Raw genomic sequence first — 288,358 nt, 5'->3', positions numbered from 1 at the left:
GACGCTTTCTTAAAAATATGTAGTGGTTTCATGCTGAGGACTTTTTTAAAGACAACTCCAACAGCGGTCTCTCGCTTTGCTGCTGTCTGCTGGTTAAAAAAAACCTGGATTTTGGCTGCAAATTATCCCCAACATCTCGTCAAAAATGTCTGGTGTTGTTGCTGCTAACACGGCTGACAAATGTCCTGATATCTTGGGAAAAATATCCAGTGGTTTCATGCTCACGAATGTTGAAATGCTGTCTCGAACACTGGTCTCTGGCTTGGCTTGATAATACCTGGTTCTCTGCTGCAAACAACCACGATGTCTCGTCAAAAATATCTGGTTCTGTCGCCACACACATCTGGAAACTCCCCTGTCCAGTGGTTTCATGCTTGGAAATATTGAACAGTGGTCTCTCACGTGGCAGCAAAAATACCTGTTTTTTGGGCGCAAATCATCCCGTCTCATCAAACATATCTGGTGTTGGTGTTACTAACCTGGCTGAAAAAATGTCCTGATGTCTCATTAGAAAATATCCAGTGGTTTCACACTTGAAAATGTTGAAGGGCTGTCTCGAACGGTGGTCTCTGACTCGGCAGCCTAGCTAGCTGTAATGCCGCGACCACCTCTTCTCTTCCTGACATGATATCCAGCTCATATACATGTAATCTGATTGTGATATCACACATATTTTAGATTTTTTTTTAATGAAATGTGAGAAATGTATAAATTTAACATAGCCGTGGTTTTCAGACACATCGGCAACATTTATCCTCGGGACCAGGCTGCACTGTTTTCCTCATTTATCTTCTTTTTTCTCCTCCCTGTTATTTCATTGCGAACCTTCGGTCCGAGCTGCCTCCCTCCTTCTCTTCCTTCCTTCCTCAACTGCCTTTGGCCTCATTTCCCTCACCACCACCCCAAGCCTCTGCAGCCCCGCCGCCCCCCCATCCGACCCCCTCCGCCCTGTGCTTTCTACTTTTCCAGCTGTTGGTAATCATGCAGGTGCCTGATTGGCTGACAAGCCCAGCTGCTGGCTGATGGGAAGGCCTTTGCGCGTCCAGCTGTGGGAAGGAAGATGGACTCCAGTCAAAAGGAAAAGGTGACAATCACACCCCCCGCCCACACACACACACACACACACACACACACACACACAACACACACACACACACACACACACACACACACACACACACACACACAGCCAAGACTCCATTTGGAAGGAAGGAATTAAAATGACCAACTTCCCTCCTCTTACCCTCCACCCTACCTCCCGTTAATCAACACCAGTATCATCATCGGCGATATTATTTTCCTGAAATTCTCGCAGGACTGAGTGGAATTGTCAAACACTGGGTTAGGGAGGGGACGGGGCGTAGCTCAACCACCATTAAACATGTGACCTCATGTTGTAGGCACAGCATCTCTCCGGTGACGTGCACGATGTGTGAAGCGATTGTGCGTATGTCCGTGTCTTTTGTCTGCGCAGCTCGCACATGGGCATGTGTGTCCGACCATGTGTGCGAGATCTGAACGGAGCCAAAAGGATCTTGGGCAGACCTTAAAAGGCCTGGCTGGTCTCCCACTGTCAGCCCATAGGTGGGCTCCACAATTCTTCCAACATCACTGCTTCATATCTCTCCACAGCCCCAGAACAAATAGTGGAGCTTGTGGGTGGGCCCCCCGTGGCTTTTCTTACCCAGTAAATTCCATTACAGGGAACACACAATGTTCCTTAATATGGCTTCGACTCGGTCTCATAAAAATTGCAGATTGCATGTTGTGGACAAGAATAATATAAAGTCTTTCCCCACCATGATGAATTGCCTTAATAAATTGGACTGTGTAGCAACAGGATGGATTGGACGCACAAATATTGGCTCTTCATTCAAAAGTTGGTGCCATTAATCAATATTTTTATATGAACAACATCCAAATAAAAAAAAGCCTGCTCAACATTATGTCAGCTTAATGTTTTGGAAACCCCGTTTTTAGCTGCAGCTCTGTGTTTTCAGCAAACAAGCTGTGATGAAATCCCCCTGGAAGATAACTGCCAAGGACCACATGGACAATTATCACGTAGCAGGTCCATCATATAGCCTCTAAAAGCCCAGACATCTTTCTCAGGAGTTTGTGGAGGAACAATACAGAGCTTAAGGAGAGTGAGGAGGACACTCATAACTCAGGTGGCCTGGTCCAAAGCCTTCAAAGGATTGCTAATATTGCTAATAAATTAAGACGTTTGACTTGGAACAAGCTGCAAACACAACGCTGACATGCTATTATAGTGTGTATCTTCTTCACTGTTTCCCTTCTTCCACACTATTGGTTGACAAGCTAGCAAGGATATAAAAGAAATAGCTTACTGACACCTCTGGCAGTGTCCGACGGTCACGTAGCCTTGCCGGCTGTAGCGATCCATCAAGACTCTCCCCTGTTTTTTGTGAGTGCCGTTGTTGATTCACAGTGGGATCGGTAGCAATAGCAAACCTTCACATTAGGCTTAAAGATAGTTATTTGATCCACAGCTTGGCTCGAGATTACTTCTATAAATCTTCACTAAACCTTTTTGACACAACTCTGAGAAACTATCATTGTGAAGTTGCTGCTGCAAGCACGGATAAGCTGATTCATCCAGCAGACATGGAGAAACATTAGCGTCATCTTTTAGCCATATTTTGCTTTCCATGATCTCCTGACAAAATGTGTGTCTCTATTTACTAAAGGCTCTCTGTTGACTAGCTAGTCGCTAATCCAGAAGACATCTGTCTGCTGTTCGGTAGGCCTACTGGGCAGCTAGCATACGGAGATCATCAGTGCTTTTTTTTTCCTGAATTAGCCGCCTGCCGAGGCTAGAATCACGGTAAGGGTCAGTTAGTTGTGGGCATGAAACCAAAACAAGCTAAAACACATTAAAATACTCAGAGAACTTCTGATTTGAGTGATAATTGTCGAGGATTTTGTCACTAATTGGCCTCACAGACAGACTGTGGTTTGAGCTGATCAGTGCAGTGACAGAAAACACATCCAACGGTGCTTTAAGAGAAACCCCTTTGACGCCCACTTAGACATTTAAACCCAATAAAAAACTTTATTTTTCTTCCAGATACTTCAATGCCAAACTGCAAGCTCTTCCTCAAGACGAGGGTCATTGTCCTGTCTCTGTCAGTAAGTCACTGTGCAGTTTTCAACTGAGGAATGTTTGTCGAGGAAATAGTTCGGCTACATGGGAAGTACAGAAGGAAATACTCGATAAACTCCTCTGCTCCTTGATCGTCTCGTAATACATCAAGGTCGAGCTTACTTTGTAACCTCAACTGAAGCGTTTACCTCGTAATGTATGAATAGACAGAGTGAATAGTACAGTGTAATGTAAAAAAAAACAAGGCCTGCAGTAAGAAAACCTAAATTGTCCAAAGGTCAGACTGACAGCCATTCCTGGTCTTGTGTTCTTGCTCCTACTCGTGTCCAATTAATAGTTTCCGTGCCATACCTAATGCTCAGCTCAGTCTCCGAATACAGCTGTCGGCTTTAGAAAGAGCAGCACACACCCCGCGCTCGTCTCCATGGAAAAGTTGTGCTAATGTGTAAGGTTTTAAACTACTTTGTCAGGATTTTTTCGTATTTATTTGCGGTGCTGTAGATGGAATGTTAAAGGGCTAATGTTAGGACATGAGTGAGTTGACTTCTGGATGACTTGCCGGATGAATGACTTGTAGTATTAAACTTGCATCGCAGCTTGATTCTGTCCCAACACCAACCACAACAGTTGTGTCTGTTAGTTCTTAAGACTGCATTAAATTAAACTGCATTTTGACCATACAAGGGGAGAAAAGACTCACAGAAGTCGGCCTCAGCATGCTCTGAAAGTGTCACGTTTCTCTGCCTGCTTCTGATCTCACAAATTTAAATTGAAAAGTTAGTTGTGATTCAGCTCAGGTTTGTTCTGGAGACTCCTGAGAAAGACGTCTGGGTCTTTAGTCCTGTGCAATGTCCCACTTGGCAACTAGCAGCTGGTGTGTGGGACATTCTCGATGGACCACTATGACCGCTACAGGCTAATCTGTTAGCATCTCTCCTGCTGGCTGACCACTCTTGGATGTGCTAGCAGTAACAATATTATCTGACAGACCACAATGACTGTGGACTGACAAAGCTGTTTTATGATTTGATTTTTTAAATGGTAAAATAGATTTTAGTGGGTGATCAGTGATCAGTTCAAAATAAGTTTGTGTTGTCAAGTGTTGGGTAACTTTACTTTTAAAAGTAACTCATTACATCACAAGATTACTGTAAAGACCAGTTGTGATATGATCCTCTCCCACAGTATTGGTTGACAAGCTAGCAAGGCTACCAAAAGACTAGCATGCTGGCATCACGTTGGTCTCATGACCTTTGCCTTGCAGGTTGCAGCGGCCCATCGAGACTCTCCCCTCTTGGTTTTTTTTGGGAGTGGCGCTGTTGATTCACATCGGGATCAGTAGCAATAGCAACCCTCCCATATTAGGGCTACAGGTCGTTCTCCAATCCCCAAGATTACAACGTCCGTAAATCTTCTCTAAACCCGCATGAATAAAGTATTTATGCAGTAAACCACTAACACAACAATATTTCTACAATGATCATCATCAGCGGACTGAAGTCAAGTCGGGTGTCAAGCTATTCTGGAGTCACACTCTCAGTGAAGTATAACCATGACCATCACTACAAGCCAAAATCTGATTGCAAATTGTTCAAAACTATTTCCCCCAGTCATAAATCCAGTGTGTTTGCAGATGTTAGCCTTCCAAAGCATAACTCATGAACCATTGGGGATTTAGATAAGTCTTGAAGGGAGAGTTTGTGTTTTGGCGATGAAGTACTTAACAAATCTTAATGTTTTTCACAACCTTCGAACAGCTTCTTAGCTTCAGGAGTTCATTGTAGCTGTCTCATGACCTGAGTGCTGTACAGTAGTTGTCACTTTGGAAAAAAGGGAGAGTCAGCAGACAGAGTATTGATTTGAAAATTAGACATCTGCAATTGGAAACATGTCTGAATGTAATGTCCATATCCTTATGAGTTGCAGCTCTCCTTGGACTCAATGTTCACTTGAAATATTTAAGTCGAAAAAGATTTCTTGCAGTGTGGGTGGACCCGGTTGGCAGAACTCTTTAAACCCTCAAGGTATACTATGAACTTCAAGCAAAGAGGCGATGATTATCGTGCACTTGAGTAATGCCATTTGACATCTTTCATGTCTTTCATGTAATATTATTAAACATCTTATGAATGCAATCGACAGAGAGTGAGTGAATAGAGGGAGAGAGGGGGATGTAAAGACCGGCCACCACACCCTTGGCAGATGTTGACAGAGTGTATGTACTGTCTGCAGTACGGGTGTGCCTTTCCTATTACAGCCTATTGATCAGTTGTGTTTTTCCAGACTTCATTCATAGAAAAATTGGAAGCAGCTGCACCATCTGCCTCCTCTGTTCGCAAACCTTTGCTTGGATGTGTGTACAGGACATATTTTTGGAGGTAGCACAAGAAGTCAGATTACCTACCAAGCTCAGGACAGATGTTGGCTATCCTTTTTACAAAGTTGTATCCGAGTCAAGACCATGGTTAAAATTAAAGACGGATAAAATAAATAGTTGTAATTAGTTAAGTGAGCAAGGGTGTAACCTTTTTTATGTCTTTAACCTTTGTTTCTGCCTTGGCTTTTAATACAAAAAGTGGCAGTCTGATGATCACACGCTCGTATTGCCAAACCAGATGAACAACCACAACTCCACCACACGACCTCACTTGGTCCTTTCTCCTCTGAAGTCTATGAGCAGGCCTGGCAGCTTCTGCTGGCAGCCTGCAGCCTTCAGAGCAGAAGTAGCGGGTGTTGCCATGATGTGACAAACAGTGAGGCTGCACCATTGTCTGAGCCGAGGCTGGCTTAAGAAAACAGACATCTACCTCCCGCTGCGGCTCGCTGTTTGGGCGCCACAACACTGGTTACCAGTTGCGAGTTCTGACCCATCACATGCGTCATTCCTCAGACTCTTCCCCCTCGTTCGGATGTGGAGAGGCCGGCCTCTCCTGGTCTCGCCTCACAGAGCCCATCAGAGATAACTCGGTGCTTTGTTATGATAGCTTTACGGCCTTGGCAGCCTTCAATCGGCCATATATGGATTATTCATAGAGGCTGAAGCCCCGAGACTTCAAAGCTGCAGGCAAATTAAATATCAGGAAATTTCTCTTTTTGATCTTCAGATCGTTGTCAAAGCTTTAGAGGGAGTACTGGAATATCCCATGACTGGCAGTAAGACTGTAAAGATTAATAACAGAGCAGAGACAGGCTGAACATTCAGGCCTCGAACTTTATCAGGTTTTAGATTAATGTTAATCATTTAAGTCCAATTGTAGAGTATTAGATAATGTGAAAATGAAACTCTGATCATTCATCTTCTGTTTTAGGAGCCGTAACATGAAAGTACATATATCAAATTCTCAGCAAAAGCAAAAACATCAATCCAAAAGCAGCAAAGCTATCTTTTCAAGTCTGTTTTGTGTTTTATATATTACAGTTGTATTGCATGTTATCGTCCTCCATTGGCAAAATGATCAAAGCTGATACAGTATGGGTGATCAAAGGCACGGAGGAGAATACTTTACCGGCCACGCTGCGAAGTAGAATAATGATCTTTTGATACGAGGCGAACACACAGCGAGAGAATGATCCTCTGCTGCAGATTTTGATGGTTCAGTGCAAGTTTGAAAATGTATATAAACCTTTTCTGGCGCAGTCCGGTCGTATTACTTTCAGATTCTGTTTGTGATTCACCGTGCTGCATCCAGGACCAAAAATGTTTTCTCCGTCTTTTCATTGTTTGTCACCTCGAAAGACCGAGGTTCGCAGGTTGCTCTGGGTCGTTCTACACTTTAACACTTCTCGTAATGAGAGAGGACAGGCTGTCTTCATAACTACAGGAAGGAAAGCTGGCACAACCGGCGGCTTCAACCAGCTGCGGAGTGATTAAACTGAAGGGGACGTTTATAAGAAGTGATTCAACTGAAGATGGCGTTTTTCCATGGTCAGCACAGTAAGAGGCTAAAGTTCTTCTGTCTGGATAATAAAGTGCCATTTTGCTCAGTGAGGTGGCGTTTAGGAAAACACACGCAAACCGCACATTCAGGGTGACTGACAACGCTGCACAAGTGGAAGGCCTCGCGCCCAAGCCAAATAACACAAGGTGTTGTACGCGCAGAGAGGATTAAGGGTAAGTTTAAGAGGTTAGCCAGTTTCCAGAAGAAATGTGGGACAGAAAAAGGGACATCTTTAAACCTTGAAAGCATATTTAGAGCGTAGGGCTTAACTATATGGACGCACATTGGCACGCTACACTTCCGCGACAAGTACAATTTTACTCAGAGTGGACCTCCGGCCTCTCCGGAAGCAATGTAGGAGTGAAATGTTCATGAAGGTCATGGGAGGACTTGATTTGATTACCCATCATTAAGTCTACCGCAGCGTTGTTTCCAAAGTAAACACAATGGCTGCCAGTCTGCGGATATTGATGGCAACGCCGGGGCAACGTCATTTGCTGCTGCATTAAGCATTTATGATAGCTTTTTCAGCTCGCCTGGCTCGCTGTGTGACCAGTTCAACCCCAGAAACCGCAGCAAGGAGCCGACTTTACCTTTATCAGAGTTTCCTGAATGACACCCGTAGAGAACAGAGAAGTCAATGAAGACAGACTGGATTGGTCTTCGTTTTGGGTCCTGTGCTATAAGTGGTTGTACGTATTTGGTTACTTGATTATGATTAAGAGCTATTTCTATGCGTAGACCTTTGCTTTTTTTAGTTTTTTAGATTATAATGTTCAATTCCCCATTTTATCTTACGTTGCTGGTCAACCTCTCCTGAATGAATGCAGAGGAAACACTGCTCTCACTAACATCAGGATGGTGACCTTATTAACCTGTTGGACCACAGACTAAAGAAAATGACAGCTCAAGTTTGACCAAAACCAGCAGTTAGTCTGACCATCGATGAGATATCAAAGCCTCCACCATCGTGTTTGAGTATATATCATTAAATGTTACTCTTACCACTGTTAATGATCACAGTTGGATGACATCACACATCTATGAAATTCAAAGCAACCACCAGTTGTCTATCCAACAGTGACTGATGTCGTTGTTAGCATGACGTCGTGGTGATTTTGTAAATATATACATATGTTGACGGACGGCAATCGCTCGACTATCTGAAAGCACCTCGAGGATCTGCAGCCTCGCTTGTGTCTCTGTGAGGCTGTGAACACAAACTGAGAGGTAGATTCATCGGACCTGGTGATGTCACTACATGAAAAGTCAGGGGACCACAACGCTCCACAAAGATTACGAATGTCTGGACCAATTTGCGCGGTAATCCATCCAACACTTGAGTCCAACTAGCCTCTTGATAGAAGATGTTGTGTTGTTTTACTGGAAAAGCAGCACATGAAAATTCAGGGATCACCGAAGTCATTAGGGTGCATCCTCTGAGGGATTTCATGGCAATCCATCCGATAGCGGTTGCGATATTGTATATTATAAATAGTGCTATAAATATACATTGTGTGAACCCTACTCTAGCCCCCTTTCTCCTTCTCTTCAGGTTGTTTCAAACCTTTATCTACGACTCAGGGAATCACTTGAGGGAGGCATGAATAGCGACAAAGCAAACAAACAAAAGCGAACCAGATTAAAACAGAAAAAAACAACAACGGTGTCAGTTTAAACAGATACAAGCTGATAGTGGACTGTTACAAGAGAATTCAGTTTTTTATTCATGTTGCAAGAGAGTCCACCGCAGCACAAAAACTAGAAGCAGCCTCTCCAGGATCAGTCCTGGCACGAGGCGCTTGAAGAACCAGCCAGTCACTGGAGCCAGTTAAAAAATGAGCATGGCTCCAATGAAACATGTAATATGTGATGGTAATTTTCCAATCAGGGCTTTTAAAGATAAACAGATACCAGTGATTTTCTCTGAGACAGAGAAGTTCAACCGACCTTATCATAGAGGATGATGTGAAGAGTATTGTAGCTGTCAGCGGTAATAAATCTCAGGGCTGATTGGTGGACTGAATCTAGGAGCCTTGGAAGGAGCGGCATGTCTGTAAATTATATCCCCATAATCCAAAATTGCAAGAAAAATTACTTCAACTGTGCTTTTCTTACGGAACAAGAGAAAGCAGGATTTATTTTCTGAAGAAAAAGCCAATATTGTGATGCAATTTACAAATGAGATCTCTGATCTGCCATTCAGACGTGAATTCGTCACCGAGTCAGATGCCAAAATGCTCGAATTCAATAAATCTTAAAATACAAAATGCAGTTAAAATACAGTCCCTCATTCACTGAAGTTGATGTTTAGGGCGTGACTGATAAAAGAGGTTGGAAACAGTTAAAACAGACATGATATGACTGTTACTCAGAAGTCTCCATGAATATTTTATTTTCTCTTGCTCTCTTATCTCCAAGAATCTCCTGGTTCTGTTGAAACCCAACCCCGGCCGAAGTTACCCTGAGTATTAGGGAGTGATTGTTTGTACACTTGCGTGCTGGATGCTCTGTGGGTTTCTCAGAGGGAGACTGTGAGAGCACTGACGGATGCCAAGTTCAAATCTCTCCAAGTAGAAAGTCATAAATTACCGTCCGTGCAACGCTGAAGTGGCTCCATGCTGATTTCCATTCCGATACATTGTGGTTTTATTGCTTATCTATTCCTTGCCCACGGCAAACATTTCCCCAATAATATTTACAGCAGCCGAGCTCTGGCCTGTTGGGTCTTTCTCCTCTGTCCCTCTTGTAAACGCTGTGTTTGGGTTAGATGCGACAGTGATGATGGATTGGTGATTTCTCAGGAGGGCAGCTCCCACGGACTCTTAACAAGGTAGGAAATTTCCAGGTCCTCCAGGCAGTACCCCCGTATGAAGACTGGAACCAACAGGGTGGCAGGCAGTTGTAGTAGACGGCATGTAAACTGAAAGTCATTATCATTATTAGGGGTGAAGAAAATAGGAACGCATAAATAATTGTAAATAATTAGATTAAGTGCAGTAAAGTTTACTCTAATCTGAGGCTCCACTAACACACTTAAAACATGATTTCACAACAGGAACCTTTAACAAAAGTAAAAAAAAAAAATACGGCTCAATATTAAAGATGCAGTGTGTAAGAATTGGCCACCTGTTGAGTTTATACTCAGGGGGCAGCGTGTCACCAGAGTAACTACTAACTGCTGCTATCTGCTAGCACAGTTAGCCATGCAGCTAGCAGTCCGGTCTGGGAGCTGGGAGCACCGGGGAAGGGTTGGTGTTTACTCCGCTGACACAGAAGCTTTAGCAAGGTTAGCATGCTAAACATGGTCCGTAATTCAAAACTGTTATTCCTTCACATTTTGTTGTTTTTAGTGAAATTATGAATGTTTTCAACCAAATTTTTTACATATTGCACCTTAAACTGTCAAGTAGAATTTTTTTTTTTTTAGCTTTATCCTTTGGAAATTTAGATAAATAATTTAAATTAGCAGACTTCTCCTCCTGTATTATTTATTTATACTTTTTCTCACTCACTGCTGCTTTAAGACACTGCATCTCCCAGCAGAACATCACGGTTGAATTTCAGTCTGCATGAAGGTTTTGTTTAGCCTAGCATTGTTTGAAACAGATCAGCTGATGGCAGACCTCTCGGGGAGATGCTCTGTTCTCGTGCCAGGTACCAGATCATTAATCATTAAATCGATGTATCGCTCCAGATCAATAGATCATTACACCTCTAGCTTTGTCAGGTTCACCAAAATGGAAAATGTGTGAAACCACATCATTAAAATGTTGATTGCATCAGTCAGTACATCATTTCTCATTGCAGATCTGCCTGAAGTTGAGGGGAAAACGTACGCTGCATAGCTCACATTGTTGGAAACACCGAGTAATGTTTTCGTACTGTACATCCACGGGTGTTCACCGGCCTGACAGGTGAATACAAAGTCCCACTTTAAAGACACACGGTCCAACAGTCGACTGCATTGAGGAATTGTTTTTACAGGCCATTTTCTTTTCATCTGTGGAAAGTTTGTTTAGGCACCAGTGTCTCAATTAGGCACTCTGTTTTGATAAGGTGTGGCTCCACTAATGTCTTCGCTTCAACCTTATCCTCTTTCAAATGATTACATGTTTCCAGCACAGAATAAAGCGCCGGTGCGCCTACCTCTTTTCCCTCAATCGACTATCTTGCCTTCAGGAACATAGCCCCCTCCTTTGATTTTCTCTCTGTTGTACCTTCGGCTGCCAGCTCCTCGCTTTTAAGACTCCCTTGCAATAGCGGTTGACTCCTTTACCTTCTCACACCACTAAAAAAGCAGAAAAGCTTTGATCTTTGGCTTAATTACCGGCCTAAATATGTCACTGAAAAGAGAGCGTGGCATAACAGAGAGGGAGGGCATGGGAAGTGAAGTGTACATGAACGTCCACAAAGAGCACGACGGGATCAATGGAGCTGCCTGTTGGGTGGAGGTAACATAATCTGGAGGTTCTTTTAAAAGATCGGCCAAAGCCCTTATGATTGACTGTGCACTAACCTCGGGAGAAATTCTAGGGATTTGGCCAGTCAAAACATCGCTCTGTGATTATAGAGAGAAGGGACAGAGAGGGGAGAAAATGAGGGAGGATATATATTGTGCAGTATAGCATGAGCAATAGACGGCTTACCCCGAACAGAAAGCTCTACTTAAACACAAAAGTGACGTCCTTTGAGACTTGAAACTCATCCAAAGTCTCTGGTTTCTTTTAGTTACAGCCAGTCATGCCAGAGGGCACTGCATAAAAAAACTAGAAGAAAACAAACAGGTTTATTTCAGTAGATTGAGGCATTTTGTGCTTATAGATGACACGTTTTTTAAAATGGGCCTTCACATGTGAGAATTGTATTTTTTTGCCAGGGCTATCCCTTCAAATATTGGTCAGCTGTAGGGCAGTACATAATGTCAAAAGCATGCTGTCCTGGGGAGTGTTTCTCCCAGTGAACTGTTTCCAGTGCTCTCAAACTTGGAAAAGCTCGTCCGGTCTGAAGCCAGACTGACAACAAGATTTGAAAAATGAAGTATCCAAGTAGCTTCCAAGTCGCTGTGAGACAGCGCTTCACATGAGACTGCGAGAGTCAGAAAAACAGTAATGTTGGGATTTATTTAGGATTCCCAAGTCTTATGTTAAACCCTGGCGTGTTTCTAGCTATAATATACCGGTTGTTACGCCAATTAACTAAGCCAAGAGAAAAACTTGCCCCATCAACAGAAAAAAAATAATAAAATCCAAAAGCACTGACTGGAATTCGGCTCTTGATAAGGAAGGCCTCCCAGAAACTGATGAAAGGTTGGAAAGCCAAAATGTTGAAGCCAAAACCCTGCGGAGGTGAGATTTCATCTGTTGTCAACAGGTGTTCGATACTTTCTCACGCAGCCTGGTTCAAAATCCCAAACTGGAAAACAACGGACCGGTCAGGCTTTGGTCAAATGTTCATCAGGATTTGAACGTCTTTAAATATCCAACAAAAACAAAGAAGAGTACAATGACTCTGTAACACACCTCTTTTAAACTCGTGCATGAAATGCAGGGCAATTCAAATGGGACCTTGAAGGCCTTGAACCTTAAAGTTAGATACACTGTAGCGTAACCATGTGCCTTAAAGCAGTGATGATCAACCTGCCACCCTTCTTGAGGTTCTTTGTAAGAAAAAACTTAAAAAACACTTTGATGGCGGCCGACCCGTCATACAATCCCAGGCCTGTGGAAAAGCTTATTAGTGACTGTACTACCTGATTTTAACTAAGATGATGTGTGATGATGACTGTCTAATAACATGCCGAAATAAATAAATAAATAAATAAAAATTTAATCGGGAACGAGACATAAACATAAAAGCAAACTTTAAAATTCGAATGTTTTTTCTTTTTCTGTGACGACATGATTTTGGTATTTACCATGACAGCACATTCTGGGTGCTGAGTAGAGCGGGGTTAGGCTACTGTATTTTAACATAGTTCGTGATGATGGTACTTGGAGAGCCCAATATTTTCTGAGGTCGTACATGCCAACAACATTTTTAAAAAATGATGAATTCACAATTATAATAATGACATACGGGAAAAGTCAGATAGTTATTTTTTATATTTCTTGAATAGAGCTAGGATAACTGTTTCCTCCTGCTTCCCCTTATGCTAAGCTAGCCAATAGCCGACACCTGCCCATCTCCATCTCCATACTTACTACATAGACATGACAGAGTTATCATCAAACGTCTCATCTCACTCTCAGAAAGACGGCAAATGTGTATATTTCCAAAAAAATGATCAACTTTTCCTTTCTGCCTGCGCTGACTGTAAAGTCGTGGCTGTGTAAAGAAATAATGAGCGCCTTCTCTGTCCAACATGAGATCACAGAGGAGGAGAGCGGTGTCCTCTGAACTGATTAATGATTTATGACTTTAATACATTTTGTTATTGGCATTTTAAAAAAAAAAATCAAAGGGTCAGCTACAACCTTTAAAATGTGACCAGCTTGATATTTTTATTTGACTTTGCATTCGAGCCTCCTCTGAGAGAATGAACTGGAGTCCGGCCACAGCGCCTTTATATTCAGCTGTCTCTGAGTGAAATCCTTGTCTAGGTGCTCTCTCTTAAAAAGCCTTTCCAGACACTTTATTAATGATACTATAAAAATAATAGATGGTCCCCTTATAAAAACGTCACATTCCTACTCAGTCAGCCTCTGTCCTGTTAGAGCTGGATCTTCAGCCGTTTATTCCCTCTGGATTTCTGTTCATATCTGCATCATCAACCAGATTTAAGAAATGAGTGATGGATGTACAGTACGGCTGGCTCCGGATCAACAGCTTGTCGAACGTTTATCTGCTTTTAAGTCCTTTAATTGCAGGTGGATGGAGTCCGTGCTCCCGAGCTGGCCTTCAGGATGATGTCTTCTTCTTTATTGCTCGACAGTTGGCTCCTGTCATGTTCTGAGATCTCTGGGAATTAATAAGGGAGCAGCGAGAGTATCAATGGTGTCTCGTGTGTATAAATCAATGTCATCATCAGTGTTTTTTAGAGCCTTTAAGCCAGGATTAGTGTGTGATAAAATATGTAGATGTCTCATATTGAGTGTAAAAGATCAGAGGGCCGACTGTAAATCAAAAAACATGCACCACGTACCTGAATCTGTTATCTGGATGATGAAATATGATCACAGGTGTTGATTTATTCACACCACGTTATCTTGATTCTTCCCACATTGTGATTGGATCCCAGCGTGCAAATTAAAAAGGCAATTAGGTCGATTTTTCAATGCGTTGTGCGTCTCACGTCGAGGTGATCAGACAGCCAAAAAACATTATAAGAAGATAATCAGTGCCTGTGGAAAAGCTCATTAGCATTTGAGTACTTTGTACTTTATGTGAGAATTTCCATGTTCTGCTGATACTACACTACATATCTGAGGCAAACACTCTGCTTTTTATCCTTTTTTCAATAACTTAAGTTACTAGTTACTTTGCAGATTACATGCTGCATCAGAGACAATGTAGCATATTTTAAATATATTTATTTTATTGGAAATCACATTAAAAAAGATTCTGATTAAGATAATCAGAACAATGCTGCCAACATGTTAATATACAATTACATTTACTTTTACATTAGATACTCAACTACATTTACTGCCAGAAATACATCAGTACATTTAATATAAGATACTTAAAGACTTTTACTCGGGTACTATTCGTATGGGTGACTTTCACTTTCACCAAAGTAATAATTTAACAGGATATATCGATATATTTTGGGTACTTTTTACATCACTGGGTTTATGGTCGGGCACTTGACACTTCATCTCCATGGTAACCAGATACCCAGTACGTTTTTTACTCCGAGTGTATTTCTGTTTCCTTTAGTGAAGTGCAAAATGTCTGTTCAGTCTGTGAGGGCCACACTCCCTCACTTGCTGCTCTGGGCGAGGAAATAAAAATCAATGAATCAATAAACACAAACACTGTTAACGTCTCCCTGCGGCGCTGACACAAACACTATTAAGTTCAGTGAAAGTCTGCTGAAGGCCGTGTGGTCGAATGCTGTCCTTCAGCTCTGCTGCTGACAAACTGCGGACGGAGACGCCGAACGCAGGTCGGAGTCGCTGTGGATGGAAAAACTACTGCCTCCATGGCGACGTTAGTAATACAGAATCACTTTACACGACAACATATGACACCGACACAACAAAAACAACTGTTATAATCACTAGAAATTGACCTTGACTCTGGATTGCTCTGTTTAACGGCTCTCTCTTCAGCTCTGAAGGAAAAAGCTTTCCTTTTTTCAAATCTCCTTCAGACTTCAGCTCTCAGGGATCAAGCCTGGAGGAGGGAGCTGTAGAAACAACCGCAGCTGGTGTGGGAACAGTCATCCATCTGACTCTGGTACCTGCATTATTACACTAATTGTCAATAAAGTTTTTTTTTATCACAGGCTTAAACCTTTCCCTCATTTGTGATTGTGAGCATCCGTACGCAGCCTTTAATGTCAGGATCATGATATCCCCTCACACTGGAGTTCATCATCGTTACTCTGTCACGCTGATCTTTGTTGCCTTGTCACACTCAGCAGATTGAATACAACTCATGACATTTTCCCCCGCTGCATATTTCATGTAATGAGAAGGAGAGACTCTGATCTGGGTGTCGTCTGTGTAAACAAACTGTGCCTGGGAGTAGCTTGTTAGCCAACATCACTCCCCAGTGCTGCTGATGTAAGCACAGCTATTTTCCAAATTTTTCCAGGCTCGCATCTGTTTAGCCTTCAACGTGACCACATGACAGAGAGTCAATATTATTCAATACGCTTTATAATGACTGTAATTTTGAGCGTAATGCAAATATGCAGCCTGTAACCGTCTTGATTCCTGCTCTGGATTTTTTTTTTTTTTCCCGTCCTTGAAGACTTTGAACACTGTGGGAATCAATAACCTCGTCCCACCAGATGATCCACATCCAGCTGATTTGTTTAGCTGCACTTTCCACATTTATTCTGCTCGATTCTCGACTCGGAGGAGTGATCTGAAGGAGCGCTTTTCCAAGAGCGATTAGCCATTTCTTCCTCAATCAAAAAAATGTCTCTTCACACTTGGATTTTCAGTTCTAAGCAAAAAAAAACACGTTGACAGATGCAACCAGTCAACACGTTAAATGAGAGGGCAACGTTTGACTTATCACAGCTGGGGCGTGCAGAGCATCTGGGCGGAGGATGTTTTCCTCTGATACAAATACGAAAGATTAACGGTATGTGTAGGACCGAGCCGGGTCGAAAGTTTAAGATACGGCGCCGTTGATATCCACGCAGAGTGTGGGGGAGCACAGAGCCTGTGGATGGGGGGAATGTAGGGAGTTGGATGAGGGGAAGGCAGCATGAGATGTTACGGTTGGTGGAACAGGAGGCAACCTCGCTACTTCCCTGTACGTATTCACAAGGAAGTAACTAAATACATTTACAAGTAGCAAACTTAAGTAAAAATTCCAGCTTATTATTATAATTATTGTCAATTACATGAAAACCATCCCTGCCAGTTATCACCGCCCCTCTTCTCTTCTCCCCTCTCCTCATTTTTATTTTTGCTGCCGTATTTCACTCCTCTTTGTTTCATCTCCTGAAAACCCATCTTTCATCCTCACTTTGTTTTCCCAGTTTTTTTTCTTCCCTCAGCGCTCCCACCTCACTTTCCCCTTCTTGCTCAGTTCCAATTCATTAAACATTTTTGGCGCTGTAGGAACTTACTTTTCCATTACGGTACCATTAATCACATCGCTCGTGCTTTCTCTCCGCCGGCATGTGGACACCCTTTGCCGCCCCCTCCCCACCTCCCCCTCCCAATATAATTAGTCTTGTTTGACAGTTGTTATCTTGGAAAATGGCAGTAACGGCAAGTGCCGCACAGAGAAGCGCCTGAAAGGGGAGAGGAAAATTGAACGAGCACCATCTGAACGCACACGCTGAATTACGCCGACCCGTGAACCCCCGTCACAGGATGGGTGCGAAGTCGGTGAAAGTTTTTTGAGCCCTTGTAAAAACAGGGCAGAGCGGATGAGGGAGCAGCTCAGCAGTTGGTCGGATCTTTTGCGAGACTCTGGATCTGTGGCGGACACTTAAAACAAATGAAACGCCTGTGAGTCATCCTGGCTCGTGGATGGTTAATGGTGCAGGGGAACGCTGGCCATCCGAAACTGTGCTTGTGAGCGAGCGTGTGTGTGCATGTGTGAGTGTTTTATCTGTCGTTTTTTTTAAGCCAAGTGTTGTAACAGTGAAATTGAATAGCAGTGAAATTAAACGATTCATCCTGCTGAGATATCACACATGGGCTCTGGACGAGCAACATGCGGAGCTCTCACTAAACTAGACTGACAACAGTATAAATAAAAGCTTTTAAATTACCTGAACTAAAATAAAGTCCAACCTCTGCGGTTCACCGAGTTCATCAAAGACTACCAGCTATGTGCAGAGATGCCTCGACTGAGGTCTGAGGTCCATGTTGAATGCGGCAGCGCTATTCAGACTGCAGGCGGACCATATGCTACGCTGTGCGTCATTGTAGGCTAGCATGTCACATTTATAATGCAAACACTTCCTTGGGCACACATGCAAAATGCATGGTGATAGGAACACCGAGCAAAGACTATGGGACACATTGTTTTGTTGAGGTGCTGTTAAGGCCACTAAAGGCCAAGCATCTTTAACTGAGGAACAGTTACACAATAATTGGCACTTCTTGGGTGTCTGACCTTCGCGTAAGGTTGATGAGTTGCGGGCTCGGATAACAATCCTCCTCCGTGAGGTCACCGACCGACAATTGCTGTTCGTGATGTGAAGTCCTGAACTGCAGAGATTCTTCAGTTTTTATTACTCATACATATTTATAACACAGCTTGCTTCTAATTGAGTTTATTTGCTTTCAGTTAAAAACTTTAGTGCCGTGCCCGTTCGAAACAAGCTGTTCGAGCACAGATTATCTGGTAATGTGAAGGGTTTACAGATCCAGTCTTAAAGCTCCTACTTGTAAGAAAGTTGATTTTTGAGTTTTATTCCCAACTCATCCAATACTGATGCTTTGGACTGGATGCCAGCCCAACCCACCAAACCAAAGCGCCGGTCTTTGACGATTTGGAAATGTAAAAACGTTCTTACAAATGGGACCTTCAAGCCTCTTGAACTGCTCAAAGACTCATAAGGTCTGCCCCGATAATATGTTTGATATTTATGAACATCAACCAATGAGAATGGGCTGCCAAGTCATGGTTATCTTTTCAGATCTTAAGGCTAACGTCAGCTAACATATCACTGTTGAGATTTGAAGTTTCTGTCAACAGTAATATGTTAGCTGACCTCCAGTTCTCGCTGAAGAACAGAAAACCTGCGTTGACTGTGTTTTTGTCTAACTGCAACGCGTCACTACAGCAAGTTGTTGTACCACCCTAATCTCCATTTTGTTTACTTCTGCTTCCCCATGACACCACTCGAGAAAAATCACAAATAAGTTAAAACTGAAGGTTTCTTTATGTTGCATCTTCACATTTGTTTCAGTGGAATTTTCTATTTCTCTCTTGTCACAACGCTGTGCTTAGGTTTAGACACAAAAACCACTTGGTTAGGGTTATGAAAAGATCATGGTTCGGCTTAAAATACCTGTTTTGGTTGCGATGATTACAGATGTCCACAGGTCTCCTGAAAAAACAGCCCAGTTTGGTCGCCACAAATGTGGCTAGAAAATGTCCTTACAAACACCTCCACCCCCTCCACCTCCTGATGTGACAATCAGCTAATAACGTCAATGGTTTGCAGAAACGCTAACTAAATAAATATATCCTGGTGACTGGGCTGGTCATGAAGCCAGAGCGCTGGAGCTGCACTCCCGTTGCTGCGCAGAGTGGAGTTCGCTGTTTACGTAAAATGTATTAATATTGAACTTTTTGTGTCCAAATTGCACCAAATTGAACACTGCACTTCTTCAGCTCCCCAACAACAAACCTGCAAAGTGTGAAGAAGATCGGCTGAACAGGTCTGAAGATGTACAAATTACAGACAGACAGATAGATATTCCTTGCTTTATAGTGACATTACAAGACCAGAGAAACACTTGCCTTTTCTCCATTATGCTTCATCAACATCAATGTATAGGACTGTGAGCAGACTCCCACTGAGCCATACAGTTCATGTGCAGGGTAGAAGGACTGACTTGTTATGTGCTGGGTAAAAAAACCTGAGCCAGACGGGTGCGGTGTTTCCATAATACTGCCGCATTTTCACTGAGACTGAAGGCGACTGCGTAGCGAGGGCCACCCATGTTGTGCCGTGCCGAGGCTTGTGCAGTACAGTAAACATGGCAGGGGCCTTTTGGACCGGCTCCTCGAGCCCCTGGCCAAGCTGTCTGTAGTGGATGCCAACCAGAGCTGACTGAAAAAGAGGCAGAGTGTCCTATAAGTTAGGCCTGCCAGTGTATTCCAAGGGGCTTGCCCAAGTGGATGAAATATTCACAGCACTGCCAATGGAGATGAAAGTAACTGCAGACGCGTCATTAATTTGTCATGTTGTCCAGAGGAAACCTTCTTCTTCTTCTTCTAAATCACGGGTTCGCCTTAAAGGATCCCAAAATGAGATTGTGATGGATTTTCCCAATAAAGACAAATTACTAAGGGCTGTGCGGCTCCGATTCTCTTAGGAATAATAATAATGATGAAATACGCTGGCGATTCTCAGTTTATACAGAAGTGAATCATCTAAGTCTGACAAAAACCCTTTTAGCCCAATCATAACCAGACCTTTTATTTTACAATAGCTGGAATCAGAGCCAGAAGTTTTTCCCTTTGAACACGAAACAAAAGTCGAGCATGTGTAGTGAAAAGAGGGAATTTACCTGCAGTTAGTTTGGATAAAGATGGACACGTTGGTGAACCTGGGAGCTCCAGGGTTCCCATTGGACATCTTTCCTGTTGTGACTGCCACCCACTCTGCGTGGGAACTCACACAAGCTCCAAACTCATGTAATTTCCTGCCTTTTGTAAACACTCCACCGGGAGCTAGATATTACGCTGAACAATCGTAAATATATTGGTCACTGCTCTCGTCAGAAATCTGTGTGTGGGTGAAGGAAACGGCAACAAATCACACTGAAGCTCTATTAAAAGGAAAGACGCTATAATTGCGGGTATCGTTTCATATTTCCCAGTCATGTCTGTGCGGAGGGTGAATCACTGGGAGGAACTGGGAGCACCTGGCAAAAACCAACAAGAACAGTCAGAAACACATCTGTTAGGCTTTATATAATGCTTGAGTAATAGGTGACGAGTACAGTATGATATGCAACGTGTAAATAATGTAGTGTGTGGATGACTGTATGTAACATACAGTACAACGTACCAGTGTCTTCAGAAATGTGAAGATTTGCTGCTTTTTCTTTAATTATTGAAATACTCATTTTAACAAATTAGCTCCCCCTCAAGCTGCTCCACCAGTAAAATCCTGCTTTTACATTAATGCATGAGTAATAATCTGATGATATGGTATCTAATAGTAGAATAGCAACATTGAGTATCCTACACTTTGACTTCTACGAGTACCGGCCCATAAACAACTTACTCAAGTATTATTTTTCAATGCAGGATTTTTTCTTGTAAACAATATTTAGGTATTAGTACTTTTAAAGTATAAGTATACTTAACAACAGCCATCTCTCTACAGTGATATTTGTGTCACCTCCAGTAAGCAACAGGTGAAACAGCGCCCCCTCTCGTAGTGGCTCCACCGTGGAGGCAACCATGTCAAGTTGACCACAGAGGAGCGACCTGACATCCATCCTCTGATGAAAGACGACCAACAGGTGTGTGTTCACTGTCGCTGTCAGGATTCTGGAGGAAAAAGAGAAACCAGAAACCGGTATTTGTATTTTACTTCCATTTAATTCTACTTTATGCTTCTACCCCAGTACAGTTCAGAGGACAGCATGGTATTTTTTAACTGCACTACATTTATCTGACAGCTTAAATTACTTTTCAGATCAAGCAATGTAGAGTTTAAGTTGAAACTAATGGTTCTCCATGTTTCAGGCATTTTGCCGCTAAACTCAGTATTAATTTTGATTATTGTTTGAGGTCAGAGGAGGTAAAACTTTAAAATATCCTAAAAAAGCAAAGATTAGAGAAAAGTACACTTTGCCTTCCTTCATATTTATCATGTGATCCTTTAAAGGTTGGGGACCACTGGACTAAAGTAACTAAACGTAAGCAAAGTAGTTAAAAGTAGCTCCACCTGTAACAGCTACAACAGTAAAATGCTGCTCTAACATAGATGCATCAGTATTAATAAGTACTTTTAATACTTCAAGTACATTTCTCTGATAATACTAATTTAGACCTTCGTCAGGTCATCTTATCCAAGATTTTTGTCAGCTCTTGGTCTTCTCCTGTGCACCTGTCCGGCCACAGGTGTGCAAAAGCTGTACTCTGTGTATCTTTACTGCTGACTGAAAGATCTGAGTTCTTGTTCCACCACTGCCCGGCTCTCAGAGTCGACTTCTTAAACCTTTGGTGATATGAACGCCTATTTTGGACCCGGCTGTGGATTCATTTGCACGTGACTAAATCATCCGATAAACCACTGCCCTGAACCGAGTCAAGTTAACCGTGGCTCAACTTTAAAGTGCATTCCACAAACTCAACAGGCTCAATTCTGTGACAACCAGTGGTGTCATGGTTTCTTAATTAACTACAGTCAGTCATGTAGGTTTGCGTCATGCTTGCATGTCAAAAACCCATAACGGCTCTGTTTCAGCTTTATATTGCTTTTGACACTATTCTTTTCCTGCCTGTTTTAATTATAAACTCCAAGTCATGCATAACGTACTCCAGAGTCCATAAACTTCTCATTATTGACTGGACGTCAGTTTTCCTCCACAGCTCGTTTCCTTACAACAGCTTCTTTTGTGGGCTAATTTACTGGATTGGATTTCTAAACCAGAAATACTCCTCGGGGGCACGGTTCATTCAGATGGATTAAGTCGTGACCTTTTTAACACAGGGTCATATGTTTAAAGTTGCTGATGTGGCAGTGGAAATTTACAGTGCCTCAGATCTGCAGAGGACACTTTATACTTCACTCCAAATGTTTGATGATAGCCCGTTTCTGTCTAAAGTAACGGCAATTAAAGTAGCATCAAACCTAATTAACATCTTTATATATTAAACAAAATGTCCTTGATGTGGGGGGCATGGATGAGATGTGCGGTTACTTAGATTGGGTAAGCTCATGCAACAATATCACTGCCGCTCCATGATGAACTGTGATATAGAGCCTGTAATTAGAGTTGTATTGATTAAAACAGAAGAGTATCTGTTTGTGTGATGTGGACGAGGGAAAGCGCAGCTGAAATTCCTCCTGAGTGGACAAAGCTTGCACAGAGCACATGATACTTTACTAATTACTCCAAAAAATGATGTGATTGTTAGCCGGCTCTGACGGCCTGGGGCCAGTAAAAGCTATTGTTGGGCAAGCTGATTGACCAACATGAGTCTTTATGTTCTGGACGGGTCAGTTGCCCAGAGAGTAGAGTGGATGTGGGATACATCACCCTAGAGTCGAGAAATACAGTCATTCATTATAGTATTTAGACCCAAAATGTGACTGTTATTGATGGCATCCTCTCATATAGCAGGCTATTGCTAATATGAGACAGCTGTGGTACTTGTGTCTAGGTTGCCATGTAGCCTGCTGAGCTGAGTTAAACAGCTACGGTAACTTCTGAGGCTGTTTGAAATGTAGTCTAATGTAGTACTAATTTAAAAGTATGTAAATACTGGCATGATCATATACTCGTCCTCTGGTTTTCTTGCAAGACCTGCCCTATCACCAAACGGTGAAACTGATTCAGTTGATTGTGAGCTGTAGCTTTCCCTGGTAAACACACCGACCTCTTTCGCTGTCGCGGCTGCAGTGTCTCTGGGCTCGTTAGGTAGAGCAGGCCAGTGGCAGCCCATCCTGCCCGCACCTGGCCTGTCCACTCTGTCCAGCCCAGAGACACTCAAGAGAGCAGCAACAGAAGAAGGAAGGAGGGCGAAGAGGTCTGTGTGTTTACTGGGGAAACTACAGCTCAAAAACCTCAGTTAAAGAAGAAGAGAAACAGACATTACCACACTACACTATGAGTAAACAGTTTGAGTCAACATTGGGAATGCAACCTAACCCTGACCCAATCAGAGACAGTGTATTAAGGGTCCTGCATGAAAACAAGTGTGATCGCATCTGTTTCAGCTGCTCACTGATCGGTGACTGTATTGAGCTAATACTACTGTTAATGCCACGTTTTCCTATAGCTGACTGTCTGATGTTGATTGGCGTGGGTTTATCACCTCACAGAGCTGATAGCACAGCTGTAAAAACTTGGTCATATTTATATTTTGAAATTTGAAAAATGGCCTATGTAAATACTAGCAGGTGTTTTCCACAAATACATAGAAAAACTACACAGAAATAGCTAAGTGTAGAAGAAAAGAAGAGTTCCTGGCACAAGAGATGCTGCTGCAACACCTTGCAGATTCACTGAGGCTTGAACTACAGCGAGATGTTTCCATGAGATAACGTGAACTCGTATCATGATGTATGTCTGTTTCTCTTGTCAGCCGTATACATTGCATACATAGCTTGGCATGGAAACTTGTGTATGCGGTGCACCTGTAATAGCAGTTGCATGGTTGACTTCTCATGTGAAAAGAGGGGCACATCACTCATCTACAAATATGCCTTGTGGTTGGAGCTCCAGCACAGGTTTATAGTCTTGTAGCTGAATATATTTTAACTTCTTATATAAATTGTTACTTGTTCAGTGTTTTAGGACTTGTCAAGGAAAGTTCTTTATGTCTGAAATGGCGTGTTGTATAGTATAAATTGGCTGGTACTTAAAAAATCTAAGTATAAACCTCGGGCCTCAATCCCAAGCATCAGGGTGGAGCAGATCGTCTGGGTGTAAATCATGCAAGTATAGCGCTGTCAGAATGGCACAGACAGCATTCATCACATTCCTCAACGGATGCCACAGACGTAAGACCAGCACGCCTTAAATGCAGTGGAGCTGAACCTGGTGGAGCTGAACCTGGTGCGGCCAAACCATGGAAATCAGAGCTGACTGGGGCACTGACGAGAGGTGAAAAAAGAAAAAAAAAAACGCCGTTAAGTGAACAGAATTCTTCCCCATTTCCTCGACGGCTGCTCACACCACCCAAATGTATAAACAGAGCTGATGAATATGCGTGTTGACGGATGCAATAGCACGCATTTCAACAGCAAATTAAACACCACATGGCAGTATGGAATGTGTGCACGTTATAGTTTCCTCTTCTGTATAAGGTCCAGGTTCAGTGTGTGCAGGGTTTCATGGCAGGATGAGGTATAAACGCTCACAAAACACAGCGTGTATGATGCTTTAAAATGCACGATATAAAGTATATCAGGCCGGGAGAGCCAAAGATGTCGTCAGAAGAAAGTTCAGTCATTATCTACCCATTCCCCATGCTAATGGAAAGTCGGGGGTGAAGTTTGGCAGTCCACTAAACATTTCTGGAGCATCATAGCGAAACGGTGTCGGGCATTCTCATAAACAACTGAAGTAGACGGGGACTTTTGAAAGCCAAAAATCGTCACTGTTCAACTTTTTTCTGTTTTAAAAGGGTGCAAATAACATCTTTTCAAATCTATTTGGGATCTTGGGGCTTCCGGAGACTTGGATTACGCCAGACGATCCGTTTATTTTCAGTTGTTTTCCGTTTTAAAACGAGTCCCCGTTTGCTTCGGTTGTTTAGGAGGACGCTGTAAAACTGTTTATGTGAAGCTCCAGAAATGTTCGGTGGACTACGGAAGTGCACTCGATTTTTCCAACCGATCAGATAACGACTGAATTTTCAGTTTCGGGAGAACTCAGCCTTAAAATAATTTGTCTTTGTTCTCCAGATCTTTGTCTTTCTTACCCTCAGCTGCGCATGAACTAAAGGTTATGAACTTCTTTTCAAAATACCAAAGTTAAAGTGAAATTATTGGTTCTCTTATTGGTATCGACAGCAAAAATCCAACATGTGCAGCCCTTAATTATGTTGTAGTATCTCAGATCAAAAACTTGTGTAACCTTTTATTCCCAAACGCTGAGATATTTCTGTTTTCTGCCTCACATTGAACGGATTTGTGTGCACAGCTTGCGTTTGAAGTAATCCAGATGTTTATTATTCTTAGTCAACAAGAACCTAATGTGACTGTATGCTTTACATTTTTGTCAGCGAGTTAGCAGCGTTGTTCTAACATAATGAAGCTGTTCAGATTTATGTATGCATGCAGAGTGGTGTGTTAAATTGTAGTATTTTTCAACTCTTTTTCTAAGTCCAAAATTCCTGACTGCTGTTCCTGGCGTTTTTCAGGTTTAAAAGAGAGCCGTGACTTTGTGAACTATCAAGAAGTACTGACAGACTTCCAGCGTCCTGCTGCTTTCCAAATCTCAGTCCCTCATCTTAACATAGTTTGTCAGTACGGGACATTCCCAAGAATTTTAAATAGATATCTAACCTAGAAAAACAAGAATAGCAGCACTGTGAAAGCATGGAATGGATTTTTGGCCCTCGTGGATGAGGATCAGACATGTGGTTTGTCAAAGAAAACAACAAAGAGAACGTTGCATGTGCACCAACTTCCAGCTCCAGGATCTGTTCTTCAGGAAACTGAACAGAAAATCTTCATAAGTGGCTTGGAGTGAACATATGCGTCTTCTTTTTTTTTTTTTTTTTCGAATTTCATTTTTGACATTTTCCTGTTCCTGTCTACCACTGGGGCAAAACACCAGCAGGAGAGAGGGATTGTGTTTGATTGTGGTGGACCAAAACCCAGACTACTGACCAATCCGTGTTTTGAATCAAGACTCAAAGGATCAGATTTAAAGTGATGGAGCGGAGGATGGAAGTAGGCAGAGCCCTGCGGGTTGGCAGCCGTAAAGAGTTGTGAAAGATTGTAGCCAGAGGACGGCCAACTGGATGGCATCTGCGGTCAGCAAACCATTGCCTTTATTTCCTCAGATCAAAGGTAGCCAGTTTTCTAAGTCTGTTTGGAGTATGTCTGCTGAAGCTTGAACTTGGCTTAGTTTTACCTGGAATAATAACACATTTGATTTGAAATCCACCTTTCAGACTAGAATGCAGCTTTTGATGCCTTCTCTCAGTATGTGGACATTTCTGAACCACAGACAGGAACACATAATACACCACTTTTTGTTGTGTGCAAAAAGATGTAGACAAGTTGGACGATGCAAGCTCGTGTCCATAATCCACGAGTGACTTGTGGATGAAAATATCTTTATTAGCCTCGACTTATCTTACTGCAAGAAGCCTGATGTGAGTGTGTGTTGCTGTGAGTGTTTTCGTGTACGTAACGAGCTTTTATTCCCTAAATATGTCGTCTATGATCAGTGAGCGCCATATGGCCTGCTTTAACGAGAAGCTGGTTTCTCATTAGCCTGACACGTCTTGATTTGATTTGCAAAAAAATACTCTCCCCACTCGTAAGTAAATGTAATGTACAGTTATGCTTCAGTGGTAGACATCAGCTCGGCAGTGGAGTTAATGTAATGGAAGTAGTATGTCGATGATAATGTCTACTGACTGGCTCCTTTCACAAAGAACGTCTGCTGCTGTATTCTCCCCATTCTTTAAATATAATTTCCTGAAACGAACATCAATTATTTATTTATAAAAGTGGCCCTAAAGGAATAATTCAACACAGTTTCTTTGTGGTGGAGAGCCCACTCCTGTGTGTACCATAAATTCAAGGCCAAAAGTCGACAAATGGTTAGCCTAACTGCAAATGTCACCAACTAACAGGTAACATCTTGTTTGTTGAATTAGTACAAACTGTAAAAATGACGATCATCATCTGGTTGCCTGGCTACTGACTACAAAATCCCACAATACAAGCAAAAGTCTGACCAGTTCTGGAGGTAAAATGGTAAAAAGGACAGACGATGGCTCTCTAAAGAGAGTCCTGAAGGAGCGACTCTGGTAAGTGAAGCTTCAGGGGAAACTGTTTAGAGCTCCTGCATGTTTTAATAAAGATATAGAGATTTGACACCAGTGTGTTGATGACCATATCGCAAGAGGAAGTCATGTTATATATTGCCATATTAAGATTTTTTCCCACCCATACTGAAATATGTTCATTTCAGGCATTTGCTTCTTGCACAGTAAAAGTTTGTGGACTTATTTTCACCCTTAAGCCACATTTTCTAATTGTGATTTCACGACTTCAGATGGGAATGGCTTCCCGACACTCTTCGTGCACATTTTTTTCCCAGTCAACTTGGCCGTCCATGTCTTGTTTGTGTATTCTAAGTATGCTGCTCGAGACACCAGAGAGCAGGCCAGCTTTGCTGGGCTTTTTGACAACACCTGGCTCGTATTTAACTGGCCTATAAATAGATTCTCCTCCTAATTCAAGCCACCTGGATGGGGTCAAACCACTGTCACACGCATCCATTTCAGTGCCTGCTAGAAAGGACAATGTGAGATGCGACCGTTCTGAAATATGGTACGTTACATAGCTGACATGTATCCATAAGAGCCTCAGCCGCGCTGGGCGACTGTTGGAGCCATGTGGTCTGTGAACACCGAGCTCACACATGCAGGCGCTCTGGTGTCTGCTCCTACACGCTCACTAATGTAAGTTAAGTAAAAAAAAAAAAACTGCATTTACTCTGAGTGATTTTTAATCGTCTTGTAATGGTTTTACTGCTTAGTCCTGTATAACTGATGGGTTTGGGTGGCCGCAATTACACGTGAAATGTCTGTGTTTGGTTTTCACTAATTGCTTTCGCATGACTTGGTCACAGGTGTCAGGCAGAGACTTTTGGTAAATGTTTGGCACGGTCGAGTAAGCAAAGTTTCAGGACCTACCTGGAATAGTTCTGGCTTTAAATAGCGGGCAGGGCGTTACCCCATTTCCTCCGCCGGCTCACTTGATGCAAACACACACGAACAGACGAATTGCAAGTTGACTGGAAATTATGAAGACTTAGAGAAAATAAGAGCAATTTTGCAGTAATTGCCATCAAGCTGTTAGGTCTTCCAGTGCAAAAGGCTGTTGCGTGTTGGGAGTGCGAGTGTGGTGGGAGGCAGGTATTTTTAGATTCAAACTCCTCTGTTCCAGTGGCATGGCACTCAAGCACAACATACCTTCTGTGTTGTGCTTTCCTCCTTAAGACAAGTACTTTCCCTTCTATGTTTTGTGTGTTGGGCAGGCTGCCAAGGCTTTGACTTCACAAAGGGTCACTGAGCAAGAGCTTTTAATAGACCCGGCTTTTGCTGACTCAAGCAAACAGCATCGAAGCCACTGTCTACGGTACGAGGTGGCACTTATTCCTCAGTTTAAAATAAGCTAGGTGTAAGAAACATGAGGACAACTCGCCTCAAACAACAGCCAAGGTAGTAGTTTATTAGTTTCCATCAATACGTCCACACTGAGGACAGATTTTTGTTTCTGTATGCAGCGTTCACTCATAATTCTCAGCCATCATGTTCCCATATTTTGGGGAATCTAGATACAGAATTAACAGATTTCTCTGGAAAAAAGTAAAATAACTTCCTTGTGGTTATTCTGTGATGGTTAAGCACTCAGTTAAGTGTATTTGAAGGCCACACTAACCAGCTCTATGACCCTTCACCTCATGAATCTTCGCAATAACATTTCCCATTGTTGAGCAAACCGTTGACTTTATTTTTCCAAGGCTACCACCGAACTTTAACGTTAAGTCTTTGCGGTTAATCCGCCCAAAATCATTCACGTAGGCAAACATGTACACAGTCAGTAAACAGGTCCACTCCGGAGCAGCAGGGATCTCTGCGCTAGATGTACCATTGTCATGACAGCTAGGAGATGACAGGAGCTGTCAGACTCCAGATTAACTCACAATCCCACTGAAAGCAGTCATGTCACTGCTCTACTTACTCTTACTCGAGGTGCACAGGAGGATCTGACACCGACGCACGCACACACTGCAGAGGCAGACACGCTTACACACACGAAACAGATCCGACAACGCCTTCATTTTGTTGCGCACATGTCTGACATGATCCAACTTTTGTGCTCCAACTTTAACACACGTGCACACAAAAAAACAAAACACACAGACACTCAAGATCAACACATAATTAAAAATATAGGTCAGTGTGGAGAAAACATACAGTGAGCACAAACAGCATGACGTGCACCTACACCCAGCCACATGTAGAAAAACATACATATAACACACCTCCTGCCCACATTAAACCACACATCAGCTTCACTGTGTGTTGCTAATGAATCATTACTGTAAATACTCTTTGATTCCCTCTCCCTCCTCCCACACTCCCTCTCTTTCTGTCTGTTTTCATAAATGACAGTCTACAGAGCTACTGTGAAGTCACCCACAGGTTTCTGAAGAGCCAGGACGAACCTCGAAGTCGGTGGCACCGCCCGTCGCCATCTTGGCAGTGCCTGACTCCGCCTCACTCCTGTCCAATCAACAATGGACAGAGAGGGGGAGCGTGGAAAGAGCTGAGATGAGCCGGATGAAACCTGGTAACTGAAACAGGCCCGTCTAGCTGAAAGCTTCCAAGCCGGCTAAAGCTAACAGGCTAGAAAAGCAGAAAGAAAACCACATCACTGTCGTTATTCAGTGAGTTTGATTGCGAGATCCTCCAGAGCTCGCCAACTCCAGCAGTTAGCAGGTCGCTATCCGAAACACCGGCATCTGAACCCCTACACCTGTTTACAGATAACTGCAAATTAATACGGGGATCGACTCGCTTTTGGAGCCAGAAGGTTTCGGCACTTATGCTTAGGCTTCAGTTTTCAGCCCCCGAGGTTGCAGCTTGCATAACGCATTTTAATTGATTTAATTTAAATGACCTGGAGCCATGTTCTTGATTTTCTTAACTCTCTTTCTGACTGACAGCGACATACATGGGCCCTGACACAGACTAATGCATTCCCACTGTCACTGGCGAGCGCCTCTCTCTGAGGATTATCCCCTTGGCTCACCAATCACACAGTGATTAGTGCGTCTCCTCCACCTTGCGGGACCATCTTGAGCCAACATGAGTGCACTTCTTGGAAAAGTTTGGGGCAGCTTCAACCGTGTGTCAGCCAGTTCCCTGCTCAGCGTGCTCTGACAGATATCTGTGTGTGTGTTTTATACAAACACTCACAAGTGTATTTGAGCATGTGTGTGTCATACTTGAAAGAAATGGGTCATCGTCTTACTTACAGTCTGATTGGTCGAGACAAGTGCCAGCGTAGTGTTTTACGTTCGGGTTTTTAGTTTCAGCTAATCTGTTTTCAATTAAAGTTGGAGAACCGTCCATGTGACAAGTCATCAGACTTCTAGATTTGATTTAATCAGGACGATACTGTGGCAGTAAACAGTCAGAGGACGTCAGCAGGAGTGAACCGGTTGATAGCATCAATCAGCAGGAAGAGTCAACATGCTAACTGAGAGAGTTGGAAGGGATTATTATTGGGCGTGTGATTCTCAGCCGTGGGGCTTACAAAACATCAAGCCGTTCTTAGAGTACATAATGAAACTCATCCCTCTTGAAACTCGACTTTCCACAGTGCCAGAAGGCAGACCTAACAGGACTTGTGCTACCTCCAGCTGTTGCAATTACAATGGCAGGATTTATCTTTCTAAACCTTCGCATGGCACGTCTTTCATTTCAGTCATTAACCTGATAATTGGAGGAGATTGCAGCGGACACTTTCATGCTTCCTACGTTACTCTCCAAACAATCTTGGGCGGAATCTAGTTTTTCATATCCTCATACACTCCTGACATCTCACCGGGGTATCTGATGTGTTCGCATACATGAAAAGCTGCTGGTGATAGAAGGCACTGTAGCATGAATTACATAGCCTACGATGCTGCAGGGTCTATTACGAAATCAGCCAACTTAAATGAGTCTTGATATCTTGATAACTTTCGTGAAGCAAATGGTGAACACAGTTTTGGTTGAGAGGCCGAACCACTAATCGCAGTTGCCATGTGTCGCCGATAGAGACTAACCTCTGGTGGCGCCTGCTGTGTAATGCAATACATCACCTCATCACAACATGTCTGTATCAGTTAAATAGAAAGAGGAGTGTCTCTTTTTTATATATATTATTTTAAAATCAAACCCCAGGGACTTCTAAATACCTTGGTAGACTGTAATGCCTTGATACTGCACAAGCTGAGCTCCAATCTCACAAAATTATAAACTTGACTTTCAGCTTTAACTCTGCTACATCCCCCACAAGTGTTGATATGCAGTCAACATATGTAAAGCTGAAGCATGTAGCTCATCATTAAAAAGAGGAATGTTGCGGGCTCCATCTTCTTCATTGTGAGGATTTGCTGTAAATTTAAGATCTTCAGTTTTAAATATAGGGGTATTTTGTGGTGGTACTGGCAGTAAAGTGCTTACAGGCCAGCCCAACCTACATAAAAACATAAACAAAAAACACGTAAATCTCGGGGAAAGGCCCAACGTACGCTACTTGGGTAATAAATCAATAAACAAATGCCTCTTCTGGGTATAATAAACAAATGTGCTCCTACAAGCCCCAGGGAAATGAAAGGTCAAACTGAAGGTGTAAAGGGGCTATAGGGTTTCAAGGGTTCCCAAATAAACACAGTTTCCCCACTAAAATGATGTGGGCAGAAAGAAAACCCAATAGGGCCTAATCAGACCAGAGTTTCTGGCTTGCAGTCTAAGGGGGAATGAGGTTCTCAGTGATTCAGGGACAGATTCAGACTGGGTCAGGGAGCGGTTCGGTAACTCAGGGAGTTACCAGTCAGTCGCCCGTCTTCGTGCACACAGGATAGGTATCTTAGTTGGGTAGTTAGTGCAGCTGCAGGGGTCCGGTCAGCTAGCTGTGTCATCTTTGAAGGGTTCTTGAAACTGCGCATCCTACATCTGACTGCGATGATCAAAATTAAAACTAATGTAAATTAATTTTGAATCAAAACTGTGAAACCCTGGTATATATGTAAGTATTTATGTCACCTATCATAGATTTATGTTATATGTAACACACACTTATGTCATTATCTTTGACTGAGCATCTGATGAAGCTTACACTCCAGGCACACGTGTGGTTGAACTTGACCTTTGCACTGTCCTGAGCTCCTTTTTCATATTGCAGCAGGAATATCACTGTGACAGTTTTTTACAAATGCAGCCTGGCAGAGACATTTGTACTCAGAACAACTCAGACAACATGTGGAGAGAGTTTACAGACTGATTCGGACTCTCCACTCGGGGCACTCGGGGATGGAGGAGTGGAGGTACGCTGGAAGGAATGTTTGCCGTGCACATGTTTCTGCCTATAGTGGAGGTAAAAACGGGAGAAAGGAATGAATGCGAGCGTCCGCCCATGAACCACGGCCCCCGACTCAATGCTTCATTGCGATAGCACGCACAAAGAATTTATGCGTAAATGAGTTAGAGACAGGGCGGGTCGGGCAGAACATGGATAAATTGACAGACAGACAGACATATGACCTGCGAGTGGCTGCGCAGCCGGTTGTACAGCCTCGCCTTTTATTGGTTTCAGTTTAAGCCCAATCTCTGAATCTACACACTGGTCTCATTTAGCCCAGCTCATGCTAGGTGTGGCACAGTGGCAGGCGAAAGGAAACCAAAACCAAATGGGCCCCGGGCTTGGCCCCTTAGCTGAAGCCGCCGTTGGTCCCTCCAGGAGCTGGCTGCTGTCTAGTGGCTGCCCAGGAAGAAAGGAGTGTAAATCAGGCTACACAGGCGTGGTCCGCCACACCGCTCACCACTGCGCAGCCAGCCACATTGTAGATTGGCAGAGAGACAGTCAACAGACACAAGTCCCGTATCCTAACGTGCAGTGAGGGGTTCACAGGAGGCGGGAGAGGCCGGCCGTCTGTGTGACCGTTTCTGAGGGCATTCGCTCTTAATGAAGAAAGACACCTTTGGCAAAACAGATCGAGTTAGAGGAGGACAGGGGAGGGGAGGGGATAACACTAGCACAAGCCTTTGAATGTGCCAGTACCATTGGAGGTTTGGAGCACTAAGAAAACAAGCGCCATGACCAAACTTCATGAGGCGAGCAGTGAACATGCAGTCTGGGAGGAGGAGGAGGAGGAGGAGGAGGAGGAGGAGGCGGCGACTGAGTGCCCTGCCAGCACCGAGATTTAAACCAGAGCTCTTGAGTTTGTTGACTTTCTCGTAAGAAGGCAGCGGCCATGCCAACTCCATTTTAATTCACATGGCTACTTTGCATGAGAGACGGTGAAAGCGTACCTTTTAGGACTTTGTGTAAATGAGCCATTTGTTTTAAAATTCACAGTAGGTGTGTGTGTGTGTGTGTGTGTGTGTGTGTGTGTGTGTGTGTGTGAGGTTATGTATGTTTATGCTCTTGAACGTGTCAACATGTTGGTCTACATTGAAATTAAAATACCTGTTTTTTGTGACTAATATAGCCCATATGCTAGCCTCAGGAACAATGTATAATACCTACCTCTTCTTCCAAAATGATGTTTGTGGACCACATGTTGTAGGTTGTGCTTGTGTTGACCTCCCCTGTGGTTTACATACTGTAGCCACCAAGTTTAGTTACAATGATGCAACACTGAAGTATTGTTCCATCGTTAGCCTTGCCTCTTTAAAAAAAAAAAAACTCTCCAGCAGGCTCAGAGGAGATAACCAGTAGCTGCATGTTGCCTGCAATATAAACATGCCTGAAGCGGAGCGATAAGGATGTTCACCGGTGACAATATACGTGCCGGTGCGCAGGGATCTGTACGCAGCTTTTCCATAGGCAGGTGACTGAGTGAAACCCAGATCAGGATCATGAGACTCTGGTAGCATTAGCCCTTGAACACACTTTATTTCTCTCCTCCCCTTTCCCCATCATAATGCTGCTTGAGGTTGTATTCTTAACTGATAGCAACTCTCTTCTTGCAGACAAGACAGGAGGCGTTCAACTTAAGAAAGCTGTATTTCTGTATTGTCCTTTAGACATTCGTACCGTGAGTTTTTCAGATGTAGCAGCACCTCTCACAAGCTGCTACTCTCGTCTGCCCTCTCCATATCTGGAGGCTTGCAATCTGCAACAATTGTTCCTGCCTCTATTTCTATTTTTCTCCACGTGCTGTAAGTAAATCTGGAAAGAAAACACACTGATAGTCTGTGAGAAGTGTCACTGCTGTGTGTGATTGTGGTTGAACAGTCGACAGACACACACACACTGACATACAGGTGGCAGGCATCAAAAAAACCTCCCTGCAGGTCATCACACCAGTCTCTGGTCATTTTAACCTCTTTGGTGCAAAACCTGTCCCCGACATGTCCAGATATCCAGCAGGCATCAGTTTCATTTCATCACTTCCTGTGAACTTAAAGGTTACGATTAACCCCACCCCCCCAAATCTTTTGACATTTGTCCTGAGAAGAAGCTGCAAAGTCAGCTCCTTTAAAAGATCTGCATTTCCAGTCAACATCTAGCCAAACAGACAGATGCCTTTAAATGGGAAGCAGCAGCAGCAGCAGCAGCAGAAAGCTGGAATGTTTACAGTACAAAAGTATCCTCATGACCACAAATCACTGGTGTGTTCACACAGGCCACAACCAGACCAACACGCAGCAGCGGAGGAACATGGGAGCGTCATTTGGCTCTGATGCAAGAAGCCGGAGACAACTGGATGACATCAGTGGGGTCTACCACAAAGCACAGCGATATGACGAGCTCAGTTTTGTGAAAGTCCGGACTCACTGTTGACTACTGTGTCCTTGTGGACTGAACTGAGGTCAAAGTGTCTGAGAGATTCGCAATTGTTTAAACAATAAATGAAAGACAAAAGAGGAATGAAAAAAACAATAATTTAATATTGAATAAAGCAGAGAAGATCTGAACTCAGTGCGTGGGAATCCGTCTACCAGCAGTACGAGTCTCCTCCACTCTAATGCTTTGTTGTTGAAATATTCTCTATCAGCTGTTTTTACTAATTCATTTATTTTCCTTGCATTGACCGTTGCACTCGTCTCTCAGTTCCTCTTAGAGGACACAGCTAGTATTTATAAAGAGTTGAAGCATATTTCACCTTTGAAATCTGAAATTCAATGTTCTCATAAATTTCTGGAAATCACAGTTATGTTAAATTTCTACATACATCATGGATCATATCAAGATTCCTACAGTATGTGTCATATCACACTCAGATTACATGCATATGAGCTGAATGTCAAGTCAGGAGAAGGAGGGAAAGATGTCAGGATATTTTTTGACGAGACATTAAGATGATTTGCAGCCGTAAAAACTGGGAATTCTTATGAAATGCGACATTTTCCAGATTTGCATTCCTATAACGCTTTCCCAGTCGACAGACCGCTCAAAGCGCTTTACAACACTTGTCACATTCACCCATTCACACACACATTCTCACACTGATGGCAGAGGCTGCCATGCAAGGTGCCAACTGCTCATCAGGTTCAGTATCTTGCTCAAGGGGGAGCCGGGGATTCGAACCAGCACCTGTCTGATTACTAGACGACCCGCTCTACCTCCTGAGCTACAGCCGCAGATTCGCTTGTGGCAACAGAACCAGGTTAGCCAGAAAACACGATCTTTTCCTGAACCTAACCCAGGTTTTTTTTGCCCCTACCCTAACCAGGGCATAAGTAGGTGAAGTGTTATCACAACCTAAAACTAAAGTAGTTGTAAGATGAGAAAAGTTTCATCATATCTGTTGATTGCAGAAAAACTTCCAGCATTTATTCTGGTGACTGGGTTGCATGAGTAAATCTTTCCTGGCCCGAGTAATTCAGGCAGTTGCTGATGATTTTGGACCAAATGAACACCTGGTATCAACATGTGATCTTCATTCAGATACAGTAACTGATCCATATTTTTGCTTACACCTGGTATTAATCAACATGTTTGTTATTTTTTCCAGGGACGACTGACTAGTTAGCTACCAACAGAACTTGAAGCTTTTGCTCGGCACCTCTTAGATAACAGGCGACGCAGCGTCAGGTGACCTTTTAGCTTCCTTGGCTGATTATCTTTCGTAAAACACGGTCCTGCTGTATGGATTTCATTTACACCTGGCTGAGGCTCAGTCACAATGGGAGTCAGATCACCTCCAGATCTGGTTCATCCACTTGGATTCTGATCACAATGTGTAGCGTGATGATGTATTTGGCAGGTTTTTGAGAACATTTCCAGGCCAGAAAACATCAAAGACAGGTTAAAATATAGTAATAATTTAAGTGACAATGCTGCGAGTAAAATCAATAAATCCTCCTCGCTCTTTCTACGCTGTACGACTCTTGTTTGTTCTTCCCATGTGCCATGTGTTGGTAATTGTGTGAAATATTTACAGCAGAAGCATTTAAGCGATGCCTGCTATGTTTCTGTAACCAGGCAAAAACATCTGTGTGAGAACTGCAAAACTCGAGGTAATAAAACTTATTAGAAGCAAAGAGCTCTTGGTGTGTCTCAGCTTTTTTTTTTTACACAGACCAACAACTTTATAATCTAATCAATTTCTCATTATGATGTGCGTCTATTTTTGATTTCTGTGCCAAAAGGTTAACACCCCTTCACAGCTTCCGCCAAGAACTAAATGAATTTCTCTTTTTCTGCCAAGTACCACCAAAGGGGGCTTAAGCAGGCCCCATTTCAATTGCCTCCCATTAATGTTAACTTTTTGCCCCAAAGTTAATAAAAACTGAGGACTGTCTGCTTTAATTTAAAGAGATGCAGCTTGCCTTCACTTTTCACTCCTCTGTCACAGCTCTCACAGTTCAGAGATTTGAGATTATCCAGAAATGTAAGTTATCTTTTTAGTTAGAGTGAGTTTATGTTTGAGAAGAGTGGTTGTTTTACTGATTGTTCTACATTTCTGATTAGTCTGAAGAAAACTGAACGAAATCTTGGCCTTATCGCTTCGGTGAAGTGTTTACTTAATACGTGCGGCAATGACACGTTTATTGGAGTCGTTCCGGACACAGGATGACAGATTATCCCACTGATCTCGGCCTTGAGACGGGCTCTCGGAGACCATCTCTATCCTCAAACCCAGACATGGTCCGCTGGCAGGCCACAGCTTGTTAAGCTGAGGCTGTGGGATATCCTCAGATCAGGACTGTGTGACTCCTGCAGAGGAGCGTCCTGTTGGGCCAACTTTCTGTCAGCAGCTTTAAACTTACACTGCCTGTCTTTGGCCCTGCCTCGGCTTCACCCTTAAAACCTGCCGGAGAGGGCGGGAGGGTTTGTTCAGGCGTCCCCTGCCAAGTGTTTCTGGGAACAATACTGTGCACGCACCCTCGTGTTTCCTTCTTAGGTTTTTATAGAAAAGGTACTTGGTTTTACGTGTCCATCCAGGTATGTCGGGTGTATCCAGCTGTGCGAGACTAAAGCTACACCTGAGCTCACAATGCTCAGCGTCTGCCACATTTGTATGGAAACATGTTTGTAGGCTCAAGAGAAACGTGAGTGCAGACGACTCAAAGCCCCAAACTGCACTGTAATCAGTGTTATAAGACAGTCTAGCAGATAAGGCTTGTGTAAATATTGCCTGAGTATATTTAGATTGTCATGTTGAATGAAGGTACCAGCATACTAGCGAGCTTCAGTGTTAGTGTAAGGCTGACGGCAGGCAAGCATGAAAGCCCCGTACAGAGCCTTTATGGTTTTAAGACTTTGTTTTGTGTCAGTGACATGATTGTTCAAAGTCTCTCTGCTTGCCAAAACATGTATTACACTTGTTGAAATGAACACATGAAGCGTTTTTCTGTCCTAGAAAATGTTCGACATGCTCTTGCACGTGTATAATGATGAAGTGAAACCGCTGACCCACTAACTGCTGAACAAGTATTTGTGGAGAAGAAGCAGAAGTAGTTCATCGTTAAGTTCTTGTCCCGATCGTGTTTTTCTACACGTGACGGTGAGAGAGACATTTCTTAGACAGCAACCATGATTTGAACTTGTGACGTATACAAGGCACAAATGTTTTTATTAATGTTTTGGCCAACTTGAGCGAATGTCGCCCTTCTCACCTCAGGCACCGTGTCTATATATTGTTTTTCTGGCAGAAAAGCACTGGAAGGGCGGTGCCCATTAGCTCAGTTGGTAGAGCGGGCGTCCCATGTGCAGAGGCTTTGTCCTCGCTGCAGCGGCCTCGGGTTCGATTTTACTTAAATGACGACAAACTGCGACTTTCTTGACTTGGATTATTATCTTTTAAAGTCACAAACATCATGTGTGTGATTTATGACACAATTCAAACAGGATAAAAAAAATATGAAACAATTGGGCTGTCCTGTTGTTATGATTTCTGGCCTTTCCACGTGTGAAAAAATGCTTTTGTCAATTTTTAAAACCTTAAAACCTTAAAGATGATGATAAGTATATAAACTTGTCATACTAATACACAAATCAAGTTCTCATGCAAAAGCATCACTGATGTTGAGTCGGTGGTTGCTTAGAAAAGGGCTACATGAATCCATTTACCACTTGGTTTATGAGTAAATACCTCCAAAACTAACAACATTCCCATCACCGCAGTTCTACTTTGTCTTGAGCTTTAATTAGTAAGCGTTTGCATCCTAACGTGCTAAACTACGACTTGAACATAGTGAACATTTTACCTCCTTAACACCAGCATGTCCATGTCGTCATTGTGAACACTTGAGCACATTAACGTCCACGTTCGTTCGCTTTCTTGCATGTAGTTCACTTAATTTGTGACCCGTCAAGATTAGCTGCCTGTGTTGCTGCTTTCTTGCAATCTCACAGTAATTTATCTGACTTTATTTGGCTTTAGCAGGTAAGAATAAACATGTACAGAGCGATTAGATAACGCTTGTTAGTGTGCTGGCAGTGGGAGGCGGTCGATCGGCACTCAAAACAAACTTATGAGCAACTTATGACATTATCTTACACATATTAACTCACAAGACAATTACAACCTCCTCTGGCTTCAGTTTCATGTAATTAAATCTTAAGACTCTCGCTGTGAAAAAGCTGAATACCGTTCCCCATCACATCATAGGACACATCATAGGATTCCAATATATTTTTTGCATTTTCCAACTGTGCAAAAGAGCAACTCACTATCAGTGATCTGTCCCTGGCTCCGGTGTCTGGATGAGGAATAAGCGGGTGTGTGTCAGGGCAGTGCCGATGTTCAGCCCTCCATGACCGGATCACAATAGATGCTTCACTTTTTCCAAAGTAAAGAAATGTCAAAACAATTAAATTTCAGAGGTGACGTCAGGTTGTGTTTTCTAGCGAGTTGCATCTACAGAGGAATCACAGCCAGGCGAAGTCCAATCATCATAAGAAAAACATTTCTCGGTGATAGAAACAATAGCTCTTACTCATATCTGATGTCGTCATGAAGACAAACATTGAAATAATTATTAGGAGACTTATTTGTTGGACCTGCACTGTCTCCCTGTGTTTTAAAAAAAAAATCCAAATACACTTTGTTTTCCATTATTACATCCCGTGGAATGGAAAATGTACCGTGATTCCCAGAAAATCTCTCTCTCTCTCTTCTGTTTCCCGTCTGTTTCACATAAAGGCACCCCAGATCTTTAATCACCCCGGGTTTTTCTGTTCTGTAGCATTTCAAGTACAGTCGTTCACAGTCAGATATCAGTTATGTATTTGAAGTCCTCGAGTATGGAACAGTATTTTAAAGATTAAGTTGTGTTTCCCTTTAAAAACAGCCAGGACTTTATTTTCTTAGTGATTGTTTGCACTGGCGTCATTGTTGTGTTTGTCTGACCACTGCTTGACCACACTGGAACAAAACTCCTCTGAGCGGGACTGCCATACACAAAAGTAATTATGGTCATTTGCATTTGGATCTGATACTATCTCATGACCTCGCTCATATTTCAGTGTTTTTACTTTTCTTCATAAAAAAGGTAAAGGTACACTTTGATGCAAACCACAAATCGTTGGAGGAAAACACTGCAGTAATTGATGCGTTACTAATTAGAAAATACATTTCCGATTTGGTCTCGTGTTTACATAACACAAGTCTGAAACAGGAAAACATCCCGTGGCAACATGAAATTGGAATATTTCAATTACCTCAGCCCATATTTTGTGTAATTAAAGCGTTTTATTTTACCATAAAACTTCCAGGTTTGGAAAAAAAAAATCAGACATGTGATGATTGCTGGGAAAAGGAAATGAGTCTTTAATGAGTCTTAAGATCTTTCAAAGTTATTTCTGAGGATTCAATGAGGTTTTGGAAATGCCGCCTTAAGCTGTTGTTCTCACAAACTGCCATTCTTCGACACATGTACACTGCATATGAAAAGTATTCACCTCCTCGGATGTTTTCAGCTTTTATTGCTTTTATAAATGGATTCGTGGTCAATATACATAAAATATTTCAAACAAAAAACACCAAAACCTCTTTAGTGTCAAAGTGAAAACAGATTTATACAAAGTAATGTCAATTAATTAAAAATATATAGTGGAAAATAAGTGGGTGGATTAGTATTCACCCCCTTCAAGGCAGTATTTAGTAGATGCACCTTTGGGTCTGTGTGGACGGGTCTCAATCAGGCCTGTCACATCTGGACTCTGCAATTTTATCTCCATTCTTCTTTACAAAACTGCTGAAGCTCTGTCAGGTTGCACCAGGATCGGGTGTGATTATTCCTTCTCAAGTCCAGCCACAGTTTCTCTACTGGATCGAGGTCCGGGCTTTGCCTCACCTTGTTGTCTTTAAAACATTTCTGTGTAGCTTTCGCTGAATGCTTCGGGTCATTGTCTTTGCTGGAAAATAAATCTTCTCCCAAGTTGTAGTTCTCTTGCAGACTGAATCAGGTCGTCCTCCAGGATAACCATTTATAAAAGCAATAAAAGGTGAAAACATCCAAGGGGGTAGATACTTTTTATAGGCGCTGTACAAACTCTCAACAGGGTGTGATCCTCGAACAAACACTGAACACTTTAGAAACATTCCAACATTTCACAACCTGGGTCTTACTATTGTAGTTTTGGATAATATACCCATTGGCACTGGATTCACTATTGTCTTGAACTGGTTCTTTTGACAACAACAACTTCTGTGTGGTTCATTTTAATTGTCCGGATGACTCATCAGTTTGTAAAAACAAGATCCCGTTCTGAGGGTCAACCCAGAGACTGAAGCCTCCGCTGTGAAAAAATGAATTATTTGGGTGATAACTCTTGTCTGCGTTGTTTATGTGTTAATTTGCTAAAGCCTGAAACGCTAAGAAGCCAACTGGGGCTTGTGTTTACTTGGCCTCCTTGGACGGTGGTGACAAAAACTAAACTATTGTGGTCTAAACTATGACAATAATACACAAGTTGACAGAATATCACATTGCAACAGTGACAGACGGACAGAAGACAATTTTTCTGTTAAGAAATTGCTTGATATTTTGGGGATATGTGTAATAGCTTTCTTGTTGAGAGTTAGATGAGAGTCAGAAAAACCTAGTGTTGGGAAGACGTCACAGAGACGTCGGCATTTGATCAGTGTTTCAGCAACGTCTTCCCAATTTGCAATTGCCTCCCAAACTACATCTTTCCAATGTAACTCGCATCGTCATCTGCATAATGTATGCGTGCTGTTGGGGTGGCTACTGTTCGTCTCTGTAAGACAATGAAGCCCATCTGATGTCGGCACAGCCAACCCGGAGTTGGCAGTGCGCTTTGATCAGCTTCCCAACGTGGTCAATCTCTAATGCAACTCTGCTACTTATAGCGGTAATGGAAATGCCAATCAACACGGCACGGTTTGTCTCAGTGTGGCCTAAAGTAAAGAGAGGAAGTCACTATTCCCAGCAAGGTTGACGTTTTTATACTTTAGTTTGTGTTTGGATGAATCAAACAAGCAAATAGCGGGGAAAATGGGAAATGTGGATTACTTTAAGTAGACATTGGTGCTGGTTTGAGAAGGTTAAGCAGTTCTGTTTAACAGGCCTGACCACTCCACTACAGAGAGGCTCTTTATGGAGTTGCTCGGCCATCAGGAGTGAGCCTGGACCTTTTTGTATCGGCATCGTGACATAAGTCAAAGTCATTGATTTGAGGAGCAGCATGTATAGAACTCATTCTTCAGTCTACGTCATACAGGCTTCACTTTCTAACAGTTTCTATAGGTTCAGTGAGGCAAAGCCAAGAATTTACCCCCCGCCATGAAACTAACACAACATAAAGAACGCGGCCCGGTCACATGCGTGCGGACCACCATTACATACTAATGCAGCCCGGTTGACCTCACATAAGAGGCTGGCAACAACACTCCACTGCACCTAACCACATCAACGCAATCAGGGGGCAACAAAAAACATTACTGCTGGACACATGCAAAGATGAAAGCTCCTGCTTAGATCCCTGCGGTGCAAACACCAGCGACTGGAAAAAGTACTCATGTGTGAGTATTTTTTCAATCATCAGTCTTGCATGTTTTTTTAAAAAAACAAAAAGGCAGAAACACAAACCCACCACACAGCAGATCTGAATCTCCGCTTCACAGTTGCATTTTTCCACTTTGTTGTCCAGTTAATTCCACTGCTTTATCTGATGGCCATGCTTCTCAGGGTACTTTCCAAAGACTCTTCTGTACTGATCTTCCGGTTTGTGAGCGTCATCCCCAAACCTCTGGCTTTGTCTAGGAATTAATGTCTCTCAACCTCTGTAGTTCACTCAGTCTTTTCCCCTTCACTTCCTTTCATATGCTCAGTGGGTCCTTGGACCTCACCCAGCACAGGATGCTGAACTTCTTGTGTCCACCTTTCATGTGGTTCCAGGCAACGGGGAAAATACAGGGCACACACACATACACACACATGCAAACACATGCAAACACACATGGACAGACAGATAGAGAACGAGAGAGCAACACAGAAAAAGAGACTGATAGTCGTTCAGTGAAAACAGATTCCTGGGGTAGATTTCATTGTCTGTGTTTGGTGGCTTGAATTTCCGACCTCTGCAGCTGTGAACACTGTTGCTTCTCGACTGTTTTTGGTGCTGCATTGGCTCCGGCTAAGGCTTAAATGCTGTTTCTCAATGTCGATGTATGTTATGAACAGATGTCTTAAAAAGTAAAAATGTTTTTCGTCCTTGCCGTGTATTCATACCACAGCAGAAGGTTCCAGTCGTGTTGAGAGACAAGAGCCATTGAGGAATAATGTGCCAAATGAGACACAGTTTGAACCTGCGAAAGGCAAAAAATCACCAGTAATGAAAATAAAGAATGAGTTGTTATAAGTTATTTTTACTCGCTATACTAACATGGCGCCCTGACACAAAAACAGGATCCTCTGAATTTATCTTTCCCTCCATTTTGTCTCCCTGCTCCTCTCTATTCCCTCGCGTACTCTCTTCACCACTCAATCACATTCCCTTCCCATTGCTGTTCGCCAGTGCTTCGGCTCTGTAATGACAATCCCAGATGTGGCTTAATAAATACTCTGTGGCCTGACGATTGAACCCTAGCTTCGCTCGGGGAAGTTCACTTGGTGATCCATGTTTTCAGGGCACCAACAGATGAGCCCGCTCATTTTGAAACGGAAGATGTTTTTGCTCTTTAAGAATAGAGCGTGCAGGAGACTCATGGGGCTGGGAGAGAACCGTACTTCTGCATGCCCAGAGAGTATGGTTCGCATTAAGGACACATCATATTTCATGTCTTTTTATCAAGAAGATGGTCAGGAGTACAGGCTGTGCGGAGCTAGCGAGACCGCAATCTAAAAATACATTTATGTGCCACGATTGAGGCTGCAGTAGTACGCCCATCGCATGCATCGAAATGATTTAGTGTGGATCAACGTCAGCAGCATCAGCAGGCCTAAAAACACACAGTGTGTGTTTACATGGTCATGTGTTACACGAGCCTGATTGGTCCCTGTCAACACTGACCACGAGAGCGAGGAGCGAGGATGGAGCGAGGACGCACGGGACAGTAGCTTGAAATTGTAACGCGGGCTCAAAGAATCAGACGCCTCGTTCAAACTGCCAGCCCAAATCAGTTTTTGGCAAATCCAGATAGCATCCAGATTGATTTTAGTCAGTCAAGACAGCAAAAAAGCAGATAAAATAACATGTTTCATGTCAGATCCAAACCACATTAAGAGGTAGGTTTGAAATGCAATTCCAATCAGTTGTCAACAGACGTGTCTCAGTTCAGGCGCCATTGCTGCTAGAAATGGATTTCCAAGTGTTTTTTATCGTGACACATGACGACGACGTCAAACCCAGAGTGAGTGACTTAAGACCGAATACTTGACAGTGCTGTTGTTTGGAGGGCAAGATGATGGATTCCTGTTTCTCACGCTTCCTCGTCACCAAGCTGGTCACCATTAGTTAGCTACTGATGCCCACGTCATTGGCACAGCAACCCTTGGCTGATGATGAGGTTGATGATGTCTGTACACAAATTGATTGTGATCACAGCTGACGGTGCACACATTCGGTCTTAAGGACATGATTTGAGAAACATGTCTGATTTGCAGTCTGAGGAAGCCAAAGAGGGGCTGCACAAAGACAGACGTGCATGTTGTTTTCCATTTCCATTGGCATTTTCCAGTCCAACAATCCCAAGCTGATTTGCATTGCGGTTAACAGCTTAAGTGTGGCGAGGTGTGCCCCAGATGGACCGTCTCCAGAGTGAGACTGAAGCCTGTGGGCCCTGTTTCCAAGAAGGCTGCAGTGACGTCTCACAACCGTGGCCATCTTGTCACGACCTCTTTGTGTCCTTCAACACGGCTTGATGACCCACGTCTTTGCAGGAGACCAGAGAAAGACGTGTTTCAAAGTCTCTGTGTTCAGCTGTCAGTGCTTTTGTAGCTTCTAACAGCATCTCTGTGGTTTGAGGTCTAGTTTGTCTCCTGCGTCCTCTGTTTGTACGAACAGAAACTTCTATTGTGATGATTTTATAGGAAATGATACATGTTTATCACCGAACTACAGAGCATAATTAGCGGTGATTCTTCGATAATACTGCAGTTAGGAAAAGTATTCATTGCTGCTCCACAAGACAAGAGAGTCGACTTCAGGTAGATATCGCTGTTGTAATGGAGACGCATGTCCCCACCGCTCTGTGCTGACGTTCAGAGTCAAACAGCCGGCACATGTGTGTGGAAAAGCCCCACTGGATCATGTGTTTATGGTGGTCAGTGTGCAGTGAGCCTGTGTGATGATTTTCGGTCTGTTTTCAGTAAAATATGTCTTCCTGTTCCTCTTAATAATGCCTGCATCTGACTCATGTGCAGGCTGATGTCGTCTCTTGTAGGTGGGCTCCTCTCTTCACATGAATACTGAACATATGAGGTGATGTCTACATGCTAATCAGTTGTATTACACAGATCCGCTCATTTATCTCTCTCCGCCTTTTGTGTCCCTTCTCCTCCTCCTCCTCTTTTATCAATGCTGTGCTGTGGCCACATTCAGAAGACAAGTATTTAAACACAAAGACAAAGACAAGCTTCACAGGTGGCAGAAAGATGCAGAGAAAGATCTTTTTACTGAAACAGAAAGCATCCTTTTTCTTCTCTGCAGTTTTCACCGTTGCTGCCTCTCTGATGAAGGACGTTTGTAGCTCTCTTTGACCCTTGACCGTGACCCACTGACTCTCTACACACCACTTTACACACAAGCTGCTCCAGCAGACATCAACACACAGCAAAGACCAAACAACAGGACGCTCAACCTGCAGCTTCCCTCAGCCTTCAATGCATCATTCCCACATTTAAAGACCAGGGCAGGCGAGCATGCAACAGTGCAAAACCCAAAGTTAGTTTCATTTACAATGATGTGAAACATAGACAAGCAGCAAATTAGAAAAGTTGCCATTTGTGCTTGAATTAATTGATGTATTCAACTGTTTAAGCTTTTGTCTGGAGCAGAGGTGGCACCTCTCGTATAGCATTTTTAAGATGTCAGGATCCTAACTGACTTCAAAGTGTCTCAGATTGTGAAAATAAAATAATAATTAGGGATCCTACACATTTAAATAGCATTTTTTTCTTACAAAAATAAAACAGCATAAAGAGTGATTTATATCACAATTATTTGAAGGTTTGATATTTAAGAATTTGCCACCTGTTGAATTCATAATTACAATAAAGAGGTGGCAGCTTTTCACCAGAGTTAGCGCTAAGTGCTGCAAAAGGTAGCTACCATTAGCTAGTTAGCTCAGACAGCAATGGAGCTAGTTGTCCGGACTGTGAGCTCGGTGCTTACACCGGGTGCTTTGGACCAGGACAGGTCAGGGTTAGCTGGTTAGCATGCTAACTTCAGTAGATATATTTGAATGTTTCCAACTAAAACAACTTACATATTGCACCTTTAAACACATATATTGTTTCCTCTAGAAACATCTGATGGGCCGATTTGAACTTTATGGCGGGCCAACTTTTGGTTTAGAGCAGTTAGACATTTTTGAATGATGGAGAACAGAAAATACTCCCCAGATTGCAGCCATGACTGGCTTATCAAATCTCCATGACTGATCCTTTAGCAAACAACTGCCCACTTTCACATCTAGCAGACACAAAGATGCACTATCACACTTCAAGTCTTTCACATGCACCACCTTTCAACTCTGGTTAACAGCTGACTGCGGTGGTATTTGGGGGCAGTTGATGACAGTTAATGTGCATTTAAATCCAAAGCAATTTGCTAAAAGCTGTGTAGAGCACATGTTTACGTGTAGATTCTGAGAAAAGTATGTGAGGTTTGATGAAATGACGCCGCAAATATTTCATCTGTGTAATATGAACGACAGAAGGTGGCGAGTTATGTTGGGTCGAGCTCTGCTCCCTCTTGGCTGTGAAGCACCAGAGCACATCCATCTTTCTGTCTCCCTCCTGGCTGCCATCTCTTTAACACCTCTTTAACGCCACCTGTGACTTATTTCACCTCCAGCTCCCAGTTTTTAAACGCCGCCCACTGCCTGGCCTGTTGCTTGATGGCCTGATAGTTCGGGTTTAAAACTTTCTCCACGTTTTGCGGTACAGTTGTGGAGGAAGAGCAATTGTCGGGGTCACCATGTGCACCAAGTACTGAACAGTAAGGAGCTGCACATTTGAGAGGGTGGGATTCATCCAGCGTTGATTTTTCATGTGTTAAAGTGTTACCTGACTTCTTCACTGACGGCACTTCAGGGAGAGAGTTTTAATTTCAGAGATTAAGCAAGCAGAGAGCAAACTAATTGCATTATAGAAGGTTGATTATAGAGATATAAATCTGTAGTTTAATCACAGACAAACTGTGAAAGATAGTGGAATATATTAAATTGTTGTCAACTTGCAATGTGAGACGGCTGTGTGTGTTGTGTTAGGCCACACCGCAGACAAACCTCTGCTGAACAGAAGGCGTGTCTCTCATCAGATCAAATCAGCCAATATTTGTCCTCAGTCGCCATAAAACAACATGAATACGAACCCCAAATGTGTGTTTGACAAACCACTCACACAGCATACCATGTGCATGAGGGCATGTTGGATTGCACTGTGATCTCAAAGCCGAGTGTGTGTGTGCAATCCACACAATTGCACAATGGGAACACAATTCATAAAGCAGGTTCAAAAGGGTGTTACGTGCAATAAATCACACCATTGTTTGGTATCCCCGAGGCACATGAGAACCAACACCGTAGATCTCTTTTTATTTGGTCAGTGCCCTTACTGCCATTATTTCATGTGTCAAATATGTCTTCATCTTCGCCTCCAGGGCATATTTCCTCTTCATCTAGGGACATTGCTGACACGGCGAAAAAGTTGAAATGAAAGCTCATTGGACTGCGTCATCATTCCTTTAAGGGTCGTTTCCCTCGTTTAAAAGCCTGTCGGAGGGGCAGGGTGGGGAGCCAGTGCGTGCAGCTAGAACAGCTTTGCGTTAACATAAACAAGAGGAGGCTTTGCGTGAAAAGGTTGATTTTGTTTAGGGGGTTCACATGCAGCGTGATGATCTCACCCCGTACCTGGCCTCAATTTACAAACCTGGACGCAGTTAAATGCGTCTGTTTCCCTGCGATGTGTGTACGCGTGGAGAAACGTGCACATGCCTGCACGCGTCTTCTCGTCCGTCTGTTTGTTCAAACACAAACTCCGACACCCTCTTAAGTAGAAGTCAGTGTTTACACGTGGGTGTGTGTTTGTGTACAGCGCATACACCAAAATGACTAAAAGAAAAAAAGGAGGGGGGCTGAGGCGGGGGGGGCGGGTTAAAGAGAGAAAAAAAAAAAAAATGTTCCCATGGAAGTGCTGTGAGCTGTATGGTGCCCTCAATTTGTTTGGTCGCTCCTGTCAAGCTAATGAGGTGAGTGAGTGAGGGCGGCCTGGTGGAGGCAGAGGTCAGCCAAGAGCCAGCGCTGCCTGCCAGGCTGCTGTGCTGTGAGGCTGTCGCCCAGAGCCCGACTGCAGCTCTGGTGCGGCGCAGCCCCCCTGGCAAGGCCCTGGCACACAGCGGGCCCATCTGCCATACATGAACACACACTGCCTGGCAAAAGGGAACATTTACACTCCTGTATGTGTGGGCCACTTTGTCCATGTAAAAAGTATGTATATTGGCACATGGTGTAGATCTCGAAGGCTTGAAGCACGCACGCACACAAACACACACTATTCACTGTTTGGAGAGGTTTCCTTCTAGCCCCCACAAGACCTCCATGAGGGCGGACTGCCCCCACCAGCTGCCAGTAGAGCACTCAGAATGGATGCTTCAGTGCATGCATCAATATGAGCAATTCTTTTAATTATGGGTGTTGTGGTGACGCTGTATTTCCTGGACACGATTCCAGTTATTGGGTCATTCTCACAGACTCGAAACCAAATCTGTTCACGATTTAAATTCCTGCTGAAGTTAAAAATCTATTTTCTATCTTTTTTTTTTTTTTTTCCCCCCTCGTATGTGGTGTATAGCGTGTGCATGTGTGTAACTCGGGTTTGTTTTCCGATGTTATTTAGCGGTCGATAGGCATACTTAGTCGTACAAATTGGGCCTATCCACTATTGGAGCCACATGTTGTGCTCGGATGCCGTGAAGTATAAATGTCAGTTTAAGCTCCATAGCAGGGATATCATATCTTCAATGCATAGGTTGCCGTTAGTGGGAAGTGCATCCTCTGTGTAATAGTTAATTTGACTGGAAATGTTGCTTTTGAATGTTGATAGACTCATTAAAATTGGCAGTACCTGTACGGAAACTGGAATTTCTAGCTTCGATAAGATACTTTGACAGATGTCAATATTCGGTACCACAGGAAAAAATTGATGCAACACATAAAATTTCAGATATTTTTTAAAAGATAAACATAACAAGTTAATTTTCCTGCAGCAGGTGAGACTATGCAGACACTATAGTGGTGCCTTGTGTCAACGACGCAGCTCGTACTGGATTATTGATCCTGCGAGCAATTAGTATTGAAAGAGTTTCAAATATTCAGTATCGATATTCATCCATATTTCAATTCTTGCGACACTAATTACCTGATTAGTTCAGAAATGTTCATTAATCAGAATGACTCAGTGACTCTACTTTTTAATTTGTGGGCGTCTTATAATCATCCGTCAGAGTTTTGGAGCAAATAGAGCCTCAGATTCCTCGTGCCCCGACACTCAACGCCTCCGCAGCCCGCAGACTTGCAGCTCTGAGCTGAAAATGAGTCGCCACACCTGCTGGATGTTGCAGCTGTGGTTGTGACACTGAGTCCACAGAAATGGAGAGAGGTCAAAGGTCGGCCACCTCTAGTCCCCTCAATCTCCCCCAGCAGCCCACCACCCTCCCCCCCCAAACCCAACCTGCCCTTAAACCCTCGGGGTAGTGTAGCAGCACCGTCGTCACACACACACACACACACACACACACACACACAGCTGAGGGTGATTTGACGCAGGGGTCAAGGTCAGAGAGCAGGTGGGGCTTTCCATGGTGACCTTTGTGCGGACAACAGGGGGTTGATTAGCCCTCTGCTGGCTCGTCCCTCACTACCTCTGATGGGACTTTAACCAGTTAAACCTCTCATCAGCAGACAAAACACTTTCCATGTAAACAAACGTGACTTTTAAGATACAATGTTCAGGGTTTTATTCTGTTTTTGTTCACTGTTTCTCACCAAAACACATAAATCAGGTTTCAAACCAAATTTTCCAAATCTGGCAAAAATCTGCACTTGTTCTACCGTATCATTAACCATTTAAGAAGAAGACCACATGAAATGATGTTATACTCTGCACTTTGTCAACTTTAACATCTCAGCCAGCATCGAAGAAGAAATTGTCAACTAAAACGTTCCCATCTTTGGTACAGGCGGCCTAAAGGAGGGTCTTTGTCATTCTGCACTGATATGATCACTTTCAAAAGTGCATGTATTTATATTTAAACATCACATTTATTTATTTATTTATCACATCTACTGGCTGTGCACGTTCCTGGAGTGCTCTCCTGTGTTTTAGTCTCTCAATGGTTTCACCTTCTCATCATCGATCATTCTTCTTACGTATGCTTTCAGCTTAGAAGACCCTTAATTCAGTCTTTACTATGTGTTTGTTTGCGGGTTGACTCTTTGTTGTAAGGAATGCAATTCGGGAAAGAAATAAGTCAGCTGTCGGCCGCAGCGTTAACTCAGAACATGACAGTTTGCGTCACATTTGGATGGCATGTATGTAGCTGCACCCGCGAACGTTTCTTGGTCATTCGATACAGTGCTGAGGTTTTGTCTGATGATTTTTTTTTTAAGGAAAATCTCTGGATTTTTGAAGTGTGGAGAAAAGAGTAGAGAACAGAAAGACACAGCGCTTGTTAACTTAATGAAACACTCAGAGGATCAGTTGTTGTTTTACTGCGGTGGGAGCCAGAAGCCGAGCCAGCGAGTGGTTTGGGTTCATGTCAGGGTCTCCTCTTTCACAGCATAAGTGCAAACGTGACAATGACGCCAGCTTCCACTGCGAGTGGCGGACTCCCTCCTCATCTGGCTTATGATAGGAGTTGTCGTAAGAACAGGTGTTGCAAGCAGCTATAGGATATTACAACAATGTGTTGGATTTTCTTATGTTACGTAACAGGATGAATCTTTCTGAATGAAATTTCTTCTCAATATCCTCGAGTTTCATTTTATTCGAGGTCATGGCGTGAATTTAAGCAACACGACTCTGATATCTGTTATCCTTCACACTTTGAGCCCCAGATGTTGGACCACTATTGCTTCACGCCGCCTCCTGAGTGTCGAGTGTTGATGTGAATTCATGACACACAACCTGACTGAACCTGAGAAGTTATTAGATAACTTATTTGTTGGCGTCAGTTTAGTGCAAAGCTTGGAGACTGGCTGTCTTTTAAAACTGACCCTTCATCCAGATGTGATCCAAACAGATAGAAGTGGACTGGAGTCACGTCTCACGTCACAGGCGATGTTGCATGAGAGGAGATCTGGACATTACTCACAGGCGGTGACAGACACAGACAGACACATGCACTGGCACGCAACAAACGCGGGAAGTCCACTGCGAAAGAGGGAAGGAGGAAGAACTCAATACCAGCGACTGTTTACAGTTGCCACAATTACAGCCCACCCCTTTGCTCACAGACACACACACATCCCCACAGTCCCACCAGGCAAATGCATCTGCCAGCGAAGATCCGGCCTGAGCGAGGGAGAACACTTTCCCAGAGATATCAGTGACGTACATATGTGAGCAAACACGCTCGCAAGCACGCACAGACACGCACACACACACAAGCTGATGTCGTGTCAGTCACCGTTGGTTTTCATTGTTTTCATTTCTTGCTGGATTGCCTGTTTATTTAAGCAGTCTATCCTCAGGGACACAGCGGTGGTCCAGAAGAGCCACGGAGCCCCCGAGGGCTCGCGCTGCCCTTCCTCTATAGAACCGGGGCCTTCAGGATGTCCCGTACATAAATAACTAACATACCGTTATGAGTGTGTGTATGTCTAATTAGTGTATGCGTGCCCATAAATGTGCTGTACTCAGTGGTCTTTTTGCGGGCGGCCAACGTCCCAGACATCACCTTTTATCCAGTCAGGAAGTTCCCCCAAGGTTGGACAGAGTATCAGCCGCCTGCCCTGTTCGTGGCACGGCCCAGACACTGGAAGGAATGTGGCCATGAAAACCTTTGATCACTTTGAGCGCTGTAATAAGCATTTTGGGATTTGGGAGTATAGGAAAGGGGCGTTGGTATGTTTTCAGGCATGATGGACAGGCGGGAGGGAAGGGCTAAGTGGCCGCACAGGGCAGGTAGGGTTGGACCGCGAGTTCAACCTCAGGTTCTGGACCGGGCGGTGAGCAGAGTCTAGACGCTTTGTAGGCAAGACGAGAGGTTCAGTGTTTGCTTTCCACGTATGAAACCAATCTGCACATCTCTTGTTCCTTCACTTTTCACCTCTTTTTGTATTTTCTTCTCCTCACCTCTGACTGTAATTGAGGCATTTAGATCGTTGCGAGCGTAGGATGTTTTTGGCATCGCCACAACAAACTTCTGATCTTTACTTTTCTGAGAAATGGTACAGTTACAGGCCTGGACACACCTACTGGGAACTACTTATCATGTATTCATCATTTATCTTTGTAAAATCTGACAGATGTGTACAGATACAAAATATTTAATATGTGATATCTCAAAAAATCTGTCCTCATCTGTAAGGTAATGTGTTTTACACCGCAGACCACTTTCTTTGGACAAACTGTAATAAAGCTCCCAGGTTATAAAAACTTCCAAGAAGAAGTGATACATTTAGAGATAAGATGAGGTGTGGTTCAGCTGAAGAAACTATTAATGCTGACCATTAAGGAGAATAAAACAAATGAAATGTCCAGAAATATCGACTGTCATTTTATAAGCACATGTTTAATCGCTTTGATGAACATATACCACACATTCACGGCTGGAGAGTAGCCTATGGAGTACATCTGACACCTTCTACTGTTGGCAACTGAGCAGCTCTACTGTAACACTATGCACACAAATGCTTTTCGCAGACATTTATTAGCCATCCTGGGATGATAAGTGGTTTAATCTGTGTTGTCCTACACCCTCCCCGCTAGCTTTGTCTTCTCCTTTTCTGTGATTTGCCTCCCCATCTCAAACTTCTGCTATGCAGATACCGGATATGATCATCCACCACAGCTGATTTGTCTGGACGGGAGAGAAATAGGCCATCCAGCAGTGCTGTTGCTCCGTCCAAAAAGGACATGTGAGATATTTGTGGCTGTCTTCTGTGCTGCTAATTATCACACTGCAAATCCTTTTTACATGCAACAATTTGTTTTGCATTCTCACCTTAGAAAACATTTGTTTTTAGCTACAGAAATGCATATTTCAATGAGACTAAGAGTCCCAAGCTGTGACAGCAGCTCAGTGAAGCTACACCTAATTTAGCTAACGGCTTAACCGTCTAAACACGCCAATGCCATGATGTCAGCTCGTCTTCCTGGGGTCCGATTAGAAATCACACATATTCCCATACATTATATACAGCCAAGCAGCACATTGCTTTCAAAGATCCATCATCAAACATTAATCAAAATGTACGTTGAGTCATCAACTGTTTATTCATACAGTCAATTATATGAAGTACTCTTATAGTTTAAAGCAGCTCTGGTATGTGTTACACTAATGTGGCTCTATAAATTAAACTAGATTGGAGGAAATGTGTCCGGTCGGTAATGTTAGGATGTTAACATGCTCATGATGATAATGCTAACATGCTAATGCTAAGCAGGTATAATATATTACATTTTGACTTTCTAACTCGCCTTCGACACAAAGTACAGCTGAGGCTGATGGGAATGTCAGCTGTGCCGCTAGTTAGTCATCAACCAAAGTATTGAACAGAAAGAAATTCAGACCAGATGCTGGTGCTGGATGAAAGGTTGAAGGATCACCAAAGTTATTATAGTTTATCCTGAGAGAGACAGCAAATGTCACGGCAATCCATCCAATAGCGGTCGAGGAATTTCACTCAAAACCACAAATGTCAACCTTATGGTTGTGCTAGAGGAAAAAAAAGGGATCGCCAAAAGTCATTAGGTTTCATGCTCTAGGAACAATGAAATATTTCAACAACTACTACATGGATTGGCACAAAATTTGGCAAAGAGATTCAAAGGATATTTGAAAGGCTCCCGGCCTTCTGGTGGCACAAGAGAAAAAAAATCATGGAGACTTTCAAGTTTTGCATCAAGGCACCCTGGATATCAGGGTTCGGGGTAGGGGTTGTAGGGTTCACTGTGTGGGAATCATGAATATCTGGACCAGATTTCACTTCAGTTCATCCAATATTTGTGGAAACATTCCACTAAAAGCCAAAAATGTCAAACTGCTTTAGTTTGGTTTATTAGGATGTCCATTAGCTATCACAATGCAACAGCTTATTCCTCCCGGGGTCCACAACTGCTGGTGGCACTGGAGGAAAAGTCAGGGATCACACCTCATTTCATGACAATTAATCCCATAGCTGTCAAGATTTTTAAGTCTGGACCAAAGTGGTGGACTGACCAACAAGCAAACATTGTCATTCCTCAGGACCACGCTGCTAGATGACTTAAGTATTGCTGGGTTAGGATCTTAACTCGAGTCATGCTCTAATCAAAGACAGGCACCACGTTTGTTAGCACATTCCAACAATGAATAATTCAGTAAAAGTCCAATAAACAGGTTGAAACACACCGTCAAATAAACTACAAAGGTCAAAGGTCTTCGGGGTTAATAAGCACAGATTAATCATGGGTCCACGCAGCCCAGGTTCATCAGTCCCTCCTTGTGCCCTGTGTTTGCTTTGGCCGTTCCCCCTCTCCACGGCTTAACGCTGCATTTTTCCAGAGCAGGTGCGAGGGGGTGCTGAGTAAGCCGAACACGTAGATTTTTGGGGGGATGACCACTGAATCCCTCCGTCCCGGCTTCTTGACCCGCAATCAAAGCCCTGACTTTGGGAGAGTACAAGGTGGGAGGAGGGGATCGCGGGCCACATGTCCACATGCTACTCATCCACCTGCATACTGACAGGCAGTCAGGCCATGTCACAACAATCCCAAACACCCCTGTGCCCCGGCCTAACCTTAGCCAACCCCCTCCCCACCCCCAGCTAACCCCTGGTGACCCCTGCAGCCATCTGTTACAGGGCTCGGGGATGTGTTGATTGGCCAGGGGGCAGTGGGGTGAGGGGTGGGGCTGAGGGGAGGAATTGGGGCTCCTGGATTGGTGATGGTTGACTGGGGAGCTTTTCGGGAATTTGTACACAAAGCGTGACGGGGTTCAAAGTGACACATTGCACAGATTTTCCGCAAAATGTCATTTTGACACCTGTCGGCTGGAGTGTGTTGGAATGCCCATATATCTGCAGGCACTGCACTGCATCATTCTGTTAAAGACCACAGCATACATTCACAACAGCTTGGGATGAGTGCTGGCTCATGTTACAGTGTCACATCCATCTCTGCCTGCTGTCTTTCTTCACTGGAGCCATCAGTGCTGCCATAAAACCCATCAGGAGGAGGAGGACTGCCCAGTCCCTCCGAAATACAAACCGTTTCCCAAGTTGCATAAAATCATCTTTTTCCTACGAACATTTGCAACGGTTTTGTCGTTTATATCTGTTGTGTTTCAGGAGAACAACTCAAGATGTACCACCTTGTTTTTAAGGCAGTTTACTACATAGAGGCTGAGTGAAAATGTTGGTGCACATTTTCTCAAAGTACAATGAAACAGGCCATATAGAGTACTGTGCTTATGATCCGTGACCCAGGGCCTTGATTCAAGGAGTTCAACCTAGTCCAGCCTTAGATAACTGGCTCTGAAGCCTGGTCACCAGAATAAAATGTTGGCATTTTACGTTTTTGCAAACCACGGATACGTTCAAATTATTCATGTATGTCGTATCATGTTCAGATTACATGTTTATGAGCTGACTTTCATGTCAGGAGGTGGAGGGGATGGCAGTACGGAAGCCCTGAGGGGCGAGGGAGAACATTTTTTGTGTCATGTGTGAAACAGTGAAAGAAAAACATTTTCACAGAGGAAACTTTTTTTTCATGTCTCGAGCCGAGTGAGAAAAAAATGTTGTTGTGAGGAGTAAAAAATAAATTTTGACTTTTTTTTTTTTTTTGATTTTTTTTTTTCCGTGTGTGTGAAACCCAGTGAAAAATATATTTTTGTGAGATGCATCATAATGTGTAAAATAATGTCTCTCATGTTTAATTCATGTTAAATCTGGCTTTAACCGACCGTCTGTGTCTGCAGTTTCCCCACACACAGGGGAAAAACAAAAATTCTACGAGGGAAAATGTATTTTTCACTCACTCAAATTTTCACCCATGAAAAAAAAAATAATTTGGCTTGACACATAAAAAAAAAAAAATCAACCACGTAAAAAAAATGTTCACTCTGTTTCACGCGTGAAAAAAAAAAAGTATAACTTCAAAAAAGGTGTACCAGAAAAAAAAAAAGTCTCCCTTGCCCCTCAGGGCTTCCGTATGGCAGTGACATTACAGCATGGTGGATAGTCGGCTGCTGGGCCAGAGACCACGGTTCAAGCTGGCGTTTCAACATTTGTTGAAGTGACACCACTGGATGTTTTCAATGAAACGTTGGGACATTTTCCAGCCAAGTTTGTGAAAATGTCCAAGAAGTTTGAACCCAACAAGATCAAGAACAACATCCAGCAAGCTTTGTCTTTCCAAAAGTCCCTTCGTTGCTGCTATATAGTGGTCCATCTTTTATTCCACCTGTTGAGATTCAGATGTGAAAATGAAGCAACCCTGGAACAGGTGGGTCGGATCTATGATGCAACTGGAGCCATCAGGAGGCTTTTCTTCCCTCTGCCCATTTCTGTCCTCGTTTGGACAGACGAGGACCAGTCCGTCTCTCCCAACCCAATACTGTGAAGTGCTGCTCAGGCTGACCTTTGCCCTGTCCCTCCGGAGCTATTTTTACTGGCATGTGCTCGACATGTACCCGATGACCGGAACCAACTACACTCGGTCCTCTGCAGTGTCAGAGGTAGTGGTTTACCAAGTAACACGTGAAAGTATTCAGATTACACGGGGTACTCAGATAAAGCCATCATACAGTTTGAACTCAGTGGCCGCTGTGTTAAGTCTCTGACCCACGGACATCAACAGACGCTTGGTATCCTCCTCTGAGGCCTGCGCTGCAGCTAGCCGGAGCCAAACGGAAGAAAAAGGTACTTTAATATTGTCTTATTTAGATGTTATCTCTTCTTCACTGTTAGCCGCTGGTAAGCTTACATTCAGGAATCACCTGGGTTTGATTCACCAAGGACAAAACTTCGACTAGCTGCTGTAATGTGGTGATTAATGAAACTCTTCAGTTCTATAAATAAGTCATCCGAAAAGTAATGTAATTGCTTTTTCAGAGATTATTAAAGATTGCATTTTAAAGTCGCTTGCCCACCACTGTTAGAAGGTGGAGCCTCAAATGAAAAGTATTTGGCCATTTAAAAAACGCTCCTCTCTACTAGGGTTTTTACCAAATTGGCATATCACTATGTCCACTGTGAAGCATCAGGATCGTTAATGGGGGAGGTTTGTTTGTGCTCTCTGGTGGGGCGCCTTTCCAGATCACAATGTTACGATGGTCAGGACTCGATGACAGTCACTCATCGTCGATGGGTGACGGCATCGTCAATTGGACCCACCCTGCTCATATGAAGTCGTGTTTCTCGTCACCTGATGGATGTAAAACTAATATTCACTCTCCCTTTGGCTTTCTTTTTGGTCTCTACCATCCCCTAAAGGAAATATCTCTCTTTAGGTATTTGACTTCCTTCACTTGCTTGTTGCTAACTCTGTGTGTGTGCTGGATTTGTCAGAACCTGCCTCTGAAAACAGCGGCCTGCTGCAGCTGGAAACAAGGTTAAGAGCAAAGTCGCGGACTGTAAAACCAAAAAGCAAGAGCTGAAATAACAGAAAACTGAGGGGAAATGCAGAGTTGACGTTAAATCTCTGTGGCTTTGTCACTACAAGCGACTGCATTCACATTACACATAGTCATTTGGTTAATATTAAATATAGACTAGCGCTGCTTTAAAACTCTGCCTCATAAAACCCCAAAATTGACTTCATTCTCCAGGAACTGTCTTTCATCAAAGCCATTGCATGCCTATTAGACAGCGTGACAACATTATTACTACTGTGCGATGTGTGTGTGAGAGAGCAATTTCACCTTCGTTATTTATGGAAAGGAGACAGAAACATCAAGAGCCAGAAGCAGAAAAATCCAGGCCAGTCATGTATTGGTGCTTTTTGAAATAACATCCTGGAAGTTGTATTTTTAGTTAAAGTCTTTTGAGTCAGGGACATGAGGCGGGCAGCCCAGGAGGGCCTTTACTGTCCAGATGGTGACAGCACTCTGATGGTTTTGCCTTTGAGGCGCCAAGATGGAAACATTTGGAATAAGAGTGAGTCACACGTACCGGTCACAGGACGGACGTTCACTCGTGACTCCAGAAAACACACACATCTATACAATTTGTGCATGCACACGAACACACAGGATACATACTGGATTTAAATCACACGTTTGTTAGTTCCTTACACCCTCCGGTGAGTTGTAGTTGCCAGAAACATCTAGCTCACAAAGGTGTACTTAAAGATGTAATCAGTACCTGCTGCACACACAAACATTTCTCTTTTGTATGTTTTTATCATCTCCTTTTGTGGGCTCAGTCATAACTTTTAACTCTTGCCAGACACAGCATGTCATTTATTGTCAGACCAGAATCAGCTTGTAGACCATTTGCCAGCATTTGTGTTTCATAATATCCTGTATGATACATGTGATAAGGATGAGTACAGTACAGTATATACATTTGCTTTCAGCTTAGGAGGTTTACACTCCATCTGGCAAAGTGTAAACTGACTGCTCTGTGTATCTAATTGGAGGCAGGAGGCCTGACGCTCTTCTCGCTCCAAATGGTGACATGTTTCCATGTGTGACAAAGGGCAACGAGCTTCTGTAGGAAACCAGACACCTGTTGCTTTAGTCCAATTACTGCACGACTAAATGTTGATTTTCATATTTTCCTTCCTAGTTAGGGAGTAAACTTGTCTTACATAGTACAAATGAGGTAAGTTCTTTGCAGAAATAGATGGAAGAAAAGTTGTAATATAACAATAATGCCGCTTTCCACCAACATTTGCAGGTCTACACAGATTTTTTAAACGCAGGTCAACCTGCTAAAAATCGCATATTGATCCCATTCCCACTTCCCGCAGGCAAGGCAGCCCGATTTTTATCCGAAGCGTTATGTTGCACGTCACTGACGTCACGTTTCACATCAATGAGTGTGAATGTTCCTTCCTTATTTACGCGGCACCATCGGATGTTGATAACGTGTCCACGGCAGAATTTAGTGTGTTTACCCCGCATGTGTCATCACACATTTGATGTTTGTTCTTTTAAAAGATAATTTTTTGACTTGAGAAAAGTCGCAGTTTGTCATAAAACTGACTGTGAAAATACGTCATTATAAAGACTACACAGCCAACAGTCTCGTTAGTGACGTTGTCTCGTTGAACGCTCACCAAAACCTGTAACTTTAACATCGTAGAGCTGCTCCTGTATGTCAGCAGCTCACAGAACTGACCAACTCTCCTTTCACATAACTGCAGTCGTCAATATGAGCGGATTTATTGTGATTTTCATCCTTTTTAGTACCTTTTCTGAGCCCAGTTGGCGGCCATGTTGGTGTTAGTGACGTGTGTTGAGCGAGGCGATGTCGTTCACTGAGCAGTTTAACACAAAACTACATGATGTTTTACTTCAAATACAACAAACTTTGATTTCTTGACTTCTTTTAAATTGACAAACATCGTATGTGTGATTCATGACACTTTTCCTGCAGGTTGCAATTATGATTTGTTTTAAAGTTTTTCTGAAATAAGGTCTGATGGGGTCCACCGGAAGGAGCAGGACTTCGGCTCTGTACTGCTATAGTACCACAAAGGTCTTGTAGGGTGGGAGGTTTGAGGCTGCAGTGGCTGAAAGTTGGGTCCCATCACCCACAGTCAGTGTCTGACAGACCTGAAACTAAACCGATGTGTAGCACACTAAGAATATTGTAGTTTAGCCAATTTAATGCTTTTAGATATGCAACACTTTACATATCAACCTGTCTCTCTATCCCACTGTAAAGACTCTCCAATCAACTACTGTCAGGTTTCTGTTGCCGTCCAGAGTCATAGAGAACGTTGTGTCCAAATCTTTAACGCCTCATATTTTATGACAGCCATAGTCATTTATCAGCACCTTTCTAAGTTAACTCCAATGAGAGTTTGATGATACACTTTGATTCACGTGAAGCTGTAATGGAAAGCTCATGCCAGACCAATGTCAGACATAACATCAGCTAGAGGAGTGCTGCCAGGCTAACCTTACCTGTCCATGTTGAGGTAGGGTTAGTCTTCTGGCTGAAAAACAACCACACTAAAGCTAAAGATAATAGCAAAAACCAAGCAGTGATGGGTCCAAAGCCAAAAGACTAACCTGACATGTGCATTGTCAAAAGTGTGAAGGGTTTGGAGCTTATTAGACTTATTAAGCGTAGAGAAGTTAGCAGTGGACAGAGTCTGAAAAATGAAGAGGGTGTTGAGAGACACAGTGTAGAAGAGAAACTAGTGAAGCAAACAGATTAAAAGGATCATTCCCCTGTCATCCACCATCTCTATCCCCAAATAAATCGACAGTAATTCCCCTCAATATTGTCATCTGGACCTCCTGTGGAGAACAAGTTAACATTTCCAGAGTTACATCTCTATTCCATCGTGTGAGGCAGAAGAAGAGACTGTAACCCTCCTCAGGAAGCGTCACTCAGTTTCCTAAGAACTTAAACTTGTACTCTTTTGTGGTTAGAGTACATTTATTTTATTATACACAACTGCTCCTTCATATTTGATCTATAGAACAATAATACTAATAATCTGTGTACTCTTCTAAATAAAAACCTACAATCAGCTTAACACAAGGAAGGGAAATAGATGCAGCATGTAAGAGTTGAAAACCAAAGAAACACAACATACAGATAACATTTCAGTCAGATCACAGATCTGAAGTTCAACACAAATGTAAACTAAGTTTGAAAAATGTCAGCTGATTTATGGCAGACTGCCTCTTTGAATGTGTTTTGTCTGAAAAGGAAACACTGTCATCAAGTGGTCAAATATATTATTACACCTGCTGCACACAGATTATACAATACACCACTTTAATGCAGCAAACTACAAGAGTACAGCAAGTAACTGCAACCATCATCACCTTCTTCTGCCTACACTACCTTCAATTTATTCATTTTTACCGTTGCAGCCACAAATATTGATCTATGATAACTAACAATATTTATCATCATTGAACACCTAGTCCTAGTTCATTATAGCAACAGGTGGCCGGCCTCTGCTGCTCGTTGGAGGGTGAATAATGGTACATACATAAAGAAGCCCGTGCTGATGAAGACCTCTGATGAAACTGCTTTTTTTTTTTTTACCACCCTCCTCGTTCTCATGCAGATGCACACCAAGTAGTTGCAAAGGTGTGTTAACGTTTTAGAGACCGAAGAGCAGCTGTGCAATTTACAACATTAACATCTTTACATCTGTGAGGTCACGTGAACGTTAATCATTGCTGCTGAATCTGTCATCCTAGAAACATCCTCTGAGCGCTGCACACAGCTCATCCAGCATCTGTTTGTTTCACCCTCCAATCTATAAATACGTTCGGACAGGTGGCATGACAGGTCAGTTAGGAATGAAACACAAAGCGTCTCTGTAATTAGAAAAAGGAAAATCTTGCCGTCTTGTGATTGAGTGTGACACCACCTACCACCTCCAGACCGCCCGAGGTTCGCCGTGTGGCTCTTGATGGAAGTTACAGCTTTGATTGCTGCACATCTGCCACATTACAGGCTTTAACTTGGCAAACACGGTTTGCTTATCCATAAAACAATTGTGCGAGACCTCCATGTCTTTCATTATCTCCTTAAAATACTACGGCCCAGTTTGCCTCACTAAGCAACACCATTGTTCCCTAAATATCTTTTTTTGTGTGTGTATGTGTGATTCAACATTACATTTTGCCATAGTTTCCAGCGCGGTATTTTTAGTGCCCTTTTCCATGGGAACCACGGCGAGATGCTCCTGTGTAATGTCAAACTGACAAATTATTACTTAGACAAAGATGAGTCACTTTGGTGTCATTACTCATCTCTAGAGTCACGGCACAAGTTGGGGATGAATAATGTCTATTAATGTAACTCGTGGACAGATTAGCCATTAAATGTTGCACATGCCGGCCTGCAGACGTTCATGTTCCCCTGAGAATGAGAGCGACTGACTTCTCCTGTGGCGCCACCGTGAGGCTGACATGTTTAGTTTTGGGTGGGTTGCCATGAAAGTTGGTACAGATATCAATGTCCCCGCTCAGAATGAATTAAACCAACTCTGGTGACCCCTCAACTCTTCCCTTCAGTGCTAATTAGCTAATCATAGCATGCTGACCAGCTATGGGTGGTGAACATACCTGCTAAAGATGAGCATTTTTGTTTGTTAGCTTCGTCTAGAGCTGCAGCAATTAATCCATGAGTTGTCAACTGTTAAACGATGTCGATAATGATTCATCAGTTTGAGTTTTTAAGAAATAAAAGTCAAAATTCTCTGATTCCAGCTGGATTTCTTCACTTGCTCATCAGTCTGAGCATGTCCGCACTCTGTTATTAGCATATCTCACAGCACTGCCGTCACTTTCTGCTGATAGAGCCACGAGTGTACAGATGCCATTTAAATGTCAGATGTTATCTTAGCCACGGTTCATGTGAAACTTTGTAGCTCAGCTGCCCTTTTCTTCCTCACTGGTGTTGAAGAAGGTTTTGTGAAAGGTTCAGTTCTGTTGATATCTTTTGATACTTTCAGTTTATTTGTATGGAAGCCCTGAGGGTTTTTCTGGTGCTCCTTTTTCTTAGATCTAAAATATTTTTCTTCACTCTGAAACAGAATTAAAAAAAGTTTTTTTCATGTGTCGAGCCGAGAGAATTTTTTTTTATGTGTTGAGAGGAGTAAAAAAAAAAATGTTCCACTCGTGAAATTTTTCTTTTTTCTGTGTGTGTGAAACCCAGTGAAAGTGTTTCTTTCTCTAATACTCATTTTGACCATAAGAGGCAGAAGTGCCGACTTCTCATGTCCTAAATAAGATAAAAAGCATCCATGTTCGTTCATGAAAAACATTATCTTTTCATGCTGTTACACTAATGGGAAAGAAAGTAGTAGTATTAGTGGTGCAGTTCTGCCTCTTGTGGACAAAATGAGTATTACAGAAAAAAAACACTGGAGCCTTAGTTCCCCTGGGAAAATACTTTTTCACTGGGTTTCACACACACGGAAAAAAAAAAGTTCATGAGTGATTTTTTTTTTTACTCCTCTCAACACGTGAAAAAAAAAATTCACTTGTGAAAAAAAAAACTTTTTCACTCGGCTGGACACGTGGAAAAAATAAAATTTGAACTTAGAAAAAGGAGCACCAGAAAAATTCACAAGCCATCAACCCACGTTTATTAATGATACCCTCAAACATAAGGACGTCCTGCCGTCTCATTCTGCAGTTTCAGTCTCACTCGTTTATATACCAGAGCTTCTTTAAAGCAACATTATTCTTAAACATTCTCATACTGTTTTTAACGTCCTTTCATTTTATGGCTTCTCTAAAGCTCTCGAGACCGGAGAAAACCTCATTACATCACTGAAATAAAATGAATGACAATGTTTAGAAACAGTTTAATAGTGTCACATTCCTGCAGCCTGCTCATTTTAAAACGTCTGCATTTTTTTTCTCATTTTATGAAGCTGGTGAGGGTACAGAAAATTGCTGTCCATAAAATTTTATTATAACAATTTCAAACTTTTATAGACTAATGCAGTGATGTCATGAGATTGCACGACCAATGATCCCAGTGGTCGAAGCTAGACGCCGTTATTCTACTGCAATTCACCAAGTATGGTAGAAACAGACGTGTCTCATCCTCCCGGAGACTAATGTCGTTGTTCCCATCGCTTTTTTTATGTTTTTGTGATAATGAAATCTATGAAAAAGTAAAATAGGGTGTTTTCATCGATGCCCTCACAAGGTTTCAGTACCCAAATTACATGTTTGTGTCTTTGATCGAGCTCTGAAGAAGAAGGAGTGACTCACACACCGCAGGGTTTGTTCAGTCAACATCGGAGGTCAACTCCTCCGAACTAAACGAAAAAACAGGTTGTTTGTCGTCAACCTTCCAAAACACGTAACAAGCATAACCATAACAAAAATGATTCATGTGACTGTCTCCTGATCTGCCATCGCCATGGTCAAGGTTTGGAGTGGTTAAGATAATCAGAACTGGAAGGTTGTGGTCATGAAAAACAGAGTGGTTTTGGGTTGGAAAGATTGTTTTGTGACACAATAACAGTTTGACACTGTTTTCCACCTTCTTCTGAGAGCTCTCGTAGTTCTCAAGGCCTCGAGGGGTTCTTGTTAGGAGAGCATAACCATGTTTTGTCTTTCCTGGTGATGCCAGTGTCTGTTAGGAAGGGACTGATGTCCTGTAGGTCCGTAAAATCAAGGCCACCCTGAATATTTTTACACAGATGAAAACAAATCTTTGCAGAAAAAGTTAAGTTAAAGCTTATGTTTTGTTAAGTTGGAAACCACCAGTGTTGAAACCACCTCTTCTCTGTGCCATGAGTTAGTCCTGTTCATTTAAATGTGTCTAACCTGGTGATATTTTCAACATTTAACTAACCGTCCTATCAGAATCAATGTGAATGATACTTTAAGGTTAATAGTAAACCTCAACACTTCAGAGATTTAATGGATTATTTAGATGTTTGGGAATTTTATGAAACATGTACCACCATAAATCATATTTTTGTTTAAGGACCGGAGCTCTGATACACAATCAAACACTTTTATGACAAACTAACCTCAAATGATTTACTGGAAATAAAAAAGTAACGCCTGCAAGTGTTTTTGAAGTGTGGCCTTTGTATGTCTGTTTTTCTATATGTACCTTTTCTGTGTACATTATTGAACTGTTAATTGGTGGTCTCCATTTTTCAATCATTCTCACCTGACAAAGATCCAAACAGGATTGAAATGTTGTCATCATTAAAGGAGCCCTGAGGAGGTTTTGACCCCTGGCAGAGTGCTACTGAGCAATGTTTTTAAGAGAGGGTCCACGTTTTGTTTTGCATGAGAATGGGGGCGACGCAATATAAAATCCTGCCACTGGTTTCATGTTATTTCCCCAACAGCTGCCTAAGAAACGTAGCAATGCCCTCGAAAAAAGCAGCGAAGAGGAAGACCGCCAGCTGGTCTGCATGTAAACGATGCACAATGTCAGATATTTTTGTTTTTATGTAGAAAATACTCTCAACATATTTTGTTTGACTGCAAAAATACACAGAATATGTTTTGGTGAGAAACACTGACTGTAAATAAAACCTTTGTTACTGTCTCTGCATTTTCATTACTGCTGTTGTTACGTCCCCTGGGAGGTCCAGGGCCTGTGGGGAGTAACACCTCAAGCTTAAGGTTTTATTACCGCAAAAACAAAGATTTGCTCTACGATCACACCAAAATGATCATACAAACTGACTTCACAAAACTAACTTCCCTTCTAAAAAACTGGGAAGCCGCTTGCAACACACAGCAAGTTTCTACTAACAGGAAAACACAGGAAATGAGTGATCCAAATTGAACTTTTGTTGAGATAAAGGTCAGTACGACAGCGTACGGTGAAGTCTTTTCTTATTTTCCCTTCATAAATCAAACTCTGTTTCACTCTGTATTTTCCCTCCTTGAGTCAGTGTTACAACAAAAGCTAAATCACGTGTGACACAAAGAAGAACAGACGTGCGCGTTGATTTGTACTGCTTTTTAATGTGTTTTTCCATCAGAAATAGTAAAAGCCATACAATGTAGCAAACCAAAAAAAATGACAAAAGCTCTATACAGGCATAGTAGCTCATTCACACACATTCTACAGTCCAGACTGATCTGTCGGAGTGGGCGGACGCCACTCGAGTGTCTGTCTCGGCAAACAAATGGCTGACATTCGGTTTTGAAGTCGAGGACGTCCTCTTTCTTTCGTAAGCAAAAAATACAGATTCTTCTGTCTCGTAAGCCGAGTCAAGACACAGTCGTCACGCGAAAAAATTAAAAACCTGATGATTATTACTACCTACGGGCGTCTTTCTTGGAAAGGGCTGGGGCTGAGTAAGACTTGAGGATACTGTGTACAGATTACAGTCAGCAGCGTTAAGGTAACAACTTGATTTGAGCATGCAGGCTCCTGCTAATAAATAATGGAACATTCTAGTCAGATATAAAAGCCCTGTAAGTGCTGTATTTTTCTATTTTTGACACTAAAGTCGATGTAGCCCCCCCCCCCCAAACTAACCCTTATTATTTAATTAGTTTACATCATGCTGCCACTGATCCGAGAGCATCAGGCTTAAAGGAGGGAGTCCAAATCCCGTCTGTTCGATCCTTAAACGGGACCAAAACCCATCTGCTAAAGAAAATCAGCATATGAATTAACGTTAAAATCAAATTAGTTAACTCAGCTTGACGTGCCATAATCACAGCTAAAACACTGTATTAGAATAAAAAGTGGTTCCTTTGTAATGATCTCTCTACACCACACGAGGGCAGCAGCTACTGACTGAACTGACTAGTTTTCCTATGAACAAGCTCCAGAACCCAGCTCACGCCCGCACAGGACCGAGGAGCTGTTCAGTCCACCTCCACATGAAACGGGTCCACGTCCACGTCTCCTCCCTCGACAAGTAAGAAACACGCTGATAATACTTCAACATTTAAGTGCTAAACTTGGACAATGTCTTTTTCTAGGCAGGTTTAAGTTAATAAAAACAATTGTGTTGGCATAGGATAAAACTCAAATTTTGGACTTTAGTAACAACAATCTTTCATACAAAATATTTCCCCCTCTTTAAAAAAAACAAAACGACAAAACAAAAACAAACAAAGCCTCCCCCAAGAAAACAAGAGTGTTAAAATAAAAAAAAGGAAGTAATGCTGTGAAAAAAAAAAACATTCAAAAACAACAGTGATACACTTTTAAATGCACACACTTTACACCTTATATATGTCAAACGCACTTTGACTTTAGCCAAAATAAAAAGCAATCTTCTCTTCTCGCTTTCAGTAATCTTGATGTATACTTTTATAATACATGTATACAAGATAACATAGAGCAACAAAGCAAAAAAAATAAATATCTTAAGTCACTGTTTGGAAGTTTTTATATATATATATATATATTTATCTATATATGTATATTTAAATGTATAGCTTACTTTTGGGTAGGGTGTGAGTGTTAACAGTTTTGGCCGGCTGACGCAAAAGAGCTTCTTTTCTACTGACGGAAACTTTTCAACACAGAAAACCGAAGAGCTGGACGACAGGTCGTCCTCGCAAAAACAACTCTAGGCTCTTCGGCGATCGGCAGAATAGTGCGGCTACGTGGAGGATGTTTGCAGACAGGAAGCCGATCCTCTTCTTTTGCTCACCGTGAGACTTTGTGTGGATGCAATGATTCAGTAGCTGTCTTACTGATGCTCTCCTGCGTTCATAACGTAGATGCACAAAAAAAAAATAACCTGTCGGACTCTAGCTGCACATCTGTTGCATCTTTAGCGACACTACTGCATCAGACGGGGAACCTGTGGAAATTTTGGAGAACAACCTTCTTTTTTTTTTTTTTTTTTTTCCCAAGTTTGGCTATTTTTGCATATTTAAGACAGCCTGGAAGAGTTTTATGTTCTTCTTTTCTTTTTTTTTTCTTAAAAAGCTCTGCATTACAAAAAGAAAGTCAGGCACCAAATGTCATCTAGAACAGTCCTACTCATAAAGCAACCTAGAATATTTACACAGACCTCGCCGGCTGCGACGAAGTGTCCGAAGACATTTTGTCCGCAGGACGGCGACGGTGCAGAGTTGACCTACAGTATCAGTACATACAGAGAGAAACAGTTCAGTATTTTTGATTAAGCAGCCATATTTGTTTTACAAAAGAATACTTCCGACCCTCCGACAGTGGCACACTATACACGCCCTGACTACTTTTTTAAAATCTTTGGTTGACCAGTCAAAAAAGCCTGATAGATTTACAATCCACTTTTACATCACACGACTTGACTTCTTCTTTTAAAAAAATAAAAATGAAACGATCGCTTTTAAAAAATAACATTTGCACACACAATGTCATTCCCTCTTCCCGTTCACGTGTTACCCTGCCGTGGGAGATCCCAATCGCCCTCCCGTCCCATTGTCACACACAGCCGCGCCCCCATCCTGCACTTCCTCTGGTCCGTTCTGGAGTCCGTCCAAGAAAGAAAAAGCACATGCATGCGAGCAGCACACACACACACACACACACACAAACACACCACGCACTCTTTGTCTCTTTCATCCGCAAAAAAAACAACAACACAGACACACGAGTAAAAGAGCAGGAAAAAATAAGGTGACGCGTAAAAACCAAATGCTAAATTGTCCAAAAAAAACAGAAAGTAAGTGTCTGTGGTTAAAAGGAAAGAAAAATAACCAAAGGCCTTATAAAAAGCGCCAGGGGTTTGCTGTCAGCTCTCATCGTTTCTGCGCCGCGATCATCTTCAAGACGAAGCTGACGATGGCGTTGGCGGGCTGGTCGGGGTCCAGCTCGGCGAAGAGGTGGCTGACGTTGTCGGTTGTGCTTCCCTGCTTACGCGCCACGAACCCAAACAGCCTAGAAAGACAAACAGACAGAGTTTATTGGTAAATGCTGCATGTTTAAGCATTGAACTGAGTCTACAATGAAATCCAAACAAATAGAGAATTATATATATATATGAGAGATGGATTTACATGAATTATTACGTGTTTTTAGCAAAAAACACTTACTTGGCTGTGCCTCCCTCAGGCTTGTTCCACCTGTAAAGATGAGAAAATAGTGTGTATTAATATCTGTAAAGTGGACTGGCTGGTGTGTTCATGGGTAATTAATAACAAGACTTTGGACCTTCTGATTGTAATGTACAGTATGTTGACACTTTTCAGTAGTTCCCCCTCTGAGGAGCCTGCAACACGTCACTCATGGTATTTTGAGTGATGGTTTTCATGTGTCTGTACTCACTTTCTGTCCTGAGGGTCGATATCACAGAACGTGACAGTGTTGTTGGGATAGTGGCGTCGGAAGAAAAGCCTGGGAAAAAAAACAGCAAACCAAAAGTTAGAAATTACAGAAACACCAAAATACATGAATGAAAAAAAAAGGAGTTGGCAGATGATGCATTTAACAGTGCGTCAAAATGAGTTTAATCTCTCAGGTACATCATTATTTTGTTATCCAACAGGTGATTATCAAACTAACTTCAGCATAGTGTCACACACCAGCTCCTGATAGTAACTGAGATGGCTGGGTTTTACACACCCTGACTACTTTTTGTCTGTTCAGCCTCACTCATTAAATATGTGGCATTTGCTGTGTTATACAGCACCACTGCTCATTTTCCCTGAGGGCAAATAAGCCTCATATTTCATAAAAAATTTATAAATGTTGAAATTTCTTCTTTATTTCTGGTGAGGCGGGATGCCTGTATGAAACCCTGCAGTACTACATCTTTAAATCAAAGTCAAAGTGTTTAAAAAACCTATAATTTCCCAATATTTATTTTTGAACATACATTTTCACAAAAAACCCCTCAAATTAGCTATTTTAAGATCAATAATAAATATATTTTGGCTTTAGCATATCCCAAGTAAAGTCTATGTGTGTGAAACACTGATATTGTCCATGTTGGTGCAGAAAATACAGATTTTTTTCTCAGTACAGTTTAATTGAAAGTGTTATTCGTCCTGTTGCCCTACATAACACAAAACTGGCTCCTTGACTGAAATACTGTAGTAAATACGATCCTGATCCTTTAATCCCGTGTTCGCAATTATTTATTACATCTCATTGTGTGCAGCGGCTCATGTTCACACTCGCCCTCCAAAAAAACAAAACGTGTTCAGACATCAAACTCAAATTTCCTGGTGTCATGCGATGTTTATCTCGTGAGGCGTCTTTCAAACACATCAAGACGTTGTTAAACTCCGGACAGGTTGTACCCAGACTTACTTCCTCTGGTTGTCAGTCAGCGTGATGCCCTGCGAGGACACCTTGAAGTGCACAACGGTGGCGGTAGGAGGAGAAGCAGCAGCCAGTGTCTCAGATATGGCCTTGGCGACAGCCTGCGGGCCCGTCAGGGACTCCATCTCCACTGAGTTGATGTAGAGCACGTTGCATGCTGGGAAGAGACAAACAACAATTACATCATTTCACATGAGATCATATCAAGATGTGGAGATTTTCAAATAGACAGCGTAACTGGAAATTCATTGCAAGAAGAATCCTTTTGGAAAAGTTTTTTTTTTAGCTTCTGTTTTGATCTTTTCATGCAGAAATATTGATTTCCATGCCGCCTGGAGCAAAAAGCTGGAGTCAAACAGTCTCCAAAACAAATCATTCCACATAAAAACATTCTGCCTGTTACGTACAAGAAGCCGGACCATCGTGTTAACAGACAAATATATCTAAAATCATCTCAGGGGACTCGGTTACGCAGGGTTATGAAAAAACTTGTCTTCGTTTGCGCAGGTTACAACATAACAGACAGACGACAAACAGAGAGGATGCACATTCCAGATGGAGCTTTCCAAATAAAAAAGTGCACAGGGTTTACCATGGGAATCAGCAGGGGCCCTCTGCACTGGGATAACAAGGACGTCACGTTGTCAGTAAGATGATTCAGGACCATTTTTAATCATGTTGTCATTAACGACAGAGAATCTCAAAGCTGTCTGAGTGACCGAGTGAGAACGCGTAGATGTTTTACCTGCTCCTTGTTTCAGCCGGTCAGGCGCTGGATTTGTCGTCGCGACTTCTGGCACTTCCTCGATGAGATCTACATAAAACAACAGAGAGGGAAGAGTTAACAGTTTGGGTATAAAGGGCTGCAGGGAAAAGTCATCATCATGTCCTTCACTAGAAGTCAGCACATGTTGTTTACTATCTTAATTATAGGGTCCAGTCTTTAATGAAACTGCATTAAGAAACTTTACGGTAATTAGTTTAAAATCTTACCTAGCAACAAAAATACTTACAGATGGAAAATGTAAAATGTGAAGGCAGGCAGGTAATAATATAGTTAATAGTTTACTTTTATGTCTGTGTCATGCCAACATCTGCCCCCCATCACACACGGGTTTAAAATATGCCAAAAAAAAGAATTAAAAAAAATACATAATTATGAAAAGCAAAACATAAAATATAAGACATAAATAAAGAAGTGACCGCAAAGTATTACCACAAATATCCACAAAGAATCACTTTAAAATGCACAAACGTTGCTGAGCACACATTTGGATTGCACTGACCTGTTGTTGGGATAAGTAGTTTGCAGGGTAGGGCCAGTGGTGTGATGGCATGTTGGTAGACCAACGCAGACAGACAGCCTGTCCAACAGACACAAGACACAGTCAGAAATAAGCATTTCTCAAAACTACACTCAAGAACGCTTTGAGACGACTTATGACTTTATGACTGTACGTTAAAGTAAATTGGTGTCCACTACGATACTGCATCTACTGTAGCTAGCAAAGTTACCCATCGGTTATCTCCTAACATAAATTTAGCCGTTGGGGGGCAACAGCCACTGTCTGTGGGCTTTTAGTGAAGGCAGCAGATATCCAGATAAAGGTAATCCGGACCAACACTTCCTCTTCTGTGATTGTCTCACAGGTGGTGAGTTTTAAAAAAGCTAAATTGTCTTCAGACTATAACCAACGTGTTCCCCTTGTTTTGCTCTCCACACGGACAGTTTTTCGCTCAAACGTGATTATTCGACTACTAATCTTGTCCCTTTTCTGCACTCATATGCAGATAGAGACTAGAGCATGACATTTTTCGGGAATTCCCGCGGGTCACGTGATTCCCGTGGGATTCCCGTGGGATTCCCGCGGGATGGGAGTCAAAGTTTTATTAATCCCGTGATTGGGACGGGATGGGAATAAAAATCAACGGGAGCGGGCAGGAGCGGGAACGCCATTAATAGATGATGATTTTCAGCCGTGTTAAACAACCAAAAGGACAGACACGTCCATTTTTGTAGTCATCTTTCAGTGAGCCAAAACTATTTTGACTTGCGTTAGAACTACACATCCAACAGTGCTTTGACTTCCGGCCGGGCCGGCCACTAAAAAACGGAGTGGGATGGGAGCGGGAGTCATTCTACAGGAGTGGGACGGGATGGGATTTTTTTTTTTACTCCGGCCCGGGATTGGGATGGGATGGGATTTTTTCTCTGGGAGTGGGATGGGACGGGAGTGAAAATCCACTCCCGTGTCATGCTCTAATAGAGACTAACAAATGAAGCATTGCACCCCTCAGACATTGTTGGAAACACGATCGATTTCGGAAGTGATGCAGCAGAACCACAGATATTGTCTTTTTTAAGTCCACGCAGAGGTTCTGGGGGTTAGCGGCTGATGTAGCATGGAGCGGCTACCATCAAGTGTACATGAAAAGCAGGCTACAGACGTCTGCTACTTATCAAACTTCATGCAGCTCCCTCTGGATCCATGAAATGACTTTATACAATGTTTTTCACACATGCAATAGTTCTCCCTAAGATCTGTGATAATTTGACACTCTTTCCCTTTAATAATTTATCTTCTGGTTCTATTACTGTCACTCCCGTTCACTCACATATTTATTTAGGATGGATTTGGTTAAATGTGGCTCGTTAGATACACAATGGTAAGAAAAACAAAGTCGAAACAATGCAGAAAAAAAAGCCACCGGATTCTTTTGGAATTAGTAAAATCAAATAAACACAAACAGCAGCTGCACACCAGGAGAGTGATGAATTGAGTTATAGGTTCAAGTACTGGAGAGGAAGAAGAAACAAGGAGAAACAAGACAACAGTTTACAGCTTGCCCCAGTTTGTATCTGGCAGAGGAGCTTTGACTCAAACACACACACACACACACACACACACACGTCATACAGCCTGCAGCGTAATTAGTAGGAAGAACATGAGTTAGATCACTTCAGTCAATACTATAATTACAGCAGGATTAGACGTTACAGAACTTGGAAAGGATTTCGCGAGCGCTCGTGTTTTGACTTTTTCTCTTCCAAACTGTCAGCGTACATGTGAGGGCAGCGGGCGCACACTAACCGAAGTAAGGCTCGTTGGGACAGCCCTTCAGCTTCACTCCTTTGGGGCTGCTCTCAATCAGGAAGTGCCTCACCAGCTCGTTGGTGATGTCACCTGCAGACAAAAGAGCGCGAGAGGGATGAGCGGGTTGAGGTAGTACACAGCTGATCAACGAGGAGACATCACCTCACATCTCTGGTATTAAGATAATACCTCGGATTCTGTTCTCCGCCCTGACTGAAGACCAAAATAGGGAGAAAGAAGAGAGGACAAAACACTGGAAATAAACCCTCACCTTTCTTGCTCTGGTGCACTGTGGGTGGAGGAGAGGCCACCTTCATGGCCAAGCCGTAAGCCCCCCTGAACGAGTGACTGTCCCGGATAACAAAGGCTCCGGGCTCCCTCTCTCTCAGCAGGCCGATAGCTGCAACACAGTGGCCGTTCACTTAATTCACATAGCTAGGATGTATTGTAGCAGAGTTAGCTTAGCGCTGCATAACATCTGCAGTCTCTTGGCAGGTCCGTTACAAAAAAGCAGCAGGACAACTCACTTTCATAACAGTACAATACTTGATATATCAATAAGCAGTGTGCACTAGGGACTTTGTAAATGGAAAAACTCTTTATACTGCGCTGGCTAAATTTGGATAAGAGACGTTGGAGGTCAGAGGAAGTCAGTTCATTATAGGATCAAGGTGAAATAAAGAAAAAGGAAGCGGAAAGTTTAAAGAATGACTCAGAACAAAAGGATTAAGTCAAGTCTTAACCTTTAGTTTGAAAAATTGCTGTCAGTCTGTATTTCATTAAAAGAACAACCTCCAACATGACACTTTGTTTTAGGCACTCCATTGTTCAAGGAGACGCGTTTCAGATCCATTACTTCACTATTTAGTTCAATGCCTCAGCCTGTCCACATGTGATAGTTTAAGGAAGGAAGATGGATGAGATGAGCAACACATGCAGATGTTCCCTAATTCTCCACATATGGTGCGGCTTTTCTTCTGGGAGTGTAGGACACTAAGTATAAACCCTCTGTGTGCGTGATGTCATTGCAGTTGAGCATGTGCTTGTATTTAACATGATATAATCCAATACGGGGCAATGAGCAGATGCAGATGGGGGTAGCCAATAGCCACTGACCTCACAAGCAAACACGTAAGTACAGATGTGTATATACCGGAGTCTGCATGTGTGTATTGTTGTGGACATGCATTTAACAAAAGTGGTAACGTTAGGGCTGCGTTGTGTGAAATATGACGCCATAAACAAATAAAAATCTTACTATTTACAATTTTGAGGTACTTTACTGTATTTCCATTTTCTACTTAGATTAGGATTATTCATTGTTGATAGGCTAATTTTAGAAAAGCTTAAAATATAACCACATTCAGACGTATTCTTGATCTAACGCAAAACAGACATTATAGGACAAGCATTATTACAATAGCTGTCTGAAGGTCAGTTTAGCAAAAAGTCTTTGAGCATCTTACCTTGCTCCCTGGAAATTTCTGGCTTGTACCAGAACTTGGATGTATCCTGGACAAACTTGACATTCAGCCTGCTCTCTGGGCTTCCATCTGCAACGAAAACATCAAAAAGTGCCAAACATCAGTCAATTTGACGAGCTAAAGCACCACAATGCAGCATTTTGTCAGTACACATCACTGGAGATACACCCTGAAATTGCACTAAGCTTATTTTGCTGTTGGGCATAGCTGTACTGTACATTGGCGTTTACATCTGACTTGTGAGCTTAGTATGCCAAGCTTTTTGCTGTCTGGCAATATCTGCCATTATGTTTGAGGTTGCTGTACTTTAAATGGATTAAAAGCACAACACAAGCAGAGAGGTAGCTGCCAACACATTGGGCTCTAAGCCACCCTATTGCTGTTGCCTGACTCAGCCTGTTTCAGAAAGGGAGAAGAAGTAAGCAAACAGAGAAGAACTCAACAAACAGTTTTCACATCATGTGTCCTTACCGGGCATATTGAACCTCGAGAAGTCAGAGAGGGTGTGGAAGTAGCTCGGAGTGCTTCCTCCACTCGCTGGGGACATTATCTTCCCATTCAGTGTGCCATAGGACAGTGCTCCATTTGGTCTATCACCGCTCGACATGCGCCTCTTCTCTGGAAGCTGAGGCTGGAAACCAGGGGCTGGACTGCCCTGCCGGAAGCCTACACCCATCCCCATCATCCCCCCATCCTGGAACCCTGCAGGCGAGATGGGGAAGGAGGGAGTGGGTGGTCCCTGGTAGCCAGATGAGCTGCTCTGTCGTGACAGGTTCCCGTGTCTCTCATCTGGGGTGGTGTAACCGCTGTGCATGGGGTGGCGATCCAAACTAGGGCTTCTCTGGGACACCTGCGATACTGACGGGTGACGGCCCAAAACTGGACTTCCTTGGGGGTGTGTGATAGACGGCTGTCGGCTGAGCACGGGGCTGCTCTGCATGGGCTGGCCCAGGGACGGTTGTCTGCTGAGGACTGGGCTCCGCTGAGGCCCCTGTCCCAATGAGGCCTGTCTGCTGAGGACTGGGCTGCTCTGCGCTCCTTGAGACAGACGACGACCAAGGGTGGGACTGCCGCTCAGGCCTACCATACCCACCTCGAAGCCATTAGCTGGTGATGTTTGCTGACCCATGATGATGGACCCATCCTGAATAGCACTTGGGCGCTGCTGGAGGATGGAGTTGTGGGTGGGGTGGCCAAGAGTTGGGTGGCTGAGGATGTTGGTCCGGTGCTGTGCAAGGGGACTCCCGTGGCTGAGCGTTGTCTGGCGGGGTTCTGAGGTGGGTGGGCTGGGATCTGAGGTCATGTAGGCCCCCTGTATGGTGTTGGGGCCAAGGTAGGACTGTGTAGGGGTAGTAGTGCCAAGGTAAGACGAGGCTGGAGAGCTAGAATCCAGGTAGGAAGAAGTGGGGGTGTTCAGGGCTTGATATGATGGGGTCGGAGTCGGGTAGGCACTCTCTGTAGCCTGGGAGCGGAAGCCCGAATCAGTAGTGGGCTGGGACGGAGTGCTGACGCTGCTCTCTGCTAACGGGTGATCACTGGAAGAGAAACAGAAAAGGTTATTATCCCACTGAACTTCCTTTTCAAGTTTCCCTTGGAATTGACAGGGTCCTTGCGAAGAGGAAGCCTAGTCTAAGATCTGGCCTTCGATCAAAAAAGAGCACTCTGTTTTTGACTCACCCCTGTGAGCTCTGGATGGGGCTGCTGCTGGACAAAGGTGGGTTCAGTGTGTGGGACGAGGGACTTGGACTTCTCTGCTGGCCTGTAGTCTCTCCTGGTGGGCTAAGGCTCCGAGGTGACGTGGGCTGATCTCCGCTTGTCGCCGCCGACCTTGCCACAGACTCAACGTAGCTTCTTGGTCCTGCATGTGAGAGAAGAAGGGTTTCTTATGAGACACACATTTACTTCTGATTTTCTGTCGGTATTTGTTATTCTTTCTAGCTTTCTAGCTTTGCAGTTGCGTTGATGATTTCACCATACTTGTCCCACAAAAACAGGAAGTGGCACAAGATATGAAACATGCTGCCGTGAGAGTGGTTTTGACTTTTCCGGACACAAATGAAAATGGGAGTGATTTTGCCAAACATGATTCAAGTGAAATGCTGGTCGACTACAAAATGAGGTGGAGGATATTAAAACCTTGAATGTCGATGATCATCTGTGGCGTTATAGCAGCGCTCTTACCTTCCTCATCCTCACTGCTCTCATCATCTGAGGAGCATCGTTGGAGATAATCCAGAGAAACAGAATAATGTAAAAGGAGTAGAGGTAAAGTGGATTTTTTTTGTGTGAACTCATTCAATTTGATGTTAATAGGGAGTGTGTGAAGCCATTGTCGGGAATTTTCCCATTTAGCCTTCAGTTTCACGCACAAAGAGAGTGTATTTTGAGAAAGTTTAAAGGTTGACAAGCTTGTTGTGTTGGTTCACTAGCTGCTAAGTGTCAGGGTTTAAAGATTAATCCAACTCAAATGCCTAATCTGGTATTGTTGACCATATACATTTCACACATTTGTGTTTCTCAGGTGATCATACAGGCAGTGTGAGTTTTATCATCGAAGGTTGTGATTCTGACTAAGTGAGTGTTAGAACCGACCTGAGCCCGTTTGGTTGAGGAGGATTTCCGCTGGGTTGTGGGGCTTCAAACCCAGGGCTGACAGTGGAGTCTTGGCAAGACCAGGAGGGGACCGACCTGAAGGGAATAGGACATTTATCACCACATAGCATCACACAGTGCACACATCTTGACAGCTGCTACCTGTTGACACAGTCCAACCGTGATTTATCTTTTGTTACGACCACTACATTTATGCTAGATTTAAAAAAAAAAATAAAATAAATAAATAAAAAATGCCATAATATCCATTAAATTTCCATATGGTAAATGGTAGTTTAAAGTTGATCTTAAGTCTTGCTAATCATGTATTAATACACAGGTAAACAGCTGTCAAGACAATACACAGGTACACACACAACATGTTCAGAGGGGTGCGCTCATGCTCTGATGGAGGGGCAAAACATGCATGTGACCAATCACAATGTGACAAACTGGCAGTGACACCACCTCACTCTACCACCAGCAGAGTGACGTGTGTGTCGAACACAAGTGACATCCAAGCAGAGCTGCGTCAATCTGTACCACAGGAGGATGGTACAAACACCATCACATATTTCCTTTTAGCTTTTGTGAGTTTAACACACTCTAGTTGTAGTTTTAAATGTTTTATCTTGATTTCCTTTTAATCAAAAGTTGCCATAAAGTGTAAAGTGTCCATGTTAGAAGAAGTGATTTGACACAGTCTCTGCTACATTAACACCGGAGGGAAAGAGGAGTAGAGTGTGCCGCCACGAGTGCATTAGTCATATTCAGACTTATATTACTATAATCATCCTGACTGTGAATGTGCTTTATCCAAGGTGACTCCACTTTATGAATCTGTCTTGCACCTCTAGTCTTCCTGCCAACTACTCCTTTATTCCCCTCCAGCGTAAACACAAATAATCATGTGGGTGAGGATAATAACAACAAACACATTTTGCTAACACAATTATCAAAGGACAAAACGTAAATGACTGGGTAATAACAACTGCCGGGGGAGGGCAAGCAGGGTGCTGGTTTTGCGGTGATACAAGGCAGCAACAGGAACCCAAACACAGATGACAACAGCAACACAGAGAGCAGCAGCTGCTGACACAGTTCACAATGACTGTAGGTCTTTGTGCTTTACATGTATGGGTCTATGGATGTGTGTGTGTCTGTGTGTGCTGCACAGTGCTGGTGTAAAACTTTCAGACTGAATATCTCAAAAACTACTTCATGGATGGCCACAAGTGGGTCAAAGGTACCACACATCCAGTTAAATATCTCAATATCTACTAAATTGATTGGCACAAAAGTTCTACATTATGATGTAATGTTGTGATTTGGGAGACCAGTCATTACCCAATCCATAACAGAAACCTGCTGTGTTCTGCACATGTACGTAGGTCAGGTCCCAACCTTTTCCCCAACCACTTACATATATGTACATGCAATTCGTACACACATTAAACAGATCAGGTTTTTGGTACGGATCAGGGACTGACGGGGGTCTTCTGACTTTCCTGGAGCACCATCATGAGGTCAACATTTATGGTTTGGAGTAAAATATCGAAACAATTATTATATAAAGTCAAATTTGTAGAAAACTTTATTGATGACAAAATGCCTGCAATGCTAATGGCACTGCCATGCCTCAACTGCAGTGTCTGTTTAATGCTAAGTATCAAATGTTAGCATGCTAACATGCTAAACTAATATGGCTCACATGGTAAACATTTAGCCTGATAATGCTAGCCTGTGAGCCATGTCATGTTAGCATGCTGTCATTAGCATGTAGGTAACAGAATGATGCCTAAATACAGCTGCTAGCATGGCTGTAGACCCTGTGGTCTTCTACATGTTCGACCTCTTTTTATCAGCAAAAGACTTGCAGTTTCTTCACTTTGTGTGTGTGAGTTTAGTGTGTGGTGTGTGTGTGTGTGTGTGTGTTACTCTACATGATGTGTGTGTTGTTGCCGGTGCTGCTCTCGTGTGGCTCTCATGCCAAAGCGGTGCAGGACTGTGATGAGTGATGGGTAAAGGGGTCACTCGGGCAGAGAGGAGGGACGGGATGGGGGTTCACTTGGCTGACGTGGTGGGACAGTGTAGCTCCGGTAGAGAGACGTGCATCCTCCACTTACCAAAGAATCCAAATCAATTCTTTGTACTTGCAACCTGGATGCCCCACATTTAATCGTGGCTGGTGTGTTTGGGGCAGGCTAAGTGAACACTGAAGACACACTACTCAGTCGATCAGCTGATCAGCTAACCATGCACCTTTGACAAGTTTTGCAAATAACTGCAAAACTAATCTCAGTTAACTGATGACAGTTAACTTTATGTTGTGCTTTGATGAAGCTCTATTAAAAACACAAACAACAGAGGAACTCGTGTTTTGTCACATGCACATCTAAGTTCTTTGTTTATCTCAGAGCTCAGTGTCGTACAAAATGTTCCCACTTTGAGGGGAGGGAGGGATGTCATGCCACGGAGCGGGTGTTAAAAATATGTTGTGTCTTTATGACTAACTTTTTATGGGTGTGCCCTGGGGGAGATAGGCAAGAGGACTGGATGAGGTAATTGGTGGAGCTGGCAAACGACGCGTTACCTAATACGTGACTCTTGTTTTAGTGCGGGGCGTATGTGAGGCTGACAGAGAGGGGGCTGGAAGAAGGCAGGACGGGAGATGGGTGTGTTTATTTCTCTTGGGATTTCTATCTTGTCATTACTGTTTTACAGACTTCTTGTAGGATGTTATTTTTCTTTGTGAACCTTGTAAAAAACTGGGCGAAACAGAAAGTAGAGATGAAAATGTGATCAAGCAGCAGGCCAGACTTAAATTTTGGAGATCAGTTACGCCAAACTGACTCGGCCTTTTTCTGTCTCTCTTTCCTTTTTTTACTGAATGGCTGCAGACATTCTTGTGAGAAAGAGAGGGATTCAGTCTTCACGAGACGTGACCACTCAGGCATTTTGACGAGCCAACACAAGGCCAGAGTGCTGCAACTTCCCACTCGTCCATCGGACATTGGAAAGGCAGCCCATTTACAATCTGAATGAAAGCGAGATGAGGCGGTAACTGGGATATTTTGTCATTACTCGGAGAATGTGGTAGGAAATGAAGTACAAAAAGAGAGAAATTATTGTAAGTCAAGATAAAGTATCTTCAGTGACTGACAAGAGTTACTAAACAAGATGTAAACTTGAAAAGACTTTTCTTACAGTAAGTTAGTATCGCAGGTTAATTTCTTTTGTTCCACTTAAAAAAACAAGAATGACATTTATAAGTTGCTGCTCAAAATTGCCTCATTACTAAAATAAGCATGATCATTTTAATATCTTTAGTAACTACATCTGAGCTCCACAGTGCCCTCTGTCAGCCGGATGGGGAACTTACACAGGTTGAAGTAAGGGGTTTGCGGCGAGATTGGGAAGGCAGGGGTTTGGGGAAACACCTCACCACCAACTGTGGGTGTAGGACTGATGTGGCCACCGTCGATCTCCTCGAAGGCCTCACGGTAGCTGTGCATGTGTCTCTGGAAAGCAGAAAAATTACATGAAAAACACAAATCGACATGCAAAGCAGAATATGTTCCAAAATGGACGCTTTCTACCTCCTTAGGTCGTCCACCGGGGTTCATCGCTATGGCGTTGACGAACTCTGGAGAAACACAGCGGATGGGGGAGCGGACCGGGACATCGGGAGAGGGACCGTCATCAGGACCGTTCTGGTACTGGCCCTCGCTAATGTTGCGACGGCGGGGCAGAGTTGCAGGATCATCCAAGGACACTGTCCGGGCCTGGACACCTGAGACGGCACGCAAGTGAGTGTTAAAACTAAGCAAGGGTCTGATCACTGCTGCTGCTTTTCCTCGTGAAAATCCATCACCGTCATCAGAGGTTAATCAGCCGCTGTGAAAGCTCACTGCACAGGCCATCGTGTGCATTCTGCAGACAAACACTCAGGAGGCTGTGGCTCTTCAAACTTTTCAATTCAACATGCACACACAAGGTTAATGAACGGTTAAGCTGCTGATCAAACTGAAGACTCTCCATGAATGAAAATTAAAGATGTGACCTTGGAAATATGTTCTATAAAGTGATGTTCACCCCTTGTAGCGTGGTTTTTTCTTTAACGCCTGGGAGAAAATGTTCTCTCACTCAAATGATCAAGATGATCTGATACACTGGTGCAAACTGTTGGTTATCAAATGTGTCAGTGTGGCCAGATCTGGCTGAAGCTCAAAGCAGCCAGTAAGCTCATTTCAGTTAATCTGGTTTGAACTGAAAGAGTCAGAAAGAGAGAGAGAGAGAGAGAGAAAGAAAGCGGCATAAAACAAACAGGATTTTCAGTTAAAAGCTTTAAGCTAATATGCGATGCCAATGACTGGCGGGTCGAGGTAGGAAAGCATGAATGCTGGCCAAAGCGGCAAAGCCAAATGTGAAAGACCATCGCTGGCTGCCCGGCGCTCTGGAACAAGATGAAGGTTAGCGAGAGGAAGAAGGGAAGAACAATAGGTTTAAGAAACAAGGGGACAGATTTGGGAATAATAAATTCAGAGGTGTTGTTTGTGCTGAGGCAGTTCATCCTGCTAAAGTGCTACTGTCATTGTCTGTCACTGAAACGGTTGGTTTAATGACGGTGTTAATGGACCTGGAGCTGTCTTATTGTTTATCTTTTTTAGAGCTTCTCTCTGACACCTAAATGACAGACGGTGGAACGATCTCATAGAGAAAACCGAAAACAAACACAAGCTGATACGACCTCAACAAAGTGACTGAAGGCTTCTCTCAGTTTGACGCTACAAACCTTTCCATACATGGAAAAACACGTGGACACACCCGACGAGCCAGACTGTTATGGAAATTATGAAAACAGTCATATCTCATTAACTCAGCTTCACTTTGAAGTGGGGGAGCTACATCCCGGCCAAATATCTGTGGGGAAACATTAGTGATAGCAGCTGTGAAAATTTTAATACTTAGGAATGAAGGTAGCTGCTATTGCCACAAAAGTAAAAAAGATCTGAGGCGTTAAAAAGGATTTTATCTGATTTGCTTTACCTCTAAGTGACCTTCCAGATGTCTCCGTGTTTCTATTACCACCATTAGATTACGGTTAATAAATCAATTTACTTTATGTCTTATTTTTTAAAGAAAGAAATCAAGGATTAACAGGTGTCAATCTGTCAGGATGCTTCATTTACCTCCAGCTTCAAATTGCTCAGATGTTGGCAGGGTGATGGTTAAAAAAATCTTGGAACTGACAGCTTTGAAAGCATGTAGTCAACACCCCAAAACAGACACACACCCACCATCGCACCGAGCCTGGAAACTGCGAACCAGATGTACCCAGGATGCACCGCTCTACAGCAGAGTACTGTCAAACACTGTGCTGTTACCCCGGCGACAGCTAATGACTTCCAGCTGCAATGGCTGGAGATACTCGAGGACATTTCTCAGCTATTTAAAAGTCCAGCCATCATGTGCACGAGCATGAGGTTGATTTCAAAAACATAAACTTGATCCTTTTTTTTTCTTTTTTAAAGGAGGGAAACCACTGTCTCCATGTGTGCACACCTGCGACTGGGAGAGGTTATCTAAGGTAAGAGAGAGGGGAAGGCATTCCTGGCAAAGTCAGTTCACATCAGTAAGAGAAATGTTTTTACAGCCTGATGCCAAAAAAGTTTGGACGCGGTGTAGAAGAAGGAATAATTTGCTAATTTGCTCAATTGAAAACAGCACAAAGACAATATATTTAATGTTTAATGGCAGCAACACGTTTCAAACAAGTTGGGACGGGAGCAACAGAGGAAGGTGAAAATTGCGAATGCTCCATTAACACCTAACCCTAACCTTTATAAAGGATATTACTGCATGGGCTCGGGAACCCTTTGTTAAACTGTCGGGAAACAGTCTGTTTGCAAATGATTGCATTTTGTTTCACTCAGCATTTCCAACTTTTTTGGAGACTTGGTTGTAATATTTTCTCTATAATTTGGTATGACGTTTGTGTGAATACTACTTGTAGGATATGAACGTCACCATGACTTCAGCTATGACTTAAGTCCAGCTCCACAATCCAAGATCTACTTCGCAAACACTTCACTTTGACGTCGTGTTGCATCACTAAAAAGGAAATTACTTTCTGCGGTAAAGAGGCCAGACTGGCCCCTGGACACCCTAAACAGAACAATCCTGTCTGCATTGTGGTCGCCGTCTCCCAGCGGACGCATACTGCTTTAGTGGTGTTTCCAACTAGGACTGTGGTCTCTCTCCTAGGTTTGGTGTCCTTTGTCTGGCTTTGTAAATCTTCAAAATAGTGCGAGTGAAAAAAGCAGACTTGAATGAGGCCAGTGTATCCTGGCCTTGGTATTGTCCCCCGAGTTTGGCAAAATGGATCTTGTGACATGCACTCTCCTGGCAAGGGACAGAGCCTCCTTTGTGCTTCCCCTGTCTCGTTCTTGTGAAACTTTAACATTATCCAATTGGGCCTTTCTTTTTTTCTGCGCCACAGTTGAGGTAATTCCCTAACCTTGAGGTAGGAACAAACTGCAACTCAGAACAAACAGGAACGACGGGTGAGTATGTATACAGAGAGGAATCAATGGTTAGTTTGATGATGCTCTGCAAATCCCACGATGACAGAGAGAAATGTGTTACTTATGAAAGGAAGCAAGAGGAAGATAACAAGAAGAAAAAGAGAGAAATGGTTAAATGCAAACCAAAGCCCACCACACTCAAAGACACGGCAGATACAGACTTGGATTGAAGGAACACTTGAAAAAAGGAGATCGGTCCTTTTTTTTTCTTTTAAGTGTTCCTTCAGACAGGATGGGAGAACCAACCCGAGAGGGAGTGAGAACGGCGGTGCTCAGACTGAGAAGAGGTCATGCTGGGGATGACACTTTGGACACGAGCCGAGTATTCTGGGTAAACAGATGAATGATGAGAGAAAGAAGAACGATGATGACAAAGCTAGGAAAGGAAAACAAGAAGGATGAGTTTCCGCCTGTGACAGAGAACAAGAAACAAGAGGGTAACTGATATTTTCCACATATTTAAAAGATGCTGAAAGCTTGGACATCAACCTAAACCATAAATGAAACCGTTTTGTCTTTACTGTCTCCACACAAGTCACTGACCTCACACAAACAGCACACTACATTTCCAACTCTAATGGTGTGAAACAAGCATTTAGTATTGCGTAAAGTCAACCACTAACTACATTTAAATGGCAGTAAAGTTAATGGAACCGTATTGCTGATTCTTGAAAACCTTTTTCTGGCACTTGCTATCAGAGGGCTCAGCTATCAAACTGCCTTATGTTGACTTTGCTCCATTTCTTGCTGCTCTGCAGGATGTCTGATGTGCTTATCTAGGGACAGTCGACCTGCTGGACTGAAGAGAACACTTCCTGTTTGAGCCTGAGTGATGAGGTGACGGTCAGGAAATGAGATAAGGCCAGAACGGTGTTTCCATGAGTATGTGTGTGTACAGTGCACGGCTGATGAAATCACCATTACAGTTCTGTAAATGTTCTGCAGCAAAAACAAAGATATGACATAACTGGTGCAGTGAATAATACGTGGTAAAAAAGCAAATATTCTCTGCTGGATAAAGGATTGTTTGTGGAAATAATGAGCTAAATGTCTGGGTGCTTCTTGGAAGAAGCTATAGTTGAAGGCTACAACCAGGATTCAGTTATGCACATCATGTCAAGTCTGCGAAGGCGCAAGGCTGTAGGCGACTGATCAATCAACCAATCAGAGGACCCTTGTGGAGTGGATGACAGTCCTCAGCACTTGCAGACTTCCTGGGAACGCAAACTTCCCACAAAGTCACAAAGGCCAGCCTGACATCAAACCCAAGAAAATGACTGCATGAACACATCATGCTATGCAAAACTAAATGGTTGTGTTTCCTTCTTCTGCAAGTGAAAGTAGGTAGGTAGGTAAGTGAAGGTGTCAACTAGTCCCATCTGTGACTTCAGCAGTCGCTCACTTTGTAGTAGCCGGTTTCAAACAGAGTTAATTATCAGGATGAAATAATGTTAGATCTTACCAGCCACTCTTTGGGCCACCAGACCTTCAACGTTGAAGACTTCATCTGGCTCACTTTCTCTTGGCTGGGGCGATGCTGAGGCAGCACTCGGGCTTCTCTGGGGCTCAGAGGCCTCCGCAAACTGGGACAATGCGCTTGGCGGGTATGTGTTGATGGGCTTCACCTGGATGTGACCAGCTACAGAAGGGGGGGCTTGTGAGGAAGGACCAGTTCCGGCCATTTCAGATGTGTGACTCAGAGATCCCTGGACAGGAATAGGCTCTGGCGTACTAGGTTTCCCGGGTGACATCTGAGGTGGCGACGAGTGGCTGACCAGGCTGGACTTGGGGCCAGAAAAGTGGGTATGAATGGCAGTGTCTGCCTGGTAGGAGGGCCTGGTTTGGCTCTGGGAGAAGGACGGCTGGGTGGTCACTACGACACTGTTTTCCCGCGGTGGAGCACTTTGGGACTTTGGCACCAGCGAACGGCCTGGCTCCAGGTCCAACATGAGAAGATTGAGGGTTTCAATAGATTGCTCAATTTCTTGCTGGGAGGCGCTGTGGCGATGAGGAAACTGTGGGAGGCTGTGGTGACTGGGAATCACTGCTACAGAGGGAGGTGGACTGAAAGTGAGACCTTCAGTTACTGGCTCCTCGGGCACACCGAACTGCTGCCAAACGTTGAGACCACGCTGGACGGCATCCCTGCTACTGGTGGTGCGCGTGGGAGCTTGTGGCAGAGAGTTTGGCTCTGCACCAAATGAGTGAGAGCGGTACAAATTGCCATTCTGCGTTGCCATGTAATTACCCGAGGACGGGGTTGAATCACTTTGGGACAATGTGACAGGTTTGTTTGGTGCGCCAACCTGTAGGTGGACGGATTCCAGAGGCTTTTCTGGGGCGCTGCGCTCCAGATACGGCACATGGTCCTGGCCATTGATAATTGACTCAGACTGGTAGTAAATATCAGCTGGTGTGGCCCGACCCTCTGTGGAGGAGAACGTCCCCAAACTGTCCACACTGTTGCCCTCTTGACTGGTGGGCAGTTCGTCATCTAAAATGTCTGTCTCACGGTCAATGCTGCTGTGCCCATTGACATGGACCTGGGCAGGCACCAGGTGAAGCATGCCTCCAACAGCAGAGGTCGGGGTGGACAGGTAGCCCTGTCGATGCATGGGCCCCTCCAAGCCACTCAGCAGCTGGTCCAGCTCCTGTTTCTCTTGGGGACTGATTGGCTGTTGTACAGGTGGGGCTTGATGATGAACCGAGGGTAGCTCCTCACCTGCAGGAACGTGTGTCTGGCTCACTGTGGAAGCCTGAGGGGCTGCTGCCGCGTCATCAGTTCGGTCAGTTTTGATGGAGGCAGTGGAGTTTCCTGAGTCACTGCTCACTGACAAGGCATGGTCAACCACAGGGAGGGCATGTTCAACAGCAGTGGGAGGGAGGCCGTTCGCTGTGACTGTTCCCTCAACGGACTCCTTTTTGCGAACCTTGGCGTAGAGGCTTCCGTCCAGGGGTCCTTCGGTATGGATGACTTCTAAAACAAACAGATAAAGACAGAAGCTCATTAGAAACCCTCAAGTATCTTTAGAGTCATAGTTTTTTGGCAATTGCACATCAAAATGTGTAATTCACTAAATATAAACAAACAGGTTTCATCAGGTAAGAGTGTGTCACTGAGAGAAGTGGGGGTATCGGTAGATTATGTGGGCATGGTCAAAACAGCTGCACTTAAATAAAATACTGGCTCAGGTCCCCCTTTTCTACCAGCTTCAGGAAATGAGCAGAGGCTGTGGCATGCACTGTGGAAAAAATGATGAAATAACAGGAGCGTGCACTTTCTCAAGCCAGATGACTTAATCTGTGCCACCTGAGGGGTACTGGCATAACAGAAGATTGATCAGTTGTTGATTTTACTTGCTGATGATCCCAACAACTGTGAAGGGGATAACTTGATGTAGAAAACAGTTGGCTGAATGGAAATCACAGACCATTATTATTAACTCATAAACTCTGATGGAAAGCTGCAATGTAAACTGTGTTCGCTGAGCACAGAAAATCGCATACATACACGCCCCTTGCACATACACATTTACAAACAGCCACACCCAAGTCCGGACAAGAGGAAGTAGGGTGCCCCAATCAGAAAAGTTTAGTCATCACTGGAAAATCAGCCTCACAGAGTAAGGAAGACCTGGAGGCTTTTCTTGGCCTCCGAAACCCAAAGCAAAACAAAAGCTCAACACACTGAGAGTCACACTGAAAAGGTTGAAACACACACACAAGCTTACATCAAGCTCTTTTCCTTCCTCCTGCATTCTCTCATACAGCCAACACAGTGCTCCATTGCGGACAGATTTATCAATATTTTTTATGTGATTAAAGCGATCAAAATAGTAACAATTTGTACGGTCATGCGTGCTTCAGCGGGGCAAAGAGGAAAACAATACCATGTTAGATAATTCTTCTTCCACTGTCCATTTAAGTTCCCAAGAAACCTCATAACCCATGATGAGGCATGTCCAGATAACCAAATCTGATTCTACAGTTGGGAAGGGAGCCGCACAAAGGAGCCGTCTGTGTCTCTGTAACTTATAGATATCTCCATCTCGCCCTTTAGTGAATACGGGGCTCTGTGCTGGAGCTCAGTGGGTGTACACAGGCTGGGTACTGCAAGGTCTCCTTGGCTGGCCCCGGGGCAACTTGCCAAGGGAATGGCGCACTGTAGCAGGCTGCTGGTGGAAACAAATCTGGTGGCGGTTGGTCACAGAAAAATTACAGCACATGTTGTTCTACTACTAATCCGTTAGTGAGTTACTTTGATTGGTACATTGGTAGTTGACATGAAAGAGCTGGCTTGTAGTATCGGATGCCATTTTGACATGTTCGCACTTGCGGTTTCTTTGACTCAGTACATCATGGTAGTTTCAAAAATACCATAATGAATACCTGCCATAGCCAATACAGAACAATTCTGATGCAAATGGTCAGATGTTTGGTAGCTTTTAATATAAATACTCCACTAAAGTCAACGTTGTCTACCCTGAAAAGGTAGCTTCTAAGACAGGAGGTCCAAATCAAGTCATCATACCACATTTATATAGCTCATGAAACTGCTTAAGTATCAAGTTATGTGCATGCACCGCCGTCCACATGCGCACACACACGTTAAATGCCTCAGTCATGCTGATAAACATAGACATAAGTCGTGAAAGGAGAGCTCCCCCCACTCTCTCCATTTCAGTTCCTTTATAATCACCTGCCCCGTAGCCAAATGTCACGCAATTAGGATGAACAGTCACACAGCCCAGCTGAGCTACAACACTTTAACAAGTCACCTCAAAGTAAGTCAAAGCTTTGTCAAACAAGCAGAAACACCTCCACAGGAGGAGGCTCCCCTACCTGTGTGAGCAGTGGACGACGGTACAGTCCCAGTCTAAGCTGGGAAAAGCCCTGCAGAGGAGCCCCTGGGTGGGACATGAGGGATTACAGCAGCAGTTAGGGGAGTTGGTTTTGGCTACTGTTCCTTGTCCTCCTCCCTCTCTTGACTGGCCGTCTGGCCGGTTCAGGACAGATACTGCTGTTGCTGGCTGCTCAGTGGCTTGCACTAGTCTAAAGGCTGCCCCTGCTGTGTGTGCGTATGTGGGAGGTCTATCACAACAGCCTGTTTGACGGTGCGTGAGGGAGGAGGGGGGATACCGGGCCATTGAACTCCAGTGAAAAGAGTTTGATAGATGACATCAGTCCCTTTAGATTCCTGTATCACCCACACCTACTTCCTTGAGATACAATTTTATTAGCCTCCATTGTGAGAATAAAAAGGTTTCTGCTCCATTAAAATAAAACATATTCCAGCAATTCTGTCTGCAAATTATTCCAGGATATAAAAACAAGTCAATGCTGTAGATGAAAAATATAGAATATAGAATAAGCCCTTTCCATGCACACGTACACTCTGATGCCCCTCCCTGAATCCCACTGGTGTCGAAAACACTCATGTAATGGAAAGAGTTACTTCGTCCAACAACAGTCATTTAACGAGCAAGCTCCGAGCTAGGAAGCAGGGAGAAAACTCCACCCTGCTGCAGGCAGATGGAGAAAACAGAAACGCTTAGAGGGTAAAAAATAGAATATGAAGAATACGTTGACTGGCTGCTGATCAGATTTGTACAGCATATAGAAGGGGCTCCCTGTGTTGGTAAAGACTAAAAATGATGACGGTCTAAAGACAGAGGATGTCTAAAGCCCACTGAGGCTGTGAGTGTGATTTTTGATTTGAAATTATGAAGTCAGGTATAAATGATGTACAGTAGGCGTTCACTGGGATGCAGCACGCAACACAAACTTTTTTTCCCACAGTTTGATATCGTTCATATCACCTCGCCATCTGTGCACATTAGCATGCAGGACAGACGCTTTACTATTGCAAGGAACAATCCAGAACAATTGACAACAAGCGCAGTCGTCAGTCTGACTGATAACAATAAAACATGTGACTCTTGCCTCCACAAAACATTCTCATTTTACGCAGATTCAATGGAAGTTGCATGATTATGGACTGCACTGTGGTACTGTTACCTCATTTGACTCACAGATCATCATCCTTCCCCTGCCCTCTCACTCTATTCTCTCAGTGATGATGATGATGATGATGATGATGACGATGAGGCCAGCTGTGCTATGGTCCCGCTCTCACATCAAATGAAAGCCCAATTTAGTCAGCCCTCTCTCCAACTAACTCACGTCTTCACTTTAGAGGTGACGCGACTGATGAGCGATCCCCAGGATCCCCATTTGTATAACAGGAAAGCTAATCTGTCACTTTACACTCGGGAGACTTTTTACGGCAAGCGGACTATTTTTGTTGTGACTGCTTCTGTGTGTGCTGCTATGTCTGCGGCTGCTTTCATTCAGTTGAAATGAGCGAGCGTAAGCTTCTACAAATAACCTTTGACGGTGTTCCTTCATGTGATAAGAAGCGGCATATGTACGTGTGATATCTTACACTGTGTGTTTGTACATACTCCCCAGGAGGTGAATACTTGCTCTGTGATCCCGAGCACATTAGTCAGAGGAGAATGTCTGCGATTTTGACCTCAGAGAGCTAACTAATTATACAACAGCAGGGGGGAGAGCGAACCAGTCTGGAATGAGCGATCGGTTTCGTCACTATATCCTCGTCATTAGAGAGAGGCAAAAATCGCTTAGGTTTACTTTAGAAAGCAGAAGCAGACACACAAAAATTTGAGATTGTGATCGTATAATGCATTATGAGGCATTAAAACTGTTCGCTCACATCGATGCAAGTCTACACAGTCACAGGTAAATAATATATGGCAGATATAGAAAACTGTCTTTCAAATCTGGGACCCAACTCCCAAAAATGTTCGTAGATTTATACTTGAACTTAATCATTAGAGAATTTATGATGGTGTGCTTGAACTCATAAAAACTTGACAATCCCATTTGTAACTTTAACACGGCACCTGACTGATTTCCCTTCACACAACGCCAGCACAAATGCAAGTTTAGTGATAGCCATGAACCAAAAGAGAAAATCTAACTTTCTGGAAGTTGAGATCACAGCACCGGCAGATGAGATTGGAGCCAGGCAACACTTATTATTTCCTGGAGTAAAAAGTGCGTTAACAAACGAAGCCAAACAGGCAGCATGGTAGTAAAACTCATGCATTTGTGTCCCAAATTGCGATACCCCCCAAAGTCAAGTACAGACTTTGCTTAGAGCTGAGGTCACAGCTCATAACTTAAGTCATACAATAGTGAAAAATTGAAAGGAAATGGCGCTTCACCAAACTGAAAGAATCTCTGCTCCGAGGTTTTTGCCTGTTAAGTTTTTTCTTGCCACGGTTGCCAAGAGCTTGCTCATCGGTGAAAGTTAGGTCATCGTAAATTAATTAAAGAGCGTGGTCTAGACCTGCTCCTACTGAAAAAAGTGTCATGACACAACTGGCACTATATAAATAAAACTGACTTGACTCATACTGCAGATAAAAATTGAGCGTCAGTCCGTGTTTCAGATGGAAAACACCTCCAGATATTTTGAGGCTCTGTCGGCCAGATGGTGCAACTGTGTGACCTCTTGATCTCTAAACTTTGAGCTCTGACCTCTGTGGCAATAGATCCCCCTTTACAGCGGAAATAGCATGTTTCCCCTCCAGCCTACATGGACAAACACCATGTGAAACTCTGTGCTCGTGTCTGTTTGTGTGTGGGCGTTTCAAAACAGTTGGGGGTCCGTGTCTACTGGCCACAAGTGTGACATTAATAAAAAGCAATGATGAAACATTTTCTAAGAATGTCCCCTCAGGCCTCGACTGCTGAAACCACTAATAGCCCGACAAGAATAAATTGTATTTACATTCAAGAAGCCCGAGAGAATTAAAACCGTGCATGATACTCTAACACTATGTAAGTATAGCCCAGTGCCATATTTGGTTAAAGTTAATGGCTAACTATTGATTTGGCAACAAAGCATGCCTTTACTGTATGAGAGCGCTCAAGGACAGCTATTAAAGTAATACTGTGGCTTTGTAAATGATCTACACAAGAGGCTATTAAATCTTCTGAGGTGGTTTAATCAGACTTGTGAAGATCAGACGAGGCTAATGAATTAAAATAGTCAGCGGGGAGCTCATGAACCTGATACCTGATAAAAAATAACGCAACACTTAAGTTTTCTTAGTGGCTTACTCGTTGTGCAATCACAATCCATCTCCAACCTCGATTCCAAGAAATATGGGACGCTGTGTCAAACAAAACAGAATGTGATGATTTGCTGATTGGAAACAGTACAAAGACTGTATATTTAATATTTTACCTTATCATTGATTTTTTAAATATACGCTTGTTCTATACACGTAACACGTTTCGAAACACCTGTTTGGAATATCCCACAGGTAAACAGGTTCATTGATAGTATCATGATTGGGTACGAACGGGTCATTGGTCACATGACAAGATGGGGCGACGCTCGCCTCATGATTGTTTAGCATCCCAACTTTTATGGAATCGGGGTTGTACAATACAAAGTAATAAGCTAAATGCTATCGATGGGTATTCTCAGTGCATCACTGCAAAAGCACACCAGGATATACGGTACGTTTAAGTACAGTTCAGTTGTTGCCAACATCGACAGCCACGAAATGCTTAGTCAAATGTAAGTACAGGAACTCGCTCTGGCCTAATGAACACTTGCCCTGCCGCTCATTAAATATACATGACAGATTGCTGAATCAATGTGTGAGTGCAAACTCGCCAGGACTGCGAAAACAAAGGACAAGGTAATGGAGGCTGATTTCCAACAAGGCGAAAATACTGATTGATGTTTATATGGATGCTCTTTTCACCTGAAATACACAAATGTACTTTGAAGTTGAACACAAAGTCAATTTTCAAAAATAACATTCCTCATATCCAAGTATATCCAGGTCTCAGTATTTAAAAGTGCTCTGCAACACAACCGGTAACCTGACACCAGTATTGGTCAGAAGTAGTGACTATTTTTAACACAACTATTACTGAAAACAAACACAAAGCACGGACACGACCAACACAGACACCATGTGCTATATATCAGCCAGACAGTTCATCCATGCAGGGCATTATGTTTCACTCTGGATGAGGTTGAGTCTCAGGAAAAGTCATTAGTGGTCGTTAGCAGCAGGGTTGCGTAGGGAAAATCTTTGGGGCCAAATGAGGAGAGCGTCTGATGAGCTGGCTGTAACTATCTCGTTCTAGAGGTGAGGAGAGGCTTTGATGGGCTAACTCTTGCTAAATTTAGTCTGGAGAGACTACAAAGACAGAGCCACTTCATTTTGCCAGGAGCCTTGATAGGTTATGCAGATCCTCCTCGAAGCAGCTCTCGTCAGGTCCTGTTCTGATCAACATCCTGGTTAGTGCTTCAGACACGAGCTGGCCTTGCTTGATCAGATACTTCCTGATATGAAAGCTGTGTTCATGTGATTCTTGCGCCTTCAGGCGACCAAAGCTTTGTGATTGTTGGGATGTAGAACTTTCCAGTGTCGCAAATCATTGTTTTCACTCTTCGCTTTTCAAAAAGAGATGAAGAGCAGAGCATGACGGCGTAAAAGCAATTCATAGGTGGTATTTTTGAGCATTTTATGATACAAGAATAAGATGTGAGGTAGTGGTGGTCCACGCTTTTGTGGTGGTCCAAGTCTTTGTGGTAAAAAGCATGTCTTGGCAGCCTTGATCGGCTGGAGAAAAAGATGTTTTTAATGACTTCTGCTCGATCAGTCATTGTGTCACCAGCCAATTCTTAGTACCTACCAGCAAGAAGGGGGGGAAAAAGAGCAGGGTGGTATTACATTCACAAAGGTTATCTCTATCTCTGCACATCCAATCCCCAATCAGGATGGTCGTGAGAAAACACCAGCTCTCTCCCTTCCTGTTGGTTGACACAAACCTGGGGAACCACCACCAGGGGCTGAATCCGTACAGCGGTTTGACCGTTTGCCACCATCTGCAATCCTAAACTAACCGATGAAGAAAAATGGACTTGGCCTGTATCTGTTCTTTGAAGTTACTGGCAGTATAATGGCCAGCAAAACACCACACTTGTGCAGTGAAGAACACAGTGTTATGACAAAGACCAGGAAAGGCCGGTGCATGAATAGAAACTCTCTTTAAAAAGAGAGATAATAACATGGGCGGAGAGGCCAGTGTTCCCAATGGAGCCAAAATGAAAGCGTTGGAGTTCATGCTGAAAAATTAGTCCCTTTTTGCCTGTGAAGTTCATGTCCCGTGTCCATCCACCCCTTGGCTCAGGAGGGGTCTTTTTAGTAAGCTAACTGACCCGTGCAGACGGATGCCCCAGGCCAGCAACACACCCGTAACAAGACAGTGGTGCCTAATAAAGAAAGTGCAACTCTCGGTCTTCCTGTCCTTGCTTTTGCTCAATTCCTAGAGAATAAGCAAAAACATTTAACAGGAAAAGGGTGAGGGCGGCCAGCTGCAGGACAAGTGCCTATGAAAAGCCTTCTTACAACGTGTAAGCACTTCAGGCATCCCATCCTGTGAGAAAGGTGTGTATTAATGTTCGACTGTCAGCGAGAAAGAGTGGCAGTCAACTGCTGTCAACAGTTAAGACTTGAATTTACCATTTACTTATAAATGTCCTTGTTAAATGACATATCATCCACAAGTAATAGTTTACTGTTGACCGAGATTAAGTGATTTCTAACTGTTTCCCTCAGATAGTGCACTGACATCAATGGATCAAAGACCAGTGAAAGCAGATCTTGTGAGAAAAGCTTGTGGAAAGTGATCATGATTAATTATGTCCTGGCTCTGCAATGGCATTTTTAGCCAGATCAGCTGTGTAAAGATGGCTGGAGAAAAAGAAAGAGGGAGAGAGAGAGACTGTCTGGCCAACAGCTGGAGTGAAGCTGCATCTGCGGCAACAGACCGCTCATTCATTCCTACACATTATGGACGACAGTTAATTAGCACTCTCTTCCCCGGGATTAGCGATGTCTGCAAAGACCGTTAAGATACTCACGCCATAGTACAAACATCCAAGTACATTGACTGTTAGCTTATGTTACTGTACATCCAAAGCTAGAAAACCACTGTCTGAGAAGTTGCTATCATATTCAAGACGACACACAAGCACTGGCCCCGCAGTCAGTTGTTGCCGCCCAGCAGAACCTCCTGCCCCTGTGCCCCCGCAGCCAAGGTCCAAACGGGGACACTCCACAACACAAGGCACTTGTTGTCTCTTTGTGTCCGATGCAGTCCTTCCTAGAAGGCCTTTATGTTTTTCTGTCTTGGCTGTTATGCAATGGGAACTGAGCAAAGTTTAGAGTCAAAGCAGCCTAATCCTTCCCAAAGCCTCAGACCAGACTGAGGGATTGATATGGAAGCCTGTTGCCAACACAAAAGACCAGACGTTTCACCTCTGCATCTTCTTGGAGCAACGCCACAGCCTGACAATGTCTACGTTACGATGGGAAACATTCCTATGGCGCTACTTGGCTGTTAGCATCAGCGGGAACGGTTGTCGGAGTCGGCTGAGAAGTGACGGATGCCAGAATTTTCAGGTCAGCAGATGTCACGGGAGGTGGACAGCTGCCGTCCAGAGCCTGATGTTCACACTCAAATCAATTCACACGGACATGTACAAGTTAATCGAATTTTCATTTGATCATGAAAAAACTCATCTGGAACAGAAGGGGTACCATAACATCGTCTACAGAATGGATCAACCCAACCATCAAAGGAGGGATAGAAGTTAACGCTATCCCATCTTGAGTCATGATCAAGATACTGACTCCAGATCAAGAGTGTGACTCTGCACATGCGCTCCTCCTTGTGGGGGTCAATGAATTCAAATATTAGATTATTATTACCATTGGAGCTAGTCCTGCATGATATGAGGAAAATCTGCAATGTGAGATGACACTGTTCATATTAGCTCTTCTCTCCCCCCACAGCCATCAAGCTAGCTAGCCTCAAGGTCAACAACAAATAGACAATTGATCTGAAGGTAGCTGATGGCTAGCTGGGGCTTTATCTGATTGGCCAAATGGTGTGAATGCATGGTCCGTAGCTCCATCTGATAGGTCAAATATTCACATGCTGATTGTGAATGCATGGCACATGTAATTGAAATGATTTATCTTATTCATTACGTTTTATACAGGCTTTTGTGATGAATAAAGACATTTGAGTCGCAGACTTTAAGGTCCACTTTGAGTTGGGACGCTTTGGGATTGTAGGTTTGTTGGTCGCCATCCTAAAGTGTCAGTATTTGACGAGTTGGGAATGAGACTCAGAAATCAACTTTCTTACAAAATGAACCTCTAAAATTAGTATTTCAATAATTATTTTTGAGCTGAGAGCAGCTGAAGAACCAGGTGACACAGGTGACGCAACACCAAATTCCTAAAAAATTGTTAAATACTAAGGAAATATTCAGTTTGGCGACTGTAATATGCCAAATTTAGGAACATCTCCACAACAGTGCATTCATTTTGAATTAGTAATGGTTATATATCACTGCTGTCCGCAGTAATTTACTGCTCACCTGCTCCTTGAAATACTCTTGGACCATTTGAATCTCAGTCATCCGTTGGGACGAGACGGTCTCAGCAGTGATATCATCCTGTTGCATCAACTTCCATCTCCACCAAAGATTATATAAGTCCCCCTCTGACTCCACCTCTGTCTGTCGCTCAGCAGGCAACACAAATACAGACTTGAGTTTGTCTTGACTCATTTGAACCTCGGATTCTTAAGAATGTAGCAACAAGAAAGTCTGTGCCCAACAGGGCCGGCATGGTCAGCTCATCCCTTCTGCTGGATGAGTTAAGGCTGTGAGGACATCTCCCTGTGACTAATGTGTGTGGGATCAAAGACGAAGCACTGACCTCCTGGAGAGAGTGTGCAAAACAACACACACACGCATCTGGGCTGCCACTTGTCAACACAGGGAAGTGCTTATCGGACCTTGGATAAACAGTAACTTAATGGCATCAGAAAATATGCTTACATGGAGAAATCAAGGACACTTCAGTTGTGTTGTTTTTCAAATTTGCTACAGTGGCTGAAAACTTCATTTCACACAGCTCAAAACACTTCAAGGCCCTTTGTGTACTGTTTAATAATAACACTGATTTATGACACTTTGAGTCTTACTATCGTGAACAATAGCTGAGATCTGGGAACAATTAAAGTTGACCACAGTTGAACCAGGAAGTTGGATGTTTGGGTAATAATTGAACCGCTTGCATTAGTTTTTTCTTCCAAATAAGTCTGCTAATTTTCTGTTTATTTAAAACCTGCACGCTATTCAGACTTGTTGCCACATTCCCAGATCTCAGCAAATAACTTAGTAAGTACAATGCTCTCATTTCTGATAGAAACAATGGCCAAAACTACAAAAAAAGAGCTAAGATGTAATACACTTAAATGATCCTTTAAGCCAATAAAAGCAGACTGCCATGTGTGCCTCCATGTCTCATCGGGATTTGATAAAAGCATTTGTAAAAGATTAAACTTCAAAGAATAACTTTCCATGTTAGTGTGGTTGAAACGGTAAAAGAAAGGGTTGTGCAACACAATGTGGCCAAGTGTTTGGATAATAGACAACCTGATGTCAATAAGTAATTAAGTGCATTTTGAGATAAAAGTAGAAAATCAAGTTTCTGGTGTGCTGAGCATGCTACTCACATGTTGTGAAAGACGTCAGCTGCTTGAATTTGTGACCACTTTTCCCTCCGACGTTACAAAGAGCAGACGACAAACTGGACACAGGTTGACTACTGAGCTCTTCAACAGCTTGGAAAAAAGGGGAAATCGAAGAAATGCTGGACTCTGACTCAACATGTAACCCTCAGAAACTGTCTGTCTGCTGCGCAGCAGCGTGCACAAACCCACACTGACATTCTCTGTCACTCCTCCTCCTGTGAATGTGTGCACAAAAGAGCTTCACAGTCGAGCGGAGGAGTCCGCTTTAACTCCTCCGACTCCTCAGAGGAGAGATAGCGCTATTCAGTGGCAGTTTAAGACTGTGTGAGATTCAACACAAGTTTTGATCAAATGACAAGAAGTCTGTTCAGAACCAGAAAGGGAGAGATTAAAAAAAAATGCCCAAACACTGACCCCAGATTGGTTGAGTTTCACTTTTGTTGCAGTTTTTCCACGGCCAAGTCTGCATCTTAATAAAATGGTTTGGTAGAAAAAAGGCAGCAAAGCTTATTGCTAATATAGCAGAGTGAAATATATCAATATATGCAATAAAATGTCCCCAACAAAATCTAAATGAAACACTCAAAACAGTAACTGATGCTGAAAAATCATCAGCATCACTGAAGAATAAGCTGCCAGGAGTTTCACCCAACAGTGACCCTTTTCTGTGATTAAATGTTGAAAAAATATCTCTTCTCCTCATATTTTTATCTCTGTCCCCTCAAAGTGTCTGTCTCTGCTCTCCATAATTTTCTTTTATTTACGTCTCAGTTTGTTTTTGTCTCTAATCTCTCGTCCCAATATGCCAGAAATGCGGCGGCTTGGCCAGCTGAACCAATCACTGGGACTGAACGGTAAACAACAACAGAACATTCCACCAAACGACTATCAATATCCACGGAGGAAAACATGATCCGCCCTTCACCGTCAGAACGCTGCAGAAACCAAACATGATGGTTATTATCGGCATGTTGATGACCAGCGTCCTCGTCGGTTTTTGATCACGTCGTTAGTTAAGCTGCTTTTAGCGCGACAATAACAAACCACAGCCTCTTAATTCAGATCACTGACACCACGACGTCGGCACAGCACAGCGAGGGTGCCAACACAGAGCAATTAACCAAGAATATACAGGAGGTCATCAACATCATCTGGCAAAACAGCAATAAAACACACAAAGTCCACATTCCTGTTTTATTACTTTGTGAAGAGAATGACGTAGATCTACAGTTTAGCATGAAATCACACAGTCGAGGGGAATCAGAGGGTTGTTGCTGCTGTTTAAGAACCATTTTTGAGATATTTTTGATCTGATGCACCTTCAAACGAACTTCTTGGATTGTTTTTCATCTCCTTGAAGGCTCTACATTGGGGATATAAGTCAGAGGGTTGCATATGGCGCTGAGGTCCCGTCAGGTCAAAAGGACCATGTCCAAGTGCATCCTCCACACAAACTGACTTGTTTAACGACTATGGAGTTGATCACCACAGTTGTGCCGTTCCTTTTGATAATTACAATCGTGTTATTTGTGTAAAAGTTGTGGTGACCTCCGATGTTTTGGATATTTTCATGTGTTTATGCAAGGTGCAGGCACGACAAAAATCCCTGCGCTGAAACTCGCCCGCAGCAGCTGTAGCTGTTTTTACAGAATAAACACAATGAAAGTCGACATCAATCTTTAGAAACCAACAACCACACGGACAGAAGTTACCCAATGTTGAACCCAACAAAACATTGGCCCTATAATTTAAAGGCTTTATGCAATGCCTCGATAAGCAAAGAGGGCATAAAACTTGTTGTAAGTAGCCTCGCGCTTTCCTCACAAAAGCAGCTGCGATCCGGACAAACTGCAAACCCGACAACAACAACAATCCTTTTTGTTGCTAACTAACACTTGTGAAGATATACATCCTCCCAGCTCTAAAAGCCTCTCTGTCAGAGGAGCTAAACTGCCTTTCAGCACTAAACAAGTGTGAAGCCAAATGACAGTGGAAACACTCCAGTTTCCTGGAAACCCCGTCCCTTTTGTGCCTGTGAGAGGGAGCCATTTTTAACTGTTACTTTAAATGCTATTTGCAAGCCGAGCCCATTTAAAATGCAGCGCGTGTCACTGAATACAGTCACCGCACAAAAGGCTGCTTACAGGACGCGATTGAAGTCTTATCGAGCACTCGGAGTCTGAAGGAGCTAAATAAGAGCCAGTGATCGTGTGTGTGTTTGTGTGTGTTTGTGAGCGTTTTTGTGTTTTGTACGCTCGATTGAGTTTATCATGTGTTTGAGGCTCATGTCTGAAGCTGCGAATGTGTTTGTGTGATGCCATTAAAGACAAATTCAGCCTGGACCACAGTATCGCCAGATGACAGGATGACGCAAACACACACACACGAACACACACACACACACACACACACACTCACCTCCACTGAAACAGAATGAGAGGGGACTTACACCTTTTCTATTTTAGCGAGGCCTATTTCAAGCTGCCGCCGACTGTGTGGTAGACACTTTATGGGCAGTGATAGAAGGTAGCCAAGTGACCTCTGACCTTTGGCTGTCTGGAGCTCTAATAAAAAACACTCAGGGGGGGAATCAGGGACGTTAAACCTCTTCTAAAAAGTCACTTTGTCATTTTTTTTATGTAATCGTCCTTTTAACTTACAGACACTGGTCATTTTCATAATCACGGCGGTCTGAACAGCAACAACTCTGCGGTTGTGGTTTCATCAGTGAGTCCCTGGACAGTGTTGATCTGCACTGCAGACGGTCACGTCACACTTATCAGTGCTGATCTATGACCAAACATAACTTTCCCACAGTCTGTCTCTTAGCATTGGCCAGTTGTTTTATCTCTATGTGTTCCTGTGTTGTTGTTGTTGTTGCCAGTTTATTAACTGACGAGTTTACTGACAGACTGACATTAGTAGAATGTAACTAAGTAGATTTATTTAAGTAGCTTCACTTTTGAGGTACTTTCTTTACTTCCACCTCGTAACACTTGAAAGGAAAATACTGTACTTCAATATATCTATTTGAGATAGTATATATATTATAAACTCTAGTCTCTAGTTGCATCCCAAATTAAGATTTAATATACAAAGCATTTGATCATTTCATCAAATATGGTGCATTATTATTGATTTGACTGAAAAACACTATAATATGTGGTTGAATAAGCTGCAACATTAAAACGTGATTATAACAAATCAATACTATATCATCTTTTTGTGACAGTGAGGTTTATAAGGAACCGATCTTAAGCTGTGTAATCAAAATAAACTTCATAATGATACATCAAAGCCTTATACACGGACGTCCTGCAGGCTGACAGTCGTGTTTGTTTCAGCCCTCCGTCAAGTAGAAGCAAAACCGCCACTAACCCCTGCAGGTGTTGACCCTGCATGAGCTGATACTATAGACTGCAAAATCAATGCTGGATCATGCAGAAAATTACTGTGTAATTACTGTATCTGTTAATAATCATTTACACTTGAACCTAGGATGCCTGTATGCATTTACAAGATGACAATCCTTCCCCTTTATCGGTTACGTAATACCGCCGAGACAAGAGTTTTTTCACGCGCAGCAGACAGGAGTAAAGTCATTCCAGCGGTTTAAAAACAAGCTGACCATCACGACCCTCGCGGGACAAAACAACAGGCTGGCTGCGATCACTCAGGGCGTAGCGCTGCTTCCCTTTTTGGGTGGCAGGGAAAGTAGCACTTTGGTCACAGAGTGACCACCGCTCCCTCGACAGGAAGGCTCTGTCCATGCCTGTGGCTCAACCCAGGAATGTCTCGCACTGCGCTCCGCTCCCACAGGGCCTCGGGCTGCTCCGTGGTCGGACTTTCACCACAAATGAATTCAGCGGTATCAGAGCTTCTCCTCCATTTCAAAACATGATTTATTGTTTACATCTTGGACAGCTTGAACAACCTCATAATGATGATATGAGTTGATTTGAGTTGAACACAAATAAGCTGATTTTTGATCTACTCTGTACTCGTTATTTACATTTTAGTCCAGCGTTAATATGATTGTAGTGTGGGAGCAACTTTGTGATGCATTAAAGGAATCAAACAATACTGTCTGATCGAAAAACTTCAGTATTCATACACAACTGCCTCATTAACAGTGGTAGAAGATGTTTTCTGATTTTTTACTTGAGTAAAAGTAGCAATGCCCCAGTGTAGAAATACTCAATCACAAATAGAGTTCACAATTCAAAATTTAACTTAGGTCAATATACCAAAAGCTAAAATACTTATTTTGCAGAATGATCAATTAATATTATATTATTGCATTATAATTATTGATAAATTAAGGTGTTAATCACTAATGTTGCAGCTGGTAGAGGTGGAGCTCATGTTTAATGACTTCATACACTGCTGGGCAGCTTGTTCATTTCTCTAATGATCAATAACGTTTTATTTGTATCTATGAAAACACATCATGATGTATTTTGTTGATTCTGCAAGTAACTAAAGTGATCTAATAATTGTAGTGGAGTAAAAAAGTACAATATTTGCACATAAATGTGGTGAAGTGGAAGTACAAAGTAACATAAAATGTACTACAAAATTACACTTAAGTACAGTACTTGAGTAAATGTATTAGTTACTCTCCACCACTGCTCATAAACACATTCTAGCCCTGGCTTGAACTTAAATGTGACTTGAGTCTGACCCTGTCGCGTGGGAGTTTTAACGAGATGAAAGTGTGAAAAAGTCTTTAAACTCCATTAGGAAGCGGCTGAATCCGTCCTCTGTGTCACGCACAAACACAAAAACAGCCTTGTTCCAGGGGTCAGCTGGGTTACAGGCTGTGTGTGTGTCTGTGTCAGTGTGTGTGTGTGTGTGAGAGAGAGATTGACAAAGAAAAGACAGAAACTAAAATAGGATCCTGACTTCCTCTCAGCCACACTGAAATGCATTTCCACAGTCACATGTAGAGTTTACATAACATTCATTAAAAGTGAACTTTTACCTAAAAAGTTCTCTAAAAATAGATTTCAGGATCGAATCCACTCACTGACACATAGAGATAATAAAGACAGTCTGTGCAGGTGATTGTTGGAAATTGAGGACTCACAATTCACAAAAAAAGTTAAAGCAATCCAGCGTTAATGAGTCACAAACGGTTACATGACATCCTAAAGTGGCTGTAATGAGCACGGCTGTAAGGAGGCGGCGTAATTAACAACCCTGTTAACTTTACGACACACATGAAGGGGGGCAGGAGGAGTTTCACCTTCTCTGTGCTGGTCGTATGTAATTATTTTAAATTGTGCTGTATGTGCAACAAGGTCCGAAAGTCAAGACCCAATCAATCTTCATTCGTGTGTCCTCCTGGACTTACCGTCTGTGGTGTCCTCGCAACCCTGATTGAAGTTCTCGTAGGAGTCCCAGCGGATCAGAGAGTCCTGCGTGTTGTAGTCGACGGAGACGCTCGGCCCGTTCTCCAGGTGGTCCACACCTTGACCAGAGGTACGAAGAGACAGAGCAGAAGATGTGAATGTCTTTAAATCGCCTTAAGGTCTAATAACCTGGGAACCAGACACATCTGTGAACCCGAACCCTGCGAATAAGTTTACTAGCTTCATCCCTGTTCAAAAATTTAGCCGGGATCTTTTTTTGTCATCTCGCTCTCTTTCCCCACAACATTTCCTGTCTTCATTCCCACAATATCGTGTAAATTAAAGGCAAATCCACCCTAAAAATAAGTATGAAAGTGAAATATTGGACACATTGATTCTTACCATGTATCTTCTCAGGTCCAAAGGAGAAAATAAACTCCACCTTTCCATATTCTGGAAACCTTTCATCTGCACACACAAAGGAAACAAGAAAAAAGTTATGACGGCAGCAAATAGAAAGCTAGAAAACTGATTTTAACCCTTTTGATTACTCACTATTACACAAAGTTTCCAAGCTTGTTTGCACACACATCGTAACGACAGTCATCATTGTGGATATTCTGCGGATTTTTCCTTTCTCTCACCTTTGAACGTCTCGTCGAGCTCGTCCTTCCCGAAGACGATCCCCAGGTCGTGAACGGCGCAGGTGTGGAACTGCACCCTGAATATCACATCCCGGCACGGGCTGCGGTAGCGCTTGTGGTAGCACTTGAGCTGTGAAGTGAAAAACAATCAGAGGAAATTCAAACAAAACTGACCGGTAGCAGCTTTTTCACCCACTCAGCACTGAGTTTATCAATGCTGATAATGTCAGGATATCAAGCGAACGCAACATGAAAAGGTGTTTGTGAACCACGAGCTGGAGACATGCCAGCTCCATTCAATGCTTGTTCCTTCTTCACACTGACTCAGAGCAAGAAAAAACAGTCAGACCTTCACATACATCCCTCGTAATGTATGGCCTCTCCACGAGCATTATTATCCAAACTGTTTAAGAGCAACACTAAAACTCCACACAGGAAAATCTTCTCCCGCCCTCCTGCTGTTTCCTGACGGGCAGCCTGGACCTGTTAGTTTTTAACGAGGACCTCACATTTACAGGTACCGGAGGAATATTTAGCCTCGACCTGAACAGCTCACAAACCCTGGCTGTAAATAATAAATAAAACTCAGAAACATCCTTCTGTTGCAGCGCCATTTTTGACATAATTGTACACAATTTGCCATAATTAAAAAAATGACCATTTCGGGAAAACGGCAGCTAAAAACTCAAGGAGTTTTCTCCCGTGTGGCCGAACAAGACCAAAACACATGAGGTCCCCAAATCCAAACAAGCACGTAAAGAATCGCGGATGAGAAGAAGGCAAAGCAGAATATCCTGTGGCTTAGTGCAGCTCTCTGGGATCTGGTGAACCTCCCACTGAGGGCTCCGCTTCAGCAGAACAGTGCCGGTGAGCCAGAACAAAAAATAGAAAAAAAAAGGCGAAAGAAAACATTAATTTTTTAGCTTTTTAAAGCCTGAACACATTTGTTTTTCACGCACAGGCCTTAAAAACACAAGCCCCTCTCTTTAGTGCCACTCTCATGTCTGTGTACAGCAAGTAATCAGTTAGCTTAGCTTAGCTTAGCTTAGCATAAAGACCGGGAAAAAGGTGAAAGTTGGTGAAGTTGCTTTTTTCAAACTAAATTTTAAAAATGTGCAGAAAGTCACAGCCAAGGAACAGACCAGCACACAACCCTTCATGTATTAAAGGGACAGTTCACCCCGAAATCCTTATCTGTAGTGTTATTTATCCATTTAGATTGTTTTGGTGTGATTTGGAGAGGGTTGGAGATATCAGCCGTAGAGACGTCAGCCTTCTCTGAAACACAATAAAACTAGATGACACTCAGCTTATTGATTTTAGTGTGAACTGTTCGTTTGATCATAAAGTTTTGGAGATGTCTTTCAATGTTGGTCGGAGGTCTGCTAGCTGATTCTGGATGCTTCTTGGCTAAGTTTAAGCATTTCCTGGCAGTAGCTTCGTACTTAAAGTACAGTGAGTGGTAGCGTTTTTCTCATCTGACTCTCAGCAAGAACGTGAGTAAGCATATTTCCCAAAATGTTGAGCTGTTCCTCCAAAGTTCTGATATCTTAAACTGAACTTGGAATTAAAAGTGACTAAGGCTGGCCAATAACAGAAGAAAATAGCCAAAACCTGAAGGATTAAAAGTATATTTGTAAATATTTTCCTCTGTGATGTTCCTGCTTCATCTAACCGTTCAGTAATCAGAAATTTTTTGGCAGTCATAACATTCACGACTCAATCCCGGCTGTACAAACACACACCAGCAGGCGCTACACCGCATTCTGACTAATGTCTCTCCCATTCGGCCACACGGCCACAGCTCACATCCTCTGCGTTATTTGAATAATAACGAGCATCAGCAGCTGCGGCTCGGTCAGATGATGCATCCAGCAGAATCCATTAGTCCGTCTTAAATAAAGGATGAGATATGAGCTCGGCTCTGAGGAGCCAAAACAGATCAGTAAGTGCTCCTTTGAAAATTCTCCACGCTGACATTATGAGCCCCGAGGACATCTCACGGATAACGTTATGGCCCTGAGTGACAGCAGAAGCAGAAACTTTGCTGATGTGTGCAGTTCTTCTGCTTGAACGACATGCAAAGTAAGCCACAGGTGCTGCTTTAATGAGACCTTTCTTCAAATGGATCCAGAATGATTATATTAAAAAAAACCTCTCACACGGAAGTAAAACCATCCATTTGTAAGAGGATTATGTCATGTTAAAACAGCACTGTGTATCCCAAACGCTGCTGGAGAGGAAGTACGCGGCCATTTTGACGTCATGCTTTCCAGCAAACATTATTGTGTGCTAATGAGGGTCTATAAACCGAGGACCAGGACCCGGTCCAACTGTCTTCCCCCAGGTTTTTATGGCCCTGTTTCTTCTGTGATTGGACACTATAAACTGCTACAGCGCACGCATTTAGCGCGTACAAGAAATGTCAGATTGGAAAAACCAACAGGATTCCCTCATTACTAATAAACAATAAAAATCGGTGCATCCTCTGTACAGTTCTCATTTCACATCCATTTATTTTTCTTTCCCTCTGGCAGAGGTAGCACGCTGGAAAAAAGTAAGACAATAAACTCTGTCTGCTGCTGGCTTCACACCAGTTAACCCAGTAAAATAAGGAAAAAATGTTCTCCAGCAGTGTTTCCACTGTGTTTCCTAGTTGAGACTCACAGAGAGTGATACAAACAGCTGAGACATTATCCAGAGGCTCTGTTCAGACCCGGTGTTAACATGAGACCAGAGTGATCCGATTGCAAGTGGACAGCTCTAAGTACATGTAGTTCACTGTAATGCAAATGATGTGTTTGGACTCTCTAAACCAGCCAGTGTTAGCAGCAGATGTTTGTGAACGCACTCTTCAAACTGATCTAAGCACTGAACAACAACATCCCCAGACTCCCTTAACAAATCACACCATTTTGAGAGTTGTTGCGTGAAATGAAATGTAAAAAAAACATTTTCCACAGAGCTACAGCAAATTCTTAATCATTTGGGCCTTCTCGTAAATTCGGCTTTAAATTCAATGCATTGAGTGTCATTCCTTGTAAAAAGTGTCCGTTTGTCATGACATAGCTGTATTAGCCTGTTGTCTTACCTGCCAACATTTAGCAACTGACTAAACACAGTTTCAACTAATTTTACCGTTCACGATAATCTTATGAAAGAAGACATAAACCAAGTCAAATTTTACCAAACAGTAACTAGTAAAGGCTTCTTCGAGTTCGCTGTGACAAAAGTCAACCAGACTCCCTTAAAAAAATTGCACAATTTGCAAAATGTTGAGTTAGAAGAAACTTTATAAACTTTGTGAAACACTGTCAGTGACAAAGTCTTAATTATTTGGGCCTTCTTGTAAATTCGGCAAATGTTATAAATTAACTTGTTTCTTTCTTCTGTGTAAAAAACAGTGTCCTGCTCTGTAAAAGATCCGTTTTCTTGCATATTGAACGGAGGAGTGGTCGCTTGAGACGCATGTTGATGCCAGGTGTGAACTCACAGACTTAAAGCTGTCCACTGATGAACGGATCACTCAGGATGGATGGTAACACCAGGTCTGAACAGAGCTTAAGATGTGATTAAGATGTATTCTTACCAGAATGTCCCCTTTCAGGAGAAGTCCAGGTTCGATGGTGATGCAGATGCTGGTCTGGCTGTCACCTTGAACATTACTGCAAAAGAAAACATCAACATGTCAGACAACAAGCCCACTGATCCCAGTCCAGTCCACCTCATCGGTTCTCTTTTTTGATGTTGCTTGCCTGCGACCCACGCGCACATGATCCACATCGTCAACTAACAATCCCTTATTTGCTCTAACAGTGGCCGTAACCACAGCGCAGTGCTGGGCTAATTTTGGGGTATTAGTGTCTACATGATTGTCTAACTGGGAGAGTGGGATCAAAGAGTGCAGAGTGCTAATGGGGATCATGTGAGAAGAAGTGGGGAGGAACATGATTCAGGGAGTCTCGGGGTGTATGTGCAGTGACAGTTTCACACTGTGTCGGCTGTGAACGTGTTTATAGTGTTGACACTTTTGTAAGAATAGACGGAGTAGAAACACCAGCAGGCGTTAGTGTTTACAGTAGTGACTTCATAACAGCTCTACAGTTAAAATGAGGGGAAAAGACTGTCATTAACCTCATTTTTAGCTGCAGCAGGAAGCTGTTTTCAGCAAAGAAGCTCTGCTAATCCTCCTGTATTTTCACCTTCCCAGCGCCAAACACTAGAGGTACAAAGTTAGTCACATGCTGGTGAACACTACGAAGCATTTTGCGGCTAAATAGTTCCCAAGGGAGTCGGTGGAGACCAAAACAGAGCTAAAAGGAGAGTGAATTTTGTCCACGCAGTACGCAAACGCCATTGAACATACTCAAAATGCGCTGTTACAAACAGGTGGAGGTGAGAAACATCTGATACAGAGTACAAGCTGCAATTTTAGGTGTGGAAGCTACACAATAGGTTTGCACAAAAGTTTTCCAGATAGGATCATATTAGAGTCATATCAAACTGTGATACTTTCAAATGTGGTGTAAATGTATCCTGTTTCTCTGCAGCCTCACCCATCTGAGCTCTCCTCTCACCCGCCCCTCTCCCCAAACAACAACAGAATAAAAGCCTAGAATCCATTATTTCCTGTCTGGCCCTGGGAACCAGCAGGGTCCTCTGGCAGAAAAACGCTGCAGGCGTCCACACAGATGCCTGTCTGCCTGTTTCATTGGCTCTCCAGTCACAAATAATACCAGAAGTGATTGCGGGATCTAAACGTAGGGAAAGGAGAGCCTGCAGCTGGGGAGGCTAGCTAAATACAATAATGTGAGGCGAGCAGAGTGTAAACTGGCAAGAGGGATGATGTATGTGTATATTTGGGGGGCAGGGGAGTTAATGGAGAGGCTATAAAGGAAAATCAGGGGTTTTATTATTGAGCCATTGTGAGCTTGCTATCCCTGGAATCTTGTAAAAGCATTTGAGTGTGAGTGTGTTTTAAGACTTACTAGATCCCAGATGTGTACACGGGCTGCATGGCCTGGTAGATCTTGAGAAAAGGACGACAACCTAGAACGCAAGAAAGTTGTTAAAGTAATGCGTGTAAAATGCGTATGTTTGAGCGCATATCTGTGCACGACACTCACCTCCTTTGGACTCGAAGTTGGGGATGCCGTGCATGATGACGTGGTGGAGGAACAGGGGTTTGTTGTTGATCTTGATGTGTCCGGAGAGCAGGCCGCTGAAGTACTCCACATACCTGAGGAGGGCAAAAGGGGGAGGAACACTGTATCATCAGTCCTCATCTTTTACAACAAAGTTATAATCCTGTTTTTATCACAACACGGGGGCACAATCTTTGCTTTGACTTCAGGTTACGATAGTGAATGTTCTTAGCTTGTAAAACGTGCAGAATGAGCCAACCTTGCACCTTGTTCTCATTATAAACTCAATTAAATACTTTAAAGCTGCACTAATAATTAATTTGTATCTCAACAATGAACACAAATCGGTTGTGTGAAATGCAAAAGTAGAGACAAACCCTCTGAGATTCACCATAACTCCTCACTCAGTATCAGCTCTTTCAAACCTTGTTTTGGTTTTCCAGCCCACAAACTGCAGTCTGTTACACACTGATTACTGCACTACAGCAGGCAGCTGTTTTTATTAAAGAAGCTAGTGACTAGCTGGTAAACATAGCAGGGCCCCCACACCTTGTTAAACATCACAATTCAAGGCCTTTCCAGGCTTAATTCCGTTAAATATAAAGACCCAACAAAGCATAGTTTGAGACACGGATCAAGGTTAATAACTGTTACAACAACGAGCATTTTATTCATTAGAAGTCGCAGACACATGCACATAGCTGAATGTAGTAAAAAGTACAAAAAATACAAAAAAACCTTTCAATTTCTTATCTTGCACAAAATATATAAAAGCATGCCCTTTCAGTGGCCCTCGTCTGTTTATCTCTGCTTTCAAAAACGTTTAATGCTCCGATTGTTTCCATCAATTTCAAGGCTTTTAATGATCCGTGGGAACACTGTGAAGCAGTTAGCAGCTAAAGGGCAGATTATTTGTGAGGAGTTGGTGGAGAGCAAAACCAGACAACATAAGAGTCAATACTGGATTTTAAATTAATTGAAGCAGCCTCAAATGTTTTACGTTCACAGAAAGACAAGTGGGGGGACAGACTGACCTTTTCTGAGACGGCTGTCCCACAGGAAGCACTTTGTCTTCATAGAAGCGCTTCATGGCGAACCGGTCCAGAGCCTGATCGGCACTGCAGTGCAACAGAAAGGTTTGGTAAATACATGTGATTAATTTACTTTAAGGCACTTTTACTGTCACACCAGTATATGAAATGTATACATACAGACTCTCAAGTAAAAACAGTAATCATGCGGGTGCATTAAATTCATTTTCACGGTGGCTGTCATGACCGAGCGTCCTGTTTTTGATTTCCCTTTTTCCTCTGATGTTTAACAAGATACACGACTATGACAAATAAAAACACATCATCAGAGTGTATAATGCATAACAACTCTCAGAATAAACATCATATCTCCTATCATGTCACGCAGCGTTAGGCGAGCGTGTCCTGCACACGTCTTGAGATACTGCCGACAGAAGCGGCCTCAGTGTTTACATCCGACAGATTCTCAGTAAAACATCTTAATGCGATATCTTACGTATTGCGGTCGGTGTTAAGGCGTCCGGCTGCTACTCAAGTTTTCAAAGTGACTTCACACCAGCTTTAAATTGACTTGTGGGATAATGGGATTACAGAAATCTAATACTTTCACAGGGAAGAGAGAGTGTTAAGTTTTTTTCCCTCCCTCAGAAACAACAGGGAGTCATGCGCTCTTCTGCTGCTTTAACAGTTTTCATCACTGAATGTGCTTCTATTTTAGGGGAAACAAATCCAATAAAAATTAAGAAAAAGCGAGCATTTATAATCCGAGTCTCATGATCCTGTGAATGTTTAAGCTAACTCATCCCTTTCTGCTTATAATTATTACATCAAAAACGTCTGTCGGGATTTCTCCAGATAAAGTTGTTGTTCTTCGGTCTCGTGTTTTTCCTTCATCACATCTCTGACTCATCTTCAGATGTGGGCTTCAGTCTTGTGATGAACAATTCTGGTTTATCTATTTTTCCTCCCACTTCTCCCTGTTTTTTAACCATTTGTGTTTTTCTGTTTTCTCCTCCTCTCTCTGACTTTCACCTCACAGCGTGCTGCACCTCGACCCTCTGCAGGTAGAGCCGGGTTATGTTCTCACCTGGCAGATATGTTGCTGTAATGCATGTAGGCAGCCACCACCACGCCGGTTCTGCCTCGGTTGCCCTGAAAAGACATCGAATCATGCAAGAGTCAACTACAGATTTTTATCTTCCAGACCATGACGGTGTCTCAAGAGCAATTCATAATATTAAACCTTTTTTTAATAAGGTTATTGAGGTGGTTGTTGGTGTTATTTAAATGCAAACGTGTCTCAAAACACAAAATTAGAGCCTGAAATCAATGACTAAACACTATAAAATAGTTAAATCATGTTACTAAAGTTTAAATTTAGACAAAATAATGCTTAAATGATACTCCAGAAGGGAAATTCAAGTGTTACAGCAGCACAAGGACAGAAATAAGTACAGATAAGAGAGAAACTTAGGTTTTCTGATCTTATCTTATAAAGATAAGATCAGAAAATCCCTGCATCCTGCAGCTTATATACAATTCATTTTTCTTTATTCTTAATGTTTTTTTATATATAATGATACGTATAATAATGATACTTTCACTAACGTTACATCGTAGACCTGATGTGCCTGTTGGGCCGCAGACTGAAGAAAGTGACGGCTTGAGTTTACTCAGTTAGTCTAAGCAGCAGTGAGGCGTCTCTGTTTATCTAGGTTTATCAAAGACGCTAGCAAAGCTAACAGTACTGTCTGTAACTACAGTTATGGCTTAAAGATTCAAACTCAGAAAAGTCACCTTTACAGTATTAATAAGGTAATAACAGTAACTAAGAAATATTTAAAGCTAAGCTAAGCTAGAACAGTGGTTACGTAGTCAAGATTGTCAAGATTTTTCTTCTCTGATTAAAATTTCACACAGTGCCCCTTTAAAATGACAACAGACATAAACAAGTTTTCTGATTTCCCATGTATCCACGACCAAACCAAACTCCAGACGTCTATCCAGCAGTGACTGCTGTTAGCGTGACATCATGGTGATTCGTCGTCTACACGAGAGCAATGCTGCTGCAGTGACAAGAGTGACTTCATAAAAGACTTAAATAAAAGATCAAAATCAATGCAAGAGATGTCAGAATATCCCGACTTTGTGCCCCGAGCAGAGGTCAAACCCCTAAATCTCAGGAGCCTACATTTCCCACAATGCAACTTTATAACATCTTCTTATTGAGCCCCTTCTGCTTGTGAATGCCCAAATCTTTCCACTCCCCCAGTGTGTAACTCAGGCTCTCTGTTAAACATGTAAAGCCTCCAACATGAAGTCATCAGAGATATTTTTACCTCCCGAACCACAGAAGACATTTTCACACTGTTTTTACAGGCTTAATAGTGCAGCTAAAGACTCGACCACAACGGACCGTAAAACCGGTGGAGCTACCCTTTAAAGACTCGCTGACGTCAGCGATATCAGTTTCTGTCGTAAAATGTCGATAACGCAGCAAACGTGGCTTTAACCTGTTGTTTATCTGGTTAAAGACGCCGACTGAGCCGAAGCCTGAGCACATGTTACAACAGCAACAGACGAGTCTCAGATTGCATTCGTTCTCCACATCTATCCATCTTCATAACAAGGGTCACTGTGGAGGATAAGTGCGTTCCACATTATAAATATCGCGGGCGCTTAAACAGCGTGGAGCCCAGTGGAAATGATTTGTTGACATGTGGAAACTGAACACGGGGGCCTCGCTTCCTTAGTGACCACCACCAGCCCGCACTCTCATGACCGGCGTTACTCAACTGGCAGGGAAAAAAAAAAACAACAGCAGTTGTTATGGCAGCCGACTTTGTTTGCAACCTCCCTGTGGGAACACGTTGGAATGAGTCGCCGAGCCTCGGGGCCCGACGGTTAATTCTTGTGTTGCGAAAACACAATCAGAACCACTGCGGGGTTAACGTGAAAATGATTAGGTATTACATGTGGGACCACGGCCTGGTCGCTGCGCTTGGATCCGCTTTTTATGGCTTGTGTCGGCAGACTTATGGGCCAGATGAGTGTGGTCTGCCGCAAGAGTATAATGTGATGCAACTAAGTTTAGGCAACAACAGGAAAACACTGGCGGACCTTGTTTTTTATGGTATTGTTAAGAGTAAAGGGGTAAATAAACTTAAGCAGCCATGATGAGTGGCCTGCCTTCCCCCTCCTAATTTGTGTTTTCCTAACCCTCGTCCTGCACGACCAAACCCAAACAAGCACGCAGAGAGAAGCTCTCTCACTCCACCCTGAATGTTTCAGAGAGGGAGGACGTCATCGCTCGCAAACACAAAAACCAGCTGCAGCCCTCAGAGGAAGTGGGGAGGGGGGGGGTCCCGAGAAGAGCCTGAGAGCACCCTCTACTGTCTACAGACACTCGTCGTCGAGGCCTCACCTTGTTGTGGATGACCACCACGTTGTGGGAGTCGGCGCTCAGCCACGTGTCCATGGCCTTGCAGATGCTGCAGATCTTGTCCAGGGCCGGAGCGTGGTGGTCGGGCCAGCCAAAGTCCAACACCTGAGGGACGAGAAGAGGCTGTCGGTCAAGATAACGGTCGAGCGGCACGCGAGAGGAGAGGAGAGATCGAGCTGTCAGATTTACCTTCGGGTTAAGTTGGCTGATGTCATAGCGCTTCTCGCTGAGGTTGAAGAGCTGAGGAAGACGGACAAATAAACCGCGTTATTACACATTTTTGTATACTGAAAAAAAAGATTTAAGACTGTTGATCATTCTTTACTTTTACAAAGCTTTTCCTTTAAACTGCGGGAAAGTTCCTACCTTTCAAATTTATCAAGAAATAAAGTAGCTAACAGTTTTATAAACAGCAACAACATCAGAATCAGATGTAAACAGAAGTTACACAATCCCTCTGTTGTGTGAATCTGCGTGGAGAGATCAGCTGATGATCGGCTGATCTGAGCAGCTCTGATGTTCCTGCCTGAACGCGCTTTGCTTCGTTCGTTTAGAGCGTTAATTGCTCCGTTCTTTGCTAGAAGCGCTCAGACGCAGACAGGAAGCCCGTACCAGATAGTTGTGTCCGTGTTTGGAGCGCAGCATGGAGGCGACCTCCCGCAGGTTGGCGGCGTAGCTCTGCTCCTCCACGCTGCTGGGGAAGGAGACGGAGATGATCCTCTCTGTGATGTAGATCAGGTCCAGCTCGTAGCTCTCCTCCAGGGCCTGCAGCAGACTCGCGCTCCTGTCGGGACGAACAGAAGGAGAGGCTTTTATTTGAACTGGACTGAGCAATTTCACATGTCGACGGCTTCGCTGTACAAAAACAGAGCTGCTGGAGGTGAATTTAATACCCAGAAGTAATGCAGCACATGTGATTTATACACATGTGGGTGTGTTTATCAGAGCAGCTAGTGTGTGATCAGCAGGACAAGACTGTGTTCATGCTTTCTCCGTCGTTTCATCATTTTCTATACAGCGTTTCTATCCCTGACCATACCTTACACCTTAATATAAGTAAAAATGGTAAAAATGCAACAGAAGTCAGTAAAAAGTGATGGATGCTTTTCTCTGTAGCTGCTCTTAATATGCTCATTTTAACATTTCCAAAGTAAATATTATTTTCTAATAATCTTCTAGTGGAAATGCACAGCTGACGTCATCGCCCCGTGATTCATTCCTGTGATTTAGGACACTTGTTTCTTTCACACTGGCATCACAAGACGCTCCCTCCTGCAGTACGAGGACAGGATCTCAGGTCGGTCTGCACTTTAACCCTCGATCGTTCCACATCCAGAGATTCACTAATCTGGAGCCAAAGCATATAAAATCTGTGTGTTGACTTCAGGTCATGAGTGTCCTCGCCACAGGAAAATAGCATCTCAGAATCAGTTGAACACACGACACAGTGCTCGTCTTCGAGACGGCAAGAAACAAATAACCTAATATGGAAAAAGGCAACACACCACATAAATACCACAATCATTTAATCCCGGAGGGGTTTCTGCATCAAGCACACGTTGTGTTGTTTGGCTTTGGGAAAATAGAGCTCGGAGAAACTGATTTAGTAGATAAACACGCCAGATTATGAAAATACTGCAGCATACCGAGGATTACAGCGTGTGTGTGTGTGTGTGTGTGTGTGTGTGTGTGTGTGTGCCGAGCAGACCAAACAAAATGTGATGGTCATCAGTAGGGAAAAGTGTTTAGGCAGAAATTAGCTGAGATGTTATTGGACCAAGTCTGGTTTGTGTGTTGAAGGAAGGAAAGGAGGGACGGATGAAAGGGAAAAGGAAGAAGGAAACTAAAAATCTGTAATTTACTATTCATCTGCCCCGATGTAAAAACCTCTTGATGAATCTAGAGTCTAGAGTAGATTCTGACATTTATCTTATTATCATTTTGATTTGCATCGATGAAATTGCTTTGGAGAAATGTTTCAGATGTTTTTGGACTCAACTTTGGTCCAGTAAATGTACGACAGGCAGCATAAAGACAGGGAAACATCGAGCCTGGCTGTGGTTATCATTTATATTTGGTTATTAGAAGCCAAACGGCTGCGTGGCGTTCGAGTCCACACCACTGGATATTTTTAAGGACGCCTGGACACATTTCCAGCTTCCTGGCAAGAAAGCCAGCTATTTTTCACAGGAAGTCGGACCATCTCCGACCAAATCAGGTATTTTTAGTCAAACCATGATGTTTTCCTGACATTAGTGTTCGTGCCTGGACCTAACTAGAGCACGAGCTCGGAGACAAACGTAACGAATATAAAGCCGCAACTTAAAGAAACGTTTAACATTGATCCTGGTGATTGGATCGGCTGACCAGCTGCTGGCTGTCACCGTATATTAAACTGGATCGATATTTGCCAAAAGCACTTTCCCCTTATATGATTTTTTCTCTGATATGCCTTGGCTGAAAAATCCTTTTAACTGCATTCTTGGCTCGGTTGCGAGTGTGCCTGATGTCGGCCCGTGTGCTTCCTTTTCCTGAGTCGATCACTTTGACTTCCAGAGCACCTGGAGGTCAATACGCCTGAGCAGAGAGCAGCTGCTATTGTTGCCGCTGAACTATTGCTGTGATTTCAAACAAAGAGGTCATAACTGATTTTTCATTTCGGGGCTGAACGACTCCTTAAGTGCCCGAGCTGATCTTGTCTTTTTAAAAATGTCCACAGAGAACATGCACTGTGAGATGAAGAGGTTAAGGGCGGGTGTCTGGCCCCTTAGCGCCCAGACTGCAGCATATTTCCCACATTTGTCAGCTGTGAGTGGCCCCAGAGGAAATTGCTCATATGTCTGGGAGAGACGATCTCTCCTGGTTCAACATACAAATACTGTAACCTGCTCTGTAGTGTACATCTGGAGCCACTCAGGACCTGCTTACTGGAAATTATTCATCTGTAGCGATAGAGAAGCTGATGCGTCACACATGTTCTCTCTCACGTGTCGCTGCGAACATGTTACTTATTTTTCTTTTTGTGTGTTTTTTATGTCCCTGATTTTTCCAAAACTTGTCTGTCTTGATGGTTTCTTTTATCTGCATCTCGCTCATTCTTCCCTTTTCCTCGTCTGTTGCTCCCTCCTCCTCCCTCTCTGTCTCTGCATATCTGCGTCTCGGGCCTCTGGGTGCAGTCAGGGCCGATACAGACCTGTGGTTTGGTCCGGTTCCAGATCCAGCAGCATGCGCTGACCGGCCGAACGCCAACCTGCTTCTCATCAGCTGCAGAGATGAAGCGATTGCTTTTTTTTTTTTTTGTCTGCACATCTCATTGGACCAATGACGCATTATCTCCACACGCTCAATTTCAGCGCTGCAGTGATCTCATTTGCGCATTTGGACAAACACCAACTGTGAAGTGGGAATGTTTTATCAGGAAACCTGAGATATGGGGCTGTAAAAAATCTCTCCAGATATTTTTTTGTCATAAGAAAGATAATAAAAGTGAACAAGGAGGACTTCTGTCTTCCATTTTAAAATACTGCGAGCCCTCCTCCATCCACAGATTGTGTCATCATTCTTTCACACACCTCCAGCTTCTCACGGCCTCCAAGGTCAACCATCAGTCTATATCAGACTCAGTACTTGGATCGGACTGATGGTCTTTATCAGCACAGTTTGTCAAAGACACATGAGACCTATTCTTCCTGCGCAAAAGACGTGCGATTAACTCCACATTCATACTTAAAGCTGCACTGATGGATGTTTTTGTGTTAATAAAGCCTTAAAATGACGACGTATAATGTGAAAGTGATCTCGTAACGACAAAACCGTACAGAGTTATCGGCCAAATCTGAGAACCGTCCGTTTTAGCTCAATGTTTTGGTGTTTCCAACGGCAACAAGCTCAGAAAAGGCTCCAATAAACAAACTGTACACTTCCTGTCCAGCACCTCGAGGGATGGAGAGGAAGTTAGCGACTAGCTGACTCCAGCGTAAATGTCAGTGGAGCGTTGGAGGACGAAATGATCCATTAGGAAAGTGACTATATGACAAAGGTAATTTTTTTAACTAAAATGTTTGCCATAAAAACTTCACAGGCTGACAAAATGTTTACAGCTTGTTCAGCAGCCCCAAAATGACCAGAAAATAATAATATTATAACTTGGCACCAACTCGAAGCCATTAACGCGTCAAAAGCAGCTTCAAATTTCAGGTCCACCATTAACTTTTAGTGAGGAGCCGGATAAAGGATCCAGGAACTGTTTCTCACTTTCTTTCGGTTACTGGTATCTATGGTTATCTATGAGTGTGTACAAAAGGGGGACTGATGGGGCTTGGTGGAGGTGTGCGCTCTACTGAGTGCCATTCTCTCCACTGTAATCAGGTGAATAAAGGTCGAAAAAGGGTTTTGCAAATCAATCGTTTACGTTTTACACAGTGTCCCAACTATTTTGGTAACATGCAGTGAAGCACCTTTGCAAACCGCTACGGTCAGCTCACTTATCATATGAAAGACATTTTTAATGACATCATATTTTTAGCATCCTGCAGCACATCAACAGATAAAAACGCATCTGTACTAACTGATCATGTCTGGACCACTAATTTGATTGGATACATTCGTTCAGACATGAGAGACAGCAGTCATATGACTTTTAGAAAGGCTTTTGATTTTTTTCATATGGATGTAAAATTACACTCTGCATGTACCCACGTATCACATGCTGAGCTGTTTTCATAACCCTGGATCGGCTCTTTGATTGGCTGAGAGGGAATCAAACTGTCAGTCAGGCCTCACTCAGGAGAAGTGTTGTGGTGTCGAGTTTTACACATTAATTACACAACTGACAACATCTGTGCCTCCCCGAGGACCGAGGTGAGAGGGGTTGAACACCAAATATCTTTGTGTCCAACAAAACAGTGTGAGGTCCGGTTCAATGGCAGGGCACGCTGCTTCGTTAATTCCCCCGGTCGAATCAGCAAATATCACATTACAGCTACACTTTTTTTTTTTAATTTCAAGAGCTTCAGAGGAAGGAGGAGCGTTTGTCTCACTTCCTTCTTTATCTGTTTGTCCTAAAATTATTCAACTGATAGAGTCCAAGAAAGCCTTTTAAGGAAGAGAAGAAGAAAAGAGAAGAGGAAGAGGCAGAGGAGGAAGAAAAAGAAGAAAACGAAGAAGAAGAATACAAAGAAGAAGAAGGAAAATAGAAGAGGAAGAGGAGGAAGAAGAAGAAGAAAACGAAGAAGAAGACAAAGAAGAAGACGATGAAGACAAAGAAGACGAAGAAGACAAAGAAGAAGAAGAAGAAGAAGAAGAAGAAGACAAAGAAGACGAAGAAGAAGAAGAAGAAGAAGAAGAAGAAGAAGAAGAAGAAGAAGACGGGCTCTTACCTGGATGGTCTGCGCCGTGACTCCACACTCTTTGAAGATTTTGTTGAGCCCTGCAAAACACAAAGACAGACGGTGAGTTCAGGTCGTCTGTACTGAGCCCTCACATGCACCTTTAGGTGGTGTTTGGTATATACACCATGTGGGGGGGGGGGGGGGGGGGGGTCACATGGTGCCCTCACACAGCAGAGCAGACACGTCCTTGCAGAGGAAGCATGTCTGAAGCTGATGGACTGTGTTCGGCTCCACTCTGCCTCGGCCGCCTCGCCTCCCCCTCAAACCAGCTCGGGGAGGGGGTCAGAGGTCATGTGGACTTGCTCACTCCCCTGATGTGTGCGGGTCACATGTACACAGGAGGGGGGCTGTTATCCATCATCATCCATTAGATCAGATTGGCTGGCTAACCACCAGTGTCCAGAGCACCGCTGGATGAGTTTCAGGCCCGCTCGGCTCTCCTGCAGGACCGCCTGACCGTCTGCCAGTGTGAACACATATAACAACATCCAGTATGTGTGTGTGTGTGTGTGTGGTTTAACATGTGAGCGGGCCTCCTTTAGTTTGTTATCACAGCCCGAAAACAAACATCTGAAGCAGCTTTTACTAATACGTGACCATTTTGCTTTTATTTTGCACTGTTCTCATTGTGAGTAATATGTTAAAATCACAAGTTAGTTGTAAAGAAAATGTGAGAAGGTTTGAGAGCTTCTTGCCCTGTATGTGGTCATTTCTCTTGTGCTAGTGCTAGCCAACTAGCAAGAAAGATGAATGCACTTCTGCAACTGAGTCTTTGGGCTCCATCAGCGTCCAAACTATAATTTCCTGACCTTGAGATTCTCTTTGCCGAGCTACTCCCAGGCAGTTGGGAGGTTCGTTCAAATAAGGCATCAGGGAGGACTGAGAGAAGATATCTCATGCTGTGTCCAAGCGCTCCTCGGATGATCCCGAGTTCAGAAGTTCTTCTTCCAACTCTGGTGTGTTCATGTTGTGTCAAGTAGGAATGTGCTGAAACAGGGCGGACGATGTAAACATTTTGTTGGTCTGAAACTCAAGTCTTGCTGTCAACGTGTTGTTTAGATGCTCAGAGTGATAAAATGCGAAACAACTTCTTTTCGACACGATGCACATGAACACACCGGAGTCAGAAGAAGGACTTCCCAACTCTGGGAATGGCACCACCTGAGGAGCACCTGAATGCAGCGTTAGCCACTGGGGCCAAGCGTTCCTATAGTTTGATTGTTTCTGGCAGAAAAAAACAATAAAAATAAACCTGCAATATTTCACAAACTGGTTGAAATTGCGTTGCCTGGCAACTCTTCGAGGTGCTCGTACACACACGAGCACAAACACAGATATAAACAGTTTCCTCGTGTTCTTTTCTTTCCCAGCAAATCCACTTTATCTCAACAAATTACAGGCACCATTCCTTTGCTCCATCTAACATCCAAGGTTTTCACATGAGTCTGCGGCCCGGCCGAGGCGACACAAAGCACAAAAAAAAATCCCCCATTTTCTGCCTGAGCTTCGGCCTAAACGTTTCAGTATGTTGTGAGGGGCTGAGAGTCGCCGGAGGAGGACAGAGATGAATGAGCGGAGAAACGACCTGATAGAGACGCAGAGCGGGAAGAGGGCAAAGAGTGCTTCTATAAGTGGAGCTGTGAGACATACTGTGCACGAAAGTAAGAAAAAAAACTCTGAGATGATCAAAACATCAAGTAAGGTAAACATATCCAAGAAACGCCGCCAATGGGCATTACGTGGTGCCACCAGCTCAGGCAGCATGCAAACAAACATCTTAAATTACAGACCGGGAGAGCGTTTGGAGGAGATGGTGTTTATATTGTGCTGCGGAGATGGCAGTTAATTCATAGTTTTTGCTTCAAATTAGTCTCAATTGGAGTGCAGAGCGTTTTATGGGCCACAATATTTAAGTCGAAGTGCAACCATGTGGGGAGAATCAAAGCCGGTAATAAGACGAGGACTTTCTCTGCGGTCACATTGAAGTTTCTGTCATTGAGAAAGTGAAGTGACTCTATGAATGGAGCCTGAAAACTAAAAGATCTGAGTTATTCTAACGGTCAATAAACAACAGAAAACTAAGTTATTGTGTTTAAATCAGACGACATTAGCTCCTGAACATCACACGATCTACACCTAAGACCTGTTTCTCTCCTTTGAGAACTTGTGTTGGGAAGAACAGGGGGGAGGCGAAGGAGGAGGAGGAGGAGGTGGGAACTGGAGTGGGGGGTCCAGCGGGCCTGTTTCCAGATGAAAACCATCTGTGGAGGTTGACTTTACAAGCAGGCCATTCAAATTAACCATCTGAGAAAGAGCAAGGGAGCGGAGGAGGAAGGGACGGAGGGAGGGAGGGAGGGAGGGAGGAGAGCCGTTGGGGGCTGGTAAAAGTCTGCGAAAGGAGACGAGAGAAGCGAATCCAAAACAAAGAAAAAACACAAGAGAAGTTTGAAGCTACGGCTACATCCAGCGCCTCCATCGCGTCCTACCTTCCTGAAAAGGTGGCCCGTGCTCCATCGCCAGGCCCCCCTCAGAGAGGAGAGCCGCCTTCTCAAAGACCCTCCTCGGTCCATCTTTCCGGAGAGAGCTCCCTCAGCCTCTCACTGCTTTCTGTCCGGCAGTGAACTTTCCTCTGAGAAACCTCTCCCTTTTTCTCCGACGGCGAAAGAAGAAGAAGAAGAAGAAAAAAAAAAAGGAAAACACCCAAGGGCTCTATTTCGGGCAGCTGCCTGCAGCGGGCCACTTCATGCTCCAGCTCAGACCGGACTCCTCCACAGCGCTGCTCGTCTCGTCCTTCTGTCCGCTCTCTGTTCTCTCCCTCTTTCCTTCCCTCTCTCAGTCAGTGGCCACCCTCCCCCTCCTCCCACTCAGCCTCCCATCACGTTATCTCCCCTCATATTCAACTTTTCCCTCCTCTTTCTGTCTCTGCGAGGCGAACATGTGGGGTCTGATGCACGTTTGTACACAAAAACACACTCACGCACTCATCAGCTGACTGTAACTCCTATAAAAGTCTTCTTCTGACATGAGGACAGTTGTTTCTTCTGCACTTCAAGGCTCTTTGTGTTAAGAATATAATGGAGAGTATTAAGTAGTCGGCACTTTATTTATTTCCTGTCATTTTCTTGCCCTTCTGGGACAAATGCAAGAAGTAGAAGAGTCACAAAGACTGAGCAAACCCTCGGGGAAGTTCATTCAAAAAATGTGCACTTTTTTGAAACGCTGTACCCTTTGATCCTTTACAAAACTGCCTTCTGATTTAAGGACACCACCGAAATTGTAATGTCTACGTGAAGAAGTAAAACAAACACGAGTCAACAAAGCGAAGAGGTGGAGGAACACCGAGCCCACTGACGTAGAAACAGACCCAGTGAAGCGAGAGCGGCTCGTGTAGTCATGAGACAAAATCCTCCCGATGCTCCGAGGCGCGGCCAAACATCTCCCCGGACGTCACAGCGTAACCACACAGCGAATGCCCGTGACCAGACAGTAGCAGCTGCGCTCACAGGCAGACACAAACTCATGCATTTACCCTCCAACACATTCATAATCAGTGTGTGTTTCAGGCTCTGCCCGTTAGTTAAGGTGCAGACTAAATTATGACCTGAGACCGACTGAGACTCCTGCACAGCTTCACGACAGAGGCTGAGAAGCTGGAGCTCTTCTGTACTACACTGTGGCAGAAAGCTGAAGAATAACAGAGGAAATGCCAATAAAAGCAGAAACACACACACACAGATACACACACACTGGTGCAATTGTGTTTATTTTGGTCCTTGTGGAGAAAGTGGGTACTTGGCTTTGGGTGGTAACTCTAAATCGGTTACTCGATCCTTCCTTTCCCAGACAAAATACAACTCGCAGGAAGTTACATCATGGACGACGAGCGCAGAGTCCAAAGCAAACGTGAACAGTGTACACACACTGAGGAGAGAGTTATTGCTCTGCAGCGATGGACTTTTTATTAAAGTTTCATCAGTATTTCTTCAAACAAACATGTAGAGTGAAGGGTGATATCACAGAATTAGTCCAGTGTGTCTCATTATCCGTCAGAACCTGCAGCGTCTGGGCCGAGGTCCAATATATCCACGGTAAAAAACCCAAAGCAGGAGTGATGTATGGAGTCAAACCATCTATTATCCAGGAGGAGGTTGAGATGGATGGTTTGGTAAAACACACACGGGAGACGGCTGTTCATGTCCAGCGTGAAACAAAAGCTCAAGTTATTTAAAGTTACTAATATAGTTAAATTACGCACGTAACCCGGCCAAACTACTGGTGTCCAACGAAAAGGACTGAACATAAAGAAACATGAAGAGGTTTGCAGAATCATACTTGGGTTGTCATGTGCCATGTTTTCTTTCCACGTGTGAACATTATCGTCTACATGTGAGAAAAATCCTTCATAGATTCATATAATTCAAATATATAAATGTAAATACCTCATGTAAGAGTTTCATTCATATGTACGGAAAACAATCGCTTTTGTAATCGTCGTTTTCACATGTCACATTTTGCCTTTGACACTTTGGTCAGTGTTGTGTCTGTCTGACTTTGGTTCAACAGTAACTAAAACCTGTTCACTCTGTTGAACTTGTGGACCTTCTGCACTCTGCCGCTGACCTCCACCTTTAACCTTCCTGCATGCATGTGTGCGCTGCGGGAGGCACTGACAGAAAACTTTGCATCACGTTACGCTGCGCTGACAGATCCATCAGCTCACGAATCAGCAGCTAATCACACGGCGCGATGCCCTCCGTGTCTCCAGTCTGGGAAATGTGTCTGATGGGAGCAGAATCAGCTGCTTGCAAGAAAAATTCCAGATCGTCTTGTTTTATTACTTGTTTTATTACTAGTACTTATTATGTACTTTGCTTCATTTTGAGTCGGCCATCACAGAGAAGAAAAAGCTGGTACTTTGTGTTTCATGTGATCCTTGATATGTGGATTTTTTTTTCCTTGGGAACTCCCAATTGGGCAGTAAATTGGATTTATACTGGATAAGACCGGTCCAAACTGCCAACAGTAAACAAAGAGGACTTCCTGTGGACACCCGTACTTCAGGACTCTTTCATGTATCAAGTACGCCTCCGAAGTGATTCTCTAAATCATTTTATTGATAAGAGTTGCAGCTGTTTTAAGTTGTCATAGAGCAGATTCATCAACTCCTTTAATTCAATGATCTAAACAAAGAAGATAAAGAATGAACCTGTTGTTGAAAGTGAAAAAAGAGAGAAGAGACTCACCATGGTGTCTACATGTTTGAGAGGGAGCTCGCTGCTCGGTGCCTGCACAGAAAAACACAGAGAGGAACAGAAGGTGAGAACAATACGTGCAACACTTCACACCTGCAGAAACTCAACGCCACGTTACGTTGCGTTGTGTCGCCTCACATCATCTCCTCTCACGCTGTGTGGAAGCTGCGCTCAGTCAGCGCCATTCTTTGCCCTAATGTGGCCTGGAGCAGAGCGGGGCTCCACCTTGAATGCGTGGGACCATCTATAATCCCTCTGTGCAAATATTTACACAAAGAGACAGGGCTACTTCCATTAGCCAAGACCGGAGAGTCCATCCGTGGAGCTCTCTTTTTCAGCGCCATATACAGCTATGACCAGAGCGAGAGAGAGAGAGGGGGGAGACAGGGTCCAGCCAAGAGAGACAGGAGGAGGGAGAGAAGAAAGGGGACAGATAAAAGGAGGGAGGAAGAGAGGGACAGTGGGGACGGAAACCAGGAAAAGCTAAGACAGATGGACGAGCAGGCTCGGGGGGTAAAGATGAAGGTAAAGAGAAGTTCAGAAGAAGAAGAAGAAAACATCAGAGACATCGATGATGTCATGAGCTTGTTTGGGCTTGGCTCGCCGCAGACTACCACACATGCACAGATGTTACTAAATGAAGCTTAAAATATTCAGGCGAGCGGTATAGAAGACATCAGTCATATCTATATGTAGCAGGGAGGGAACGCTGCTGCTCTAGTCTCAGCGAGGACGCAAAGCGCTTTGAAACTCAAGTCAGCGTTCATCCATTCACATACACTTCTATGCACCGGTGGCAGAGGCAGCCACCTGCTCGTCAGGAGAGATAACCATCCACACGCCGATGGAAGAGCCACCGGGAGCACATGGGGTTCAATATCTTGCCCGAGGACACTTGGACATATAGACTGCAGGGGCCGGGAATCAAACCACCGAACCTCTGATTAGTGACAGCCCAGTAAAGTAGTAGTTTTTTGAGAGATGTCACTCAAACAGGTGAAAAATAGTGCATTCGCTAGGATCTATTTTCAGCAGTGGAGTCATACAGAGTGGTGTAATAATGGTCCTAAAACCCGGAAATCAGTTTAAATTGAATTTTGGTTAAATGCCTGAAATAAGGTGTGTGGTTCCCTCAGGCTGAAGATATTTACACATTTTGTTTTACGACATAAAATACATCATTAGATGTCCCATAATTTAATTATAAAGCTCTTAAATCCAAATCAAATCAATTCTATTTTATTTATATAGCCCAAAATCATAATCACATTGCCTCAATGGGCTTTAAATCCATCCATACAAGCTCTTACGCGTCTTAAAAACGGCGGTTGCTAACAGGTGGCTAACTGAGACTACAGAGGTTGTTGGGGACATCCAAGATGCTAACTTCCGGTTAAGCCTACAAAAATACGTCAGCCCCACAGCTCTCTATGATACAGCGGAGTAAGATCTATCACACATTGTTGGTTTAAGTCTTTTCATGCGATTCATTGAAGATAACAAAAAAGCAGCCTCTCACCAGATCCTTTAATGTTCAGAACATCCAAGATTATTGCTGTTAAATGTTGGAAATTGTCATTTAGAAACACTATTCGTGGTGGAAGCCTCTACCGTGTCAGTGACCAGTGGACAGTCCCACACAGAGAGCTGGGATGCGTCTGTCGAAAGCTTCAGTGGAATATAAACAGTAAATGCAAAGGGTAAATTATAGTCTGTCTGAGCGGGCCCCAGAATACAGACTCCAAACGCCCAGAGTAAACCACCGAGCAGGAAATCATCCCAGCTTCACCCCAAACTCCAGCCTCACTCCAACCAGCGACAGACCAGGAACTCAACTTAACGTCAGATCCTAACTATCAGCTCCCTCTAAGTCTCGTTGTTAGATGTGTGTAGGTGTGTTGCTGTACATCAGACACGCGGAAGAGAGAGTTACTGCCAGGGATGAAGGACGAGGACCGATGCTCGACTCTAAACGCAGACTGTGGATTCGCTCAGAGGCCAGAATTTGCCGCCGCAGGCATTTTCACACAAATAGACCCTATTGTGTGTCTTCTGAGAAAAAACACACACAGACAGAGTGAGATATTCTAACATGTGTGTTTCCGCTTTGTGCAATTGCAGCCAGATGGTCGGAGTGTGCGTGTGTGTGTCAGTGTGTGTGTCAGTGTGTGTGTATTGTCGTTGGGACTAATTCAGAAAGCATGAGAAAAGCCTGGGAAGTTGTGTATCAGCAAAATAGTCCACAGAGGAAGTATTTGCAGTTTCTCTTCAAAGGGAAACATTTGAAGGGGAACACTGAGGAAAAGTATCAAAGACTTTTTTATTTCATCACGACAATTCTTGCAAGCCGTGCACAATAAATCTCTATCTGAGCAAAAAATTCAAAGCCTTGGCTTTTATAGACTGTACATTTCACGGACTCAAACCATTAAATGGTTTAAAACTTTAAAAAAAAAAAAATAGAGCACCCTCTACGCCAAACTCAGAATTTGCAGCGTCACAGTCAGATTCAAGGTCAGTCCTCGGGGCTCAGAGCTGTGCTCACAGTGGAAACGGATGAACAGGCTGCTGGATGTGTGTGCGTTTATGTTCTGGTGAGAAAGATGAGACAGCGCTGCATTTACAAAGCTGACAGAAGAGTCAAAACCTCCCCACGGACACACCGACATCACACTTGGTCAACATATAGAGTAAAACTGTGAAATGTTGCGAGTCAACCCAGGACACAAAAGTCATAACTGAGTCTGAGTAAAGTGAAATAAAATCAATATTATCAAATTAACTGACAGTCTATTTCTTTAAATTCACATATCCTACATTTCCAAACATCACTTCCATCATTTTTTTATTACTTCCACCCTTAAAGCCACTTTCCTGAGATGATAAATGACACGTCTTGTGTTGCAAAAGATGAATTAAAAATGTGGAAAATGATAAAACATTCTCTGTTTTTACTCTGTTTTTCATCACACCACAACTTTTTCAAAATGAAAAAAATCTCCATTTTTGTTATCATGTGTCGTTACTTCCTCCCCTCGTATGCCGATAGATTTTCTGACTCTCTAGCTCAGAGCGACGCCTTCACCTTGAGCCAAGTCAGCTGAGCATCATGTTGCATTTTGTTCTCACTAAGAGGAGCTAAATACAGGCCGCTCAGCGCCAACGTGGGGAGCAAAATAGTAACAGATGTAATAATAGACGGACAAAGAGTCGGACAAATCTTTGGTAAAAAGAAAAATAAACTCAGTATTTCCTGCTTTGTCGCTCGGAACTTTAACAGGTGCTCACAGCTGCGTTCTGCCAAAATTAACTGATACTGGCCTCGTCTGTTAATGTTCAACTGATCCGAACTGATCCTGGTTCTTATTTTCATGGTTTTTCTGATTATTTGTGTCGTTTATGTGACTTTGAAGTCACCAAAGTAAGTGGTGAGATTTTGCAAGATGGAGACAGCTGTTTAATGAAATAAACACGATAAGTCAGGATATTAGACAGGTTACAAACATGCTCCACATCTTTATCGCAGACTGTTTTGGTGCTGATGTCTTCCATGTGGTCCGGGAGGTTGCTCAAGGGCACCACAACCAAGATAAAACATAGCTTCTAAGTGCAATGTCTGGATACAACAAATTAACTCTTTGTTTTGCTCAGTTTTGCTGGCTAGTTAACTGGTTTAGCGGCAACAGGAACATGGTTACTGAGTCTGTAATGTCTCTAAATTACATCAAAATCAGTTTCCTGTTATTGTGGAAAGACACAACACAGATAGGTGGTGCCAAAATTCAAGGACTTTACCACTCAGATAGCAAATAAAGTTGTCCAATTATTGTTTAGCTTTGTGAGACTGATTGCAAATGATCCGTAGCTCTGGTCCATGTGGGGTGGGAGTTGGAAAAACTGATCCAAGCAACTTTATGTAGAGGTAAAGCTAAGAGTGAGGGCTAATAATCCCTCAAACCAGAGAGACAACCGTATGTGCACAACTACGGCAAGTGCAGTAGGTCAGTTTTGCTCCTTCCCTGCTAACATGGAAGTTTGTTTACAACTCATGTCACTCATGTTTTTGCACCATCTGACTCAGTGAAGTAACCAGAGTTCCCAGATCCACATGATTTAGCTGTTACTGGATGTTGTTATTACTTCATTATATAATAAAAGAAGTAATAAACTGGAATTTCCCCTCCAGGATACGACTCACAGATTATCCACTAACAAGCACTGATTATCTGAGTTAAAGTGCTTCTGTTTTGTTACTCATGTTCGAGTGTCCTCATAAAAACCGTCACATGAAGACGCACGACAGATGAGAGAGCACGGACACAGCCACGTGTCTGCCTGCTATAAGTACAGCATATCAGTGTGACTTTCACCCGCAGCTCTTTATCTCTGCCAACACTGTACCATGTGCTTTTCTTTCACATGAGCACAGTGGCTCCTTTGACCAATTTACCAAATTACAGCCCCACTCCTTTAGGAAAGCAGAGGTAGCTAGCATCGCTGGGAGTTTCCCCCTTGAGTGGTGAGGATAAACGTAGCCCAAAGCAGAGCCTCGAGGGAAATGACCCGGGGCTAAATATACAGCCGTGCATCTTTAGGAGCGCGAGACACAGCCCGTTTAGCTCGGCCCAGCCAGCTCCGCTCGGCGTGGACGGCAGAGCGGTTAAAATCGGTGTTCTGGGTGTGTGAGTGTGGGTGTGAGACGACTGAGTGTTACTCTGAGAGAGGAAACAGCAGCATTGATTGTGAGTGTTGGAGTGATTCAGTGTTTGTGTTCAGGCAGTGAGCTCAGCAGGCGAAAACTGACTGAAAGATATTTGTCATGAAAAAAGGATTTATCATCCTTAACAAGGCATCGTTCTGGCTTTAGATCTGGTAGCTTTAAAAAGCATAGTTACCCTGTAATATGGGCATTATACAGAATTTTTTAACCTTAAGAAGGCATCATTTTCTTAGCGGTCGTAGCTTTGAAAACGACCGTTAACTGATAATAAGCGTATAATAAATAATTTCTTAACATTAATAAGGCATCATTTTCGCCAGAGCTTGATGCTTTTGTGTTGTATCTACACCTGTGCACAGATACATGCCCTACGCAGTAGCCTGACGTGACCTTCCCCAGAAATGTAACTGTACAGTCGCAGCAATGGTGCTTGTGACCTGTAGTTTCCCCAGTAAACACACCAACCTCTCCGGCTATTGCAGTCCCTCCTGACCAGACGGCTGTTGCTTTTCTTGGGGTTTACAATCCTCTTCCGGAGCTTTTTGCTGCCAGAGTGTCTGGCCGGACAGGCCGGATTTCTGAAGGGTGCCCAGTGGCAAACGCTACCTTGTCGAAACCAAGACTGGTGTCCCGGCTTGGTGTTTGTGGAGGGGCAGCCCTTCATGTGTCCACTCTTCTGGGCCCAGAGACACAGCTGCAAGCCGATGAGGTCTGTGTGTTTACCGGGGTACCGCTGTATCACCACCACCAGCAATGCAGACGAGCTAGCAGACATGTATAAATGCTACAATGTCATAGGCCATACGGCATAATAAAGTATGAATTAATCGTAATAAAGCAACATTAAAACTAAGGCTTTTATTAACATTATCACACAAGTTTGACTGCCTTATAATTGAACATAAATGTGTTTGATGTTATTATTGTGAACACACATACTATAAGTCTTATTAATGCATGTCAATCTTAATGAGCATCTTATGAGGGCCTAATAACCTATTAACTAACCCTTATTACAACAACCTCAATATAAAGCGTTACCAAACATTAATGTCTCTGAGTCTCTGGACACTGAATCCATCATTCATAGTTCACTGTATATGTTCCTGACTCTGTGCGTGTGATGTCGAGTTTGGCTGGAGTCAGTGTGAAGTGACTAACCACACATGGGAACTCTACTGTTGTTCTCAGTGTTTATCCTTGAGTCTATATGTGTGTGTGTGAGTCAGAGCGAGGGTGTGTGCCGAGCGCCACTCACCCTCTCCTCCCCCCCTCTCCCCCTCCGTCTCCCCGGACAGCCTTGTACATTTTAAGAACAATCGCCTCCTTAAACCCTAAAAAAACACACATCCTCTGGATTGGCAGCGACGTGGCTACGCACCAGCTCTACTCCCGTGTTTACACTGCATGTTGGAGAACAGCCCACACCGGGAGCTTAGCCGGTCTTAGATGTGCCTCAGTCTTTATGTGCTTATGTTTCAGCTAAGCTGCTGGAATGATGCAGAAACTTTTCATTTTACTTTGATGAGAAAAATGATGCAGCATTCCTCACCAGTAATGAAATGAAAAGATCAGAAGATATATGTGCATTTTTCAAGCCGGTTCACACCAGATTATTATTAAAGGGGCCTAATCTGCAGAGAAAAAAATCACATCACAGTTTCAACAGTGTACAGTCATGCCACAGTGAATACTCCCAACATAGTGGGCAGCACAGACAGATGTGACTCAGGACACCTGTAGGGGCTCCTTACTCACATGTCCAACAGTGCCTTCTAGTGGGAAAAGACACAAACTGCAGACCTAGAGACTTCATGACATAATGATGGTTTACCTGAAGGTTTTGTCCTTTACAGTACAATTCATGAAGTCATTTTAAATCTCAGCCACTGGAAACCGCAACAGCTATTTTGTCCCTCTGAGCAGCTGAACGGTCTAATAATCTAAACGAGGCCCATTCCCTCTGTGACAGAGTCATCTGAGTTTAGGAAGTGGGTGAAAACTGTGGATGTATTTGTTTGCCTTCAAAGTAAAAGCGCAGCTGTTTGGCAAGAGTCTTAACAAATGTTTTCCACACTTGTTGGCTGCCTAAAAAGGCAATCCTGCTCCACTGGAGCTGAAAACAACACAGAGCCGATTCTGAAAACGTGATGCTCGAAAATTAGAGGACAAACGGGCCGATTGCCGTCACCTGAAAAAGCTTTTAGTGTAATTAGTGCCCAAAACTCTTGGAACGATCAATAGTGTTCGAGCCTATGGACAGTTTAAAACCATGATCACCAGCCTCCCTGCTTCACGTTGAAAAACAGGACAAAACACACATGAAAATCAGTTAAAACCAAAACTCAAAATCATTGTAAATACCGGCAACCTCATTGGTTCGTCGAGTTTAAAATAAGCATTCACACCCTCTTCTCTCTCAAGCAAAAACAATGTATGATTGATGACATTTTCAGGTATTTACAACCACACACTCTCCTCCCAGAGGAGAGAAACACCGTGTCCTGAGGCTGGGCAGTAAGTGGAAATCAAAGACCACACTAAGAATAGTTTTTTGATGTTGATATAACACGATAAATGTATACAAAATGTTATGTAACATAATCAAATCATAAAACAAACTTTTTTTTTTTTTAAATGACAAATTCTTTGGTATCATCGACAGCTGAATTTTGTAAAATCAATCACACAATGTGGTCATGTGCATAACAAAACTGTAAGTGTAAAGTTGCTAAACAATAATATTCACTTGTGGCTCAGCCCTACCACTCCATCAGTCTCAGTAACACACACACACACACACACACACACACACACACACACACACACACACACAGCTGTTCCTCTCTCATGCTCCGTGCTCCTTCATCTGCAGCGTTCACACAGCCGTGTCCCAGAAATGTAAACACGGTGCTGACGATGGAGGGGCTGTTGTGTATCCAGGGTTAGGGTGTACGTTTATTCCCGTTCCCACCCCCTCGGGGGTAGAGGGGGGCTTCTGACATGCCAGGGATCCCTCAGGACCGCCGCAGAGGAGAGTGGACGGTCCTCGCTGTGGGAAAAACCCCTGAGCCGTCTGTGACCCTAAACCACCTCTGACTTCTCCGTGGTTCTCACCCCGCCTTGTCCTGCTCCCACTGATATGAGCGCTCGCACTGTTATGTAACCAACATGTGAGTCTCTGAAGGCATCTGACAAGCAGATTTACTCCTTATGTGTGTGTGTGTGTGTGGAGAGAGGGTCTACCAACACACACACCTGTTGAACTGAAGTCTTTTAAACCTTCTGCTTTTAATATTCAGACTCTGTGTATGTCCTGATATGGCAATAACAGAGAAATATAATGAAAAAATAACCGAGAAAAAAACAAAACAAGCTATTGTGCAAGCCTTATCAGGTCGACTGTACTTCATCACTTCACTATTGTTTTCATTTCTTCGGCCTGACTGAACTCGTGCATGTGAAAAATGAGATATTCTCCATATTATGCAATCATCAATTCATTATAATAACAGTCAATTATGTATGTAATGAAGTTAAATGACCGAATAGGTTGTAAGTCAGTGCATTTCAATCTGATCAGCTGGTTAAGATCCTGCTAGGTCGCGCTAGAGAAGAAAAATTGCCGCTCGTTTATCTTGTTTCACTTTTTCCTTCTTGTTCATCTGAAGGCATGAAAACAGCAGCTCTTCTTCTTAATGTTGTGAGACCAACTCATTACACACGTCAGTAAATGTATGTGTGAAATGCACCTTTGTACAATCTGCAGCTGTCTGCAATGTGGTACGAACAAACTTTAAGAGCATATAAGTCCACAGGAAGGTTTGAAGCTAACGGCGAATGTCAGCACGACCACGCTCACCATCTTTATTTTTCATACAGGTAACCTTATGCTTGCTTTTCGATCCTACGTTTACTTATTTTTACATATTATAGGACATTTGCATTTGCAGATATTTAGTATAAACGAAATCAGTATGGAAGAATTTAATCTAAGCCTGATGGTGGCACTAGGGCTGGGCGTTACATTATAATTCCCGCTCACCACGCTAATGATCTGTTCTTCCATGAAACCCAGTTTGTTTAGTTCACCTGACACTAGTGAAACAACTAATGAAAGAGGCTCTGTATTTTCCTGATACCCCCAAGCTTCTTTAGTCCAATAAATAAAGGAAATGGATTCATAAAACATAAGGAAATGAAGTATCCTTTCATCTGTTTTTCCTTATAAAACAGAAAAATACAACTATAATCCTTCTGGACTCAAGTTTCTCTCTTCACCAAATTAAAACAAGCTTAACTGCCTTGCTAACTCACTGTTAAACACACATCGTTCCTCGACATAAACAAAGTAAAACTCACCAAGACTGTCGTGATTAGTCGAGATTCATTAGTCATTGAGATTCAGCCTTGAGGCGCTGTCAACGTTTGGACTAAATTTCATGGCAATGAAAGGAATGACTGTGACAAATATCAGCCCTCTACTTTCTTCTTCTCCAGCACTTTTTACTAAAAGAAACAACTTGAAAGTGAAAAAAGGAAACCGCACCGAACTGCGTGGGTTGATGAGTATAAGGAGGAGGATGTTGGCATCTGATTACTCCAGTTGGGAAAGCCTGACATAACTAAGCAGCTGACGGTGACCACAGTCTGCACTGACTTCTCGTCGTACGCTGCTGTTGAACAGTGGAGAGGGTGAATTACAGCTTAGCGTGCAGACTGGTCCATTATGGTAATGGGTCAGAGTGAGCGGGACTGGACTCGGTGGGATGACTTCATAAAGCTGCAGTTTACAAGCCACTGTTTACTTGTAATGCAGAAATGCAAACTGACAGGCTCAGATATTTTTACCCACGCAGACTACAAGTGTGTTCACAATGTGTGTGTTTTGATTAAAAATGAACAATGAGGTTTCTTTGTGTTTCCTAGGAGGGAAATGAGTAAACTTATTTTTATAAACTCTATTCGATAGCGCTTCATATAGACAATGCATCAAGGACATAAACTCCAAGAATGTGCATTGGTTTCCTTGCATAATGGTGAAAAAATGTTGTGTGATAAAAGCCTTGTCCATTAATGGAGGAGTAAAAGTTTGGTAGTAGCGTAACACTTTTGTAAACATGAAATTGCATGAAGTGCATGAAATTAAAGGAACAGTTCACCCAAAAAATAAAGTCCACAAAACATTTCTGGAGCTTAACAGCCAGAAATCAACCGGCGCAATCAAAGTCTCCAGAAGCTCCAAGATCCCAAATTGATTTGCAAAGAAAATATTTAAACACTCGATGTGCAGTTGAGATCTTGCACCCAGTTCTGACGCGTTTAGCTTAGCAGCTACCGTGAAGGTTTCCGCTTAAAAATGGGAATTTGGGAACGTTGGGCTCCTGGAGACTTGGATTATTTTGGACAAACTGTATAGAGACATTTTTTGTTTCCTCCTTTTTTAAAAGTTTTTGAAACAGGTCTCCATCTACTTCAGTTGCTAAAACGCTGTTTTGCTGTGAAGCTCCAGAAATGTTTTGAGGACAACGAAACTTAACCTGACTTTCCATCAGCATGAGGCTGAGCAGATAATGACTGAATTTTCATTTTTGGGTGAACTGTTCCTTTAACTACTATGTTAAAGCCATCAATCAGTTCTTATCCTATCGTCCCTCCATCTCAGCTGAAGTGGCTGCCTGCAGAGTAAGCACTCTTACAGTAGGTCTTATGTAATCCAAACAGACCTGATAACTCTGGATTATCACGTAGCTCACTTCAGGAACACTAACACACGACTCCTGCCTCCAAACATGTATATTTTATGGTGTAGTTTGTGCATTCCCAGGGGAGTGGGCTCATTCTGTATACGGTTACAGGATGCCTGCTCGCTGCCTGTATACAGAGCGTAATACAGGACACATCAGGGAAATATGTGTGGTTCTAAACACAGCGCTAATTGGACCACATCTCGACCATCTTTGCCCCGCAGTTACTCATTACTCAGCAATGTCCTGGCCCCGTTCCCCCACTACAGCAGACCTATAAAAAAGAGAAGCTGGATGACGTAGGTGTGATTGGTTTATGGTTTTCTGAGTGTGTGTGTGCATATCTTTGCTTGTGAGCGCATGCTTTATTTATGTGTGCGCATGTGTTCAGGTGTGCAGTCTACCTCACCACGATCCCCTAACATCTCTTTCTCACTCTCCCTCCATCCATCCATCCATCCATCCTCGCTCGGGCTCTTTGTGTTTGAGCAAAATAAAAACGTATTCCTGGCAGAGACGCCTCGACATGAGGGCACATCTGAGGAATGCTCCCAGCATGCTCTACAGCACGTCCAAGTGCGGGGGTCCGGTTGGGGGTATTCACTTCTGTCATCATCTCTGTTGCCGGGTATCAGCCAACCGCACATCATCAGTTACAATAAACGGGCTGCCAGTTGGCATCACCTTCTCACAGTGGGCTGTTTCATTTGTTCCAAATTCACTCTGGAAGATCCCGGCTGAGTAACCAGCGGGTTACTATATTTAAATCAGGTCTATGAGGCCACTAGTTTCACAATTACACACATTTTACTACAACATTTTAGTGCAGTTGGGATTCCAGTGTTTTATTTCTGTCATTATTAAATACATGATTCCACAGAGTGACTACCGAGTAGAGTTAAAATAATTATTTGCATCTATCATCATTCAGCTCAGTTCATATCTGTGCGCCTGCTAACACGACTCTGCTACACTGCATGACATTTATTAGAAGTTGTCTGTCAGACAAATTTCTGAGTCAGCACCGAATTCAAGCTCGTGCTCGTCATGACAGCTCATCCAGCCTGAGCAGAGTCTCGACCTCGCTGTCGAACATGTTTGATTTCAAGCCAAAATGGACAAGAAGCTCTTAAAGTGCCCAGAAAATGGGATCTCTGTCAACTCTGGAAGATGGTTTGCGTGCGATAACAACCATATGGACCCTGTGGTGACGCTGATTCGTTCCTGCTACTGTTTCCAACGTCAAGAGGGAAAATTCAATCTCAACTTTTATAACATTAGCTACAAATTTAAGATTGCACTTCTGTAACTGATGGATTCACGATGGACAAAATCAATGCAGCAGCAACAAGGCATCGTCTTTTCTGTTCCACAACTTTCCTTAAGATGTTCACAACGAAACTCGAAGGCTAATAGTTCTGTCAGAGGTTTGGGTGCGTTGTGCGAGTAGCGACTAATGTAACCTGGAGCCGTCATTATGGATCCCACTGCTTTTCTAGCCAAGCCCCTCCCTACTCTGCCTCTGATTGCTTGCCTTTCCGCCCAAGCCAAAGTTGACTCACGTGACATCACTCGAGTCAACTTATCAGACTTCTCACAGCTCTTTTCTGGAGCCACAAAAGACTATATCGCAGTTTTTCCACCCACGCAGTAGTACTCGCTAACACATGTCGGCAATTTCTGTATAAAAATAGTGGAATTCCACTTCAAGCAGATAACAAGTCCCTGCAGTGCCCAAAAAAAGCATGTGAGATAAGGTCCCACAACACCTATTAAATGGTCCTGAGATTAAGTCGGCTGTGTTTGATTTTATCAAAGCCAAAAAGATGTTTAGTTATTTAGATTTTGAGCACCTTTACAAATACAATAAATATTCACATTTGTTTATTTAACTTTCGTTTATCTAAGTCTGATAACAGCAGCAGCTGCTGCCGAGAAACAGCTGCATGAAAATATCAGATTTTCATTCGAGTCTTTCTGGAGAATTATCGTCCGGTAATAAACTTGTATATTTTGTAGCTCGTCCCATCTCAGTGGAATGTCTGGATTCTCCGTCTTTCCAACATTTTTCTCCGACTAAGTTAATATATGGTCGATATTGCAATCAGTCTGCACCTGAGCGAGGCAGTAAATCATGTCACCGTCTGGCCGCGACTAAAGGAATTCACCAAACAAGGGGCTGAAGACAGCTCACACACACACACACACACACACTCACACACACCTCAGGCTGGAGTACTGCACGCCTGCACGTCCACACACAAACACAAACAGCATCATCCACTTCCTGTCATTCAGGGGCGGGTGACACATACTGTACGCAGAAGTAGAATGATGTACTCATCTATGTAATATGCACAGACATAAACAGCAGTTACTTCCTGCTTCATAGTTTTCCAATGACCAGTTTGAACATCTATCTGTGTTTATATGATACCAGAAATCCTGAAAGCCAGAGATATTTTATTATTTTGTCTGCCTCCAGTCTCGTCCGTAGTAAAAGTGCATCAACAAATGTTTAACACCTCGGCTCGTCAGCGTTTATGGGAGCAATCAGCACCTTTAATGCAGCACAAAGGCCTCTAGGGAGGCTCCTGTTGGCAAGCTGCAGGAAAAAGGAGATAAAATGCAGTGCGATGGCTTGAAGCTTCTATTTCCTTCAGCCTGTTTTCATGCTTTTAAACAGATTACTGTTGAGGAAGAACAAAAATGTTTTATATTCTGTGATTGATCAGCTACACTTACATATATTTGCCTTTAATGTGGTGCTTAAAAACAGATCCTTATAGATCTGCCTATTAATGTTCCTCTGCAGTATTGTGAACAATGCAGTCACACTCTTAACAGTTGTAAAAAGTATCCAGAAGTCTTAAGACTATTGTGTTAAAGTGAAAAGTAAAAGTCACTCATATGAAAAATAGTAAAAGTCTTTCAAGTAACTCCTGTTAAATGTACTAAAGTATTAAAATACATTTTGTGTCAATAAATGTAATTAAACTTACAATGGACACATTTTTTTGCTTTAACTTGTGATTCAGACGTAAATACTGATGTCACAGTGTAATGGCTGCAGAGAAATGACACCGTCCCTGCAAAGATTTAGTTCTCTATAAACCTTGTTTTTACTGTGCTGTTGGCTCTGCAACTGGGCTCAATTCTTCACGCAAAAACAAAGGTTAAATTATGGCAAAACAGAAATCAAGTGTGCCGCAACAAAAACAAGAAGAGGCACTGTTTTCCCCGGTTGCTATCCCCAGGTTACGGTGGAACAACTGGAATAAGCCAAGAACAGGAAATCGGCTGTGGGCGCTGGTCCCACCGATCTCCTCCCTCTTGTCCAGTGGACTACCAGGGCCATGAAAGTATCTGTCAGCGTAACTGACACATCGTTATTGTTATTGTTGTTATTGCCTAACTGTATGTTCAGTAGCTGTCTGGTGTAGTTGATGTAGTGGACCGCGAGCCATAGTTGCCCCGGTAAACACACCATCACGACTGGCTGTCGCAGCTGTGGTGTCTCTGGGCTCGTTTGGTCGAGCGGACAGGCCGGGTGGCGGAGCAGTGGCAGGTCAGCCCATGCTAAAGTCCGCCTGTCTGCTCTACAGAGACGCTCGGTGAAGAGTAGCGCCAGAGGATGAACGACCCCAAAGGAGCAGCAGGAGACCAGGAGAGCCGCTGAAGAGGCCGGTGTGTTTACCCGCAAAACTACAGCTTAGAAACCGAAAACAGACATCAAAAGAACGACTGTGTGTTGGTTAACAGTTTGAGTCAAGCATAGAGAATGAACCCAAATCTAATCAGTTCATCCTTGAGTCCAAGTGGACATTTCTTACAAATTTGAAGAAATTTCCTCAAGGAAACAAGAATGGGACGAACGGATGGAAAACCCTAAAAGATAATGCTTCCGGTCATGGCTATCACTGGCACAGAGGCTCAAGTAAAATACAAGCATGTCAAAACTGTACTTAAAGGAGTTAAGTAAATGTACTAAATGAAATTGCATCACTGTACTTAAAAATTAAATTGCAACTTGAAGTTGCTTGACATCAGAGGAGACTGTCAGCTGAGACGCTGCAGCATGAACAGACTGAAAGTTCAGTTAAACAGGTGTATGTTTACGTCATATTGAAGCCAACAGATAGTGTGAGGGTAAATTTGTGGTGAATTTTTGCACTAAGTGTCCAAAGGTGTTCTTCTCAGAAACCAATGAGCTCAGGTCGAGAGCAGCCTTTTTAAAATGCCAAGAGAGCTGAGCCCGTAACGGCTGCACATCTTAAACAGATGTGTTCATGTAGAAAGCATCTAGTGCAAAAGCATCTGCAGAGGATAATAACATGTTCCTGCTTGATTACTGCAGCCGTTATGAAAGAAAAACAAGACATTTTCGAGAAGTATTTTCTCTGCGAGCGCAGAAAAGTGCAGGGGATATTTGCTTTGGTTTGACAAGCACCCAAAACCATTTAAACACACAACATATGAGAAAGAGAGCGAGTGAATAATCTCCAAGTCTGACACGGCTTCTAATGCCAATACCAAATAAGGCAACAGAGCAAGCATATTTTTTATTGCCCTTGCAAAATCACTTCATACTCAGACTGCGTCCTGCTTTGTTCAGTGTTATTTCAACCACGGAAAGACGTCATCATGATATAGCAGATTCAAGGACGCAGTCTTATATTTTCCTTTCTTATCTGGATGACTTCTTGTGCCTCAGCAACCAACGGACCCAAAGCTTCAGAATCGCTTTTTTTTTTTTTACAGATTTATCAGGACAGATACACAGCTGCCAAACAATGGTCAGGTCATGTAAAGTCTGGTTTATTTATACAGCCCCAAATCACAAGTTTGTCTCAGGGGGGCTGCAGATAATGGCTCATTATCTGCAATAGTAACGGCCTTGTTAGTGGAGCTGATAGAGGCTGTTACTTTCCAACCCTGTTTGCAATGATTCTGCAGCACGAAGGGCCCAGTGATTCCTGCTGAGTGCATGCAGCATGGAAGCAATTACTTAAAATGAAAAAAAAGTGCTACTTACCAGCTCATAGTTGGTTGCTGGAACACAAGATGAAGACACCTAGAAGCAAAAATAGAACTGGTTAGTCATGTTGTGGCCTATATGCAGCGATGTTATCACAAACAAGAACATAATCAAATAACGATTGACTGGTAAAATTCCTGCATTGATTGCATTTAATTTAGGCTTCATGGCTTCATATCTTGAAAGCGAAGCCACATGCAAACCAGAACATTCATTAGACTTAAAGCTGCACTAATCAATAATGTAAAAGATTACTGTGTTATGCAAAAGGGCTCACTTCCACAAACCCACAGAGAATCATCACACAACTCTGCAGTTCCTTTCAGCTCTGTGAAGCGTTTTAGCATCTTTCAGCTCATTGTTTCAGCTCATCACACTCATCTAAAAGTTTCCTTCACCCTGTTGTTGACTGATTTTCCATTGTGATCTAAAAACCCACTAAGATAAGGTACACTAGGTACGTTAGGTCCTCTAACGTGTGAAAAAGCGATGGCCGTTTTTACGCACAAATTTTGGCACGCAAACATACAATAACAATGACAACTTATAATGATAATAATTGCGATAATATGCTTTCTTCTGTAGATGCATTTTGATGTGTAGAAGCACAAGGAGCAAAAAAAAAAGTTCCTGTAAGTAACTAGTAAGTAAGTAACTAGTAAGAAAGTACCACCCCTTAAGCAGGCCTTTTTTCAGGGCTGAGAACTTTTTGGGTGATAGAATAAAGTCCACTGAACTTAATTTAGACCCCAGTCCCGAATAAAGGCCATCTGAACTCCTCCAAAGGTTCCTAGTTCACTGGGGAAAGTTTCTGTGCTAGAAACGTGGCTCCAGTGTACAAAACCAACCCAGAACCAAACAGCATTTGGCAGCTGAAGAGCGTGATGCTAATTGCTATGAATCAGCTGGTATGTGCTACAACAGATTGTTATGCTGCCCCCAAGTGGCCAAAAATCAATTAAGGCAGCTTTAAATACGATGATGTTCTTACTGTATGTAGCATTTCCATCAGAAATTGCAGTTCAGAACTGCACCGGTAAACCATTTCCACAACAATGACCACATCAAGTTTAAAGACAACGTGTCAGCACAACAATAACCTGCTTAAAGAAATGAATTGTTCATATCTCAGACTAGAACTCTGATGCTGTAAGATCTTGTTGTTGAATCAAGAGATGTTGGTCAGTGGTGGGACCGCTCCAACAGAACTCATGATCTGTCAAGTGGCCGGCCTAATCCGATTACCATTCGACAGTTTCCACAATCATCCGGTGAGCTCGGAGCAGGAGCATGAGGACTGAGGCCAGTAAACAGGAAGAACATAATGATAATGGCCTCAAACAGAAGATTCAAATGAAGAGCCTCCAGAAAAAGATGCCAGCTCGATGAGGCTGAGGACAAACAGGATGTCACCACTGACGTTTCCTTCCTTTGCACATCTGTATTCTGTCACTTTGTTGCCGTTTCACCATCATTTTTCTGACGCCGTACACGAGAAAAATCCCCACAAACTTTTCACTGGTTAGCCCTGAAGACAGCTGACAAACACAGCACAGGACCGCTTCAGGGTTCCAGTAGGCTTTGACTTGTTTGTATCCTTCATCCTTTTTTTATTACCATCACACCACTGTGTCTGTTTTAGCTTTGAGAGATTAGGCCTCGGGGTTATCGCGACCGTTGACCTCTGAAAGCACCTTTCATCTTTGCCACTGCTCCGCCGCTCTCCTTATCCAGGACTAATTGTGTCATTGCTTGAACACAAGCCCTCTGCTCTGTTGGGGTCTGCTTTGTGTTACTGTTGAAGGAGGCACATTCCCCCGTCTGCCCGCAAAAATAAAATCCAAATGCTGGCCCCCGCGAACACGTCTTGAGGTTTTCGCCTTTTTGCCTTTCATTAAACTTGTAATCAGGCTGAGCTGCACACATACGTAACACATCACAGCTATGTTCTGCTATTAGTAGGGCAATACTCAAATCCCAGAAGCTGCAAAGCACATTGTGTGACAAACAGAATTATAATGAAATACTGTAGTGCCGCAGAGATGTCCTGGCCTGCAAATCTTGGTCTCCAGATGCAGAAGGACATGTTTGTTTGGTTCAGACTTCGCCAAATGTCACATCATCATGATTTAATTATTCTTGTCTTCAGTGAAAAAGAAAATTATCATATTGCAAGTGTAATATGATTTGTTTTCACCATATAACGCTGCCCTAGATAGTAGATATCGTTTCAAACATTACCATTAGATGCAATGACAAGACGTATCTTAGCTACCTAAAAAAATATATATACATTTAAGTGCATGCTATATTTTGAACATTTTTGGCTCTTTACATTCCTTCAACCATATAACATTCATATTCCTACGCACAAGCACAGTCGTGCCTGCCCCTTACTGTATCACGCCGCAGATCAGCTGTTTTGGTCAACGTAAAGCATTTTAAATGTTCAAAATAAAGTGTACACTTAACTTAACTCCCTGATGTCGATATCGGCATTGGCCCCAATTGTCGAGCACCAGTCGGACTCTAATATATATGGTATAATAAGGTTATATCGCCCTACATTTTAGCATGACTAATACATCGATCAGGCTCTAATTCAAGCCCCAACCGAGAAATCTGAAGCTACAAAGCCCCTCACAGCTGCTATGGTACGGTTAAGGCATTATTTGATTGAATAAACAATCTCCTGTACTTTTGAGCTGCAGGACGTTGGACAATCTACCAAACTAAACGACCACTGGACGACTGCCACTGCGCCGTTAGGATGGGTGATTAGATTCATAAAGTGGAGGATGTGTGAGTCACCTTGGGTCATTAGAGTTTTCTTCATCTCTTTTATAGCCGCTCCCCAATGTGGAATACAGGAATGTTGTCTCTAAACAGGAAATGACCTTTATCAGATCTCATGTTTTCGTTCCTTTTGGCGGCTGATACACTGATATGCGCCTAAATTCCATACGAGGAATCAACACAATCCTTTTTCCATATTTCTTGGGATCGACATGTTCCTCTGTGACTGCTGTCTGTCACAGTTGCCCAACACCTTGTCGTCTGTGCGACTTGAGTGATGGTATCCCAGAGGAATGTGTCTCTGTTTTCTGAGAATTCGTCTGGCATGGTGACGGCTGTCTGGAGTTGACAGGATACTGTATCTCGGTCTGGCTCGAATCACCTCCATTACAAGTTATTCCAACCCTCCCACAACCCCCGCTTCCTCCTCCAGCATCCTTATCACTCCACGCACAGCGACATGCCGTTCCTTTCTCAGAGGCCCTGCTGCTTCAGGTGCCTCCGCCTCTGCTCCGGCTCCTCGGGCCTGGTCAGTGTTTCCACCTGACGCTGCCTCTGTCCTGCAAGCTGCTGACAGACAGTCCACCTGCAGGCCGAAAACACTGACCATGCACGCTAGAGGCCAAGTTACAGTCAAGTTTTTGGAGGATCCTGACACCAAACCACGTAAATAGTCAGTCTGAAGCCGTCTAGATGAATACAACATACTCTACTTTGACTGAGACCTTTCCTTCAAAGATTCAGCCATCAGATAATGTGTCTGTGAGGCATTAATGTGAAATTTAATCTTGTAATGTAGCATTCTGGAGACACTGTGCCAGCAAAACAAGAGGGCAAAACATCAGACAAAGAGCCACTTCATGAACAAGTCTCCTCTCCAAACATCAAACAGGCTACGGCAACTGACATTTAGTTGAATGTCACGTCTAATAAAATTCATACTTGTGATTTGTGCTAAACAGAGTTAACTGTTTGAGACGACATGAATGCCAAGTTAGCCAGTGTCGCCAGTGTAATAAAGCCTCTGACGTAAAGGTCAGATGGACGGGATGGACTGTAGGTAGTCTGCCCACGTCGGGATAGCTCACATTCTCCCTCATGCTGTGTAGTTGCCTCTTAACGCTTCTTCTGGAGTGGAACTTGTAGTCTGGTAGACTAGTCACAGCCAAGATCTCCCAGAAACCACCGGGAATATTTATCTGAAGGTGCAGGCAAACATTTAGCAGCGGGGCTAGCCGCAGGTCAAGGAGTGGGAAACCACTGGGAGAAATATGCTCCTGACAAAAAAGGAAAAGCATAGAGGGAAGCAGCAATGCTCACATGCTTCCAGCCAAACAGATAGTTGTCAAGACATGATGTTTATCAATGCTGGAAGCGCAGTCCAGACTGAAATGTCTCAACATGTATCTGATAGATTGCCATGAAAGTTAGTACGGATATGCACGGCGACTTTTCCTCAAGCTTTACCATGAGCTTTACATTCGTTGTTGTGAGTTGGATGGATTGTTGGGCTTCAACTTATTATTTTAAAATACATTTTTGCTATCAACTCATCTGCCGATTACATTCATGACTAATTGATTAATGTTCAGCCGATACGCTGTCAAAAAGTTTGGTAAAATTCTCGAACCCAAAAACTTTTCATTTACCGTCAAAGAAAAGCAACAAATACGTACAAACAAGAAGCTAGAACAAGAAAATCTTTGACATTTTTGCTTGAAAAACGACAAACGAATAATCGACTATAAAAATAGCTGCCGCCTAATCTTAGTCTGGTCGACTAATCGTTCGATCCCTGCAGCTCTAATGGATTGACATCACACTTCATACATACATTCGTCTCCCCCTGAGGATGAATTGTAATTACTTTGATTATCCCATTACTGTTCATCTCGCTCCATCATGAGGTCAAAATTTCTATTTCATGACATTTTTGGTTTATGGCTAAAAAAACACTAGCTGTACTCAGTGTTTAGTTTGAATTAGGAAATATTAGCATGCTACCACGCACGTGTCTGATAGACCAGCGGACCCACTCAGTCTGAAGGTTCAGTACCAGAAGGGGACGGTAATTGCAGGAACACAAACAAAGTATACATAAATTGCCAGATATTCCACTACAAAGACTATTTGAGCTGTTTTGCTGCCTTTATTTTGAACATGTAACTGGATGTTGTGTGTTTATTATTGTGAACTTGATCGCAGAATGAGAGTTTTCACGGTTGGGCGAGGCCAACATGACAGTGACATGGTGGACCAGTGGGTCCATTACATGGTGTGTTATGATGCAGGGTTGGTTTCTAAGTTTAGACTCACAGAGCTCCGAGTGTGTTTATAGATTCTTGGTCTTGCCATTTATATCCTCCATGAATATATCAATTAAAAGGATATGTTACGTTGTTTTTTATGCAATACTCACGTGAGATATGTGAAAGTGCTGTCAAGCTTTCATGAGACAACAACGGGACAAACCAATGAAAAATGAATATTTTTACATCTGGATCAAACATGGAAACAACTGATTACATGAATTAAAGCCATTTTAATGGTAAGTAATTCAATGGATTACTGCATCCAGCGCCAGGCTTCTGAATCCCGTCTGAATCGAGATGAAAACCTACACGCAGCCTTTGTCCGTGCTGTGCTGTGCTGTGCTGTGCTGTGCGTGGGGAGGAGGCCTGGCCCGAGTGTGTGTTGATGCTATCGGGAGTATTCAAATGAGTGTAATATAATAAAGACTAATTGTGTTGTTGCATTCCGTACATGCTTGCGTTAACGGCAGTAAACAAGGGCCCATTTCCTACAGACAAAAGTCCATGTCAGACGACTCGGGCTCGTCGGAGTCAGCTTCCTGACACACTCCAGAACCGTCCAATTATGCGAGTCTCTCGGGTCTGAATATGATAATGACCCCCGCTAATGACGGGACCCGGTGTAGAGCCTTAAATAAATGATGAATTGATTCATTATTTGAGTAAACAAGCTGCAGTGAAATCCCTGCTATGTTTAGGTGTATAACTCTCAAAGTTGACGCAGGAAAATCAAACGGCGGAGTGATGAATCGCTGCAGAGAGAAGCACATTCCAGCCGAAATGATTGCCACGCAGGTTAGCTGGTTTCCACCGTGGAAAAGAAGCGTGGGGAACGTACGCTGCAGCTAAAAAAGAAAACCTTTCCCTCCGAGCTGGCACATAAACACACGGCTGCCCTGAGTGCTTTTATGTTTATCCAGCTCCTTGCATCTGGCACATCCCAGCAGAACTATTCAGTGTGCAAATTCAATTTGTGAGCCGTAACCAGTAACAGAAGGCCTCTCTGCCGCCGTGATGGCGGAGTGTGCCAGAGAGCCGCTCCGTATGGACTTATTGGGATGTTATCAAAGCACAGAGGAATGATGGGAGAGCTCTGGTCCAAGCGCCCATGCCTTATCTCGATGTGTTATCACTGATTTATGACTATTTTGTTCTATCGACGGAAGGATCATTTGCGGGAATCTCTCATTTTGTGAACATTGTCTCTTTCTGCCTCCGTACGTTTCATTTTGTTCAGATATTTTCTCCTGTCTGTCTCCGTCTCACTTAAAGTTACGGCCTCTGTTTTTTCCTCCAGGGAAAGTTGTGGAAAATGTCAGATTTATTGAGCAGATTGGACTGTAGGACATGCACAAGACAGAGCAGCAGCCTCCAAACACTGTTACTTGTCTCACGGCGGCTGATTGATGTTTCAGAGCAGAAGGAAGGCTCGAGGAATGAGGGCGTGTGCGTCTGTTTCTTGTTTCGTGTCTTTGTGCATATACAACAAGTCCTGTGAGTCTTATTATTTCATAGAGCAGCATCGATTAGCACATTAATCAATTAGTCAATCAACTAAAAATTAATCTGCATCATCGGTCGATGATCGTTTCATGCTTTTATCGTATTAAAAAACAGCATCCTCTGGTTTCTGCTTCTCTAAAGGGACAGTTCACCCCAAAATCAAGAATACATATTTCCCCTTTCCATCTAAATTGTTTTGGTGTGAGTTGCAGAGTTTCGGAGATGTCTGCCTTCGCTCGAATATAATGGAGTCAGACTGCGCTCCCAAAAAATTAAATTTAAAAAAGTCGAACAGCAATTTCTCTCTCCAGCAATCATAACCGCATCACTCAATCAATCCGCAGAAGATTTGTTGTGAGCAGTTTCACGTAGGAACGTTTTTTCAGCCAACCGTATCACCACGCAGAAGGAAACATGCATCTACTCATGGACTGGAGGGTCGTGATCGTGACAGCTTAGTTAGCAAAGTTAGCCAGCCACTTTAATTTAAAAAATATCAACTGCAATGACTCTTTCCAGATATCATGACCATGTTACTCAAGATCTAGGAACTTTTTTCTTTACGGATCATCGCGGAGAAGGAAGCGTGCAACTTGGGTGCACATTTTCTGTTGCACGGTCAAGCTCTGGTGATTATCTTGAGTAACCAGGGTCATGATAATCTGAATAGAGACACTGCTGTTGAGTTTTTAAAAAATGTATTATTGTGGCGCTTTGAGCACCACAAGCTGAGTGCCACATAGTTCCTTTATATTTTGAGGAAGCCAGAGATCTGTACTGCTGATATCTCAACAAAACAATGTAGATGGTTAATTTGCTCCACAGGCAGGAAGATAAAATACGTGTTTTTGATTTTGGGGTGAACTGTCCCTTTAATGAGAGGACACTGTTAATGAAAGCGTCAAGGAGCGAGCCTGCATATACTTTATAAAGATTAAGATCAACGTCACTGCAGCAGCAAATAACCAAGCGGAGATAAAACTGTACAAGATTAAACTAATATGAAGATAATAAACATAATAAAGGACATTATGTAATTCAGCCTGTGTGTGAGTACGTTGAGCCCCAGAGGGATCCGACAGCCTCTGTATGTCCCTGCCATGTTTCTTCTCCACGGCCGGGACTCAGGCGGCCCCTCTGCCGACCCGGAGCGCCTGCTCATTCTCACCCGGCCTTTGTTGGACAGGACTGACTGGCGTGGAGAGGGGAGAAGCTACGGCTTGTTTCTTTTGTTCCAGAGCTACAGCGGGGGTCACGTTCCCTTCCCAGGCGCTTTCAGCTCGGAGCCCGTATTTACCAGCACGCTAATTTACACATTCGGCACGGCTCTCACTGTCTGGCACCGCGCCAAGTGGCGGAGGACGAGGAGGAGGGTGGAGAGGGTGGAGGCGGCAGCCGTGAAGGAGCAGGGTTCAGGGGGCATGAGCGCCTCTGACATCCACAGTTAAAGTCACTGATGGGATGTAACTAAGTATATTTTGAGGTACTTGTACTTTACTTGAGTACTTCTGTTTTCTGGTACTTTATATTTCCATTCCACTACATTTTGAAGGCAAATATTGTACTTTTTACTACTAACTTTAGTTACTAGTTACTTTACAGATTACACGCTGCATCAGAGCCAAAGTACAACACTTTTAAATGTATTAATTAAAACCAGTGATTTGATTAGTAGTAGTAGGCCCATAGTAAACAGTATATACATACATGTAAATACTTGTTTTTTTTACCTGTACTTTTGATACTTAAGTACATTTAACATCAGATACATTCAGGCTTTTACTCGAATATGAAATTACTACTGAGATGTAGTGGAGTAAAAGTGGAAAGTAGCATAAAGTAAGTAAGTAAAGCACCTTGAATGTGTAACTGTACAGAGTAATTGTACTTAGTTACTTTCCTGGATAAAATAAGTGTTTTGTAATCATCCAAGTTACACTAAGAACTTGTTTGTTTCCACTGATGGAATGTAAATAAGTACAATTACTCAAGTTCTGTACAATTTTGAGGTGTTTTTTCCTTTTTCTGCTTCTTTATACTTCCAATCCACTACATTACTACACTACTAGTTACAAGTTACAGATTACATGCTACATCAGAGCCTGATATATTTGTACTGTTGATATATATTGCCAGAAAATGACTTTTGATACTTAAGTACATTTAATATCAGGTACTTTAAGACATTTACTCCAGTACTATTCATATGGGTGATGTTCACCTTTACCAAACTAATATTTTAACATGATATCTTTACTTTTACTGAAGTATGACTTACTTTTTCCATCACTAATGAAAGTCCCACTTAAAGAGCTGGTTCTTGCTGTGCTGTTTCTGATGAGCAGCAAACTGATTTAATGTGTTTTCACTGCCAATCCCATTTAAAGCCACTCTGTACTAAAGCAACTCAACATTTTTGGGCAAAGTGCTTGTTTGCAGTCTTACCCCGAGACAGATGAGAAGATCAATATCTAATTCATCTCAGCACGTGCAGGACACAGAAATGTCTCGGAGGTGTTTAGCTTAGCTTAGCTAAAAGAAAAGACACCGGGGGGGAAACTCCAGCCCCTGTCAAAAGTGAATAATGGTCTGACAGCATCTGCACATTTTGTTTCTTAGTGACAATGTTAGGATGAAAACATTTTTCCACATGATGTCATTGGACATCTGCTCACCCACAGGAGATGTTAGGAACGGGTGTGCGCGGACAGACAGAACAAGTCAGACAGGACGGACTTAAACGGAAAAAGATTGTAGGAGTAACGAGCTAAAGGAAGTGGTGTATATCAGGGAAAATACTAAAGATGCTCTTCAGGTATGTTTTAAGTTAAAATTATTGGTATAATAAATTGCGTCTGATAGTTCTTTCACAATAAAACATCAATTACCTCATTAAAAATTCTTTAAAAAGCATCTGCTTCTCTCTCACATATCCAAATATTGTTTATTTTAAAAGTTTAACAGCTGGACATGACTGGATGTCTCCTACTGAGAAGTCTGTTGGGGTTTTAAATCATGTGATTAGACTAGTTTTTAATGTCACAAATCATCTTGTACGAACATGTGTTGAACTGAGATTTAAGGTCAGCGCAGAGAAACTTCCCCTTTTCAGCAGAAGAAGGTGGAAACGTCCGCAGTTACGGTCAAATGTCCAACAATAAGCAGGACATATTATTTGAGTGGAGAGGGACTATAAAGTTTATTCTACCCGTAAACCACAGGACCGACTGCCAGGTCAGAAACTCGTCCCAAAGAATATGAAACATCTTGATGTATGCCTTCCACTGTACCCTTAAACACACAGAGAAGTGACCACATGATATGATATTGTGGCTCTCACAGTTATTGTGGTAACTAATAGTTAACATTGTAGAGGGCAGGATTCACCACAGCCTCAACCATAATCTCATATCACTGCGCTGGGCTCAAGAAGAAATGGGATGTAGCTGACAAAAGCAATCTCACCACAGGGTCCATTTAGCGGCTGGTTTGGAGCTTTCAATCATATCGAATGAGCTTCATCAGCAAACGGAGTCGCCCAGAAGGCACGGGGTCGTGTGTAATGTTCAAAAATGTTGACATTTTACTTTTCTGCAAACCTCAGACAAGCTTCATATGAATCATATCAAAACATCTAAAACGCCTCATATCACGTTAACATTGCATGAAGGATGAGACGGCTGCAAAGCAAGAGACCACTGTTCAAGACAGAGTTTCAGTATTTGCAAGTGTGAAATCACTGGGTGTTTTTGATCACTTTTAGAGACGGCATGTCAACATTTGATGTCAATAGATGTCAGATGGCTGCAGAGTGAGAGACCGCTGTTCAAGATGGCATTTCAAAGTTTGTCAGCCTGAATCCACTAGATAGTTTTAACCATTGTTCGAGACAAAGTTTGAAATTTTTTCAGCGTGAAACCATCTAATATTTTTAATGAGATATCAGGCGGCTACCAAGCGAGGGATCGCTGTTCAAGACAGCACGTCTGCATTGGTAAAAATGAAACCACTGGATAGTTCCAACAGCTGTTCGTGCCTGTTTCAATATTTGTAAGTGTGAAACCACTGAATATTTCTTTGGCGAGATTTGGGGACATTTTCTAGCCGCGTTTGTGGCGCCCGAACCAGATACTCAGAGCCAAAACACAATCCTTTACTAACCTTAACCAAGTGCTTTCTGTTAAGAAACCTAACCAGTTCATAAGCACAGAACTGTGAGAAGTTAAACTGAACCTTACATGTACATTTCCAGCATTTATTCTGGCAGCCGTGTTCCCATTTGTGGACGAACATCATGCGATATGACTAGAAGCTCCAGAACAGCTATGAAATGGACTGTGTGGTGACAGTGTTTTGTTTTGGCTGTATCGACGCTGCATGAGGAGTGCCTCAGCGTGTTGTTGTGAGGAGGGAAATTGGACAAGCTGAGACGAGCCTGTGCTGACATTTAACACACCACGACAAGATGAGCTGCTAACTTCAGGAGGGAAAAAAAAGCCCCTCGAAGGGAGGAATATCACAGCGTTATGTTAACATGCAAGGATCTTACAACCACAATAACCCACCCTCACACCCACACACTTTACTGTATCTAATGACAGATGGATGAGCAGGTTTGGGTTTCACGTTTAATCCCGCCAAAGTCTCTCCTCTGCCTCCTATATAATCTTCTTTCAACTCCTTACAAAATGGTTTTCGCATCAAGTCGTATATGGGAAATGTTAGAAAAGAGATTATGTAAGAGTTATTTGTGAGATTCTCTCTTTGCACCGTATTGTGTTGTCACTCAGGAGCTTTGACATCCAATATGAGCTTGAAATCGACTGAAAGAATATTGATACGCTCTCAGATCTGCATAGCCAGACTCCTGCAGGCATTAATCACTGCTGCACCGGCCTTTCCAGCACAAATATTACTATAATAAATATTAATAATATGTCCTGAAAGGCAAAAATCAACACTGCCATTATCAGGTCATAAACAAGCTGGACCATTACATTTTGATTTGCAGCATTTACACAGCAGTTAAAGTTAAAATAAGTCTTCACGGTATTCTTTCGGCGTAGAAATCCACGTTGGTAACAGAGAACATGATCATTTATAGAAAAAGTCACGTCATCCAAAACATGGGAAGCTAAACGCATCTTATATGTTGTTCCAGACAAACGTCTCCTCATCTTTTAGCATGCCGGTCCTCAAGTCGCAGCTGCTTGTAAAGATTTGGGAACCTGGCACTGATGTTTCCTGTCTTTCTGATCGAGACCAAGCCCCCTTCCCCATCAATCAGCCACGGAAAGCAAACAACAATATGAGGGCTTTCTGGCCAATCTAAGGAAACGGGTCTGCTTTCTATAAACATTCCTCTGAGAGACATGAAGGCTTGATAAGAAGAAGAAAAAAAAAAAGAAAATAACCTCTCCACCCCTCTTGGTTCGCTGCTGGCACACACACACACACACACACCAACACACATACACGGCACATATTTCACATAGCGTTCACATGGATGCTCAATCATATGGAAACTGCAGTTTCAGCTGTTTTTAACTCAAGTGTTTCAGTAGATGTAGCATGCAAAGTCTTAATATTTTAATTTTTTACAGTAAAAAAAGTGCATTTTCTTTCATAATTCATAAAAACAATATGTTCAAACTCATCTATGGACAGGATTGAAGACAAAACACACCAATACAGATGGTGTATGAGTTTTTTTGATAAACACATGGGACCGGACAGTATAAGGCGTTTTGGAACAAGAGCTAAGAAACGATTATTATATCGAAGTCATAAAGATGTTATCAAACGCACTGATGAAAGGAAGTCTAAACCTGTTAGTTTAGGAAACCTGCAGGGGGAAAAACAGGGTGGAAAAAAAGCCCCCGCCCACTCCATTCCTTCCCGGTGGCTGTTCCACTGTTTTCCAATAACTTCTGAGTTGAGGCGTTTAGAGAACAGCCAGGAGCTGCTTCTCTCCAAATCTGCCATAAATCTCAAAAGTAGCCGTGTGCAGTGATGTAATATATGTGACCACGGAGGTTCAAAGTGATGGCCGCGCGTCAAAGTCCATCAGATTTACATCGACGAATTAAAATCAACAACTGAAATCCAAAGAAAATGACTCGGGATAGAAACAGACTAGTGTGGTGTTGGAGGTGAAGTCCTGAAATATGACATCATGAACCCTCGTCTCTCTGCTGCCTCCTGAACAAACACACTGAACACAGTCAAAACTGGGAGCCGGGTCGTGGAGCAGGTCAGCTCACAGGGGGGAAAACCACTAAACTACAACATCCTCAGTTCTCTGTCTTTTTCCAATTTAGCTACAGCAAAATATTTCCATATAACAGATTTGCTTTGACACACAGTCTTGACAAACGGTGACTTCCTCCATCATCCTGTAGATCTAAAATTAATTGGTCAACATTTGATAGCAGGGGGGCCAGAACTACAAACACATTTGTCCATGGCTGACTGATTGAGTGATGAAGTTACAGCATTGGTCGAGACAGTCAAGTGTTAGCATTCCCCCATTGGCTGTTGCATTTGCAAAATTCATTAGAGCCAACGGTTATTACATCCCCAGGGGGGCGTCACTTTACACCGAACTGTTTCCTCTTTCGTCCTCGGTGAGTGTTTACGGGTGTTTCACCAAATTGCCTGCGACTCATTCCTAAGTTATTGCACGACAACAAGGAAGACAAAGGAATGTGTTGCCGTATTTTTGCACGTGAGCATTTTATAACCATGGAATCAAATCGTAAACTCGACGACTGACCCAGTAACGACTCGACCACACTTTCACACGTTGACCGGACAAGGTCCAGCCATAAAATACGATGATGTTTGAATTGAATAATCAGTGGTGATACCCAGCTCTAGAAGACGGAGAGACTGACTCTTCCCCAAACTACTCAGATGGCAAAACAGACTAATCATCCTCCGAACCAGTTACAAGGCAAAATTACCCTTAGATGGTTTTATGACTGAAATTGAAAACAGACACGAACGTTTCTCTGTTAATTGTTGGAAAATTCAAACCATGAACCTTGTTTTTATCCTATACTTTTGGGTACCAAACTGATACAAGAGTGTCCATACTGTTCCATACAATACACAGATATCTAAAACAAAGATTAATGTCCATGTGACGTTAAGTTTCACCAGTTGGAGGGGCACTTATCTCCAAAACCCCCACAAATTTAACCAGAAAAAGGCTCTTCACCAACAGCCTGTGTATCTCAGGGCATCAGGGCAACAAAAGCTGAATAAATCTATAGATCTGTGAACTGAAAACTCTCCACATGGCTTAAAACATAACAAAACTTCAGCTGAGTTTCATCGGAGGAGCCACATTCAATAAGCATCATGTTGCTTTGAAGCACAACCAGGTCTGTGTTCCTGAGACGGAGCCATGCAAGGGTCAAGTAAGGCCATCCTCAACGGTACGACGTCCTCTACTAAAGCTAGAACATGTGATACGCAGACAGCAGAGCCGTTTGTTTGGGCAGCCATCTTGGTGTTGTCTCTGCAAATGGAGAACGATGTCGTCTGGCGATCAAAAATGTAAAGCGGCCAAACTATAAAGCCGCGTCGAAGCCTGGGAGAGGCTTTTTTTCTCCTTCTTTCTAAATACGTTCCTCGACTATGAGAGCCATTATACCAGGCTTCAAGCTTGATTGCATGGAGTCATTTAAAAGATTAGCCGTCATTAAATGTTGCAGTATAATGTTCCTCTTTTGAGGGGCATTATAAAGACTTTCTCTATTTAAGGGGTATTAGACTGTGAGGGTCTGCAGAAAGCTCTCGTCTGAGTGTGCTGGCACCACCGAAGGACAAACAGAGATTGCGGTAAAGTGGTTTTCATTCAGAGTCGAGCTTGAGCGATCACAACTTTCTACCCCAAAAAAAGTCTGAAATACAAAACCTGGTTCGGTGCTCAATTTCGGTCGGAGTGAGTTTGATTTGTAGCGCAAAAGAAAAACCAAACAATTAAACCGAAAAACATTACATCAGCTCTGAGTGAATGGAAGGGCGTGTTCTGGTCCAAGTTGGTGGGCTTTGTGGTGTCTCGACGGTGCTGAGAAGTTACAGCCTGAAAGCAGTAAATTCTAAAAAGGAGTCCAGTGTTCGCTTTAACTGCAACATCAGTCTCCGGATACGTTCCTTCATACACTCTTTAAACGCCTTCCTCTGGGCCTATGACAGCAGTTTCTCATGTGTGCCAGACGACCTGCTAAGTAACTACCATAAGCGAGGCATTATGAGACGCCCTTGAAAAATGCGAAGCTTTTACTGTGCCCTCATTGGATGCTATTAATTATACTAAAAGCCCGACTGTAAGGCATGATGCTTTGGCACAGCTATAGGTTATTTATGTTGCTAATGTATTGCAGGTTCACAGCATGTGCCAGCATTCAGTCCAGAGGACAAAAGGTATAAACAAACTGCTGTGCACACAATTCAGTCCTGCAGGGCGTTTTGTAAGGATACAAGAAATTCAAAGGATGCACACATTTTGATCATCTATCTATCCATCCATCTATCTATCTATCTATCTATCTATCTATCTATCTATCTATCTATCTATCTATCTATCTCTATCTCAGTCATCCATCCAACGTCTACCAAATAAAACCAGAACAACCGCCTTGTTTTACGCCTCCGCACACCAGTCAAGTTGCTTTTCTTGAGCTATAGTGTTGAATGATGGCCAGAATGTTGAAGTGAAGATGACCTTTGATCTTTAGGATATAAAATGTCATAACTTCATCATTTTGTCCCATCAGACATCTGCGTAAAACTTTGTCTTGATTAAAAACGGGTTAGCCTGATCACAGGCTGACATGAGGTTGCCAAACAACTACGTATGGTTATACAGACTGAAATCTGCTGGAAAGTGCAACTATACGGAGCTCCAGCATCGCCAAGCAGCTGTGCAGACATAAAAGAGAGCATTCTGTTGTTCAGTATATTACCATGAAAGTGTTAGCAGATGCTAGTTTGTCTAAACCAGGCTAGCCTTGACGAGGAGCTAGCATCACAACTGGCGTGTAATGTCACTTTACAGCTCGTCTATGGGCGTCAGCTACAGTTGTTGGGGTCAATGTTTCAGCATGTCATATAAATACTTATCTCTACAATTAGAAACTGAAAGTGTCTGGTCCGTACTGCAGCAGGAGCAGAGAGAGTAGCAGAAGTTGGATTTCAGACGTATCTTAAAAGGGAATAATCACAGTCTGACATGAGGTTACTTGACAACTAGACATGTGGCTGTACGGACTGAAATATGCTGGAAGGGCGATTACACGGAGCCCCAGCATCATGTAACCGAGCCAAACCAAGCTAGTCTTGACGGCTACCTCGGGTAAATCAACTTAGGAGCTAGCATAACTACTGGCATGTACCTTCTACACATTTGTTTTGTTTAAATGAACGCAGGGAAGATCTAACAATACAGATCGAGCCCTTTCAACACATTAAGCATCACTGATGGATATCTTTAAAACTGCTGTTCACACTCCGTACATCCATATCTAAATGAAAGGGGGAAACAGGAAAAGAGACGACGGTCTCTGTGGCGTTGTGAAGTGAAACAAAGCTTCCAGTTTTATATCGAGTTTTTTAAGACCGACATCCATCAAACACAAGCACTTTGCACAGTCGCAGTGTGTTTTGTATCAATGAGAAAAACAATAAAACACTCTCTTTTACATTACATAGGAAGGCAGGAGGTTAAACTGTGTCTGAAACACAGACACACACACCGAGAAGGGATTACATCAGCAGAGAAGCATGAGAATTCATGCTGGTGGTTTTATATGGTCATGGACCACTGCCTTATCCCTAATCCCAGGAACGCACACACACACACAGACACACACACACACACACACACACACACACACACACACACACACACACACACTCTTCCCAAACCTCTCTATGTGCCTGTCCTGGCTGCATGTGTGCTTGTGTGTGACTGTGGTCAGGCATCTATCAAGCGTTGCCTAAAGGAGGGACGGAGGTTGACTGGAGCACTGTTTGCCGGGCAGATGGTAATGATGAAAAATGTCTCCTCTGAAATCCAGTCCGCCGCGGGCACGCTGCCAGTGGATGTACGCCATTCCCACACAACCAGGACTTGTGGGTAATGCGGCTGTCCGGGCAGGACAGTGCTGTGTTACATTTATGTTGGACAAGGGCTGCTTCCAAGGAATGTGTGGGTCACACATCTTACCAGTCACGATGAGACTGATGTCAACTATTACACAATACAGCAGTGGTGTTCAAACTGGGGCGGGGGGACCAACAGGGGGGTTTTGGGTGGGTGGTAGGGGGTCTCCAGCAACTTTGATTAAATTTTTTCGGATGTTTGAGCAACAAGGAAAGAAACAGCTGGCGATTTTGATTGACTGCATTTTTTTGGTTGACATGAAGACCTTCATAGACCTCTCAAACAGGAGGTCTAATGCTTAATGTATTTCTTTTCTGGAGGTCCTTGACTTGTAGAAGTTGAGGAGTCCCTGCATTATCATACAACATTTAATGTGTTCAAATCAAAATGTCATATTTTAACAACGGATCAAAGGATCAATGTGACGTGAAATCGACTCTGCAGTTCACCTCAGCTGTATCGATGGTGTTTTAGCGTCTTTAAGCTGATTGTTTTGATTTTAAGACCCACAACTTTACGGTCACGGCTCATTCTCATTACTCTCATACACAGGATCTGCAGACAGCTGTTGAAAAAGTGAAAAGGGCTGAAAATCAGACAGACACGAGCTCGTCCTCATCGATAAAATGACCATAGTCATAAGTCAACTTTGAAACTAGCTTATTACGATCCATATTGAGATGTGTTATCAGGCGGATTGGAAACAGAAAAAGAACTGTTAGCTACATTAGCCATAACAATTTTATAAGGTGATAATACTGTTCTTCAATGTTGTGATTGCAGCTTGTTGTGCTGCCCTCAAGTGGCCGTCAATCACCAATCAATCCACTGATACAGGTTTGTCATTTCATTGACATACACTTTACACAAACACTTTGGCCCCTCGTCAAAGTGACAACCAAAAAAACATCCTTAATAAGTAACCCTAACCCTGCTCACACGGGGTATAACCCTGAATAACGTCTTTAATCAAATTACCACAAACCAGCTCCACAAGAGGAGAGCTGGTCGGCTTCTGAGCTCATCTAATGAAGTTCCCATGTACAGTATAGTCTATTCACACTGTGAGGTGACAGGGTTCATACCGTACATAACAAATGAGACCTAACAGTCTACAGTACATTAATGCGTTCATTAGAGCCATATTTGAAGGAGTAAACAGAGCATAATGTGGTCCTGGCAGCTCCACATCCTGCAAAAAAAAAATAAATCCAATAAGAATCCAGACACCCACACGGACAGGGTTAACAGGGATAATCACAGCTGTGAGCGTACAGTGCTGCTTTGCTAATCTGTTAAAGAATACTCCCTATGTTTTCACACTATGCACTTATTCTTTTTCTCCTCAATTTGCAGCAAATTGGAGGCAGTTGTAACTCAGTCTACGTGCCAAAAATTCCCAAAGTGCTGTCGGGTTTTCTCACGCCCGGGGCGATGATCTCTGTGCAACAACTTTTTGCGAGGTCCTATTGTGAAACACTGCGGCTGCAAGACACACCAACACTGACATCAGTGGGAGAAAGCTAACACACACACACACGGTTTCTGGTTCACATGAGAAAATATAAGACATTATCGAAGGATGGCGAAGCACTTTTGAACACAAATGTCCCTTCTTCAAAATGTGCTGAGAAGAGAGGAGAAGAGAAGACTGAAAACAAGAGGAGACATACGCCACCACTGTCATTCCAGCCATGACCATGGGCCACCAGCCACAAAACATGGTAAGCCGAGGAGACCACACACAGACATGAGCACTCCAGAAACAAGCAGCGCTTCATGTACACAAACTCTGCACTGATCCAACAATCACAAATATCCAATCCATCGCTCTGACATGCTCCTTTCCACACATTCCTGTCATCCATGCGAGCCAAAGCGGACACACAGGAGTCAGAGTGCACTTATCCATAACAAAAATGCACATCACAAACTGTACGTCTACTGTATGAATGCAGATGCAAGAGCAGAGCAGAATCGCTCACATACAGTTAAAACCTGCAAACATGAACCAACACTGGCACCACACCTCTGCCAGGTTACATACAAGCCTGAGAAAACACACATCTGACAATATCCAAGCTTTTCTCTACCTCCCTCCGAATACAAGCCGATCCATACTGCGGAGGGTTTTGCTGTGCACAGCCAACACTTGGGACAAGCCAGCCTTCAACACACACTCCTTACCTGAAACACTGCGGTGGCCATCCTGTCTCAGTGTGTGTGTGTGTGTGTCGTTCTCTCTCTGTCACTCTTTGGGTTTTTCTCTGTCCGCCTTGTGTGTTTTTTTTTTATTTGGTTTTTTCTTTTTAGTGCTGCATCGTCCTTTCCCTTTTCCCCCCTCTCTGTGCAGCAGAGAGGCTTTTCCTCTGTCGCTCCGTCCAGATGGCTAAAGCTAAAAAATCCACTCACTGTTACCTTGGTGCAGCGCGGAGCTGGAGGAGTGTACAAGTGTGTGTGTGTGTGTCACAGAGAGAGCGAGAGAGAGAGAGAGAGAGAGAGAGAGAGAGAGAGAGTGAGAGAGTCGGTGTGTGTGTTTCAGGCTCCGGGCTAATAGGTCTGGCTGGTCTCTCCCTCTCTCACTCCTCCTCCTCCAAGAAAATGAGCATAAAAATGTCTAAAGAGTCTTTATGTGTGGGGAAGAAGTGCAGCCAAAGGCAAATCTCAACATCCCCACAACTGGAAACGGCGCAGTGCAGCACTCAGCGCTGAATAAGCAAGGCAAAGTCTGGCTACGAAGCTATAGCCGTTTCCCTCTCTTTTCTCCTCCCCTCTTGTTTCAGACCGTTTTTCACCCTCCCTCCCAAACGGAGGAGACACACGAGCAACGAGAAAAGGGGAAAAAATATTGTGAAGTGAATTTCCCAGGGAGATCAGGAGGGAGGAGGGGAGGGAGACGGGACGTGAGATTGGTGAAACAAAAAGGAAAAAGGCTCTTTTCTTTCTCTGTCTCACTGTCTTTCTCTTTCTCTTTCACACACACACACACACACACCAACACACACTCCGTCCTCACGAGCTCATTCTTCATTCTCTCCTTGTTATCAGCTTCTCAAGTTACAGGTTAAATATGAGTCGCCCCCCCTCTCTCTCTCTCTCTCTCTCTCGTCCACCCCTGACTTTCTCTCTCTCTCTCACACACACACACACACACACTTATACTCACACACTCCCTCTACAGCTGCAGAGAGACAGACGCCAACCATGAATGAATCCATTGACTTCACGGCAAACTCCAAAGTCAAACAGTGTCAACAGCAGCGTGGAGATACATAGTTATCAGTCAGCAGCTCGGTCTGTCTTTCAGACTCGCAAACGCCAATAAATCCACAGACTGTGTCCTGATAGGCTGATATGATGAGATACGCATGTGAACTTAAGATTAGGAGCTGGAAACACGCACGGCACTGCAGAGCACAGTAACAGTAACAGTAAGGAAGTCCAGGAAACTGCTGATCACTGACTTCTGTCCCTGTTTGTTAGATACAGTTTGACCTGCAAGAAAGTTTCCCTTTTAAATTTGTAAACAGCTGCAACGATTAATCAGTTTGTCATCAACAATCTTTTAACTACTAACTACTACAACTATTCTGAGTCCAGTGTCTTAAGTGTGGATGTGTTCTGGTTTCTTTCCTCCTCTCTGACAGCAGAGGAGACAGCAGTGCTTCTCTTCTTGGTGCAGCCAGTACAGAGCAAATCACAGCAGTTAAAAAGGAAATCAATATTCGAGTGCACACCAGGATACCATTTAAATTCTGACTTTATTAGTGGAGTGTATTACCCTCTCCTATATATCGTAGTACTTAATGTACTTTGTACTGTTATATATTAATGATATATAATCAGATCAGCCTGATTCTGTATTCTGCTCCTTCTTGGTTTTAGCTTTAGGCTTCGTTGAACACTAATCATAATTATTTTATCCTTTTATGGAACAAAATCACTAATGAATCTATCGGAAAGTGACGGACAACTTATTTGGCAATGAAAATAATCTTTTGTTGCAGCTTTAAATTTGTATTGATCCTTTGTCTGCTGACATGAAATGCCTCATTTTCTGACATTTAAAACAGCTGTTCTGTATAAACGACTACGTTCATTAAATCTAATAAGCTACATCAAGCTTTTTATAGAAGCTGCAAACAAATTTGCTCCTGACTTGAGGTACAGGGCCCTTTTCTGGTGATGGTGCTGTCAAGTTCAAACTCAAAACACCAAAGCCCAACAGTCTAATCAAGCCTAATCCAAAACGAAACTCGACAGCCCTGTATCAATCTAAATGTTAAACCACCTATGACTGCTTAATTTTAAAGAAAGTGGAAGAAAAAAAAAGTTAATGGGGTCCATTCTGGGCTGAGAGCCATCATCCATCCAAGTTTTCGTGTATTCCTGCTGAGAAATAACGAACTGAAGGACTCAGAAATTGGCTCAAAGGGCACATGAGCTCACCCACATGCGGATGCCTTTTAAACTGGTAATTGTTTATTGGTCAACAAGCAAATCACCATCCATGAATCTGTGAACAAAGCTCGAGAGTAATAAGTCTTTTGTGTACAAAGAAAAAGTCATCAAACGTTCAAAAAAACCCTAAAGTTTGTCCTGTGATACTTCAAGCTTCCACTGCTGAAAATGACGCTGAATCAAATCAGTAAAACTGCCAATAAAGATATTGATTAGCAGCTTACAAAGCCTGGCTTTAATCTCACCTGGAGGTAGTCTTAAAGTAAGCGCTCTGGCATTTTAAATTCGTCTCCACACCCTCACCAGCTATTATCCAGTAGCCAACAAAAGGGACATTACTGAAGAATGCCGGGTACAAATTTGTGGCGCATTAAGTATGATGCCGCAACATGGAAAGAATGGCCGCCGTCTTTGATGTTTCTCGGAAGTAATTACATGGAAGGTCGCTCCGAAAGTAACACCTTTAGCTGTTCGCCAGATGTCGGCTCAGTAAGCGTTATTTAATTCGCTATTAATGACAAGGAGCCAGGAAGGAAGGGAGGGCTGCCAGAGAGGAGACATATGGTTTACAGTAACACAACAACACGCTTGTTTATGATGCACACCTTTAATGTAGGGACCAGGCTGATCTGAGGGGAGCTGGGAAACCCCCTTGTTTTGTTGCTGTCTGTGTTTGTCCATGTGGGTATGAGGCAGTATACTCAGTGCGAACCAAGAGCTACGTGTTTGTATGTTCGGGACTGTAAAGCGTGGGAAAGTTATCAGCCTGTGTTTGAGGACACGCCACTTTTTTGATTTTGTTCTAGTGAGGCCAAGGATTATTCGTATTAGTCTGAAAAAGACAGGATTACAAGATTGTTGAGTCTCATTCCCAACTCGTCAAACACTGGTGGCCAGCCCAAACTACCATCCAAAAGCATCAGTTACTTGACGAGTTGGAAACGAGACTCAACAATCAACTAATCCTTCAAATGTACAACATGTAATTTCCGCTGCTCGCTATCAAAACAAAACATAAAACTTCTGCAGACGGTTATGTTGGGAGCTGAGCCAGGCACTGAGGAATAAACAGACACATCAGATTCTGTTCTGATCCGGAGCCATTTACTGACGGGAGGAGAGCTCAGAGATGACTTTCTAACTTTTGGGAATAAATGGTGGATTCATCTTCACTCCTGTTTATCAACCTGACTGCAGCAGCTATCTACTGGTCCATGTGGCCTGGTGCATTCTGGTTGTTGTAGGTTTTCTAACTTTTTGAGCAAAAGGAAGAACTACACAACTTTTCTCTCTGTTTTTTCTGGTCAGGTAGCAACTATTTCAAAATGATTTGTGTCTTTCTATGGTATAGACAGCCCAGTTATATGAGAACGCCATCTTTCCAGCTGTGAAATAACCCTTTATATCAATAAATCGTTCTCTCTTTCACTCAGATATCAACATGAATCCTTCCTGTATGTGGCCGGACAAACACACCTATCACTGGGCTGTCATGAAAAACACGGTGTCTCTTCCAGAAATGTTATGTGATAAGTAAACCTGAACAGAGGAACAGATTTACTGCATGAGAGGGGAAGAAAGAGACGAGCGCAGAAGAAGAAAAAGCCGACAGAGGAGCTGTTAAACTAAAAGTTAAATGGAGAATAAGGCAGAAAGCAGGAGAGGGTCATAGAGAGAGGGAGCTGTCTGGGTGAGGTCCAGTTTCAAGAGTCTGACTCAGGCTTTCCCATGACTGACTACATCGCTGTCCCCCAGCGCCCGGTGGAACGTTTCACCAACGCCCAAACGGCGGACAGACCAGATTTAACATGGATTTTTCTCCTGGATGGTCATGATTAGACAGCAGGGGCTGAGACACAGTGGAAGCAGGCATGAGATGGAAAAGCTGTCACTTAGATTCAAAAGCCTGCCAGGATATATACACGGGCGGGGGAACATGAATGAAAGAGTCTCCGAGCTCCTTCGGCATGTAAAGAGGATGTGTCCTCCAGCAGCAGCAGCTGTTGTGGTGGTCGGAGAAGCTTAGTGACGCCGGAAAAAGGAGGCTGCATGCTCAGCACAGAAAAATAAAAAAAAGTTTTGTTGGGCAATGAAATTAAATCGCGTGTAATTTATGCATCTGTACGCTCGAGGAAGTCCTTCCCCTCACTTATTCCTTCCACCGCTGTCTCCTGCATGCACTTGGCCCGTTGTTGACATTCTTTCCAGCAGCTCTTGATTACTCCATCATGTTAAAGGTTGGGCGTTCCTGTTTGTTTTCTCTGCTGTATCTATGCACATGTCGCTACCATGCAGTTACTAAATACATGGCGATGAGCCACCGTTCCTTGTGTAATACATTCACTCATGGACTGGAACGAGGAGAGCTGATGGACGGTTGTTTTTGTTTTTCATGAAGCCCAACAGATCAGTATGTAAGACATCATTATCAACGTCATATTTGACTGTAAGTAGACAACAGCATGTTTTGTTTTGAGGGTGCATGTGTCGACAAGTCCACAGAGAATTATCAATCAGCTCCATCGCTCCTCTTTACTCTACACAGCATTTTAAGCATTGATCTGCTCAGTGTTTTGTTCTACAGCCTCGCCAACTCTTTTCCAATAAAAGTAGCCAGCACAAGATCCAAAAATCTACAAAGGAAGGGAGAAGATCAAGCATCAAGTATCTGCATATTTACAAGCTATGGAGAGAAAGAGTGAGAGAGAAGCTCAAGTAAACTATTAGCATGTTTAGAAACTGTAGAAAGTGTCAGAGCGAGAGCCAACAACCATAACCATGAACTCACCACAACAAAACTCCCACTCCTGCAGCAGCCGGGGTTATAATGTGAATATATTTCCCTTTTCCCTGATGGTCAGACTGATGGTCCCATATGGCCTTAAAGGGGCTCTGAGGAACTGTTTTGTTTATGTCAGCTGACTCCATTTCTAACCTAAGGTTAGCTACTGTTGCTACTCTCTGTTAGCATGAGCAGAGAGCGGCACTGAGACGAGGCACTCGTCAAAATCATCCAGAGGTTTGTATGGACGACTGAGAGACACGTAGAAGATCTGTTTTCATGTCATGCTGCAACCCGTGATTAATACACAGAGCCCCTTTAAAATAATATCACATATCTATCATGAAAAGTTGATATTTTGAAATCTCCTCAAAAGCGCCCTCAGACTGGGTGACAACATCAAGTATCAAGATATTTTTGACCTAATGCCACAATATCAATAATAAACCAGTATTGGTACTAGATTTAAACTAGGTAAACTAGTTGGTAAACTAGATTTTTAAAAACTTTAAAACCAGGAAGAGACAACAACATCGATACATCGCCCGGCCCTGATTTGTCACAAGTCGCTTTTCAGAAAGGCGTTAAGAGGGTCGAAAAGTCACTAAATCTAGTGAGATAATGGCCAAGTTGGCAACACTGCCTACAACTTTACTGTTATGGTTCAGTGGCACCGTCCTCATCAACCCCCAGGTGGCCAGAAACGACACCAAGACAAACTGTTTGCTAACGTGTGGTTTGCAGCTTGTCACGCCGCCACCAGAGGACCAAAAAAAATCAGTTAATGCAGCTCTTAAGTCGTCGAACTGTCCTCACAGGACTGCATTACCTTCGACATCTCATTTGGCTGCACATATTCATCCTCTACTTAAACTAATTGAAAGTCTTTATGAAACCAAAATCAGAAACATGATTTCTAACTCGAATTAGCGGCCGTGTGATTCGTCACGTGCTCCTGTTGTTGTCGTGTTCCCGCAAACGCTCGCTGTCATAGGGAGGAGGGCGGCGCAGCGAGCATGAGTTCTGTCCTGTGACCGCTAATTCAATTAGCTTCAGCGCTGTTGGCTGGCTCTCCATTTGATCAGACTTGAAAAATACAGTGCACACAGATACCGTGGCACAGACCCAAGGGAGCATTTTGATTATCACCCCGCCTCATCCATTCCATGTTCGCCCTCACCGGTTCCTGCCCTCGCTCTGTCACAGCGGTATGACTTCGACACGGCTTCTCGCATGTTTTCTTACAAGGAGTTCCCCCCCGCCTCCCTCCTTACCGCTCCCCTTCCTACTGTAACTCCCATTTCTCACTGCGTGCAGAGCCGTCGCCGCCGCACGGAGGGAGGAAGGAAGTTGTTAATGTTGTTACTGGGATTCGATACCATGCTGACATCTTTGAAGCTCCACTTGGGGTTATGTAATGCCTCCTGTACTCACTGTCAAAGAACAATGTGCTGCGTCTTTCTATTAATGGCCTGTTTATCTCACTCTATCAGGGAGTTAGCGCCGTGATTAGATTAAAGTCCCTAAAATTTAATTACGAAGAGACTGAGAAATAAACAGCAACTGAATTTAGTCTGAGAGGAGTTGCATGAGCACTGAAGAGGAAAAGTTAAACAGGACTCTACTGTAAGCAAAAAACTGAAATCCCTTACGCCTGGTCTTTCACTAAAGTCTATGTGATCTTGAGAAAAAGCTTGGCTGGACTTCTGCGGCGGTGACACAGCTTCCGAAGCTACCAATTAATGCCAGTGTGATAAATCAGCCCTCTGGGGACGAGTGGTATCTAAAAGGAAGTCATTGGAACAGAGGATGAGGTTAATCATGCCAAATGATCTTGACAGCTGCTGCTGAAGGAAACGAGACAAAATGGAGTTTGAGGACAAAAAGACTTCTTGGGTCAAATACTGTGAAATTAAACTGTAAATTAAGTCACAGGAACTACAAGTTAGCCGAAGTTTAAAGCGCTAAAATTATTCTTTGAGTTATCCGTTAGTCCGTGAGTCTACAGCCACGCTAACAGCTGCGTGAGGCTGCACTGTCACGGTGCTAATGGCAGCATGCTAACAGGCTCACACTGACGAGGCACGCATTCAAAATCACATGCTTTTTCCTCTTAGCACGCACTGCAGCTGCCCTACAGTATGCATACGTTTGCCACATAATCCTTTGTCATATCATTGCGCTTTGCAATGCATCCAATAATTGTGTAGATATTTCACTCAGAGCCACAAACGTCGACCTCATGGTGGTGCAAGAAGAAAAGTCAGAGAAGCACCAATAAAATGATGACTTCATGGGAATCCATCTAATAGTTGTCGATATATTTCAGCCTTGTGGACTAACTTTAGGTTTTGGACTGTTGATCATAAAAAAACAGCAATTTTAAGACATCCTCTTGGGCCCTAAGAGATTAAAATGGGGACTTCCTATTTTCTGACATTATGGTTTGGGTTCTAGACAACAGTTGGTGTTATAGAGTGAACAATTGATCAAATAATCCAAAAATAATCAGCAAATTAATCAAAAATAAAAGAAAGAGAGCAGAGAGGAACTTTTGGTGCTGATGGGAACCTAAACTGAACGTGCAGTACGCTTTCTGCCATTTGGACTTCAACCTGAGTCTCACAGTTGAAGCGTGGTCTCTTTAAAGTCCGACTCTACCGGGCTCCTGTTGACCAGACAGCTACTACAACCTCCCACACTTATAAATCAAAGCTGTGGTTCCACAGGTGAAGAGAAGGCCAGCTGCAGGCCTGATGTTCCCTCTCAAAACAATCCTCGCATGTGTGGAGTCAGGTGTTTGGATGTGTCAAAGACTTGGAGGCAATAAATAACAAGAGATGGATGGTCCGTTTTATTCTCAGCCACGCCGAGGACTTTTAATCTCCAGATGATCGCTGAGAAATGTTAAAAATGTCGGGGAGCGGTTGCCACCGACAGGCACACCGCGCCAGAATGCCTGCTTGTTTATCCAGAGACTTCAAGGTAAGAAGACGGGTTATGTAATCGATCACAAATGTTCAGGAGGATCCACAACTAGACAACAAAGTTATTCATTATCCTTTTAAATACTCATTCTTCATTAAAGTCTTATTCTCCGAGCCAATGTCAGTCAGACTGTTACAACATACAAAGGAGCAATTTGCAGCTTTTCACTTGGCGAACATGAAGAGCAAAACGAGGACGTATCCATCATCAGGCTGCAAGCAACAGATCTCCGTCTGAAGCATGTTGTTCTCAATGACAGGAACTAAAGGGGTCACAAACAACCGATCTGAAATAACAGAAACACACAGTGGAGAGCTGCCAGCACAAAGAAACACGTGATTATTTCTCCGGGACTTTGACAAACATGCATTCTGAGAAATTCAGGAGCTGGAAAAATGAAAACAAATGCTTCATCATTTCGGAGCGGAGCGTGAAGCTCCAGCGAGTGAGAGCGCTGCTTTCTCAGACCTCCTTCCTCATTAACGGTCGAACACGGTAGTTTCCTTCTCAAAACACACTCGACAGGCAACGACGGATCAGTGAAATCCAATAGGCTGGACTCAGCACCTCAGCTTATTCCTGACTTTAAGTGCTCCCAACCCATTAGAGCCTGAGAGGAGCATCAGTGGGGCTGATGTTGGAGCTGGTTTGACCTTATCGGACATATAATAAATACAGTAAAGGTGTCGGCTAATAGGTAACAATAAACTGCAGTACGTTCATCCAGAATGGTGCCAATAAATTAAAGATAGGTTAGTCATTGGTGACTGTACATATCAAAAATTAATGAATGTTCAGGCTTTCCCACACGTCATGCTGCTTTTTGTTTACGTCTACTTCCCCATGAGATCACATGCACAGCCACGAAGCCAGAGCGCTGAAGCCACGCCCCCACTGCTTTGTTGTTGTTAGGTTTAAATATCAGTACTGGCATTTCAAAACAGTATCAGTCAGGCTCCAGCATCCACACGTCCTGAATTGGGGCAAGTCCACAGCAACACCAGTGAATTTCCGAAATCCGATCAGATCAGCAAACTTAATCAAAAGTATCACAGGAGCAGTTTGTGTTCAATTACACTTTTTAAATCAATAAAACAACAAAGTATGGGTGGACAGACGTGTAAACCCATCGTGACGTCACCCACTGGTTTGTAAGCCTCGAGTTTGGCATTATCGTTCCCATCTTGGTTCTTCGGAGCGAGAAGTGACCGTATTTGGACGAGAGCGTGGATCTGTGGAGGATCTGATTGAGAAATCGAGGTCACACCTGGGTAGCGACTTCATGCTGTGTTGAAGGAGTCTTGTAACAAGCGGTTGAGATCATAATCTCATAATGAAACTGTTTACTGAGGTGAGGAATCAAGTGAGAAGTAGGGTCATTTCCTCATAGGCTTACATACAATCTGACTTCTTGTTGAAGCCAGACAAACGTCCACATTGGCTCACGTTTTAGACCCAGAAGCTCCGTCCATATTTCAAACAGTTAAAGGGCGGGACCTCCTAAAAGCATGATTCAAAGAAACGGTTGAAGAGTTAGTGTTGCTGCCATAAACAACTGAGACCACAGACCACAACTGAGAAGCATATTATTTTTACTGTATGTTTATACTGTATGTCAGACTTAAAGGGAAATTTGCTGAATTTCATTTCCAGCACAGAGGAGGAGTGTTTCAACGGCACAAAACAGGAAGAGCGTGACCGAAGATCTGAGTTATTGAGCGGTGGGTGGGAGCTTCGGCTATATTATGTCTTCGATAGAAATTAGCGTGAACAGACCGTGAGCTTTTTAAGCAGTCTAAGGTTTAACCTTTACTTTAAGCTCTCACAGCTTGAAGGAAAGGTTACAGCAGTACAGTGGGAAACTCACACTTTATACAGTGGTTAAGTTTGAGCAAAAGAAGAAGACGTGAGAGATTCAGGTCGGGTGTTCAGTGCAAATGTGCAAGGATTTGGAAAAAATCGACCCTGAAATCGCTGCTGTCTCACTCTCTGTGGCTCCTTCCTGTCGTCACCCGGGAGTGAAATCTTACTGACAAGATTTAAAGCATTTTTCACAGCCAGGTGTGAGCAAACATGAGGGTGAGGGGTTCGGTCTGACCATTTGTTTGCAGTCGCCAGGTTAAATATGGTCCACGTATTAGTCTTATCAGGAGACGGAGATTTACAACTGTAGCGTGTGCTTGTAACAACTGTCCCGGCTAAGAGTGTAGATTCCTCACATGTAAGATCACAGATGACTGACAGGACAGAGAAAAGAGCTTTATTTGTTTGTCTTTTCGTAAAATAAAGAAGTCATAAAAAAAATGTACCCGACACTCTCGCGGGCCTGGCTGAGTGCAGATAGCGATCGGGCTTGACCCTGTCGTGGTCACTCCCTTGTTTTTCATCTCAGGCTTGTCAGCAAATTGCTTCCTGCCAAAGCTACGACATTTTTAGTTGAAATGTTTAGAAAAGGAAATGCTGCTGTGATTTTTGGAGATGGAAAGTTTTCAGTTTTGTATATATAGACGTTGGGAGTGTGTTCTGGGCTCCTTTAACGTCTCCACCCGCGAATCTGACCTCTGACTTCCTGAAATTCAAATGTTATCAACAAGAACGGTCGCAGTCATACATCACACTTTGTTCTTCAGTGCAGCAGCATTAAAAAAAACTGAGTGGGTTGTTGAGAACAAAGGACAAAAGACATTTGGCACATTATGTTATGACTGCATCTTTATTCTCAGTAAGCCCTTTTTTGACACAGGAGTCATATTGAGGTCTTCCTGCTATAAATCAGCTACCCGCAACTTCTACATGCGGTGACACACATTCACACAGACGGGTACCAACCTGTGGCAAAATCTCAGACTGGAATATGTTTCGTAACTGTGCTTTCCAGATAACAGCAGATTCACAGGGTGAACAGATCTCTGATTTCAAATTTCATGCCAACTTTGTGGAGCTCGCTCATTCAGAAACCTAACAAACAGCTGCAGTTTGGTCACGATTATCTTTCTGACAACTTCTGACTTCTGACTCCTCCCTACATCTGAACACAAACATCTGAACTTTCTCCTCCTCACATTTTCGAAAGAGGCTCGTTACTTTAGTTTGAACGCATTTGAGAGGAATTATGGATTATTTTTATTTTTGTGTCATTGCACACCGGCTTCCCAACATCACAAGAGTGATTTCAACCCCAGACGTAGACGAGACAAAACGACGTAACAAGACAGACAGTGTCAGTGTCTCTGCAGAGACCCTGCAGCCCTCTGCTTGGATTTACCAACCCAAAACGTGGCTATTTGACGTCCTGGGAATGAGAATCAACAATCAACTATCTTTGTGGTGCGTTCAGGAACAGCTGGGACAAATCCTACTGATTCTACCTTTAACTTGAATTATATAAATATAACGTGAGTTTCAGTTAGCTTTGACCACAAATGTCCTTCAGAGGGAGAGTTTTTACTCTGATACTCTGAGTACATTTCAGAGCCTGTACTTTTTTTACACAAGTATCTGTACCTCTACTGGAGGAAAGACTTTGTGGACTTTTGCCACCTGTTTGATTCTGATAGCATCTTCTGTTCATAAGTGATGTGGACAAAGATATCAGTTTTTAACTGTGGACATTTTTTTATGTTTCTCTGCTATGTACACTAAAAACAAAATGTCATTCATTCTCTATTTTTTGGAAGCGAAATATCTCATTTTGGCAAACCTGTACATTAAACCCTCCAAATGCACAGTCAGTTTCATTGGTGAATGTTGAAATATCTTAATGCAAAGACAAATGAGGATGGCGGGCTGGCCTGGTCTTATCGTTTCAGACATTTCATTTGATAACTTTCCGCCAGAGGCCGGTCCTGCATAGCTGGCCAAAGCCCCCACCTCATACTTAACACGGCCTGCCTGCCCTGCACCCCTGGCATTTCCTGAGAGTAAAAGAGGGATTGGGCAAAGCTGGCAAGCAGCACCCATTTCAATAATGGATTCCAGATGAAGGGGTGTGTGTGTATATACATAGGTGTGCATGCGTACTACATGTATGTGTGTGTTTACGTGCTTCAAATCCTCCAGTAAAAATGTACCTTTGCACACAAAACACACAAGCGTCTCCTCTAACAACCCTGCAGGAACTTCATCTGTTTTCCCTCCCATTTTTTCTTCTACGTGCTCTCTTGACTTTCCAAAACAAGATGAATCAAGCGACGGCTCCATCCAGAGGTCTTTTATTTTTAGACACGGGGCGAGATCTGCAAGACGCGAGAGTTTATCCAACATAAACACATTCTGGTACATAGAGCACTTGTTTAGACATTCTTAAGATTTCTTTTTTTTTTTTTTTTGCAGAACATAAACGACCCAAACTCCACCCACTCCAACATCTGCATGTATATACTGTACAGTCACACACACAAACGTACAGAGGAGGAGCCGACTCCACCTACAGCATTATATTTCCTCCTGATAAGCTTAGTTTAGATAGTTTAGGAGCCTTTCTCGTGTTCGTTCTGACGTGGAAAGCAACATCTGATGCACAGAACCAACAGAAAACCTGCAAACACAAGAGACGTTTTAACTCTTACCTTGACTTCACATTTCTTGTGGCAGGCTATCCGGCACACTGGAGAAAACAGAAAGACAAAAAAAAAGAGAAAACTAAATTAACTTCACACTTCATAAAAATCTCACAAAACATGGTGGAGAAATCCAAACACTGTGGTCCGGCATGAATCACGACATTTTGTCAAGGAGGTACGAAACAAAGCAGAAGAGGTTCATTCAGATTCCACACAGTGTTTGTTCTGCGGTCAAAGTCAAACATCAGCTGCTGTTAGCGGCCTAACGCTGCCCGGTGTTAGCTTTGTGCTCACTATCAAAGACTTAACTCACTGTTGTGAAAGACTCTGATACACTTTGAAAGATCCAACGTCTCTAAGCTTTACGTTAAACACATCACATATCAAATAAAATCAGTAATAACGTGTTGGTCTTTCTATATAAACTGCTTCACCTCTCGTTGTTCACCACACCAGAGCTGTACGCAGCTGCACAGATGCTTATCAACACGATATAGACAAAGCTCAACTGCACATAATAAAGCCATTACGTCTCTCTCACAGAACATCGTTTTCCAGACTAAACAACTTTCAGTCCGATGAACAATTCAAGATATTTTGTCTTTCTCCATGCCATCTGTGGAACATCTTAGTTGAGCTTTTTAGCACGCTAACATTCGCTAATTAGCTAATTAAAATATCATGCCGAGGCTGGTGGGAATGTCTTCAAGTAAAGATGTTGACCTTGACGATGTTGCTAAATGGCAAAACAGTCGATCAAGGTAATTATGTGAGGCAAAAACTGATAAAAACCAAGTTTCATGGTAATAGCCTCGTTGTTATGAAGTTTAACTCAAGACCAAAGAAAATTTAGGGGATCAGCAAAGTCGTTAGGACACATTCCCTATGTCTAAACCAAATATTGTGCTATTATTCTATAGTATGTATGGAGATAGAGGGAAAATACAAAACTCTGGCCTGCTGGTGCAACATCAGGGGATCACCAAAGTCATTGCGAGTCATCTGGGGACCTCAGATATCTGTATCAAATCATGACAACCTATAACATATACTGAGATATTTCAGTCTGGACTAAAGCAGACTGAAAACACATCAGCCTAATGGAGTCAGGAGCACTTTACAGGACCTAAACCTTCAATAACGTGTTTTTTTTGGACACTTGTAGGTGAAAAAACGAGCTGTAATACATCACTGATGCTGCGTTTTATCACCTGTTAAGTCATTTTGGCAAACACTGAGTTTTAAAAGCACAACATTAGCATTCATCTTGAAGTCTTGTTGAGAATGTAGGTACAGTTTGCTCACCTGTTAGCTCTGTTTTGGACTTCTGAGACAAATATCTGGCTCTTTAGCTGATAAATGCTCGGCTACGCTCACCAGCTAGTTGCTAACTGTCTGTCTGCTCAAACCGAGAGCAGCGAGACTGAACCAGAACCTCCAAAACAAAACGATGACCTGAAGGACTACGACTGGCCCGTGTCACATACTAGTAGTTTTGTGATCCATTGCTGACATGAAAATATTGTTTATAGCCACTTTAAATATGTCATTTTTTAATAAGTCTCTGTAAGTACAGAAGAGGTCACGCCATGTGGGAGTCGGAGTTGAAAGGAATTCATAAAACGCAGCCAAACAAGATAAAATGAATCGTTCTGACTGAATTTAATCACATTTTTTCGCAGCCTTCCTTCAGCCACGAGCCCCCTCTCTCTGGACTCCCCCCGGGTCTACAAATAAGGGTCAATAGGGGAGAGCACCTGGACCCGCGGCTCATAAATTGTCAGATCCCCTCGAAGGACGGGGAATAAAAACAGAGCTCGGTGTGCGGAGGCGTAAGCTTTCCAAATAAAGGAGAAGACTGTATGCTTTTACTGGAACGCGCTACACCTTATGTAATGAGTTATTCTTCCTGTCTCGAGCCACATTTTTCAAAGCGAGTGTAATATCTATTGTGATTAGTTTTAAGTCATTGATATGAAGTTGGGAGGCGGCCAGTCCTCACATTGTGTGAGAGTGGAGATCGTGTCTGCGTTATACTGTGTATGTTTTCTTAACCCTATACTTCCTGTAATCTTTCTTACCTCAGATATACAGCCTGCTTCTTAAACACTTTGTTCTCTCTGATGTACGACCTTTAATCACACAGTATATTTCCCCAAACAAAGACCTGAATCTCTTTGTTCTTAAAACCACACGCTGCCGTGTGTAGTTTATATAAATCTACACCTCGAGCCAGCGAACGTGCAGCTCTACATTAGTTGTGTCCTGACAGAACCCGAAGTGGACAGATCAGAGATTCATCCCCTGGGAAAAAATGCAATCCCATTCGGCGTAACATAACAAACGTTTGCATTTTCAGCGAAGGCATCAAAACTCCTTGTTAGGTTTAGGCAAAGATCATGGTTTGGGTTAAAATAAGTATGTTAGCTTGCGTAAATAACACAAGTTTTCGACGTAACATAAGTATTTAGGTTAAAATAAGTCATAGTCGACTTTTGATCTCACGAGGGACACAAAAAGTTGTCTCCCAAACCTCCTCCTTACACTACATCGCCTGACTTCCTCCTTTGCTGCTGTCATAAGTACCTGGGCCACTAGAGGTCGCCTCCTCACAGCAAACAAATGTGGGTCATAAGCAGCTTGTACAGTCTGTTTACTGGCTGCTTGGGGAGAATAAACACAAAGCACACCTTTATAATTCACTTCTGTTGGCACTGTACGTTTCTGCAAGCCACACATACATTTGTACGTGTCTTACGTATCGTTTTTATTGTCTGATTGCTAGCCGTGTTTGTGATGACAAAAACACGTCAGCCAAAACGTGATGACTTCCTATCCCTAACAAAGTGCTAAACTATGAACGAAACACTAAAAACTGAAAACTGAACATAAATCACGGTGAAGTTTTAACATATTCATGATTTGCAAGATGTTGGCACATATTTGGAGACTCTGACTGACTGCTTGGTGCAAACTGTTTAAATAAAAGGTGTGCAGGAGAAAACAGGCTCGCTTTGAGGTGCACAGACTCCCAACTGCATTAACACAAATATTTACAACCAATTCTAAGAGTTTAATAAATGAACCTTATCATTTATTGAAGGCGGGAGTTGAGATTAGATCTGTCCAAGGCTCCCAGACATCAGACTGACCGCTCTGATGAGTTTATTAGGTTTGTTAAATCATTATCAACACTTGTCTCTAGACTACAGCCTGTCAGGGACTTCTTGTTTTAAAATGTGGTGTTTATGATATCGCTCTTTTAATATTTTCAATAAACTTCACTGCACCTCTATAGCGTCATAAGCTCATATACGACAAAACGATGTCCGTAGTTAGCCTGAATGTAAATAAGATGAACATTTTTAATTCTCGTTCAGTCAGCCAGTATATGAGGAGCGTACAGTAAACATACTGAAAGCAGGGAAAGTGAGAAGCTTCCCTTCCAGAGCCAAATGTATAATTACATCATGGTGTAGTTAGTTTCTATTTAGGCACACGCGGGGGCTATATTTGCACTTGGGGGGGTAACATTTGAGAGTCGGTTTGACTTCTTAATTAGAGACCTTCGAATGTGGGTGGCACCGTGAAATCCTACCGGGATACACATTTCCAAGACTTTCAAACCTATACTCGAGTTCCCAGGGTCAAACCTAAAGGAGCTCCTCTATATACAACATGACCCACATAGTGTATCACAGGGTGCAGAGTCCAGAGGCCGACAGAGACAAGGAGACGCATTACACTACACTCAGTTCTGAACAACAGAGGTTACAGACTAATGAGGTTAGTGTTTGTCATCTCTGATCAACTCTTAATTATCCAAAGGCACCAAAGCCTTTTCTCAAAGCACAGAGGAGCATATGACCTTTCCATTAAGGCTGTAACTGTTCCTTTCCATCTTAGTTTCCCATGTTTGGCCCATTGTTTTTGGACCACTGGATAGCTGCTCAGTCGTTTAGCCTTTAAAATTAGAGATGCACCAATTGCAAGTTTCTTGGCCGATTCCAGATTGGAGCGGGTATCTGGGACTCCGGTAAAAACAGAAAGAGTCCGTCTCTATCAGTTAAAAGTGGGCCAACCTGGTTCAGACAAAGGAGAGTTTCCCGAACCCTAACCCGCCTCGCCTCACAACACATTCGGTCGTCAACTCGAGTAACGTCCCTGTCTCTGCTCCGATACCTTGCTCGATACGATCAAGGTATCAAGCTGTACATGATGGCAACATGCAGTAAAGACTCTCACAGTGAGCTGAAAATGAAAGGAGTGCACATAAACTAGGTAGATAACATAAAATATTTGGTTTCTCTCCTTCAGGTCAGGTTGGGTAAGTGTGACTGGCACAGAATAGGATGTATCCGACACTGACCAGCTGGTCATGTCCAAAACCGGCCAATTCTGGCATCTTAAACACCCAAATGATTATTTAAGACCAGTGGTTTAGGCACGACTTAAAAATGAATAAAATTGTTTTTAACTGTGCAGCGTTCTGATATTTTCCACTACAGCTGCAATGACCAACTGCTTTGATGAGCGAGTCAGCGTTTACATCATTTTTCAAGGAAAAAATGTCAAACATCTGCTGCTTGTCTTTGTCATGTACGATCGTAAATAAAGAGTCTTTGGTTTGTTGGTTGAACAAAAGAAGCAATTTGAAGACGTCACTTTGGACTGTGATGAGCATTTGTCACAGTTTTTTTACATTTAATAAACAAAGAATTGTGAAACGATCAGCAGATGAGTCAATAATGAAAATAATCTTTAGCTGCCGTCATATTTGCCACCACATTTATGATTTTCTTGTATAATTCCCAAGAGGCAGAGTCCTCTGAGCTCACACTACGTATTTCAGACAGGCTTGATGTGACAGAAGTCGCATGGAGTGATCTCATAATCGTGAAATTCAAAACATACTCGGCTGTTTGCTGGATAAGCATAAAAACCATGTGCGTGTCCATCAGGACGGCGCTCCCAGCACGTGAGTCCCCCAGTAAACAACACTCCTGGGCCACATGGGAAGAAGCAGGACTTCCATATTGGGTGTGAAAGCGCTGAGCCCGGAGAAGTCGGGTTAGGCTTTACCTTGTTAGGAAGTCGGAGCTTTGGAGAATAAACAGAGCAGAAATGTTCCTGGTGGAGGGATGGAAGAAAGAAAGAGGCGGGAGAGGAGGAGGAAGGGGATGGAAGATGAGGAAAGAAAAGGAAGATGTTGGAGGGGGGAAGACATCTATATGGAAAAGGATGAGTAATAGAGTGGGGGTGCAACAACTGCTCGCATCAATCAGCGAGTAAATGAGAGGACAGCGGGGATGGGAGTTGGTCAGCATGATGAGGAGATGATGAGGAGCGTGGAGCACCAGTTGCTATCTGACTCTGAGTCTGTGGTATGCTGTGCAACATCAGAGGGAGGGAGGAGGGGGAGAAAATGTGTGTGACTGAGGCTGGGTGATTTCCTTCCCCTGGTCCCTTGGAACGAGTGTGTACTCCCACCGGGCTGGGCTGGACCCCCGTTACAACACAATCAGAGGGCAGGGCTGGAGAGTTTCCTCTTCCTCCCCCCCTCCTCACCCTCACTCTCACTCTCTCTGCATCCCTCTCCTCCTCCTCAGGCACAATCACAAACACGTGAGCACCGACACGTGTACGCACAGCGTACTGGACGTCACTCCTGGGGACGGACACACACTGACCCTCAGGACGGGACATCTCGAGCTCCACCGAAGGCCAAAATCAACTGTTGTGATTATATTTTTAACATAGTGTTGTTTTCCAAAAATCCTCATCCTTATATAACTTACTTATGTTACTTGGGCGGACTTACAGGGGTTTACTTTCTACTTAATTCTTGCATGTAATGTCAATTTTATAGCTAAGATTCTGTATTCTAAGGCTTATGGCATTTTTATTAAACTAAACGCTAAATACTGTTGTTTTCGGGGGATTTTTTATGAAAAAAGGGGAATTCACACTTGGATTTTAGAACACAGAACACAGGAAATAACTTTATAGGGATGAATAATCTGTTTTTCCAGGGATTTATACTGATTAGTATAACAAGTAAAAGCTAATATTCATGCTTTTGGTCATTTGTGTTGTCTTACTCATGTAATGGGATGGATATATTTTAGGAATCTCCCACTTTGGTTCCCATCATTCTTTAAGATAACGTAAACAGTGATGTAAATACAGTATAATGTGGATCTGTGCCTGTCTTGTCTTGTCCAAGTAAAGTGAGTCAGCTGTTGTCATGGATACAGGCCGTCTGCTTACAGATGCAGGCATAACAGGACGAGTGCCGATTGAATAATCAAGTTTACAGTTCCTGTTTGGATACAAGGTCTGATGTAGAGCAGGGGGGTATTCCAGAAAGCGGGTTTTGTGAAAACTCTGAGTTTGTTAACCCTGAGATGAGAGAAACTCTGAGTTTTCAGTTCCAGAAAGAGAGATAACTTAAACTCTGGGTCTGTTACCGCGGTAACTGACTCTGTGAACATAACCTGCTCACTGGCAGGTTCACCTGAAGAAACCCTGAGTCTGACGGAGCTGTCTGACAGCGGCTGTCCTTTCCTTCAGTCCGATCATGTTGAAGCAGAAATAATTCACACAGTTTTACACCAGGAGGAGAATTTAGATTAATTTAGATGAGCTCTCGCTCCCTGACGAGGACTGGACCGAACAGTAGACCGCTCCTCATCAGTCCGTCATTTATATTCTCCGGCCGCACAGCGAATATCAGGCTACACGTCATCGCTGACGTGCTCTCAGATCTGAACCATCCTCTGCGTTTTTTTGTTTTGTTTTTTTGTTTTTTTGTTTTTTTAATCACTTCGCAGGTTAATCAATCACCTTCAGCAGCAAGAAGGAGGAGGAGCCACCGTGAGACTGTTTTTATAGGTAGGCTATTTCATTTTCAGCCGATTTAAATGAAATAAAATAGCCTAAAATAAAACACTGAACAACATTCAACCACTTCCCCAAAGGCTAATATGAAAGAAACTGATGTTAAATTCCAAATGAAAAGACGACCGCATCTAAAACTCTGTCAGTGATTTTACGGCCGCAGCCGTGTTGCTTTTTTTTTTTTTTTTCCCAGAAAATGTCTGCTTCCTGTTTTCTCCCCTGTTGCCATGGTGAATCACAGTATCGGAGCTCCATTGATGATGGCTTTTTACTAGTCGTCAGGCACGAGCTCAACTCAGAGTTAACATACTCAGAGTCGACTTACCTGGATCAGATCAGCTGTTCTGGAACTGAAAACTCAGAGTTTCACTTCACAGGGTAAGTCAACTCGGAGTTCATGGATAGACTCAGAGTTTGTTGAACCTCCTTTCTGGAATACCCCCCAGGACACATCTTTAAAACTTCAGCTGAGACGAGCATGTAATGAGGCTCCTGTTCCTCTGTTGTTGTTACTAGTAGATGGATCTCCTGAGGGTTGAAGGTACAGTAGTGCCACATACCTCCAGCTCATGTAATCGATCCACTGAAACAGGTGTTAGAGCTGCACAGTGCCTGCAAACATCTGATGACTGTACATGACTGATATGTTCCAGTACTGTGTGCTCGCTGCAGTGTCTGTAGTATTAACAGTAGTACTTACTGACACTCGGTCGACACTCTCTGTCACTTGACTCATACAGGGGTGTCATCATCCAGCCCACACATCTTTCCCAGCTAAAACCCTTGCCAGTGTTGGGTTTCTGTGGGTGAAGCCCCACCTTCATCCAGCTGCTAAGGATTTCCTAACACGGGAGAGTTTCCCCGAAAACCCTGCAGAATAAATCCTGAATGAGGGTTCCCATGGACTCGTTGTGTGTGTCATCTGTTTGCTCCGACCTGACAAAACAGGACTTCTGTTTGTTTACTTCCCCGTCTGTTTTTTAGCGTCTGTGAGGATTAGCCTGACTTTGTTTTGGTTGAAGCAGCTGTTTCCTTTGATTCAGGCTGCAGCTACAGAAAACACAGCAAACTAGCCAACAAGAACGTGTGTGACAGGAATGTCCACAATGTGCACTAACAAGTTCAGCTTTGAGGTTTTTGATGAAAACTTTGGGAGGTTTACTCTGGAGGTCAGCAGCAGATGTGGCTGCACAGATGGATGGAGGTAAACAAAGGACTCTGCTGCCCCCTGGTGGCTGAAAGAAGAAGCTACAGCCGGGTGCTCCTTATCTTTCTTCTTTACCTGTAAACGTCACCTGTCCCTTTATTAATGGGTGAATTTTATAATGAAGACTGATGGTTTCATGACCTGTCGGCTCAAAACACTATCATGTAGCACAGTAGGAAAATAAATTCAGTATTGGAAATATACATCAATACTGATCAAAGGCTCCTCCCGACCACCTACTAAACAGACCTTCTCACATGCTTTTTTGCAAGATCAAGAAAAAATACACAGCATGGAGTCTGTGCATGAAAATATTGTCAGCAGTGAAGAGATTATTTGCATTATCTGAAAAAAGATAGAAAACAATCACAGGTTGTATAGAGTTCATTTGCAAAGAATCTGAATTTTGTGACTTTACCTGTATTTATTTTTATCCGGGTGAGCTTCTCGATTTGATGCATAGCAGTCACTGTGTCAGCTGTAATATCATGTCTCATTTTTCTAAAACAATATGGGGGCGCTGCACTATTGATCCAATTCAATTCAATCAGCTCCAAGCTTCTCACAGTAAACGTTTTAGCTCCAGTACAGTGCAGTGTTTCAGCTCATCCAGCAGGTGGCTCCCTAACTGCATTAACTGCTCCGGAGCTGCCAGTGTGGAGGTCTGTGTTGATACTGTAAGTTTCACAGTGCGTGCACGTGATGGTTTAATTAGAGGGGTTTTTGTGAGCATGTGTGACGCAGATGTGTGCAGTTTATCTGACACTGAAACTGACATGCAGGCGGATGAGAGCGCAGAAAAGTTCACGTGCATGAAGAATTCTCAAAATCAGCACTAATCTGTCCTGCAGTCACAGCGACAGAGCACAGCGAGCCTCTGTCATCCGGCAGTGTTCATGGAAAGTCATTGTCTGGTCAGTTTAGTGGATTAGTATAATGATATTAGACGTGGAGACAGTCAACCATCCATCATCCACAGAGAACCAGTGGTCATCTTCATCCATCTGCTCCACTTATTACACTAATGACTTCTGCTAAAGGGAGGAGCGGCACCGGGGCAGACAAAACAGTGATGTGGACCAACTGCTATCAGATGTCTCTTTCCAGAAATCACAACCTGGTTCCTCAAGATAATCCACAGGCCTTGAAGTTAACAGTCTGATGAAGGAACTATTTTCTTTCCGTATCATCGCACAGACAGATGCGTGCATCTACTCATCAAGCCACCTGCCAGGCTTCGAAGCCAAATTTTACAGTGAAATGACTCATAATTTGGAAAGTCTGGAAGAAGCTCAACCAGAGGCTAGCCGGCTTGCTCGGTGGAAGTCTCTACGCTCTATGGGCCCCACAGCACCAAAGATCTGGGTAGTAACCCAGGTTTATAACCAAGAAGTCGAGCTTTTTGGGGTTTCAGGCGCAGCTGAGCAGTTTTCTCAGGAATGAACGGGGCTCCACCTCCAGTGCTGCGTCCAGTCCAGTTGTTTCATGGATGAGAGGCTAGCTCACTGCCATGACTGTTGTTACAGCTCAGCTGAGGAGGACAGCATTGATGTATTGAAGTACGAGCCTCTCATCCAGGAGTAGATGCACGTTTCCTTCTGCACTGTGATACGGTTGAAAGGTCCAATAGAAAGAAAATAGTTCCTACATGAAGCTGCTCACAACCAGGTCTGTGCACACTGCTGTTTTTTCAAATGTATTTTTTGACGCTTTGAGCACCACAAGAACAATATGTGTTTTTCTGTCTCTCTGACATTAGTGCATGAACTAAATCACTATCAGCAGCCGGTTCTGCATGTGAGATTGTGTTTTAACCCTCATTGGGCTTTGTTGCATAGCAGCTGTATGAGCTCAGCAGTCAGGAACAGCGCCGTGATAACCTTCACTCACACACACACACACACACACACACAAAAACACACGCCTGCCACTGTGGTGTGTCTCCAGCTTGTCTTTGAAGGTCTGTGTTTACAATGAGCGGCGGTGTGGTCGGGTCGCCTGCAGAACAAGGACAGAACAGGAGCTACACCCTCTGCACTAAAAAAACACTTCCAACCCATTTTTGCAGATTTGTTTGAAGGTGATTCGAATTTTGTCTTTGAGGTTAGAAGGACTTTGTTTGACGCCTTTACAGAAGCCAAACACAACAATTTCAGTGTTTTCCTTCAGTCAGTAATGAACTATGTCAAGAACTAAATCATCTGTGAGAATCTCAGTCACAGCAGCTCTCTGCTGACCCGCCCCTGCACACAAACCATCTATTTAACCTGAACGGCACCACACTGAATGGATATAAAAGCCAGTTCCTGCCCCTCGGGCCAAGTTCTCCAAAAATACCCTTCAACAGAAGGCTGTTTTTTTTTTTTTTTACTGGAAAACTGCGGCCCTGACCTGCGTCAACACGCTATTGTCGAAAGCAGCTAACACCTTGTATCCTGGCAACCGCTGAAGAGAGAGGAAGTCCACGAGCCGGTGTCATTACGAGGCCATGTGACTGCACAGTGTTAGTAAACAAGAGCGGCAGAGGGGAAGTGCTGCAGGACGCAGGGAGAGGCTGGATCCTGCAGAGCAACTCTACTTCAGAGGCTTCAGTCAACATGCATCCATCACCGTTATTCACTGCTTCACATACTGTATGCCTTATTTTCCTACCTGCTACAGCAGCTCTTTAATATCAAGTGTGATTCTGGTGTTGCCTCTGTGAGCTTGTAAGTAAAACATGACTTCAGAGCGGCTGTAACACTTGACAGTAACCTTTTAGCTGCACCACCAGCAAAGTCCTGTTTCCCTCCAGGGACCTTATCTCAGAAAAAATTTGTATGGTAGCAAACTGGAGAGAGAATTATTTGCTCTGACCTGAATTGTGCCGGGAACTACACATTATGATGTTTGTCAATTTTAAAGATAGTTTTCCAAGTCAAGAAAGTCTCAGTTTCTTGTAAAACTAATGAAATATAAAATCTTGTTGAACTTTGTAGAGCTGCTCCTGTATATCAGCAGCTCACTGAACTGACCAACTCTCCTTTCACATAACTGCAGTCGTCAATATGAGCAGATTTATTGTGATTTTCATCTTCTTTAGCACCTTTTCTGTGCCGAGTTGGCGGCCATGTTGGTGTTGAGTGAGACGATGTCGTCCACTGAGAGGCTTAACACAAAACTACATGAGATTGTATTTTATGACAAACTGAGACTTTACTGACTTGGAAAACTATCTTTTAATTTGACAAACGTGTGACTCAGCACAATTCAAACGGGATGAAAAGAATATATGTGTCTTTAGTTTTTAACGTCCCATGAGGGAAACCTGAAGGAGCGTGACTTCTATCGTTGAGTGTTCATCGTTATTCAGGGTTTCATATATTCTCTAACCGTGCCTCCATCATCCAGCGTGATTCTTGTGTTTCCTCTGTGAGCTTGTAAGTAAAACATGCCTTCAGAGCGGCTGTAACACTTGACGGTAACCTTTTATCTTCTACCACAAGCAGCTTTCTCTGGAGCTGGCTGTTGTTTTGTAGACACAAGATCTTATCACATCCTCTCCTCTCTGGTTGAGGGACCGTGTTCAGGACCCTAATGTTCAAATAAACTCCCAACTCGCTCGGGTCGACGTTGGAAACGTAATCACCGCCTCGAACCAAAACAAGCAACATAATTTGCATTCGGGGAAACTCACAGGATAAAACTCTTTTGTTTGATTACTTAAAATTACAGCTAAAGCCCACGGAGGGTGTAATAACTGCTGAAACTTGCCGGGACATGGAAAGCAGGATCTGTTGCAACATCCATCAGTGGGCTGAACGAGAGGTCATCTGAGGTCAGCAGGGGTCGTCTTTGTGTCAGGGATCGGTCAGTTAAATGACAGAGGAGGGCGAGGGAAGCCTCAGAAAGGCTAAGGGTTAACAGCTTCTCAATTTCCTTAATGGTGTTCACTAAAGAGGGAATGTGGATGACTGATGATGATGAGTGATTTGCGTTGTTTGACTGATTCAGTAAATTTTAACAGAATATTGATGGAAAATGTACAAACGAGGGTGCCAGCATCAAGCAGTGCTTCGTTCTTCGACTGTTTGTTCAGTCTTTGCCAGTCGGGTGAGATTAAATTATTATAATGCGAAGCAACAATTGCAGGAAAAGTAGCTGAGATTCAATAACCGACTTTAATGTGCTCGCCGTGCAGATAACCCTCCACGTCTGTCGCTTCGAGTGGGTTCAAACGAAATCGAAAGACTATCCGACCCCCGGTTCCTCTCATCACGTCATGTTGTAGTGGAAATGTCTGTTTTCAGACAGATAACGTCAAACGAAACCGTACGGAAACGGCTGGATGTTTGGTTTGGCACACGAGAGGGGGGAATATTCAGCTTACTGCTTCCCCCAAACCACCTGACACAGGACGGGTACATGTTTGAAGGGCACAGCGTCGAAAAACAAGAACCATTCTCAGTGTGTTGGCATCTTTTGGACCCTGAACATTTTGTTCTTGTGTCGCCCACCTTCATGCTGGGTTGATAAAATAACCACTGGATTTTTAAAGTAATGAGACATCGACTCAAATTACCATTTCTTCCCCCTTTAAAGGATTTGTTAGACTTTGTTGAACAGGCTGTTCCCATCAATCTGTTCTGGATAAACACTGTTCAGTTGTGTTCAGACAGTTACTGAAACTCTCTCATAAAATGACAGCACCTGGGCCCTTCGATCGCTCGACCTGATTTATATGAGAAATAAACCATCATGACGAGGCTGCGTTTCAGTCTATTCTGATTAAACTGACCTCAGTTTGATTGGCTCTCCCTGCTCCTCGCCATGTCTGGGTTTGCTCATGTGCATGAGTGATTTAAAATGAGCAGCAGACTTCTACAGCCAGACATCAACCACCACTCTCTCTCTCTCTCTCTCTCTCTCTCTCTCTCTCTCTCTCTCTGTCTCTTTCTCTGTCTTATGATTTATTAAAACCACATTTTGGTCAAAACTAGAAGCAACTAGCAGAATGGAGTGCCGGGGTCAAAGGCTCGAGACGTGCAGAGGTGTAAAGCAGTCGTAGTCCTGCAGTTGAGAGTTGCGTCAGTATTTTACACATTAAGATCAGTTCACTTGCTCTGGGAAGCACAACACAGCCTTTAGAAACAGTTGTGTAATGTCTTCTATGGCTCTTAGAGCAGCTTTGTCAAGTCTTAAAGTCTGGAGATACAAATCTATCACAGAAATGTTTTATACACTTTGGGCAGAGAGGTTAAAAACTGTTTTCCAGGCAGAGATGGTCGAATAAAAGATGCTATCACGCTGCAAATCACATTTGGAAATGTAGGATCCAACTTGACATGTTTATGGACTGACAGTCAGGATATCTCGGCCTCAGCTGCGTCAGTTTTGACCATTGTCTCTGTTAAGCGATATAAATGACACTCACATCTTTATGCTATAAATGAAGCTATACTTCTGTATAGCTGGTTAGCTTAGCTTCACACAACAGATTTTAAGGCCATGACCATCGCCATCTTTGTTTTTTTTGGAGCCAAAACTGACAGTATTTGGACGAGACATTTTTACTCCCCAATGTCAGTATCAGAATCTGCCCCAAAAATCCAGTGTCGGTCTCAAGTGGAAGCTACTAGTTAATCAGAAGGCAGCCATGCCCCAAAGCACACCTACTTTATCGTCTATTTTCCTCTAAATCAGACAATTATATACTAAATGAACATTATGCTGTGTTGTAGAAGACTTTCGACGAGGGACTGAGACCATAAACTCATGAGAAAACTCTTTACTGAGGTAATAAATCAAGTGAGAAGTCGGGTTATTTTCTCATAAGCTTGCATACGATCAGACTTCTTTATGAAACCAGCGGAGTCGACATGCAGGTTTAAGGCACTTCAGCATCGGCTTCACTTTCACCCTCCTTTCTGCCCTCTCTGGTAAAAAGTTTACAACCTGCAGCTACACCCGACAGCGATGGAGCGTACGTGAACATCAGTGCAGCGAGGCGAACACTGAAACGGCTACAGCGAAGAAAGATCTCCAACAGGAATCTGAAAACAGCTGCAGAAGGAAGTCGGAGACGTCAGAGCTTTAGGGAACAGGTGACTGACCTCTGCAGATGAGTCCGTCCTGGGTGATGGTCTGTTTACAGACGCTGCAGTGCTTCGCCTTCTTGAACGTCTTCACCCGGAATGTGTGGGAATGAAGCGCCTCCAACTCCTCCGGCTGCAGAAGAGGAAAAACAACAACAAAAGACAAAAGAGGTGTTAAAATGCTGTGACCTGACGGGACCTCGGTGAGTCCAGGTGCTGTGAGTCATCGGGAGGAATTTCTTTCTTTTTTTTTTGGCAGGTGCAGGTGTTTCGCAAAAGAGAAAACATTCTTAGTTCATCTGCAGTTTATAACATCAACACCTGGCTACGCGCATAAATTACATAATCTCGTGCTCACACTTATCTCAGATGTGACCCTTTGTCCAGATCATTACAGGCGGATCAGGACTAGAACACCACATAAAATGATCAATGGTTGGCAGAACAAAAACAAAACTCGAGGAAAAAAAGGAGAATCTGATGTTTTCCTTCTTTCTTTCGCCCTCTTCCTCCCTCTTTTGTCCTGTCATCTCACTCCCCTCCTTGCAGGTGTGTTATGTAACTCTGCAGAAACTCTAACCTCCCAGTTAAACATCCGTCTGGGTCCGTCTGCAGCCTGCTGTTTCTCCTCCACTGTGAACCTATCAGTCCTTTTCCTGCCGGCTTTGTAAACCCAGTGGAGAGCAAACCAGAAAAGTCGAGCTTTGGAAGTCTGATCTCTTCCTGCGGCGTCTTTTTAGGAGAAACCTGCATCGTGTTTCCATTTACCCCCTAATGACGGGCCGTGGGGAAATGTGACATCATTTTCTGTGGTGTGTTTGCTCAGCTGGGCCCCGTTTTTACTTTAAAGTTCAGCCCGATGAGAGCAGCGGTCCGATCGATCCCCCTGTCAGCTGGCTTACCAAAATGTTCAACAAATCATAGTTATTATGTAGTAAAGTACTGAGCCACAGAGTTTTATATTGCATCAGATAAAGTGAAAGTCTACAGAAGCCCAGAGGGGCAATGAAATCTTTTTTTGTCTTCTGGTAATCCAAATCTGATCTTAATTATTTTCTCTTTTGTGTTTATGAGTTGAGATCAGGTGATCAACAAAAAAGATTTTGTCAGGATAATCTTTCAAACTTCCTTATTTCAATTTTTCTATCTTTTTATTTCAAAAATGTGTAAAGAGAAAAAAGAAATTCATGTTTTTTACCAAGTTTATTTTTTTGTCAGGGGAAACAATTTTAGGATGGGAAAAATGTTCTTTCGTCTCCTAAAAAGTTATTTTCTCCTGGAGAAAAAAGTTTTCATTTGATTTCTTTTCTCTCTCATGCAGGGAACCAAATGAAGTTTATTTTTCCCCAAGGAGGAAAAAATTAATAATGTGCTTTACCTTTTTTATCTCAGGAGAAAAAAATATTTAGTGCTTGAAACAAAACAATTGAGAGATCTCTTTTTTTACTTCCTAAGAAGAATTTTGTTTTCCTGTGGGAAAAAATTGGTTGGCTTAACACATGAAAACAAAAATGTTTTTCTTTTTTCACCTGTTTGCACAGATAAAAAAAATTGCCAGAGGTTTTTTTCCTCTCTCTCTCTCTTTCTCTAAAACCAAGTGACATTTACTTTGTTCTTGGGACCTCCTTACAATAATTTGAATGTCCTGGGGGGAAAAGGAACAAAGGAGAGAAAATACTTTAGATCAGACGGATCGCCAGAAAAAACAAAAACTCGCTTGCCCCTCAGGGCTTCCGTAGAAATGTCACCAAACACACTAACAGAGACATTATTACTGAGACAACGGATAGAAATTTCACTGGACATTTGAAAAACATTTGTTTTAGCTCGTACAATCAATACGCAATGAGTCATAAAGTCCTCCAACACATAAACATCTTTAACGTACCTAAATGCTCTTTATGTAATACGTTCTAAGCAGCGTTTAAAGAGAAAACGTGTGTGTTTTCGAGGCAGGAAGTGCCAGTTTAGCGTGGCGTCCAGACATGAGGCTTCCATTAAGTGTGCATGCTGGACACGGGCTGAACGTGGCCATGTGGTTGGCATATTGGGGAACTTCTCACAGGAATTCTCATATGTGAAGACCATCTCAGAGCATGGCAGAGAATATACTCCGAAAGACTCCCCGTCTGCCAACCACAGTAACCTTATAACCATTAATGACCAGCTTTTTTTTCCCTTCTCGTCGATCCTAAAAGGCAACGTGTTGGAAAAGCGGCTTAGGGTGTGTAATCAAAGTACAGTCCCAACACTTGAATGATAAACCAGACGGAGTATCTGTTGGACCGTCCTCACTCCTCAAATCACCGACTGTCCTGTCATTAGCAGAAGGAACTGACTGAGCAGAATTAAAGGAAAGCCCCGCGTCTGTTTCCCACGAGGCCTCATTTCCAGGCAGTGCAGATGTGTCATTACTCATCACGTTTTGTTATATTTTACATTTAATTATACTGTAAATCAATGGAGAACAATAAAGTTTACTAGTTATGGGAAGCTCTACTCAGCCGGGGGACACAGCTGTGTGATGTCAACTTTAAAGGAGATCTTTCAAGTGTGAGAACAAAATGTGCTGAGGTTAAGACATTTTTAACAGATTGACTGTGTTACAGAGGGTCATGAAATTTCAAAGACGACAGTGTTTATCCGGTAGATACTTCGAACAAAAGACACTTTGGAGTTGCATCATGGGACATGTAGGACACAACTCTTAAAAATAGTTGCCACGTTTGCAACCAGGCATCAGCTTTTGGCCTTTTTTTAGTCACCTTACATTTTTGAGTAATTAAGATACTATGCAGTTTTACATCAGCTGAAAGCGAGGTTTGGGCAGTTATTCTAGAAGCATTTTTTGGTATATTTGAAGAAAATCTCTTCACGTCCTGACGGCTGACGCCAATCAATAATTCAAATGTTCTGAGGGGGCGTGACTTCAGCGCTCTATATAAACGATTGGGCAGTCAACCTGTCTGTCTACCTACGTACCTTTGCTACAAACCTGCCTGCATACATCCACTCTGACCTCTCTCCTTCTACAAGGCGAGGTGGATGCACTGCTAAACCTATTCGCGAGCTAGTGGCACAAAATGGCAGAGATGGCGCAGACAACATTTCAGTGCTAACGCCAGTCGTGTTCGTTGTGTACGTTCATTATGATAACATTAGGAGTTGTATTGGATAAAGTTGTATGTGATTAGCAATGACAACAACGTGCTGTGCTCACAGTACACAGCCTCTGTGCCTGCTCTTTAGCAGCTTGCTAACTCAGTAGCACAAAGCAAACAGCCCCTGACCAAAAGAACAAGTGAGCAGCAGCAATAGTGACAGACTGTTGTTCAACTGCTAACGAAGTAGCACAAAGCACACTGCCCCTGAACCCAACAAAAGACCAGCTGCGGCAGCAACACGCTCCTGTCACTGCTAATGTTAGCATAAAACACACACTGTCGCACTTTATTGGACAGAGGTACATTTGTGACAGCTCTTTTGCTTGTGTTTGCAGTCTATAGTCAGGCAGTGGCTTTATAGGGAGGATGTGGGGTACTTTTAAAATTTTAGCTTGCTGACATGCCAACATCAGCATGCTAACATACTCAGAATAACAATGCTAACATGCTAATGTTCACCACCTGAGTTTAGCAATTTTGCAATTTTCTAACATTTGCTAGTTAGCCCTAAACACAAAGCACAGCAGAGGATGATGGGAAGGTTATTTGTTTTGCAGGCATGTCATGAATTACTGGACAAATTAAAATTTCAAGAGGTGTGAAAAAAGTCAACCTTGCGGTGGCGCTAGAGGAAAAGTTGGACATTTATCAAGAAGATGATGAACAGATATATCAGTAGAAAAACTCTAACATGTCTGAAAAACACTCTGCAATAATATTGTGCTGTGAATAATCTATACTGTATAATTACATATTAATTATTCATTTAGGATTCTCTAAATTGGTGCCTTTCCATAATTCATGAGCTTATTTGAAGATTTGGAAACTCAAACAGACGGTTATGATCCCTCATGTTTTTCAAGCTCTATGTGACAGTTCACTGTTTGTATTTTACAGCCACATGGCAACAGCAGGACAGCCGACCCTTCATTCCATCTCCCGGCTACGCCTTACCACTACATAACGTGATTAGCTTAATCTGGTTAGGCTGAAATAATGACCGTGGCTGTGCAGGCCGCGCCATGTTGGCAAGGGGGCTTTACTGGGGCGGGCTGGAGGTCTCTGCCTGGCATCAGTGTTATCCACGGCGCCGCCATGCCAAAGCTCCGACCGGCACCTGCTGGGTTTGGAGTCTTGATATGGATTCAGGGGATTTTGAAGGGGAGATAAGTAGGTTTAATGGTGCTCTGAGTGTGAGTATCTGTCAGTCAGCCCGTATTTTGGGGGTTTAAGGCGACGTCAAAATGACACCGGCCTCTGTGGGAATCGATCCCTCTGGAACGAGGCGACGCTCGCGCTGTGTTTTGAGCAAAATTACAATCCTCTGGTTTCACTTCCAGGCTTGTTTAAGCACCAACTGTCAACATGAAAGGAGTCAGAGCCGTCAGCAGAGTGAATACGACCCGGCCACAGGCAAGTGTGAGAGAATCACCCTCTTTAATCGCTCTAACCACATCATCCAAAACACTCATTAAGTCCACAGGAATGAAAGTTTGGGTCTGCAGTGAAGTAATGTGTTATGGAGGCAATTACCACACAGATATTTAACATGGAGGACATTAACTGGCAGCATGCTTTTGTTCATTCTGTAAATAAAAATCAAAGACTTGACTGACACGCTGTCGTGTACTGGTGTTTTCTGTCCGATGGTTTACGCCTGAAACACATTTTCCAGATTCCAAATCAAATTACTTCTGCAACGTGGAGTGGACCACTTTAATCAGCCCGCGTTGCCATAGCAATAAGCAATGTTTTTTTCCACTGTGGATGCATTTTAGTCTCTCTCCCCTCACTCCACCGTCCTTCAGCTTAATCCCGGTTAATTTCCCTCAAAAATGTTTAAATGTTTTAATAAAAAGAAATTGGGTTTAAAAAGTGTCAAAAGTCTTGTGGGATTCTTTTTACAAACAAACGTTTTTCGTATTTTATTATGCCGTCACAACAGCAATCCTCCAAAGCCCACTGTCACTTGTCCATACCTCTTCTAACACAGCATGTCAGAGCTGTACGCTGCCTCAAAGGCTCAATACATCCACAGTTTTAATGTAGTTGTGCCTTCATACTATCATTTATTAATCTTATGCTAAAAAAAAATGAACAGCAGTTAATTAAAACCACAAAACACTGATTGTTTTCACAGTATACACTGGGATCTGATTTTATTTTATTGTATGTTTTGTTCGCAGTTGTAAACAAAGACTCTCATATTTTCAGTTTGCATTCATGTCAAATACACGGATGAATACAAACATCCTGAAAAATACTTTTCAAACATCATGTGAGACAACGGGAACGAAAAAGGAATCTTCCATCTAATAGATGACAGTGAAGAAGGTCCTTTGGTGTCAAAGATATGTTTTAAAAAAACTTGGGAGAGCAGAAAATACTCTTCTCCCTTATTCTGATGTATTCTGATATATGTGCCGCATCACGTTCTGGATACATGTTTATGAGCAGACGTTCATGTCGGCAGGCGGAGGGGATGGCGACGGAGTGACAGCTGATGGCTGCTAGGTCAGAGTCGGACAACATTTATGCTGATACCTGGACATTTTCCAGCCGTGTTTGTAAGGACAGAAGCAGGTAAAAACATCTGTTCCACACATTATCAAGTGGGGGTTTTTTTTGCCTATATATTGATTGATATATTGTTATTTCTAACATGCAAAAACAGTACAAAGAATAAAATAAATAAATCTTTCAAAAATCAACAAAAAAAATAAATAAACAAATTTGAAAATTTAACCTAAGGAAACTTAAAAGTTGCAACATATTAAACTTAAATTGCCAACATTTATTCCTCCGCCCGGGTTTCTCTTGTCCTCACAGTCCAGTCGTGTCTGAATGAAGCCTTGAGGAACATTTACATGACGGACACGTCGACGTGAAGGACAGAAATCCATCACTTTAACAGCCAGTGAAGCCAGCAGTGAAACAGCTCCTGGGTCTGTAAAGGGTTTAAAACTTAACTTAAGCTTTCTGCCTCTTTCTCTCTCTCACACACACACACACCTATACACTCCTGTATTAACCAGGCAGAACGTCTCAATCTAGCAGTCTATTCAGCGGCCTCTTTGACCACTCTTGAGCCTTCTCACACTCTCTCCAGCCTCGACCCATTCACACACCGAGGCTTATCCAGCAGGACGAACACTGGTGGGGGGGGGGGTCCCAGTCATCCACTGGTATGCCACTTGTCCTGTTTACACATTTGTCACCCTCTTATTTTGGGTGCAGAGTGGGTGAAACGAGGCTCGAGGGGTGTAATGTGCACAAAATTGGAATTCCTTCAACTTTTGAGGGGTTTAATTCCCGATATCAGTGGAGTGTTTCACAGTCCAACACATCCGTCTTTACAAAGCCAAACAAAAGGCAGATCTCTTCAGCAGGCCGGTCTATTTTAGTCCTCTTGCCCTCTGCAGAAATCCAGGCTTCAGTCATTTAACCTCAAAATGCTGTGTAAATACGGCACGGAGTAATATAGCGGGATGCTCCCTTTTGTGAGCCCTTAATTGTTTCCCATCATTAGCAATGCACCCGCCGCTCACAGTTTGTTTGTTGTTTGGGGGATGGATGGAGCATTCGGGGAGTCGCTTGGGGGAAGAGATGGGTGACGAGGAGAGGTGTGGGGGTGGGGGAGCCCGGCATTAAAGAGTTAAAGAAAAAAAAAAACCCGGCGGCACATTCAGAGATGTGGCCCGGCGCTGATTATTTTCTGTTTCAAACGTGTTGCAGGGCCATGCAAATGGTCCTCGGTGCTTCACATGCGCGTCACACTTCGGGCTCTCAAATGGGCCACAAAGGAAGGAAATGGTTTCAGACAGGCAACCGGGACCCCCGAAAGCTGGGGTCACGGTGTACACATACCCCCCTCAGCTCGGGCCCTGCAGCTCCTGGGAACAGACTCCGGTTCCCTTAGAGACGCACGCATAATCTCCTGCCTCACACTCATTAGCACACACGGGCAAAAAACAGCCACTCTCGTGCATAAAAATGTGCACAGACACACACACACAGATGAACACACTTTCACATCAACGCACACACACACATGCCCCGGCATCTCATTTCACATGAAACACAGAAGACAAAGATCCTCCAGCAGCATCTTCTTCTGTCCCTCCATCAGATGAATTTTCCCTGATTGTTTGTTAAAATGCTGCTCGTGTTGTCACTTTTTGTCGGCGTGTGTTTGGGTGGGCCCGTCCACTGCCCGGCTGCAGAGTTTCTCCTAATTATCAGGAGCATTTCTGCCTTGTCATTTTTAATTTCGCAGGAATTCGAGGAACTCTCAGGGAGGTGCAGAATTACTGCACCTTACCTTCAGCCCCGACCTCTACACGTTACATCTCACACTGATGTTTCTGACAAGACGTCCTGTGCAGCTCACCTCACAAGTCAAAGCTGTTTACCTTCTTTTTTTTCTTTTTTCAAGGTGGAAGAACAAGATGAAAAGTTGATGTGGGAAATGTCTTCATAACAAAATTGCATTATTTAGAAATCCAGCTCACGGGGAGCTCTGTTCTCATTAATTAGGAGTCATGTTTCTGACCATCTGATGATTGCAAGTGAAATATTCACTCTCCTTTAAACCGTGTTTTGGTGTCCAGCGACTCCCGATGGAAATATGTGGCTCTGTAGCTCCTAAATGCTCCACTATGTTCCCCAGAAAGTTGCTAACTTTGACTGGCTGCCATTTGGTGTTGAGCAGGTAAAGTAATAGTTGTCTGCTGCAACAATAAATAAGGCTGAAGCAGAGCTGCACGATACGGTAATAAAAAATCATATTGCAATTATTTTAGACAGATATTATTACTGCGAAATGATTCTCGATTAGTGAGATGGATCATTTTTGCATTCGCATTTTCATTTTCACTAAAAAAAACCTTTGGGAATAAGACCAGGGCCTCTCTACAGCACGGCTTTATAATCCTGTTTTCTCACACATTTTACCTTAATCAAAATATTGAATTGGCTTTATTGCAATTTCGATATTATCTGGATTAATTAAGCTTCTCTAGAATGAAGTGGGCGGCGAAAAGGCTCTTTTAGCAGCACGGGGCAGCAGAGGGAGGCACCTTTGTTGGTTGGTTTGTCAGGATGAGTCTCGGCCCAGAACAAACCACACTGAAATTTGGTGCAGATCCGGATAAAGGGACAGAGTCCAGTCATATTTAGGTGGCTGGTATGAGTGAGTACAAAAGGAAACTTCTGGGCCTTGGCAGAGGTATACGCTCTACTGTGGGCCATTGCAGTCGGTGCATCTGATAATATACTGTATATTCCAGTCTGTTTGGGAGGACGGGAACACCAGACCTGGATGTCAGGAGACTCTGCCAAAATAAAGACCGGCAGGAAAACAGGCAGACAGGAAAGAAAAGATGAGCGACTGGCACAGACGGAGAATAAGACCTCACGTCACACTGACTGATATCTTCATTCTGAATTTCTGCTTTCTTGCTGGTACCAGAACTCACTCCTGAATTAAATACCACTGGTAACGAATGATAAAGAAAAAGAAAAAGAAAAAGCGTTGGAATGAAATGCATGTGTAAATATATCTGTAAATCTGGTGTTTGTCACAGGTTTCAGGCGTCAGCGTGTTTATCTCCCGATGAATATCTATTGTTTTAGATTCAGGCTGTTGACAGTGAGCAGCCTCGGCATGTGTTGGGTAATGTTATAGTATGGAGATAAATCCTTCCAGACTCCGCTGTGCGACAGACATTCCTGCTGAATAAGGTAACCAGCAGGCTGTTTTTCTCCTCAGCTTTAAAAACTCAGAGCTGTTACCTCGACCTCGTCCAGCGTGTGACTCATGCAGAGACGCTGATTTCACCTCTGATTACACTGGCATTCACTTTCAGCACATCATTACCTCATAGACACGTGGACCCATGTTTGCATGTGGTCAGGACGCGCACACACACACACACACACACACACACACACACACACACACACACACAGTCAATATAAATCCCAGAGTGGAAAGCACAGACAGTCCAGGTAACGTCTGACACTTTCCAGTCTTAACTGCAGCTTGTGTCTAATGTTTTGGTGTTTGTGCATTTCTGTTTTAGGACGTCTCTTGTGTTTGAGACCAGACAGCCATGAGGAAAAGACACAAAAACAAAATATATCAGTTTAAATTAAGATTTACTTGAATTAACTGAGCTTTTACTCACTGTATTTATTTGATTAACCAAGTTTCTAATTACTTTGCAGATTGCATGCTGCAAAAAAAGTGTTTTTTTTAATTAATTCATTGTATTAGCAATCAGATTGAAACAAAAAAGCATTGATCTGACTTGAAAAAGATGCTGAATATTGGATTTGATAATCGGCCAGGTCAATATTCAGTCGACTCCTAGTATACAACATATACATGCAGATATATGTATAAGTTTTACTTTACTTTTAAAATCAAGTCGTGTCAATTTTATTTATACGACCACAAATCACAACACTTTTTGTGAAGAGCACAAGTCCCACAAGAGGAAATTATTTGTGGCATAAAAACACAATGAATGGCAGGTGGGTCGGTAGTAGTACAGTTACAATGGTCCAGCATTTCATCATATTTCATTCCACTCCCAATCTCTCGTATCCTGTTTCCTGTCACTCTCAAATAAAACGGCCCAAAAAAAGGCTCCTTTCATGAAGATTTTTATAATCATCCAGCCAAAAGACAACTACATAAATGGCAGACATTTTTACTAAACAGTACAGTCCTCATGACCTTGTCGGGAGCGCAACAAACAAATTCTGTCCGCACACAATATAAAACACAACAAAGGGGCAGTCGTTAAAATCAGCAAACGAGAAGCAATTTAAGGTATATTTAAATTAAGTCGGGGTTTATTAGATGACAGAGCAAGAAAATAACAGTGAGGACAGAAAGGAAGAAGAAGACTGCTGGTAGGCATGCACGCCAATAATGCACGAGCTAATACACTTCATAAAATCAGCTTTGCAAATGTTTTATGAGGAAGGAAACGTTCTCAAAACCTGAAGGATACAAACAAATCAATCATAACAAGGAAAACTCCACAGGGCAGCTTTAACAACGAGCCTCAGACAGCGACCATCACACCACCGGGTGTAATCAAAGTCAGACCAAAACACACGATGTGATCCTGATCAGAAGTTCACCAAAATGAGAGATGTCCCATTTTTCATTTTTTCTTCCCGATGCCAGGAATCTGTGTTACTGAGAACTGATCCAATACCAGTTTGTTTAAAAAAATACAGATATTGGCAACTAGTGCAGTAAAAACTGTTACCATACAAGGGAGCGGGACGCTGCTGGGCAGCAACAGTGTCCCGAGTTTGTGAATTTGCTTGAGTTGTTTGTTTCTAACAGGTTACATGTGGGAAGAAAGTCAGAAGTGGGTCACTTTGAGCTGTATTGTGAGTCTGAAAGAGACAGAAAGTCAGACAACAACACAGAGAGACAGACAGACAGACAGACAAGCCATGAATAACAGACGAGACAGACGAGCACGAGCAGCCTGGCCTCTCTCTGTGTCACAGCGTTTCCTACAGTCTGCATGAAGTCAGTGAGACACGGGACAGCGCTGCATCCTCGCCCCCACCAATCAGAGGCTATTGTTCGTCCTGCTGCAGCCAGAAGACTGAACGGGACCTCTCCAGTCAACTGGGTTAATCAGCGAGTTAGCACGCCGCCGTCTCTCATATGGGACACCATATGCATGGATGGACATTTAACGGGACGCACTGGGGTGACCCTCTCATGTCTCCATCTGTGACTGAGTGTACGGGCGAGTAAAAACTAATTCTGAGCACTCGTGTTTGCCATATTTGGACAGAACGCCAAAGATCCTCTCATCCTGTGTTTTGTTCGATCCAGCCTCCCACTGAGCTTGTTCCCTTTTCACAAGGCAGCTATTCTTCATCTTTCTCAGCTAAACAGGAGCCAGCAAGAGCCAGCTGACCTTCGACCTCCCTCCACTTCCCTTCTTCCCCTCCGCCTGACCTCTTTCCTTCACGCTGCGCCCCTCATCTAGTCCCCCAAACTTCAGCTGTAAATCCAGCTCATCCTCCACTTCTCCTGGTCATCCTCCACACTCCCCTACACAGGGAGGTCGTCACTTTAAACTAAAAGGAAATCAATTAAATCCTTGTAATGATCAGTGTGCGATCACAGTGCTTCGCTTGAAGACGTATGATCCAGTTACAGGAGCAGCTCTGTGAAAACACACACACACATGAAGACACACACAGAGCTGGCTGGAGACAGGAAGGCTCCCGGAGGAGGTGGATGCAGCAGGAGAAAGAAACTACTGAGGTCAAACGCTGGTGACTTACTGCTGCTTTGGTTTTAGTGTTGAAATTCTCCAGCTTTGGAAATATGAACTGTTTGGATCTGAAGGATCATGAGACAAAATTGTGTTTATATTTTACAACCTTCTTCTTTCAAAAATAAACCTTTAAGATGAGCTCTCGAGGGATCAGAGCATCATTTCCCATATTATTCATTTCTTTAATAAAAAAATATAAATAGAAATGAAATAATAGGATATTGGCTGAGATAGAGACAGAAGGAAAAAGGAGAGAAAACCTGCTGCTGATCAATGAGACGCACATCAGAGAATACAAATAGAGAAGTCAGCATCTCAGTGTCAGGCGCAGACAATATTGAGAGGGATGGGAAGTGACTGGGAACAAAATCAATGCCAGCTTTTTTCCTGTTGCCTTCGCCAAGGAGGTCGTGTTTGTTTGTTGGTTGGTTGGTTTGTCAGATTTCCTCAAAACTTGGACGGACGATGTGTCTCAGCCCAGCAGGGACGCCATTAACTGTCGGTGCAGATGCAGAGAAAGGGACGGGTCCAGGATTTCCATCCATCCATCCATTTCATTAAATTCTCAGGGACCAAGTATGGACCATGATGAAAAAAAGGCATATTAAGGTGGCTTGTGTTTATGAGAGAGTATAATTTGATGCAAATCCACATAAAAATACAAATCCAGTGATTTGCTTCTGTTTTCCTAGAGGTTTTTTCAGCTGCTATACAGCGACAAACAGGATACTGGAAAAGGCTTCATTGAATTAAAGGGGACTGTCGTGCCTAGGCGGAGGTATGCACTCTACTGTGTGCCATTGTAGATCCTTTATTTTTCATTTTATTCCAGATTTCCACTTTAAGCAGTTTGATAACAGCAGTTTTCAAACCAACAGCCTCTTATATCAGACAGTAAACCGAACTTTCTCTACTCTCTTTATTTTTTCACACCGGCTTTCTGACAACCGGCAGAAAAGTGTTTTCACAGACTGATTATAATCCTGACGAGTGAACTGAAGCCGCCTGTATCCTGTTAGACAACAGATGGGAGTTAAAGGGTTTATGACACATGACATAAACTAGACGTCAGGATTAAACGGTGACTCAAGTATCAGGAAATTCATTTTCTTTTTCATATGCTCCATTTTTATGAGAGACTGCCACCCTGGACATGTCCTGTGTGCGTAAATATACTATTATCATGTTTCACACTGGACAGTCAGCGTCAGATTAAATGTCAGTCCTGTAAATCGTTCACAGCAGGACGCCATCATTTGCAAATCCATTTTGGCCTCAACTCAACTGAATACAAAACAAGATATACACTCATAAATTTGATGCTTGCAAACACGCAATGTGATAACAACTCAAACCAGTCACCTGGATGTTCTGCTTCAGTATTATCACACGCTACGAGGCTGCCAAACGGGAACATTTCGGCTGTATTTCACAGGAAGTAACAGGAAGGTGTTTCTGTGGCAAAACCTAAGCAGAGCACGAACGCAGCATTGTGACGAGAGAGAAAGAAAAGAAAAGTTGCAGCGTAAAGAAACGTTTGTCTGTGGTTTTAACATTTATTCCGGCGACACGGTTGAAAGAACCGCGGCGTCCCAACGCTGAAGTAACACGAACCACACACAGAGATTTTTAACCTCACCGCCCGCCCAGGAGTGAAATAAAAAACACGTGAGTCATTTTGCTTTACAATGAAATGACTGAATTATTCAACCCACACCGACAAGAAACGACAGGACGACTTCATGACTGTGAGAAACTCGAGCTTCAACAACAAAAGACGGATTCAGCAGCAGCTTTGTCCTTCAACAAACACAAACGCCTACACTCGTACTTTCTGCTGATCCTTCTGACTCCATCACATCTGATACGTATTAGCTTTTTATCCGCGCAGGTCTAAACACTGTTTGCATCTGTATTATTCCCCCCCGCTTGAGATGCATTCAATCTCAATTTGTTGTGGTTATTATTCGACTTCGGATGGAAAAATCCCCCCACAGATAAGTCATCCGGGCAGCGACTTCTCGATCAGCTCTTTAAGGACAGAGTGGAGAGCTGATGAGAACGACTCCACGACGAACGAGCCTGGTCCCAATTAAAGCCAACTTATCCTGAATGACATGTTACAATACATCCAGCTAGAAGAAGAAGGAGGAGGAAGCGTCTGGGAATCCCCTAATTGTAAGCAGCCTACAGGACAAGTGCAGCGGGCAACAATTCACAGCTAAATACCAGAAAGTAGAGAGGTCTCTTTTCTTTTTCTTTTTTCAACTCTTCCTTCCGCTCTCAGCTTCCCACTAACTGAACTGTCTCACAATGAACAGTCACCTGCTTTTCATTTGGGGGAAAAATGCACCCCAGGCATTCCAGTCTCTCCTTCCTCTCCTCCCCCCTGATCTCCCCCACCACCACCACCACCACCACCCCACCTCTCTCTCTAACTCTACATGCATTTCATCTCAGTGAGGTGGATCCCAGGGAGGAAATTACTCAGTCATCCAGAAGTGAAGAGAGAGAGGGGGGGGGAAAAAAATCCCTTCTTTTTCACAAAACCATCGGCAGCAGCGAGAGGAGGACAGAGCGGTCATCTCGGCTCGGTCGTCAGGGTTTGGTGGTCTCTTAACTCTCTGAGAGGTACGGTGGATGACAGAGAAAGATTTTCTTCTCTCTAATCAAAAAAAAAGTAACAATCGTTGGTAGATATTCCTAAATTTGGAGGATTGGTTGTCTGGGTCAACCCTGTGATTGTCTGGCGACCAGTCGAAGGTGTACCCCACCTCTCCTGAGAGCAACTCTCAAAGACAGAGCTAATGGACGGATGGATGGATGCTGTTATCAGTTATTTGAAAATGTTGCATTCTGGGACATAAAACCGAGGAAACTGTTTTGTTAATGTAGATGTTTTGTTATCAATTTCTTTTCTTTGCCAAGTTTTATTCATGATCATCTTCCTGCACTGACAATTATCGACCAAGAGTTCAAGTTCAACCTGAACGTTGGTTATTTGTATATTAAATAAGTGTTGTTTTTAGCCATGGTCCAGTTTTATCAATCAGATATTCAAATTATTGATAATATTCATATATCATACAGCTGAGGTGATGAGCTACACAGCTTTTATGACGCTGCACCAACATGTTGTGTTCCCTTTGTTTATTATAACCCGGATGTTTAATCACACTCAAGTCAAATTTGGTTTGCACTGCACATACTCAACCACTTACATCTCAAGTCTGCACAGTTCTCCAACAATTACAAGCCGGAGAACTTGTGCAGTTTTCCCCTGAAAACAGTGTGTTAATGAAATGAAACACACAAAAAGTAGAAAGAAATCCAAGAATACAGAATAAAGGTTGAAGGACACTGAAATACAGCAGAATTAAATACTTGCACTGCGTCTCCTTCCACCTTTAAATCCTAAAATGCTTAATTTAACTCGATGAAGAGAACAAAGACCGTTCTTGTGGTTTTATGAGGTGATTTTATCGGCGAAACGCACCTCAGGCCTCTGAAACAACGAGATGGCAAAGCGAATGAAACAAACGGTTCAGCTCCAAAACAAACTGCGCGCTGCTCGTAAACATTCCAACGTGATTTTATGATTTGTTTTGTGCGAGGACGTGTCCAACAAAACTGTCTGACACGAACGAGTCTGATGAAGCCACATTTGTCAAAGACAAAGCGAAAACAAAATCAAAGAATAAATGAAGAGGGAGATAACATCTGTACACTTTAATTTAATCACCTACAGATGAAGATACTGTGCTCTTACTCTTTTTCTGCCAAGCACTGTGAGCGTAAAATAAATGATTTATTATTGCTGTAACACAATTACGTTGTGATTTCCTGGCCTGGCTTCAGGTATGTGTTTTGAAATCTTACATGAAATCCATATCAAGCAACTAATAAAAGTTCGGTTTCAGCGAATATCCCCAAAATCAACCCCAAGATAAGCTTTCCGTTTTAAGAAAACAAATCCGTGAGCTTTCTCCCGCTGTATTGTGATGTAGCTGCCTATGAAAATAAAGGATACACGTGGAACAAAGATGGCTACGAGCCCCGCGGAAAAAGCAACAAAAGACGACCCCTGCCAACAGCATCGATTCTGCGGGATAACACAAGTTTAATCAAAGACAGCTAAAGTTCATCACGAGAGGCGACTGCCAAGGGAAAACAGCACGTGCTCCATATCGCGCTGGGTTGGCAGGAGGCTCAGACGCTTGGACGAGAGCGATGAAACCAAAACCATAAATGTTCTGTGGGAAGGACGAGGACGACATGTTTTCAGGGATTTTGTTCTCATGATTAGATCTCATCATTTCCTGGAGAGTTCCTCTCCTGCTCTCCAAACACTAGATATGAATCACTTCTGAATGTTGCCTAAAATAAATACAATTCACATAAATCCAACAAATCACCGACAGAACTGCAAAACCAAGTCGAGAGCGATAACGCCGAGAAAGCCTCAAATCCTCAAATCCTCGTCCACTTCGGATAAATGCACAGGCGGCGCAGCAGGACGCTGTCAGCGCCACTTCCAATGAGCTTTGTTTGGCCTCACACTTGAATGCATAGGTATCCACGGGAGGTCTCAGATCACATCCAGAGTTAGAGGTTATCATGGCATTAACAAGTTCTGCGGGCCTCTTCAGAGGGGACCCTCGAGGGTCGGACCGGAGAAATCACGCCAAGAGAGATCTCGAGTTCCTCGAACGATCCGAGCGCTACAGCTGGCACAGCGAGGACATAAACACTGGAGTCAAGGAGAGAGCTTATCGTGACCTCACAGCCTTCATATTCACACAAACGCACGCACGCTCAGGTTTTTGGCAGCAGGTTTAATAAAGTGACATGTTCCCTGAGTTTGTTATTTGTTGTCTTGTTAAAATATCTTTTACATAAGTTTTGCTTGGACGCTCCGTTCTGCTCTGGCATGAAGACTCACACAGTTTGAGTCAACATGTACATGTAAGGAGTGTTTGGGCTCGTAATGGTTGTGTTTCACACGAGATGTGAAGCACAACCATATAAGGTGGCTTACAAGAGGCTGATAAACAAGATATCTGACCTTTAAAGTCAGACTGCGTGACCTTTGCTGGACAGCCGCCACGCGTGTTAAGTGAATGGAAAATTAAGTAAATGGAGCGGTTCAAATTTGTACGTTTTATAAACTACACGTCATTTAAACTTTCCTACAATGTGTGGAGGTGGCTGCCAAACCAGAGGACGGTGTCGGAGATGGTGTTTTGACCTTGTAGGTGTGAAACCGCTGGATGTTTTTAATCAGACATCAAGAAAATGTTCAGCCGTAACAGGAGGAAGTCAAAACGAGATCTTCTACTAACCCAAAGTGTTTTTTTATGCCTCAGCATACAAGTTGCAAGCAAACTGTCTCACCTGCAAAGTCCAATCAGATTCCCTACATGAAGTATAAAGACAAAAATAACAAACATTTCCTATATGACAGTAAATATCCCATATCATACCTGGAGCTACGGATGCAAAATACTAAGTAAAATCCATGAAAAGTGGACACTTTATGACCCCAAAGCTGAATTGCTTTGCACTGTTTATCTGCCTAAACCTGACCCGACCGTAAGCGCAGCATTGTCACAACAGAACACTGAATAAAGAGACACGTAAAGTTGCAAAATAAAGAAAGGTCAAGTTTTACAGGTACAGTCTTGAGTCACAATACAGAGAGTTACAAATGTAAATAGAAGAGAAAAGTCTGAAGACAGCTGGACTGATTAAAATAGAAGTGCGTCTGTTTTGTGAGACTGGCGACTGAAACGCGTCCTGTGTAGCGACGCTGTGAGAGGTCAGCTGATCGTCAGCTGCTCCAGGAGACACAAGCGGTTGTAATAATCTCAATTTCTGTTTCAGTTTTTGTAATAGGATGTTTGTTTCTGTTCAACAGAGACGAATGCGATTTCTGTTCTACCAAGTAAACACAAAAGATGCTTGTGTTATCAAAATCACTGTATCACAGCCGATTTGTTTTTTTCAGTACTGAAGGGGAGCCCGGCCCCACAATGAGCTTCCTGTTAGCTGTCCAGTCTTAACTACTACCAGGTCCAAACACCTCGACTGACTCCAGAGCAGCAAGTCCCCACAGTTGTTTCACTTCACAACAGTGACCTCTGACCTTCCTCGGTCCCAAGGGAACTTAGTTAAGCAGCGCTAGTACAGCAGTGAAAAGTGCTGAAAAGTGTATCTCACGTCACTAATAAAACTGTCCACACAAACCAAGGAAATTAAAATAATGACACGACAAACTGACAATGTTGCTCTTCATATAATCGTATCAGTCGGGACATTAACAAAGAAAATGAAGGAAAGGTACGGGGTAATTAAAATCAGAAAGAGTAAATCATTTGTGGATTAGAAATCTGAACAGATAATGTGATTTCTTGTCATCCAGAAGTGACATTTTGATCTGAGGTGGCACAAGAGGAAAGTTAATGAAGGCAGGTGGATATAAATGAATGGGTCTATATTTAATAAAAGTCTACCCAATAAATCAGATGAGGGCCAGACGATATCCCAGGCAGATTAAATGGAAATCTCATTATTAGTTATCTTGAGAGGTTGATAAGGACTGAAGTGTCGGTCAAAGGGAAGTCTGACGGAGATAAGTTCTGGACAGAAGGTCAACAGGTCCCCAGAATCAAAACACATCATCGGGTGGAAACCAGAAATATTCACGCAACAAAAACCAACAAGAATCCATCGAGACTGCAGCGTTTTGGGCTGATTTTATTGTCAAAATGTAACAAAGCGAGAACAAAAGAGATCCATTATGATACTTCAATATAAATATCTGGACTTAGAAATGCTTTTCATTGCAAAACACTGTCATTATATTTTTAAACTGTGTGGTCCTGCCACACATGACTCAACACAACCAAAACCACATGTAAAAAATATTGGCTGTATAAACTTATGACATGAAATAACTTACTGAGCCATAACTTTATTTATGACTGTATTACTGTTAGAAGTGTCTTCATGATGGGACATACGGGAGGATAAAAGGACAAATATCACTACTTTCTGGGGGGCCAAGCTGCTTTAAGTCCTTCAGAGACATGAGGTAATATTGCACTAAATCATCAGACAAAAAGTTGGAGGGGTATGATGTCAGGGGTGATATGGAGATAATATTACTATAAGTCAGAGCAGAGGGAAGAAATGAGGGAACTATAGCATGTATTTCTTGTTGCCAGTTCACATGAATCACTAAGCTGCAAACTGAATTAAAAGAAGAGAAATCACAGCGAGTTTGAGGGTTAAAAACCTGCGTGAAGTAGCAAACACTTTTCCTTCTATAGATCGTTTTTCTTTCCTCTGTGGCTAAATTGGTTTTAAGGGAAGTACACAGTTTATCACCCAGAAAAATGAGGATAAACTGACCTTTCTGTGGCCTGTAAGTCCATACTCATGGGATCAAGGGGCGCAAAATGGAAAAACCTAAACCCAGTCAAATTTCTGAATCCTGAAAACTCCCTCCATGGAAAGCCAGAAGGCCATGCTTGGGAGGTTTAAGGCCAATGTGCCCAGTGAAGCATGCACAAAGCTGGGGGTCTCTTCAGGAACCAAAGGGGTGGGTGGGAGGGGTTACACAAAGCTCAACAACTCTCATAAATCAACCGAGCAAGGGTTAAACTTCCCCCTTTTGTTGTTTAAGATTTTTCAACCAAGACCCGAAAACAGCGACAGCGAGATGAAACAGAACCAGTCTTGTTGCGAAATTCCTCCGGATGGCAACAACCGGGTGAGCCGGAAGACAACCGCATGGCAAATCCATTAAGGTGAAAAAAAACATTGGGGCAACGTAAACCCAGATGTTACAATTACAAAAAATGTTGCTGCATTTCAAAGAGGCCCCCCACATGTGGAACATTTTCTCAGCTCGAATCGGAGGTAATCTCAGGAACTCGGATCGGGGAAGGGGATCAAACTAGCAACAGACCAAAAGCGGAAAAAAGGAGGTTCGGACAGGAGATGATTTTTAAAGAGTTCAGACCGCCTGATACTTTTACACGTGTCCTAGCTTTCAGAGGTGAAAGTCAACAGGTTTGGGCATTTGTCTATTTTCAAGTCAAAACAGCTGAAAGACCGATGACCTAACATTCCTGAGATGACACCATTTCCCAGTGCGATCCTTTGGAGACCCAACTGTGAACTTGGACGGACTGAGAGTACGGTAATGGATATCGATCATCCCGAGGAGTTCTTTGAAGCCTGACAACTCTGAAGGCTTAGCCGAGGGTCAATAAATTGCATTGACACGACTGTGAGGCAGCGATCTGAGGCGGCGTTTTCTACAACAGCACCTTGTTCGGTTTGGAAGCACCACCTGGACGCGACTATAGCCTGGCTCACACCTTTTCACTTACACCTGTTTTGTCCATCACCTGTGATTCTTGAACGTCCTCAAAGTTTGCGTGGCCTTTAAACTTTCTCTCAGAGGGCATTTGACTTGTTTCATAGTCCCTTTCAGAGAAACCTGATAAAACTACCCCCTTAAACCCTTTTTTTGGCCTTTATTAATTATTCACAATGTTTGGCGGCGGAGCGAGACTCCTCCGAAGGTCTTCTTTCAAGGCCCGTCCGTGCTTGCTTTGCCCTCCGATCTCCCCCCGAGCATCTTCTGTTCATTTCCTTTGTCCTTCAAGTTGTTCCTGTCATTTCCGATATTTTCCCGAGCACTTTCTCTCTGCTTCTTTGCTGGAAATATCTCCCTTTATCCAGGACCGTCCTGCTCTGACAGGAGGAAACCCTCCCCTTTATGAGGCCGGGACGAAGGAATAGATCTTGTCTAGTTCGTGGAGATGGTCTGTTTCCTGCATCTGTAGTCACTCACGCTCATTCTCCCTCACTTTTCTGTTGCTTCGTAACAGCTTTTGCAGCTGGACTCACTTCCTCAAGTGCCTGAGGAGTACGTCTGTCTCCATATTATGCTAAACTGATCAATCTAGACGGACTTACAGCAATTTATCACCAGAAAGAAGAAGCACCATTTGACAAGTTCGGAAACTTTTTGTCGTGGTCTTGGAGGATCTTTCCGGGGAGGGGTTACGATGAGTGTTGACCCAAACACTAACCCCGATCTTGTCGGAATAAGGTGTGCCCAGATTGAGGCTGTTTTAGGGCCAAACAAAGATCTGCTATTAACGCAAGAGCTCAGATTGAACCCCGCCCCCTTAAGTGAGCTCGCTTTGTCATACAGTGCTCTGATGCAGTCAATCAGTGACCCGGGGCTTAGCTGGGGGGCTTTGAGACTCTTTTACGACCCCCCTTTCACCTCGCCTCCCGCTCCTCAAAAGAAAGAATGGTAATTAACTGATGAAGAGCTCTGTAAGATTATCCAGTCTCCTCGCCAAGGGCTCCAGCTCTGCCAGCGGTGTGCAGTCATGTCCCAAAGGACCACTGCAGAATGGGGAAGGATGGATCTCAATGGTCTATTCAGCTACTCTCCTCTTTCATCCTCTATTCAGCTGGAAAAAAAAAAAGAGGAGCGCACCATGCAATGTTGTATATTTGAGCCAGGAATGTTCTTTCATATCAGCACAAATTAGGAAAAGCACTCACAGTGTTTCAAGACAAGTGTCGAGGAACACGGTCACAATGCTTTTAGCGTTGAACACACACACACACACTCACACATGAGCACAGTTCCTCACTGACCACATCACAGCTCAGAGGGCACACAAGTGCACAAACAACCCCTCACTGTGAGCGGGAATGCGCGGCAGATTGAATTATACAAGAGAAAGCAAAAAATAGCTGTGTGTCCCAACCACCAAGAGCGAGACAGAGCGGGGCACAGAGGGACCGAGGGAGAGAGAGGCTGGGGTGAAGAGGGCAGCAGATCCATTTAATTCAACTCAGTCGCAGAGCAGACAAGTTTGCAGTCGGCGCATGGAGCTGCAGAGACGAGTTAGAAGATGTTTCTGGAAGGAGAAAACAATACAGAGTTTGTCTGGCGTTCGCACACCCTCCCGTCCTGCTCCATAATATCTCCCTCATTCAAATGTGTCACCGTGCCAAGGCCCCCCACAGCCGAGGTCCCAACCCTCCACCCAACCCCCGACAAGCAGACCACCCAATAGATTCCCTGACCAGCTTGATTTGATTTCCCAATGTGCGGCTCTGAAGTATCAACTTTTTTGTTGACGCGGTACAAAAATCAAACAAACAAAAACCACGGTGGCTCAATGCAACGACGACTTGACTCGTGCACGACTTCTACTGCGAGTTCTGCAGGTTTTTTTTTTAGATTATGCACAAAGTTTTCTTGCAAATCTGTCATAAATGTGACAAGACGTCCCCGGACTGACAGCTGCAAATCAATCGCGATCCTGAGAGAGAAACTCCCCAGTTGAAATGTTATCTCACCCAGAACATGCAGGACAGGCAGACCCAGGTGCGTGCAGGTCCAGCCAGAGCTGTTGGCAGGCTCAGAGAGACGGACGGCATGGTGACAAGCTGGAGTGATGCTGCTGCTGCTGCTGCTGCTGCTGCTGCTGCTACAGACCAGAGGGCTTCCTAATGTATAATCCAGCCTGGAGAAGTGGTGCCCAACGCTGCAGAGCCATGACTATCCAGCCTGTGAACGCTCGTCCGAACTGTCTGACTTGCTTCTTTCTTCTCCTCTAAATTGGATCCTGACTACCTCCCCTCTCCTCTCCTCTGCTCTGCTCTGCTCTGCACTCACTCTGCCTCTCCTCCTCTCTGCCGGGGAAACTTTCACAAAGCTTTTTTTCTGGGGGGGGGGGAGGGAGGGAGGGAGGTGAAGGGCCAGGCTGCCCCCACCACTCCACGGGAGTAAAGGGGGAGGGGGGTGCTCTGCTTATTATACATCTCTTTTGCCCCTCCTCTCTCTCCCTCTCTCCCTCTCTCATCCCCTTGTCTCCCTCCCTCTCTACCCCTCTAAGTCTCACCACTTTTAATTTCATTCATTCCTTGATCCCACCAACTCCCCCCCCCACCCCACTCCTCCCTGATTATCCCCCTCAGCATCCGTCGAACTTCACCTCCCCCCTCGTTCCCTCCATCGCTCTCGCACTGTTTCCCTGTGTGTTTTCTGTGTTGAGCCCATTTTTAATATTTCATAAAGTCTGTCTCGCACTGTGTTCACCCATGTGACGAATGTCCTCTGGCGTTTCTCCCGACACCGGGAAATGCTCGACTCGACTCATTCTGGATCGTCAGAGGAGACACCTGCTATTAAGATCTTCGGTCCATGCTCCAAGTGCCTGAAAATCTGCAAAAAGTTGAGTCGAGTTCCACTTTTAACATTGTTTGATGCTCAATTTTTCGAGCAACAATCTTCGCTCCAGTCACCTGCTCTCACTTCAAGTTCTTTGCATCTAAGCTCGGCCTGCAGGACGTGAGGAAATCTGTCACGTGCAATATTGCGATGACGATAAACAAACACTCGAGTGCCTTCATTAGTTCTTCTCTCTCCGTCCTCAGCCGTCGTGCTCACAAACCTCACAGTCGCCACCAAATCTACACCAATCAATGCGATGGTAGCTGAAGGCTAGCTGGGGTTTTGTCTGATCATTCAAACGGTGTAAAAGGACAGCGCATGTATCCAGAGCTGCATCTGATGAGTGAATACATACAGTATAAATAAAATGATTCTCTCAGGGTCCATGCCCACATAACTTTTTTGGACAGTGTGTTTGGTAGCGCTGGGTTAAAGCACTTAACTTAATTGGTGCTATTAATGTTATTATAACAGATGGATGACTACACAGCTAACAATAAGCTTATAGAGAGCCGAAGCACACCGCTTCCGGTTTTCCCCACAGGACCTTTGTGGTGGCCATGTTGGTGTTGATGACGCGTGTTGAGCGAGACGATGTAGTTTTGAATGCTTTAACACAAAACTACATGATATTTTACTTTATTTGTGACAAAATGTGACTTTCTTGACTTGAAAAATTATCTTTTAACTTGACAATTGTCTCTCTCCATTGACTGCTGTACATTTTTTTCCACAAAAGGTCCCATGAGGTCCACCAGAAGAGGCAGGACTTCAGCTCTCTCTATATATAGCTTTCAGTTTTCAGACCATCTGCTCCCAGAAATGGACCTTTATGTTATGATGTCTGTCTGATAAAGCTCAGTACAGACAGACACGGCCAGAACAAGCTTGTCCTCCATTTTCTTGGTTACCAGGGTAACAGATGAGAAGTCCTGCCCAAACTAAAATATGATTGGTTGATTGAAAAAGAGTTACAGTGACAAACCCAGCCAAGTTCATTAGGAGGCAGCGTGCCGTCACATAGACTCTCCTCACTGGGAACAACTGAGAAAAGATGCTGGCACTGACGCTGACCCTTATCCATCGCCTGCGTCCCAGACGGTCTTTTTCAATGTGTTTATTGCACATGTTCATATTGCGATGGCGAAAAAATAGATTGATTGGTCAGCACTAACAGCAGCTGATGACGAGCTTCACTGGCTACGGTTTCTTTTATATTTAGGCTGTTAAAGGTATCCATCCTGACAGGATTTAAATTAGAGCAGGACCGATGATGAGTGCACCGAATAAAGCTGTATATTTATAAATCACATACATCATCGCGTCAGATGGGACTGGAATAAATGATTAACCAATATGGCTTTTTCAGGGCCGATTATTAGAAGTCAAAGAGACTGTAAACTGATATTTGGGACAGATTTACATTTGCAATAAAAATGTATCTCTTTGTGCCAAAATTTTTAAGTTACTAGCTACTATTCGGCGTTTATAGGCTATTAATTGTGACATGTTACTAATCAGATAGTCTTGTAGGCGGGACACTGTGTGGGAGGATGTTGCATTGAAGCCAAAGTAGCACATTTTTAAATTAGGCAACCTGACAGAAAAATCACCGATACCAATAACACCATTAAGATAAGGCATCTTTTCCTCTCAGTCTCACAGTTTAAGATCATTTGCATGTTTCTAACCATCAGCTCCAAGTTCATTTATCAGTACTAAAGACATAAACCTCAGAAAACAGGTCAAGGTTTATGTTTTAAAAAGTGAATAAAAGTAATCTCCTAGGGGCAGTCGAGTCTTGAGCAAAGAGGAACAGTGCTGCAGTTGGAGACTCTCTGCAGCAGCAGATCTGGTATGCTGGTGTGTATTTACAGCAGGATGGCATATGTGGGACTGAGTGAAAATAAACTACAGTGTTTGAGCTCGTGGTGATGAAGGAGCATGTCAGCCCGTCCAACAGCGCGGCTCACTGATGAGTCTTTTATAGTTTATAGTTTTTGGACAACAATGGAGCTCTATGGCACAGAGGAAGACGATTCATCAGACTCTGGATACACACAACACAATTGGTTCTTTCAATTCATTGTTTCTTCTGGTCTTTAACTTATATGTGCCAACAGTAAGCAGGGTTTCTTTTCCTCCCGGACGGTCTAATTCAAGCTCTTTCAGCAGTTTACATCTGTGGTCAATCACATATTTATCTACATGTATATACAGTGTACACAGTCAAAACGATTATTCACTTCATCACATTAAATCAGATGTTCTTGTGCTGTAAATAACCAAAATGACGCCTCGTGATAGGGTTCAGGAGATGGATGACAAATTAAAGGAAAACATACATAACCTGGCTGATCCAACATTAAACAATTCATTATGAAACACAAGCAGTTTCAAGCACTTCCAACTTCTTTTCAAACCTTGAAAACACCACCAGCATTTTCAAGGACTTCCAGCAACGGTACAAACCCTGAATAAGAAAAATATAGATTATCAGCTGCTTTATTCTTTGACCATTTCAGGCACTACTTTACCACTTCAGGCTCCGTAATCTCCCCCCTGTAGTCCCGAGGGATCGAGCTCTGATAAAAAAGTGGTAGCCTCAAACAAAGCCCCGCCCCTCCATCGCCACCTTCACTCCAGAGCACAGAGGGGCCAGGAAGCAAAAGCTGCTTCATTAAGTTCTCACTGCTCATCAATGACCACGTTAGCCCCCGTGTGTGACTCTTTATCCCCTTGTGTGGTACACTTTCTCACACAGACACACACACACACACACACACACACACACACACACACACACACAGTGGTGGGCAACATGTACCTGTAAACACTCATGGACCCATAATTTTCTAACAAACACACAGAGTTTCTCTCACGCGACTGAAAATCGTCAGTCACGGCCCACTGCTTCCTCAAAACATAAACTATCAAACTCACCATGAGCGTACACATAAACATCCAGCAGCGAACCACCCATCTCTCCCACACACAAACGTGTCCTCACATCTTTGTGACACGCTACGTAAACACACAAACCCACCCACGCGCAGAAACATACAAACACACTAACACTCACCCAGTTGGCACACAGGATTAATCCCCCGGTATTTCCTGCAGGCCACCCCGCTAAAGGAGACAACGTTAGAGAGAAAACGTTTCGACTTAATCCCCTCCAAACCAACACACACACACACACACACACACACACACACGCACACAGTTATACACAAACACACACATTTACTCGACATGGATTTCCTTCTGAGAAATTCAAGAACTTTGTAGAAACAAGTTATTTTTCTAAATTACTGCACATCTGTGTGTTTTTAGATTTTAAGCTTCAGCTCAAGAATTGTTTTTGTTCCCAGTTGATCTTATTTTTCCAATTAATAAAACAATAATATGACAAATACCCAGTTACAGAGTCCAGTCTGAGCCAAGTGATGTTCCCAAAATCTTTAGTTGGACCGAGAGTGGGACCCCACAGACGTGGTGTGAATTTAACAGAGCAATGAAATAAAGAAAAAGCAGGAAATCTTCTCTCCTCCTACTGTCGCAATAATAATAAGTTATAATTAGGCCCGGGCGATATCCAAAACTTTATAGCACCATATTTTCCCACCCAACGGACAATAGTATCGTCTTAACGCCAAAGACGACATGTAGTCTCATTCAGATCCTTTGGCTCCTCATTTTCTCCCCATGCCGCTACATCAGGCCAATTAACCTGCAGTAACCTCCGCCTGCCTGGTGTCATTACCACCATGTCACATATCGACACGCGACGCCGCCGCTGCCACGTCAGCTCAGCATTAACTTTCTTTTCAAAATAAAAGCCAGGAGATGCCATAACAGTAGCCCCATGGTTGATATTGTGAAAAATGTGGCAAAAGACTGCAAATATGGCGATATTTGGTAAATCAATGAGATAAAAATAATGACCCTAGGGTTTGGTGATAATATCACGATACTTTTAGGCCATAATATATTTGATATATCTTGATATTTTTGAAATCTTCTCAAAAGATCTTCATTATTGCTCAGACTGGGTGACAAATATCACAATACTTTTACTACACTTATGTCATAAGACGATATATAGTCTCATATCACAGTAACAATATATATTGTATATATCGCCCTGTCCTGGGTGGAGCCCGACTTCACAGTGAGGCACAAACAACCAACTTGAGGCTATTTTAAAACACAAGACAAGATCACAGAGTGACTGGGCACACTGTGTGTTGTCCAGCAGAGCTTAGTTGTACCGAAATATAAATCAGGACCCTGCCCACCATGTCACTGTCAGCACGCTCTAGTGTGACAGTGCATGATGCATCATTTACTTTTGATAAACAGAGTATCTTCTATAAATAGCACGAGGATTAACTGCACGGCCAACAAAGAGAGCGCAACAGCAGCGATATCAAGTCTTAGTTACATGTGTAAGATTTATTATGGTAGTTATCTGCTTATAAATTGCTTTAAAATTTAAGAGTGACGAGACAAACAGCTCTTTCTCTTTTGGCAGATCACATCCTGACGGGACATCATGACTAATCAAGGACAAAGTGATCTGGGACTAACAGACTTTTTGGCACGAAACTGGTGACAGACTGTATTACTCCTGAAACGCCGTGCACGGATCAAACGGCCAACAAGTGCGGCCGCAGCACCCACTGGTGGTCGCTGAACAAACTGCCTGCACATCTATAATCAAAACACTTGTTCGGAGCAAAGTTATTAAATATAGGAGGGACAGCAGAGATAACAGAGGGAGAGGGGGAGGTTGTAACGGAGCAGAAAGGGAGGACGGCATATTTCCAAGGCTAATCAGATCACTTGTGGGATTTGTTTTAGTACCTCTTTAACCTTGACCATTTCTGTCTTCTTTTGTAAACCAGAGACAGCGAGGCACTTACACAATTAGGAAGATTAACCGGTGTCAGGTCGCTGTCCTTGAACCGAGCGAAGATGAAGCAGCAGAGGGATCAAAGCTGCATGTGCTCCCTGTTACAACAGATTCGATATTTAAAAAAAAAAAAAAAAAGGTTTCAGCAGACAGGAAAGAAACATGAAGCACGTGAGGACGAGATGGAGTGAAAGAAAATGACAGAAAATGAAATAGAGAGTGTAGAAACAGATAATCAGATAGATAAGGAGAGAGTGAACGTGTAAACAGAGGGGTGTGTTCGGTCATTTGGCTGACGTCCGAGATGAAGGGGGGGAGTTGACTTGTTGACAGACAGAGGAAGAACACACTCCAGCAGCCCCCCCAACACACATGCACACACACCCTTCCTCACCCCCGTGACTCCCATCTGTTGAAAACAATACAGAGCAGAGGCCCTCCCTTCGCACAACACTCACATGTGTGTGCACGTTTTTCCTCTGTTCTCTCTGTAACACTGACAGGAAGCAGCGTCCACCCAGCACCAGGACACGCTGACCCGTGCACACAACAACAGCACTCCCACAGCACATGGTGTGAACACTTCTGGCGTCCTCTTTGAACAATTGTCGTGAGTCAACATCAAAGTGGTCGTGTTTGGGATCGGGTGTTTTTCAATTCGGGGTCATCTTCGGAGCGAGGGGCTTCAGGAACATGGATGATGCTAGGTGTTCCTCATTCCCAGAGGTTCATTCAGTAGACCCTAGGGTTGTGCCGATAAACGATGCCATCGTCCATTGGCGACAGCTGATAGTCATCGACTTCTGAGCCCTGATTTGAAAGGCACCCCAACAGAGCGTGAAAAAGTAGTGTGACCCACCTGAGCTTAGTTTCCTCGGCTAACTTTGTTTCGACCGACTGAGGTTGAAAACACTCACACTTGCACACTCAGTCGCTTACGAGGATGAACTGCAGTCAGGTGAAGACCCTGGTGAGGACAACAAGCATCCAGATGAGTTTGCACAGTTTGTGAAAAAAGTGTTTGGTTGTGCAAACCAACTGTTGCATCAGCTGTCCGGGTGGCCGAGCGCAGACATCATAAAGGTGAAGAAGCTGGATGTGGAGGTCTTGGGCTGGTTACATGTGGTCTGCAGTTGTGATATATTGCACCTTAAACTTGGTACGTTAATGTTGTGTTAGCTTGAATCTGTTGCCCCAAAAAGGCCAAAAGAATCGGTTACTGTTGAATACATGGATGCATCTTGCCTGGAAAATGTTGGAATAATGTGAAAGTTTATCGTTCTCAGGGAAAGTTTCTTTTGGGTCGAGTCACTCTGAGAGGTCACAGCACAGACACCCATGAAACTGCATCCCTGGACCTGGCAGGGATTCAGCTGCTTCATAGCACCGTCATCCTCCTGGGTGCACCCGGGCAACTGCAGGTAATATTTAGCCCCGAAAAAGCCACCTCATGGCACAGAGACCAGCAAAGTGCCAGCAGAGGAAGATGCACAACCGCAGGAGAGGAAGACGCACGTTAAAGACCCTCAATGCGTGTGTGTGGCCAGACAGGCAGCCATTTACTGAAAACACTTTCTGCTTTAATTAGAGGTGAGTTTGGTGTGTGTAGACGTATACTGTGTGTGTGTGTGTGTGTGTGTGTGTGTGTGTGTGTGTGTGTGTGTGTGTGTGTGTGTGTGCCGAGACACTAAACAGCGGCTGCATTCGGAGGATTAATGGCTCCGTCTGACAGCACAGACCTACTATCGGGAAAATTGCCCAAGTCAAACTGGTAATATCCTGGTCTGTGTGTGTGTGTCTGAGCTCGAGCGTGTGTGTCCTCATGCTTATCTCTCCTGCCCGTCTCATCCTCTGGGCTCGTATCAGGCCTATCGCTCGCTGGGCGTCATACAGATATTAATTTTATTTCCACTGTCATTTGGCAGCTGCAGATGGAAACGTTGGGACATTTGAGGATGGGGTCAAGATCCAAACGTTTCATGCATCCTGTGTCAGGGGCTGCAACTCGTGAGGTCGATATTTGTTAACACGCCGATGTGTAGCGCGCTACAAAAATGGGTTAAAGGTATAATTCAGAATGGGACAGGGATTTTATTTATTGCAAAATAAAGACTAAAGAAGAAGATTAAGAGTAAAGGATAGAGACAGAGTTGGAAGTCTAGAGCAGGTATTTAGGCAAAGCAGTGGTTTGAGCTAACGTCAGCATGCTAATAATGAAGATGCTAACATGACGATAAAAGTTTACCATGTAACACAGTCTAACATTTGCTTATTAGCACATAATACAAAGTACAACTGAGGCTGATCGGACTGTCCTGGGTTTATAACCAAATACCTGCAAAACTGAAGTAGTGGACACATTTTTTACCAGATGATGGCGCTAGAGGTAAAGTTAAGGGATCACAAAAGTTATTACGACTCATCCAAAGAATATGCAACTAGTCTATTTTTGATGGAAGTGGACCGCAGCCGCGTGAAGCTGCACGGAGAAGATCGAGCCAGACAGGAAGTCAGACAGTAGAGCATCCAGTCAATTTTCAAAATAAAACACCCTGTGCAGAACCACAACTTTACAATATGTTGTGCCAATCCATCAAGTAAATGTTAAAGCAACAAAATGTAACTTCCTGTAGAAAGAGAGCTGACTGCTGAGTCTCATCTCCAGGTGCTTTGGGTTTGCAGCTCGGGTCGGACACCAACCCAAAGCATCAACTGTCTTTCTCCAGGAAGTTTGCATGTGGGGAGGCGAGCCCTGGCATTAAAATGGCTAAATCCCCTCAAAAAAAGGTAATAACTGCTGGCTTGTCTATGTCAGTACTGTTAGTGACCAGGTTAGGGTTACTTGTGATTTTAAGTGTGCAGCTTTGAGGATGTTTTTGCGGTTGAAAACGGTAACACGTAACACGTGGTGATAGAAATAGTCGGTCAGTGGCAGGTTTATCCAGTACCAACAGTCTGTATCCAGTTAGTCAGAGTAGTGGATAGTTAAAGCTTTGGCCTGTTGGTGACAATGGATGAAAAGTCAACGGATCACCAGTGTCAGTGGAATTCATCTTCTGGGGACGATGAATGTCTGTAAAAACCTTTGTGGCAATCCATCCATTAGTCGTTGAGATATTTCAGTCTGGATCAACATGGTGGATCGACCAACAGACAGACCAGCCACCCCACTTGATGTCATTGCCATCTCTACAGCCACACAGCTGGCATGATAAGAAAACTGTTATCTACTGTATGTCAATCAATCCAGAGCGAATGCAGCACTATGCCAGGCAACAAGCAGGAAAATTAAAAATGCAGGTGCATGAATCCTAAACTGAGAAAACTGAACAAACAAACAGACATTTAAACCCCCATAAAAACCTCCTCTAATTCATATGACATCTAAAAATGTGAACTCTACCTCGTTTTTGCTTTTCCTTTGCTTCCGAAACGGGAAGACGCAGTAGAAGAAAAATTTAGCCCAACTGAAGACTGTGGCGAGACACCAGCCTAGTCCGCCCATTCTCTCCTGAAAACCTCCTCACGTCCTCTACTGGATAATTGCTGCTGCTCCTCTCTCCTCGTCTCCCCTCCCTCTCTAGTCTGTCCTTCAAAAACCAGAGTCCAGATGTACAAAGACCCCGAGCAGTTAGTCCTGGAAGAAAATCCTGAGAATCCTGCAGATCTGATCCAAGGAATAAGACATTTTCCTTTCGGTTTCAGTGGCTACAAGTTCCCCTTAAACTGAAGTCTTTCCTAAATTGCATCCTTCCATCACTACAGCATCTCTCCATCCTCCTTCCTCCCCTCTCTGTCTCTGGATGCTGCAGGTCCTTCCATTCAAAGCGCGAGGAGTTATAAGACAGAAGTGGGCGGAGGTGGGGTGTGTCGGGCAGAGCCGTCTGGTAAAGAAGGAGGCACTTATAGTGATGGAAAAAGGAGGTGGCGGGGGGGATCTGCAATTTAATGTAGAAAGGGGGGGATGGATGGAGCAGCGACAGAACAATGAATATAAGACACGTTGGATCGAGTCACAGTTAAGTCTCAGCAATTAAAATGGAGCTGTAAATACTAATTAGGACACAGGCATGAACACTATGTTACAGAAAAGGCTGTATAGATTAAAAAGTGAAGGCGTGTGGGGAGATGAGTGTACTCAGCGGAGTGTGCTGGTGCATTTGTAGCTGTCAGGGGGCCTTAATGAAGATTGTCAGCCTCAGACCAATCATACATATGGCCCGTGGTGCCTCTGAGCCTGGACACGAGCCAGCAACTGAGCTGCATGTTTTAGTTTACCTTATTAGACAAAGTGCACGGTGCATAAATGAATTGTTTCTAACTACTGAGGAACAAAATGGTGCTTTAAAAAAGGCAGAAAGCTCAGACACAAACACACAAAGGGAATCGGTACAGTTATTAAATAAGAAAACATTCTGCTGATAAGGTCGGAAATTTAACTTCTCGTTAGGAGAATTCAGAGATCGAACCAGAACCACGTGGCTCTGTGGTTCTGGCAGCTGTCACATTAACCGAGTATCCTCACAGAACAATAAAGAGAAGCCTTGTTCCAGATCATGTCGCTGCACAGGAAGCTGCCTTCTTTGTTTCCTTTCGGGGAAATGAGAGAGGGAAGCCCCGGACGATTCGGTGAAAACACTGATAGGTAGATAGGCCTAATGCTCGATTCAGGGGGGAATCTTCCTGTTTTTGTTTGTCTTTTCCAGATCCACATCCAAAACATCGTAGTAAAGTATCAGAAAAAGGTCCAATCCAACTGTTTCCTGCTGCTGCTCCAATGCAGTGTTGCAATGCAGAGGAAAACAACTGTATTTGTCCACATGAACTCATAACTCATTCTCTCAATTAATAATTTGTTCATCATGTGCACATTTTGGATTTCTTTTGGATTTTGCAAGTTTAACAATGTTGTGTTTAAGCAGATAACGCTTGAACATAAATCATCAGATCAACCGTGCATGCTGGGTGGTCGAGGCGGATGGTGGTTCACATCCAGTCTGTGGTTTATTTTTAGGCAACAAAAGCACTGGTGAAGGTTAGTGAAGATTGTCAGTTGGTGAAACGGTCACAAGATGTAGGGTTCACTTGTTCAAAGTTAGGTTTCAGTTCCTGAAACAACAGCAACGAAAATGAATCTACAGAATTTGTGTGCATAGACACGAATATTTCATTTTAAACTTATCAGACAGCACCAATTCAGTCATTGAAAAAGTAGAAATTAGCTAATTTTATGCAGTTGAATTAGATTTTTTCTTCTCTCTCTCTCCGTCTATCCATTAAACCTGTGAGGCTCCAAGCTAGCAGTTAGCAAGCTAGTTGATTGAAGTCAACAATGTGCACTGGTACCAATAACTCCTGTCTTACAGCCGTCTGTAAACACTGTCTTTAGGTGCAACACTTTATTTTCTGAGTTGTCTGGTCAATGATCCAAATTTGCCTCAAAAATCTACCTTCCTGCTGCAGGCGACAGCACTGAAACGAACTGATTTTACTATACAGCAGTTAAACAAGCTTGTTAAGGTGAAGCTAGGTAATCTGGTTTCGGCACAGCCTCACCACTCCGCTTCATTCCAGCTAAAGCAGATTACACAATCCTGGCAGAGGGACAGAGAAGTTTCAGCGCGGGGGACAACATCATGCGCACTTCCTGCCTCTCTGCAGCACAAACAATGGGGCTGGTTTCACGTATCAGTCTGGCAACGTCAGGTCTGTTGTCCGCTCGAGGAAACCAGACGAGAGGTTGGCGAGTTAAGGGTCATTGTTGCTGAGAGAATGAGAGGGGGGCGTGGCCGGTCGTGGCTTTAACGGGGGTGGGGGGGCCTGACAGATGTTTTGGTCACAGCTGGTCGTATCTAATTTGATATTACACGTTAACAAGAGTGATGCTTCTGATATCTGGGCTACTCTTATCCGCCCAGGAGTTACATCATCCAATTTGTCCAAAAACATCAGAAGTGACATTTCTGTGGGGTAAAAAAAATAATGTAAGTGGAGGTAAACTTTGAAATTGTGGCACTGACTCGATTTAGCATTCAGTGCCAGTCACCCACAGCCTCTTCATCAGACGTGTTACATGCAGACCTGGTGCTACACTGCAGCTCGCTGCAGCCTCTGATGAAACTGTGCACCTGATCCCATATTTCAGATATATTTCAGCAGAGTGCCAAGCCTTAGCCGAACCTCAATGACATCATGCAGACGCTTTTTAACACTCTGTATGCGCACGGCGGCTGTGAGACTCCATTATTCTCATAATATAAGCTGACATCCAGAGAGTCGGTCCAGAGTCTGGTCGCTGCTGCAGAGGCAGAGCACGTTTAAAAGGGAGTTAACTAATAGCCAATAATAACATTTGCATTGGAGTCTCGTTTTTTTTTTTTTCGAATATTGCTTTTCATGTTACTGCCCCCCAACAAAGTGGCTGTGATTGATGCCGCAATTATCCCCTGGCCCTCCCTCTATTGATCCAAGGCGCTCCGCTTTTTTTTGGGATCAGGAGCTTGGAGAATGTGGCCGAGAGCCACGGGGGAATTAAGTGAAAGCTCATTTCATCTCTGAACACAGTGAAGAGATTTGCTCCATCCTAATACGGCAGATGGAAAGAGTTTTGGCGAATTGGCAAATCGTGGCAAATTTAAGGCGGGACTGGTGACAGAAATTGGAGCGCAGTAATACATCCTGGTTTAAGAAAGGCTGTTTAACCAAAGCCTCTCAGAAGAAGGGACAAAGACTGACAAAGCCTCCCGGGCACAGGCTCAAATCTCAGTGACTGTATGCAAGTGATACTGTAACTCCACCCTGTGATAATGTTGTCTGGTGAGACACGATAACGAATATTCAGAATTTGATGCCATGCGGTGGAAATCTGTGTTGTTTTTCCTGAACGAGATTTTTTTTTGGTGCCCAATCTCATTTCCAATTTCCAGAACAGAATCACCGTACAGTAGGGTGGTGGTTGAAATGTGTCAACCCCTCAAGACCCTCATACGTCATCAGTTGTAATCGATGGCGTTTATGTCAACAGACGCGTCCAGATATTTCCAATATGCCGTCTTCTCTTGTGTTACTGTGGCAGGAGTGGTCAGAGATGGGAAGTAATAAAGCATTTCTCAGGTATCTGTTCTTTACTTGAGTATTTTTTCTGACAACATTTTACTTTCATTTCCCTCATTTTAACACAAATATCTGTCCTTTCTACTCCTTTTTCTCTTTGTTGCTGCACAGGACGTCCTGGGAATGACAATCAACAATCAACTGAAAGCTAATAAGCTACACTTCACCCAACCCCTTTATCCCGACAGGAATCAGGACACCCTCCGCCCAGACGTGAAGATGCAAAATGGAGGGGTAGGTCTGAGTGGTAGGGGTGTATAAGTGCTCGACACCACTTTTACAAGATTGACAAGTGAGATAGAGAACGATGTATGACAAAGGAAGCGCATAAAGCTGTCCAAATATAAAATAACTGAGCGAACATTGCTTTTTCTCTAACAACTCACATCACTCACCATCGGTCTGATCCTGAAATCAAAGGGATCGGTGATGCATACGGCCTCTATGGAACCGACAAATCAAAAAAGCAAAGAAGTTTTTTAAAAAAAAGGGCTTCATCCTTTGCGCTGGAGTAAATTATAAATTCCAGAGGGCGGAGGTGAGCTATCTAACCTTTAATTATCAATCTACAGAAGCAGCAGGCCCACACAAAGTACCCACAGTGACCACTTCACCTTTGCGAGCAGCAATTATCAACTGGCCCCTCAAACACCAAAGGCCTGGGAGCAATCATCAGCTGCTTCATAAAAGCCCAGACGGGGCAGAAATGAACAGGATGCGGGCCAACGTGATGAAAAGGGCTGAAGGTCCCGTCACAGCGTCGAGCTGGATCAGTCCGTCTTCACTTAAACTGCAGGAACACCCATTAAGCAGACATAACATCTCCACTATATGTCCATTATATTAATGCTTATAAACATTTTAACAGGAGTCTTTGTCGTGTAAATTATCTCCTCAGGAAGTGAAATTAAAGAAGAAGCCACTGAAGGTTAAATAAAGGTTAAATGAAGGTTAATTAAAGACGTCTGGTGGTCTCTCTCCTCTCCTCAGTGACAGACGTGGGCCCAGCTCCGCTGGAGAGAGGACGGCCCGTTGTAAAACAGTCATCAGTGTGAAAGTTATTGGCTGTAAAGTAATTAGCTGCCCAGACGCCTCCAGAGTGACACTCCAACATCAGAGGACAGGACAAAAGAGACTGACGGGCAAATGGACACGGCACAGACTGTCTCCGTCTCCTCCGAGGGTCAGAACACAGACGATAGCGACACAAGGCAAAGTGTTGATGTCATCAAATAAAATAAGACACAAACAACAGCTTTAATTAAAAGACGCCATAAAGAGCAGTTCACTTGCACTAAGTGGAAGCGATACTGTCCACAGGGGAGACGGCCCAGACTGTAAAAAAGAAGTGTACAGTGTCCGTCCTCTCAGCCGAAAAAGAAAAACAACAGGCTTCATGGGAGAACCGCTCGTGTCAAGTAATTAATTCTTCAATGGTGCATACGAGTGATTTCAGAGAATTTGTGGCATTCACCAGGTTTCTCATACCGTCTTTAATTGTCCCCTCAGTACGGACAGAACAGTCTTTCTTTCTTCACAGAGAAAAAACACATCTGACTTCATAATAACACCTTCATATTGATATAAAACTACAAGGAAATATATACAAGACATGCTTAAAGCAAAATCCATATTATGATCAGGATAAGATCCTTTCTTGTTTTCTAGTTTCAAAACTCAGACGCTAATCGTATCATATCGTATCATCACTGTCCACGTTCCTCAAACGTGCAGTCGTTATTCTCAATGTTTTCCAGGTTTTGAGACCAAAGACGAGCTCCAGTTCTCATTTTTGTCTCGTCTTCAGTGCAGGCAATGCAACACCTGTTAAAGTTAACACCTGTTGCTTTTTAATCCACATTTCATATCTTGTTCTGCCTTTGTGTTTTATTATTTATTACTTTTATTATTACTGCAAATGTTGAAAGCTAAACTTATTCAGACTCGACAAAGAGTTTCGATGAGTTGATTCAATGCTGGATTCAGTTCCTGTAAAAAGTTACGCCCTAAACCTAAAAGTTGTCTTTCATAGCTCACTGTCATGAGCGGAAAAACAGCTTACATCCTCGGACAATGGTTAGACGTAACATTTCGTGTAGTAACATGAAGTGAAGATGCATGTCAATAACCTACAACAGGACAAAACCACCTGAGAGCTCCTTTGACTCCGCTGCAGCACTCTGTGGTTGGGCTGACCTGGAGATGGGAGCGACTCTTTGACCACCCGCAGTTAAACATGACATGTTGCAACAGCACTCACCAGCCAGAGGGACATCGCCGAGCTCTCTTTGAACACACCTGGGGCGGTAATTCCCTTTTCACAGATCCACGGCTTTCTCCGACACCGAGCGAGCTTTTCTGGGATTAACTAGGACCGTGTTATTGTCCCCTCAAAGTTGGGCGCACTGACCAAAAGAGAGCCTCGCAGTCTGGCCCTTATCCTGACATACTTCCTGAGCTGCATTGTTAGCAAGGACAGAGGAAACACACACACACACACACACACACACACAGTATGGAAAGCCAGTGTCAGGAGATCAGAACATGGAAAGTGAGAACGCCAGGAGCTGTTGTTTGCTCTCTGAGATTTTTCTGTTTCTTGTGCTTCAGCCAAGGTCAGTGTTGAAGCCACACACAGAGAGGGAGTTGCTTTTTATGACCATCGAGTTCTGGCTCTCTGTTTTCGGGTTTCGAGACCAAATAAACGCAGAAGAAGAGCTTTCAGTGTAGCCAACGCAACGTCGCCTTCTTCTTAAAAGAAAGCAAATGACTCCATACATTGGAGGAGGTGGCGGCTGAGGTGAAGGGGTCGCCCCTTTGCAACCAAGTAACTCCAAACTAAACGGTCCCCTCTATTGTGTTTCTTTTAAAACAGACACTTAATGGAAGCCAGCTCAGGCCTGACAGATTCATTGCCACTCGTCCATGAGCGTGGAGAGGACTTAGGAAGCAGAGCATGCAGGGTAAGAAACAGGAGAAGCGTCAGACGGACACTAGCGTCCCTCAGGTTTACTCTTCTCCTCTCCACACGACTTTTACAAGGTTTTGAGGAAAGAAGAGATATTTACTTTGCCGGAGATGAAACACGGCGGCAGCCTGCTCGCCTCAGACTGTTTCCCGAACGTACACGCACGTTTAAAGTTTCCTGATCCGAGAGGCATGATTCAATCCTGCCACACATGTTCCTCGTTAACTAATCATTCACAATCCACGAGCAGAGCAGCAGAGGTGGGGAGTGACAAAGTACAAGTGCTTTTATTTTTCTGACAACTTTTGACTTTTCGTCTTGACGTTTGACAACAAGTATCTGAACTTTCTCCTCCTAACATTTTCAAAACAGGCTCGTTACTTTAGTTTTAATGCATTTAAGGGGAACCGCCTTCCCAACATCGACAATAAAGATAGGAAAAATGGAAACAGACAGAGAGGGAGACTGGGATGGGGAGAAAAAAGGCGTGTTAGTGTCTCGTATCTGCAGAGACCCCGCAGCCCTCTGCCTGGACTTTCTTATTTTCTGCATATCGAGGGATATCTCGATTCTCCAAATCCCAGTTCAATTTTTGTTTTTGATTTGAATTTCATAATTCACATCTGAATTTGTAAAGATCGAGAGAGGTTACTTACATGTTCCTGTTCTTCTTGAGAGGGGTACTTTACAAAGACAGATAGACTTTATCCTGGTGGCTTTTTGCATGTTAGTTGTCAGGCAAGCTGAAGTAATATTCACCAAAATACAGATTCCAGATTTCAACAAAAAACAACAAAAGATAGAAATTCAGTTTGTTAGAAAGTTTGGTTCCTCAAATACTCTGTCAAGAGTTAACCCTCTTCCCTACATGAATAAGGGATCTTCGAAAATGCAAATAATTCCAGTTCCCTCCAGAACCAGTCGATTGATCGTCTTTGTGCACGCAGGGTAAGAAAGGGATATCTGGAAGTGCAGCTGCAGGCTATCGGTGAACCAGCTTTGCATCTCTGAAGTGTTGTTTTTTGTCTCTGAACACGCACGAGTCAGATCTGCAGACACAGATCGATGAGAGCTCATTGATCTTAGAAACAATCATCATGACACCCTTTGTTCCAAACACTGCTCATCCATCTCCTTGATTAGTAATAATCGGTATCAGCCCTAAAAAAAAAACATATTGGTCCAAACCTAACATGTGTAACAATAAACTTCAGATACAAAGTGCTTCACATAAACTTATAACTGCATAAAACAGCTGTAAAACAAACTCCCATTGTTACAACCTGAGAATGTTTCTGTCCATACATGTGTTGTGGATCGAGGGATTCCAGCTCTGTGTGTATTGTAAAGACTGTGAAGCCCTGAGCCAAAACCATATAGGTCTCATTCTTCCTAAAGCCCTTCACAAACCCCCCTCAGCTGGATCAAAGTCTGCGCTGTGTGCTTAGGTTTTAACATGGGGGGGGGGGGGTTTTACTTTCTGGCCGATTGTTATCGCTCCTCAGAGTGCTAAGCCATGAGCGAGGCCTCCGTGAGCGCCGCTGCCAAGAGGAGTGTCTGAATATCTGAGTGCTGTGTGAGTAGTCCTCCCTGCCATGTGCTCTGGGGATCAGGCAGAGGCATGGGTCTAAATTGGAAGCGCATGTTGCGTGAGCTCACACTTGTCATTTCTGATTAAACCACATGCACACCAAGTTACAGCCGAGTGCATATAGCTGCTGCAGGTTTTAACAAATCACAACACTGACCGCCCCCTGCTGGCCTCTTCACCACATCTGTAAACACGGTGCCTCAGATAAACCCTCGGGGACTCTTCTTCACACAGGAGAGTAACCAGTGTAATCACTAAATCCCTTAAACATTTATTTAGCTGCTCGCTGGCCGAGTTCAGTCGTTTCGGAGAGGATTTCCAAGAAACATCAGAGCATTACTCACAAATTAGAACATCCTTTGGGAGCACATGGAGTCGACGCATTCCACATGTGCGAGGGATGATGAAGTATGTGGGATAATGCTGGCAGATTATTAAAGATGATAGGCAAAAATTACAGAGTAATCCCTGAAGATTTACAGTTTGTGTGGACACAATCCCGGGATGATGACTAATAAAGTCAGACTGAAACATAAACGAGGGCACAAATGTTTGAACAACGGCACGAAATGCTGTGGTTGCGAGCTCCGAGCGTCAAGACGCGATTAGCCGCTGATCCAGGTTTGATCATCACAAAGCGGCACATACAGTATCTGCTCTGCAGCTCACGGGCCAAACGGCATCTGCAGACCTTCTGTATCTTCCTTCAGGTCTTCTCCCAGTTGGACAGATATCTCCACAGTGAAGATTTCTGGGATCGTTCACATGGTGGCAGTGTCACAATAAGAGAATCGCTGACAAACTGTAGAAACATTTTTGAGTAACACTGAGCTCACAGCTGTTCTTGTGTGGGTCACAAGTATGTACTTTCATTTTATGAGTGGAGGAAATTATCTCATGTAGCAAATTAGGGGAAACAGATGCATGAAACCAGCCCAATATTCACGCTCAGCTCTCTCTTTCCCACTAAAAGGCGACTCAGAGACTCTAAAGACACGATGCTGATCACTGACAGTAATCGACCGATACATCAGCGGGCTGAATATGAAAACTTTTTTTGAGATTATAATTAGGGCTGGGAATATTTTTAAAAAATGGATACAGAAAGTTACAGAACAAATCCAATCCAATGAAATCCATTTTAACCAAAAGGTTGCGTAACACATGTACATGCACATGCTGAGCCCCGTCTCTGGCGATACACAGTGTTTTCCCTGCGTGCCTCGAGACAGCCAATCACCAGCACTATTACATCTTGGCACAACAAACATCCTGCATGCAAGTTAATTAGTTACTTGATTATAAAATTCCCAGTGAAGTTTACTGGGTACAACAAAATATGCATATCGGCTGATATATCAATACCAGAGTTTTTAAATCAGTCTCAGTCGGGCTCTAATAATAACGTCAGGTTAAACTGGCTGTGCTGCACACTTGCTTGATTATGATTGAATGTTACTAGTCAGCTGGCAGCCAAACAGCTGATAAATGATCCAGTTACTGTAAAGCAGGCATGAAAAATCTGCAGCCAATCAGCTAATGTAAGCATAACATCAGCGTTCTGCCTGAACTGACGCACGAGAGCTCAAACTTTTAGTCTGTGTTGGTTTTTTTTCTGGATTTTGCAAAAGATCTGTCCTCTTTGTCTCATGTTAGGAGCTGAATGACTTTAAAATGGGCAACCGTGATTAGGTTTCTTCACAGTCCTTTCTCCTGCAGTGTTATGTCTTATTGTTAAAGGGATACTACGCAGGATTTTCTTGTAAAACAATGTATAGACTGAGATAAAAAAAAAACAGAAAGTGTGTGTCAGTGCCTTCTGCCTGTATTTTCTTGAATATTTTGCCGTCTTCAGAACGTTTCTGTGCGTCAGCGATTCTGTAGCAAGATCGTTTGAACAGCAAACGACAAATACTGCATCGTTTGTCTTAAAGTTACTTAGTGTGAGGATTTGGGACTGAAATTAAATTAGTTTAGTTTCAGATTAAAGTTTAGATCGAGGTTAATGTTAATGAGAGGGTCAAGGAAAGATTTTAAAGCAAGCAAAACAATGTCTTTAAAGGTAGTTAGACAAAAGTGTGTGTGTGTGTGTGTGTATAAGCCGTTGTGTGTGGTAGCGGTAGTGAGGACGCACCGCCTGTCAGCTTCAGACGGGATACACCCACCGAACACGGAGCCGAATGTCTTCACGGCACCAGCCGTAACCCATGGTGACGGTGAGCCTGCCCACTAGCCGGGCATTATGCAAATGTAAATCACGCTCGACTGGCCACAAGACAGTGTGTGTGTCCATCGCACGGCTTCACATTTCACCCAAACTTTATTGGTGCCAGTGGCCTTTTGTCTGCTTTAATTGAATTAACTTCTCAGAAACGGACCTTGTTACAGGAGAGCGATGGGACATTGCACAGCCGTCACCTCGGCATGGGAGCTTTTAACTGTGTTGACATTGGAAACATTCAGTGCTCTCGAAGAAAAGGAGCGTCTCCTTTTGAACGTTTTATAACTCGGTATCATTCGCTTTTAAGGAGCTACATGAATAAATTCGTCACAGCCTCAGAACATGATGGATGAGTAAATAAGGAATCACCGCTGAAAGACTCGTTCCTGTCACTTTCTGTCATGTGTTACAATCACGTTTTCATACTTCCTACTTCCTAGAGGACACGAGGGAGGAAGAAACAGATTCTGTGTTGTAGCGAGGAACTTTTACGTTCTCTCGCAAAACTTTGTTTTCTTTACTTATTTGTTTTCTCACCGAGTTTGTCCCAGATCTCTCATTTTACGCTTTCCCCCCAGTTTCCCTTATCCTCGTCTTTTAGCGCACTTTCACAAGGAGGTTTTAGTGATCATTCTGGTGGCGCACAGGTACGTCAAAGTTTCTGACAACGATGCAGCTGCTGTCAGGGAAACCATGGCAACCCTGACTCACTGGGATGCGCTCTGGAGAGCCGTGGGCCACACTCGGTGAGGAAAAGTGAAGTAGAGAGAAGAACAAACGCAAAAGTTTCTGTGGAGAAAGAAATGCAAAGTTTAGCGCAAGAACGCAAACGTTTCTTGTGGGAGCTCAAAAGTGTTTACCTGTGTTTTTACTCCCTCATGTGAAGCCCTGAGGGGTTTTGTGGGTTCCAGTTATTTTAACAGGGCAAACATTATTCCAGTCCACAGAGAACGGTGTTATTAAAGCTCTTGAAACTGATTTTCTCATTCAGCGTCTAAAGTTAGAACGGTAGGATTATTTCATAGGGAGTTCAGCATTTTAAATCGAAACATAATGACGGAGGTCCCGATGGTTCATATCCTTGTAATGAAGAGTTTCTTTGGAAACAAGATGATGTCATAGTCAAGTACAATGTGAAACATTGGAAATGTGTTTGGGTGACGACGGTACAGAGCTATATCCTCACCTTGTTTTTAATTTAAGGCTATAGTGAAAAAAAAGACACTTACCTGAGTTTAATTATATTTATATCTAATCTAACAATATGATACAATTCATGCACATTACTGCATAATCTATCATTTTTAAAGGTCACCTTTTATATCCGTTGACATTTGTGAGCGATTATGTGAGTAAATAACAGTTTATAATGTAGAAAAGGTCGTTGGCAATGTCCCCATCTGCTGGTTAAAAAGCACGTTATCATTCAAATCAAACTGTTGTTACAGTCATGAGCTCCACTTTGAACTTCCCGATGCATTTAAGAAAACGGTCTTCAGATAAAATACTGCACTCTGCCGTTGTTTTGGCTACACGCCGCAGGTTGAGAGCAGGAATGTATTCTCTGTTTACTGGTTGTCTTCCTTCATCCTTTCATGTCTGCTTGTCCCCGGTCAACACAGCAGAGACCCACCCAGACGCCGAGCAAACACCGTCACGTGGTTTTTTTCCTGCAGATAAAAGAGCTCTGGAAATTCAAATGTTTGGCCATGTCTGAGATAATGCGAGGCAAACAAGTCTCCGTCATCTTGATGTGTTTGATTTTTGTGCAGTTACAGACTTGAACGGGCTTGAATTAAACAACAAATGATCTATGGTGCTCAAAGCGCGGCTGGTATTTCAGCTGGATGTGTTCCAAGTAATTTGTCTCAGTCGAGCCAGCAGAAGTTCATAATTTATTGTTTGGGGACATTTCAGAAAGTTATGGACTAAATTTTCACACTGAAACATTTCAGTGATGTTGTGGTTTGTTGGAACTAAGTCCTGACCGGGAACACGTGTCGGGTTGGGTCCAAACTACAGTCTAATCCGATGACGTTGGGCCTCATTGTCCTTTTGTGGGTTTCGGGTCTCTGTTTCATTATATCTGATACTCAAGTGGATCCGAGCAGACTCGCTACAGAACAGTGCAGTGCAGGAAAAATCACGTTTTACTAGACTTTTGCCAGATTGGGTCTGATGATCCGACTAGGGCCGTCACTTTTTATTCAAAATCTGAACTACTATTCTAACAGGGGGAGAAAATGAAATCTGAAATCATCTAGTGAAATGAAAACGTTTCACTCTGTATGTGCAGCAGACGGTGGCTTGTAGTCCATTCAAAGAAGACGCTGTCCGCATGACCCACTACATGCCCTGCACTATCAATAAACAAGGCTATTGTTTGTATCGAGTGTCATGCTAAGGATTTCCGGCACATGACACCCAACCATCTGTAAAGTAACGCGTGGAAGCATTTTGGACTCTACACCATGGATAGAGAAATAGTGGATTGAGGTAAAGCTGTTTGCTGACCGTAAAATGTAACTGCATTAGCTCGTCACGTAGCTCATGCGTGCATTATAAGGCACGTTTGATTATTCTTTTGATATGCAGATAACTGTTAAACCTGTGCAGATGGTCTTGCATTTCTATAAAGCTTCTCTGGTCTGCTGACAGCTCAAAGTGCTTAACAAAACTTGTGACAAGACAATCACACATTGATGGCAGAGGCTGCCATGCAAGGTGCCTCCCTGCTCATCAGGAGCAACTTTGGGGTTCAGTGTCTTGCTCAAGGACACTTGGACATGCAGCCAGGGAATCAAACCGGCGATCTTCTGTTTACTGGACGACCCGCTTCACCTCCTGAGCCACAGCCACCCAGTGCCAATTTGTTTAAATAGTAACTGTAATGTGATTACTGAATTTAGGACCAGTAATGTGTTACACTACTTCATTACAGACTAATGTGATTACAGTAATGCTATCTAATGCATTACACCCAACACTGGCCCTGTATACCAATATCAACACATCAGCAATAAGCTATACTGGCTGTTTCATTAGTGTAGTTCTGAACCATATCTTTACGCACATGAAGTTTTTATCATGCAGCTCTTTTTAAATGTGGACGGGACACAGAAAACCGTATGTATCATCCTCATTATAAATACTCACCAAAGAGAGGCAGCAATTAGGTTTGAATGACGGCAGCAATTAAGTATCGAGCATGAAAGGCCTTTTAGTCTTAACACAGACCTCGTTTCTTACGTTCTATATGGACTTTCCCAGACTGCATGAATAGCATATTGGATTACCTAAATTGAGGGGTTTTACCCTTTAAGCCCACTTCATTTTACATTACATTAGTCACAGAAGTTCTGAGAACATAATCTGCTACTACTTTGCCTTCTGCGTGCCTGTCTGCCTTGGCAAGTCTTCGCGGCATGACTATGAAAATAGCCTGAATACCTCGGCATCATTGTGTTGTGTTGTCAAGAGCCGTTCACAGCCGTGTAACTCGGGTTTGAGACTTTCCTCGGGTGTGCGAGTTATATTCTTCCTGACAAAATAGGGTGGCTAGATCACATATCGCTGTGCTATCACTGTGACACCAACTTGACCTGCACTGTACGGCAGTCAAAGGAGAGTGTTGTGAAATGCATACCTCCTCACATGTAGTGACTAGAGTCTAATGCATCCTTCAGAAGATGCTTAGAAATACATTTTGCACATTTGGACATAAGGGTGTTTATTTAGATAAATATTTGCTCTGTAATTGATATTTAATCTCAGGAGCAAAGCATGACATCAGCGTTAATGAAACATACACGCTCAAAATGTTTCACTGCTGTACTTTATCTGCTGGGCTCCCCTCGTCAGAGATAACAGTAATGGACCCGGCAGTCTCTAGTTAGATAAAGTGCCTTTAAACGGTATTAAATGAAACAGGTCGAGCTGTTTTTTAATGGCTGCACTATCAGTTAGCAGCTCCCTCCACCGCAACACTGTTACTTATCACTTCACTGGATGACATTCCTGCGATCGCTTTGTCATTTTGTGCGATTGTCTGGTGTCTTATGTTACCGCTAAGCTCCACCGTGGACAATCCCTCAACACCTGCCATCTGAAGTTCAGACTCTGAGATTGGTATTCACAGGACACCATGTAGTCGCCAAACTACACGCCGAGGCACAAAACTGACAAGCTAACGTAAGCAACATGCTAATGTAGGTGACAAACATTGTTTAATATATTAATAAACTTTTATTTTGAGGATGTTACTGTGCAAATCATGCAGCATTTGGTGTGACCATCACACTGATGCTAAATAAAACTTACTGTATAAATCCAATGCCATCGATACAGCAGCCCTGCCCAGTAATTTACAGCAGCGCATGCAATATTTAATACAACCAGAGATATTATAGGGGCAGCCATGAACATATAAAAAGATATGGCTAAATCTGGAGACTAATTCTGATCACCTCATGTTATGTATCATTTTATCGCCTTATATACGTGTGAGAACAAAATAGATTCAGTGTATTTTCAGCTTCGGTGTGAACACAGCCTTGGGGACACCGTAAATAAACTCCCAGCCTGTGTGTAAGATATAAATGTGCGGCACGCCGTTGACGCTTGTGTAGGATTTCAGGCGTGTGCGACACATGTGCAGCATCGGGTCCGAGAGTGTGATTTAATTAAAGATTCCTTCAGGAGGCGACACACCCGCTCTCATTAACAGGGATCAGGACGGGAACGTGGAACATGTGCCGTTTTTTTTTTATGGAGGGATATTGAGTTTCTACTCCTGTTCTACTAATAATAACGGCATGACAAACTTTCTCTCCAGAACAATCAACTGTTGTGTCCCCCCCGTGTTATCTTTAGGACACTGGAGACGTGTAAAGAGAAGAGTTACGTTTCTCCAAAAACATTAATCAAGAAGTTCACAGTGGACACATTTCCATCAGCGTGGAGATTAGTCATATGTTTATCCAGTGACTCCTTTATTTTCTGCACAGCTTTGCACGTGACAGTGAGTAATCTATATGTTTATCGGACACTTAATGGTCACATTTCATGAAGCCCCATTACGTTTCCCCTCCCAGTCCAGCGAGAAACCACATTCCAGTGCAAATACCTATGAAATTCCTCCGCAGTGGAATGCCTAAGTGTGCAAACCTATCCTTTTAAAAGCAGTGAGGGCGAACTAGCAACAATGATCTGCCTCAGCTTGTTACAAGCATTGGTGCAAAATAGAGAGCGAGAGAAAGAAAAAAAAAAAAAACCTGGGGTCTTTCTTCCTGTGTGTATTCAGAGTAAATGCAGCATGTCAAAGGGGGGATTTATTACGTCCCCAAAGAAAAACATTCTCCCGATGATGAAAACATGATTGGGCGACCTGGGTAGCCCAGCCTAACTTCTGCTCCACTGTCACAGTAATTACCCTTGGAGCCCTGTGGCATCCGACCTCGGTGAAAAACACCCCGGGAAAAAAGAAGAGCCACAAATATCAACAAAAGACACATTTTGAGGCGAAGGGGATGCGACCTGGGAGAGCCGAGCTCCCTGTCCATCACTCGGAAGTGTTGTGAATGGCTACAAAGGCCCCCAGAGTGAGACTTTGTGGGATTTGGACGTTGCCAAGAGCAAATGCCACGTCGTCCTTGCCAAGTATTAGGAAGAAGACAAGAAAATCCCCCCACACGTAGAGAAATATCAACAAAACTGCAGCATAAAGGCCACATTCACGGGTACACAAAGCCATAGAGGCTGGACGGTAGAGGGCTAACAGAGTGTATTATGTTGCCACAAGGTCTGAGGCTGAGGTGGAAGTTAGGCCTCCGCTTTACATTCCAAGAAAAGGGGCACACAACCGTGACTCTGGGGGGAAAATACAGTTGCCCCGCGCCTTAATCTATCATCCTGACTGTCATTCTATCCACTGTGCATTGCCAAGTGAATTAAAGACACTTTAAGAAGCTCAATGAACGCCTTTTGTGTCCCATTATCTTCCCCTTCCACGGGCTTTGTGGGCAGCGTCACGCATCACCGAATCAGTAATGTCTTGAAAAGGCTGTTTGGAAAAGAAATATCCGCTCATCGGATTCACACATCCTGTGACCACGAAGCATTGAAAGTAAAGGCGTTGACTTCCAGAAAGGCTCGAATTATCGGACGATTCCATGCAAGTACTTGGCTCAAGACGAGGAATTTCTTCTCAATTTATTTTCATGTTTGACTGTTGAGACTTGTGTGTCCTTATCTGGAGCTCATGTCAACAAATGTCTGATGGGTTCTGAATAAGGATGGGGATTGATACGATTTGTATTGATGCAACAATAGGAGTGTACACGCACATCCAAGCCAAAAGGGGTAAGGAAAATATTCATGTGACTGCTCTCAGGGTTACTGGTCCGGTTCTTTATCCATTTGCTCACCGAGTCCTGATCAATTTTTGGCGGTAGCCTGAGAACTAGCGGGAGCAACCATCTGTCTCTCATCTAAAATGGATGAAATGAGAGGATATTTACTGCAGGATTTGTTTTCATTTAGGTTTTCTCAGTAAATAAATAAATAAATCTGTTAAGCCTGCCTGCGTGGCGCTAATGTTATTTCAGCAGGATATTTTCCCCGCTAATGGAGGTGCTGCTTGATTAGGAAGCCGTGTCAGATACACGGCATTCCTGGAATTTAAACCCATGTTATGAAAACGCATATTGCAGGTGTTTCCACCCTGAAACAATCATTTTACAGACATCACAACGAGCACTGTTGTCATCCGTCTTTGTGAGAGGGGCCACATTTTAGACAGTTTCTTCCTCTCTGCACTTTTTCTTATTCACTATTCCAGAAGGGACAAACCGCACGCTAGCATTAGAGAGGGTGGGAGATGAGGGAGGATCTTTTGGTTGTTATCTGCAAACATACTGCTCGATGCCACTAAATCCTACACACTAGACCTTTAGATTTAAATGGTACATTATTAATCTCACATAACTTTTCAAATGAATAATTATTGCTTTATCATTGTAAGCTTAATGGTCATATCTATTCCTGTCAGTATGGTTGTGTTTCTTTACATCTGCTCATAAATGCAACTTAAGTTTATAAATACATATGGAAACTGCTCTGATCACTGATTTTTTTCCTGTTTCTTCCTTCTCTACATGTTTTTTTTCCAACTTTCGTTATCACTGTGTACGGGATTCTCATTATGCGACTGGATTGAAGTATCCAATCCCCTAAAGGTCTGTTGGGACGGATGTAGAGTAGAAGACAAACCAGTTAAAAGTGTGAGAAATCATAATAGTTGCTTGGTCAGAGCTGGTTTGACCTGCTGGGAGCAGCATGTGAGAAAGGTTTACCACATCAAGACTGACAGATGCAGGTAAGTAGACAATCAAACTCTACAATAACTGAACTCTTTGATATCTCCTCTTATTGTCTGAATCGTCATTGTCAAGATAAATACGATGCGGCCTCCTCTGCCCTGACTGTCATGTGAAGAAGAGGTCTATTAAAAGAAGCTTCCTCCTCTGAGATAAAAGGTTAAATTCCTGCGTGCACGGGCACTAACAGGTAAAATGACAGGGGTTAACCTTGCTGAGGCATCACAACCCTCTCCCGGGTCAAGCACACACTGGGCACCTCTCCACAGAGGAACACACAGAGAGGGTCTTGTTCTGCGGCCCATGTGCGGGTCAGCGCCGGCAGGTAGGAGTGAAATGATAGGCCTCCCCAGAGACGCAGCACAGAGGACACACTGTTTCCACACAGCTAAAGCATCCACTGGAATGCAATATGGGGCGGCAGGTAACTTTCAGTTCACCGCATACCTTTATCGAAAATCTTCAAATCCCAGGAAAGCCCCCGTCTGCCGTCTGACACTTTGGTGGGAATTCAGAAACAGAGGCAGATAGAGAGCAGGACCTGACAGGCATCAAACTGGAAACAGGATTAGTTTCTTAAAGGAGGGAGAGTCGGCGGTGCTCCTTATGTTGGTCTGCTCGTTACTTGAAACCCACTGAGGGCTGGCAAACAGATACCTGACCTAGATATTGAAATTTGATATGGTTTTAAATTTAAAATGGTCGTTATCGTCACCATCATGTTCATGTGTAACAGTGAAGATAACTGTGCTTCTAGTGTACAGCTTTTATATAAAACATACAAATCCAAAAACACGACTGAGCCTGAGTACAGCCTCACATATCTGCTCACAGGGGTGTGGACTCTTAGCCTTGTTTACATGAAACTAACAGAAGACTACATGGACTTCATTTATACAGAGTAACTTTATCTCAAGACCAATAAAATGTACTTAAAATGCCTCACACGCCTCCCTCTGATGCTGCTGCTGCAACAGAAACAGGGTCAATAAACCATCAGCTTATCAGATTCATATGTCGAACAACAACAACTTTCCTGCTTCATACACAGCAGCAGACGTTTGAACGTGAGCATCGCACTGGAGTCCAATCCACTCCTGATTTCTCTCTGGTCTTCGTCTGCCAAGTATCTGAGCTCCTTGGGTGTGTTCTCACTTATTTTAAAACAGAAGGTTTAAAGTCAATGAAAAGACAGATGTGGCTCGAAATAGATGGGGATTTTCTCTAAATTTGGCAGTACGAACCGAGATGAAGACACCTGTGTAAGTTAACTACTAATGTACTTATGTGTAACTCAATTGCAAGGTACAGAGACAAAGAAAAGAAAGAACTGTAAAAAAAAAGGTAAATCTCTGCATACTTTGCTAACTAGCAACAGCTAATGCCTGTATAGTTGGTATGTTGGCTTTATAGACAGGTAATACAAGGTGAAATTCACATTGTGTGCACTCTGAATATTAATCTTGTCATGGTAGTCGGTGTTTCACAGTGTTCTGGCATACAGCAATTACATTACTTGCCCACCGTTGCCGACTGTTGTTTTGTTGATCCTCAGTCGGACTGCAGACGCTACAACTACAAACTGAAAGTGTCCGCTCCGTCGCAGCACAGAGTAGCTTGAGTCACATTTCACTTATCACGTGATGAGTGATGACCAACAAGACTATGGCAGAGGATGTAAACGCAATGCTAACGGGGAACCTGATAACGTTAATGAGGGAAAGGAGTTGGTTACCTCACTGAGAAGTTGGAGGTGTGCAGCCTGTCAAATAAAAGCAGATATTTTTAGCAAGACTTCAGGACATTTTGCAGCCAATTTACTGACGACAAAAGCGGGTATTTTTTTGTGAATCTTCCGGACAATGTGCAGCCTGTGTCCCTGACGTGTTTTGCAAACAATGCCAGCACGATAGAGTAATGCATTATCTTAATTTAATGCCATTCTTGCGAGTGAGTCTGTGCAGTCAGGTTATGTTCTGTTCTTCTGTAAACCCATGTGCTGCCATTATACAACAACCCCTAGATTCAAAACACACAGCGCACATTCTTCTCGAAGCCTATTCAAGACCCCCTCATCTGGTTCAAAGACTCGGCTGTGTACTTTGGTTTTACATGAGGGTTTTACTTTCTGGGCGATTTTTATCGCTCTTCAAAGATCTGCACAGTGGGCCTCCCTGAGCGCCGCTGACAGGAGCATCCAAACTCTCTTCTTCGTCTGGGAGACAAACCGCAAGCATCACACACACACACACACAAGGAGGAATTACCACAGGAAGCATATTGTCTACACCTGAGCGCACCTCCAACCCAAATGTAAGCACGAAGAAAAAGGGCAAAAGGTATGCAGAAAAATGGTACGCTGACAAGCATTTGGCAAGGTAAAAAGCTCCAGAGATGATATTCAGCTCTATATTTTCCAAACTTCTTCTAAAATGTTCCTTTTATATCTGTTTGTTTATTCACAGCATGACTGACACTTGGCTACTTTACTAACGTGACTATTTTCAACGCTTTAGCACCACTTCATTACTTCAACCACAGCTCTGCTGGCAGAGACAGGGCATTCATTTCCCACCGCTCTCGGGAGCGCCCACAGCCCTCCACGCCTCCCTGCCAGCTGTTTGTCTGTGCCACCAGACAAGTCAGCGTATCCAGGGAAAGTCATACGAGAGGTCTAGAAGTGTCTCCTTGGTGTTACTTCCCAGCAGCACAGGAACCATGCCGGTCATTATATAGTACATGTCTGTGCCGTGGTGGGCAATAATATGTTTATTAAATCAGCAATAAAAGGATTTTCCACCCACATAATTATTATACGAGGCATCATCGAGACCAGTGATTCCCAGCCAAGGGTACTTGAACCCCAGGGGTCCAGCTGCAGCCCTATCAGGTACCTTAGCAGATTGTGGAGCAGCTCAGATGAGAAAAATATAAATTATGGTCAGATTAAAAAAATATATCCACATATTTGTATTTAGGAAAGAAATAACCAGCAAAATAAGATATTTTAATTAAAGCTTATTCATTATCACACTGGCAAAGCTACAAGCTACATAACTCCCGTCACCGACCTCAGTCAGCTGTAAAACCTTGTCAACTCCAAGTGTGAGGACGGCAACAAACTCAAGGTGTGAGTATGTGACGACCTCAGTGATCAATTCTTACAAATTCAGTGTTTCCCACACATATATCTTACTTGGGAGGTCGGCCTAAGTGTATTAACAGCCGCCCAAGTACATCTGGCGACCCATTTCAGCGTTTTATACTTCTTATACTCTGTCACATTTTAGATGTGTTTTTGTGTTTTCGCAGCATTCAAGTTGACGCAAAAGATTGCAGCACTTGATAAATACTAAGAATGTTGCCACTTAGTGTTTGTGACCATGGTGACTTCTGCCCACATTGATATCATGGGAGTTCAAATTATTGGCAGAGAATTCCTGTATTTCTTCATATCGCAGAAAAGAAAAATATTGCAATGTCATTTTTTTCTAACTTCGTGCAGCCCTTGTGGTTTTAGCGAGAAGAAAAGGTTGTGTCATATGTCTCATGAAATCACACAGCCTTTTGGGTTGATCTCACACTGTCGGTTCAGTTTAAGCATTCAACGTAATATTTCACACCACATCAGCTCTGTGAATGGGGGGAAAAAAGGCTTGTATCCTTCATTATCAACTCAATATAATTGTTAAGAGCCACAAATTGGAAAGGTCAGACTGAGCCCACATGAAACACCAAATGTTCTAGTGTGGATTTCTCTGAGATGACAGAGAGGAGGTTCATGAGCTTTGAAAAACTTTTTCAAATATGTGTAAAAGTGTGAAACTGACTCTGATGGAAGTGAAATGAAGTGAAGTGAAGTCTGGGGTCAGACAGAGGAGGTCACAGGTCACTGACCACATTCCACAGGGCAGAAAATTAGAGCCTCGGGCTGCAAAACACTTCTAACTCGCCAACTTAAACACATTTAACTAACTAAGTAACGAAACCACCTGCGAGATGAAGAGGATTATCAATGATTTCCATGACACCAGTGGAGGTAGGATCACTCTGATCCCTGTGCCTTTTGTCATGGAGTGTAAGCATGACTGAACTTGGACTTCTTTAGAGTTGCCCTGGGCGCTCAGTGTAGTGAATAGTTTACCTCATTCACTCACTGAAGCAGCGTCTGAATGCATAATGTCAGAGCAGGTATTAGTCACGCAAAATACCTGGATTGATGGTTGCGCACAAGCTGCTTCTTACTTATGTAACCACCGGCTATACTCTGGATCACTGTGCTCTGACTGACACATGCTTATTACTGCAGGTTAGTGGGACTTTATGTTGAGTTTGCAAGTGGAAGCAAAGGTCGAGATTTCTTATCGTATCTTAATCTTAATCAATTGGGTCATAACGCATATGTATAAATGCACATAAACATGGACACCCTGCAGTGAGAACACTCCTTCCTTCTGCTTACCTTCTTCTTCTTCTCTTCTTCTTCCTCATGTTGGTAAACAGGCATTTGCAGAAAGTCCTCTTCACAGCAGATGAAGCTCACTGTGCATCCCATCCGAGCAGAGCCAGAGCAGAGCGCACACGTCCAAACCCATCCAAAACTCCTCCACTCGGTCCTCCTCTCCTCTCCTCTCCTCTCCTCTCCTCTGCCGCTGTGGGGGAGCTGTTAGGACTTTATTCCGCTCAAACAGGCGACAAATGTGCGCAGTCGGGCTGACATCACTGCGGTGTCACTGGAGGAGGATTAAAAGAAAGTTGTCGAAGAGTTTTCCCGCACTTGTTTTCACGCACCATGCGTGACTGACTGAGGTGACTTCCCTCTGCAGACTGTGGAGGACAAACAGGTAGTCTCTCTCTCTCTCTCTCTTTCTCTCTCTCTCTCTCTCACACACACACACACACACACACACACACACCTATATATCATATGGTTCTGTGATTGGTGGTTCAAGCTGTCACTCAACACTTAAAGGGGCTGATTCTTTAAATGCACTCACATGTGCAGCAAGAACAAAATCTGCCCATATGCTCGTTTTTCTTCAGGTTGTTTTTGTCCCAGGCAGTGTGATGGGAAAGAACCGTTACATCTCGTTGTTGGGTCCATTTGGTCTGAAAGTCCTCATGTGGCCTGTGGTACATGAACGACCTCCAGTCCCAGCTGGTTTACCAAACCACAGGAGATCAGTCCTCCTTGGCCGTGCAGGAATCCCCAGAATCTGAGCAGCACTGGTGGAGAACAAGGGTTCTGGTCTTTGTGTGAAGTTCTGCTGCCCTCTGCTGGATGATTTGTAAAGTTATAATCAGAAAAAGTGCTAATCATTAACACCACAGGGCCACTTTTTATGTTTAGTGACGCACCTGAACCTTTTTGTGTTTATATTGCAGATACATTCACTGACACCCCTCTCACACCAGATAAAAAAACAACAAACTAACATCTCACCTTTGTCTTCAGTGTCAATGCGTAATCCTGCATTCACTCCGGCATCAAATGACTCTGCAGCAGTCGCGGGTGTTTATCGGCTCCAGCTCTGACTGGCTCTGATGAAAACACAACACCCGGAATGAACTTGTCTGGTGCAATCTTTTTGTTACCTGGGTTGTTAATCTGTCTCTGTTGAAGCAGCGTCGAACATCCTTCAGTCAGCACTGAGCCTGTAAAAGAAATTCAAGAGATTCAAGAAATTTCAGACATCTTTCCAGCTTCAGTTACAGACACCTACTCCATTCAGCAAAAGCTACAGGGTGGAATCAAACCAGCAGCCTGAACTTCAGTACTCAGGGCACACACTCCATTACAATGAATACAATGTTTTGGTCATCCAACCTTGTAAAATAGCTTACCCAATGAAGGACAAGCTTGATGTATTGATTTCTGACGGAGTGGTCACTTTGGGTCTGATTGTGCCCAACATGAAACTGATCCAGTTCCTGCAAAGTGTCTTAAAGTTCCTTAGAAACCTTGTTTCTGACCATGATTTTACTTCTCTCCAGGATCGAGAAGCTACAAGCTACAATGTTTGAGCAATTTACTGTGTAGTGTGTACTTTATTTCTTGTTTTAGCTTATCTCCTCAGATATAATACTTGATATGTGAGCTCATATATACAGAAAATCATCTTGGATCTAAATGTTTTAAGTTTCCACAGTCTGCTTGGTTTTTATCAGGAACAATAACTGGTTTCTTTGGATGGTATCCTATTTTAAAGGAGACATATTATGCTCATTTTTAGGTTCCTATTTTTATTTTGAATCACTAGTAGAATAGGTTTACATGCTTTAGTGCTCAAAAAACACATCAGTTTTCTCCTCCTGCAGCTCTGTATTCCCCCTCTGTCTGAAACACTCTGTTATAGCTCCTGTCTCTTTAAGGCCCCCCCTCCCGATCACCCAGTCTGCTCTGATTGGTCAGCTCACACACGCCTGATCCAGCACCACCATCAACAACAGAGCAGCTGTGCTAATTCATTTCTTACTTGTCAGACTAGCTGCAGATAAGAAATTGCGCACATTGTGACATCACACTATGTCACCATGTCACACAGTGTGATGTCACAAAGTCACAGAATTAAAGGCACGACTACTGACGAGGTGTTTCAGGAGCAGTGTTTTCTGTGGGAGAGAGGAGCTTCTGTTCCGACTCTGGCCTTTTTTAATTTTCAAGAACTATAACATGCACGAGAACATAAAAAGGACAGAAAAACGCACAATAGGTGTCTTTTAAATTATTTCCTAAATGAAAGTGTACCATTTCCTGGTTCATGCCTGAGAGTTGTGCAGGAAGGGTTAACCCTCTTTGAGCCGTGGCCCCTCCCTGCTCTGCTGCTCTCCTGAATGTAACAGAAGCCCTGTGCATTCACCAGCCAGTCCTCGTCATGGCTGCACGGTTGTCTGGGAATGTGATGTGGAGAGGCAGCTGCCTGCTGCCGGGCCGTGTTGCTGTGGTCTGCTCCAGGGCGGCGGGAAACGTCTCCTCTGCCTCTGAGCCCCTCTCTCCCCTCCAGGACAAGCCTCGGACACTAGAGGACCTCCCACAAGTCGGATTATGGGAGCTCTTATACAGGATGACGTTTCAGGGTTTCCACAACCGTATGCATGAGCTACAGGTATGAGAGAGTGATGCACGGCTGGTTTAATCTTCATCTTAATAATGCTGCATGCTTTCTGTGTCCCTCATAAAACTTTGTTTTGGTTGCTGGGTTGACCTGCTTGAATTTTGATAGTTATAGGAGGGATAAGAGGGTCTGAGAGGCGTTGCATAATAGAAAACATCAGCCTGGCAGCAGAAACAATAGCTGCTTACAAAAGCACAGAGGCTTGTTTTTCTCCCTGCAGGATCACTTTCTGTGAGGTGAACAGTGTCCAGTCTCACTTACTCACTTTATAAATGTGCAATGTGTCTTCTTAAAGTTAAACAACACAATATATTTGTTTGATGGGACAGATATTCAAACTTAGTTGATTTCAACATGTTACAGACCATCATGGAGCAGGAATGAGCAATGAGTTTTCATAGAACTGGTTTCCCTGTTAACTCTCTATCTTGGATTACCTGTTTCCCACTATCAGATCTATGAGAAGCAGCTCTACGGGCCCATGTACAGAGGCACAATGAACTACGTGTGTGTGAACACTCCACAGCTGCTGGAGGAAGTCCTGAGGAATGATAACAAGCTCCCCAGCCGAGGAGACATGGCTGTGTGGAAGGAGTACCGCGACATGAGAGGGTTCGGCTACGGGCTTTTCACAGAGTAAGCCTGCTGGGCCTTTCCCTACGACCGACGTCCCACCTGTAACACCTTCCTACTTCGTTCAGCACTTCTAGCTATTCGAACTTCCGTTTCAAGGACAACTGTTTCAGTATTTTTCACCTGTTTTAAATCTTTCATTTGCAAATTTTCAGCAACAAATGTATATGTTTGTTTTTCAGAATAATGCGTATTCTGCACTAGGTTGCTGCTATTATATACATTTTCATAGCAGGAGCGACAGGAGAAGTTGCTGAACACATTAATATAGATTTTATTGTTGGAGTGTCAACAATAAGGAAATGACAGCGCGTTAGAAAAACTGGCGCTGTCCACCAAAAGTGTAAGTCTGTCTGTTTGTCATCAGCGCAAAATTTCCTATTCGTTTGATGTTTGAATTAGAGTGAAAATTGTTGGATCTTTATCAAGATTAAGAGACATCTTTCAGAAGCTCCTCTCCACTCTAGCGATGATACACACCCATTATAAAATCTGAAACGGACAGAAGAAATCCCGAAGCTTAAACTGAGATTGTTCGTAAACGTTCAAGCTATCTAAATGACCATTTAGGCCAGAAAGGTCCCAACTCTGGGGACTCATTTAAACTTCGAATCACTTTTCTATGTTAAAGTATGGTGAGACAACAAGGCTCCGAAGACGGGTGGGTTTGACCTCATTTCACAATGATGTCCTTTGTTTTCTTATGGGAATCTTTCGCTATTTCTGCAAAAATGGTTTGGCAAATCGCTACCAAAAGACAGAACACACCCTTCTTGAATCCGTAACAATAGGTATGGCAAACAATATATAGTGTGCCATGGGCTTGTAGCACATCAAGCACACTAAATAATGTCAGGCCAAAACCCCACAAGGACAACAGAAGAATATGCAGCTGCTTTGGAAATAACAATCATGTTTGAATTTGAAGCAGGCAGACTTTGCCTTTTTCAAAACAAATGCTACAAAGTGTTTTCACAGAAATACATGTCCCCAGGGCCCTTTTTATCTTCCAGGAAGTTGCATAATCAAGAGGGAGCCAAAGTTAACAATGTGGTTTTAGCTTTGAGAATATAGTCTCTGATATGTGAGCTAAAGTTGAGAACATCATGGATCAGGTTTTTTTTATATGTTACAAAAGCTCTTTGGTTTTTATCGGGAACATTAACTTTAACATTAACTAGCGGTTTCTTTTGATGGAATTAAATAATAACAGAGTGAGACTGCATGTATAATGTGCATAGCAATGCTCCACTCCCATTTCTCTGCTTCCACCGTCCCACGTCTTGTAATACCTTCCCCCCGGGGCTAAGTCACATCATGTGAGGGGGTTTGGACTGGAAGGTTAATGTTTAATTCCTGAGCAGACTCGCTTAGACTTACTGGGTGATTAAACACACAGGTAAGATCCAAATGTTCTGGGTCAGGGCCGCCTGTTGGATTTGGCCCACCAGATGTTTCTAGTGAAAAATAACTTAAAAACTAGTTGGTTTTTTTGTGCGGTAAAAATGTAGTCTGATAATTTGCATTGTGGGTAATGTAGTCTTCAAGTTTTGAAAAGGAAGAAGGTGCTCTATAAAAAAAAAAAAAAGACCTTATCTCTGGTTCTGTGGTAATGATTTCGATATTTTGTGTTATAGTGCAGTGGACTGATTTTCAAAAATCAGGCGCCTACATTACCCACAATGCAAATTAGCCACTGAGTGACATCACTGGAGTGAATTTATCAGACTACATGCAGCTTCCTGTGTAGCCACAAACGGCTTTTATACTACTTTTACCTGTAAACACACATTAATGTGTGAAATTTATGAGTTACCCTAGTTAGCTTTGCTCCGTCCAAAGGTAACACAATTTGCACACTAGCACCTGTTTTATAGGACAGTATTGTCACAAATACATCACACACAGTTGCTCAACTCTCTAAGCCAGGAGTACTGCTGAATGTCCTCAGATCTTAAAGGGACAGTTCAACCCAAAATCAAAAAATACTGATTTTAACTTTTACCTGTTGTGCCATTTACGTAAAGAGATGAGCTATAACTCCAAGCAACACATGTCTCTTCTTTAATTTAGGCCTTTAGTTAATCCCACTTTGGATGCAGCTAATCTCTGGTGTCTACGTTCTTATTGTTACAAAGAGTCTGGCATTTATATCTCAAACACATGGAAACCATGAAGCATGGTAACACATTTATCAACTTTTTTTGTCATTGTGTTTCTATTTCTGTTCCCAGAAACGGGGAGAAGTGGTACAACTTCAGGGCGGTGCTGAACAAGCGCATGCTCCATCCGAGGGACTCTGCACAGTACTGTGACACTCTCAATGACGTCGTTACAGACTTCATCAAGAGGGTGTACTACCTGCGTCAGTGCAGCCCCACAGGAGATCTGGTGCCCGACATCTCCAATGAGTTCTATCGTTTCTCACTCGAGGGTATGTGGAAAACTTAAATCTGCACGAAGCTGTACAGACATTTTATTTCTCTGAACCTAAACCTGAACCTTCGCCACTCAGCTATTGCCTCCATTCTGCTCGAGACAAGGCTCGGGTGCCTGGAAAAGGAGATACCCAAAGGCACGCAAGAGTTCATCAACTCAATATCCAAGATGTTCTCGTACAACTTCGTTGTGACGTTGCTGCCCAAGTGGACTCGCAGTCTGCTGCCCTTCTGGGGACACTACATCGCAGGCTGGGACGGCATCTTCAACTTTGGTGAGTTGTGAAGGAAACTCAGCTGAGAAAAAGTTGAGGTGTTAACAAGAAGTGATTTGTTATGAATCCGCTACTTTCACTGAATTGTTGCTCTACTAAGTATTAAATGTCTAACTTTTATTTTTACCCTTAAAATGCAGAAGAAATTATTTCTATTTTTATTAACTTCTATTTCTGCACTTATTTTAGCTACAAAGTTGATCGACAAGAAGATGGAGGCCCTCCAGCAGCGTTTGGACAACAACCAGGATGTGGAGGGTCAATACCTGGCATACCTCCTCTCAAACACTCAGATGAGCATGAAAGATGTGTACGGCAACGTCTCTGAGCTTCTGTTAGCCGGAGTGGACACGGTAAGAAAAAAAAAGTCTGGCCATTAGGTTGATATCTGTGTGCATCTCTCTCTCTGTTGACTTAATGAGGTTTTTCTGTTGTAAGACCTCCAACACCCTCACATGGACTTTGCACCTGCTGTCCATTTACCCTCAAGCTCAGGACAAACTTTACGAAGAAGTGTCCACAATGGTACCAGCGGAGCGGATACCCTCTGCAGAGGAGGTCACTCAGTTGCAGTACTTAAGGGCTGTTATCAAGGAATCACTGAGGTGAGACTGGCGTTCACACACATGCCGTCAGTGATGTAAAAAAAACGTGATCTAGATTTAAGGATCCACTTTTTTTCTGTTTCATAAAATTTCACGCAATGTTCGTTTATATTCGTTCGTTATGTTCGTTTATATGTTTTGCAGGATGTACCCTGTGGTTCCCATTAACGCCAGGGTCGTGACAGATAAGGATGTTACAGTTGGTGGATATCAGTTTTCAAAGAATGTGGGTCTGTTTTTTTAACCATTATTATTTTTGCTGTAAAACCTGCAAAGAAAAATCACTAATGTCTATTAGTATACATTTAAACGTCTATATTTAGTTTTCTAACTTGTATAACTAATACAAATTCTGAAACTATATGAAAGAGCAACAAAACAAACACATTCTGCATTGAGTTTCATATTGGACCAGAGTTTCAGTGTTTTATTTCCTCACTGCTGTTTCTCCAGACCGCTTTCACGTTTTCTCACTATGCCATCAGTCATGATGAGGACGTATTCCCAGAGTCGTTCACGTTTAAGCCGGAGAGGTGGCTCCGTGACGGCCAGGTCAGGCCCAACGCCTTTGGGGCCATCCCGTTTGGCTTCGGGGTGAGAGGCTGCGTCGGTCGCCGGATTGCTGAGCTTGAGATGTATTTGGCTCTGTTTCGGGTGAGTGGGAGTATCCCTCAAAACATTTACTCACCACATGATGATGTAAGGCTTGATGCTATCAAACAAGAGTGAAATACAACTTTAAAACCAGGCACAGATGTTGGAGGAATGTGGATAAAAAAGTCCCTGACAACACAATTAAAAGATATATTAGATTTATACTGTGCACAATATAAGAATATTCCCATTAAAGCCCCTGAAAACATGAGTATTTCTCTACAACATTCAGCATAAGTTGATGCCATGTCCTCATTCAGCCAGGTCCGATAATAAATAATAATAATAATTACTTCAGTAACGTGTTTTATGTTTTTCTTCCAGCTGATCCGGCAGTTTGAAATCAAACCAGACCCGACGGTGGGGGAGCTGAAATGCATCAACCGCACAGTTCTGGTACCAGACAAACCACTGAGCCTTCACTTTGTGGACAGAGGAGGAGAAAACGCTGCTTGATTTGCTTTTCAGATTAGTTTGAAAGTAAATGTTGCATGTGAAAAAAAAGCTGTTTATACATTGTAGGTGAAGCCTAAGTCTGACGCTCTAAACAATCTCCCTCGTGTCCACATCCAAAGAATCCACAGAGACTCGTAGGTAAACTTGAAATGTTTACTTTAAAAAATGCAGTAACAATACAAAAAAATAAGTTGTTACAAAATTAAATACAAATCGCGTACTATACACGTAATGAGAGAAAGTACTGGAGAGAAAAACTATATGGCTGCACTCCCCGCTTGTCCTGACTGACCACAAATTCACATTACCTGCAAAACACTCGCGAGAGAATGACCCATTAAAGGTGCAGTCTGCACAAAACAAAAATACATCCGTCCACTATAAAGTACCACACATAAACTATAAAGGATCATTTTAGCTGCAGGTATAGCCTCGCTATAAACAAACCATATGTATAAAACTGTAAATAATGTAAATGTTCTTATCCTTATTCCTTCTAATGAACTTAAATTATTCTATCAACAAGAAAGCTGCATTTAGGCTCCTACATGCATCCACCGATCAGCCAAAACATTGTAACATCTACTTGAATGGCAGGAAGCAAAAGCATCACACTGCCTCCACCTACTTGCCTTCTTCCCATAGTGCATCCTGGTGCCATCTCTTCCTCAGGTGGTCCAGTACTGATGCTCACCTGCCCATTGTAGCCACTTTTTCACCAATTTGTGCTACAGTAGCTCTTCTGTGGGATCGGACAACACAGGCTAGCCTTTGCTCGCCACACACATCAGTGAGCCTTGGGCGCCCAGGACCCTGTCGCTGTTCAGCTGTTGTCCTTCCTCAGACAACCTCATCCAACAAGCCCTGCAGTTTCAAAGGTGCTGACCCAGGCCCTTGTCAGAGTCACTCAGATCCTTCCATTTTTCCTGCTTCCAACACAGCAACTTTGAGGACAAAATGCTCACTTGCTGCCTGATATATCCCACCCACTGACAGGTGCCACTGTGACAAGATAATCAATGTTATTCACTTCACCTGTCACTGTTTATAATGTAATCGCTGATCAGTGTATATTTTTAAGAATGTCTGATATGGATGAGTATGTTAGGATTTTATTGATACTGGTTCTTTTTCATGAATACGTCCAGAACAGGATTGAATGTTTTAAATATATTGTTCCTGGAGCAGCAACATTCAGTTAACAACCGAAATAATCACTATATACTCAATAAAATCTCACTGGAGGCAAACCTAAAATAAAATAAACAGCAGCAGCAGGTTTGAATTCTTTGATATCACAAGCTGACTGCATGAAGTTACCTTTTTTGTCTGATGTACGAGAGTGAGACAGCAGCAGGTCGACAACAATGACCCCATGAAGTTAGTTTTCATTCATAGTTTGGAGCAACAGAGGAACCACTGAGCATCATATACTTGTTGAAAATATGTACTTAGTGTTTTTTTAAGAATGAGATAAGAAATGTGAAAACAGAGACAAATGTGATTTCCTGGAAATGCACTTTTTAATGAAATGTTTTGGTGGCTGAAGAGTCGTGATCTGAGCTTCACAGTCCTATTCTGCTTGTTCCTGGTTTACTTCGTTTAAAGGTGCAGTGTGAAGGATTTAGTGGCATCTAGTGGTGAGGCTGTAGATTGCAGCCAGCTGAAATCCCCTCGTCTCAGCCTCGTCTTCACTGGTTGTTCAAAACATGAAAACATTGTGGTGATTTTACACCGATGAAAACAGTTATTCATATTAAATCCTACACACTGGACCTTTAAAATCAAAGCACTGCATTTCATGGTCTAATAATCAAGGCAAGTATCTACTCTGGCTTCTGTCCTTTGCTCAAAGGCACTCCATATTAGTCCATGATGGGTGTTATGTTATATCCTTTTACATGACAGAATCCACTGAACAGAGCTGTGTTTATTTGGCATCAATCATATACTGTATGCAAAGTCTATGGTGCGCATTTGTAATACCATTTCCAACTTCAACAGGAAATGTATAAAAAGATATACTCCTGTTTCTCATGTTTCTCTTTATTCTGTTATCAGTCTCCAAACACCCTCCAGTCCCGTCATCCTTTTATTAGGCCGACATTGTCTATGGATCCTGCAGGGTCCATTTTGTGCAGCAGAAAGTGTCCTTGCACCTGTGCAGCACTGATCTCAGAGTGGGCGGCCAACGCTTGCTCCGCAAACCGCTCTCCTTCAGAGGCGGGCTCCTCCGGGTAGAAGCGCCGAAACATCTGCGTGAGCTGCCAGTGAGTGCAGTGACCGATGTAGTGCTTCTGGTCAACACGACCGGGTCGGATCAGTGCTGGGTCTAACCTGTGAGCACACAATACAGACAAGAGCAGATAGCAGATGCATGAGCCAACTGTTGCTTGTTTACACATCCAGCACACACAGAGCAACATTAGCATTCTCTAAGTCTTATATTAGGTCTCCTTCCTTTAGTTTAAAACCCAAAGACTCTGCATGTACTATCATAAAAGGCAAAGAAAATCAGCAAATCTATGACAACTATGAATTGATTATCAAAATAGTCGACAACTAACTTTCTTTTGAACTCTGTTTCAGCTCAAATTTGCTATAAAATGTGTTTCTCTTACCTGTCAATAAAGTTGGTGGTCATAAAAACTATTCTGGCTTCAGATGAAGCAACTCCGTCCAAAGAATTAAGCAGGCCACTAAAAGTCAGTCTTCCCATCCCCTGATAGGCCAGAGGGTCTGAGAGGAAGAGACAAAAGGGATTTAAAGTCACTCACAAAACAGAATTTAACAAAGACATAGTCAGTAAGGAGAACTTCATTCTAACCTGAAAATTTAAACGGATGCATAAATGAAAATATCTCTCGAGTTAATGTAAACACCGTGACGTACTCTCTGTGGTAAGCAGTTCTCGGCTGACGAACGCTGCATCGACATCCTCCAACAGTATGATGCTCTGCTGCGGTGCCACGCTCAGCAGGTGGTTCAGTCGGTCGTCTGACAGGGATCGGTCGCTCAGACTCATCAGACAGATGCTGTAGCCCAGCTCGCCTGCCAGCGCCGTGCTGGAATATAACGAGTCACAAAGATGAAGACGAAGTTGCATATAAATGTTTGACATTCAGTCTGTCTCTCACACAGATTCTTTCTAAATGGATGAAGTCCAAAGCACACTCACATAAAGCTGCTTTTCCCACATCCTGGAGGACCATACAGCAGATACCCTCTTCTGTAGGGGATGCCTGCAAAAAAAGAAACAACATTAACATACTCATACAGGTGGACCTCACAGAATTAAAAAAATATATATATTGAATTATAAAACCAGTTAAAATAAAAATAAAAGACTCAAAGACAACTAACACCAGGATGTTCTACCTCTGTCTGTGTACCACTTGGGGTTTCCGATGAAGTCCTTCACATCGTCTACGATCCTTTCAGTCACGCCCACATCCAGGACCACAGAGCTGAGGGGTCTGCGTCGCCGCGGGAACCCAAAGGGCCTCCACTCGGCACCCATGGCTGTGTACATCACTGTACGTCCCTCCTCCTGCTTCAGGGCCAGTTCTCTTGCTGCAAAAACATGATTGACAACTGTAGTAAATAACCTCTGAATGGTAAAGAGATGTGTACGTGTCAGGTTTGAACTGTAGACCTGTGTAAAACTTCACCTTCTTGCAAGATATTAAAGAAAATTTGTCTGTCTCTGCCTAAAGCAGTGAAGGTTACAGACTCCCACGGGGTTCCAGTGTGCAGATCCACCATCTGCTTCTCTCTGGTCCTCTCCACCCTGATCCACTTCCTCCCATACCTGCAGACCAGAATGGATGACAGTGTCAGAGGTTGTACTGTTGACGGAGACAACAGTGTTTGTAACTTTTGTTTTTATTTCTTGGACCTAAAAAGATGCCATCAGTTTGTTAAGTGTACTGGAAGCATGCTGCACTAGATATAAAGATTAAGAGAACTCTTCTGACCAGATGATGTGGTTCCCAGGGCTCGGATGGAAGTCAAACTGCGTGTGAACCCGTCCACTCTCATGTGCCAGGTAGGAGGTCTCCACGCTCAGGTGCTGAGTGTGCCTGGCGTGCTTGGTGATCCAGCTCAGCAGCCAGTGGTAGCTCTTATCCCTGCTGGGGACCTCCAGAGTGATCATGTAGTTCCTGCGGAAGAAGATCATTCCCACCTGGGCACTTTTCCTGGCCACTGCCATCGCTGTCCCAATCCCAACTAGTCCAAACCCGGCCCCGAAGTATGGGTTGTCCTTCAGGCCGTCCAGAAAGTCTGACAGGGGCATGTTGCTGATGTGTGTACACCCCCGAATGGAATCAGACTAAAGGAGAACAGACCTACATACAAAGTGCAAGCTCATTTAATGTGACAGTCCAGACTGTCAGTCAGTATAATACTCATATATATATACTGCCGCCAAGTTGAGAGTCTTGCAGTTTATTTACAGCTGCTGCTAGTTTCTAATGATACATCCGGTCATGTTAGCTAAATAATTAGCTATTATCCCACCGACCTGCCTTCTTTGTCCTCATCTCATACCGCTGTCTTAGAGGCTATCGTCATTTCCAGAATAAATAACCACAAACTGTTTTTGTAAATACCGCTGCTCTGCCAACTCCTGCAAGATCCTCATGTGTGCAATGTATGGATGACAGCGACCTCTACTACACTTCCTGTGTTTGACAAATATCACTCCGACTGGTCGCCCGCACACAAACATTCGTTCCGCTTCCCCGCTGCTGGTATCCGAACACAATTTTGCTCGCAAGCTAACCCCAAAACCAACTAAAGATGCATATTTTTTGTGGATTATATAGTTTGAAGACCCAACAATAGACTGCACGGACCGGAGCATCGACATTTATTTTCTAACAGGAAACGAGACAGTGGGAACGGTTCGCGACCAGAATCACAAGAAGCTAACGCTAGCTCAGCTACGTATGTTAGTTGTTGTTATGCTAGTTTATATCGTTAAAAAAGTGAGTTATATCTCGGTTACTATCACTTAATGTGAATAAAGACAGCCTTCTGAGTAATAGTAAAGCAGTAAAGATGAATTATATGAGCTGGGTACTGTTAAACTAACAATTCTTGGTTTTGTGTTTTACAGGTAAAGTGGATCTCGGAATCCCAGGCAGTAGGTTGAATTCTGTTTGCACTGTTTTTAGCAACAACAAGGTGTATGTGTGTGTGTATATGTTTATTATTACAAGTCGTTATTATGCATTTACAATCACTTGTGTTTTTAGTTCATTATAGAGCAGAAAAAGTGGTTAGAATTGGCAATATATCAACAGCCCACTTACAGCTACACACCTGTGAATAATGGGTTATAAGCAGGATATGTTGTATGTACATGTGCTCAGAAGAAGTAGGGCTGCAACTATGCTACTTTCTCGATTAATCAATTAGTTGTTTGGTCCATAAAATGTCAGAAAAATAATGAAAACTGTACATTTTCTTAAAAAAATACATTTCTTTATTTTGTAGCAGAGAGACTATTTTGAAGTGTAGTCAAAGCAAATGACGGTGACATCAACTGTACAGGCAAACAAAAGGATGAACAAACAAGGATAATAAAATAAATAAAATCAGCAGCTTTTTTAATAATCTATTAGTTGGTTTGAGTGTTTTTTGAGGGAAAAAGTCACATTTCCTGCTTCTAAAACGTGAATATGTTCTGGTTTATTTCCTCCTCTATGAAAGTAAAATGAATATCTTTGGGTTGTGAACAAAATTAAACATTTGAAAACGTCATCTTGGGATTTAGAAAACACAGATTTTCAATATTTTCTGATGTTTTATAGACCAAAAAAGTATTTTAATAATCGAGAAAATAACGTAGTTGCAGCCTTAGCTAAGTTACCAATGTGTGTTTAACCCTTTGTAAATCTCTCACATTGTAACTAAGTACTCTGTTGTTTCAGACACAATGGAGACAGTGGAACCTCATCGATGTGAAAAATGTGGACAGAGTTTCTCAGACAGCAGCTTATTTGCCTCCCACTTTTGTTCAGATAAGCTGACCACTCCATCCAGTAACAAGCAGCCGGGGAGCTACAGGTGTTCTCAGTGCAATGAGACTTTTTCCAAGCCTGGTGTCCTCAAACGGCACTTTAAAAGCATCCACGGTGGACGTGACCCTAAAGGCCCGTTCCACTGCGCTCAGCCAGGCTGTCAGTTCAGCAGCACAGAGCGTCAGGAATATCAAACCCACCTGACGTCCACACACGGTCTCACTCTTATTCCCTGCACCCTCCAGTCCTGCAGAGTGTCATTCCTCACACAGGGTGAGATGGAGAGACACTCGCGGGGCCACATGCCCTTCGGCTGCCTTCAGTGTCAGTTTGTTACTCAAAATGTTAAAGACCTGAGTCACCACGTCCTGGAGCACAGCCATCAGCCAACTTGCACTCAAGGTAAACAAACACGGCAGGGAGTTGGTGTTATGTTGCACAAATGCTGAAATCATTAAACCGATGATCTGTTTTCAGAGAGCACTGGTATGATTTTGTTGGCCATAACACTGCTGCTCTGTCACTGATCGTAAGTACATTTGACGTTAAAATGTTGGCACATCTGTTTATAGGGAACGAGACTGCAGCCACAGCTGTGTGCACAAATAGAAGCCACCAGCCTCAGGTGTCCAGCAGGCCAAAAAGAAAACTGATACCCAGTCCAGGTCATGCATCATCATTAACAGAAGACGGGAATGAGGAACAGCCTGAGAGGCAAAGGAAGAATATTAAAAGAGTGAGAAAGGCAGTGGAAAGAGACGAACCTTCAGCAGTGGACGCTGCACCACTGCCATCTAAAGGTATGAACACCAATCTGCTGAGTAAATGTCAAATAAAGGAAATAATAAAGCACAGAGAAGTGACAAAAACTTGAATTCTTCCATACAGTGTGGTTTCTCCTTATTTTTGTCCGTCAGATTACCTTGCAGAGGGATCGGAGCACATCTATCGCACCCACACCTGCCCCAAATGCCGGCGCTGCTTCAAGATGCGCTCCCACCTGCAGGAGCACCTCCACATACATTTCCCTGACCCCAGCCTCCAGTGTCCCACCTGCAAGCGTTACTTCACCAGCAAAAGCAAGCTACGCATACACAGACTCCGTGAGGCAGGTGAGAAGGTTCACCGCTGCCACCTGTGTGAGTACGCAGCCGTGGAGCGAAACGCAATCCGCCGCCACCTCGTCAGCGTGCACGCCGAAGAGGCAGGAGGTGACGGAAACAGCCACAGCTATCCTTGTCCAACCTGTGCTCAAAGCTTTAGACAGAGCAGGTTGCTCAAGGCTCACATGAAGACGCACAACATCCTGCCAGACAGCAAGCCACTGGCCTGCTTTCAAGAGGGTTGTTCGTTCCAGAGTTCTTCACGCAAAGAACTTCTCAAACACGCTTCTGAAGTACATGGGGTCCAGGCTTTAGAGTGTCGGCATCACGCCTGCGGCGCCGTCTTTCAAAGCGAGTCGGACATGGAGGCTCATTATCGGACACACCTCGCCTACCACTGCTCACAGTGCGATTTCTCCTGCTCCAATAAGGCCGCCTTCCTCCAGCACCAGCGGCTCGGTCACCCTGGAAATGACAAGCTGTGCTGTGACTTCTGCTCCTTCGTCACATTTAACCCCGTGGAGTTTGAGCAGCACATTGGACATTTGCACGCCAGTGAGAAGATTCACCGCTGCTCTCAGTGCAGCTACGTGACGTCACACAAACGTGGCCTGAAGAGACACATGCTGATGCACAGCGGTGAGGGGGAAATAGATGTTTAATATTATAATCTCTTCTGATCTTACGTTTTTACATTTGGTGTTGGAAGAGCTGCTTATTGTGTCTTTTCTTCCTGTAACAGGTGAGAAGCCTCACAAGTGTACCCTGTGTGACTTCAGGTGTCGAGATGAGTCTTACCTTTCCAAACATATGCTCACTCACTCAGACGACAAGAACTTTATGTGTGCTGAATGTGGATATGTGACTAAATGGAAACACTATCTGAATGTCCACATGAGGAAACATGCTGGAGACCTCAGGTATATACTTCTGTAGTTTCTCATACAACTGTCGGTGATGTTTTTATCCCTAGTTTGCCACAGCGCTGCAAGTAGACTGAGTTATCAAACAAATCATGATGTGTTTGCTGCTGAAGATGATGCTGTAACTAACAGCACACAGCGTTCAAACTGTGAATGGTTGAGATCTCTCTGACTCCCATGTTACTTTGGTTCCCCCTGTGATGTCTCTAAGGCTGCATTCAGACTGCATGCAAAAGAGCTGAATCTGCTCTTTTCAATCCAGACCAAGCCATTTTTAGATATAAACGTTAAACAAATGCTAAAAGTTAGGTTTTAGAGAAGAATTGTTTTACGCTCTAGGTTAATAAGTTGATAAGTTATCACTCTTTTTGCATTTTTCTATACACTGTTGTTGTTAATAAACTTCCTGTTTCCTTTCCCAGGTATCAGTGTGATCAGTGCCCTTACCGCTGCCATCGCATGGACCAGCTAAACAGCCACAAATTACGACATCAGGCCAAATCCCTCATGTGTGAGATCTGTGCTTATGCCTGCAAGCGAAAATATGAGCTTCGAAATCACATGTTGGCCAAACATTCTGGGGAAGACAAACAACCATCTGTCTATAAATGCAAATACTGCACATACACTTCATGCTACAGACAAGCCCTTCAAAACCACGAGAACTGCAAACACACCAAGCTCAAAGAGTTTCGGTGTGCCCTCTGCTTCTATTCCTCCTTCAGCAGCATCAGCCTCTTCCTGCACAAGAGGAAAGCTCATGGGTACGTACCAGGAGACAAAGCATGGCTGGAGAACTACACTGCAAAGGAGAAGGAGAGGAACTCAACTGAGATCTTGCAGGACTTTTACAACAAGCCCTTGACGGCTCATGAGCAGTCTGAACAATCGGCTTCTGAAGGACCTCAAGGAGAAAAATCTGATGCAGATCCTAGTGCTAGCAAAGAAACTGTAGCTGGTTCCGTGGATGGTTTTGATGTAGTTTCTATGGAGGTTGTTAATGAAGGTGTTTCAGAAAGTCCTCCGCCTGTGAACAGTCCTGAGGAGTACTGTACTCTTGTTTTAACGACACTATCAACCACTGAGTATCAGATGCCTTCTTTGCAAAATGAGGAAGAAAATTGCGCAAATAAAACTTCAAGTTCACCCAATTTAAACTGTAATGAGTCTGAGGTATCACAAGAGAAGGCAGATGTCTCGACAGCTTCATCAGAGGAAGGCGATGTAGCTCTGGGGGATGCAGAATGTGAACAAAGTGACGTAGACGACAACTGCGATCCTCAGCCAGTTGAGCCTGGCGAGTGTCAGTCTCAAACACCTGAGGAGGAGAACGATGGTTCAACAATCAGTTCAGCTTTTTCATCCGAGCAAAATCAGCCGTTAGAATCTGAGCTCCGTCTGAAAGCCATGAAGAAGCACGACAAGGACCAAGCAGAAGCCATGGTTTTGGAGGGACGGGTGCAGATGCTTGTGGTGCCAACTAAAGACGTTTATCGCTGTGACAAATGCTCTTACGTAACCAACAAGGAGAGCGCTTTAAAGTACCACCGCCAGGCTTTGTGCCACAGTAGGACAAAGGGACACAAGTGCCAGGCCTGTGGTGCACAGTTCAAACAGAAACGAGGAATTGATAGCCACCTCACAAAGAAGTGTCCAGCTCTACCACGAAAAAGAAGGATGTTTGTAGGCAATTCAAATACTTCTTTGGCTACGGAGGACACCTCTACTGTAGGTCTGGAAGGATCCAAAGAACTGGATGAGGGAACAAATTCCAATCTATGTTCACAGAAAAGGATTCCCAAAGATTTACATGATCAGGAAATTCATCAACAGGAAGCGGAAGTACATTCATCTAATTTAACAAACTGTAAAGACTTTGTTCATGATGCTTTTACATCGAGTGAAGCAGAACACCAGCCAAGCAAAAGTCAGACAAAAAAGCAAGTATCTGTAAATGTTCCTCTGCAGTCCCTTTACACGAAAAAAGATGGGAAATTCAAATGCAAGCTGTGTAATTTTGTATCAGTCAAGGTCGCGATAGTTGAACGGCATCTCTCAACCTGCAGGAAAACCCGAAGGAAAAGAGAGAATCAGATAATTTCAGAACTGGACCATGAGTGTGGTGACGAGTCGGTCAGAGCAGAAGTGGACTCCGTGGGAAAGCGCAATGAAAGAACTGGGAAAGTTCCTGCCAGACATCAGATCTTCTCTTGTCCAAACTGTGCATTTAAGTGCAATCAGAAAAGGGCATTAGAAAGTCATGAAAAGAGAGGCTGCTTGAAGCTGGGTGAAGTCCAGTGCACCATGTGTTCATTCGTAGCTAAATCTAAAATGTCTTTGACCCGTCACAGCCTGTTTGTCCATAAGAAGAAAAAAGTTGGCGTTTCTAAACCTAAACGTTTGCACTGCCAGCACTGTACATTCACCTGCAAACAGGATCGATGCATGGCCCAACATGTTGCGCTCAAGCACAAAGGTGCCCGACCTCACCGTTGTCGTTACTGTCCTTTTAGCACCACAAGGCGGTATCGCTTGGAAGAGCACGAGTCTCTTCACACGGGAATCGGTCGTCACAGCTGTGATATATGTGAAAAGACATTTGGGGCTGTGACCAAACTGCGGCAGCACAAGATGCGAATCCATGACAAACAACCAACGCACTTCTGCTCGCTCTGTGACTTCAGCGGCTACACGCTGGACGATGTGAGACGGCACAACCTCAGATGCCACACGGGGGAGTTACACCATGCTTGCACTCACTGTGAAGCTCAGTTTAGTTCAGATGTGGCTCTAAGAAACCACTGTAAGCGTGTGCACCAGCGCCAGGTGCGTTTCTCATGTAAGCAGTGTGATTACACGTGTAGCAGCGAGGTCACGCTGAAGACCCACCAAGAGAGCAAACACTCTCAGGTGAGGTGTACCACCTGCCAGGAGTCTTTCAAGACGAAGGAAAGTCTTTTGATCCATCAGAGAACACACCTGGCTCATCAGTGTCAGCTGTGCCCGTTCGCTTCCAAAACAAGGCAACTGTTAGCTCAACACCTTCTGAACGAACACGAGGAGGGATCACCAGAGGACAAGCCTCTCAAGTGCAGCACTTGTCAGTTTGCCTGTCGGCATCAGCTGGTGTTAGAGCAGCACCTCCGCTCACATGGAGGCAAGCGGCTGTACAAATGCACTGACTGCGAGTATTCAACCAGGAACAAGCAGAAGATCACGTGGCACATTCGGATTCACACTGGGGAGAAGCCTTACAGCTGTGAGCAGTGCAGTTACACCTGCACTGATCCATCCAGGCTGAAGGTAAGCTCAAAGTTTATAGGATGAGTTTATTGCTTGTAAGATAAAGCAAGCCATTTTTGTTTACGTGACAGGAATATCAGTACATATCCATGTCACAATTATTTAATAGCCAAGAGATGGTTACAAACATGTCCATTTGTAGAGTAAAAAACTTTAATATCTCCCAATATATTGTCAGCAGAAATATGCTTATATACTGATTGATACCATTCTCCTATCCTATCAAACAATAACCAGGAGATGGTTAGCTTAGCTTTGCATAAAGACTGCCTAGTGTCTATGTCCAAAAACTGACATGTCATAATAACAAGTGGTTTTGTGCCAGAGAATCCAAAAAGTAGCTGTGCCCGGTATAGAAATATAATACATTTAGGCAGAGCTGTTTCCACCTGTTCCCAGTCTTTACGCCAAGCCAAGCTAACTAGCTGCATGTGGTAGTGGACAGACATTAGAGTGGGGATCATCTAACTTTTGATGGGAAAGCGATTAACCCTCCTGTTGTCTTCGGGTCTTTTTGACCCGCTTTCAAAAGTTAAAATGTCAGAACTTTGGTTTTCTTGCATAACTTCAAAGCTACAGATGTGCAAACCTAATGTCATCACAACTTCTGATCTACCTACATGGGGCTACACACACATGCACACACACACACACACACGCACACACACACACACACACACGATGACCTCTAACACTCACTCTCTCTCACACACACACACACACACAAAACTTCAAAGCTACAGATGTGTAAACCTAATTTCATCACAACTTCTGATCTACCTACATGGGGCTACACACATGCACACACACACATGCACACACATACACACACACACACACACACAAACAAACAAACAAACAAACACACGCACACACAGTTTCAAAGCTACAGATGTGTAAACCTAATTTCAACACAACTTCTGATCTACCTGCATGGGGCCACACACACACACACACACACACACACAAGCGCGTGTGCACGCACACACACACACACACACACATTGGGCATTGCATTGTATTGGGCTTTGATATGCCTTCCTCTAATTGGGGACAAGATAACAATAAACAAAACACTGAGTTTACAGCATCCTTGGGGCATTTCACATTCCACTCTGCAGCACAATGAACATGTACACGCACACACACACACACACAATGATCTCTGACACTCACTCACGCATGCACACACACGCACACACACACACACACACAACTTCAAAGCTACAGATGTGTAAACCTAATTTCATCACAAATTCTGATCTACCTACAGAGAGAGGAGGACAACAGGTGTGATTATTTGTTGCCATAAAAAAAATTTAATGGTTTCAAAACAATATCCTGACTAAACTTTGACATATACCAGTCTGTGCATCAACATATGTGCCTCTGATCCTAACTAGAGTCAAAATAATTCATAATTCCTGCTTTTTTACTCAAAAATTAGGTATAATTCCATGGAAATTAGGTATACTACACCATACATTACAATAAATTATGTAAAATTTGTGGTAATGTGTTGGAATCAAGTTGACTAAAAGGTGTAACACAGAATTGTGTTATAATTTTATACTTCATGCTTTATAAAACAGTCAAACAAGATCGGGTCAATTTGACCCGGGAGGACAACAGGTGTGACTATTTTTTTTACTCAAAAATGAGGTGTAACTTTATGTAAATTAGGTCTATCATATCATAAATTACAAAAATAAGTGTAAAATATATGTTAGATATGTAAGATACATGTTCACTAAAAAGTTGAAACAAAAAAAATTGGTGATCATTTTATACCTCATGCTTTATAAGCAGTCAAAACAGACCGGGTCAATTTGACCCGGGAGGACAAAAGGTGCGTAGTAAATGGGAGGACAATACGAGGGTTAAGCACATTTCTCAAACTATTTCTTCAATTGGTAGCAAGGGTAGCTTTAGATTTGTCAAAACTTCCTCTTAGTTCGGTGGATTAACCTCATTTAAACGTATTGTCAGATAAGTAGGAGAGTGAAGACAAACATCTGGCTGAATAAATTATACAAAAGGAATATCCAATAATGTCACGTTGAGAGTTATAGATGCATTATGTCCAGAAAACTACTGTGGTAATGAAAGTAATATATATAGTTCCTGTACTGTGATAAGATAAAATGTATTTTTAATGATCCCCTGTAGGCACAAGGGGAAAAAAATAGCAGTGCAAGACTGGAAATGTACTTTTAGGTGAATTACAAAAGTCGACGCAATGAAAAAGATAAAATAGGATAGAAATGATTTATACAATAGATGGATCTGCGTGTGCATATACATGTGCAATGTGCAAATATGATATTGACTGTTTCCAAAAACCAAAGCAGAACAAAAATAATAAATGTTCTTTGATTTGTCTTCTTTTTTTTTTTGTTTTATTTCTCAGCTTCACATGAGGGTTCACCAGGAGGAGAAGAAGTACCTCTGTCCTCAGTGTGGCTACAAATGCAAGTGGGCGACTCAGCTGAAGTACCACATGACCAAACACACAGGTATCAGCAGGATATAAAGGTTGATGATTATATTTTGATTAGGGAACTACTCAAACAATTCTGTTGAATCATGTTCTAAATTTTTACGCAGGACAGTTTTGTAAATAAATATTGATGCTCAGCCAAATTTCCCAAGATTAGTGATAATAGATGCTCTTATTGTGAAATTCTGGGACGTGACTATGTTTAATATATCAGTTTGGCCGATAGACTGAACTGTTTTAAGACATTCATCCCATCATTTCACTATCTGAAAGACGACAAATTCATCCTAACCTTTAATATAAACTTATTTCACATGAAAAGGTAACTGCTTTCAAGCCTTTTCAGCCTGCTATAACTACCCACTCAAAGAGAATTTTTTAGTACTTGCCTCACAGCTTTATAAACCAATGGCAGGGATGTCACGAACCAGTAACTCATTAATGTTTTAGAGCAAAATTGATGTGACACAACGGATGAACACCAGCCACTGCCATCAGTGAATGTCATCTTATTTGCAGATGGATTAATAGCACCAACCAGGCGCATATCGGTCCATATCAACTAATTATCACTGCATCCCTTTTAGTAATATATAATAGCTTGGCTGCCTGCATGTTTTTGTAAGCGTAGTGTAAATGTTCCTGGAATAAACATTCATTCTTCCTCTGCAGGGGACAAGCCATACGCCTGTGATGACTGTGACTACCGCACTAACAGAGCGGACGCGCTCCGTGCCCACCGGGACACACAACACTGTGAGGCTCGCCCTTACGTCTGTGAGAAATGTGGCAAAGCCTTCAAGACAAGTTTCATCCTGAAGACCCACCAGCGCCAACACAGCGACGATCGGCCGTACGCGTGCGGCCTGTGCCAGAAGGCCTTCAGGTGGCCAGCCGGTCTCAGACATCACTACCTGTCGCACACCAAGCAGCAGCCTTTCTGCTGCCGTCACTGCTCCTACAGAGCCAAACAGAAGTTCCAGGTGGTGAAGCATTTACAGAGGCACCACCCAGAGGTGTCAGTGGAGGAAGGGGTCGTGAGGGACTCTGAGGCAGGTAGCCTGACCCTGAAGGAGGCCCTGGAGGGGACGCTGGATGAGAGAGCAACAGGAGTGGAGGAGGAGGAGGAGGAAGGGACTGTTGAAGAGGAAGATAGCGATACAAAACAATAAAGAGATGACACAGTAGATGCAGTGGTCAGTCAGTGCCAAAAGGAAGCTAACATAGAGATTTTATTGTGCTGTAAAAAGTCTGAAAAAGGGTGAAGAAATTAACTTAAACAATAAATGAGTTTATGATGAATTTTACTTCATTCAGAAAATGTATTGCACCGTATTTACAGACTTTAACATGAACATTTACATTAACAACATAACCTCCTCAAATTTACTACCCTCTGGACACCTTTGTGGCATGATTTTGTGTGTGTGTGTGTGAAATATTTTTTAAATCAATATCTGATTGATCAATGTGAACATTTATTGTGCAAACTGCAACAACTTTGAAAACCTCAATAACAAAAGAGAACACAACAGAACATATAAAATATGAACAAATTTGAAACAGAAATGTGGGTCAGAGGCACTCACAGAAGTGGAGGACTCCCCCTTTAATCTTGTGTCTTCAGATGAGTCCTGCAGCTCGCTGGCAGATAAAGGCTGCAGGTCTTTCTCCTTTTCTGCTCACTGATGAAATGACCCCTCAGCCAAGCTGCATGTTTATCTTTGGCTGTGAAAGCAGCCAGGTGCATAAACACACTTACAGTTGTTTTTGCTTTGTTTTTGAGTACAGCAAAGGCAAGAGGCCATGTTTTTACTCAAGCACCTCTTCAAAGACACATGAAACACATCCCTCAAAAGATGCCATTTTTTCACCCCTGAAATAATCAGTGTGTGCTTACAGATTCAAACACACACTCTCTCTCTCACACACACACACACACACACACACACACCAGGTAGAGAACATCAGGTCACATGCTGCAGGACCTGCTGGTCTGCTACTGGAAATGAACTACACACACACACACACACACACAAAATCACTCTTATTAAATGTTTGGTAGTTTTGAGCAAGTCTGAAGTTGTTTAAAAGATTTATGAAAAAAAAAGCAGAAAAAAATATTGATGTATGATGATTTAATAGCAGTTTTTGTGCGTGTACATTTTTGCCACAAAGTTTTCCAGAGCGTGCAAAATGCATAAACAGAGTATAAAAGACATTGGATTTTTTTAAAAATACTAAAAAGAAAAGTTCTTGCAAAAATTCTTGCCACAAGCTGTAACACAGTCAAAATGATCACCAAATAAAAAAAAGTTGAGAAAAATGTACAAAAATGCCCAAGGAGGGCACAAGGGAACAACATAGCCTCAAATTTGTACATCAGTCATTAGAATTAACTCAGGCAGGCACATAATTGTAGAACAACATGATGCAAAGCTATGAGTACTGTCTAACAGTCGGATAATAATATATATGTTATTTGGCAATGTGACCCTAAAGCTGTGGAGCATACACTTTCAGGTATTTCCTGGTAAGCTTTCAGGCGATATTTCCATAAAAAGTGGCACTGAGAATTGCCCACATTTTGATAAAAGAACAAATAAATACAGGCAGACATCTTCCTCAAAATGTCAAAAGTTTCCCTAGTACTACACGGACGGTATCTGTTTCTTACTAGTCGGTTTTCTGACATGTTACCTGCTGATGCTGTTTTAAATTAGTGGGGAATGTTCAATATATCTTTTTCCACTACCCTACTTAAAAAAGATAAAAGTGTTAGTGCATGCTGAGCTCATCCTTCATCACAGGACCACCTCTGGTTTATGTCCTCAGATTTCTTTATGTGCGCTCTGAGATGCTGATGTTGACAAAGAGGGAGGAGGGAGGGATCGCCGTTCCGTCTCTAGACAGCAGGTGTATGTGACGATATCCTGGAAAAGGAAACACGTGGAGAGGAATTGGGATTAGATAAAGTGAACCCATAGTTCTCCTGCACTTGATGTTTTCAGTGCAGTGCTTTCTCTCACCTGGTTGGATGCACGTGAACGGAAGAGTGAACTGTCCCATGAAGTCGTTCTTGGACCCCTTGTCGTAGTCCTCCACCACAAAGCGAACCAGGGCCAGCTCAGGAGCGTGGATGTCGAAATTTAAAGTTTGGTCCCACACGGGGTTAAAACCTGCAGGTAGAGGGCAGCAGAGGAGTGAGGACGACCAACTGGGATGTGACTTTTACTTATTTCCAAACTTCTGTTTTAGATTTTATTTGTGCAACGTTTTCTTGACATCCTGGCCCTTATATCGTCAAACTGTCTATGTAAATGAATGCATGTATTACTTTTCAAGACACTCTCACCATTGTTGTTAATGTGTTTGGTCTCTGCTTTGGTCTGGTCCTGGGGCACTCCATAGATCTCCACTCTGACCAGCGGGTCGACAATAGAGCTTTCTTTCTGATTCACTTTTGGGAGCTGCTGCCCGCTGATCACCTGACACACACAAACATATTTACATATTAGATACAGAACAACACCACAAGCTTTTTTCTGCAAACGCTGACAGTAGCAGCTACCCACTGCACCCACAAACCAGCTAGACTTTCATGTATTTCCGAACCTCTATGGATAAGCGCCGTGGTTTGTGGCCCTGCCGCTCCTCTGGTTTCTCTGGACTGAACCGAGTGTTTCCGTCTCTCATGAAGTCGGGTTTGAGGACGAAGCCACAGCGTCCATTCTGTCTAAACAGCCCGTCGTTCAGATCCATCTCCAGACCAGCTGTCTGGAAGTTCAAAGCCACTTTGGGAGGAGGAAAGGAAATAATGTAATTAGGTGTGATCCTTTTCTGTCTTTACTGAGGCAGGCTGTATCACATGATTTCCCAGACTAAGAGTCTCTATCTAGCTGTTATAGTTCATGTGAGAAGTCCAGCAGAGTTGTTTTTCATCCAAAATTCAATTAAATTTTGCAGTTGGAAGATTATATTTTATGTTTTAGTTATATGATATATATATATATGACAAATTAAACTGAAAACTTAGAGTAAAGTTGTCTTCATGTAACACATTTAAAAAAAATAAAAGCGTAATTATCTAAATCTAATCTTAAAGGGGTTAAACATCTCACACACTGCAATTTAGACTGGAAACAGGAGACGTGAGTGATTTTAGAGGAAACTTCTGGTCTAACCAGCAGAAGGCGACCTCCTCTCACCTATCTGACAGCCCACGCTCCACATCTCCTGAGGGTTGTAGTTAGAGGAGTCTGCCCTGAGACCACTGGGGTAGATTCTGCTCAGCTGCCTGCTGTTGTACTGCACAAAATCTGCCCCTGAAGAGAAGAAATGTTTCTATAGTCCACATGACTATGACTATGACTCAGACAGGTATAAATGCTGTCATTTTATAAAAAGGAAATATTAACATCCACCTATTGTTTTATATTTTTTCCTTTAAAAGGACACCTCATGGTACCTGCTTCCTTAGCGAGCTTCTTAGCCTTGGATTCAGAGAATGAGGACATCTCGTAGCATTTGCCTTGTGATCGAGCGTGCTCAAAGTCACAGAAGTGTACACTCTTACAGTAAACCACCAGGTCGGACAGCTCCCTGGACAGTTTGGACTTCTTTTGGTAAAGAATAGAAAATGAAATGCAAAATTAGTCAACAAACAAATCATATTCCCATCAGCCTAAAACATTAAGAATGTCTCTAAACAAACGTCAAGTTGCAACATAAAGCAACAGTCAGTTTGAACTCTTCTGTGGTTTTGCAGAAACGTACTTGGCTTAACATTTATTCTGGTGATTGAAGATTAGCTGTTTCCTTTTAAATTTAGGACAAATTACTGGTCGATTATTACTTTACTCATGTTGTAATTTCATGTTAGCAGTGGTCAAATTACTGGAAGTATTATTTAATTACTGTCTCTTACTTAGATGATCAGGATTCCTTCTCACATTTCTCATCAACCCTAATTTAATCATAAAGCCGCAGATGCTTCCAGTTAATTGCCCCAGCAGGGCGATGCTGTAGCTGCACTGGCCGTTTAGTTTATTTAAGTCAGGGATGCTGGAAGTCAGCCACAGTTTGAGGTCAGACTATATGATGACGTCGTAGTAAATGTGTGACATTTAAAACATCATGTTTTTTGTATTAGTTTCAATGGCCAGGATAACTTATATCTCATAGTTATTAGCAACGAACGCCAACATACTGTAGTTCAAAGCAGCCACAACAACTGCAGTCGACAACAGCAAGGAGATGAAGAGGGAGGCAAATTCCCCAGACTCCATTATAAAATCTCTCAATTTTGTGAGTTGTTGAGTTGGGGGAAACTTTATAAACTTTGTATAACTCTTTCTGTGACACATTCTTAGTTATTTGGGCCTTCTTGTAAATTCGGCAAATGTTACGCATTAAGAGGAGCATATATAACACAGATCTGCCTGTCAGTGTTCACAGTGTAGTTCATTGAAAATAATACGTTCTTGGTAAACTTGCAGAGTTAAATGTCTTCATATCGTGGTTTGTTTTTCCATAAGTGGAGGAAAATCACACTGAAAGCTGTTTTCTTTCTCACTTCACTATCTGTCTTTTACATATCCCTGTTTCCTGTTTCTTCCCATTATCTTTACTCCAGTCTCGCCTCGTTGTCTCTTAAGTCTCAACCCAGTTTCCTGTCTCCATCCACTCCTGTCTTCATTATCACTTCTGACGTCTCTGTCTTCTGTTTTCCTTCACTCCCCGCTGTAAGGAAAACTTATAAGAGGTCTCTGTTGGATTAAAGTATCGAGTTCGTCTCACCTTTGCGTTGTGGTTCGATAACTCAGCAGGTGACACGCTCTCAGCTTCATCGTTGGGCGTTTCTTCATCATCACTGACTTCATCTGTCAGGGTTTCATCCGGACACACTTCTAGGCCGCCAATCTTCTTGGCCTTCAGCAATATTTTCCCCTTCAGTTCCTGTGATGAACACCAACACAGACACGCACTGGTTGGAGTGATATGTGTAATAACTGCCTCCAATTCCTCTGTAGTGCTTTTCTGTTATTTTGAAAGTTCAAAAGATATCCATTAATGTTATTTCAAATGCTATTTGTTGTCCTCAGTACCCAGACTACTCACTCAGGTGCTCTATCATCCTGCACTTTGCCATCTTCTAACTAAATGCACCGATGCACCACTATTTAAATGGCAAAATCCTCAATGGAATTCCACATAGCATTTATCTGCCATTACTTCACGTTAGCATTGATTGTCCTAAGTGCTCTAATGGGAAAGAGTTTGGAAGTTACACTATTGCTTTTAGTAGAAGTGGCTCTGAATCGTTAATGACATCGAAGCTTCACCAACATCATAAAGGATATTGTCTTAAAACATTTCATCACTAACTAACAAAAGTCATCACACAAGAAGTTGAACAAATCCCAAACTCAGACTCTAACCTGTGGAGAAGGAAGCTGTTGAGGGATCGTCCCGTCCAGCGGGGTGGACAGCAGCGTGTTCCCCAAGATTTGACTCAGGTGTCGGGCCATGACGGTCTGCTGCTCCACACCGCAGTGATTCTCAAGAGACAGGATGACGGGGAAGTCTGATGTCTGTCGAAAACAGAAAGAAAGAGAAAGAGAAGACACAATACTATTAAAATTATTTTTAAAAAAGGGTCTTTTAAAGCATAAAAAAGATCCTTTTAGTCATTTCAACTGGGAAATGTTAAATATTATGCCTTTGAGCATACGTTTTCACAATCTTTCAAAACATTTTCTTCATGTTATCTTTCTGGAGTTGAGTAGTAAAGTTTCAGTGGGATTATAAAGAGAAGTGGAGACACGTGAGAGCTTCCTGGTTGTCGTCCATGTAGGTCAGTCAGCAGGGGTACATTTACCAGCTGCTCCATCTGGGCCCGCTCTCTGCTACTCTCTGTCATATCTCCCCAGCTAAGCGTTTACCTCTTATTTCGTCAGTTTCTGTCTTGTGCTTTCTGTGTTTTATTTTGTTACTCACCCTGTTGTCTCTGTTCTAGGTCCGTCACTTCCTGCCCCTGTGTCCTTACCTCCTGTATGATTACCTGTCCCCGCCCTGATGTGTTTCACCTGTGTCTCATCATCTCACCCCCCTGTGTGCTTAAGTAGTCTGTCTTCCCCAACTCCTGTGCCAGTTCTTTTAGCTTGTCTTGCGTTCCAGCCATTTTCCCTAGAGTAAAGTGTTTTTTTGATTACCTGACTTTTGCCTGTTTCTCCAACCCTGCCTCTGCCTGACCCCCTTTGGATTTGTTTGCCTGTCTTGGACTGATCTTCTGTGTACCGAACCCGTTTTTTGGAATAAAGATAAAGAGATCTGCGTCCTGCATTTTGGGTCCACCCTCTGCTCGGTCGTGATACACTCGAGGGTTTTGGTTTGCTTAAAACCAAAATATACTTTTTTTTGGTGTGTAGCCATGAAGAGGAGACATGGATTTAGACAAATAAAAATAGTTATTTAAATCAGTCTTGTTTCTTCCAGCTGAAGCTGGTCTGGACAGTAGATTTTTTTTATTATCATTGGTTTATCTACAATAGGTTGTACCTGTCTCTATCAGATCTTGGCTTGATTATGCTCTTTACTCTGTCATTAACCAGGTCTATTACAAGTCTGTTTGTGCCGGCCAGGTCTGTCTTCACTGTCTCCAATAGTGAAGGCAGAACCCTAACCCTTTTTTATAAACAGTGTCCACATTATTACGTAGATTCCCTAATCAACAGTTTTTATAGGGACACTTTCCCCAAGAAATGTAACTTGCGTTCAGTGTAATTTGAGAGAACCAAACCTTCAACAGCGAATACTTGTGCTCACCTTGAAGGCGTACTCTTTCAGCGTCGAGACGACGTCTCTGAAAAGAATCTTGGAAGTCAAAGTGTGACCGTGATACACGATGGGTTCACCGTCGCTGCCTTCCCAGCAGTCCACCTCCACACAGCGACAGCCTCTCTTCAGGGCCCTACACACACACACACACACACACATTACAGCCACAGATATGGGGGGGATACAAAATCTGGCAGACAGGTTGTTAGTCTGAAATAATATGTTTCCCCCCCATATCTTTGGCTAGAAGAGAGGAAACTTGTTCATAATCACAGAGGTTATAGAGTAGTATCTGAAGTAGCCTACACATAAAATAAATCATTCAAAGGTCAGGCTTCATCTGTCCGTTATAGTACATTTCGAGTGAAGTAGATTTAATAGACGTAATTGAAGCCAGAAAACAGTCACAGTGATCTTGATTTTGGATATCGACGTTTATTTAGTTCGACAAATTCCACACCAGGACTTGAATTACAGCGTGTTATATGTCAATCACATGAGGAAATTATTGCCTTGGTTTTTCCGTTCAGTACGTAGTACGACGTTAGAATAAATAATAAGAATAAAAGCATTTATTTTGATGGGTGGGCCATGTTGCAAAACCTGGTAGATAATTACAACACCAGAAGACTGAATTAAACAATGCAATTGATGTTAGTTTTAATTTACTTGGGTGAAAACAAGCGCGCTCCCGCGGCCAGGGGATACCTACATTGGCACGACACCGCGTTTCCCTGGTGTCCACCTGTTCATCTAAACATGTACCCGCTTACTGTTTATAATCATATGGATGCTGTTGTAATGTGTTGTGATTGAGATCCTGACCCACCATGCATCCTGGAAAGTGACACAGTTACGTTTTTCTCTAAATTACATAATAACATAATCGCCATCAGTCAACAGGACGCTGTCTTGACTATTTCACTCGCGGGGAGAGAGGCTGTTTTCTGGGGCAAAGTTCACTGAAGTCTCGGTCGGGAGGGCTGACCGTCGCGACAAACGCTTGGTGAGTTAAAGTATTTTGCCGGGGACAGACGCTGTTTTTCGGGCAGAAATGTGACGAAGAGTCGGTCGGACCGTCAGGCTGACAGACACTTCTCCAGGAATAACTGCTGTATTTTTCTTGTAAGTTGCCAAAGACACAACCAGTTACTACGTCACTGTTGTATGGTCCTGTAACGTTGCTTTGTGGGACATTTATCTATATGTTGTTGAGTGAATGACCTGTAACAGAGTTAGAAATAACTTACTATGAATCTCTACAAAATAGACATGCTTGTCTTATATATGTGTAGTTTTGGAGCCACCTGGTGGGTTAATAGCGCAACTGCCTCTAGATTCCTCTTTACGTGCTTCTGCACGTGCCTCAGCAAAGGACAATACTCCCGAGCTGGAGGTGGGTACATGTGAGCGATGCTGCAACCAATGTGTCTATGTTTAGTGTTTTAATGGTTTTTGAAACTGTGAGTAGCATGTATTTTTACTGTGAAGATCACTAGTATTCATACGGAAAGTTACAGACGGTTATGTGCAGAAATAGTAACTTTATCCACGAGTGGTTGACATGTGGCGCTAATGCTAATTAGCCAGCCATGCACTTGCTAGCTTACTCCCGGTGCAATATTTAGGGATTATTTATTATTATTCACCTGCGCATTAGGCGGCTTTTTGGAGCCCTGAACATGCCCCAAAACTCACGAAACTTTGCAAAGACGTCACATCTGGTGAAAAATGTTATAATCTCTTGTCGTTGTGAATTTCCACCACTAGGTGGCGCTATAATCAAGGCAAGTGCGTTTTGGCTTATAACTCCCATATACTTTGTCGCACATTCAAAAACGTATATCCACACGTTCAGTGGACTGTGCTGAATCTTCTGATATAGGCCACGACCATTTCCCGCCTACTTTTTCGAACTCCTCCCAGGCAATTTCAACAATTTGCATGAAACTTTGCACACAGCATCTGTGGACCCTCCTGACAAAAAGAATTGTCATAGTACAAACAACGCCCAAAATATGAAATTCCTACACATTGTGGTCAAACCGACAGTCTTCAATATCTTGATGAAATACGGTCCCATTAACACTAAAGTCTTTTAAATTGTGTTCCATGGCCCAATGAGGGTTTGTGAAAAATTTGGTGCAAATCGGCCAATAGGGGGCGCTTTTATTGCTAGATGACGAAAGAACAGCTTGACTGCCTTGACTTTTGATTCCTCAATGGAAGTTGTTGCATGCACAAGCCCCGACAGCAGCATGTAGCGACAGCAGCACGCCGCGACAGCAGCATGCCCCGACGCGCATGGACTGCGAGGGCCCGTTCATTGCTGCTTGCAGCTTTAATTTTTATTAATTTTTATTTATTTTTATATGTAAATATTAGCATGTTAGCTCAATAGCTTCCAGGTCATGTGATCAATTGACTCAGAATCATGTTGGGATCATGTAACTACACCGGCTGCATGAGATACGCCTCTTGTTTTTACATTTTACATCTCTAAATATTTTTTATTAATTGTTATTATTTTTTATACATTTCATCCAATTTACATGACATTTCATCCAATTTACATGACATTCACAGGCTGTTTTCTCCAAATGATGCATTACAACATGACATATAATTGATGGGTGAGCTCTAGGGCCACATAGTGGACAAACTTGCCCTCTGCGTCTGCCCTCTGACGGCGCCACGGCCCGACGTACGTGGGGGGGCGAGGGCCCGTTCATCGCTGCTTGCAGCTTTAATTTGTAGTTATTATTTCAGATGGTAATATTCTACTTTCATTACACAGATCTGAATGATAATCCTGTGGATAACGACTGTGTGTCGCTGATTTCTGCATCAGGTAGGCTTTGTTAAATGTGGGTTTTATATGGGTTTATGCAAGGTTTCTGTACAGCAACAATAACCTGTTGCATTACATAGCACACAAAATGACGTTCTGTTTATTGTCTACGGACAAAATGTTTATTTACAATGTTTTGGGATCTTTATTGTAAAAGTAAAAGGAAAATACTCCCGAGCTGGAGATCTGAATGATTGCAGTTGCATAATACTGTGGATAACGACTGTGTGTCGCTGATATCTGTACCAGTACCAGTAAAGAGAACCGGACTGAGAGCAAGTCCTGTGTGGCCGTGCTGTCCTTCCTGCACAATAGACACAAAGAGAAGAACCACACATGGACACAACTCATTACATATGGTTATCAGACATTGAACACCATCAGATCGTCACACTCTCGCCTACCTCCGGAGGCGCATCAGAAGCCCCTTTCACAGTGTTGTTTGCATGCGGGGATCCTGTGCCAATTCTCCGCATCCGCCTTTGTGTGAAAGTTTCAGATGCTGCGAGGGATGAAATTTCGCTGTGCCTCTGATGCGCCTCTTGAGGTAGTATCAGAGGTGTAGTATTGGCGAACCGAACCAGTGTGAACGGATAAGCCGGAGGCGCGGAGCAGGGGTGTGTCGATCTGACAGTCTGATAACTAAACATGTCCTTCACTCAACAAAATATAGAGAAATGTCCCATAAAGCAGCATTACATGACCAAACAACAGTAAGGTAGTAGTGTCTTTGGCAATGTGAGGAAAAGACTCTGTCCGACCGACTCTTTGTCACATTTCTGCCCGAAAAACAGCGTCTGTCCCTGGCAAAAAACTTTAACTCACCCGCAGTGAAAAAAATCACTGCGACGGTCAGCCCTCCCGACCGAGACTTCAGTGAACTTTCCCCCAGAAAACAGCCTCCCTCCCGCGAGTGAAATAGTCAGACAATGTCCTGTTGACTGATGGCGATTATGTAATTATGTAATTTTGAACGAAAAACGTAACTTTGTCACTTTCCAGGATGCATGGTGGGTCAGGATCTCAATCACAACACATTATAACAGCATCCATATGATTATAAACAGTCAGCAGGTACATGTTTAGATTAATAGGAGGACGCCGAGAAACACCTTGAAAAAAACACATACGTTATCATCATGATGTGTACCGTCACGCCTCCTTTGGAGCCGCGGCGCCGACTTGAATTATACTCTGGTTCGTCTTTTACGCTGGACTCTGCTGTCGTTGGATGTATCAGCAAGGGTGAGGAGGCTGAATACAGGGCTGTGGTGGACAACTTCGTCACATGGTGTGACCTGAACCACCTGCAGCTCAACACAACAAAGACCAAAGAGCTGGTGGTGGATCTGATGAAAACCAGGACACCAGTGACCCCAGTTTCCATCCTGGGGCATAACGTGGACATCGTTGAACACTACAAATATCTGGGGGTGTTCATCGACATTAAACTGGAATGGACTAAGAACACTGAAGTCTTTTACAAGAAGGGACAGAGCCGCCTCTATTTTCTGAGGAGGCTCCGCTCCTTTAACATCTGCTGGACTATGCTGAGGATGTTTTATGAGTCTGTGGTGGCCAGTGCTATTCTGTTTGCTGTTGTGTGCTAGGGCAGCAGACTGAGAGTAGCAGATGCCAACAGACTCAACAAGCTGATCAGGAAGGCCAGTGATGTTTTGGGGGTGGAGCTGGACACTTTGACAGCAGTGTCACACAACGCTCTGGTCAAACAGAGGAGCACCTTCAGCAAGAGACTAATTGCTCCCAAACGCATCACTGAGCGCCACAGAAAGTCATTCCTACCTGTGGCCATTAAACTTTACAACTCCTCCCTCTGATGATCGGACTCAATTAGCTATATATATTTATATATGTATATATGCTGTATGTGTATCTATGTATATGTCCCATACCATATATATTGCACTGTATATCTGTAAATACTTGGAGTGGTCATTGAACACTTGAGATTGTCTACTTTACTATTTTATTTATATCTATCTTTATCTCTTTTCCATTCATGCCATATTTCTTTTTCTACTTTGCACGGAGCATCTGGAACAAAAACAATTTCCCCCCGGGGAAAAGTATTCTGATTCTGATTCTGATGTAAGTTATCATCATTGTTTTGTTCACATTTCAGTCTATGAATACTTCATTTATTCATTGGATTTTGTCGGTCTAAAAGAGGATTTCGACAAACTTTTATGAATGAACCCTCTGTGTCTCTCACCTCATGATACAATTATTCATTAGTTATTCTCAGCCTTTTGATTCAATTTAAAAAGAAAAAAACTCCCTTTCACTTCTGAATGCTTTTATTGTACTGAGTACTGAGAATACACTGTGTTGTGTGTTGTGTGTTGCACATGAAGGTGCCCTCACTGGATGTATGCCTCCAGGCTGCTTTGTCCTCGCAGCTGGTCCTCCAGCAGGTAGGTGTTGTGTGAGGAGGAGATGAAGTAGTGGCTGAGCGGTTGGCTCATGTCTTGGTGGAGCTCTCGATGCTCAGGTTTAAAGATGGAGCCCTCCTGTGAGCAGAGGTACATCTGGAAGCCATCAAAGGACATGGCGCCTTGCTTCTTGGCTGCACAGATGGTGTTGATACTTTGATGATCATGCATACAATGAATTTCCAATAAATGTACCATGACTCTAAATAAAAGGCTATTGACTCAAGTATTCACACGTCTTTGCTGATTTGCTCTAGTCTAATAAAAATAACTAGACTGGAAAGATTAGATTAGATTATGTGTTGTATTCGGTGTGAGTGTTCAATCAAAAAGACCAACAGGTTTTAAGCCTATGTGATGGCAGTTGGTTGGTTGGTTGGTCAGTCCACCAGGCCCAGACTGAAATATCTCAACAACTTTTGCTGTGACACTTTACGGATATTCATGGCCCTCAGGACTTGGGTTATCCCCTGGGATACTCCCTTCAGATTTTCAAGATCCAAAAAGTCCACCTACCCACCCTCACACAATGCTAATACTAACCTCTACAGTAGATGTACAGTGCACATATTAACGTATGAGGAAGGTTTAAATCACACAAGGCAATAAAAGAAAGTGCTTCTGCTCTCTGAGAAAAACTGAGATGTATATCTACAATCAATATTTAATATCAGAGCAGCTTATGCACATTTTTATTACTAGATAAAACATGTGCTGCTGTATTTCAGGGCAGTTATGTAACTGGGCAACTCGTCTTGAGGTCCAGCCTGTGTGACTGAGGCAGGTCACAGCCATGTTTACCTGATTCGGAGGGCTCGTAGCGGTCGATCAGCTCGGGAGCATGCTGAACACTCTGCTCTCCCTCCCGCTGCTCTATCTTCAGGAAGTTCTCCAGCTCCTCCAACATCAACTTCTCTCCATTTCCAGAGTATTTCTTGAACACCTTCTGCACTTCATCCCTCTGTGTCAGCATTTTATAGAAGAGGACGAACTCCTCGATTTCCAAAGAGCTGCTGTCTGACTCGTCAGCCATCTGTGGTAATAAAGGAGATTTTGCTTTTACTACATAGTTCACACTCTGTAAAAAAAAAAAAAAATCAGAAAACAGAATGGACTCACCTTGAAGAAGTGCAGAGCACGTTCCTTGTTCATTTCTACGTTCATCATCTTCAGCAGTATCCTCACCTCTTTGAAAGTCATCTTCCCATCTTTGTTTTTGTCAGCTTTCCGAAACCAGTCCCGGACCCACCTGAGGAGAAGCTGAGGAAAAACTCCAGCTCAGAAGTGTAAATGAAAACTTAAAGAGCTTCAATTTCCCATCAGGAATTTCAAAATTGCTCTCACAATCAGCTGTTTGCACTTCGGCACTTTGTTGAGAGAAGACAAGAAATGAATCAGTGTTTTTCATTAAATACTGAATACAGTGACCTCCTCCAGTAAAAAAGGATACTGGTCTAGCCTCTCCTTCTCGTCCATGGTTTGAGTCTTGTGAATCAGCTTGCGGACTCCCTGGATCCAGGCCCGGGCTTCTTCCGGCGAGGTTGCCACGAGGTCCAGGTTGCATTGGCGGCTGTGAAACACCAAGGTGAAGCAGAGGTCGGCGGGGAACTCCTCGGCGATGCTCAGCAGGACCTCCGACTGGTGGCCCTCGCGCACAGCCTCCAGCTCGCTGATCGAGACTGAAACATGATCGGAGTGTGGTTAGATAAAAGTTCATTTTTAAAGAGCTTGGGCTTGATCTTGAAACACTGTTGTGAATCTATAAGGCCATTTATACTGGACTAAACCACAGCTGGATTAAAGTATTTTGAAACAATTTGATAAAACACAACTTCATTTAGGAATATGTCGATTACAACATGAGTGAAAACAATTAACATCATTTTGCTTGATATTATTTTAGAATCCATTAAGTAATGTGAGTAGAGAACCGCTGGTTGTGTTCAAGTTAATATTTCAAGGAATGTGAGCCCAATATAGTGTGAGTTATTTGAGATTGACTGGGAAAATCATACAGATAAAACAACAGCTATTATGTCTGTACAATCATTCTGTACTCACATGTTGAGTGGCCCCTCCCTGCCCGTCTGGACTTGTACCGGATGGTCTGGCCATCATCCAGGAGGCGGAAATGCCGCTGCTTCTTCCACGAGCGGGACTTGACTTTCCTCAGAGTTGACCCGGTCATCATCACCTTGACATGGGATTCATCTTGGATACCTGCACAAAGACATGTAACAAGGTGAGAGGATTCAGCTACCTCCAATGATTCTGCTGTTACTGATTCACTGAACTTCTGTGAGATCATAAACCTTCAAACAACGTGCAAAATCATCACAGTCTGAGAAAATAACATCACTCACGTGAGCCTTCAGGTTCTTTTGCTATGAAACTTTACAGATATTCATGGTCCTCAGGACTTGGGTTATCCCCTGATTCTTCCTCTAACATCACCAAGACATTAAAATCATTGGGTTTAAGTGAAATATCCTCGCAATATACACAATACATTACAAAAACTCCCTTCAGATTTTCAAGATCCAAAAAGTCCACCTACCCACCCTCACACAATGCTAATACTAACCTCTACCGTAGATGTACAGTGCACATATTAACGTATGAGGAAGGTTTAAATCACACAAGGCAATAATAGAAAGTGCTTCTGCCTGTGTGAGTGAGGCAGGTCACAGCCATGTTTACCTGGTTCGGAGGGCTCGTAGCGGTCGATCAGCTCGGGAGCGTGCTGAACACTCTGCTCTCCCTCCCGCTGCTCTATCTTCAGGAAGTTCTCCAGCTCCTCCAACGTCAACTTCTCTCCATCTCCAGAGTAATCCTGGAACACCTTCCACACCTCATCCGTCTGTGTCAGCATCTTACAGAAGAGGACGAACTGCTCGATTTCCAAAGAGCCGCTGTCTGACTTGTCAGCCATCTGTGGAAATAAAGGAGATGTTGCTTTTACTACATAGTTCACACTTTGTAAAAAAAAATCAGAAAACAGAATGGACTCACCTTGAAGAAGTGCAGAGCATGTTCCTTGTTTATGTCTACGTTGATCATCTTCAGCAGTTTCCTCACCTCTTTGAAAGTCATCTTCCCATCTTTGTTTTTGTCAGCTTTCTCAAACCAGTCCCAGACCCACCTGAGGAAAGGCTGAGGAAAAACTCCAGCTCAGAAGTGTAAATGAAAACTTAAAGAGCTTCAATTTCCCATCAGGAATTTCAAAATTGCTCTCACAATCAGCTGTTTGCACTTCGGCACTTTGTTGAGAGAAGACAAGAAATGAATCAGTGTTTTTCATTAAATACTGAACACAGTGACCTCCTCCAGTAAAAAGGATACTGCTCAAGTTTGGTTTGAGTCTTGTGAATCAGCTTGCGGACTCCCTGGATCCAGGCCCGGGCTTCTTCTGGCGAGTCTGCCACGAGGTCCAGGTTGCCTTGATGGTCATAAAACACCAAGGTGAAGCAGAGGTCGGCGGGGAACTCCTCGGCGATGCTCAGCAGGACCTCCGACCGGTGGCCCTCACGCACGGCCTCCAGCTCGCTGATCGAGACTGAAACATGATCAGAGTGGGGTAAGATAAAAGTTAATTTTTAAAGAGCTTGGGCTTGATCTTGAAACACTGTTGTGAATCTATAAGGCCATTTATACCGGACTAAACCACAGCTGGATTAAAGTATTTTGAAACAATTTGATAAAACACAACTTCATTTAGGAATATGTCGATTACAACATGAGTGAAAACAATTAACATCATTTTGCTTGATATTTTACCCCCCTGTAGTGGCACAAGTTCATAAATTATTTCAGAATTCATTAAGTAATGTGTAACCAATTGATCTGGAGTGCACTTGTGGTTTTTGGGCACCATGGATGGCCCCAAAGGCACCACTCTCACATCTGCATGCTGTAGCTGGAACCTGAAGCCATTTAGCTTATCTCAGCATAATGACCTGCAGCTCCTGATGAACACATTATAATGTTTTTAGTACAAAAACATAATTAAGCCGTTTTATGAGGGGTTATGTGGTAGACTGATAGATAGTCTCATGTGTAAAACAAATGAGATACAACATGCTAATTAATGAGCTTTAAAGATGATGGCTGGTGGATTATGTAAGTTTTAAGGTGACCTACTGCCAGCTGTAGCGTCATATTTACCGTACAGACATGAGAGTGTATTTCCTTTTTTTAAGTAGTACTTCGCTCCACTGATTAAATGATCATATTAAATCAGGGTTTTGGGGATTTTCTAGAGATAATCGTGCAAACTGCTTGCTAACCCTGCTCCATAGGTTAGAGTCTGGGTTAGCCCACCTTGCAATGGGCCAGCGTAAAAAGCTTTCTGGGACCAACTGCTGCCTTCCCCTGGGGCTATGAAGGGTCTAAGAAGGCTTTCAGCCCTGGGCTAGGTGCATTGTGAAGAGCTGGGGGTAAGGTGAGGGCCATGTTGGGGTTCAAAAGAAAACACGCTTTATATGAAGCCTGAGACAACCAGTAGAGAACCGCTGGCTGTGTTCAAGTTAATATTTCAAGGAATGTGAGCCCAATATAGTGTGAGTTATTTGAGATTGACTGGGAAAATCCTACAGATAAAACAACAGCTATTATGTCTGTACAATCATTCTGTACTCACATGTTGAGTGGCCTTTCCCTGCCCGTCTGGACTTGTACCAGATGGTCTGGCCATCATCCAGGAGGCGGAAATGCCGCTGCTTCTTCCACGAGCGGGACTTGACTCTCCTCAGAGTCGACCCTGCCATCATCACCTTGACATGGGGATCATCTTGGATACCTGCACAGAGACATGTAACAAGGTGAGAGGATTCAGCTACCTCCACTGATTCTGCTGTTACTGAGTCACTGAACTTCTGTGAGATCATAAACCTTCAAACAACGTGCAAAATCATCACAGTCAGAGAAAATAACATCACTCACGTGAGCCTTCAGGTTCCATTGTTATTCCTGTATCATTCCAAGGAAATATGCTGCTAAGAAGAAGCAGATGTGAGCAGATGTCTTCTTTTTCCCTGTTTCCAAAGAAAACACATTTTGTGAAAGCTCTATATATCCACTCAACCGATCCATAAATACAAATAGTGACAGCATAACATTTATCTTCAACTGTCTGCAGAGGCAACACCCTGATCCAGTTTGTTACAGTGACAGAAAACTTCCGTTTTCTTTTTGTTTGGCATTAATGACAAGCCGGTTCACTGGAGCGACTGTACCTTACTGTAGTGAAACTACAAATTATTACTATTATTACTATTACTATTATTACTATTATTATTATTAAATTGTTCAAACATTAGGAATGTTGTGCACACAAATTTAAATTAAATGAAGCATTTTTAGTGGTTTTTCATTTATATGAATTGGCCGTGGCCTTAAAAACTGTCATGTGGTGCAACCGTGATTTATCTTAAAATTAGTTATTTTCCATAATGTACTTAAATTTTTTTTCTTACAAGTTCTCAGTTATTTAAAGTGTTTAGAAACAAAATATTTGAACTTCTTTTGATTTTTTTGTCAATAATGATTTCATATTTTTGTTCTATAATGTTACAGTCCCGTTCTTAATTGTATGACACACATATATTTCCTCTAAATTACATTACACGGATTTAAAAATTATAAAAACTACCAGTCACTTAAGTATACTGTATCAGTGATTAATATTTCAGCCACAGAAACTAGATATTATATTTTGAATTCAATACAGTCACTACTTTTATTGGTCGCACTACATGATGAGTGGTCGCACCAAATGACATGAAGATATTACATAATAAATCTAGGTCAATAAACAGGTCAATAAACAATACTTTTAATACAAAACATAGATTTACACCCGATGATAATCAAATTACAATAATAACAATACAAATAATACAATTTAGTTACATGAAACATGAAAAATCTCAGACATAAATGCAGTAATCATCGACTTTGTTTTAAACACATTTTTCAAACATATTTTGCAATAAAACTCTGAATGTGCGGCACATTGCCTTGGTTTCCTGAAAAAGGCAGCAAAATATTGTATAAAATGTTGTGCTGTATGACTGGCTTTATTTTCACTCTCACATTTCACTTTACGACGTGCAAATTTACAAGTGGATCGCCGATATTGTCTCCAACCAGCTTCCCTGGCCGGCTGCTTTGTTTTTTCTGGTCCTCTTTCAGGGACAAGATACCAAAGCAAAAGTCTCTTGTGGATCTGGCAAAAATGCTCCTTGTCAACCACCCAGCAGTAACTTCTACATTCAGTGAGGTTTGCACCGCCCTCCTTTTATTTTTGACTCTTCCCGTCACCGTTGCAACCTCTGAGCGCTCATTCTCCAAGTTAAAACTCATTAAAAACCACTTGAGGAGCACAGTGGGACAGGAGAGACTGAGTGGACTTGCCATGTTGTCCATAGAGAATGAGAGAGCAAAGAAAATGGACATACAGAGCATCGTGGACGAGTTCACGGAGCGCAAGGCTCGTCGTATGCCCTTCAAATAGTGGTGAGTAGGCCTATAGTACTTCATATTGAAATTGTGTTTGTAGTGAACATGTGGGCGGCTGTGCCAGTTTTACTAAACTTTATAGCTATTGCTATAGGCTAGTAGCCTACTGTGCTCTCATTAGTTGAAGTAGTTAAAGTGGGTGTCAAAATGATGTGGTCGCTATCCGTGGTGCTGAACTGCTTTGAATGTGTGCTGTTTTATTATTAGGGGCCATGTAGCCTCATGTGTTTGTTGTTCTCTTGGTTTGTTATACTTCATGTCCGTTTGATGGACTTCAAAATGACATAGTTGCTCTCCGTGGTGCTGAAGCTTGTAAGCTTGCTGTTGCAGGCATGTGTATGTTGTAAAATGATGTTATGATGCGCTTTATTATTTGGGTTTAAAGGGCCCGGTCATGTGCCCCGCCCCCGGCCCGGCTCTGATTTGTTCCGCTAGTGGAAGGACCCCTCAGTGTTGGACTCGTGGGATCTTTGCGGACTTTGGATGGATGAGCGGTGCGGTGTGTTTCATTCATTCATCGCTCTCTTTGTTCGGTGTCAGCGGGAAAACTCCTCGTTGCACGGATCAACAACTACCTCTCTTCACAACATACTGGTATGTGATACAACTGCAACTGCATTGCTCTCAAGTGCTCAAAAAATAACATTCACAGGAAATTAAAATATGGCTTAATGTGCTTAAAAGGCACAGATAAAAGTGCTAAACCAACTCCTTTCACAGTTAAGTGTGTAACAAATATGCAAACTAATGTATCACATAGCACTGGATTGTGTTTGCAGCTTTAAAATGTCAGGCTAATGTTTTAGCATGAGTGTATGGCGTCTGCCCTTGTGCTATTTAGCATCTGGTGCATCTGGTGGTGTTTGGGAGCGCCTGATTCGTTCAGTGAAGAGTGTTCTCACCTCAGTTCTGAAACAGCAAATTCTGGACGATGAAGGGCTCCAAACCATTTTCTGTCAGGTGGAGGCAATTCTAAATGACAGACCCATTACAAAGGTCTCAGATGCCCCGAATGACCTTGAAGCGCTCACACCAAATCACATTCTAATGTTGAGGGGGAAACCAATCATGCCATCAGGACTTTTTGACCAAAGTGATCTATACGTCAGGAAAAGGTGGAGGCAAATACAGTACATGGCTCAACTCTTTTGGAAAAGGTGGACTTCTGAGTACTTACCTATGCTGCAGGAGAGACAAAAATGGACAAGGCCAAGAAGAAGCCTCACTCCTGGAGACATTGTCCTTGTTGTGGATGCCACGGCTCCAAGAGGATCTTGGACAATGGGGAAAGTTTTGGATGCCAGACCAGATGCAAAGGGCTCGGTTCGCTCAGTGCGCCTTAAAACAAGGACCAGCATTCTGGAGAGGCCTGTGACGAAGCTCTGTCTGTTGCTGGAAGCAGCAGTCTTAGCATCATGGACTGATCATCATCATCTCGCTCTCTCTCTCTCTCTCTCTCTCTCTCTGGATTTGTTTGTTATTTTGAATGGACATTATGACTTCTTGCCTGCGTACGATTCACCGCATGGTGCCGAAGTGGCCCTCTTTGATTTTGATGAAGTTTTAGTTAATTTGATTTCTGGACAAACGGCCACTACAACCATGTATTATAAATCATGTAATCATTCATAAGGCCACAAATGTGTGCTTCTATTAAAACGGTTTGTGATGATGCATAAGGAATTCATCAAACTTGAGAATCATCATATTACACCTGGGTATTTTAATGTTCACGTGAAAGTGGGGGATGTGGTGTTAACTGCAGGCAGTTTTTAGCCCCAGGCATTCGTGAACGTTGCCCAGTCTTGGCTGTTCAACTTGGAGCAGCGTGAGGTTGCCGGCTCAGGTTCTGAGATGACAGCGTGTACATCTTTCTTATAATAAAAGATTACATCTGGAGTTTGTGGCCATAAGAACAAGTTCTTGTCATCCGACTGCCGCATGGAGCTAACCTGGACTTCCTCTCCCGCATCCTGAAGGACCTGGCCCACGTATGGAAGCTCATCATAGCTCACAATCACAAACTTGCCACTCAAGTCTTGAAGACTGGCTTGTTCCTTTGGTGGCTCAGGACTGCTCGTTGCAGCTTCAGTGTGGCACATGGTTTCTCTCAGGTTGACTTCTACTGGCTGGTAACAGAGGCATGTCTTCATTTCTGCATGCTTGCAGAAGCATGACACCTCCCTGTGACTGATTTGGGCTGCGTGTGAAGACAAAACCTGGTGTATCTTCAAGGTTCCTCTCACAGCAGTCAAATTTTCTGGAATCAGCTCATCATATTTCTGGATGCTCTCTTCGTTTATCCAATGGGGAGTAATAGTTGACCCTGTTTTTTTGGCCAGCATCTTATACAAGTCCAGTGGAGTCTGCAGCTCACCTCCTCGTCGAACATAGAGATCAGCATCCTTCTTTACAGCGCCACCAATGCCACCCGGGGCACCCTTTCCATGGGACTTTTCTGAGTAGTTCCATGTCACATGCTTGAACCCAGAAAGGAAAGGCACAGTACTAAGGAGGTAAAAGTTTGATTCGTTCCTGTACTGTGTAACGGGTCCATCACTGATTACATGGAGAGCTGTAATTTGTGGGCTGGTTTCCCGCAGCTCTTTCAATATGGGTTCCAGGTGTGCCCACACTGCCCGCTCATCATGGCGGAGGCTGTTTGACACTGTGGCATATGATTTGGTGCTGTGGACTGTGTAGAGGACAGCAGTGTGTTCTGTGGCCTGCTTTCGGCTGCCTCCAAAATGATAAGATTGTATTTCTGTGCTCATCTTGCAGGCATAATTTTCAGAAAAATCAATGTGAAGAACAGCTTCAGATTCAGTCAGATTTTGCTTCAGGTCACGGAGCTGTTCTGTTTGGTGGATCCAGTTGAACTGATGAATGGCCAATGCTTCTAACTTTTTGTGAAATAGTTCTTTTAAGTCCTGGATTGTCCCTGTGTAGGTTTGTTTTAAAACATTTGCAAAGGTTTTCTCACCATTAGTGGATGTGACCCGCTCCCATTGTTCCCAAGAAATCTCAGTGCAGTCTGTGTCAGGAAATTCAATTTCATCAAAGCAGCACTTCACACACACACGATCCATGCATGGTTTGTTTTTAGGGTCACACACGATCATTCTCACTAACTCTGATATGCTGGTTGTCTTCAGCAGTCCTCTCTTGGCAAGTTTGCTGACCAATAGCCGGATATTCTCATGTTCTACACATGCACAAGTATCTCTGTCCCTGGTCTTTGGCTCGGTGATATAAAAAGGGCGCTTTCTGGCAAACTGTCTGTAGGATATGGAGAGATGCTGTTCCACCTCTGTTTGACACTGTGCATGGAGCTCAGGGAGGGGCTTTATTAAAACTCTTCTTTGCATTTTCTGTTTATTTTTGGCGATGGTGTCTTTTTTCCCAGCTAGAAGACGACTATTTTCATCTCTGGACAGAAAGTTGACAACTGCTTGCTTTCTCTCTGTTGACAGTTTCTTGGACCCTCTTTGCTTGAATTTTTCACTTGGGCTTATGTTTTTTCTTGCCATTAACCTCTTCTCATTCTTTCTGAATTTGTCATTTTGTTTTCTCATCTCAATTAGTTGTTTCCTTAGATGCATGACCTGCTTTTTCAATTCACACTTCTCTTTGTGCAGTCTTTTGCAATATGTTTCTGCTGTATTCCGTGTCTGATCTGGTGCGGAGGACACTGGTGGATTAAAATCCTGATTATCAAGTCTGGGGTCAGCTCGGCCTGCATTTTCAGGCTGCTCTTGTGCTTTATCTACATCAACCAGGACTGGTTGAATGTCCTCCATAGATGGTGGTGTCAGATCTAAAACAGCATTTGCCATCTTTTTCCTTTCTCTGTAAGCACTAGATGCAGCCTTCCATTTCTCTCTTTGTTTATTTTTCTCTCTCTGCGGCAGATCGTCTGACTTCACATATGGAATCTTTCCCTGTCGTTTTCTTCTCTGATAGCTTTCTTTCCTTTTAGCAAGGTACTCCTCTCTTGCCGCAGGGTCAGCATTAACACGCTGCCTGTGGCGAGCGGTTTTTGTTTTGCTTGACAGTGGCATCTGGTAAAGTAGATTAAGACAGTATATAAATGACAAATTACAAATAAATACATAATTACCACAGTGAAATTACATGCTCCAGTTTTTGGTTTTTTTTTGTCATTTTTCTCATGATATTATACAAGAAACAAACGTAAATTGTCATTTCTGAGATATCTGGAAAAAAAATACTCAAATTGCACAAAAAACTATTCCACAAAAAAAATAATATAAAGTACTTTTTGTATGCAAGTCTTAAATTAAATATAAAAGCACAAAAACTGCCTATCTAGGACATATACAGTATCTATCATTAGAAACACTCTGCAATGGTCGCACCACATGATGTCTGGTCGCACCAAATGATATTTTCAAGTTCAGTCAACATTTACAGCTAAATAATAAGCTGCCTTAACAAAACAAGCTAGCTTCACACAAAAGGCTCATTTGAAATGTATAATCAAAATATATATTTGTAGAAATGACTTAATATTCATAGTTTTTTTTTGAGGTCATACCACATGATATCCGAATATGGCAACTACATACCAACTGTTAAAAGCTATTTTTTATCAAATTTGAGAAAGATTAACAAACCTGCTCGCTGTCTCCGAGGGTTCTTGGCAAACTGTTGGATGATGCAACTTCCTGTCTTTGACTGGATTTCAGAAAGTGATGTGGTAATTTCTAAAGTGGTAATTTCTTGATGGTTGCACCACATGATGTTTTATAAAATTGACATCATCGGACAAAGTTTGCTTGTATGTTATAATGGAACTATAACTACACATGCTTTGAAAATCATGTCAAATAGGAAAGAAAATAAATTTGAACAGATTTAGGGTAATTTTAAAGACGTTTTCGAAACAACAATTAAGGCCGGACAGTCGCACCACATGATATTTTGACGCTTTAAAGAGCACAAAAATTGCCAACAACTAACTGTTTTTATAAGGTTAAAGTAGGTTTATATGTGGGAGATATATTGCATATCTTTTTATGCATTTAAACCTTTTTTTAACTGTAAAAAATAGAGTCGGACAAAAAATTTAGGGGTCATGTCATTGACCCTTCTATAGTGTTATTCCATCCACTGACACGGTATCACATGCAGTCTCAGCACTTCTAATGCAGAACAAAATAGCTTTTATGTCACCAGCACGACATCTTTTCCATGACTATTCTACTGTCGCAGCCACATCTCACTACAGAGAGATGCACTATATTAAACCCATCATCCCTGCTGCCAAATGAAACAGATGGAATAGCACACGATTGTGAAGGAGAAACTAGTGCTAGAGTACTACCAAGACCGGATCTCACCGATGTACCGCTCAATATTGCTGATATTTTGATGTTTGTAGACGGCTCATGTAAAAGAATCCGGACAGAACAAATAGCAGTGGATATGCTGTAGTAACATCCAACAAGGTTTTAAAATCAAGCTCCTTACTGTCACATTTCTCTGCACAAACAGCATAACTAGTTGCACTTACTGAGGCATGCAAATTAGGGAAAAGCTAAAATATTGTAAGGCAGTTCAAAATAGAGAAGTTGTTCCCTGCCCCTCCTCCTATTCCCTTACAAAGATTTCCTGTGGTACTGGAAATTGTTCCTGTAATATTTATGTGGTACGATCTTAGAGTACCACAGGTACTAAGGTGTTGTAGCAGACTCTATTATCACCATCTATCGATCCATCAATCAATATACTGAGCAGTGTTAATGTATTTTTCGTATATCTATTATTGTACACAGTAAAAAACAAATAAAAGCTATTTACATAGAACCCTTAATGTGCCGAAAATTTTAAACGTACTCTGTCACTATGGCAGGTTCAATAACATGTCATTTAACATATATCAACAAAAACGTGAAAAAACACTGTTCAATTAACAATTAATTAATTAACAATGGACGCAAGTGCATGTAGTATCATAACCATAAAGCAGTGACAGACAACCTACATGTGTTTAGTAAAATACTCCCAGTTTTCCGTGACACTCAAATTCAAATTCAAATTCAAAGGGGGCATTTTGTTTATTTTATTTTCATTGGCATGAAAGTTTGTGTGTGTGTGTGTGTGTGTGTGTGTGTGTGTGTGTGTGTGTGTGTGTGTGTGTGTGTGAGACTCACTGTCCTTCAGGTTGTGGCATGTTGACACATATAAGGCAGCAAGATATGCCCTGTCTCCTTCTTTTTAATTTTGATATGTCGTTCAGCTCTTTGAACTCTGAGATTACCGAATTGAACTTGTTAAAATAAATGTTCCTCGTTTCGTTGAATGTTTTACATTGTAGGAGAAAGTGCATCTCTGTCTCAACCTCACCTGTCGAGCAGTGACCACATGTTCTGGTTTTTTTTGGTTGCCATGATTGTTTGTGTCTTCCTGTTTGGATTGTCAGTTTGTGGTCACTGAGCCTGTACTTGGTGAGGATCTGTCTCTGCTTTCTATCTCTGACAGTAGAGAGATATTCTGCTCATTCACAATCTGTTTTTAGGGCTAGATAACATTCTGATCTACTTTGGCTTTTAGTTTCTTCTTTCCAATGTTCCAGGTAGGTTTCTTTACATTGTGTTATAATTTGCTTTACTCTGATTGGTGTAAAGCAAGTTTATAGTGGCGATAATAAACAAATCTACTGTTATTTGTATATGGGATGTGAATAATAAATGTTCTGTTATCTATGATTCACATGGTGCCCATGATAAAAAAAATCTCACTCCAAGTTGGCAACCCTGATAATATGCTGAAATTTTCCTCTCCTAAGGATCATGTTGCAAATGTAGATTAAACTGTTTATTTAATCATATCATATTAAATATGTATTTGTAACAGTATTTTAGCATTGTCAACTGCTGATTCTCATTATATATGAACCACTATATCCTCATAAGATTATTCCTGGTCCATTTTAATAGCAATTTAATGTAGAGTAATGTATAGCAATTATTGGTAAAATAAGATAAAGACACATATTACAGTTTTGAGCTATTACATTGAACTGTAAGTGATTTAAATACTAAGTGAATGATCCAATTGCATATTGATTATTTAAATGTTTATCTTTTTATTTGGGAGAATGTTGTCAAGCTTTAATTCTGTCTTTTATGTTTCTCACAACAAACAGTCCGGTAATCCTAAAAAAAGTGAACGCCATCCAGGCCACCATCAACATGAAGACTGGACTGTACTATACCACATCTTCCTGTAGTAAATTCCTGTGGTACTCTAGAGGTTTATGTGGTATTTTGGGACATTTACCACAGGATTGTACCTCAGGGACTGCGGTACGTTACCACACATTCTGTGGTACTGTACCATACAGTTTGTAGTATTGTACCATACATTCTGTGGTACAATACCATACATTCTGTGGTACTGTATTACACATCCTGTGGTACAATACCATACATTCTGTGGTACTGTATTACACATCCTGTGGTACTATACCATATATTCTGTGGTATTGTACCATACAGTCTGTGGTACTGTACTATACATTCTGTGGTACTCGTACCTCATGTTCTTGTGGTACTATACCACATGTTCCTGTAGTAAATTCCTGTGGTACTCTAGAGGTTTATGTGGTATTTTGGGACATTTACCACAGGATTGTACCTCAGGCACTGTGGTACTTTACCATACAACCTGTGGTACTGTATTACACATCCTGTGCTATTTTACCATACAACCTGTGGTACTGTATTACACATCCTGTGCTACTATACCATACAGTCTGTAGTATTGTACCATACAGTTTGTGGTATTGTACCATACATTCTGTGGTACTGTATTACACATCCTGTGATACTATATTCTGTGGTACTGTATCATAGATTTACCACACCATGCCCTTTGGTACTGTATCATAGATTTACCACATACTGCATTTTACAGTACATACTGTGTTGTAGCAGACTCTATTATCACCATCTATCGATCCATCAATCAATATACTGAGCAGTGTTAATGTATTTTTCATATATCTATTAGTCTACACAGGAAAAAACAAATAAAAGCTATTTACATAGAACCCTTAATGTGCCGTACCAAAATTTTAAACGTACTCTGTCACTATGGCAGGTTCAATAACATGTCATTTAACATATATCAACAAAAACGTGAAAAAACTACACAAATGTTCAATAACAATTAATTAATTAACAATGAATGCAAGTTCATGTAGTATCATAACCATAAAGTAGTGACAGACAACCTACATGTGTTTAGTAAAATACTCCCAGTTTTCCGTGACACTCAAATTCAAATTCAAATTCAAAGGGGCTTTATTGGCATGAAAGTTTGTGTGCGTGTGTGTGTGTGTGTGTGTGTGTGTGTTTGAAATTTGATACTACAAAGCTAAACTTGTTAAAATAAATGTTCCTGGTTTCGTTGAATGTTTTACATTGTAGGAGAAAGTGCA

General features: G+C 43.0%; 6 protein-coding genes across 19 annotated transcripts; 2 read left to right on the top strand and 4 right to left on the bottom strand.

Annotated features, from left to right (window-relative positions):
* Positions 1–66,017: 66,017 nt before the first annotated feature.
* Positions 66,018–238,841, bottom strand: tns1b (tensin 1b). 13 transcript variants are annotated; one of them, XM_084362721.1, is made up of 34 exons: positions 238,658–238,841; positions 185,261–185,375; positions 171,068–171,105; positions 139,481–139,519; positions 123,970–124,011; positions 118,715–118,764; positions 113,949–114,120; positions 113,526–113,576; positions 113,319–113,441; positions 110,982–111,046; positions 109,898–109,981; positions 108,846–108,958; positions 108,708–108,768; positions 107,309–107,384; positions 103,720–103,849; positions 103,478–103,543; positions 103,078–103,194; positions 85,513–87,027; positions 84,297–84,377; positions 81,063–81,256; positions 80,846–80,984; positions 77,464–77,559; positions 76,549–76,729; positions 75,343–76,406; positions 74,854–74,940; positions 73,659–73,787; positions 73,385–73,477; positions 71,579–71,656; positions 71,038–71,106; positions 70,885–70,911; positions 70,281–70,449; positions 69,294–69,362; positions 69,062–69,091; positions 66,018–68,906 (listed from the first exon to the last, which is right to left on the bottom strand). In XM_084362721.1, exons 1-34 carry the CDS (start codon positions 238,748–238,750, stop codon positions 68,768–68,770), a joined length of 5,595 nt encoding a protein of 1,864 aa, XP_084218847.1. In that variant the 5' UTR covers positions 238,751–238,841; the 3' UTR covers positions 66,018–68,767. The 13 variants fall into 13 exon arrangements, with proteins under 13 accessions (XP_084218847.1, XP_084218842.1, XP_084218851.1 ...); XM_084362716.1 differs by having other exon boundaries at positions 103,078–103,202; positions 103,480–103,543; XM_084362725.1 differs by having other exon boundaries at positions 80,909–80,984; positions 103,078–103,202; positions 103,480–103,543.
* A 171-nt stretch (positions 238,842–239,012) lies between these two features.
* LOC311262960 (sterol 26-hydroxylase, mitochondrial-like) lies at positions 239,013–246,988 on the top strand. The gene is made up of 10 exons (XM_084362732.1): positions 239,013–239,039; positions 241,059–241,301; positions 241,765–241,946; positions 244,178–244,377; positions 244,459–244,656; positions 244,846–245,009; positions 245,095–245,261; positions 245,406–245,487; positions 245,715–245,915; positions 246,240–246,988. Exons 2-10 carry the CDS (start codon positions 241,071–241,073, stop codon positions 246,369–246,371), a joined length of 1,557 nt encoding a protein of 518 aa, XP_084218858.1. The 5' UTR covers positions 239,013–239,039; positions 241,059–241,070; the 3' UTR covers positions 246,372–246,988.
* Positions 246,989–247,467: 479 nt separating this feature from the next.
* Positions 247,468–251,026, bottom strand: bcs1l (BC1 (ubiquinol-cytochrome c reductase) synthesis-like). The gene is made up of 8 exons (XM_084362733.1): positions 250,897–251,026; positions 250,349–250,720; positions 250,043–250,182; positions 249,750–249,944; positions 249,550–249,613; positions 249,264–249,436; positions 248,993–249,110; positions 247,468–248,708 (listed from the first exon to the last, which is right to left on the bottom strand). The coding sequence occupies exons 2-8, from the start codon at positions 250,666–250,668 to the stop codon at positions 248,456–248,458; spliced, it is 1,263 nt and encodes a 420-aa protein (XP_084218859.1). The 5' UTR covers positions 250,669–250,720; positions 250,897–251,026; the 3' UTR covers positions 247,468–248,455.
* A 56-nt stretch (positions 251,027–251,082) lies between these two features.
* On the top strand, positions 251,083–261,416 carry znf142 (zinc finger protein 142). Of its 2 annotated transcripts, none has more exons than XM_084362730.1 (9): positions 251,083–251,321; positions 251,494–251,520; positions 252,311–252,802; positions 252,973–253,200; positions 253,318–254,142; positions 254,246–254,423; positions 254,849–257,729; positions 260,140–260,245; positions 260,902–261,416. In XM_084362730.1, exons 3-9 carry the CDS (start codon positions 252,316–252,318, stop codon positions 261,399–261,401), a joined length of 5,205 nt encoding a protein of 1,734 aa, XP_084218856.1. In that variant the 5' UTR covers positions 251,083–251,321; positions 251,494–251,520; positions 252,311–252,315; the 3' UTR covers positions 261,402–261,416. The 2 variants fall into 2 exon arrangements, with proteins under 2 accessions (XP_084218856.1, XP_084218855.1); XM_084362729.1 differs by having other exon boundaries at positions 251,083–251,362.
* Positions 261,417–261,637: 221 nt separating this feature from the next.
* LOC311262867 (1-phosphatidylinositol 4,5-bisphosphate phosphodiesterase delta-4-like) lies at positions 261,638–263,454 on the bottom strand (the record flags this gene model as incomplete). The annotated part of the gene is made up of 2 exons (XM_084362618.1): positions 261,638–263,162; positions 263,259–263,454. Coding segments are annotated over 2 exons (288 nt in total), but the record flags the coding sequence as incomplete, so codon positions are not given.
* LOC311262866 (1-phosphatidylinositol 4,5-bisphosphate phosphodiesterase delta-4-like) lies at positions 263,363–278,400 on the bottom strand. The gene is made up of 17 exons (XM_084362617.1): positions 278,314–278,400; positions 278,012–278,170; positions 276,715–276,928; positions 276,385–276,514; positions 276,073–276,304; positions 275,434–275,592; positions 274,823–275,051; positions 274,492–274,621; positions 274,174–274,405; positions 273,305–273,506; positions 268,057–268,201; positions 266,670–266,822; positions 266,029–266,187; positions 264,698–264,848; positions 264,438–264,554; positions 263,845–264,023; positions 263,363–263,717 (listed from the first exon to the last, which is right to left on the bottom strand). The coding sequence occupies exons 1-17, from the start codon at positions 278,330–278,332 to the stop codon at positions 263,484–263,486; spliced, it is 2,844 nt and encodes a 947-aa protein (XP_084218743.1). The 5' UTR covers positions 278,333–278,400; the 3' UTR covers positions 263,363–263,483.
* Positions 278,401–288,358: the final 9,958 nt, after the last annotated feature.

The sequence above is a fragment of the Pagrus pagrus genome (genome assembly GCF_965226575.1).
Source record: "Pagrus pagrus genome assembly, chromosome: 9".
In the NCBI taxonomy this organism is placed as follows: Eukaryota; Metazoa; Chordata; class Actinopteri; order Spariformes; family Sparidae; genus Pagrus; species Pagrus pagrus.
This window is presented reverse-complemented; position numbering and strand designations above follow the sequence as displayed.

Excerpts from the sequence above, each read along its gene's own strand:
- tns1b (XM_084362716.1), bottom strand. The coding sequence starts at position 238,750 with ATGGGATGCACAGTGAGCTTCATCTGCTGTGAAGAGGACTTTCTGCAA. Across the intron at positions 69,092-69,293 it reads ATCGACCCTCAGGACAGAAA|GTGGAACAAGCCTGAGGGAG; the intron begins GTGAGTACAGAC and ends TCATCTTTACAG. Across the intron at positions 68,907-69,061 it reads CCTGAGGGAGGCACAGCCAA|GCTGTTTGGGTTCGTGGCGC; the intron begins GTAAGTGTTTTT and ends TTGTCTTTCTAG.
- LOC311262960 (XM_084362732.1), top strand. The coding sequence starts at position 241,071 with ATGGCTGCACGGTTGTCTGGGAATGTGATGTGGAGAGGCAGCTGCCTG. Across the intron at positions 245,262-245,405 it reads GTTATCAAGGAATCACTGAG|GATGTACCCTGTGGTTCCCA; the intron begins GTGAGACTGGCG and ends TATGTTTTGCAG. Across the intron at positions 245,488-245,714 it reads GATATCAGTTTTCAAAGAAT|ACCGCTTTCACGTTTTCTCA; the intron begins GTGGGTCTGTTT and ends CTGTTTCTCCAG.
- bcs1l (XM_084362733.1), bottom strand. The coding sequence starts at position 250,668 with ATGCCCCTGTCAGACTTTCTGGACGGCCTGAAGGACAACCCATACTTC. Across the intron at positions 249,614-249,749 it reads CAAGTGGTACACAGACAGAG|GCATCCCCTACAGAAGAGGG; the intron begins GTAGAACATCCT and ends CTTTTTTTGCAG. Across the intron at positions 248,709-248,992 it reads ACCACCAACTTTATTGACAG|GTTAGACCCAGCACTGATCC; the intron begins GTAAGAGAAACA and ends GTGTGCTCACAG.
- znf142 (XM_084362730.1), top strand. The coding sequence starts at position 252,316 with ATGGAGACAGTGGAACCTCATCGATGTGAAAAATGTGGACAGAGTTTC. Across the intron at positions 254,143-254,245 it reads ACACATGCTGATGCACAGCG|GTGAGAAGCCTCACAAGTGT; the intron begins GTGAGGGGGAAA and ends TTCCTGTAACAG. Across the intron at positions 260,246-260,901 it reads CCACATGACCAAACACACAG|GGGACAAGCCATACGCCTGT; the intron begins GTATCAGCAGGA and ends CTTCCTCTGCAG.
- LOC311262866 (XM_084362617.1), bottom strand. Across the intron at positions 275,052-275,433 it reads AGGGAGGGGCCACTCAACAT|TCTCGATCAGCGAGCTGGAG; the intron begins GTGAGTACAGAA and ends ATCATGTTTCAG. Across the intron at positions 264,555-264,697 it reads GAAGCTCGCTAAGGAAGCAG|GGGCAGATTTTGTGCAGTAC; the intron begins GTACCATGAGGT and ends TCTTCTCTTCAG.